This window comes from Nipponia nippon, unplaced genomic scaffold (assembly GCF_047370975.1).
Source record: "Nipponia nippon isolate SJK-2023a ecotype South Korea unplaced genomic scaffold, ASM4737097v1 scaffold_9, whole genome shotgun sequence".
Classification (NCBI taxonomy): domain Eukaryota; kingdom Metazoa; phylum Chordata; class Aves; order Pelecaniformes; family Threskiornithidae; genus Nipponia; species Nipponia nippon.
Genome location: NW_028262413.1, coordinates 42,658,882 through 42,905,877, shown reverse-complemented (window position 1 = coordinate 42,905,877; position 246,996 = coordinate 42,658,882). Strand labels below are relative to the sequence as shown.

Below are 246,996 nucleotides of genomic sequence, written 5' to 3'. Positions count from 1 at the left end.
TAAAAAGATTAGCTTGAGACATTTTCTTCTCTTGGACAGCATGTAACTGTATTAAGTTCTTAGTAAATATTAAGGTGTCTTTGGTGATAACTGCTGCAGCTGCCTTGGAACACGCCGGTTACCAGGACTATGCGTGGCCTTTGTGTTTTATCCCATCAGGACCATGTCACTGCTTATATCTGTCTTTCAACACTGCCTATGCAACAGGTGGGAAACCAGTACATGTTCACTGTGTGCCATGTTGGGAAAATAGTAGAATGATTGGACTAGAGTAAAAAGATTATTAAGGAGGTGCAGATAGAGCTGAAAAAAAACTTGTTCTATAACAGCATTGGTTTTGCTTGTTCACTGCTTTGCCACTGCAAAGAGACATTCAGAATGAGAAGTCGCATCTGGTTTCTAGTTCCTGTGAAGGCCAGTGGATGTGGTGACTCATTACTACTCTTCAGTCCCTATAGGTGCTTTCCTTATTTGATCTATTCATGGTTCACTTTCCTCTATTTGATATATTCATAATAATCTAAAACTTTTTTCCTAGAACACCTAATTATAGCAAATAGACAAGAAATCAGAACTATTGAGAACTTGTCCCATCTTTGTCTTATACTTGAAACAATACGCCTATTGACTAGCATTCGTGTTAGCTCATATTTTTAACAAAAGCTAGTGCTTATTTTATTTATTAAAAAAATAGCCTTTAACAATTCTTATAGACAGTTTTTTACACTATATGGGTATAGTACATCTGAAAAAAAACCCTATAAAATTGAGAGATATTACCTGATATGGTCAAACCTCCAATTTGATGGCTTACTAGAAAGATTTCTCAGCTTTCTAAACTAAACTTTCCCTGCTGTGTGCTGACTTTTTTCAGAATTGAGTATGCCTCACACTTTCTAAAGTGGAGTTGCAAAGAAAATCATCACCGCATGAATGAAAGGGAAGCAATGGGAGAAATCAGCCCAAATTTGGTGAGAGTTGCTACAAGGACAGTGGTGGGATGCTATCTGAGACCACAGCATGCTGAACGTCAAAGCTCTTCGCTACTTCACTGATGACCAAGTAAGGAAAGGGAGGAGAATACTGGGCAGATCCTCTGGGGAATAACTTTACATCACTGGCGGGATGAGGGGAAGAGAGGAGGGGACACAACACTTTGGAAACATCACCAGTTTGCCAGTGAAGCTGGCAAAACATCAACATAAAACATGACAGGAGCCCATGTGAGGATATCTTATGAATGTATTCCATGCACTCTGAAGCCATCAAGAGCCAAGATATTCATTATTATAACGTTAACTCATTAAGTATAGGACTTAGAGATAAACACTAATTAAGTCCCACTGTAAAACATGCCACCAAAAACCAAATGCACAGCTAAAACCACAGCAAACAAAAACATTTCAACAGGATAAATTTAAGTGTGTATACCTAAACAAGATTCCTTTCCAGGAATACTCACAAGGAGCCACTGTGCACCTGCCCTTCATGCACACAAATGTTTTTCTTCTAGATTTTATTAAGGACGACATTAACATAGAATCATAGAATGGTTTGGGTTGGAAGGCACCTTAAAGATAATCTAGTTCCAACCCCTCTGCCATGGGCAAGGACACCTTCCACTAGACCAGGTTGCTCAAAGCCCCATCCAACCTGGTCTTGAACATTTCCAGGGATGGGGCATCCACAACTTCTCTAGGCAACCTGTTCCAGTGCCTCACCACCCTCAGGGTGAAGAATTTCTTCCTTATATCTAATCTAAATCTACCCTCTTTCAGTTTAAAGCCATTACCCCTTGTCCTATCACTACCTGCCCTTGTAAAAAGTCCCTCTCCAGCTTTCTTGTAGACCCCCTTCAGATACTGGAAGGCTGCTATAAGGTCTCCCCCGAGCCTTCTCTTTTCCAGGTTGAACAACCTCAACTCTCTCAGCCTGTCCTCATAGGAGAGGTCTTCCAGCCCTCTGATCATCTTCATGGCACTCCTCTGGACTTGCTCCAACAGGTCCATGTCCTTCTTATGTTGGGGGCCCCAGAGCTGAACACAGTACTCCAGGTGGGGTCTGATGAGAGCAGAGTAGAAAGGTAGAATCACCTTCCTCGACCTGCTGGTCACACTTCTTTGGATGTAGCCCAGGATATGGTTGGCTTTCTGGGCTGCAAATGCACATTGCTGGGTCATGTTGAGCTTCTCATCAATTCTTATCAATTCCTTTGAGGGAAGAAAAGAGAAAAATATGTAATTGACAACCACAGTTGGCATTATCAAGTCCTACTCATCTTTTGTGTGACTGTCTCATTTTCTCGTAAGGGAAAGAAAAGCTCTCTTCTCAGCAAAGAAAAAATGCAGCTTTTCTCCTTTGCCCTGATTTTTTTTTCCCCCTGTAGTCTGGCTGCTGAGAGAAAAAATGACCTCACCTGCCTTTATCAAAACCTGGCCAATGTAGATCAATGTGCGGCTGCTTAAGATATTGCTTTTAGCTGCATTCCTAATCACAGGTTCAGCTGCAACCCTCCAGAGATGCAGCAAGTGAAGCATTAGTATCCAGCCCACCCCTTTGCATAGCCTGTTTCCAGCAGCACATCTTCAGGGTTATGAGGAAGAGGCTTGAGGGTACAGAGGCACAAGGGATCAAATCACAGAAGAAAACAGCCCTTCCATGTATGTTAAAACACCCTTCCTTCTGACCTCGTAGATAGTGTAATCTAGTAACACTAGTCTTTGGAACTCAATCAAATAAAAAGCATATGAGTGTTTCCTCCTCATGTCTCTTATCTCACCTACAGGAAGGTGGTGTTCACCAGAAACACCACCAGAAGCTTTGAAGATCCCCTTATAATTCTGAGCAATTCTGTTTGCATCCACCTATTTGCTACCAACTTTACTGACCTGTTTACAGAATTTTGCTTAATAGATTGCTTTTGACATTTGTTAGCCTAGGGCACAAACCCTCAGGTATGCAACTGATAAAGGCTTTTCAAAAACCCAAGGTGAAATCTCATGCAAGAGTTAAGTGTATTTTATTTCTCATTCCAAAGTTGGACAATTGGGTCCCAGGATTCCTGATGACCCCAACACAGAGAATTAAGAGTCTCTAAGACACAGCTCATTTTCCAGGTGACCACTAGGTTTACAGCCAGAATTTGGAGCAGGACCAAGGGTGTGCTTGCTCTCCAGGTATGTGAGCATTAAGCCATTCCCAGAATGCAAACCAAACTGGCTGCAAGGTTTAAGTCATTCTATGCAACTACCCAAATAAATGTACTGAAGACCTTTGGAGACTTAAGAATGACAGTAGTCTGGGATTAAGACATTAATGACGATAATTAGTTATGGTTTGACTACTCACTTTCAACTTCAGCACATTACCCTGAAACACCACATATTTTTATCCCACTTAACGTCACTGTGATTCACCTTATAGGCTAAATGTGTTATATCTTCTTTAGAGCTGGAGTCTCTGCTCCGAAATGTCACTGAGCATTTTTTATCTGAGCAGCGGAAATGTCACATGGTGAAACCTGAACTTAAACTTCAAAGAAATGAAACCATCACAACCTCAAGTTTCCTCTTCTTTCTTTTTCAATCACATGCCCACGTTTGTGTGCAGCTCAACCATTTCAAGCCATTCAGCGCTGACTACATTTTGATCAGCTATACCTGGTGAGAAAGAATGAAGATGTGAGACAATTGTTTCAACGACTCAGGATTTATTAATAGCTTTTAAAAACTATTTAAGCAGGCTGCATTTTGTGACAGATCTTATAATTTAGTATCAATGTAGTAATTTTCCTGACAATTCATTGAGCAGCAATGCAGAGGACTGTTTTTTGTGCAAGCAATGAACTTTAAAAACATTTGAAAATTCAGCTTCTGATTCATCCCAAAAGTAGTGAAGAGCTGTAGAGTAGATGTATGCGCTCCTGAAAGCGGCTGACAACTTCTAGAACAAAAATGTGCTCAGGGAGTTAAATAAGGAATTGTATCTAAGAATTTCCAAGGAATTTATGAGCATTAATCAATTCATCCTCATACATCTCAGAAGTATTGTCATAAAAATGACTAATACGAGCTAAGTTTTTGTTTTATGGTTGGCTCAAGGTTAGATAGGAAACCAGTAACAGTCAGGAATAGAAAATGAAATTTTGATCCTTCCAGTAACACCGAAGTGTTTGGTACGGAAGGAAAAGATGAGTGACTTAGTTTGGTTTGGGTTTTCTGCTTGTACTTCTTGAACAGGGAAAGCTGGGTCCCTGGAGTTTTCAGCTTCTAATCCTGTGCTCTTACCAGAGCTGCAGTGAGGCATTTGGTCCTTGAAATAGGTAAGGCTGGCACCCTTGCTGCTTCCCTGTCCCTTTTTGCTGTTCAGTAGGTGCTTCAGGCAATGATGAGATCTTGCCATGGGAAGAGGAAGGAGGTCCCAGCTCCTGCTGAGCTCCAAACACAGGAGGAGCCCAGAGCCAGAAGTTTGCACCTCCCATATTCAATCCACTTTTGCTTTGACCCTAGCTAAACTGCTTTATACATATTGCTCATTCCTCTGCCAGCTTTAAACATTAAGCCAAAAGGTAATTATAGCTTAAAACATACCACTGACACATTATTAATTGTATTGGGACAGATACAGAATACCAAGGGCTCTGCTCAGTGACATGCTAAGATTATTATTATTTTTTTTTACCCCACAGCAATCTCTTGCTTAGGTAACTTCTCTTTAAATCATCAAATTGACTTATTCTGTAACCTATGGCACTGAGAAACATCACCAGCCTGACGATCTGAACATGTCTACTGAAGTCAGAGAATCTTTGCTCCTTGGAGCCATGCTTTTCTTCATACTCTTCCCTTTCTGTTTTTTAAAGTGTTTGAAGATGAACTCCACAACAGAAAACACAAGCTATAGAGACTCTGAACAATGCAAATAAGTTATGAAGAAACACAGGGTTGGAAAAATGAAAAAATAGTCTTTCAATATTTTTGTAAAATTTCCCCTGGATATCCTCTCCCTGTTCCTTTATATATGGAGTTATTAAAAGCAGATTATTGGTGTACATTATCCCTGCTTTCTCAAAGTGATCCTCATGGGAAGAACACAAACTGGAAGAGTAATACAGTGTGCTCTAGGCAAGTCCTGGATCTAGAGAACAGGGACATGAATTTAAGAGTTGAACTCTGTTCCAGACTCTGCCAAGTAAAGGTATTTTTCCTTTATGTCTATTTTCAGAAAAGTGCATGTTCAAGAGAGTATTCTCCTACTTTGCACCGCCTCTGTAGGAACTGTCATTTGCTCAAAAATTTATGATCTGAGATAGCTAAAGGAAGGAAAGTTATATATGAAAAGTTTTAACACAGGAGACTCTTCAACTGTGTTTATTGATAATTGATAGCTAAGCAGCAAGTTTTACATTCCTCAAAACTGACTTGAATGGGGAAAGTTAGCTACTTGATTTCATTTCTGCTACTGTTAATGTTTTTCCATTACGGCACTTATCACTTCATTATAGTACAAAATCTCATTAAGCCTAAATCCAAACTCTAAAATTGGGAGGACAGCAGACTCCATCCATGTTTTAATGACACATATTTCCAGTATGTTGTTTAATCAAACTCACTAGAATTGTTGACTCTGAAGGATATTAGTTTTGCACATACTTCTAGATGTTGAATAAACTAAAACTATGCAATATTAAGGGTCCTGGACCAGAACAAGTGTTTACATGTAGATATAGCCACGAATCTACTTAGAACCTCACTTAGTGACGCTCTCCAAGTGTTATCCCATAAGCAAACAGAAAGACTTAGTTCTAAAAAACACTGAGCTATGGACTCTTTAGTCTTGTAACTTCAATTACTTTTTAATATTTAAGACCAAATAATGATCAAAGGTGAGTTGACCACTACCATAACTAAAAGCTTAACAAGGTTTGATGATGACAACTAAAGGTTACCAATCTGCAAATTCAGGCCAACTGTCACATACACCCTTAAAGCCATTGGTACATAGATCCCTAAAGGTCTTGAAGGGAAGGCTATCATGCTTCCTATGCCAATGACCGCTGTACTTGCCAAAGAGGTTACCAACTCCATCTGCGCACTACCACCCCATGCCAGACATTATCACACACAGACCTGTCAGCAGAGCTGCAGCTGTGAGATCTCATTAATCCTCTTCTGTCAAAATAAACTGCACTAGCAGAACCCTATTAATTAAACTAGTTCACCTTCCTTCCCTTGCCTGCTGCAGTCATATCCTAACTAGCTCATATAGGCGCACCTCTGGTCCCCATGTCCCTCTCCTGTTCTAAGCTGCTCCAAGGCAGCTGGAGATCACTAAATCCGTAGGAGGTATAATAAAACTCATCAAGAAAAGCACAGTTGCTATGCTTTAGTGCAATAGGATCAGAAATGTTAAAAACAAGCAATACCCCCAAGAGGCACTAGTCAGATACATGGCAAGGGTGATCAAAGGCTGTTAACATCAGCAGGGCTTCTCACCCAGCTCCCAGCCATTGTTCTTCAAGACAGCTATTTCTAACAGGAGAAGTACTTTGCAGAGGGGTTTGACAGTCTTCAAAGCAGATCTGTCATCCAGGCGATCTTCAGAACAGCCTAACGGGAGGGCAGGAAATTGTGTCGGAACAAGAAAATGATAAGAATAACTGCCTATTTTTGTAACTATGGATTTGTTGGTATTGGATCATTCCACTGATCCATCAATTTCCCTGCCCTGCCTCCGGCAGGGACCGATATTTGTCAGTGCTGAGAAAAATAGAAACCCCAGAGAAGGCATATGGTCGATTGCACAATGCTGGAAGTTCAGGGAAATTGTCCTCAGCAGCTTCAGGAATGGTTACGTTTGCATCTGAAAGCAAAATACCCAGGAGCAATTATTCTAGCTGTGTTTTTCTTACTTCGTCAGTCTATGTGCTTCAGAATATAAAGAGTAATGCTGAATTACGGTAACTGGTGAATGCGCGTTTCCCAGCAAGGCTGGTGGGCTCCCTTTCTCATTCTCTTTGCCTATTGTAAAGCAGATCTGACAATTTCCCAGCCTAGGAAAACCTACCAGTGATGCAAAGCAAGGAGTTTTCTCTGTGAAAAGGTAAAGATCCAAGGTTATTGTAGACCATGTTGCTGGAAGAGGCACAGGGTGGAGCATAAAGTGCTGGGGTAAGGCCTCAGCTGCTATGATTTCAAACAGCCCCTGAGGCTGCTCTAATTTACTTTGGAGCCTTTCCTAGAACAAGGTTGAACATTTTTCAGAGAGGACATGAAACACAAAAGCCTTTTACACAGGCAAAAGTAAATTAAACAATCCCTGAACTCAGGATGCTAATCCCTCCTCTTTAAAAGCCCAGGTGTTCTGACTGAGAGCTTAAACCCTTGTTTAAGTGAGGCCAGGTGAAAACCCCACCTCTGTGTACACAGCCATGTTCCCTTTCCTCTGGGTTTGACAGAATCCAGCTTGAGTATAGATAATTAGGGAAAAAAAAACACAGAGTAGCCTCTGATATAACATAAAAATGAAAAATGGGTGAATGTGAGGTGTAGAAGCAAGAGGTAGCACTTAGCTTTGAGAGCACTCATTAAAATTCATCTTCCACATGTCTGAGTTGTTTATGGAGGATCACCACAGCCACTCAGCCCCTATAAACTACAAGTGCCAGCCTAGAGATTTATCGTACTGAAGCCTTAAAAAAAATGCCTAATCCTTGTCTCAGCAGTTTAAGGCTGATATAAAATGAATATATATACACAAAAGTATTTCAAACTTGCTTTTTTCCCCTCTCCCTGACAAACCCAACAGGTTACTGTTAAGGTTTTTAATATAAACGATTTACCTAAGGACTAGGTGGGTGAAAGGCGAGAAAGAGCACTAAAAGTTGAGAGTGATGTTTCTAGGTAACTGCTGAAGATGACAGCCAGGTGCTTTATACATCCGGCTTCAGCACTGCTGATAAGAGATATGCAAGCATCAATAAGTTGGGAATAAAAGCATATTCTGCTTTGCATAGGGATATGAATAAAACGTTATGGTACAGAATTACCAAAACAGATTCTTATGTCTGTACATTTACCATCCTTGATATCTAGAGCTAAGATACAGCAAAAGAAAACAGGAAGAGAACAACCTGTTGAGTGTGGGTGTTTTAAAGGGCTTTCTAATACTTAGCATAATACATGCACTTTTATGTCATTTCTGTAAGTCACGTGGCAAGATGTTCCAACGTTATGTATCATTTAAGCATATTGTTGTTCATTTTCTTTATGAATCTCAAATTGATGCAAATAATTTAGTATCTGAGAAAGATTAGACAGCCAAATTAGAAGAAATTTGGTTCTTCAAAAACAGGATTTTTACCACTGTAGAAAAATACTTGCTCCTTAACTCCTCTGAACATTTGTAGGTATCTAAACATTTTCCAAACTTGGTGAGAGAAATTTGCCAGTAATCCCTTCACAAAAGCTGTGCTGCTGCTTAGGCAAGTACAAATTCTCAGCTCACTCCATGATTATTTAGAGGACAAACTAAAGAAGTTTCAACACTGTAGTACAAGCATGTCATTGTACTGTTTGCTTTATAAAGCATGTTAACTCCCTGAAATGCAGACTCTATCACAGTGCACAGCCTTAGCACCAAAGTGTCTTATCTTTACTCAATCCCAGAGATAACTGAAGACGATTCCATTTTTTGTCCAGTTCAGTAGAAACCAGAGCCCCAGATCTCCCACAGTTCTGGGGAAAAGTATTTCCCCATGTTAACTTTTAAAACTTACTTTCAACACAGCCAGCATTTTCATGTTGCAAGCTGTGATCTAGCAGCTTGTGAAGGAAGTTGTGACATGACACCTCTTACACGAGGAGGATAAGACCAAAGCATTCTTACTTTCCTTTTAACCCTCACGTACAATTTTTAAAGCCACTTGCTGGGTGATGGGAGAGAAGGATAGAGAGGATAAACAGAAAGCAGGAGAGTTGTCCAGCAGTAACACAAGAGGTTAAGAGCTAACAGCAGGCAGGCAAATTACACCACATCTCCTCCTTGCTGGAATTGCACTACGATCAAGGCATTTCTGGCAGCCAGCTGCTGCTACAGACTGTCTCCACCTATGTTTTACGAGAACTAAAGAGCAATTCTGTGGGATCAAGAACCAACCTAGACCATTTGCTGACAAGAAGAGAAGAGATCAAGTGTCTAGAGGGAACAAGGAAAGTTAGCGAGAGCTTAAACATCTTTTTCACATGGCAAGACAGAAACTACACTAACATATATATGTCTGAATATAGTGCTAGAAATGGCCAAATAGTGCCAGTCAAACATCCACATAAACACCAATCAAGCAAGTACTATTCTCAATATCCTTGAACTTCAAACAGTATAATTCACCAGGCACCAGCTGCTAAGTGGTTTTATTTGTTTTCCTATGCATATTCCTTTCCAAGAGATGAAGCACTCAATTCTGCTCAAGGCCAAGTGTGAAATTATAACTACAATGGTGTCTAAGTGGAGCAAACTGGGAATCCTTCCGGACTCTGACCTTGAAAACATGCGAGTAACCTGGAAAGTTAGACAGGGGAGGAGAAAGGGGATACATACTGGGTAAAGGAAACAGGTATTTACTTTCTGAAAAAGTACAAGTTCTTCTCCCCACCACCAACAAACACCTTAAAATTTAGTTGAGGAAAGAAGGTAGGTCATCACGACCCAGCTTTCAGTCACAGGAAACCCTACTGCAGTTGATGAGTCCAGAGGGGTGTCCACAACTTTTACATGCTATTCCAGATGCCACAAAACACCCTCATGGTACCTTAGGACCAATCTAGATCTATTTTGTAGGAGACCACAAGCTACAGGATTCCTCAGAAAAATACCAGATAAGAGCATCAAGAATATTTTCTCTTCTTCTAGATTCCTTTAACAGGAAGATAGTAGCTTTGCAAAAATAGCAGATAGTCCCTGAAAGCAGATCTCTGTGCCACATTAGAATAAAGAAAAGACTTTAAAGATCCATGCCAATATTGGTGCCAAACCTAGCAACCCCCCAAAAGCGAGCAATATTCTCAGTCAGTACCTGAATTATTTTTTATGCCCAGCCTGGCTCACCTTACACCATTTCTCTGCCTGTGGCCAATACTCCAGGATGTTCCAGAACTAGACGGGGAGGAAAAAAAATCCAAGACTGATATAATCCTGATGGAAAAAGCAAAGTTACTCTCAGCAGCAAAACTGAAATGAGCAGGACATTCAGCATCCTGACACTTTCCTGCTCCACCTGTAAGAGTGGAGAGAACACAGCTCCTACATCTGATGCTCTGGTCCAGGGCACAGGGCGATGGGGACAAGCAGGAACAGGCAGCTCTGCTGCTCAGTGGTCTAGGACAGCACAAGGTGAGTTACTGAGTTACTGCAATACATTACAGTTCATTTTTATACTGATGCAGCTCAACTCAGTTAATTAAAAATTCCTTCAGGTTACCCTCCCAGCCCTTCTAATCCTGTACTCAAGGATCCAACACATATCTTCCTCCCCGCTTCACTGCATTTGGCAGTAATTTTGCTAAATGATTACATTCTGGGGAGACAAACTATTCTAGATCCTTTGCTTCTCCCAGCATTCATACAAAACTCTTCCCAAGTAGTCTGGCCTTTGAGTTCTGCTCTTTATTCAGCCCTGGAAACCATGTCAGTAAGGTTGTCCCACTTTGCTTAGTTTTGCATCACTTGGAAAAACCCGAAATGGTTGCATAAATTTGAGTGGCTATTTTGGCTGATGCAAGCTGAGAATCAGGTTTGCCTGAACCCATCTCCTCTGTGGCTATGAAAGAGAAGCTGAGGCTCAACAGCCTTTTAAACACTGGTGTCAGCAGAAGGGGACTCTGCTTCCTCTCCAGCCCCCTTCAGATGCTCCTACAACCTGCTGCTCACCCAATGCAGTCCACCCACGGAGCAGTTCACTCTGCCAGAGCCTCCAATGAAGTAACCACTTCCAGCAGCAAGATGTGACATGGATAACCTGTGGAACAGTAATATTGTCCAACATCTTAGCTATAGGCAGAGGACCGCACTGATCACACCATAGGGTCCATTATAGTTTCTTCAAATCACACCTTCTCAGTAAAATTATTGCTCTTGTCCTGGTTCCCAAAGACAGAGCAGATTAACTAGGTCAGACATGGAATCTTACAAAGCAAGTCACTTCCCACCAGAAATGAGTTTCCTTTAAAGACTATTTATTAATACTTATATTGAATTTTTCTGTCTGAAAAAAGTGTAAGATGAAAGTGTTTCCCTTTTTTGGTTCATAGTTCATGGGAAACAAAAACACACAAATGTGGACTATTGCTTCATTTGCCTTCATGAATATTTCACACAGCTGTATTTTACATAGCTTTAAGTCTTAGTGTGAAGGAGTGGGAATGCTGAGAAAGTCTGATACAGCATAAACATTCTTAATGCCTGCAAACTGACTAATTTGTGGCCTATCCAAAGGGCAACTGTTTCCCCACCACTACCTTTTGTATGTTTAGATGAAAAAGTGAAAATTTGCATGGGTATCAAATTTAGTACTAGTTTTTACAGAAGAATGAAATCTAGGATTTTTTTTTTTTTTTTAGGATCAAAATCTCATATTTCCAGAAGGAAATAACCTTGCTTTAAAAGTCTGGAACCTCAAAAAACTAGGAAAAAACATGAACAAGGAATGAAGTCTAATCTAAGTGAAGCTGACTACACTGATTTTCACAAATACAATGCTAAATGTGAAGGAAAATGCTGCTTCTTTACAAGTCTATCACTTCTAACAGCTGATATAGTAGTGATGTACATTCAGAATCTTGTTTATAACATAGGTAGTTAAATAGACAGCATCTTTAGGAATTTGCCAAATTTCATTACACAAACCCAAAATTATCTTTATGAGGACTCAATTTAATTGAAACTTGGAAAGTTATTTTTATACCACTAGAAGCATTACAAACATCCTGTACAGACTACAACACTCATTTCCTCCAATAGCCATAGTAAGTCAGGGACTTCAAGGATAAACCTTAAGAGCAGGGAAAACAGTTTCAGGAATAGTACATGCACACAGTTTAACTGCGTTTTCAGTAAGACAGATCACCTTGAGTCATTCTTTTCCTCCATGCTATTCTTTATTCAGAGTCTGATGTTCCCGTATGATTTAGTAATGTTATAAAAAAGCATAAAATATTTCTTTCCAGAGTTGGCAATACAAGACAGACTTGATGGAAGATTCTCCTCCTCCTCCCCCTGAAATGAATATTTTCTCTCTTCCTTTGCTTCTCACTGACAGGAAAACACCACAGCATAGTCTTGTTATAGCATATTATTTTCTTCTAGTTATGGAAGACCATGGATTCTGTTGCATGTATAAGTGGCAAATACATTTCCAGTGTTAACTGGCTTTCCATTTCAGGTGATCACAGCACCTGAACTCTGCAGAAAAATAGCTGCTGTTATTGAAAAGAAAGCTCAGATTCTTCCCTTGTTTGTCTCGAATAGGAATTGCTTTATACCTGATTAAATAAGATCAGAAAATTTTGTTAGCCTATACTAATTAGCATCATGTGATTTCTTTCACTTTCTTTACCCCTAAGCTTTATGCCATAGTCCTCAGGGAAGCAGCCCCACTCTTACAGAAGGAAGGTAAGTAGAAACATCTGGAGCATCTTCTGGCATGAGGCTCTAAAGCCATTGGCACAGGTTGGTTTCTAGGTACCTCTACATTTTTGGCAGATTTGTATCTGGTTTGCTGTTCATACTGGAAGATGGCCATTTCTGCAGTGTGCATCAAGCAAATGGGCTTAGGCTGTACTCATCTCAGCATCAAGCAAACACTCCTCCCTTGTGGTTCAGCTGCAGTTTTTAAGCCTCAAATGAGCTGGAAGGTCCAAAAAAACCAGAGAGAGCAGGTCTGACGACAGAGGAGACAAAAGGTACACTGTATGAGGAAAATGCAATTGTGCAGCTGTGGTACTGAATGGCCATTAAGTGTCAACAAAAGAAATAGCAAGCACAGGAGGGAAAAGCAAAGAAATACTGGCTTCTGACTTGCCTGAGACACTAAAGATGATCAGTTGACACTCAATGGATAGATGACTTGAAGAATTGTAGTCTGCAAGAAAACCACACTGAATCTGAAAATCAGATAAGGAAAAAACACCGTGCTAACAAATGGATATACAGAAATATCAAAATCTTGAGCTCAAAGTGCAGCTAAGACACCATTAGTGTTCAGACTCCATGAACGATCCCATGTCCTGGAAACTTGGCTTTCAAGACACTCTCAGTATACAGTTGCATGGTGAGAAGGTAGATAATGTTTAGACACTTTTGAGAGGAACTGAACTAGGCAATGTGGTACCAGTCAGTTTCCCTCAGATCACCAGGATCAAATCTGGGAATCTTATATTTGCATAAGCTCCAAGTACACTGGTATTTAGGGTGGGGGACAGGACAGAAGTTAAATCAAGTCACAAGCTGACTTTAAGTGAGACTAGGAGTTAAACCCCTGGGAGACTCTGCAGAGCACGTGAAGCATGAGCCTACAGCTCTGAATACCAGCTCACCCCCATTCAAGACTACTGCTAATAAACAAATCCCAGGGCCGTACGCCAGCCAGGAAATACGCTTGTCGTTATGCAAACAGCCAGCAAAAGTTCAGAGAACATGTGGAAGCAGGAACACCACCAAATAACAGGATCTGGGCACATTCAGGGAAAAAGCCTAACCGTAGACCTACTGCGCTGACTGAACCGGACCCTGGAGAAAGGGAGGTACATTGACAGCTCACCCGAACCCTTGACACTCCGCACTTGGCATTGCACTGAACGGGCTGAAAGTCCGACCACCAAAGGAGGGAAGGAAATGAAATATTTATCATGGAAGTTGAGTACATACATAAGAAAAAGAAAAACAGTGAGACTCGTGAAAGTATATCAGGCAAGGTCCAGAGTATTTGTGATGTCTACTGTGCAAACATTTGTACCTTCCCAAGAACAGCAAGAGGTTGGTCAGAGACATCATCAGGCTTGCTTAGAAATTGGGTTGTAAGGTTTATCTCTAATTCCTTTCTCCAGAAAGAAGGCATCACATGCAAGCACCTGGGTAAAAGAGCAGCAATGTCTGAAAAATGCAAATTGACCAAAGAAAAAGGTACCAACTCTGCTGCCGCAAAACCTGTTTAATCTTAGATTGATGTCTAAAAATATCAGCAAGTTCAGGAGATGCTGGGGAAGGGGTGGTGGTACAGGTGAGAGGTGTGTGTGGGGAACCAGACACTGCTCATTATCCTGAAAGGAAAAATCACCAGAAAGTTTGACTTACCTTCACCGTACAAGTTGAATGCCCACTCATGGCCAATTTGTCAGATACTACAGGTCAGAGTACACTGTGGGGAGTGACTAGAAAAAACAGTGAGAAAGGCAAGAGGAGCACAGAGACTCAGATAACCATGAGATAACTGGGTACCCAGTAATTTTTCAGGAACTAAGTGATACATGCTGGCATGCATCAGCCTTCCTCCCTTCCATGTGGGGGAAAAAAGGCTTCTTCTGATGAGGATTTATACGCATGCTTAACAAAGTCTTTGGCTTCACTCTGCAGCCTTGAGTCCCAGGGCACTGAGACAGGACAGCGGGCTGCACCAGCCATACATTTCACCAGTTTGCCCATCCATGTGCTCCTCCTGTTCACATTAATGATGACCCTGCTTGAACACAGGCCTTCCAGAAGACACTTCCAAGCACTCCTCAATGCCCCAGTGCCTGTGTCCTCCTGACAGCTATCTCTGGGAAATCCTGGCATTAGCAGACAAGCACATACATATGAGTCAGGTGAGCACATCTGCACCCAGCAGTCTGAAAATCTGAACTTTAAGTCTTGTATGAAGGATTCATTCAAATACCCAACCTTCCAAGATTATCTTCACAGTCAGACTAGCCCTCCAAGAGCTACTTGCAGTGAAATAATGACAAATTCCATGCTAGAACATGTCCTTTGCAAAGTATAGTGGAAAATCATAAGGAGTCTGCAGATGCTTTGCCAGTGTTCAGGTCTTGTGTTCAGCCTTGGACACAGATAAGCATTAATCTTGATCTATAGCACCTTGCAAAGAAATTCCTGTCCTTCTAGGCAAGGAGAGAAACCATGAAGATTTATCGACCAAGAGGTAAAAATCCATTTTGGGTTGCACTATTTTTCTTTTATAATAAATGATTAGTGAGAAAAAGAAAAGTTTAAAATTGGCAACAGGCTCTTTATTCCATCTAACTGTTGTTAGCTGCAAGATAAATACATCTCAACTGTAATACATCATTTCTGAAGAACTTGAAAAGACAAGAGAACAAAAGTATTAAAAGGGCCTGTGGCGATATGCAAGAGCTACAGCCAAAAGTTACAGCCTGTGCTATAGGGGCACAGCACATCTGTATGGCTGTAGCTTCAGATACCTCTTCCTACAGGACAGGCATAACACAGTGGGCTGAATCAGTCTTACTCTACTTGATGAGTCATTTAAATAAACTGTACTATATTATTTCCTATTTAAACTAGTAAATTACTCCATATATAGGAAATGATGATAATTAAGGAAGATATTCAGATTGTCTCCTTTAATCCACTTACAAGGAAGGCAAAAAAAAAAATGTTTCATAGTTCACACACCCGGTGGTGGTTTGCCCCGTTTTCCTGTATGACCACATTCCTTCGTGCAAGTGCTCTGCCCATGCTGCTCTTTGCTGCTCCCAGAGCCTCATACCTCACTTCGTGATTGCTTAGCAGACAGCTCCTCCTTTAATTAGTATCCTAAACTAATTATGGCTGCACATAATGCACAGACTTTTCCCTTCTGCTGAGCTGGGCACACTACAGACACAGCCAACATCTTTTTCTTGTCACAAAGAAATTCCCATCCTAGCCAAGGAGAGAAACCGTGAAGATTTATGGACCAGGAGGTAAATATCTATTTTGTGTTGCACTATTTTTATTTTATAATAAATGATTAGTTGCCTTTCAGCCTTGTCTTCATTTGTTGGTTACGGCTCAAGGCCATGGGGCAGCAACTGGGTCTTGGGACCAGGGCTGATGTGGTGTCAGAGGGCTGTGATAAAAATTTGCTTTCCAATCCCCACCTGGGGGTATTTCTAGTGTAGTTTTAGGCAAGAAGCATTCAAGTGCTTGAAGATTTCATCCCAAGAGAATTAGGCTCTTTAAAAAGATTCAGCTCCTTAGTTTTCTCCAGATAAATCCTTAGCCACAAAAAGGAAGTAATCCTTTGCCTCCATGCTTTAGTACCTTATCTGTAATGAAAGTGTCCTTTCCTTATTGCTTTTTATTTAGACATCAAGGATTAGTTAGGGGATAATTTCATACTGTGTTTGTAGAGTACATAACCTAACAGGACCCTGAAGCTGTAAATGACGATAAGACCAGACTGAAGTAAACTATATGCGCTCCCAAACCAGACTGATTTCCACTATGCCTTTAATTCATCCTCAGAGAGATGATAAAAACATGTTTATTTGTTTCCTTGAAAACCCATGCAACTCGACCAAAACTCATTAAAAGTGTCTAGAAAAGTTTGTGTCACTCCCAGCTGGTTCAATTCCTCCAGGAGCAGAGCACGGGACACAAGTACTGCTAGAAGGGAATCCTATCAGTCTTTCCCTGCAGCACGATTCATCTCAATCAAGTATTACACTCGAGCAGCGTGAGCTCATGTTCTCCCCTCCATGACCTATAGGTAGGAGGGTTTTTTACTTAAATACACCTTTTTATACCTTATCAGCACAAACTGGATCTTGTACAGCCATGGACTCATTCCTCCTTCTACCACATTGACTTAGGATGGGGAAAGCGATTTGGTTTTTGCTGCCACTGTGTGGCCATTGAGAGCAAAGATCTTAAAGCAAGATGCTGTAACTGTCACACAACTCCACAGCCGTGATCACAGACTCCGGCCCCTGTATTTTCTTATACAGGTGACTTATGTAGCTTATTTGCAGGCAAAACGAGATATTATTAGAGAAATATACATTTTTTTCTGAGGGGGAAAGATGAGAGATTAGAGCCTGAGCATGAGTCTACTGGCAAGAATAAAGTAAAGTCTGATATTGATGTAACTCTCAACGTCCCCAAGGAACATAGTTTTTTGCAGCCCTCAGCTCCCCACAGTGCCTGAGGGACTCAAAATGAGCACAAAAATAAAAAAAATCATGTCTTCCCTCTGCAGTATAGTTGTTAAATAATTGTCCTTACTGTCTTCTGTAGCACTTCCTATTTTGTGTCCACTAAACAGTTCAGCATTTTTATAATTCAAATACAGGTAAACCCTCTCCCACTACCAAGTATAGGCGTCTCTGGGGTAAACCACATGAAAATTTTGAGCAAACCCAAAAGCCAAATTAGTTGGGTGCAAAACAGTGCCGAGGCAAAATGAAAACAAGAGAGCATGAGAGCAAAAACTCTCATGTCTCCTTCCAGTGAATATTAGCATAGATGCATGGAAACACATAAAAGCTTCTTCCAGACCCCATTTTGGCTCTGGCATCAAGGCTTATCCCCCTGTGAACTTGAAGGCTCAGTGTAACCAAACCTCCATGAAGCATCTGAGAAGCAGTCATTCACCAATTCACAGATAACTGCTGACTACAGACGAACAGCATGAAGCAAAGGGCAGCATCTCAAATCCATCCAGTTCCCAGGTCCTGGAGGCCTACATGGGGTGAACAGAAATGTAGAAAATTGCAGACAATAAGAACAGACAACATGAGAGTTTCCAAGGGCAGCTCCTTCCGTTTGACTTCTGAACTTTTGCTTCTGTTTTAATGGCAAAGCAAACCTGTAAGTTTTATACAGCTGTAAGCAACCAGAGCATCCCTCCAGCTTTGTCAGCCTCCCCCATATCTCATTAGCTGTGGTGCAACAGAAGTGGGTATAAGATGTCATTTCAAATCCCCCAAGTTTAGGGTCAACAGAACTTGCCCCCCTTCCTTCCCATGATTTAGAGCAGTCTGAAGTGTGTTTTAAATTACACTGTCTTACCTGACGGGCCAAACCAGAGTGAGCTACAGGAGCACTTCCACCAGCCCCACTGATCACTGCCATCCATGGTTTGCTGCTCTGATGAGGCAAACGTCTTTGGAAACCCAACATCCGAGTACATGGGTTCATGTTAGAGACCTATTCCTTATCCTGTGGTGTCAGCTCCTGTTCGTTTAAGAAACAAGCTGAGGCTTGAAATCCTTTCCTGTGGCTATGACTCTCCCTCATTTAATCCTGCCTGTTAAACAGCTTCTGAAGATGCTACCCATTGCAAGGTCTGATCACTTAGTCAAGTATTTACTCCATTTTATTTTTATTGCATGGCCTAGAAGAATTGACAACATCCCTGTATCACTGATTGCAAGACCCAGGATACATATACACATATCCTTGTAGGTATTGAAGTTACAAATTGCCTCTAAGATGGAACCAAAAAAGTTCTGTCTTAAAGGAATCTTGTCCCATTAACGCACATAACTTGCTGGCAGTTTATCATTTTCCCTGAAAGCTAAAGCTTACTGTTACAATCAGGCTGTTCCTGTCAAAACAATGTTTTACATGCAACCTGCAATCAAATTTTAGGAAGAAAGGAGGAAGAATGAAAAGCTTAATTTGCAGAGACCTTTTAAGTCTTAAAGCAGCAATTCTGTGCGTTGTGTCCCATCTGGCCAGTGTTAAAAACCTCGAAAGTGATGTGCCTGAAATATTACAGAACCCAAAGTGCTTGATCATTACTTTTCTCAGGGTTAAATATTGGCTCAGATTCAAAATACAGGCAGTATGTCAGCTACTGCTGTGTTTTAACACTGCATTATACAGATAAAACCAGTTTAGGTTACTTTGTAGAAAGCCAACACCTGCAGCTCTGCTATGAACTTGCTCAGCTCCTTTCATCCTACAGGGATGTCAGAATATCTGAGGATCCCTGTATCCAGTAAGTTTGTAAGCAAAGGGACATCCCCACTCAATAATGGGAGGGCAATATTTTGTGTCCAGCCACCTCAGTTAAAAAAAATACATGCAGTCCATTATAACTTATTGTCTATGAACACTTTTTACTGATAAATATTCTGCATTTAATTGCATCAATTTAATAAACATGACAGCTGGCACAAATACCAGTTTCTCCCAGCACAAAACCAGGTGCTGGAACTCAGGAAAAAAGTGTTTATATAGGTGCACGATAGAAAACCTCTCTCAAATTTAACCACTTATTGGCCAATGAAGGGAAAAAATAATCCTTTTTTTCTACTCCAACATTATGTTTCTGCTTTGGCATTATCTGTACTAGTAATAGTCTGAAGATGGAGAATTTATTTACAATATTTCCCCCAGGTGAGGGGAAGAAGCCTCTGGAAGATCTGTCCAGCAGGATTACTAGACTTGCTTGGTAAAACTAAATTACTTCATTGATCCTCACAGACATACTCCTTCCCTTTAAAGTCCATGTGAAGAGGGAGGCATAAGGACTGAAAAATTGGAGCCTAAATGTATCTGGAAAACAGAGTAGGAGGCTTGACTACATTTTCAATCAAGTTACCCTGTTTTATTGCATTGCAGTCCTCGAGAATTTGATTAGCAATTTCTCCTCTTCATTCATCCTCACGACATCTGGATTTCAAACCTCTGATCCATATCTGCAAACATGCTAATACAGATCCCAGCTAGGTCTTGCTGATACCCACTGCTGACATACTAGAATTTAAGTGTCAGAAACTCCACTTTATTTGTGGTTAACTAGTGCAAGTTCCCCACAGGCAGAAATAAGGGAAGCCCAGAGCAAACCTGGATTGAAGTCAAAATGAGGTGCATGAAGCAAGTCTTTTTTTTTTATGTGGTATTTACACAAAATGAAATATTACCTCTGAAAACTGGAAGATTTAAAAGTGAATTTCATGAGTTTTGCTACTAGGCTTTTGCTTTGACACAGATCCTGTCTTTAGGCTCATACAGTGCACATGGGCACAGCCAGGTCTTTGGCACCTGCCAAGAAACACTTACAAGCAGCTGAGTTGTTCTTGCTTGGAATCAGAGGAAGATTCAGAGATCAGTTCCCCTGCAGCACAGATCATCCCAGAGCAGATGCCATGCTGGAGACAGTGATGCTAGTTTAAGGCATAAAAACAGCTCTACCAGGACATCAATAGTGCTAACACTGAAAGACAAGGAACATCATCAACTAATGCTGTTATCACAGTGCATCTTTGCTTGCCACAGGGCCCTTTTGCAAGACTGCAAGATGGAAAAAGGACAAACTTCCCTACATCCTCTACTACCTGAATATTCATTTTGGTTTTTCAGGCTATTTCAGGGACTGAAATACAGAGATCAAACTTCCGTTGCTCCTGAAGCTTTCCAGCAGTATCTTTACAACCTCATGCAGCATTACTGGTACTGTGACCACACCAAAGACAAACCCGCTCCCTCAAAACCACATGGATTTAGAGGTTTAGCCTGGTAGTTTACAGAAGAAGATCCAGCTGCAGATCCTTTTGGATCTGGAGCTGATCCCACAGAGCATACAGCATTACAGCAGGCAAAAAGGGAGATGTGGAAAGCCTACAGGGCACCCAGCTGAAGAACAGCTCCAGGAGGGACCATGAGCAGAGTGGTTTTACAGGTGCTTGGCTGCAGGGAACATTTGCTCTGTAAAGCTCAAGAAATCATCAAGAAAGGGTGGTTTTGGTGTTACACCACCTGCAAAGACATCGGGAGCTGCAGCATCTGCTCATGGGAGAGAGAAGCTGGAGGGCTTCACTGCTCAGTGCACAAGCAAGGCCCATGCCAGCAGATGGCATCGGGAAACCATAAATCCATCTGCAGGGTGCAGGATCACAGCTGGTCTTGCTGCCTCCAGCTCTGCAGCAATCCTTCACTCACCTAGACAGTGCACTGTTAGGTGAAATACACCGATAAGTATAATTATTCTGCATTAACTTGTGCACAGGGTTTTCTGCTGCAACATAAAAATGCTTCAGCTCCATTTATTTACATCCTGCCCCTGCTGTGGGAAGGCTGATAATAGCTGTCTGCAGAGAGGAAAGAAAGTAAGTGGAGATTTGATGGGCTGCCTGTTGACACATAGAAAAAGTGGAATGGCAAGGGCAAATATTATTCTCCTCAGCCAGCCCAGCACCCTGCTCACTTGTCTCAGCTGCAGGAAACTCATTATGTGAATTTGGTCTCAGCATACCTGCATATATGGGCAGGTGGAAAGGCTTGTAAATATTGTGGTTAAATTTTAATCCAATTATTTTTCTTTATTTGCACTGTATTTAGGCACTCCTTCATGAAAATTCCTCTCCCATTTATCATACCATAGAGCACCAAAAATTCAGCTCACATTTCTACAACCTTCTCAGAGAAGTGACACCAAATACTCACAAAAAGTGGAAGGGAATCACTTTGCAAAGTACAAGGAATATTTTGTTTCCCACTGTTGTCCCACAGCAAGAGGCCAGCATAGTCTGGCCAGCAAAGTCCCTAAAAACTGTTCCCAGCAACTGCTTCAGAGGCTGGGGTATGGGAAAATGCTGCCTTAGTGACAGCAAAGGGTAACACTGGGGAACAGAAGAGAGCAGCTGCAATTGCAGGGCCAAGAGAAGTTGTATTTACAATGTCACTGAATTTCTGAATTTTATCCATTCCAGATACTGTTCTGTAGTCTTCACCTCCAAATCTTAAAGTCTTTTCCTTACATTATATTTCTTTCTGTAGATTACTCTGAGGGCTTCCATTTTTAAGGACAGCAACATTTACATTTGCTGCTGCATACCTCCTTCCAGAGCCATGTCTTGGGGCTTTTAGAAGTATGCCTGAGCAAACATGACTCTTTATATAGACTTCAAGAAGAGGTAACTTGAATAAACACTGTGCAACTTAAAACCTTGAAAGCTAATATTTGGCAAGCTCTTGTGTTCACAACTTTGGAAAGATTTGCCTCTGGAAATAAAGCAAGAATATCTTCTCCTTGAAAAAAGTCAGAGTGGCAAATCCACACCCAGTACTAACACTGGAATTCCTGACTTCATACGTTATCCTATGCTGGGAACAACCATACCCAAATGCTAGTTTTAGAGAGCCAGGTTTTACAGATGCAGACCCCCAGGACAAGACTTTCAAGAGTGGTCTTTGTACCTGCCTGATCTGTATGGGCAAATTGCCCCATGGCTTGTGAAAAAGCCGAGTCTCAGCATAGCAAAAGCAGGAGGACTAAAGGCAGCCAGGGATTGATAAAAGAAAACTGAGCACTCAACTTGGTGGGGAAGTAGCTGTAAATGTACTGTGGGCCATAAAGGGTGCTCCAGCCCTAACACCCTTGCTCCCAATAAGCCAGCACAGGTCCCCCATAGCTTTAGCAGATGCTCTATGAGAGGCTGCATTTGTAAAGGTGGTTCTGAACTTTTTTGCAAACTCATATGATTTCATAGCTCTTCATATGATAGCCCACGATTGCAACAAAGCTTTCAGTTCTGTACATTAGTGATAAGGACAGAGAAACCACAGCAAATAGGTCTCATCACCTAAGCAATGCTCAAACAGTACCTTCCTCTTCCAGACACCTACTTATCAGTAGCTTACAAAGTAATTCAAAGACCAGTAGCATCATCCCACTTTTCAAACTAAGGCACAGAGAAGGAGGTGTGCTGTGCCCAGCAGGCTGGCTGACAATCTGGCTAGAGCAGATCATTCCAGATTAAGTTAGCTGTGCATTTTCTTGACCCCACTGTATCTTTCAGAAGAAGCAAAGCCCAGTTACCTTTCTTCTGCCTCTGCTTCCAAACTCCTCAGCAGAAAAGGAACACAAAGATTGTTTTCCCAGGAGGATACTAGAAATCACACAGTAAACAAGTCTCTTGAGCTATCTGGCTCGATGTACAAGTCAAAGGGGTCATAATTTGCAAAACAGCTGCACTCAGCTCCATAGAGGTCTTGGGGATTAATTTCTCACACATGCTGGAGTGGATATTTATCTGAATTTTTCCTGCACTTCAATAGACTTTGGATGCAGTTCCAGCTTTCCCAGTGGTCATTTAGGAATTGCTTTCAAATTACAGGTGGTCCTGTTCTACAGTGAATGTCACTTCCACAGGGACGCTGGCTGTGGGTTACCATAGCCAAGAGCACAGAGCATGCTGTTGAGGTCTATACCAGGGCAACACAAACTATTTCAACATCACATCTCTGGCAGGCTCTCAGGGACCTTCACAGATGTTTTGGAAGGTATTTTGCAGCAGTAGCTTCATTAGGAGAACTCTGCAGGAACTCTATGTTCTCTTCTGCTTGCAACCCCTTCCTGCCACATTATAGCAATGATAATTCTTAATTTTGTTCATTGATTGTGTGACAGCAAGAGCTGATCATATTGAGGCACTGCTAAAAATCCCATGTGTAGATAGCTTCATGCAGCACTCACTTTCATTCTCCAGAGCCACCAGCATTTGAAAATGAGAATTGATCTCCAACATCTTAAGCATCACCATTCTCATTCAAGCTCTGGAGATAATAGTAGTACAACCTTACTCACAAGCAAAGGTTTTAATCTTTCCAACATGCAATAACGGAGCACTAGCAGCAATAAGAAAAATCTCAGTGCATGCAGGTATTTGGATAAGCACAAAAAAACCTCCTGGCATCTATCCAACCCAGATTGCTCTCTCCTTTGATGTTGAATTCCACCTACTTCATGTAATGGCCCATTGGTTTGGTTGTCAGCAAGAACTGAACCTGAGGCACATACCTTTAGCGGTAGATGACTAATCCAATTAAGTGGAAGCAAGAGAAAGTTGAGATCCCTCTTGTATTCTGGACAAGAGAGGGAAAGAGGCATAAAACAAGGGAATTTTATTTACTGAAAAACGTTATTTCAAGAGTCTAGTTTGGGAAACTTGCCACAGACAATCATGGAAGTGATTTTACTAGTATAATGAATAACATTCCATCAGCTTATCTCCACATGCTTTCATGGTAGCTGGTATCACTGCTTTGATTTTACAGAAAATCAAAGACAGATGAAATATCTTCTCCAAATACCTTCTTTCCAGGCCAGTAGCAGAGCCTGGAACAAAACATGGGTCTCAAGTAATACGTGTATGTTTAGGTCATGCCAGGCTCACCTTCTGATCGACTTTGAGTTTGTGTTCAGACAAGCTTTTCAGAAGCTGCTAAATAAACCCAAAGAGATAGTTTCTGGATTACTTCACTTATCCACACCTGTTTTGATGCAATTCCTTTTGAAGACCAATTTGGTATCCCTTTTTCCTCAGCTCCCTTTCTGTAACTATTGCAAAGTCACCCACACAGTGCCTGTTTCATGGTGAACTAGATTTTCTTAGGTGGCCCCACTAGTTAACTAAGCAAGAGCAGCCTAGCTGCAAGTATACTCTCAAGCTCTTACATATAAATCCTGGGAACCTCATTTGCTCTTTTTCCTCCTTGAATTATTGATATTCATAGCATCAATAAAACCTTCCCTGGATGCCCTTCTCATAAGACAAAATGGTTTCTCTTTGTTAAACACTCAGTGATCCTTCCATCAAAATTGCAACCTAGACACATGAGAAAACTTTCCACCCTATTCCTCATCCGCTTAGCCGAGGAAGGATGCTGTCAGGGATACAAGTCAAAAGCAGCAGCTGCTTGGTGGCAATCACTTATAAGTCTGGACAGACTGACAGGAGTAGAGTCCTTGGGGTAGTTACAACGTTCCCTCTAGGAAGACAGTACCTGAATATCAAAGACAAAACTACAGTGTTGAAGTATCATGGTACCAAGGGACAGGCAAGAGCCTGTACACTTACATCATGAGTTCAGAGCTGTTCAGAGCCAAACAATCACTGCTCTTAAAGAACATAAAAGGAAAGAACACCACCAGTATCTGCTTTCTTGGATGTGTCTTTTTACCTTTCTGTTGAATGCAAGCTGTTATTGATATACTTTAATTTTTGCCTGCCCAGTCCCTCTGGCAACTCTAGATCCGATTTCCCCCCTCCTCCTGTCACTGGAAGGTATTATAGGAACTTCTTGAACACCAGAGCAAGATGTATTGCTTAGAAGGTACCCAGACGATGTTCTAATGTGAATTGCAGCGATAGCTAACCTCTGCACTGCATGCTAATGCAAAATGCTAGTAGCACCAAGAAACTCTAAAAGAGTCCTTCAATTGCCACATTTTTCTGAACACTTCTTTATAGGTCCACAGGAAATCAGTGTCCTGAAATACCATACAGACTCACTGCCCCCTTGATGGAAATAGGATTTCAATAAACAGCTACTTCACCTCAAACGTAGTCACTCATCTCAGCTACCTCCCTGTCACAGCCTACCCCAAATACTCCCATGTTAAAGTTCACTGTCATCACTGCTTTTCAACAAGTTGAATTTGTTTTACCTCTCAAAAAAGAACATCCCAGCAGCTTCAGGCTCTGACAATTCACACACTCTTTATAGGATAACTAGTACAGCTACTGTGTGTTTGCAGGCTTGGGTAGAAGATTTGTGAAAAGACTTATCAAACTTAAAGTGGAACACTATCATAGGAAAAATAAAGCTTCATATCAGTAGCAACTTCTTATCAGATAAAAAAACAGCAACATGAGGCCTGAACGGGAAGTCCCTTTCAATAGGGACTTCTAATAAGTAACTCAAGTTCACATAAATCAGTCTGCATTTTTATGCCCACACACTTCTGACTCTGCCAGGGGAATCCATAACCATCACTGCAAATATTAGCCTTTAACAATCTGCTCCAATGGATGGGAAGATAAGCAGCAACCACAACCATCTGCTATCAAATACAGATAATTCAGAGCTAAACTGCTAGCTGCACCTGCAAATCAAACATTTACATTTTCCCTGAGACCTACATCTTGAGATACAACCAGAAATTTTGGGAGGATTCTTCCAAAGTGTTTCTGTAAAAATTCTTTAACTGATTAATCACATCAGCTCTGGCCATAATCCTGCCATTTCTGTTCAGAGTTTATACACATATAGAAGAGCTACACCGAGGGTAAATTTTAATTTCACATTTTGGACAAAAGATTCCCAGAAGGAATGTCACAAGATTTGGACACCACCAGCCTTTCTCTCAATATTTATAACAGCAGAAAAACTGGGCACAGGGTTGGGAATAGGAAATGAACCCTCTGTGGCCCTGTCCTGTACTTACACTTCCAAATACAGCCACATTCTCTGCCTTAAAGCAATTAAAAATATAAGCCTTAGCTTGAGCAGAAGATTTTCTGTGCTTTTGTCTTGCTTTCACCTGGTTAGAATTTCTGGGGTCTAAAAAAATCATCCCCCAATTGAAGCTCTTCCAGTACATAGGAAATCCTTGACATCCTTCTGCATGAGTTCAAGTGCAACCTCATACAGCAGCTATCACTTCATGGGAGCACTAGGCTTCTTGGGCACCTGAATTTTCAGAAATGTTCAAAACTCCCTGAAAAATTACACCAGATGACCCCTAGCCATATCTCCGAGCTCCCCTTTCATGCTCAAAATTGTGCTCTCCAGCAATCCCAGCTCCCTGAGAATGACTGGTTTTGGGTTGGGATGATCCTCTTTGGCCAGAATAGCTAGTTACCTTTTTGCTCAGTCTATTTTGGGGATATTGCTCATTAAGAAATTTGTTTAAAGATATGGGAAAGAATCTCCCTTTCTTTTGTTTTTAAACAGATCAAATGCAACATAACCCCAAGCTCTTTCTGTGGCTAAACCCAGTAAGTACAGGTAGCCAAGGTGTGCTGGCAGGCAGCAGATCACCACTCAGTAAACACACATTACTCACCTCACAGCAACCAAGCAACCCAACTCTTCATTTCAACTTTCAAACAGCAAGCAATGACAACAGCATGAAAAATGTAGTCTAAAGATCCTTCCATAAATTGTCACATTTACAGAGAGGAAAAAGGAAAGTTCTAACAGAACTGGGCAAATGCAATGCCTACTGCACACGCACATTTCTGCTCTGCCTCCCCAAAATCTGCTTTTATTTCACTTTTATCATCACCATGTGTTTACACCAGAAATGCCTAGGTGGGAAACGAAGGTCAAAGACAATAATGTATTTTGGCAATATAATGGGCCACAAAACTATCGGAACTGAATCAAGCTCCTGTTTCTAGCTAGCCTTTGATAGTTTACTATCATCTACTCTGTATTCAGATTCAGAATTGCACCCAGTCACTGCTGGGTTTGTAGAACCTATGTATCAGGGCCTGAATGCAGATTTTCTGCAAGTTTGCCAACATCAGAAACTAATCAAAGCACATTTCCAATTCATCAGGTCCTTCTTGGGTGATTATTTTTCCTATTCCTGTGTTTGGACTCAGGTTGCGCATTTCAGAGGTTCCATCCTAGTTCCTTACAAAATAAGAAAATACCCTCTAAACCACCTTCTTTTTTCATAGCAAATGCTCATATGTGAATTGAAGTCAAGAGCAAAGCAGACCAGAAGTCCCACAGCTGAGAAAGCGACAATCAGGACATGAGGAACAACAACTTCAGAAAATCCCTCCTGCTTTTTTATTATTAATTATTATATTATTGCTGGCACACACTTGTAGGACCTTGACTTCCATATCAGCATGGATGCTACTAAAGGATGCTCTCAGTCTCATACATCAGATGAAGAAGCAGTGGCTGGAAGAGAGCTACTTGGGACCAGATGAAAAACAGCTCTTCCAGCAAGATTCACTGATAACCCTGGCCACCGTTACCAGCAAATGACAACTGTCAGGCTCAGGACTTCAGAGCCAGGCCATGAACAAAAAAAATCTGATGAAAGCACTTCATTGGCAGCCTCACCAGGACTCACAGCCCAAAGGCTGTAACAAGCCATCCTGATTAAACTACTGTCACCCCTAGAGAGCTTTCTTTTTCTGAAGGAAGAAAATGGGCTCCAGTTCCAATTTGCCATGAATAAGCAGGCAGCCTTTTTCTCTGCAGATGCCAGCTTTGCCCCCACATACACAAAATTCAACTTTTTTTTTTTTGCTCTTGTTCTGTCATCACAACTCACTGCCAGTAGCACTTTGTTTCATCCCATTTTATGGCTCACATGTACAGCATTGTCTTGTTCAAGTTATGAAGGCACAAATACCACCTGCCACTGGTTTGTGGGTTTTTAATCTGCCTTTTCTGTGTGTTCAGGTAACCCATGCTGCCATTTTCTAGGCATCAACTCCTCCATGATATCTGGTTGTTTTACCCAAAGCTCTGTATCCTGAAGTCTTGTGGTTATGAGAACCCTAGGTTTGATTTCAAAGAAGAGTAGAATCAGCAAGTTACAGAAATTACTTGTAGTAACATGAGTGACCCTGTGCTAAAACCAAAAATAATTAAAGAGAAAGCAAGAGGCAAAAGGAAGAGACAAGGAGAACAAACAGCATCACCAGAAGGATATATACTGCATTCCAGACTACAAGGACAAAAATAAAAAGCCCAGATACAAGGTACTTCAACCTAAGCTTTATTCCCAGGGAAGTTTCCAAACCCTGCAAAGGGTAGGTTTGCCTCTCACAAGTACCCTCGCATCAGCACAACTCCTCTCGAGGCTGGAATAGTATCACATCACTAAAGGCCACAGGATCAGGCCCTACAGGAGACATGAACAACATTTAACTGTTCACAATTCCTCTTTCTCCTCTGCCTGGATTTCCTACGACATTTATCTGGGATTAGTGCGATGTGCCCCGATTTCTAGAAATGTGCACAGGACACCTGATAAGTGCCTTTTCTTCAAGGTTATGTTAATAGTGGCAGCCTTGCCAGAAGTACACTCAGCTAGAAAGTTTTGGGTCCAAATCTTTTCCCGCAGAAGTGTCCCCTATCCATGCTTCCTCTCCCACCCCCTGCGTGCACTTCACTAAAAGCATGCCTGCAGTATTTTCAGATAACTTTACAGGAACCAATCCTACAGCTGAACATGTTTCCAAAAAGGAACAAAGACATTTACCCGAGCAAAAGAAATATTTGAAAATTCAGATGATTAAATGCAGCCTGCTGTTCATTTTACCTCTGTGGTCTCCAGTAAGTACCATAAATCCTGGTTTCACTTTGAGACAAATTGTCACATTATAGCCCTGCTATACAGGCATACACACATTCCTTACTATAAAGAGGAGAGAAATCCATGCCAGATTAGGACATATGGAATCTCTGTTTATGGATAAATCATTTTTAAAACCTCTCTCCCTCCATGAGTCATATGTGCTTTGCTGAAAGTGTCCTGTCAACAATAGTTTATTTACATATAGAACTAATTAGCATTATTATGGCAGACTGGAGAAGCAGGATTATAGCTAGGAGACATCATAAAACGAGCGATGCCATTTTAGGAAGGTTGGGGAACAGAGGTTTGCAGATCTTTAGCCCAGAAGTATATAAATTGGCCACCTTCCAAGGACGTCAAGATGAAACTAATTTTTAACATATCTTCCATTACCAATAATATTACTTCAAAATTAAAAGCCTGAGTCCTAATTTGTATTAGCCTGATGTTTGCTTGCAATATGCATTTCAGAGTAGAGCCTGGTCAGCTTCTTTTGCTTACAGTCCACTTTCTCTGTTTCATATGTTAGCACCACAATGTTAAGTTTAGATTTGCATTACTACATACCCATTTATAATTTTGAAAAGTTAAATGCCCCCAAACATTTATATTCCATATTTGAAGATTATTTTAAGTCAGCAACTAAATTTTAAACTAAATTAAATTTATCCGGCCTCTTTAAACTACTGAGCATAGTACATACAGCTACTCTGGGACTTGCATAGACCTTTCATCATTAATAAGTGGAACAAGATAATTACGTGCTCCAGTAACTCATAGGGGTCTAGAAGTTATCACCACATAACCTGCTTTATAATGGAAGAAGAAATCATCTCTGCTAGACCTGGGAGTATAATTCAAAGACATTTCCATAAATATATAAACACTGTGAAATGAATTCATGTCATGTGTAGGCATTTCATTTTCAGAGCTACTAATGTGTTTGCTCATTAATTTGTCAGGAATATTCACTCTGATGTGCTCCATTTACCTTAGGAGGGTGTTCAACAGCCAAACAGTCAAAACTGCAAAATCAGACTGTGCAAAATAAGGGTGTCTTCGATACGCATTGCTAACATAGCTCTAAATGGTCCTTGCACAGATGTCTTCCCACCTAGAATAGCCAACTGCAGAAAGACCAAGGACGAGAAGCTGCTTCGGGCACTGGAGAGGATCTCCCTCCCCATGCACGCTTGACCGATGGAGATGCCGCCTCCTTTGCCCATAGAGAGAAGTTTTGGTTTGGTTTTTTTTTTTGTTTGTTTTTTTTTTTTTTTTTTTGACAGGATCACTTCCCAAGTAAACACCCTGCTCCGCACTTTCTGCCTACCTCCTGGGGCTGAACCACCTCACCCGCTGTGACAAAGCATATTAGCACACAGAGGGCTGTGGAAAAGCTCTCAAATCCTTTGCAATTTTTGTTAATAAATGCTTTCAGGCAGGTTCCAGATTTCCCTGAAATTATTTCCAGCAATTTCAGACTGTAACGGGCAAGTTTTCCTTGCCGAGCTTCCCAACCCTCACCTCCCATGCAGGCTGCCTCCTTTAGAGGGCACTGCGGCCCCAGCACCCACCCGGGCCCGCCGGCGGGAGGGAGCCCTTAGCTGCGAGGTGGGAAGGCACCTTGTGCTCACTGCTCCGCATAGCAGCCCCGCAAGGGATGAAACACTGATGCCTCAAGCCTTCCATGCCCTTTGGGAAGGATAGAGCCAGCTACAAGCCGCACAAGCTCTTCTACCTCTGCAGATGTCGGTACAGCTGCGACAGTCACGACATAAGATGCTCGCTTTGCTTTCTGCCACCCTTTAATCACCTGTGGCTTTCGCGCACCCGCTGGCACATCTGGCTACGTGGGTTTGCAGGTGGGCCTGCGCCGTTCCCACACGCCCGGCCTGTGCAGGCAGGTCAGCACCGCTGGCTTGGGAGCATACACCAAACCCTGGCACGGGAGCAAGGGCTGGCAAGCAGAAAGTGTGGCCAAGCTTACGAGCAAGCAAGTGAAAACTTGCACAGCCTTGGGCGTCTAGGAATGGCCTGAAGCGGTATTAGATAAGCACAGAGTATTTTTGCTATCTGGACAACTTTTTGTTTCTGTTTGGTTCAGCTGCATGCAGTTCGGAGTGTTTTATTTGGTGGTTTGGTGGTTTTTTTACAAACACATTCCTAATATTTCCCCTTGCCCAGAGTTTTCCAGTTTCTGACCAGTTTTAATGGTCAACACCAGATGAGCAATAAAAAAATTTGGACCTGGAGAAGCTGCATTGCTCAGAAGCCAAAAAATGAAGTTTTACCCTTGCTAAGGACTGAATTTGACAGAAGTGAGGTGCAGAGCCCGCTCCAGCACCACAAGCCTTTCTGTGGGCATTACAGGACTATACTGTTTTTTTCCTCAGTGACGGAGGACCGACACACAAGCCCTGGGCTGGAGGCAAGAGGAGTGAATACTGGTAAGAGCACTGACAGCCCTTGCTCACCAGCTTTGAGATCTGGAGAGCAATCCTGCCATTGGGGACAGGAATGGGTGGGAGGAGAATGGAAACAAATACCGGGAACCTCAAAAAAGTGTTTCTATTTCCTAAGTGAGGCTTGGCAAAGCCTGCCAGGTGAGATAAGCATTTCCACACAAGCTAACAGAAACAGATGATGTTGAGGTACTTCCTTCCCAGCTCCACTTGGGATGGCAGCTCCCCCAGATTCTCCCTCCCAAGAGGAGATGCCAGCACCCCCCCAGCTTTGCAGCACTGCCCTGGATTCAGAAGATCTGTCCTGCAGGTATACAGCACGTGTGCTGGGCTGTGCTTCCAGCAAGCATCGCTACCGTTTGCCTTGCACACTCCCCAGAACTGATATTTGAAACTCCAGCTTCCACTTATTCACATCTTTAGAGAGATATTTTTGTTCCTTTCCTCTTGGCATTTTGATCTCTAAACACTTAAATAAGCATAGTTTTGATTGTATTACAATGGGGGCAGCAGGGATATTCTTCTGTCACTACAGCACATGCACTTAATACACAAGAGGCTCTCAGTGAGTCAGGTTTCACTCCTGACATTGGTTTTTCTGTGTGAACCATTTATTTTGCTGAGTTGGCACTTATACACTCTTTCCCTCCCCCGTTCACCATTTGAAATCTGAGGCAAATATAAGCTTGAAGTCGTAACTTTTTTTTTTTTGCCCAGAAAGCTAAGCTCGCTGGTGTTTACATGTGGCCACCCAAATTCCAGACCAAGCTGCTGAAACCTTGTTTCGCTGTTCATAATGTGTGTAAGGCCTGGCTGGTGCTGGTTCCCACATTCCTGATCTGGGCAAGCCGGATTAAAGCTCCTCACTCATAGCCTGCACCTCTCCCCCATGCATCTAAACTTACAGGGATGAATCGACACAAAGGAAAGCCTGAACAAATGCAAACTAATTTTTCCACAAATTTAAGTGCAGTATAGCCTCCCCTTCCTGCCTTCTCTCACCATCATCCAGCTGTGCCCATAAACCAGAGTCTGACAAACCAATGCAGGAGCTGAAGGGAGCTATTAAATCTGCTCCCTGGAGCTTTAACACTTGCAGCAATTTGTAGTGGAATTATTCTCCCAGCTCGGTTTGCAGCCTACCTTCACGCAGGGTTCGGTGTTGGGCTTGAGCAACCTGCTATCTACAAATCCTTCCACTCCAACTAAGGTCAGATACTGGGGGCCATGCATGGCATTCCAGCTGGGGAGTGAAGGCCAAGTTCAGCCTTTTCTCCTTCTTGAAATGCATTATTGTTAGTGTTAGCTAATCTGCAAGATATGCCAACTGTCTGGCAAGTGATTCCAGGCAGCACTGTTTGCTTAGGATAGGATCGGTCTTTACAAATCCAAATTAGACATGTTTTTTTATATCTACTTCAGCCAGGAATGTCTGAAGGTGTGCTGGGCTTTAGGAGGCAGGGAAACAGCAAAACGGGCCACTTTTTATAAGGGTTTGTGTGTGTTCCTTTTTTTAGTTATTTCCTTGCCTCTTCTTTAGATTCTTTGGGAAGGCAGAAAACAAAATGTATTTGTGTACTAAATTCTTCTTATTGCTACAGAAGGGATGCACTGATTTGTTTTTCAGCAATGGACTACAGAAAGCAGTTTGCTTTCCCCTCCTCCCCTGCTTTGGAGGGACCCTCAAACACTTTACTGGTGAGCACTGGAAAAATGAAAAGAGGACCTCTATCAGTACTCCAGCCCTCCTTCATTGCACCACTGCTCCAGAGGAAAAGCAGACCCTCAAGTCTCAGCAACCATTAGAGGATGAACTGGCTGGTTCCTCAGCAGAGCATCAAACTGTTCTAGAGCCCTGGACCCACCCCCACCCCACAATGCTGCTTCCACGGCTTTCAGATGCTCACATATAGATACCTACACCAAGCACCCCAACAGCTTGACCTCAGCACACGGAAGCTCACAAAAAGCCCAGGCAGATGAAGAGCTGTTGCTATTTCTCTCTTGTCCAGATATTGCCAAGAAAGGGGAATAAGTTGGGACCAGCTGGAGCATCTGTTGTGTCCCCTGCCCTGCAAAGTAGCCAACCTAGGAAATCTCAAACAGCCAAATAAACACAGACCAGGCCTCAGCTCAAGGACTAGAAGCAGGTCTAGCATAGCTATAGAAGATGAACATTGTATTTAAGCCTCATAATTACTCACTGTTAAAAGAACAGCCATTCTCAGCTCCTCTCCAGAGCAGCTGCCCTTGGGATGGAGCAGGACAGCTGATGGTCCCAGTCCAGGAGTCCTCCAAGCCTTCCTCCAGGGAGCACAGCCTACAGACTGCCCCCTCCAGGCAAACTGAAGCTACCTCTTGCCGTAGCTCTTATGGCCTAATCATTCTGGCTAATTATGCCTCTCAGCTGCTTGATTGCAGTTTAACTGGTGCTCTTTAACCCTTTCCAGTCTGGTGGCATGGCAGTCATCATCTCCAACCATTCTCAGTCGGGATCATGTGTCCCTCCCAAAATGCTTTAATCAATTCATGGATAACATTTCCATCTTGGCTAATTGAACCTCGGCCTGTTTGCATTCACATCATTCCCAGACATGTACCGAGGCAGTAGAAACACATCTCCATGGGCTTCTTTCATGGTCCTCAAGAATCACTGTAGGTCTTTCTGTTAACTTAAAGAAATCTCTTTACAAGAAACATGTGTGGAATTGTTACAAAAAGAGCTTTGTTCACCAAAAGTAGTAGCATTAAGTACAAAGCACCAGCCAGCCTCTGAACAGCCCGATGCTATATCTTGAAGAGGTGAAGCAGAACCCCACATAAATCTGGAGGGAACACTCACCAGGGAAAACTGCCTTGAAATTACCCTCTAGGATCTGCCTGTTGAGACAAGGTGAAGGTTTTGTGCATAATAAACTTGCATTTATTTGGAAACAAATGGCAGATATGTCCATTTGTCTTTTATTCTCCTGTTAACGCTTGAACCTGGGGATTATTATCCATGCAATGCCTAAGGCTTGCAGATGAAGTGACCTCTTCATCTGGACACGATTTCCTTAATTCGAGGGATATCTTTCATGCTCATTCAGGCTTTTTACCTATAACTTTGACTGCATACTTAGTTTTCAAGCAATTGTTTAAAATGTCCGCCATTTTAGCTCCATAACTGTGATTTTTGCCTGAAAGTGCCGCTACACAGCTCTGGGGTGGTGAGGGCTCCTGTGAACAGTTCTTGACAAACAATATTCACAATATAATAATTAACTCCATAAAAGTGAGCTGTAGCACTGGCAAAGCATAGAGCAAACAGGCAGTCTGAGCTATCATTATTTTTGTTCTAGCCATTTCTAGCCTCTGCTAGCCATTTATCTGATGCCGTTGTTTACGCTCCCTCAGAGTACCTCAAAGAGGAAATGACTGGCAGGATGAAAAAAAAGCAACCCAACCTCATAAGAGCATGAAAACATGATTTTATCATTTTGTACGTTATCAGTGATATTTGCTATGGATTTGGAGTTTTCATTCCTTTTTTATAAAATCTAGATATTTTAGCTCTCATCCCACACATCTGGGGGAAGTGCAGGAAATGAAGATTCCCTAGGATGTAAATTATATGAAATATTGAGATTTCAAGTAAAAAGTGATATTTTTGGAGAAAGAACTGATGGTGAATAAAAATTCCAGATTCCTGTCAACAAGAACATTTTCAAAGAACCCAAGTTCATACTTTTCTCCTTGTTACCTCTATAGCAAACGTGGTTATGTGTATTTTTCCATTTCATTTCCTCCTCCTTCTCTCTTTTTGCTACCTACTCCAGCTGCTCCTTTTCTCTCTCTCCTCTTGCCTCCAGTTTGTGCTTATAATTAATTGCTTCTGTAGCAGATTGTGAGTAAAAAAAATTGAGACTGCTTTCAAACATTTGACCCTCAATAGCGAATATCATATATCAGTGGAACAATTAATATGCTTAATCCTAAAAATTCTGTTCTCATGTTTAAATGAAAAGGTTAAGACATCGATCGGTCCAGTTTTTAGTAATGCGTTCACAGCTTTATTTTCCAATGAGGAGTAATAGATTTCCACATACAGGCTGGGGAAAGAAGAAAGGCTGCTCCTTGGAAGGGATTCTGATTTGCGATAATATTTGTTTCCCTTCTATTCATTGCCCTGGCCATTAACACCGATGTCCAGCCCTTTCATCTAAAAAGTTGCTGTGTTTCTTAGGGATTTTTCAACGTGCTACTTATTCCCAGCCTGTAGTCTCTGCAGTGATCTGGAGACATGTAACACCCAGTAAGTGATGTGTCTCTACTCAGCCCAGTTTCACACCAGCATTTCTCCAGTACTGGACCTCCAATGCACCTACACCCGATTTATCCTAAAGTCAACAAGAGGAAAAATAAGCCTACAGCTTCAAGTACAGCAGAGAAAGAAGTGAGAGGCACAAATAAGCTCAGGTCCTCGTGCTTTCATTTTCACAGAAACACTCCTTGTAATTAAAAAAAAAAAAAAGCCAGGAAACATGCCGAATCATCCAAAATGTTGAGGATAATGATTCAGGCCTTGCTGAAATGAGATACTCATTTCTCTGTGTCATTTTCATTCTTTCTTACAGATTGCCTGAACCTTGGACATGGAAGAATTTCTTTCCTTTACTGCAGTTTCTCTTCTGTCAGAGTAGGCAGCATAAACCAGTGAATGCTCTCTGTTAGAGCAATCAGAATAAATGGACAAGGCATTTATAGTCGTTCTGCTTTAATATATGTGGCTGCCTACTAAGAGCTTTGCTCTACCCAGAAAATACCCTCACATGCTGGCAGTTCAGTGTTTTCTTTTCTTGTCCCAAAGAAAGGACTAAGATTTTGGAGTGCATGGCTTCCAACACAACTCCAGGAAAGGCACACTTTTCCAGAGCAGCACTTGTCAAAAAGGGGTTGTTATTGCGATAAATAATAATATCAATGTTTATTTGTTTTTTGGGGAAAGACATTATGGGTTTTTCTTCCCAATGAAAATAACCACAAGCGCCAGGATCTGCTTTGTTTTCTTCCATTTTGAGTCCTCAGTTTTTGTTTTCCTTTTTCTTGCTGTTGAGAAAGCAAAGAGCACCCACACAGGCACCCTGGAGAAGAGGAAAAAAAGGAGAACATGGGTTGAGAAAACTTTAAAAATTACACCTGAGATATAGATCATTTTTCTGAAGTTCAATTTTGATTTTCATGGGGCTTTTTCACTGGAATATCAAAATATATGGGGAAACAAAGTTAATAATGTTTGGACTTTAATAGAATATTGACCTATTTTACCTCTAGAGAGGAGAGGAATAAATCTAGGAATAAATCTAACTCATAGTACATCCTGTTGCAGTCAGCTCTTTTCCTGCAGCAAATAGGTGGGAAGCAGTGGCCATCATTATCATTATCATCATTATCATCATCATCATTATTATGATACTTAGAAATGTTGATTGTAGTTGTAGTGCATGCCAGAGAGCTGTGAAGTGCATTTTAATTTCTCACAAAATATCCTAGAAGTGCAAATTAGACAAAAACATGATTAAGTCTCTTTTGTCTGTATATTTTCATGCCGATTTTAGATATTTTTGAATTTAACTTTTAGAGAAAAATCATCAGTGGTAGCAAGATATGTTTGTGACACAAAATTAATATTTTAAATGAAGTCATTTACAGGAATGCCATTCATGCTTGATCTAAAGGATGTTATTGGTGCTCCAGGAGGACCCTGGACCAGAAGCGTGCTGTGCAAGGCTTTGTGCTGCAAGATACAAACATTTAACCAAGATAAACTGATTCTTTTATGAACAAACACATTTGTTTAATTGTTTTCTGTGATATAGGGTAATGGATGTATTAGCAAACTCCAGATTCAATAAAGGAGAAGAGATAAGCTCCTCTTGTTGATAACAGTTTAATTCATGCATACAGAGGATACAGGGGAACAACACGTGGATTAAATACCAGGTACTAGAGACCATTTAGGAAAGGATGTGACTGAGGGAAAGAAGTAAACTACTGGGAGTAGAAATGGAAACAGACTGGGGGTAGAGAGTAATGTCAACTTCTTGCTTGTAAAGAGCTGGTATCAGAAATTAACCTCCTTAACCACCATATTAAATTAGTAGCTCATTCATTGCATGTGTTCATCTGTGTCACAGATGGGTCCCTTACCCTACCAGGTGGTCACAGACATACATCCAGAAAAGCAAGACTGTTGCAAAGACTGGGAGAAATGAAATTGCCTTGCCAGAAGCCTTGGGACCACACTGCCAGCAGGGCCAGAAGATCTATAGAGGAAAGACGGGAATAGCTCTAGGGACATCTCAGCCTGGATGGTCTTGCTTTACCTTGCTCATTTTCAGGTAGGTTGTTGGTTGATTGGTTGGTTAGAATACGTAGGACACCTACACAAGAACCATCACCATCTGTGAGTGGCCAGTGTACTTCTCATCTACTGCAAACACAGAGATTGAAGAGGCTTTGCCAACCCACCAGGAATAAAACCATGGACAGCAGGGAGCAGGGAAAGACTTTAAGACGAGGAGATGCTATTGCATCTTGCCGTGGGCATGTATATATGTAACATATCACTGTTATACAAATATTTTATATCATTGCAGATGATGAAGGGTTTTCTCAGCAAAATGGGCAGAGAGGAGACTGGTACAGAAATGAGTCTGAAAACAAAGATGCTTCCATGGTCTGGTAGTACACTAAGAGAAAAGGAACCAAGTAACCAGGATTTTGTCATGAACAGAGTTTATTAGGGCAGAATTGCTTAAAGTGCTGCCTGAGGAGAGATGCTCTACTGAGCTGTGGCTAAGATGTATGAATGTCCAAGCTCTCCCTTCATTTGGCTCTCTAGAAACAACATTCACTTCTAACATGAAGACATATGAAGATCTTAATGTACAGCCCATAGGATACGGTAGGACATCTGTCACAGCAAATACCTTGGCTGCTTTGCCATTCTGTACTGTGAGCAAATCTTTTCTTTCCCCCCTCTCTGAACCTGTTTCGTAGACTTACTTGGCATTCTTTTTCCTTTGCTGAAACTTTGAATTCAAACCTGGGGAAGTTCACACCACGTCTTCTCTTGAACTTTTAATCCAGTATCATCACTTTATGGGTTTTCTTGTACACTGGGGTGTTTGTGATGATTGAATGAACTTAACCTCAGTCAGTTTTGATTTTATGTCAGCAAAAAAGCAGGCCTTCGTGGACTGAGCAGGCCTTTGTGAATCAGGTTTCCTTCTTCTTCTCCTCCACTTTTTTAAAAGTCCCTTCTGACAAAACCAAGGAGCCTTCGGCAATATTTCCTACTTATTTCACTGTCTGAAGCTAATTTGAACAGATGCACTGAGAATGACAAAAGTTAAACAGCCTGAAAAATAGTTTTCCAGCGCTTGAGGCAAAAGTTTAAACTACTTTTTTTTTTTAAACATTTTTTTCTTCTCTCAAAACAGACTGAGAAAACCCTGCTGCTGAGCTAATGATTAATTCAGAAATTGTTGCATTCTCTTGTTTTATTCTTTAACCAGGTTTAAAGTGAAGGCTTTGTGTTTCAGATACAACAAAACAACTAGGACATGAAGTAATTGTACATCACTGTTGGGTATCAACAGTCAAAGAAGGTGAAACCATTTGTAAAACAGGCTGATGCACCCTGTAAGCCATTTTATTCTTTCATTACTGCTCTCCTTAAAGCTCACTCATGCAGTTCAGGCAATTCACATACAATGAGAGCTCCGATCCCGCTGCTTTCTTGAAGATCTCATGGTACTTTCAGAAGTGTTTCCTCCGAAGTCAAATTCTTCCTCTCCATCCAATTCTCCTTTCCTGATTTTGCTTCTTTGTCTAAGACACAGATGTGATTTGCTTCTGTGCTGGAGTTAACCAGAAATGCTTCACCCCAGAGGCAGTTGCATTACAGCAAGGTGCTACTTTGTTGCTATGAAAATCATCAGAACAAGAAATGAATAAAGGTAAAATATCTTTGAACATGCATTACACCATTAATAATTAACTAAAACCTCATCATAATTTGGAAAAAAACATTTATGAGGGATTAAAACCACCCATTCCTTTTTACTAAAACAACACAGGGTCATGCTGTCCAGTCTTGCATCCTTGCAAGAATTTAGGCAAGTGCCTATGTGATCACCTAAAAATCTCTGATTTTTTCCACTCGTGTTTTATGGTGTTTTCAGTTATTCAAGTATAAGCATATACAGCACCACATGATTTACAAGACCTACCAAATGTCACACAGATACCGCTAACAGCCCTGAATACAGTAGCAAACTACTTTACCATCCAGTGCGTTGAAACATGTTTACACAAAATATGTATAAAAAATTTCAAAGAATATAAATATGTACAACAAATACAGCCTGTTTGCAGAGAAAAGTTAGACAGGTCTAAAATCATCAAATGTTTGCAATGACTAATTTACCCAGTTCTACTCCTAACCAACAGCAAGTGGGTAGCGAGACTCCATCAACCACTTTGTTTTCTTTTGGTTGTTTTGTTTGGCTTTTATTCTAATTAAAGACATCCAGAAATGTTCAGGGGTTTCTTGGTCTTCAGAATATAATTAGCAATCAGATCTAATAATGTTATTCATTTGTGGAGATAAAGGGATAGCACTATTAAAAAACACAGCCATTCAGGAAATGCACTGATAAACGAACATGTTTATGTTATATATGTGTTGTATCCACACACACATACATAAGTGCATATGTGTATAAGAACATTTGAATATTGAATGTTAAAATGAATATTTTTCATTTAGTTTTGTAAAGTGCTGTTACAATGCTTCAGCGCTGAGCCAAAAGCAAAGCAGCAGCAAGTAGCAGTAGCTAGCTCACATTTCTGCTTATGCCAAGGCTATCGCTTCTCCCCATGCCCACTGCAAGCAGTCCCTGGAGGACCTGCATGTGATATGCTCCTGAGTAGTTGCAGTCAGTGTCTCTGAACGATCAGTCAATAAAGACCAAAGACCACAATGCATGGCATAGATCAGGTGTCAGTGACTGCCGAGGTGCCCAGGTAGCACCACTGCAATTATTCCTGTATCTGGTCCTTTCCAACCACTCAGATCTCAAACAACTTGTTCAAACTCTTTGGAGGTTGAAAAAGACCGGACACAACCTGCTATTCTCAAAGGCAGACCTTCCCCCAGGGACACTGAAGTCCCACTCTCGTCATCATCAGTGAAGTTGTTGTAGAGGTTTGGCTCCTGCTCTGAAACAGCCTTTGAAGCCGGACTCCTCTTCACTGACAACGGAACATTAATTTTCAACCTCTCTCCAGCTGTAGGCCTCTTGGGCTTCTGTAATGGCCTCATGGAGGAGGTGTAGCAATGTAATTCTATCAATAATAGCCTTATTTTTCTTAGTTATGTTCCATGTGCCTTGTCTGAGTAGCTCCTGGATTCCTGTGAAAATCACTGCTGTGGAGGCTCAAGTTGACCTTTGTAAATCCTCCTCTGAAGAGCGGGCACTGTGTCTCAGTGCTGAATCAGCATCTGTCAACTCAACAGGTTTGATTAGACCTGACAGGAGATCCTGTATTATTCCTATCAGTAAATGCTAGAGACAAGCCCATACAGCCTTCACGCGATTTACTTCATTTCTTATTTTCTTTGTCCCCTACCTCATTCTGCTCTCACTTCATTCATATTGTGGCTGCACTCCTCTTTCACTGCAAGTGAAGGAAAACACATATTCAATAGAAAAAAGACCTGTTCTGCTAGTTAGGTACTATCTGCTACAGGATAGTTTTGTTCTTATGCCTGAACTAGTGCTTCTATAGCTAACTATCTGACAACAGCATCACAGGAGAAACACTGAGGCCACCAAGCTTCAAGTCACTCCTGCTGCTTCAGCAAGAAGTGTGCCTAAGCCAGATGGCCGAAGCTGGTGAAGTAAAATCTGGGGCCTCAGAACAAATCCTGAAGCGTTATCTCATCTGAACACAGCACACCTGGTTGTCCCAATGACTGGATAAATGCCTTTCAAGCCAAAGCAGCGTAGCAAATTTGAACACTTCACCTCTCTGATAGGAAATCAATGCTTACTTTTAGCATTCAGCTTCCACACTAGATTTTCCCTTTCCCTTTTTCCAAGCCAAGTCCCTGTCCTTCAGGCAGCTGCCTTCTGCTTTCCCAGAAGAGTTCAAGAAAGGGCTGGAGTGGAGGAAAATGATCATCGACGTTTATGTCACAGTGAGTAGATGCAGGTTAATGACAGATTGGTGACAGCTCTCACATGGCAGGTTCCTGCCTGCACTGTCAACTTGTAGCATATGAAGGAGATGCTGTTTATGGCACTCACAGGTCAGCTTTGCAATTTAAAACACTTTGTGATACTGTTTTCAAAATCTTCACACTCAGTGCCAAGTGAAAAGAAAGCGGGGAATCAAACATTAGATGTCTGCAAGGCTCACGACAGCAATGTCTGCGCCAAAGAAATCTGGCATGTCTGAACTCCTCATCCTGAGAAGGTTTTTTTCCCCCTTTCTCCCCCACTCTCTATCTTTCTTTTCTTCTTAGCTTCTCACCACATCCTGAGGTTTGAGTCACTGTGGGTTGTACTTTCATCAACAATGAAATACAGAGACACCTTTCACAGCTGCTGAGCTGGTTTCTTCCTTGGAATTTGGCTTTATAAAGGCTAGTTGTTTGCTTCTGGAGAGTTCACGCACATGTGTACACAGCCTCAGACTTGCACACAAAAAATCCTCCTTTTGTTCATGCTGTAGCAAAACAGCAGAGCCGTACACAGCCAAATCCGTCATCAGAGGTGATTGCTGCTGTCCTGTCACCCGGGAGCAATGAGGCGATGCCACATAGGCTAGCAGGTAGCCCGGTTTTTAATTAGAGCCTTGCAAAATAAAAAAAAGATAATAATAAAACAATGGATGATGAGCCTTTCCAGGATGCCAGATACATTGCGAAGCAACAACAGCATCAAGATTAATGTTACTGATTTGGGATCCTTACAAGGAATATTCTTTTCAGAGCTACAGTGTCTTTTTAGAGCTGCATTTGCAGCTTCTCATTTCAACAGTGTCTCATCCTGCCGCATTCCCCAGTTGCAGGGAAATGTTATTACCTGGGCTGGACCAAGGGGTGGGGCGAGCCGCTCTTCCAGAAGCACATCCTGCTACTGCCCGATGCAGCAGCCCGTTCTCACGTGTGCTGATACCTCTCAAAGCCAGCCTGTTTCTGTGGCATTAGAAAACTTGATTAGCTTTCCTTCTCGATATCCCTTCTGCCCCCCCATCCCAACCCCAGCATGCTGTTTTTCATTTTCGTGCTGCCTCTGCACTTCCTGATTCCCTCTCGTACCGAAAATGATGAACTCCAGCAAGAAAGGCTCTTCTGATGGTATTTCCTGCCTGTCAAACAACAGGAAGCATCAGAAACCTTGTGAGAAAACCATTTCTCATGACACTACTAGGTTAATAAGCTGGGCCCAGATGGCTCGGGTAGGTTTGGAGAGCATTCACGCTAGTATCTGAGCGTTAGGCTGTTTATCTGAACTTTTGATCCTGTTGGGGTTTGGCTACCTCTTTCATGTTCCACGTAAACTTTGACATTGTCTACCATGCTTTCTCTGGCCAAATGCATTTCACGAGCTGCTCTAGTGGCATAAGGATACTTTCTCATGGCATTGCTTGTAGTTTGCTCTGACTTGTGGAGTTTTAGCTAACACATGTCCCGGCAAGTGCAGATCTGTGCGAGTATGTTGATAAATCCCTTCGCTAATCCCTTTGACATGAGTAACCATTCATTCAAAACTCTTCCAAATAAACAAAGTGAAAATTTTCTCCTTCAGTGTTTCAGTCATCTAAAACTGGGAAAAGGAATTATATTGTGTGGTTTAATTCACCCATCACGTAAATTGAGTAGGAAACAGTTGAATCAAAGAGCGTATGTTGTCCAAACTTGTTAATGAATATTGGAAGAAAAGACTTGAAAGAGTCTAGGTTCACTTTCCAAATAATTCACGAATCAGAAAGGGTCCTGCTTAGAAAAGCAGTGGGTTCCTGTTGAATTTAACATCTACCCTTAACAATAAACACATGCTTAAATCCACGTAAGACAAGTAAGACTAAAGAGTGCTGAGCTGGGACACTATCATAGAATATTTTCAGCTGTTTTCAACCCTGGAATTTTTCCCCCGCATCCTGCAGATGCTGCCGGAAATCCCCGAGGCAGCTGAGGGCATTTGGGTATTCATTTCTGCATGTCAAAATTTCCCCGTAGGCTTTGCAAAACTTGAACCAGCTCTGCTTTGTATTTGTCTGAATGACAATGTTAGCTACTGATTTCTCTTGGAGACAGTATAGTTTCAAAAATCAAAGGTTCAATTTTGCTGTAGTGATAAATGGAAATAAAAGACAGGCAAACTACCAATTTCCTGCCTGAAATGAAAGTAGCTACTGAGATGCAATAAAAAAAAAGTCGAAGATTCAAACTGCGTTATCCAGCAGAGCTTCTCAGGACATACCTGAAAGTGTCTCTTCACTTTATTTTTCTCATCTATTCCCAGGTAGACCAGACTTTCTTTACTGTGATGTGTTGGCAGCAAATAACATTTCATGAGACAGATACAGTCTGCAATGTCCTGTCTGCTGTTCTTATTAACAATTTTTCCCCCTCATCTATGTCTGCTTCAGCTGAAACAAACAGTCTACATGTCAGATGTTCATTATATTGATGATGTCCCAATGACAACCAATTTATTTTCCTGCCTGCACCTCCAAGAATTGTATTAGTAATGATGTCTATCTGCTCTAGAGATGCTTTGTAAAAACTGATGGTCTGCCACGAGGATACTTAATTACATCTTCTTAAAGGAACACAATTAAGTTTCCAAGTAAAAGATTGCTCTGGGGTTAAAAATGTATTTGCAAATCAGTTTTCCTGGTGGGTAGGATGTTTAATTTTCATTTTGGTCACCAAACTGGAGAATTGATCTGAGAAATCTGGTAAGATGAATGCTCTCAAAAGCAGAGATGACACCCATCAGAGCTGTCTGTCAACCTTTAGCCAACGTGATATTTGGTGGTAAAACAACATACACATATGACATACGAAATGCTCATCCTGGACACAGGTGTGTGTTTGCCACAGAAACTATAAGTACATGGTGTTCCCAGCTTGCACGTGCCTCTGTGGGACACTTGGCCATCCCATAATGGGGGTGCAGGGCTTGGGGCAGCACTGACATTTGGATCCTTCACCCAGAAAGGGGTAGTGTGAGGATATGTTGGCCAGGCAGCAACTGACTCAAGCCAGTAGAAAGTCTCTTGGTTCTCCTGAATCCTCCATGGGAAGCAAGGGTCTTTCATCTGAGGTTTCCAAACTGCCCTGACTCTGGTAAAAGTCAGACTTTCTGCAACAGCTTCGTTTGACTCCGTCTTGGGATCATATATCCTTTCAGCTCAGTCTGTTCCAATGTTTTCCACATCACCTCTGACATATTTAGTTTCCACATTAGCTATAACATATTTATTATTTTTAGCTGAGCAATTCTTTTCTGAAAGCAAATCACTTTTTCATAGCATTTTGGAAATGAACCCAAAAAGATGCCTGAAAGGAATGTCATGAAAATACATGTAGCAATACTTCCCTGCAATACAAAACATAACTCATCTAACATGCAGATCTCTTCAAATGCTGGAAACCACCTGCTTCCCAAAGCACACGATTCTGTAGTCCAAACCAGAAAATAAATAAATAAAAGTGGCTACATACGTACATACACACACACACATAAACTCCTATCCAAGTCTATTTTAGCACGTCAGAAATCAGAAACTGTTGATGTGAAAAAGGACATAAAGAAAAAACTCCTTTGTGTACTACTAATTTAAAAATAGTCTATCATAGTTATTTCCAGAATATGTCAGCATATAATTTAAAACAAATGTTTTGGATGAAAACGGAGCTTTTCAAATTACTTGTGGTAAATAATATTTATAATAATATTGATTTTATTTGTGGTCTTTTCTCTCCTGTTTTCTGCTAAGCCGCTCATTACTGGAATATACTTACCATACAGTTTGGACAAGCAATTGCCAATCTGTTGTCTTTTTGTAAATTGTACAGTATAATATTTTGTTAGTTGATTTTAATAATAATGTTTATACTGGTTGGCTCAATCACACGCTAGTATTTCTGTTTCTTGACTGGAGAGACTGAAGAGCTTAAAACTAAAAAAACCCAGCAAATTGTAAATGATAATAAATGCACTTCCAGGTGCAAATATTTGGTTGAAAACAATGAGTTTAATGAGTTTAATGAGTTGCAACTCATTAAAAAAAAAAAAAATACCGGGCAAGTATTAATCACAAAGTGACCAAAATCTTCATGCTGACTAAAGTTTCCAGCCTATTCAGGGGAGCATTTGTGAATCAGGTTTTAAGTACTATACCTCCTCCAGCTGACTGAACAAATGAAAAAAAAGACTGTTCTGGAAAATAGCTAGATGAGACATTCAAGCTGGGCCATGTTTGGGAAAGCTCGGAATATTCTTTGCCTTCCTGGTTCTCATGGCTGGAGACCCCTTTCCCCTGCAGATGCTGCTGCTGCTTAGGCCACTCTCTTCCCAGGTTAAAAGTTTCCTCACCAGGCCAGTCACCCCAGAGCACCAGATCCGATAGATCGCATCCATTGAGAAAAAGCCATATTCCAGCGCTATGGATTTTCCAGGCACGTACAAGAGATTAAATGAAACCTCCAGATACAAAAAAAACCTCCTGTTCTTTAGCAAAATTTGGATCAGGGTTTAGATCCAAACTCCATGGCTCAGAATCATTGCCAATTCTGTCGTGTCTTTCCATTCCTCTTTCTGGACACGATGAATAGCGGCCGTGCCAGTAGAAATGAGCGTTAGAAGCTGTTTTTAGAACTCTGCTAATTTGTGTGAAAGCAAAAAGGAGCAAGAATACTCAAACTGAAGCCTCGCTTCACAAAATTTCCATCTCCATTCTGCAGACTTGGGGTTTGGACGAGGTTCAGTTTTAAGGTGCTTAGCACACAACTCGCCACCTAATGACTGCCACGCCAGCCAAGACCTGGTTCTGCTCCGTTTCAGCACAGTTTAAACTCGTCACTGACATCAATGGATGAACTTGAGATTTCACCATAGTAACATGCAAGAATAATTTAAGGGCCCTGGGAATTTGCTCCTTTTGCTAGATTTTGAATGCTTTAGTTTAATTCTTCGCTACATTGTATTGACCCTAGTGCTAAACCTCTTGAAATCAATGGATGGACCAGCTTTGATGAGCTCTGCATTCAGCCTATTCTGACAAAAGCATCAATCCTTCATATTACATTAGGAATGAAAGTGTGTGGGTAGGTATGCCTGTGAGAAAAATGTTTAAAATTATTCTTGTTCTCTTACTGATTTCAAACATTAACCACAGAATTCATGAGCTCTTTATAAGCAAACTAGCTATGAGACTTTCATATGCATGAGCCATAAATATTGCATTCAGTTAGGTTCCTGTCGCATTATTAATAGGTATTCTGTTTACACCCACCAGATTTGAGAAAAAACATTGCCTGCTCTGTCAGGAATACACAAGAACTAGTTGGCACCCATGAAATAAATGCTGCTTGATGTAAATTGCTTCAGAGCTAAGCTTACAAAATGTTTATTCAAGGCCTTGCAACAATCTGTTTGGATACACCGCAGCTAGGGAACATGTCACCTACAATGCTGCTGAGCAGAGGTTCCAGTTAAATCATTTTAATGGTAATATAAGCCATGCTGCAAAGAACCCCTTGCAGAGACTGCAAGCCATGCCATGTTTAAGAAAAGTTGATTTGTTATTTATTTTTCTTTAAGGCGGGCTGATAAACTGAGGTATTTGCTGGATACCCTCAGCAGAACCACATGGGGCCTTTTGGTGACAGTGTGTCCCTTAGAGTGAAAAGCTAGGTGCAAATGGCTGGAGACACCCCCCAACCTCCTCCTCGCCATAGTGCCTCCACCTGCATTCAACACTTTACCAGTTTGTCTACAAATTAATTTTAAAGCTCTTTTGGGATTAAAAGAAAAAAAAAAATCACTGTATGATGCTAAATTATCTGTTTATCTTGGGGTTTGCAAATCACAAACTTTTGTGGGAGACCATGACTGAAAAGTCACCTTTCTATATACAAACCAGTAACAGGCTTTGCCGTCTGAGCGTCACACAAGGAATGTCAAATCTGAATGCCAACCTACAGGTAAGCTTTCTGTGCTCCAGTAGCTGCAACATCTAAGCCACAGCCTTATTATTGTCATTTATTTGTTTGCTCAGAGGCAGTCTCCCAAGGATGTAATCAAATAGCCCATTAGAGAGTCTGCACACAGTTAAGAGATCCTGACTCAAGGCACTCGCAGCTGGGTGCTGCCCAAGAGACAACCAGGTGACACAAAGCAGTGGTGACAGGAACCCGATGTCCCCACCAGACCGTGATGAGTGGTGTAATTGGTGTGTGACTGGTGTCGTGGCACACCAATTGCCAGTCACAGCTAGAGCAAGCTGTTGGTGAGCTGCAAAGGGAAAAAGCACTGATCCGTAATGAGCCCTGACTACACCGTGGGAGAGATCATAGGGTTTTTTTCTTTGTTTCTAAGCTTGACTCAGCACAGAGCAGGTGCAGAGCTGGCAGCCAGGAGCAGCAAAGCCTAGAAAATGTTGAGCTGAGCAAGGAGAAAATGATGGTGACCCACCATATAACTGCTCTGTGGATAATCTTTCCTCCCCAAAGACCCTGCAGCGCTGTCTGCAGGCGAGCTCTCTCTTCAGTCACTCACAAACCCAGTTCATAGGATTGGAGAGGTTCATGGAAATCAGTGCAGCCTCCAAATTTTAGGTAACGGTATTACCTTTGATGGCCCTACCCCATTCTCTGCAGCTATCAGGCATATGGTTGCTACAGGGCTAGAGCCACATCTATCTCCTCACCTGTTTTCGTTCTGATCTCCTGATTTTTCTATTCCCCACTGCCTTTAACTTATTGTCTCCTGTTAAACTGATGGACAGGCTTGGCAGATATGCCTTCTTAAAAAAGTGAATTAAAAAAGCAATGTCATGCCAGGCAGATTTTAGAGATGATTCTCCATGAATCTGGAATGTAGCAAACCGTGCAATGCCTGTGTCTCCTTAAAGCTCCACTTTAACCAGCCTGAGGGTGCATAAAGACAGTGCTGTAAAGGACCAACCCAATTGGCCTGTAGGTAATGTACCAATGTTGAAGGAAGAACATTTTTAAAAGGCTAGGTCACTCTGCTCCTTAAGCTCCCTTGTGTTCTCCCTGTAAATCTGGCCACACTCACCATGACTGATCTAAAATATTCCATTTTTAATTAGTTCCAGGCTCGCAAATGTGATTGCTACATCTGCACGACATAGCAGTGCCAAATCAAAGTCTGAGGCTGATGAACAAGTACTGCACAGTTTAAAGACCTGTTGAAGGAGAAAATAGGGCTACTCTACTATTGGAAATGCCTTTTGGAAAGTTTGGAACAGCCAGGTCTCCACCTTGATCCTGCAGCTCCATTAAAAATGAACAACTGGGGGATATTCTTCAACTTCTCCCAGATTGAAAAAACAGCTCTCAGAAATAATCCAAATTCATAAATGCTGTGCTGTTCCGAAGATGTCTCTCTGCAGAGATACTACCAATAATTTTATCTGGAGGCTGGGGAATATCTTGATTCACAGAAGTCACGTTCTGAAGCTGTCATTGACCGTGTCAGGGTCTGGCTTACTTTCTCACTGGAGGCATCCCACGACACAGGGATGGAACAACCGTCCCGTTTACTCCCAGGCGACACCCTGAATGCCCTTTACTCTCTTTGGCACAGTAAATCTCTACCTTCAGTGTCCTCTTTGGTAGTATCTAACGATGCTGTTTCTTTTTCTCTGTCAGAGGCATAAACTGTTAATAAGGATAAGACCTAAACACTGATAGGAAGCATGTTGTCCTGATACCTGGGTGCAAACTTTTCTCCATAAATACAAGTCCCTTTACCATGGAGCTCTGTTAAGCAGCCACTTGAAATGTAAGGCACTTAAGGGGGAAGTTAAAGAATTCCTTGAGAAATTATAAGGAAGACAATAACATGAGAAGGAATGCATCAGTAATAATAAAGCATATGAGCGAGACTGATAGACAGAGAGACAGATAGACTGAGAGACAGTTGCAAGTATTATTCTGTGGAATTTTATGCCAACTGAAACTAATGTTTTTGTGGTTCACAGAAATCATTGCTGTCCCTAATTAGATGTCATGACTAAGCCATCATAAGTCTATGCATATGCTATTCTTTTTTTTTTTTTACTTTTGTAAATGTTCTGTGTTACTCTCTTACTCTCTTGAGAGCGAGGCTGAAACTCTCTCACAAGGACTAGGAGGTTAAATCTAAACCATTACAAACTGTGACTTACATAAATCTAACCATATGCACTTTTGGAATGTCTCTTATATTTTAAACTACAGGTCTGTGTGTAACTGTTCTTGCTTTCAAGTCTCAAATCCAAGAAAATACAACTCTGGATGTCTCTCTGCTCTAATAAGATCTCTCGTGCAAGAATACTAGCACCTGGCTTCCCATTGCATCAAAGCTGATCACAAAATCATTTTGCTTGCAACAGCTTACAGCTGCTGTGGCTGTGGGCTGCTTACAAAGAGGTGCTGAGGTGGAATATGAGACTGAAGATTGAGTTCCTGAGAGTGAATTGTCTAGAGGCAAAGTGCCTTTGCTTTCTCAAAGACTGAGTCTCCAGCTAGCTGGAATACAAGCCTGCTGTCTCTTTCTGCCTTGCCTTGTCAGGGTTAGCAGTACCTACCTGGGATCTGCAGTGTTGACCATGGCTGTCAATTAAAACTAAACACATTTCAACGTGGCTGCCAGCCAAAAACACAGAACCTGCCAGATAGTAAACACAGAAGATCTGCCTAGTTTCAAAACAATTGTGCCACCGCTGTGAGAAGAGTGTGCTTAGAATTCCACTGTAATCCAAGGGCTGCCTGTGCCAATTCCTAGTTGACAGACGAGGTCTTCAAAAGGAGCCATCCAGTGCTCAGTCTGCCTGCTATCAGACCATCTTTCTTCAATTTGAGGATCTCCAGAATTTTTTATTTTGTAATAACTTTTCCCAAAATGTGCTTGATTCATAGCAGAGTCTTTGCTCGGTAAGCAATGAGGACACTAAAATGCATCAGACACAAATAAATCCAAAGGGCTTTGTCAAAGACCACAAGAAGTGGATTTAGATTTCTAGAATGGGTATCAATTTTTGACATTCCATTAAAGAATCAATTAAACTTGTTCAATCAATTAATAAGGGAAATTCTTCTTGGTAAAACTATTACTGAAGGCAAAATTTTCCCATAAACTGTATTCTGAAGTGCACATGACAATCATCACATGGTGGTTCAAACTAACAAAAAGGAGTATCGACTATAAAAAAAGTCCTCTGCAATTTCTAAACTGAAAATGGATAGTCACGGAAAGAAATACATCTGAAATAACAGTGATGATTGAAAAAGATCTCAGAAGATGGAAATAGATTGAGTTTTGCCTGAAAGTTTTGGAGCATTTTGACCTTCTAAAGAGAATGTCTCAAAGCTACTTGCGCTTGTGGCAGCAGTGAAGAAATGGGGCTCAGACAAAATCCTCTCATCCCACCTCCATGGGTCTCCAATCCAAAACTCAGCTCTAATCCTTTGGAACTTGTTTGCAAAGAGTTTTTATTTCTTGAACTATTCAGGAGCAATAGGAAACACATAAGAAGAGATCAGAGGTGCAATGAGGAATGGTGACAACTATACAAGCTGCCCACACGGCAGTATGTAAGCAGGCTTGCACAAAGTGTTGCAGAGATGACACTAAGATGAGCAGAGACTTATTCCCTGGCATCACAAGGGCCAGACCTTGGAGTGCCGTAGAGTCTTTTTTGGTTTGTAAATCATCCCTAAAACCTATAACAGAGGAAATATGTCTTTAATTTTATATTTAAAATGGAAACCAAAGATGCCAGAGCACATTCTACTGTGTTAAACTGAACTTGGTAAAGCCTATGATGGCCATGTTTTTCTTTTGCCAGAGATATCCACTTGCCTTTTCAATTAGGCTTAGATTCAGTCCAGAAATATGATGGTGCTGGGCCTAAATAGGGCTCACATGTTCCAGCTTTCACCATTATTGCCTCAAATCTCAGCTGTGAAGCTCTGACAACATGATGGGACAGGTAGATCAAGGGAAAGAAATATGGAAACACTAATAACTAAATACTCTACTGCAATCCCTGCTTCTCATTCTGAAAGTCCCTAAAGCACATTACAAATTGGGTTCTTTAGCTCCCCAAACCATTTAATTCACCCATGAAATAAAACCATCTCAGGAGGTGGGATAGGGAGGAGAGCAGAGAAAGAGGCAGATGTTTAACATCAGCCCAACAAAATAATTTTAAATCAGGAAAAAGAAAAGAAAACTAACAAACCCAAAGACTTATTTATGTAAACACCAGATACTAGGACTCTCACGTCTTTACTTTGAGTTTTCTATAATACAGGTAATGGTTCCAAGATTCATAATTTACAAAGTTTTCAAAGTGTTTTGGCAGCCCATAGGGAGTAAAATATTACATATGACTGGGAGGTCTTCACTGAATGCTCCTCTGCCCATCCAGGAAAGATCACGACTGGCTTGCTGCAACAGCTTTCGTTCAGGGAAATACTGTAATATAAACTCTCAATCTAGGCATTATCAAGGTACAACAGGATGCCATAAGCCACTCTGACTTCTCTAATTTTCTGAGTGGGAATAGCATCGTTAAGGAGGGAATAGTGTCAGAATTAGTAGTGTAAGATATTTTTCTATCTGTACATACCTGTATAGCAACAATTACTTTACTATGAAGGTGCTTACCACCTCTCCTTACATTTGAGCATGATGGGCAGCAGTGGCATGGTATTTTTGGCAAGAAACAGAAAAACAGGTTGGCTGTCTCTGGCCTTGCCTACCTTCTCTCAGCAGCAGCCTCAAACGCTGTTTTGTTTTGACACGTGTTTCCAATAAAAACACAAGGTTCATATTGACAAGAGGAATGCTGGACCAGACCGCTGGCATTTCAGAGCAGCCACAAATCCTGCTTTCTCTAAGCCCCCAAGGGTCAATTCCAGAAAGAATCCCCACTCTCTAATTATTCACGTTCTTCCACAACCAGCTTCATTATCTAGTGAGCTACTGTCAGCTGAGGCTGATTCTTTCAATTATTTAAAGAGACATTGTCAACTTAACTATGCTCTATTTACATACATGAAATCAATAATCTCTTTCCTATTACCTCTGCTATGTCTGCTTTAAATACCGCTCTGAAGTTTGGATATGGGCAGTGGAGGTTTTCTTCTTTACAGTAAATACCCTAGAGAGACGTGCTGGTGACCCATGTATGGGCTGGTCTACTAAGACATGTGAATGAAAACAAAGTGTTGCCACTGGGATACGTTGCTGGAATGTCCTTAGTTTCACGGCTTAGCTAGAAGGTCAAAGAGATTTTTTTTTTTTTTCCTCAGAGCTTCCATCTAATAGTTTGTGATATAGAAAACGTTTTGCTCCTGACTTAGAAAAGGGCTCTTCCTGTAACCTAGCAAGGGACAGAAGATAGCCTAAGTGGGAGAAATTGTTCCAAGAACGATGGTTCCTGTTTCCCTCTTATAATGCTAAGTAATCAGGGTATTAAAGAATCAAAGTCCTAGTCTCTGGTTCTCCCCCACTTCCTCTTACAAACCAGTGAGGATCAGGAAAGGCTATGAGGGTCCCTTGCAGTTCGTCCATTTGGAGGAGGTATGTACAAGGTCCACATGGTCTGGGAAGGACCTGTACTCTCAGGTTGGGAAGAAAGGAACTCCAGCTTGCTCTATCTATGCATCTCTTCAGGTACACGAAAATGCCCCTTGCAAACCCTCCAGCAGGAATTACAATGCCATGAGCTCGATTTTCCTCCACATGTCCAGAGACCTTCATCAAAGGGATTAAGAAGAAATGCAGCCTGCGTGAGCTAAATGTCTCCAAATCCCACAAAGTCCTAGCAGAATAACTGGGAAGAGGGCATTGGTTCCTACTCATCTCCTGCAGGGGCAAGAGAGACATTTGTAGCGAGTCACCTTTATTCATCAATCTCAAAGAAATGATCCTTGTGTTAAGAATCATGTCTACATAGGAAACAAGGAGTATAGCCAAGATGACTGATACCACAGGCCTTTTCCTCTCGCCTTCCAAACAAGTAAAATAAGTATGCTGTGGAGTTTATTTTTTTAAATTCTACTCAGATTCCCCAAAACAACTAAAGGAAAACAATCATAAAGAACACAGAAAAAACTCACTCCTGAGACACATTGGTATTACATGCTGTGAATTGCCATGTCTTCACATTTCATCTCACACTAGCACAGCGATAATGGAAGCCCGAACAAATTTCTTGAACCAGCAAGTCAGGCTCTCAGGAGAACACTTCAGATCATTTGTTGTCCTTCTGCTTTGATGTACTTTACAATCTTACAAGAAATCAGGCTTTGGTGGGAACGGCCAGGCTCAATGTACCAAAGGCAATGTGCTCCCCTCCTAGGAAGCTAATCAAAACCATCCAGTGTCAGCAGAGGGAAGGCAAAAGCAAAGAACCAGCAAATAACTAAATAAATACAATTGCTATTCCTTAAATAACCTTGTCACTGAAACACAGAAGTACAGAGATAACTCAATCTTTCTTCTGAGCAAATACACTGTGCGTATTTAACTTGACAGGTTTTTCAAGACTCATATTCCATAGCTTTCCATATTGTCCTCAGCAGGACACAACCAACAGTCTCTTCTCTAACTTCACTGCTCCCTCCCCCACTTTTTTTTTCTTGTAATCATCCATATTATTAATAGGAAGCAGCTGGTTCCCATTAATGTTGGGAAAAGTGGTCTATCTCAGGAATTATGGTTTAAATTGGCTTGTAGTCTGGGGGAATTAGCCATCTGCACCTGGCCTAACATGGATATTTTCAGCCATACTAATCATAAACAGGGCTTTGTTCTAGTTGTGTCCACTTGGGTCTCTCACTCTGTCTTTTTTTTCCCCTTAAAGAGTGGAAAAAAAAAATAGAATCCCATTAACCCTTTCACAGAATTAATCAAAACCTAACTGCTTTGTTAGTGTCCTGCATTTTATTTTGCGTTTGTAACTGAGCACATCATTTAAGTTTGAATGAGGCCCAGCGCAAGTCCTGTAGTTTTTCAGAGGCTGAACAAAACTGGCAAGAAGAGGAGCCAGTTGTCTGGCAAGACAGCTGTGATTTAGCAATATCTTCATGACGTCCGCATGAAGCGTAATACCATGTGGGCAGGAAGGGCTGCACACCAGAATAAAGCTGGAGAGAGAGAGAGGGTTGCAGTGTGCAAAGTAAAAACACCAGGACATTGCAAATTGCTCTGAAAAACATGCTATAATGTAACGGGAATGTAAGTTTTTGGGGTGGTTTTTTTTTCTCTCCCATTTAACGTCCATGTTTGGCAAAATGGTTGTGTTTACCCAGTGCTTTTGGGCTGAGATAAGAAAAATGGATTCAAAGGTGAGTGAAAATAAATTACATCATCAGGTCACACGACTGCTTTCTTTGTCTCACAGACTTGGCAGTACAGGTATAAGCTCTATCCCATCCCCAAACTCTGTAGGGAATCCATCCACAACTGCAGTTATAGGAATGAGTGGTTTATTCTACAGAACCTACCCAAATCTTTGACCGCTTTTGTTTTTTTTAAACAGCTGGATCTTTAGAGAGATTTGTAAAAGACAGGACTTTCTCTCCCTCCACATAAATCTTCCTGCCTTAGTAATTATAAATCGCCAGTGTTAATGTGTTTAAAAAATGTATAGACAAAGTCTGAGAGGATAGGTTTATCGGTGGCTGTTAAACACGATGATCTGGACAAGAATTTTGGCTTGAAAGTCACTGAACTACTGCATGCTGGAACCTGTGAGGCTCTGCCAAGGGAGTGCTCAGTCTGCTCACGTCCAAATCTCCTACTCTCCCTACAGACAGGATATTGCGTTGGCCATGACACTATCGATGTTCGTACATACTCAGTTATGAGGGGTTGTATTGCAAGCAAAAATACACATTTTAATCTGACAGTCACAACTTCAACTATTGTTTTTTATGGTTTTTTTTTTCTGAACAAAGCCAGCTCCATTGGCCATTTTTTGTGGTGCAGCATCCCTCCTCCACGCAGACTTACCCGTGGACTAGTGCACTGAGGTGCCAAAGCCGATTTTGTGCCAACAGTCTCTCTAGTCCCCTCTCTATCAAATGCCAACCGACAGGTCCTGGCAATGCATGTCTCAAGCACAAGGAGCCCGAGAGTTCTTTACAGCCCCCTCATGCTCCCACCTGGCTGAGTAGCTGGGCTTGTTTGCTTGCTCACTCATTTTGCAGGATCCAGCTGAGACAAGAAGCAGAAATGCTGACCTCTCATGCAAGAGCCTGTTGCCATGCTATTTGCAGCTTCTCTGGGATCAGGAAGTGCCAAAATCTCAGAAAGCAGCCTGGATCTTCCAGGCCAATTTAGAATCTCAAGAGGCCCAGATAGTTTAGATAACCTACAGTCAAGCATTACAATTTATGGGAGCTTATCCAAACCAAACTCTGAATCAAGTCACTCACTCATCAGTAACTGAAACACCTCTCAGAATGAGGTGTGCTGCCAATACTAGCAACCAGTTATGAGATAAGGCCAAGCAGCATGGAGATGGGGTAGGGTCAGCTGGGATGGACTTCTGGAGCCAGGGCTTGGAGGGCAGGGAAGGTGCAATTACCCTTGTATTCAAACATGGGCAAAAGGGTGGCAGCAGAAGAGGGCATAACGGAGGCACGTTTTAATAAGCAACTCTGTGAAACCAGTTTAGCTGCCCCTACATAGATGTAAATCAGAAGGAACTTGTTCATGAGAGCAGGGAAGAGTGCTGAAGCTACAAAGGGGAAAGATGTAAACTACATCCACAAAGAAGATCAGTGTAGGTCCCAGAGGGCTGCAACTGAACGTCTGTGCCCCTTGCTCTGCTGAATGGCTCTCTGTGAGCACCTTGTCTGCCTGAACGTAGGGTTTAGGAAAAGGGAATAAAAGGGAGGAGGTGGGGGCAGAAAGTCATCCTTAATCTTGTTGAGCTTTTAAGAGTTTACTGAGACATCCACAAATTCCTGGAAATGACATTTCCCACCTCTTCAGGGAGCAGGATTTAGGTATAGAAGCCAGAATAATGAATCTTGCACAAGAAAGGTATATTAAAAACCAAAGAATAGCAATGACACAACCTCAATAACTGAAAGAAAAGGCACCTGCAATCCCCAGATGTGTCTGTATTGTAGCTGTGTACAGTGTCCATGATTCAGACACAGTATCTCAAGGCAAATACAACCCAAAAGCAAGGACTCCCTCGTGACTTGCTCCTTTGCCTGACTTCACCCACAACAAACCAGTCCATGACTTCCACCTGCTCTTAGTCTGCCTCTCTTCCTAATTGAGGTCCTCAGAGCTAATCTTCAGAGTAATTAATACAGTGCCTGGTACGCTGCAAACCTCCTCTCCATCTGTACACTGGCTGGACAGTTATACTTCTTCTCCATGACAGTGCAGATCACAAAGTCCAGAACAAAAAGTGCAAAAACCAGAGACAAAGTCTCCTGGCTGAAGAGATCCAGCTGTGGAACGAACTTGCAGAGGAAATGAGACAAATCCAGTTAGAGCACCTTGGGGAAACAATGAAAACCGTTCCTTTTTTCCATCATAAGCAGGATGACATTCACACCATCACCATCCCTCCACATCTGAAGGAAAGAGATCTTTTTAGCCATAAAGAAGACAAGAACCAGAGATATCCCAACCTTGCTTTTGCTGACTTTTTTTTTTTTTTTTCCTCATGAGGAACACTCAGATATTATATCGCTCTGATAACCAGAAGGATAAACCATCAGGAAGCTCAGTATAAGAATAAGGAAAAAACTGATGGGAAATATTTCAGGAGGTTGCGGAGCTGTACAGTTCCTTAAAATGGTATGGGAGATGAAGTGAGACTGGGGAGTGTACAGACAAGGGAACTATTTGCAAAGATTAATTTCTGTATCAGCTGTGTAAAGAGCCCATGGGTTTAATGCAGTACATGAGGATTCACAGAAAGGCAGAACAATAACCCGCGCTAAGGGCAGCACCAACACGGTGTGATCTGGAGTGTGTCACAGGTCCTTCCTATGGGCCTTTTTCTGCCTGAGCCCTGCTTCTGATGTCAGTACTGTGCTCCAGGTTTTTTCCAAGCATGATATCTCCCCTCTGGGCCTGAAGGAACTCAAACCTAGCCCCTTAGGCTTGTTTCTTCTCAAAAGTAAAAACCCTAAGACTCATGTTCATAATGCTCTTTCACTTCCCATCCTCCCCAATTCAAAAGATGCATATCTTTCTAGGCATCCCAGAAATCACTACTACCTTTGGCTATTTTTTCCCCAAAGCTTTACTGGCTGTCTTGGCACTGTTTGCGATTGTTTATATGGCTGTAACTAAATTAAAATCCTGTTGCCATTAGCAATCCTGTCTAGCTCCCTATGTACCTCTTCTTCTACGATGCCAGCAGTGCTTTCCTTCTTTTCCCCTATGAAGTTATCTCTCAGGAACACGTTTTCTCAAATAAAGTTTCCAGTCTTGCAGGCTAAAAGAGGTGCCAGACTCATGGGTATCCACCAAGCCAGGGTTCCTGTGTGAGGCTAATTTGACCATGGGACATGTAGTTTTTTCTGTTCTTCTTTCTTGATCCTTATGGGCTTTATAGGGAAACTGAGCTGATAAATTCAGTCTTCTTTCAGATACCATAGCTAGCTGAAGGGCTCTATGCAGCCACCGAGCTCTGGGCAGGGCTATCACTCTGGTGAAGAAACCCTGAAGAACTTGCTTTGTAAGAGTGAAAGCAGAAAAGATGGATAGGTGCTGAGCAGCACCTGGAATTGAGAAGCCTATGAAATCTGTTAGCTGCATACATATAGGGTCAGGAGACCTGTGCAATTCCCGAGCATTCCTGAGCTTATAGGAGCAAACCACAAAGCCTTAAATGTCAGACTGGTAAGAGGGAGATAAAATGCGGCAGGGATTTGACTGGGGCAAGTACTCTAAGGAAAGAGGAAATAAACAGCTGACCTTGAGACTGAGTGTGTATGGAATGGCCAGAGGAAGAAGCAGAGATTTTAAATGAGGTTTAGTGGAGATGGAGGTGAAGAAAGGATGAAAGAGATGAAAGAAAGGAAATCTACATACAGATGGTCTAGCAGGATTTTTACTTTTGGTTGGGGTTTTTCATTTTGCTCCCTCTGTTCAGGAAAATCTTGAAACAAATGGGTAATAAGCTGACGAATTCATGAAGCCCAACATTTATTTTCCATTGTGACAAGGATATCTTGGCTTCAAAGAAAAGGCAGGTGGGCCACAGCTCAGTAGCAGTCAGAGTCTGCCACAGAGAAATTAACCCACTGAAATTAAGGTGGAGAAATCAAGGGCCCAGAGGGTCGTTGACTTCTTAAGGTCTTGGAAGACCTGCTAAAACTTATTTCTCTGTGTTGTGATGGACAAATAGAATGGAGAAAACTCTTATGTGCACATTTAAGGACAGGAAAAAAATAATTACAGGGACTCAGAACACAATTTATAGCTTTTGAGTGCTACGTCTCCTTCCAGTTTTCCCTATGTGTTGCTCTTAGGGAGTCACCATCACCCAACTGCTATTTTACAATCTGCCTGTAACAAATGTATTTGTTTCCATCCCATTCCTGAATTGCCATGCACATGCCCATCACAAATAATCCTTATTGGTGCATTTCAAAGCCAAACATCCTCGAATACCCTGGATCTTGGAGACTGAGCTTACCCTCTGATCATAGCTGGTGCTTCAAGAAGAGGGCTTCGTGTAGCCAGACTCATCACGCAAGGGCCTCTGAAAATCAAAAGTGTAACATCCTGCTTGGCTCCAGAAAAAGCACAATCTTGTAGCAAAATAAACAGAAGAAAAAGCTCCTAATAGTACAAAGATGTAATTCAGGGAGTAGATTTCATTATGGGAATAGCACGTGTCTGTCTTACAGACCTTAAAGTATCCCACACGCTTTGCTTATTTCAGAACCTGATTCCATGAAATGAAACACTGCAGGATAATCATATTTATTTGTTTGGTTTTCCACTTTGTTCTGTTATCCCGGCTTAAATCTAAGCCAAATGTTACACTAAAAAAACCCCATGGATATACATGTTTTTTGATTTACTAACAGGAGTAAGAAAATAGGTTACAACAGCCAAGACCAGAGGTTCTCATTTGTAACCATTTATCCTCATGTTGTTAAAGGTCACCCACAAATTATAGACTGTGGGTTCTAGCACCATTTTATACATATAAATATACGTGTATATTTACAACTGCTACTTACTTATTTTCCACAGTGTGGTGCCCAATGTTTCTGCTACAGCCTGAAATGGAGCTGCCACACAAGAGGGCCGACTGGTGCTATATTTAACACAGCGAATTTTTTTCTATTGGGTGGAAGTGGGATGGGAGGAGAAGGAGAGGTAACATGGTAAAATCAGTTGTGCCTGAGACGGCCAAATTAACTGTTGTGGTTTGTCAGCTAAATGGCTGCTGATGTCCCAGATGAAATAGAGAAAGAAACCTAGAAAGCCAGCCCATTAAGAAACCACTCACCAAAACAGGACCCCCCCGATTTGCATCTATTCCTATGCTTTTTTTAAATGAAGGAGAAATTGGAATTACAAGCTGAAGCTCTAAACATCCGAATGTCTAAATAACAATGAGATTTGTGAAGAATTATAAATTTGAGGGGATATTACTTACATTCTCATGATGCTTTAGGCATGAGTCTTTCCACATTTCTCTGTAGCTCCTGCCATTTGAAAAACTGAAAACCTGCTTTCCCAGGAAAATACATGACTCCAGGAATCAACACTTTAAGAAAAACTGCAAATACTGTGGGACTAGCACTAGAACTGTGAAAGTGGGCAATAAGCCTGTATAAATTGATTACCCAGTGAGTTTATATGGTTGGTGAAATTATTAAGGAGTAATTTGTAGTCACCTACCAAAAAAAGAGATATCAGGTTAAGCAGATGGTGTGTTACCGTGCAGTGAACACTTATGCAAGTGAGATGTAGCCTCTAGATTATTTATAACTTGCTATTTGAAATTAGACTTCAAAGCTGACCATGCTTTGAGCAAGGGTTGGTCTAGATGACCTCTAGAAGTCTCTTCCAACCTGAAATATTCTGTGATTTTAAGATTTTGGCATGTATCTCTCTTCAAGTAGGCAAAAAAAAAAAAAAATGTTTTTCAAAATGCACAAAGGAGGCAATCCTGGTTGAAAATTGAGAGATGAGAAAAAAAAAAAAAAAAGAGGTATTTATGTTTGGGGTTTAAATGGTATCCTCCCTGCAAAATATTTTTTTGAAGTTTTGACATTTTCTAAGCAGTTCTTCACTGAAACAATACAGACCCTTCAGTTCTGTGCTGCTAGGTGAGGTTTATTGCAGGGTTGCTTGCTATTGTAAGGGACTGCACGTACTCTGCGCTATTAGAGCCTGCTGCAGTAGGTACAGACTGCCGCTGTCTCTCTTTGAACTCCTCCAGCTCCTTCTCTCATCTGCTCATTTTATTTCTGGTCAGACTCTTCATGAAAAGTCACAGCAAACTTTATAAGTCCCTAAGGGTAATTTAGGTTTTTGTGCAGACCCAACTGCCCTGCATACTCTCCCCAGGAAGAATAACTGGAGAAAATACCAAGCCTTGCATTTGGTAAAAACCATCCTTTATATTCCAGCTTTAAATGGATATTTCTCACTTTGCTTTATCCTTGCTCTCACCCTCCATCCCCGTGCAAGCACAACAGCCCCAAGACAGCTGAGATGAGAAGGTCAGAGAGCAGCTCAGCAGTTCAATGGGAGCATGGATGGTCCCACACCACAGCCACAGCAGGCATGTGCCGCTGCCTGTCTCACACGGGCAGCCCGAGTGCTGCACGAATCCAGAGGGTAAAGAGGTAAATATACGGCACACTACCCCAAAGGTGGGAAATCAAAGCATGGCATGCACAGGGCAAATAGAGAAGAAAACAAACCCCTCTTTCCCTAGCTTTCTCCTCCCATAAAGAATCACACAAGTACAAAACCATGAAAACAATAACCCCAGCTGCAAAGGCAATGAAGCAATTTGTAAGGAAGATGACATTTTTAATGGGAAACATTTGCTGGAGGAGAACAAAAGGCCCTGTTTGGTCAGAGAGATGCTCTTGATACTCTTCTGAAGTGCATGAAAAAGTAATTTCATTTAAGCGTCATACACAGCTGAATTTCCTGAGGCTCCAGATGTTGTCCTGTGCAGATGCTGAACAAATGTAACTCTGTCCCGATGAAATGAAATGAAAAAAGCAAGCCTTCCTAAACCAAAACCCATGCACCAGACTATTTCACGTCTTAAAAGAAGAAAAAAAAAAAAAGAGAGAAAACCATGCAAGCTGGGGAGAAAGGAAGTTCTTGAAAGTGGCAATGTTTTATTGGACATAAGATAAATTGTTCTTAATTGCCCTATAGATAATTGAAGGAGATGAGAATCTGGATTTGCAAAATACCAAGTTCTGGCTCTGTCGCCTCTTTTTCTTGGCTTTGCACTGTTTCTCTTTGACAGTTATCTGGCTGTGATTACACTGATTTTGTTCCCTAGGAAGGGGCAGATTCTGCAAACATTTATTGGGCCAGAAGTTACTGGAACTTTCCTGGGGTGAGGGAGGGATTCAGAATCAACAACTGAAAAACTATAATCAATATTTCACTGTATTACTCATACAGTAAAAGCACAAGCCTGCTTCCTAACTTGAGATTACACAAATTTATTTCCTGAATTTTGGGGAGGACAAGGGTTTTAGTGCCTCAGTGGTAAAAGCTTTTGAAATAGGAGATCAGACCAAGACTGGCTCTCATGTTAATGAAGACTAATGAAATATAATGACCTTGATACTCAGATACTTCATTCCTGAACTTTGGGATGGGTGACAGAAGTAGATGTAGATGATTACTAGCCTTTGTCAGCCATACAGGGCCTATACAGATTCTAATGTAAATCAGAATAGCCTTAGGCCTGCTGGCTTACGCTCCAATCTTTTTTCTGCCCTTTTAAGCTCTGAAAAATGGAGACTATTCACTTTCTTCTAAAGCACAAGTCTCTTTGTGACACAGCATTATCCTTTTGCTAAGTGGTAGCAGATGACAGAGTCTAAAGCACTGCACGAACACGGGAGCATTCCTACCTCTTACATAGGGCCCCTTCCTAAGAAGCAAGGCTGTCACAGGCAACTCTGCCTTCAGAAAAAGCAGTAATAAAAGCCAGTTTTGTGTGCAGGCCCATCAGCAGGTGGTACTGTGTAGTCAGTTTATAGTGAACAAAGTGAGAACGATACTGTTTTAAAGTGGAATTTGGAATAGGCGGTTAGCATCACATCTGACACGAACCTGATGGGCAAAGCTAAACGACTGACACACCAGAGCACACACTAAATGAGGAGGAAGCAATCCAATGGGTGTGTGATCTGAATAAGAATAGTGCTAAAACTTTTAAAAAGAAAACAACTTAGTCCATGCAAGTTATGAGAAACTGGGGACTGAGCTTTTGTTTCTCTCTGTTGAGAGGTAGACGTAACACCAGGCTGAGAGCAGCTGCCTTCCAGCACAGATGGAAGAAGATGATTCCAGTATAGTCTCACCAGTCAAAGACAAGTGGTCTCAGAGTTTAGACAAGAAAGCAGATGAGAGGACTGAGAAAGAACATTCCTTGACTAGTTTCTTTTAAAAGAAATTCAACATAGGTCAAGTGAGCTAGTTTTGTCCAAACTCAGTCAAACCTGATTCTTAGATGACCTAAAGTAAGCATCAGCAAACCAGGTAACAGCCATGGTGCTGGTGGCTGGTGGCTCACAGAGGAGCATTGTGCTTTGGAGAAACCCGCTTGAAGCAATTCAATAAAAGTGAATTGACCTTAGGATGGAAAAACCAACTTTTATAGAATTATTGGGTGTGATCTAATGGCTGTACTGAATAACCCAAATTCCAACAATAGGTAATGCTTTTAAGCATGTTACCAGGTTTTGTTTTATGCATACGTTGCCAAAATAATCCCTTTGGATATATAGAAAGTAGTCAGTGAAACTTAACTTCTGAGAGACTTCTACAGGCAAGCAATCTTTTGATATTTTAAATAGGTTTGCATTAAGGCCTGCCCCTATCAGCAATCATCAGTGTACTGACAATCTCCAAGTCTCGATTGCTAATGAGGAGGAAAATCACTGGGGTAGAGAGAAACTAGCTAATAACATTTTTTGCACTCATTTTTCCTCTGAGGACATACTACAGCAGAGCGTGCTCAAGCCATGTGGGATACAGGAGGTTTAATCCTGTAGAATTCCTGCTACTAGGGCTTTGGTAGAGAGAGCACTTTTGCATTTCCACACACGGAAATGCAGCACAGGCTGTTGCCGCATGAGCCACCATAAAGGAGACAAACAAGGAGTGGTGCTGAGGGACTGAGGACTTCAGGGCAATAAAAGAGACAGGTGAACAAGGCAGTATATTTTTAAAGATGAGCATATTTTTAAGGATAACACCATTCCAGAGCCAGCACTGTTAATAAAGTCCTGCTCCTGGGACTAAGTAACACAGAATCTCACTGCAAGCCCACGTTGTCTCTCTCCTGCATCGTTCTCCCCAGCAATCCAAGGATCATCTGCATGGCAGATGCTAAGTCTTCTTCATCCAAGAGAAGTCAGTGGAGAGGGGCTGTGTTGAGGCACACCAATTGGCGAGTGCCATTTGATGCTTAGGCAACAGTGCTGCAAGGGGAAGCTGGCGTAGGGAACGGAGAGGTCAGGCACCCTCTCCTCGTGCATCTCCAAGCAATGGGGAGCCAGATAAACCTTTGGTAGCGTAGCAGCACCCAGGGTATCATTAGAAATAACCTGGGTTCAAAATCCCAAGTGTCCGTATCCGTCTTTTCAGGGACTTTTTGGACTTCTCAGTATTTGATTTGACATTTTAGAACAATTAAAAAAAAAAATCTCCTGGGCATAAATATAAAATAATTCCTTAAAATTATCTGGAATATCTAGCCTCCTCATGGATTGCTAAGTGAATACACTTATCCCCTTGAAAACACCAGGGAATGATGGTTTCCTCATTCAGGAATCGAATGTTCATTTTCATGGGTCATTAGAGATGGATAGCTCTAAAGGTAATCTAAACCTTTAAACTCCCCTGTCTTTTAGCAAGGGGAGAAAAACAGGAGAAAGACAAAGAGAAAGGAAATAATGAACGTTTGCAAGGCCACTAATGAGCTATTGCAGGTCATTACTTTTATTTCCAATAGGAATTTAAATTACAAACTGTTTTGAGAATCACTTGCATTAGGCATTTACTTTATAATGAATGTGACTGCAATTTTAAAAAGCTGGTGTACAGGATGGTAGAGAGGCTATAAAAAACCCAAGTTACGTATTGAACTGTGTGTACACATAATGACTGTATTATTTCTAGGGAATTAACTTTTTTTTCCCCCCTAACTTTCCAGACTCTGAATCATTTTCTAATAGGATCTCAACAGGCAATAGTATTAAAAATGTGTTAGATGTTAGCATCTGGGCCAGGAAAAGCATGACAATCTAATATAGAGAATCTAACCAGGGCATTCATCCAAGCCTGCCATCCATCTTTCCATTCTCTGCGGTGTCTCTCCCACTTCAGGGTACATAGGTTGAGCAAGTCCTTGGAATAATGGCATTTAAATGAGGCAAAGCCTACCTGAAGATGTTTTCTTGCCAGGCAGGTTGCAGGTCCCAGGGAACCGATACCCAAACTACAGTCGTCTTCCTCTCAGTAACAGCAATTTGAATTGAGAAGTCATTTCAGTACATGGAAGCAGACTAAAAACAGAAATCTCATTCCGTTAAAGGAAAAAAAGAACCCCAAAGCCCCAGGCATCATGATTTTGACACTTGATTTTCATTCCACAGTGGAACAAAAATGAAACCTTTCAACAATTCTCATGAAAACTTTCAGGAGAGAGAGACAAGCCAGAGTAGTGAACTTGCTGGGTGGTTAAGATCGTCAAACTGGAACAACATTGGGAGAATTTGAAAAAGAATTTGACTCCACATCTTTGTATTTGATACAGAAGATTCAGTTTCAAGATTCTCCTCTATATTAAACAAATCTCATTACAGCTATAAGCAGTCTGATCAACAAAACTTATCCTCTTCCAGTTTTTGATAAAATGGCTTCTTTAATAGAAAGACTTTTAGCTATTTTTTTTTTTTTCTGATTCTAATCTTTGGGACTGTGGAAAAAGAAAAAAGAAATTTTTTTTTGAACAGCATGAAATTCACAGTCTAGATTTAGGATGTCCATTTACCGTCTTCCTATTTATCACAGTAGAACAGATGAGGTCACATTGGAAAAAGAAAAATAAAGACCTCAATGAAAAATACCTGCATATTTCCAGTATGTATACTTTTCCTGAGGTATCCAGGTTAGTTAAAAATTAATCAGTCAGCTGCACAGGGTATCACATTTGGATGCTAGTGTGCTCAATTAAAGTCTTACTTCAGTAGTGCAAACTGTCGGGAAAACTGTTAAGAAACTGTAGCTGTTTTTGAAGGCTTAAAATTGCCAAAGGCAATATAAAGAGAGAGGGAAGAAAAAGCATTTTAAAGAAATTATCCTATTCACTTGTTACAGCTTAGGAATCTTTGTCTGCAGTGAATGAAAGGAAACAAATTACACTGCTATAGTACACTTCCAGCGGGTTCAGTATGCAACAGTTAAGCTCCCTCTGTTTGGGATAGATTTGAATAAAGGAGCTGAACTCAAGTTTTGTTCAAAATTTAAACTAGAGCTTTAGTGTTTAGAGATATTTTGTTTTCCTACTCAAATATGCAGAATGTGGTAAGAACAATGGACAGGAGAGACAGGACCTCTTTGGACACCGTGCCCAGTCCCTTTATACTGCAGGTACATAACACATCATCTTATCATAGTCTGAAAAAAACTTTACCTTAAAACAAGGCTGAGTACTTCAGTGAATCCTAGTAAGAGGCTCTTCCAGAAGCCCATCTCACTGATGGTTAAAAGCTTTCTCATTTCCAGCCCCACTGTTTTTACAGGCAGGTTCTGACTTTGCTGGAAGTGGCATTTCATAAGGCAGACTCCAACGAGGCTTGCAGCAACTTGGCTAACAGCCAACCTGGATGATAACTTCATCTGATGTTTGTTGATGTTCTCCCCAGCCTAATGTCTTCCTTTTCGTTTTCAATCTGTTCTTGCAGTAACATGGACCAAATGTTGCTTTACATTACTTGCATTACAGCGGTCCTTGGAATTTCCAGCAAACCTGGGAACACGCAAGACACTTCCTGCTCAGGAGGGTTTGTGGTCCAAATAGAGAAGGAAAAAAAAAGGAGAGGAAAAGAAGACAGAAAATAATGAAAGGACTGAACAAACAGAAAACCTATACTCCAACTTTTCCAGTCCAATCTCATGCTTCCATAGACCTCACTATGCCTTACAGGTAAAGGTCATTGTCCTGTTTTCTAAAAAAAGTCAATGATGCTCTCTTAGGACTTGCCTATGTTGAGATATTTAAAGAATACTGTAATTTTTTATTTTCTAATCCTTTCTCTTTGTAAGTAGACAAATGGTTGCCAAAATGGAACATTTCAGAAAGTATTGCTACAGCAGCCCAGTAAATCTACTCTATCAAAATGGCCAAAAACTTCCAGCTCTAGTTTCCTGCTTATTCCTATAGGGCTGTGCAGAATTGTTTGCTTCTCAGCCAAGCTGTATACAATTTCCACCAACTGTTCTAAAGAAATGTTTGAAAAGGCACTTAAGAAGTCAATGTAACATCAAGATGCTGTTTCTTCTTCTAATGTGGACATTCCATTCATGCTAATCAACTCACCCTACATCAACCAGCAAATCTCTTGTAATCATTCAATCTGTAGAAAGACACGATGAAACATTTGAATTTAGAGAACATATCCCTTCCAGTTGCTGGGCTTCACTAAGAACTTATATATCTGTTTGGATGATCCCATGAATATATTAGTCCTTCTGGCAACATACCACCACTGCACCTCAGCATCACAGTTCTAGCTCAAAGTGGCAAAATAACAGTTTAACCTTCAATGAAAATTTGGTCTAGTTGTAATGCTTGCACCAAAGTGTAGATCAATTTATCTCAAATAATCACCAACCAGCAAATTCTAACCAGGACATCAGGATGATGAAGGATAGACAAAAAGATTTATAAAAATTTGAGTAGTGGGATTCTTGTAGAATATTGCCAAAAATCAATATAGATACCGACTGGAGAACAAAGTCAGTCTTGTACTGTGAGATCAGATCTCGGCCAAGCAGAAGCTTTAGAAGTGACTGTACTGGGTGGCCCACACAAAATCATCCGTTGACAATATTAATACAGCTCTTGCTTCCTGCAAACTGCACAACCATCAAAGCCTAGATGGTCTTTGAATTACCCTGCTGAATGAACCTGACATGATTTGGAAATCTGATACAGAAGTGCAGTCACAGTTTTACTACCAATGAAATTATAAACATCTCTCTAAAGTCCTGTCTAGCGTATGTGCTTCCAGTCAGGCTGGGAGTGCTCTAAAGACAATATGCATTTAACCAGAGCACATTTTGCACCTAGTATAGGGACACCTCTGTGTTTCTAGTAACTCCAGCTGCCCACAGAAAGCCATTTTTGTGTTTAGTTTAGTACTGACTTGGGAAATGCCTAACCAAGACAGTATGTTTTTTGTTATTATTATTGTTGTTGTTTTAACCAAGAGACAAAACAAGAGGGAACAAAAGTTAAAGCTGTTGTGACTCAATGGTGTTTATTTTAATTCCAAAGAAAAGAGATTTTCTTCCAAGGCTTGAATATTTGCAATGTCCTTATTAGTTAAGGTAGAGTGCATAAAAACACAAGTGAGAGGAAACAGCATCATGCAGTGGACAAATGGGGCTACCCAGATGTTACAGGACTTTCATAGAATTGCTATCTAAATATGATTATTAAAGCCACTAAGGTATGAATCAGAGCAGTGCTCATTTTTATTACATGAGAGAGTATGTGTAAGCATGCCTGTGTATTATGCTATTGTATATTGCATTCATTATTCAGTGGTATTTTTGACCTACAACTTTGCTTTTGGCCATGATAATTTGTGAAGAATCTGCTATATAAATTACTGAAATTACTGAGAATCACAGGAAACATGAAACATTTGGTTCTGCATTTTGTTTAGAATATTTTCAGACAAACTCCAATTTTGGCTTGGTATTCTCATCTGAAATCATTCAGTCTCACAATATTTCATAAGAACATTTACACAGAGCTGCTCTGAGAAAAAGAGGCCTAAAAATGAGCAATAGAAACTTCAATTTGGCTTCAATTAAACATATTATTGCAGATCCAGGGATATTAAAAATAGTCCACCGCAGATGGACTGGTGCTTATATACTGAATCACGGGTCCCCTTGAAGTGAAATATTTCATTAGCAAGTTGCTCATAACTACTTATTGCTGCACCACAGCGCGAGCCAGTCAGTAAGACAAATATCTATTAAAATCACTTTCTAAAGTGTTCACTCTGGGAGTAATGTACAGCACTAATTTTCTTATAGTAGTTTTTCATAAATACAAAGACTGGAAACTTCTCCCCAGACGTGTCTCAAGGCAGGAGTGAGACTCTTTGTAGAACCTCTTGGGAGTGCAATGCCATGTTCATGCTGTTGTCAAGAAGGGGAGGAAAGGAAAAAAAATGGTTTTGAACAACTTCTTGCAGCCTCTTGAATGCAGACTGTGCAGGATTTGTACAGTTGTTTGTTGTTGGGGTTTTTGGGTTTTTTTGTTTGTTTGTTTTTTAAATATTGACACTTCAGCTTAGGAAAGTAGAACAAAACTCTATGGTAGAGTAGTAAAGATCATCTCACAGGGATCTCTCTGCCAGCCACCTGTTATGGGAAGAAATGTTCATTCTCACAGGTTCTTGGGTGGTCATTTATGGGGCTTATCTCCCAGCTGAGAAATTCCATAGCATAACAAAGAACTGCTTAATCAAGTAAGTGATAGATCTGGCTCTTAGAACCAAATTAGAACTCAAATTTTGATTTTCACTACCAATGTGGAAGACTGCAGATAGCAACCATGGGCCTTGTTCACAGATTTTTCTATAATTAAGTTACCTGCCTTCATGAAGAGGTCCTTGCACAGTGAGCATTTGTGCAAAGGCATGGGTGAGCAATGGAAACCACTGCCACACCTCTGCTCCTGGAGAATGGCATATGTCACTTTAAATTGTCCCTTACAAACTTGGGTGATTGGCCCAAAGTGAAATAAATAGCTGTTATTCCAAAGTTCAATACAGTAGCAGTGGATGAGGGTAAGTGGGTAAGACTGGGGTAAGAGAATGGATCGAACATGCTGAGGTATGAGGCTTTAAAGGAAAAGAATTCTGCTGTGATTGAGAGGATTGCTCCACAGGGAGGGTCCAAAGACAGAGCCAGAACAAGAAGTCTGGAAGGTTATTTTAGCAGCAGTAATTTCAGCAGATTGAAATAGCCAAACCAAGTCCTTCAGCCAGGAGGAACAGTTGGATGGAGCAACCAGAGAAGCAACTGTGGATTTGTAAAACAAAGGGGTTACGTTCTCTCTCCTTCTGTGACTGGCCCGCTGATGCGATTTTGCACGTTCACTGTCATGCCCAAGTGCACGTGGAGTGCAGTCAGGGGCAAAGAAGAGAGGGGAGAGGCAGAGGGAAGTTGAACAAAAGCCCTATGAAAGGAAAGTCTGGAGTAAAAATAGCATGAAAGCCCCATTCTGCTAGCATGGAGCCAGATGTGGCAACACAACATATCTAGAAATAATATGGGTCTCAGATGGTGTTTACGTGTCCATCTCTCTTTACATTGATGCTATATTACCATTATTACTGCATACTACTGCAGGCACTGCACATGTAGAGCGGACACCTTTGAGCTATAGTGCAAAGCTGAGTAATTACATTAATTTATCACACACTTTTGGCTGCTCCACCACCTCCTCCCTCCTGAATACTCTTAGCCTTCCAAACAACCCTTTATGGTAGAAAATCTTAAAGTGTTTAAGAGGGAGGAAACCAGTAGGGTTCTATAAAACCTGGATATGGTATTACAGAAAATATCCTGAAACTACGTTAGCTCCATCCTTCTTTTCCAGTAGTTCAAATCAGGAGTGACAGCAGTGCAGTTACACTGCAGCTCTAGTACAGGACAACACCACAGATCAGATCCAAGATCCATACGGTGAAATTGTCTCCAACACTAATCAGGCTTAATATCTTTTATGAAGCTATTAACCCTAATCACTATAGATACTTAGCACTAGTATCTCACTCATTTATTGATCTACATCTTAAAAGCAGTTCAGTTTTTGTCAACGTTATTGGTGTTCAGAGGTTACTCCAGAACATCTCTTCTCTGTTGATAAAGAACTCCCTTATTTTTTCCAGCCTAAATGAACCATTGATTTGTCTGTTCCCCATAATGAGATGACATGAAAAAGTGAGCTAACCTCTCCCACAAAAAAAAAATCCCACCCCAAGCAGAGCAGCCCCTAGACTTCTGATGGCTCAGGACAGAACCTGATCCCCTCCATCCCCAACAAAGCCATTCCGCCAGGTGGTAGGGACCTGAGGAGGGAGCAGGAGATGAAGCTTTGCTGAGGCTGCTTCCCCTGGTGACAAGGATTATAATAATCCTCTTGTGCTTCACCACAGCCACTCACGCAAGTCCTTTGTGTCAGATGGATACTTTGATTCACGACTCTGTTTAACAAACTAAACCGACACTTTCTGGCAAAGAATTGCAGGATTTCAGAACCATAAGTCAACATGCTGGAATCATTTTAAAAACAAAAACCAAACCAGAATAACAACAGATAGCAGTACTATGCTTTTACTTTGATGGGGTATTTAGGCAGTGGGATCCACAAGTAACCACCATGCTCCACAAGGACAGATAGATAATGTTTGTTATTTTCAAGATTCTCCCCTCCCCAGCCCCCCACTAGCTCTTTTGTGTGGTTGCTGATACTCATAGCTTCTTCATGGGACAGAACCATGAAATAAGTTTTGCTGCTGCTGTCACATCTGCACCACAGAGACTTCCTGGATACTAACAGCAAGAAGGCAGCTTGTTTCTGGTGTGGTGTCCTCATCTCCTGTGGCTTCCCTTCCACATCCATCAGGTGAATGAGATTTGAAAATTACCCCCCGTCTCATCCAGACACAAGCATACCTGCAATGAATAAGTGTCATGGCTATTTATTACCTTCATAAATAACTGATTGCTGTTGAAGGTTTCAGGTTGTTCAGAGCAATTCTGTGAATAAGCAGTGTTGAGTGAATGCATCTACACACACAGACCCAAAAGGGTTTTTTGGGTGCATGGGGGAATGTTCAATTGATCTATTTCTTTGACTGAATTCAAAATTACTTACAGACTCTTAGATCTGCTTTAAACATTCAAGCCTCCTTCCATACAGGCGCTTCCTAAATATAAACTCCCAAGAATCCATAATTCTGCCTATGCCATTCCCTCACTGACCAGCTTCATACTTTACACTTCAAAAACCAAATAAGAAGCATCTTCAGATATCATTATCACTGCATTTTCCTCATACAGCATCTCTCCTTCATCCCTTTTTGAAAAAGTTCTTTTATCTGCTTTTAACGGACATGAATGCAAACAGAGAGAGTATGATTCAGGTCTCTGTACTCGTGCCAGTCTGAATCACACCAGTTTTACATAAGTTTACTTGCACCGGTCGCTATCTGCTTTGAGGTTATGTGGCTGATAATCCTGTGATCAGAACCAGCCCTAGGAGTAGCTTAGTCAGCAAAGCAAGCAAAAATCCTTGCGTGCTCAAATATGCAGTGATGAATGAATTTTGCTTTTCTCTTGTTTTATATCAGCATATGAACATCTATATATCTCCACTGATTTAATTTACAAGCATATATAGCAGCAGTAGCAGAGCACTAAAATAAGCCCACTATTTTAATAAAAAGCAAATCTAACAGAGAATGTGATTAGGTGTCTAGTGTTTTGTCACACAGCAGGAAAGAAGATTGAATAGTAAGGATTTTGCATCTGAAATGTATTGGTAATTTAAAAGTCTTAGGGATTTGATGGCTCAGCATGTTTGTGCATAATTCCCCTCAGTTTGGCAGTTCCAGTACAGTCTGAAATTAAAGAAATCATCCTATAAGAAACTAAGATTTTGTGATTTCCATCAGTTTAAAGGGGAGCTAAGGGCTTTTCAAGGTACCAGTGACAACTTGGCAGCTCAGAAGGAAAATCAAGCACTTGGTTTAACATCAGTGCAGAGGTCTGCCTCCTCTGATGCTGCAGAGTCACCCACAGAGCATGATCCCATCCAGGAGTTTCCTCCCATTTGAAAGCTCTCTGGGGATATTCAAAACTTGGGTGCTGGTGCCAGCTCAGCTTTCAGCAGGAAAATACCCACATGGCAGAATCAGACATGCCAGAACTGTCAGCCCAACGATCCCATGCAGAGGCTACAGACAATGACAGAGGGACTGAGTTGTCCTTTGGGTACCACATGGAAATACAGGTGCAACATGAAAACAGGAGGGTTGTTTCAATAGTGGCAGGACAGAACAGCTCTGAGTGCTAACTATAGTAGACCTTTTAAAAACATAAGTTTTGAGTATCTGAAAATTTTTAATCTAAATAGTAACTTGTGTGCCCTGGCAGCCAGGAGGGCCAACCATGTCCTGGGGTGCCTCAAGCACTGTATTGCTAGCCGGTCAAGGGAGGTGATTGTCCCGTTCTACTCTGCACTGGTGCGGCCTCATCTTGAGTATGGTGTGCAGTTTTGGGTGCCACAGTACAAAAAGGATGCAAAGCTACTAGAGAGTGTCCAGAGGAGAGCCATGAAGAGGGTGAAGAGTTTAGAGGGGAAGCCATATGAGGAGCAGCTGAAGTCACTTGGTCTATTCAGCCTGGAGAAGAGGAGACTGATGGGAGACCTCATCGTGGTCTACAGCTTCCTCACAAGGGAAGGAGGAGGGGCAAGCACTGATCTCTTCTCCCTGGACCAATGATAGGACCTGAGGGAACGGCAGGAAGATATGCCAGCGGAGGTTTAGGTTGGACATTAGGAAAAGGTTCTTCACCCAGAGGGTGGTTGAGCACTGGAACAGGCTCCCCCGGGAGACAGTCACAGTGCTAAGCCTGACAATATTTAAGAAGCATTTGGGCAATGCCCTTAGACATATGGTGTAAATATTGGGGTTGTCCTATGCAGGGACAGGAGTTGGACTTGATGATCCTTGTGGGTCCCTTCCAACTCAGGACATTCTGTGATTCTATGAAACTTTCAAAGCTGATCAGACAGAACCAAGGAGTTGTTTGATGCCTGAAATACCTGGCAGAAATCACTGCACCCCCACTTTGTCATTGGTTACGCAAGATGTTTCTCCCCATTTCTGACTCTGTTTAGACATTAAGCAAGTGACATGCCCTTCAGCGTGCCATCCTACAGTTAAACCATGCTGCTTACCTGCAGTGCCATGTGAATAAAATCTGGTTTCACAAGTTCTAATAAATCAGTTTCATACAGATGAATCCTGTCTCTGATACCTTTGATATGCAGAATTTGTGAAAAGCAGAGGGGAAGTATGGCAGTGGATTGCTATTGCTCAAGGTCTGATCTCAATGCACAAAGCAAAGTCTTGAGATTAGAAAAATGCATTTGCTTCTGGGAAATATTCTACATGCATGAACATGTTGGGAAGATGGCTTCTCCTAGCACTGGATTGTGATCTCTATCTGTGGCCCTTTGTTCAGAAGCAGAAAAAGAAGGGAGAGACTGGAGATGATCTGGGTAAGAGGCTTAGGACTTACTGATATAGCTCCAAAGCAAAGGTGGCTAAACTCTACCTATTTGCCCAAACTCTGAAAAGCTCTGCCCAACCAACTGAGCAGTCAAAGGCAAGAACTGGCTAAAATACCAGGCATGGAGAAATCTGAGACAACAGATAACTTGCTTGTTGATGCTTTTGCTGATGCAGCAGAGAATTCCATGGCAGGGGGGAATAATCTGTGTTTTACAGGAGTTGCAGCTGTTGCTACATTTGCAAAGTTTTCAAAGCGGCCACATGACCTTAGCCTGGCTTTTATCAAAAACTGAAATCTCATCTCACTTACTGGCAAAGCTTCCTCAGCTCTCAAGGCCACACATCAGCCAGGTCTCATCTTCATCCTTTGTGACTGGCATCTCTACACTGCTTTCCCCTCCTTCTGGCTCATGCCCTTAGGCTGGCCATGAGAGCAGCCACACTCTCCCCTCTCCACCCCAAGGTCCTTATGTCCCCACCCAAGCTCCCAGGCCCCAGCCAGCTCAAACCTCGTCATCCCCCTGTTTTCATAACTTACTTCCAATCCTGCATAAGCAAGAGACCCACAGAAGCCATGCTCCAAATAATCCCTCAGAAATCACTTCAACATCTAATATCATCTCTTATGACCCACTTAACCAAATGACAGCAGGTGACAGAGCATTACTGTCTGCTTCTTTTAATATATAAGCGAAACTGGAGCAGAAGACAGTTCAAATGAAGATTTCCAAATACAGGTTCAGGCCAGGGTTCTACCAGATGATTCATAAAGGTTGATTTAATCAGGGCTGACAACCTTTTAAGGATCCAGTCAACCTTTCCTAAGTGATACAAAATAAACAGGGGCAAAACTTTCACATTAATCTGAAACTGAACCCATAGACTTTATGAAAGTTGACATCTCCATATGAGAAAATTACACATGGGCGATCAAAGTTTCTCTCTGACAGGATCTATGTCCACCCATATAGATCTGGGGATTTTACTTTTGCCAACAGACACACATACCTCATACATACTGGGCAGACTTCTCAAAGGTCATCCTAAAAACACGCTCTGTAGACTCCAGGCCTGTATCTCCAGCCATTGCATGAATTGGGAACTAGGATTTGGTAAGGGAAGCCCTCACAGTTGCTTCACAACAGTGTCCCTAAACGCGTCCATGAAGGTCAGAGCTACGCTGAGGGTTGCAAAAGGGCTCAAGGTGCAAATGTAACAGTCCCCAGCAGTTCACCTCCTCCAGGGTAACAGAATAGCAGCAAACTATCACTGTTGCCTGCAGAGGTTTATATTCACCAAACAGTGGCTAACTACCTTTAATTGCTGCCAGGTTCCCAATGCCAATGATGATATCTAAGAGACTAAACCGTTGCAGCCAGGAATTATAGATAATTTCCCTACCCTGGAGACAATTAACTCCCATTAGCTGAGGAGGATCTCAGGGAACAGGCAAGTTGAAAGGGAGGTTAAGAAAGGCTGCCCCGTGATGATGGGATTCATCTGCTTCTTAGGGCATGATGCCCGACCAGTCAGATACAGAGCTCATCCTAAGTTTCTTGAGTGGCAGAAAGATAAATGAAGGAAAACACCTGTACCTATCCAGCTCCTCCTGAGCAGAAACCATATGTCCTTCGGGCATCTTGAGCCTATATTCTGAACAGCCCTAGGAAGCACACACATTATCTAAGAGATCTCCCGATACCTGGCCATCCACAGGCACAAGATGGAAGCAACCTGATGAAACACAGTGAAACTGGTCTTTCCAAAGAGTTCACAAGCACAGATGTTTTGATAAATATATTAAAAAAAAATCAAAAAATATATCAGTTGCTGCAACTGGCAAAGTTGTTTCATCTGCCTTCAGTACCACTAGATCCAGAATTACTTCCATATTACTCTCTTAGTTGTTAAACCAAGATCTTGAGGGAGAAATAGAAGGGGAGAAGCGAGGGGAGCATAACAGTCTCTGATGTTAAATCCACCTCATGCGCGAGCACGTAAAGCCAGAGAAGTTTGCTGCCTCATGCTGTGAGTCTATGTCTCAGCTTTTGGCAGTGGAACAAAACCCTGGAAGCAGTCTGGAGGCATTCACATGGTTTGCTGCTTGCTTTGGCTACTGTCGAGCATCTTAAGCCCTGTGTGCTCTTTATAGAAATATGTTTGCAAGGCATTTTTCTCAAAATGGTCACAATGAAAATACCTGCAGTTTAGATTCCTCCACCACCTCCTTTAAAAAAATAGTTATTAAAAAAGCTGATTTTCAAATTGTTCAAGTAACAACAGCAACCTTATCCATAAGAAAATCAAAACAGCTGGCTAAAATGGGTCTTTTAGACTACCCTCTGTATGCCTCTTTTTTTATTCATAACAGCACATATTCTCTCCTGTGTGATCTTGCTAGGATATAAAATATATTCAGACTCTGACTCCTATCTAAGGAGGGTCTGAAAGCCTTTTCAGAGCGCTCCGAAGGCAGTGCATTTGACACTGCACTCCCCGGGAGCGGTGCAGCACCATGCAGCACACCTGAACCAGCATGAAAATAACAGTTCTACCAGAAGTTACAAGGCACCTGCAAATGACTATGGGGCATCTATCCAACACTCGCTATGCTTCTGAAGTTAATTTAGCAGCCTATATTGATTTCTGTGCTGCCTTGACTAAGCAGCTTCTGGTGTATTTTGAAGTTTTATGTTGCCTTTTGGTGTCATGCAGAATACCTTTTGCCCTGGCTTTCTGAAGTGCCTGTAATGCAAATGGAGTTGTGATCAGGCACTTAACTACCTTCAATACCTGCCACTGCAACTCCACGTTTTTTCCTTGGCAATTCAGGGTTAGAAATTGTCTCCAGTTATCTGCGTTAGATTCTCTTTGGAAATAGCATTGAGGACAGTGAGAGCACACGAGAGAGGGAGGACTTTAATCATGAACCAAATTACAACCTGAACAGCAAGCCAATTGCTCTAGTTAGCTGTCCTGAGAGGGAAGGAAAGAAGCAAACCAAGAGTACATCACTTTGGAGACTTTCATCATCACTAAAATCACTTTACACCTGAAGTGACAGGAATGAAATTATTTTGATGGTATTCCCCCAGTAGATGGATCAGAAAGAGCTGTTCAAAGTTGCCCACAAGTCTAAGTCCAGTTACTCTCAATCCTACTCATTGCTGCAACACTGCAAGTTTGCTCCAGTTTCCATGGGCTCAGACTCTCTCTTAGTGCTGTATGGAGATGTGAAGCATGGCATAAAGGGCAAAGGAGCTGAATTTGATTGTTCTGGGTCCTTACTCATGGTCTGATTGAAATATGAGGTATTATCCACTTTTCCTTTGCATCAGAACAGCCTTAAACCACTAACTCTAAAATGAAACCCCTTTGAGGCTCCCTGATAATGCACTTCGGCAAGTATTTCACAATCAAAATGAGTCTTGGTATTTCTAAAAGATGCCAGAATCATGCCAACACATCTGTTTAAGCTGAATGACTGACTCATTTGGGCAAGTCCTTCTGCCTCTGTTTCCCCTTCCTAATAAAATAAGGATAAAAGTTAAACCCTCAGTAGACTGAAGTCCTCATCCCAGTTCCAAATATTTTTCCTCTCTTTTTTAATGTCCTTCAAGATAGAAGAAGGAGAATGCTTGATGGTTTTTTTCACTGCTGTCATTCTCATCTGTTGTTCATCACAAAACAGACTGGGGGATTTTTTTGATACTGATATATGTCTTATCTTTACATGTCAAAAACCAAGGCAGAAAAATATTTTGGAATATGAAAAATATGGAAAATATAAGGAGGGAATGGAATGGAATAGAAAAGGGAAAATGCTACATGAAGTACATGTTATTAAGAAAAGTGCCAAGAGAACTTATCCCAACCTTGGGATAATAATATGTATTAAACAAAATGAAGTGGCCTCTGCAAGTGGCATACAATAAGGAATGCTCTAGGACCTTTTCTAATGTATCAGCTATTTAGGAAAAGGACTGGAAGATATCACTGAATGAAACAGGTAGGAGACTATTAAAGGGACATGTAAGAGTCAGAGTTCTAATTTAATTAGATCACAGGCTGATGATGGCCACTGGACATTCAGCTGCACATTGTCTTGGTTTTAACTCTCTCTGGGAGGCAGAGAGTAGGCCAGCAAGGGAGAATGGATCAGGTAGGTAGTCTTTAAAGCATGCGACAGAAAGAAAGAGCAATGTCACATGTAAAAAAATCAGAAGTGCAACAACCACAAAACTGTCTTTGTTTTCCCCAAACCTGTTGAAGCTATGGTATGTTTTACACATTAACCTCTCCATACCGTGAGCAGCACAAGGCCAGACAATACGGAGGTGATAGGTCACTGAAGCAATAAAGAAACACTTTATTAGTGTCTGTGCTCCTAAAAATGCAGCCCCAAATACCTTCCAGATATTCAACTGGGTGATGGAAGTTTTATTCGTGGGTTAAACCATAGAGCAAACTGCAACCCTTATGCCCTCTTAAATCATGTAGCCTCCTTGGAATGACTAAAATTCCCTCTGAGTTGCATTACCCAGAGTTTGTAAATGTCTGGAAGGCATAAACCACTAATGCATGTAATTTTTCTTTTTCTTCCTGCCATTTCTCCAGCTTTCCCACACAGATTGCTGCTTTCTCCCAACCATTTCAAGAACAGGATATATTTCTGTCTCAAAAACCATGCACTATCTCTCCTGATCCAGGGAGTCAGATTACAGTGAGATTCAAAACATACTTCCTTGCTGAACAAATTAGACATTCATTTTTCCTCTACAAGAAGATATCTGCTTGCAAACCAGGTGTGACTTGGAATGGTCACCTCCAGGGTTTCCTTCAGGGAGAATTTGAAGGCCTTGGAGAAAAGTTATTGATCACCACAGCCTGACTGTAGCCAAGAGCAAACAATACCTCAATGCACACGCAGTGCACAGTGCTGAGCTGTGCTGGAGACAGAGCTGTACCCACTTACCATGTTTCTTTGGATCATATCCTTAGACGAGGTGTTCCTACGCAAAGCTGGCTCTGCCTCTTCCTTCAGTCATCTGCAGGCTCCCACTTGCCCAGCACAGAAGGTTTCCTCCTGCAGGAGACACGTGTTAAACCACAACAAACCTGCTCAGCAGTTCTGTTCTGCTCCCCATCATTTCTGCCAGATTCACTTTGCATGACATCTAGCACTGGTTCCCAAGGATATTTTTTGCATACAGCAAGCTTCTCTCCCCTTCAAATACTCTCGAGTTAATAGCATATTCAGAAAGCACTTATTTCTGTACCTTCTTTTCAAAGTAAGGCACTCAAAAGCCCCAAATGACAAAGCCAAGGTGATCTGGGCCACTTCACCTTTAATTTTCTGTCTCACCAGCTCACTAATATGATGTGCTCTGTATCAAAAGTAGATTGCTTCAGTTTGAGTACTTGGATTAATTTTTTGCATAAGCTATACCTGGAGCTCTCTGAAAAACCTTTTTAGTCATCCATCTCAAAGTGTTCTATGATTCTATGATCTTGCAGAAGGGCTTAGCATGAGCTCAGTCATTGCTTCTCATCCTCGCTTAATGCAAACACCGAGACATCTCAGAAGTGTGTGCATCCAAGGCCTTCTCTATTAGTCACCAAATCTGTGCTTCCATGCGAGAGTTTTTCACAACCACCACAATAAAGTCACTCTCATCTTTGAATACTGCAGCTAATAATTCCAGCTTAAAATACCTCCGGTAAAGAGCAAAGGCAGAAAAAAGTCCCTCTCTGCTCAGTTTTATACTCAGAGTGATGGCAATAATAAGCTAAAAATTTTCTTATATATCTGTGTAACACTACAGCTGTCTCAGATACTTATCCTTGCAATTTAAAATTCCACTTATATTCTGTTCCAGGCTTAACCCCCAGAAACCTTTGTAACAAGAAATGGGCTTTTCTTGACTTCTCATGGTGTTTACCTCTGCAAGACTGATGTCTATAAGGCTGGCAGCATCTCCAAGAGTTAAAAACAGCACAATCACTTAGCATACACAGGCTGAATTCAGATAAGGATATGAAAATCAAAGTACTTTTCAAAACTTACAGTGACTAGCTGTAAATTCTTCTGTTTATGAAGCTGACTCAGAAACGTTAAAACAACAGGGATGTTCAGATTGCTTCTGGTTGGGACAGAAATACACAATTTTGTCACTGTCTTCGAAAAAAACCAAAGATGATGATGAAGGTGGATGAGGGAGGAAAGCAAATACAACCTAAGATCATAGAATCATAGAATCATAGAATCATAGAATGCTTTGGGATGGAAGGGACCTTTAAAGGTCATCTAGTCCATCCCCCCTGCAATTGGCAGGGACATCAACAACTAGATCAGGTTGCTCAGAGCCCCATCCAGCCTGGCCTTGAATGTTCCCAAGGATGGGGCATCTACCACCTCTCTGGGCAACCCGTTCCAGTGTTTCACTACCCTCATTGTAAAAAATTTCTTCCTTATATCCAGTCTGAATCTACCCTCTTTTAGTTTAAAACCATTACCCCTTGTCCTATCGCTACTGGCCCTGCTAAAAAGTCCCTCTCCATCTTTCTTATAAGCCCCTTTAAGTATTGAAAGGCTGCAATAAGGTCACCCCGCAGCCTTGTCTTCTCCAGGCTGAACAGCCCCACCTCTTTCAGCCTTTCCTCATAAGAGAAGTGCTCCATCCCTCTGATGATTTTTGTGGCCCTCCTCTGGACCTGCTCCAACAGGTCTACGTCCTTCTTGTACTGAGGACCCCAGAGCTGGACGCAGTACTCCAGGTGGGGTCTCACCAGAGCAGAGTAGAGGGGCAGAATCACCTCCCTTGACGTGCTGACCATGCTGCTTTTGATGTAGCCCAGGATACGGTTTGCCTTCTGAGCTGCGAGAGCACATTGCTGGCTCATGTCCAGCTTTTCATCTATCAGTACTCCCAAGTCCTTCTCAGCAGGGCTGGACACAATCCCTTCATCCCCCAGCCTGTATTGATATTGGGGATTACCCCGACCCAAGTGCAGGACACTGCACTTGTCCTTGTTGAACCTCATGAGGTCCACACAGGCCCACCTCTCCGGCCTGTCCAGATCCCTCTGGATGGCATCCCATCCCTCAGGCGTGTCTGCTGCACCACTCAGCTTGGTGTCATCTGCAAACTTGCTGAGGGTGCACTCGATCCTACTGTCTATGTCCTTGATAAAGATATTGAACAGCACTGGCCCCAGTATGGACCCTTGAGGGACACCACTCGTCACTGTTCTCCATCTGGACACCGAGCCATTGACCACTAGCCTCTGGATGCGACCATCCAGCCAATTACTTATCCACCGAACAGTCCACCCATCAAATCCATATCCTTCCCATTTAGAGAGAAGGATACTGTGGGGGACTGTGTCAAAGGCCTTACAGAAGTCCAGATAGATGACATCCATAGGTCTTCCCTTGTCCACTGATGTAGTTACTCCATCATAGAAGGCCAATAGGTTGGTCAGGCAGGACTTGCCCTTGGTGAAGCCGTGCTGACTGTCCCGAATCACCTCCCTGTCCTCCATGTGCCTTAGCATAGATTCCAGGAGGATCTGTTCCATGATCTTCCCAGGCACAGAGCTGAGGCTGACAGGTCAGTAGTTCCCAGGGTCCTCCTTTTTACCGTTTTTAAAAATGGCTGCAATATTTCTCTTTTTCCAGTCCCCAGGGACTTCGCCTGACTGCCATGACTTTTCAAGTATCATGGTGAGTGGCTTAGCAACTATATCAGCCCATTCCCTCATGACTCTTGGATGCATCTCATCGGGACCCATAGACTTATATACATTCAGGTTCCTCAGGTGGTCACGAACCTGATCTTCTCTTACAGTGGGAGGACCTCTGTCCTTCCGATCCCCATCAAGTGGCCCATTAACGCGGGAGGTGTGAGGAGAGAGATTGCCAGTGAAGACTGAGGCAAAAAAGTTGTTGAGTACCTCAGCCTTCTCCTCGTCTTTTGTTATCAGCTCGCCACTACTGCTCATCAGAGGGGTTTGCTTTCCTTAACCTTCCTTTTCTGGTTAATATACCTGTAGAAGCCCTTCTTATTATTCTTTGAATCCCTCACCAGGTTCAGCTCCAGCCGAGCCTTGGCCTTCCTGATCCCATCCTTACACAACCAGGCAGCGTCCCTGTACTCTTCCCAAGATACCAGTCCCTTCTTCCACTGCCTGTGCAATCTCTTCTTGGCCTTTAGTTTGACCCCCAAGTCATGGCTCAGCCATGCCGGCCTCTTCCCTTCCTTGCCTGATTTCCTGCACCTGGGGATCGAGAGCTCTTGTGCCCTATGGAAAGCATCCTTGAAGACCTGCCAGCTCTGTTATGCTCCCTTGTCCCTGAGAGCCATTTCCCAGGGAGTCCTGTTGATTAACTCCTTGAAGAGCTGGAATTTTGCTTTCCTAAAATTCGGGGTCCTGACTATACTCTTTACCTGACCCTTACCTCTCCGGATTGTGAACTCTACCAGTGCGTGATCACTACAGCCGAGGCTGCCTCCAATCCTGACATCACCAGTGAGCTCACTTACATTGGTGACCACCAGATCCAGTACTGCGTCCCCTCTGGTAGGGCTATCTATTACCTGGCTTAGGAAGTTGTCATCTATGCACTCCAGGAGTCTCCTAGATTGCCTACCGCCTGCCGTCCTACTTTCCCGGCAGATGTCAGGGTGGCTGAAATCCCTCATCAGGACAAGAGCCTGTGAGCGTGAAGCTTCCTGTAGCTGAAGGAAAAAGGCTTCGTCAGTAGGCTCCCCTTGATCAGGTGGCCTGTAGTAGACCCCAACCACAAGGTTTCCTTTGTTGCCTCGGTCTCTAATTCTTACCCATAAACTTTCAACCTGCTCATGGCTGTTCTTCAGGGACACTTCTTCACACTCTACCCATTTCTTGATGTGTAGGGCAACGTCTCCGCCCCTCCTACCTCACCTGCCCCTTCTGAACAGCCTGTAGCCTTCGATAGCTGAACGCCAGTCATGGGATTCGTCGCACCAAGTTTCAGTGATGGCAACTATATTGTAGCTTTCTAGCAGCACGGTGGCTTCCAGCTCCTCCTGTTTGTTGCCCATGCTGCGTGCATTGGTATAGAGGCACTTCAGCTGGGCTGTTGGCCGTGTCACCTTCTTGGAGGAACATCCCTTGGTTCTTTTGAGGAATTTCTCTGATATTACCCTGTTGGCTCCTATTACCTCAAGAGCGCCCCGCTCATCCCTGTAAGATTTCAACTGTGCTGCAGTGTCTCCAGCATGCCTCAGATCAACAGGCTGAGGGCCCCAACTAGCATCCCATCCCCCTCTAGTACCCTGTCCCTCTAACCATGGCATGCCATCCCACCCCTTGTCACAGGCAAACCTGGTGTCGACCCCCTCCCCCTTCAAATCTAGTTTAAAGCCCTGTCAATGAGCCCCGCAAGCTCCTGAGCAAAGACCCTCTTCCCCCTTTGGGAAAGGTGAACCCCGTCGGATGCCAGCAAGCCTGGTGTCGTGTAGACCATCCCATTATTGAAAAACCCAAAATTAAAGATTTCTGATGCTGAAGTAGTTTGATATAAATATAGCTCTATGAAGCTTGCAGGAGGTTGTTTTCAGCGTGTGTTTCAGCTCCTGAATCTGTTTGCCTATCTTCCCTATGCCAGTGAGCTGTAACCACACATTACAGTGTTGGCTTTTGAACCTTTAAAAACCCTTCCGTAGGCTTCGATTTTGTTCGCTCCAAAGGCAGGAGCTATGTACAGCACTGCAGCTCCTGCCTGGGATTTCACATGCCTCTACTGCCAAACAACAAATGCCTGGGTGCCAATAAGTTTCTGTGTCTGTTTTCATACCTTGGACTCTTGTAGTGGATAAATAAACACTGAAGTGGCACAACTAGTTCTGCACGAAATTAGTGAATAGGCCTGAACTGGTGTTTGCTAGCAAATCCCTGCTCCATTCATTTCCTCCTTCCTCCTTCTCTTAGGAGGATTCCTCTCTCCTTGGGGTCTCTTTTTTTCTTTTTTAATCTATTATCCTTACTTTTAAAACAAGCTAGAATATTTCTCAATGCTGTGTATTTCTTTGAATCTCCAATCATTGCAACTAATCACTTAATTGTGGGTTGGTTGGAGATACCACGCATTCCAAATGAGCTTTTCCAGGTCGCAGGCAATCAGACCCTGCCAGGTTTCCCAACTACACTCAACTTGGAGGAGTGAATCCAAGTGGGTTTGGCAAGTCAGCTGCTCCCACCACCCACGCATGCACACCTACCGATATTTTATTTGCTGAGCAACTCTTTCTTCTCCCCCTCGTCCCACCCACCATGGTTGCTTGGCCAGGAGGGGAATTTGTAGTTCAGCAGTTCAAAAGAAAGCTCATTCATCCTGCACTGAAAACTGTGGCAGGGGCACGGCTGCCCTGTTCTGACTCGTCTGGAGCAATCAAGATGCTACAGCACTTAGCTCCCATCTGAACAAGACATGTGGAAGTCCTCCTGTTGTCACACCAAGCAGTGTCTGGCATTGAGGGGTTCCAGCTTGCTCTTAAGCCTGGAGATGAGCAGGATTCTCTGCCGACATCTGAAGGAGCTTCTTGCTGCTAGGCAGTTGGGAGCCAGGGCATCAAAAAATCCACCCTCAGCTTTTTTTCCAAAGCAACACAATAATACCATGCAAGCTCCATGGCGACAGAAAGTTCCAGTGCATAAGATATAAGAAACTAAATAAAAGTAAAGGCCTTCAGCATTATAAGCACCTCAAACAATGTAAGGACTTATTTTTCATGTTTTATTACTTCCATTGCTGTTTTTATTCTCCTTGCAAAATGCTCAGCATTCAGGCCATATTAAAAGCACCTTAACAGTAAACTTTCAAAAGGACACAGCCAACATTCAAAACTTTATTTTCTTCCCTTTTATCTACACCTATGAAAAAAAAAAATGAATGAAAACACAAGTTAACATTTCTGGAGAACCAACAAAAATGCCTTTCTGCCTCCAGACTCCCAGCTGCCTTTCCACAGGAATCAGCTACAAAAATGCACTCCCTGAAGTCCTGCTGACACTATTTGCTGACTATGGTGCACAGGGATTATCTGACCTGATAAAGCTGGGTTTTTTTTCCCCTCCTAACAGGGCAGTTCTCATTTCAGGTGGCAAATGGTGTTTTTCAAAAGAAGCACGGCAAAGGTAGGAAGAAATATTGAATGCTGTATTTCGTCATTGGTCATGGAAAAGGATATAAAAGTAGAAACTCTACCCTTCCTTCTACCCGTTGCAAATCATCTGTATCTGAGGCAAACTCAACATTTCAGTTGGCAGGTGGTCAAAATACTGCTCAAGGAAAGGTGATGCCCTGGTCCCAAAGTCACTTGCACCATTTCCCCCAGGATGTTCAGGTGTTACTCTAAGATCAGACGCGTCCTGTGTGAAACAAATACAAGAAGGATGGAGTCCTGCATTCTTCCACCTCACTCACCCTGGCTTGGAAATAAATACAATTGAAACTAAGGGAAGGAGCTAATTCAACTTTGTTGTTAAATGTGATGCCTGTTTAGTGCTCGGCATTGTGCTGATCCATTGCTGCTCCCTGCAAAGGGCACTCCCACAGCTTCTTTACAAGCCCATGGGATAAACAGAGGCCCAGGAACAGTGACAAATCTGACTGAAGCAGGCTTGTGTTTCTTACATCTTCATCTTACCTCCTGCCTTATCTGTAATTAATATCTGCAAAATGCTTTGAACTTTCTTTTTCTCTTATCTCAGCCGTGGTGCAGCCCCTGGATGCAATGAGTTGAAACAGTCTCCTGGAGGGATCTAGGCTGGCCAAATGGGAGGAATCTCCACCTGCTTATCATTTGTGTTTTGCAGTATTGAACATGATTGTAGTCAGGCACGTCTTGCAAACTTTAATATTAATGTGGTTTATTTTGTTCAACAGGCTAAGTCTATCCAGTTCTGGTTCAGATCAAGCTGTGATTTTGCGAAGTGACTGACCGAGTTTCTCTCAACAGCTTGCTTCTGCAATGACTCAGGTGATAAGTACATGTCTGTGTAATACAAGAAACTTCAGGGAGGTATAAGGACGGGTTTATGAACCAAACCACTCTGAGGGTGTGGTGTTCTTAGCGGTGTCAAAATGTGACCCATGTGGCTAGTTTGATTCCTCTGTATGTCTACAAATTTCCTTCCATGAGGAGTATAAAGTACAAACCAAGGTTTTAATTTGTGACAAACAGTTGCACAAAGTAATTTACTATGGAAAGATCCAAAGTAATTCAGCACCAGCCCCCTTCTTAATTTTTTTTATTTCTACTATCTCTAATTACAGTCATGAAATGCAGGTAATAAGTGGGTTACATTTTCTGCTAAGAAAATGATGTCTATAATTATAGGCACATGTTCAACTGAGATATTGTGGCATCCAGTGCTTCCACAAAGATGATAATTGTCAACCTTTGCACTGTAATTAAGTCTAAATGGGAATCCTAATCATTTTCCAAATGAGCAAACAGTAAGCCTATCTTGATTGGCTCTGTTGTGGCAATGAATGAAACTGATTTACTGTATGAGTTAATTAAGTTCTATGAAAGCCCATGCCCCCCTCTCCTCAAAGCCCACATCGTCAGCAAATATTTGAGCTAATTAGTTCTGTATTGTTTTAATGCTGTGTGATAGTATTACCTGCATTATCCTATTAGGAGCCCTGGTTTTCTGCAACCTTGATTCCAAGTTTCCCCCCTTGGAGCAACTACTTTGCCTTTGATTCACCTGTTTCTTGGGTTGACAGCCTTCTTTTCCCTTTGAGGCTTATGATTTCAGCAAGGCTCGTGAACAAAAGAGGATGCTATGCAGTTTGGTGCTCAGCTTTCCTCACAAATGCTCTTTATGCCTAACCGTGACCTAACAGGCTCAGTGTAAGTGATCTTGTCTCATGGACTTTCTTGTCACTGCTATTCATGTGGGATACTTTTTCCTATCAAATGCCAGTGCAGCCAGCCCAGCAGGACTCTGTTAAGCATGGACCACACGGGGAGGCCCTGTGGGTTGCTGCATGCCGTGTATCATCCTGGGTAAACAGTTACACTACACAAGCCAACCAGAGCCAATGTGACTTGCTCTTGCCTTCTGTTCCCACATTTAACACAACATAATCATCCACTGCAGTTAGAGATCATTTGAACTCTCAGTTTGATTTGCTCCATTCCTACAAAGATAGCAATTGCATGTGGCTGCTAGGAGCTGTCACAGCTAGGGATGGAGAAGAGGGGAAATTTTGGATCCACTCATCAGCTGATACCAATCAGCACAGGTACACTAAGTCAGTGCAGATACACTGATTTATTACATGTGAAGACCAGGTTTTGTTTCCCCACTATCTCTGCTCTCTCTCTGCTTTCTCACCTCAGTTGTTTGCCTAAAAGAACATATTTATTCTTCCTTTCATGAAGGACTTGAGGTACAAAATAAATGCAGAGTAAAATGTTTCCAATGCACTTGCCCAAATATAATGATTTGTGCAATTTAGTGGAAAAAATCACAGAGCTGAAGAAATATATGTGCTTCCTGTGGCGAGAGCACCTGAAAGGCAATGAAATTCCATTACCTGAAACAAGCCCATAAACAGCATTACAGAGCAGCCACTTGTCAGTGCTAGATGCTATTTGTGGGAAGCCACTAATTGCAGCTTTCATAAAACGGTTTGACTCCCTTCCAGGCTGATGCACAGTGCATTCCAAGTGGGTGATTTAGAAGCTGCAGAAAGCCAAATGCCCCAGCCACAGGGGAAAGCTGCCACTTTTGGACTCCCTAAGGAGAGCTCCCCAGCTGAGCAAGATGTTGGCCACTTCTTGTCAACTGCCTGCTGTGCTGTCAATGCCTCCTCCTCCATCAGAACGACCATGGAAATCAGGGACCTATAGGAGCAGGAATGGTAGCACACATTGTAAGGGGCAGCTTCTGCCTCCAGCAGATTCCTGGGACTTAGCATTGTAGGAAAACTAGGCAAAAAGACTAAGATTGCAATCCACTTGCCTAAAGAGAGACAGTTAACATCACTTGAGATGTAATACTCAAGGCCTCATGGTACTAGCAGATACAATGCTGGACCTACAGGAGACCTCTTCCATCCTGGACATGGATGGAAGGACATGGAAGGACAGCTGGAGGTCAGGTGGGGCATGGTGAGTATCCCAAGTAGTTTGTGAAGATTACGGTTAGGCAACAGAGGCATGGCACAAATGACTTTCTCATGGTCGTACAATGAGCCCACAGCTTTTTCCAGTCTAATGCTTTAGCAAAAGACCTTTCTTCCTAATTACCTTTCTTCTTATATAACATGGTCTCCCTTATAGAACAAATAAGGGAAATGAAATTTAGGTCAAACTTCTCATCTTCATTCTCAATCTGAAACACACTTGCTTCACCTCTGACCCTAGGATTGCTTCATATCTTGTCCAGTGAATCTATAGGGATGACACAACAGGACATGCTTGATTGGCAGGTGGGAAAAGTGGCATGCAGCAGTGTGACTCATCAGTCCTTTCAGAGCGCACAGAGAAGACAATCTGCTGATGTTTGGACAGGTTGCATGTTCTTATCTCAGTGGAACTTGTTCACACAAGCAAGGTTTGGTTTTCTGTTATACTTGTCCTGGTAGCTGAAAACAAGTTATTTTAGCCAAAGGCTCCAAAATTCTCACTCCTTTTTTTAATAAAAATAAACTGATCAGTGAATTTAAAAAAAAAAAAAAATTAAAAGGAAGAGAAAAAAACAGAACAGTATTTTCAGTGGCTCACGAGCTGGAAAAACAACATTTTTTAATGAGGGGAAAAAAAAAGATTAAGGCCACTCAGCAGCTGAAAAAGCAAGCACTTATTAAAACAAAATATTTAATGTTCACAGCCGTTCAATGGTTGGAAAAGCATGTTCTAATGACCATGTTTAATAATGTTTAGAGCCACCCAGGGCCTTGAAAAGCAACTTCTTGCCTAACCTCATAGAGCTGCTGATTCTAATAAATAGCATGCATGTTGAACCCACATGTAGTGAATTAGGTTCCCTACCACTTCTGGGGAGAAAAGGGTTAAAACCAAAGTACCCCTCTACTGTGAACTGAGGGAAGTTAGAGACAGGTAAGTGGTGGGAGAAGAGGGGAGTGAAAGGGCCAGAGTGCCGTAGAAAGAAGCTGAGCTCTCTGGTACTCTTCCCAGTGGGGAATATTCAGCATCCAGGGGGTCATCACGTTGTCCCAGTATGAGAAACTGGAGAACAAATACAGGTTTTCTATTGCAAAAGAGGGGAGATTGTGCCACTGCAGACACCCCCTGCATCTTCATAAACTGAAGGCACTAGAGATTGTAGCTGGGCAAAAGAAGCCAGGGGAAAGGTGTGTCTCCAAGCACGCTGTAACATAAGGTATTCTTCTTTAGTTTGATAATCTAATAGCTTGTCCTGAGGCAGCATCACAGATTTATTCAAAAGTTAATCATATTAGCACAGATTATATTTGCTGGGGAATGGTCCTACTTTAGCTGTTTCCTACTCAGAAATGGCCTGTGCATATTGAAAAATGGTCTTAATTTTGCTGCATTTAAAACAGAAAGTACTCAGGGTCTAGTCCTAGGAGAGCTGTGTTGTTGTGTACTAGCCCTCTGAGCCTTTCAGCAGCATGACTGCCTTGAATTTGAAACACTGCTGCAATTTGTTGTCAATATTTCACACTCCTCTAATTTTCCTACGTGGAAAATAAGTGCTTGGGGTCATCTCACCTTGTTGACGGGGATTCAGGGAGTCATTCTGAATCCCTCTGTGCATTTGGAGCGTTTCCAGAAGCTCAGCACGGTACCTGCAAAGCAATTTGTCTTTGCAAAAATATTTTGCCATTTAAAGCCACTAAGTGGCAGGGAAAAGCAAGTCCTGAAAATATATGTTGTGCTTAGCACTGGTTCATAACTGTACATGCTGAGGGTTTTAAATGCAATGCAGTAACCCCTCCTAGAGAAACCAGTTCCTAGGCTGCTGTTAAGAATACCCTTTCCACCCAGCAGAAACAGGAGAAATTAATGTATGTTAATCAAGGTATCAGATACAAGAGAGATCTATCAACAAATAGAAATAGGACCAGTCTGCTGGCATGGTGCCAGGCATCTGGCCAAGACTTTGTGCAAATAAAGATACAGTATGCTACAGCGAAGGCTCCCAGCACAGCAACAAGATGACAATCAACTGCAGTGTTTCAGCTCATGCTTGCAGAAGTCTGCTGTGCCCATCTGACCCTACATCAGTGACCAACGCCGAGCTCACACTGTAATTAAGATGATGACAGGAATTACTCTGAACATCTGACTTCAGCTGCCTCAGAGGAACAACTGACATTTCTTGGGTAAGAGTGGAAGCTTCAGCTGTTTAATTTCGGATGACACTCATTTGCAATGTCCCAGCTCATAGCAGTGACCTCCAGCTGAAGGAAGGTCTCCATTAAGGGCACACTAACCTGAATGCTTGCGATGTCACAACCTCACCCTTCATCCCCAGTGAAATAGTTTTCTATTCAGCAGGAAAACATACTGGTTAGTTTTCCCATGCTGAAATACGGGCTTTGTGTTCCCAGCTAAAAGGCAGGTGCAGCTTTAGTGAAAAGCCATATCTGCCAAGAGACATCAGGTAATTTGAATCTATCAGCCATTTCAGATGCTGCCCACGGTCAGTAATGGGGGCACCTCCGTGGCAGGATTTGAGGTTCTGGAGCTTGGAGCAGAGGGACACAAGTAAATCGGCAATCTGTACAAGGATATGAGGAGTTGAATGGAGCCTTTAGGGTGAAGCGTGCTGGATGATCATAGCTGGGAACCACTCATCTGTCACAGAGCCTAAGCTAATTATCAAGAGAGGTTGTTTACAAAAGTTGCATCTACACCACAATGCCCTGCCTCACCCACAGGAGCCCTTTACAGTCTCCCCCAGCCCAAGCTGAACTCTTTCCTCCATGAAAGAAGAGCTTAGCACAGAGGTGCAATGCTAGGAAAATTTGCAGCCTGGAAGGGTTGAGGCAGAGCATGCACACAGGCTGAGGTCCCAGAGCTCCTTGGCTCTGCAGCTGGAAGAGGCTCCCCGGAGACTGTTAGCTCGGGTCTCAAGAGCCCTGGGAGGATCCCAAGACAACAGGTCCCAGCACTGGTGCAGCAGCATGGAGATGCCTGCTGGGTGCCTCACTGCCTCAGTGTGCCCTCCTGCACTGATGCGAGGGCATCATGCAAGGGAGGTTTAGCTCTCCACAGCTGCAAACAGCAGAAACCTTCATAAAACGTGCTGCAAATCCCTCTGCTCCTTCAAGCACAGGGTTGCTGATGATCCTGCCACCATGTTCACCTCCCACCTCCAACCATCTGACCTTCTGCCAAGGGATGACATGACTCTGTCTTGGTGGGCTCTGGCCTGTGTCCAGCTCGGCTCACAGCACAGTGAATATTCAGAGCACGGCTGGGAGTCACAACCCTGCCCTGCTGCTGGCCCAGGGCACCCAGCCGCCAGACGGCAGTTGCCCAGCTGTTAAATTTGGGTTTCCATTTCACTCCATAGAGACAATTATGATTTCCATGCACCACACACCCCCTGCCTCAGACACACAGCATCCTCTGTCAGGAGAAACCCTCGGCAATAAGGGGAGAAAAGGGCCCTTCTTCCTCCACAGCATTCAGAGCTTGTGATTTCAGCCGTCTTCTGGCTTCTGCACCCAGCTGGGTTGCCCTCTCCTTACTGCCAGGCCCAAAATTTTGAGGTTTTCCTAAAACTCCTGGGAGCTTTCAACTACTGGCATCACTTAGGTGCAACTTTTTTATTTTTTCTGGACACCGTGAAATCAAGAAACTGGCCTTTCCTCCTTCTTCTTCCCCTTATAAATTATTTTTAATTGGAGCTGAGATGGAAGTTAGACTGATGCTAAAAGACCAGTCAGGGAGGGCTGCAAAAGATGAACATAGGGAAGGTTTTGCTTGCTGGGGATCAGCCCAAAAGAAGGATCTTGGGAAAAAAAAAAAAACAACAAAACCCACAAAAACTTGAAGGTAGCAGGTCAACGGGACGCATCTGTTGCTGCTCCCAGCAACATTCAAGCATCCTGTAAGAAACTAGTGGTTGCTTCTCATGGGTCTTTTTCCCACTTTCTGCAAACATCCTGATAAAATCCTACAGCTTAGCGTCCCCAGCAGCTCCCACCACCTGCTCTTTCTAGCCTCCAGCCCTGGGTTTGCCCAAGCTCTCACAGACACTGTGCAGATGAGAGCAGGCTACAAGAATCCTGGGGAGGAAGCACATGTCTTTCTGTATATCTAAATGAAAAATGCCCCGGATCCAGTTTCCTCCTCTTAAGATCGTATGAAACACACGTGCTGTTTTCTCCCAAGGAGTTGTAGGGAACCACCTTAAGCCCTGTGACAGGTTTGACAACAGCTGCAGCAAGATTAATGTTTTAACTACATTAGTATCCTTATTGGTACTAAGTGGTTTTTCATATATTTGCTCTTCCACAGTGGTGCTACAGGATATTTACCCACTGGGAATGCTATACTTTAAACAATAAAAGGACATGATTCTGTTCTCTCCTATACCAAATTTTCACTCAATTCCCAATAAATTTATTGAATTGCTCATGATTTTAAGTAGTGCAAACAAAGCAAAACAGAAACAAAACTCCAGACGCGAGGAGTAAGCATGTTAAAGTTCAGCAGTGGGGAGGGCTGGCTGGGGAGGGACAGTAACAAGGAATACTCTACTACAAAAGGACACCCCAGTGTCCTCCAAATTTCTCCTGCTCCAGGAAGTTTTATAGGGTGAGAGCTAATGAGTAAACAGTATGAAACAAGTTGAGAAGTATAGATCTGATGTCAAGAGAAGCCAAATACAGTAACGTGAACTTGCATGGTTAAGAGAAATGGAAGGCAACAGGAGATGGAGAGATGTGGCTGTCAGTGTGAAACCTGCACTTGCCTTGAGCTCCAGTGATAATTAAAAAGGGGGAATGGAGTCTGGCTGTGGTGGGAGATGACTAGAAACAAGTAGGATTGACCCTGTCCTAAGGAACAAGAAAATAACCAAAAAGAAGTCAGTAATTAATCCACTCACTTCCTAGCACAGTCCTAAAATGAAATTATAACCATTTCTTTTAGGATTATTATGATTTGTTTCATTGAATCTTTGTTTAATGATTTCTCTAAGAGAAAGAAAGAAGCTCTATCTATAGAGCTATGTTGAAATGTCCTTATATTTAGTCTGACAGCCTTTGCCAGCTGAGCTAAGCTGCAGAGATAGAGCTTTCCCTGATGACATCAATGGCTTTCTCAGCTGCCTTTATCCTCAAACCATCCCAAAGGTACTTAGCTCCCAGAGGGGATTCACACTCCAAACTTTTTGGGGAGGGAAAGGGAAAAGGGTGAGGGGAAACTTTCAGGAATTTGGCCACATCTGCTGCTCCAAATTTACTGTCTCACATCTGAAAGAGTCCATCTAAGGAAAGACAGGACAATTGCTCCTTAAAAAATATTCACCAGGTATAGCTTGTAGGGCAGCTGTTGAAGTGGACACATTTATAATCACATCTTAATAGTCCAAGAGCAATGTGATTGCAGCTTGTACATCATCAGCCCAATGTCTAATATGATGAAAGTAAATTGGCTAAAAGGAGTTTAGGAGCACTGAGGCCTTTTCTGTTGTTCTCATTCAAATTGGGCTAGTGGTACTGAAGTCAACAAGCAGGAGTGTTATGGAGTTAGTTTCTGGTTGCAACCCATTTTGGGGCAAATTCAGGTTTGTTTTTCATTAAAATAACGAGGAGACTTCAGGTTGTTCAAAGGTTACAAATTACCAGGAACACAGTAAGAAACTTTAAAGCCTGGGCTTGGAAGGTGAAGTGGGAAAATAGTGAGACGTTACTCAAACGTCAAGTGAAAGGGTTGAAAACGTGTGAAAACATGCTGCTTTGCTGAAAAAAGCCAAACCTTTGCAGTGAGTTTACCAGGCCTTGTGTTGGAAAATGGAGGCCTCTGAATCTGCAAGTATCATTACAGTGCAACAAAGGTTCATAAGAACATGAGGAGTTAAATCTTCTTTTCCATTGACACGACTAATTTTTTTCTCCTGCTCTGAGAAATAACCTGGTTAGACTCCTTAGAACAGCTGTTTTCTACCATCCTCGTCATCTGTTTTTCAAATTACCCAGATATTAAGTGATTACTTCTTACGATTTCAGCCTGAGAGCATCTGGAATCCTTGAAAACTGCCATCACTTCAGGTTTCCCTTCAACCTCCTTTGCATCCTGTCTTGCTCTCTTTGCTCTCAAAATTAATTTTTCCCCTAACATGCTGATGTTCTTGAACTTAGAGGTCTGGCAGGTTCTCAATTCAGAGGGTACAAGCATGCATGCAGAGGATAGGGTATTAATTATTCTTCATGAATCCTGCCTATTTTCAAAATCTTGTCCTTCTAGTAATAATTCCAAGGGAAAGGACCATCTGAGTTGGTCATAAAATAGCTGCTGTTGTAAGATAATTCCTCAAAACTCTTTAGGGAATACAAGCTATGTGACCAATGCTTAGCCTCTTGCTGAAATGAGGAAATTGCTCTCCTTCCCCTTCCCTCCAGTGGATTGCCATCACAGTGGTCAAATCCATGACCTTGCTGCCTAACCTGAGGCATATTCCAAAGGTGAGTCAAAGACGCAGACCACAGACCTGAAGAGCTTGGTGGTGGAACATTAACCAGCAAGTGGATGACCTGAAAGTCAACATCAAACAGCAGGATGGGCAGTGTAAGCGTGGCTGTAAAAGAGTCGAAGGAGAGAATGACTGCATACATTAAAGAAACGAAACATGATGTCCCAGTTCACAGCATGATGCACTTTACAGATCTGTGACAACATGGCATCTCAAGACTTTAAATGCAGCAAATGTATTTTGCTAGTTTTGTAACAAGATATTGCATATTCTTTAATTTGCCATCTGCTGCCCATGTTACTCAATGTGCATCCTAAATCAGGTATCCCTCACTATAATTGCGCTTGGTTTCCCTCTCTCCAAATCATCAAACACACCTCTGCTCCTCTTGCACCAACCTAAACTGATTCGTCAGGGGTCAGTGCTGCGTACTCCTCTGCAGTGCAGCAATAAAACAGGACTTGTGATTTCTCATTTGGTTTTCCTATACAGATTCCTTGATGGAATACACCAGGGACTCAAAATGAGTTTTATTTGTCTGCCTTCAGGTCATTTGTGGTGATTGCTTACTCTTTGTAAAGGTTACAACTGTCAGCACCGTGCTGCTTTGATGTAGCAGTCTGCCGCTAAAAACAGCACATGCAGGCAACACATAGATGTTTGCAGTCTCTCCTGCTGTCACAACATCTCATCCTCATGATATCACCAAGGCTTAGAGGGACCTTATCTTGCAAGTCGGTCTTTCTCTCTGTGAATAAACAGTGATGGATTTTTGTGGCCTGGATTATTAACCTGCAATGTGAAGGAGCAGCGGGGTGCATGATCCCCACCTATGCAAGTCAGGCAACAGCCTCAGCGTTGGGCCCCGTTCCACATGTGTGAAGGTGATGAGTTGTTGGTCTGCTGAGAAATGGGGCAGTTTTGAATCTACCTGTCTGAGCGTGACTGAGAAGGAAATGTGAGTGGTGTGCAGGGTCTGGGAGTGCTATGTTATCTCACTCACTCTGACACAAAAGTCTTCACTATACCCTCGCCACGCTGTGGCCCGTGAAGCCGACCCTGCTCGGAGCCATCAGTGGCAGATAATCTAGGCAAAAAGCTGCACCAGTGCAGCTACACATCTTTGAGGGTCTAAGGTGGGACCTGTGTGGCAGGTGTACTGACTTGCTTGAAATGAGATTTAGCACCTGTAGCACATCATTGCAGACAGCTCTTAATGAAAAGTCCTGGGTCAGCAGTCAAAAGATGATCTTTGACCTAGGACCACTGTGGCCTATAGGCTCATAAGCAACTAAAATGAAATAAAAGCAGTGTCCAGCAAGAATCACAGACTGAAGAAGGACCCTGAGGAGTATTCATCTACCTGATTGATCTGGGGATGGACTGCGATGAGCTTGGGAAATAAACTCGGGACTAAAGTTGTGCTGCTTTCTAAAGCTACCTGACAGCATTGCTGCTGAATTGGCACAAATGAGGTCACTGAATGATGGGTTGAATTTTTGTCCCACCTGGATTTTGAACAGTCAGCAGCTCCCAGGCACCAACGCCCTTCCTCACAAGCATATCCATCATGACTGGCATTGATGGATTAGCCAAGAAGTGACTGGACATGAATTAATGAACACCGTTCGGCTAAGGCAGATGCATGCTAAAAGGGCAGCATAATGGGAGTTTTCATTCCACAGGATGCATCTGCGCTGGAGACCTTGTCCAGCCACAGCTTTGCAAGCCCACAAACCTCTAGTCTGTTTGGGATACAGAACATTGTACAGCTTCTGACAGCAACTAAGTGTAGGTAATGGCCTTGCTCTGCTGTGTGGCCTCCCCATAGCCCATGGAGCCAAACTAGCACAGCAGCCTCTGTGGAGGTGTCCAAACCCACCCACACCTATTGGGATAGGATCAGGGCATGCCATGAATGGTAGTAAAATACCTACTGATGTTGACACCAGGACCATGGCTGAGTGGAAGCTGTGATAGTTAGATACTCTTCTGAATGACAGTTTAAGATGAAGAGACAAGTGGGTAGAGACAGTTCCCAGGATCAAATGAGACTCATAGGACACCCAACAGTCTCTCAAGACTAAGAGCAGGCCTCTAACATGTCAGTGTCTGTCTGGAAGGGCAGGTTCTTGCTACAGCCTAAGGCAGCGATTTCCCTGCAGCTATGTCCTAGGACTAAGCTCCCAGTTACCATTCTCAGACTTGCTCTAGTCCTGTCTCATTCCTCCTTCTTGTTCTGTCTTGTTCCCTCTTCCAGGTCTACATTCGTGGATCAACAATCTCCACATGCTATGGTAGAAATCTCCCTGTTCAAATATCTCTCTGAACTAAAATTACTAAAATTTCCCCCTTCACAAGATGCTTTCCAGAATATTTTACTTAACACCCTGGAGTCTGCAGCAACTGTTTTGCATTTGTAGCATCTTTTTTTCCATGTGACACATGTGACCAAAACCCTGATGTAAATACTATGGCATTGCATATCTTCATGAGTACACACTGTCACATTCTCTTTTGAAGATAACTGGCAGCATACTGGATGCAATGAACAGCTGGAAGTAGGGAAGCAAGAGGGAGATCAGATGAAAGTGTGAGTAAATACCATAGGGATTGTGTAGTGTGGGTGTTAGCTGGGAGATTCCTAGAAAACAGCACTAAAATAACAGCCCCTTGGCTTTAAAAATTATTTACTTGTTCATCTAGATCCAAATATCAATTGGCAGGGAGCTGCTAGGGGCGAATAGGGATATAGCCAATGCAGATTTGATGGTTGCTTTTTGTCAGAAAGGGACATTTCACATCCATCAAATATTTAATTAATACCCACAAAGCTTTAGGAATCCACCACAGGGTTTCTCTTCCCAGAGTTTCAGTCTGGGAGAGGCAGCTCCGCAGAGCACGTTACAGCACAGATCTTCCTCAGTGCAACATCTGGCAACAGAATGGTAATTGATGTTGTATAAAAAATAGATCATCTGTATGCTATTTTCCACCCTCCTCAGGAGGGAACCTTTTAATTGGCTGATAATATCCCCCCTTTAGTCTGTCCTCTGAGAGGATTATATAAATCAGGCTTCTAAAAGGTCAAAGGATTCCCAGGGGAGGATCCATAAAGAACAGAAAGTTTATGCTGCAGCTGCCCTACCGCCTCCCCCCGAGATACGCAGAGGAACCACAGAGGCCCAAATCCACCTCTCGCATGGCCACGAAGCTCCTGTTGAGCAAAAACTCCCACTAATGAACATTGGATTTTGTCTCACCAGGAAAATCCCAGTGAGCGGCACCATCCAGCCACCAGTTATGGCTGTAAATTTGCAGGGGAGGGGAATTTGGGCTCCCCTCCATTCACTGCGGCTCCTGCAGCAGAAGGCAGCAGCCACGCAGCCTCCCGTCCCGATGGGGTCTGTGCATGTCGTGTTTGATGGGAGACTCTCCTGACACCGTCCATCCTCCTGGCTGCTTCAGGAGTGACCACTCTCAGCTACCACTCACTGTGATTATAATGTGCCCGGAAAGATGTATTGAGTTTGTGCGTCCTCTGAGCAGTCAGGTTTCTCCAGCACCCCAGATGAATTTGCAAGCTGTCTTTCCCCATGATACACACCTATTGCTTTCTGCCATGCCAGGGGTCCACTGCCAGCTTTCACAGCAAGCGCAGCCCATTCTCCCCATGCTCTGATTGCATAAGCCAGCAAGCGGCTCATCGGTCAGACTGTGCTGCATGGCCCTGGCACCCCACTTACTGCTGGAGCTGCACGGTGGAAGAGGAATCTGATCCCTGCACTGGCAGAAGCTGGTGCCCGGAGGCTGCAAGGGATGGGCAACTGCTATTTGCTCCATGTTGCGATTCCTGCTGCCCTCTTCCCCATCAAGGCACGAGCTGCGCTTTTCCTATTCTTAGGGCTATAGCTGTTAGAAAGTGGCAGGAGCCCTGCTGCAATTCCCTGCATTGCATTCAAGTGCTTTGACGTTTTTGCTGTTCCACACTTTTACCATTCTGGTTTTCTCTGGTTTGCAAATTCATTGAGCCAAAAAAGAGGGAGAGGGCATGACCTTAATATGGAAAGGGGAAGCTGCATGCAACTGCAGTTTGCTGACCAGCCATTCAAAGGCACAGATGCAGGAATGCAAATTAAATGACAAGCAGCCAGGCCGTAGTAAGGATAAGGTGGGAGGAAATTAAAGGTGGCAAGTGGAAGAGCATTTGTAACTGTGATGCTGCAGCATTAACCGCGCACCCGTCATGGGACTCCAGGCTAGGGGCAGGAAGAAAACAGGTATCCTGCCCCAGAGACCAGATTATTTCACTAACTCAAATTAGCATGAGGATGGGTTACAGATAACGATTTACTTAACTAAGCAAACCCAAAGCTTGGACAGAATCGGTTTGCAACCATCTGCATCTGACCATGTGACTATATCATGGTGGGTTAATGACAGAACCCAGAAGTCAGATCAATTCGTGGTCTTTGGCTTCAAAAGAGAAATCAAAAAAGAAAGAAAGAAAGACAGAAAAAGAGCATCTATTTGCCTTCATTTCCTGCATTGATGAAGTTGCTTCCAATACTTGCAATTACTCTCTTCTTGAGAAAGGAATTAATTAGCATCATAATATATCTTCAAAGCTCCAAGAAGAATAAAGGGATCTGGCACAAAGCGGGATTCATGGCATGGAAATCAGCCCCTCATCTAAACAGCAGGAGTGATTGTACAGGCATATTAGTGTGAAACAGGGGGATGCACTTCTATTTGCTGCTGGATGAATTTTGATGAATAAATCAAAATCCCTATCATGTCTGGAGGTGCTAGTAAGGCACCTAGTGTTCAAGGAGGATCAGTAATTGCTGTGTGCTAAGGGCTAGATTCAGCTCCGTGAAAAGCAACAGGAATGTTGTCATGGAGCATGGGGGGGGGGGGGGGGGGCAGAGATCAGGCACCGAGCCTGTGCTTCGGCTGAGAATATGCTGCCTTCTCCCAAGTGCTAATTCAGGAGCCTCCACGCAAGAGGTGCATCTCCCTCCTGAGACACCAAACAAAATCCAACGTGTTTTAAGTTAGGCAAAAATCAGTCATTTACATCCTCAGACAATTTCAGCTGCCAGCACTACTGCTAAAATATTATGTTCTTTATGCCCTATTTATTGAGGCATCTTGATAGCATATCTGGAGACACTCTGTAGACACATTGAAAAAGGCATCCCTGTGTCAAACAGCACAGGCCGCAGAAGTGAAAGACGATGTAATAACAGATGAAGGCACTTCATCATAGATCCACTGTTTGCAAAATTCAGAAGCCTAATAAAGTGACAGGCAGCAAGAGTCACAACCTGCCACACATCTAAATGCCACCGTAGCAGTAGGAGCACGTAGTAAATCATGGCAGAAGATGACTCGGAGGTGGTATCTGAAGGACAAATAGCCATTGCTTCATCGGCCACTGACACTCAGGCAAGCCGTGGCCATGGTGGGCCGCGTCACTTGGAAAACGACAAGCCAGATAATGTCAAACCTGAAATGTAATCCTTACAGTCCTACCTGACTTGAATGGAAAATTCTGAAATAAAACGGATGTTGGAAGCAAAGAATGATTTTACGTATCCTTTAAAAATAGTGACTGGCATCTGTCAGCTCATCTCACATTCTTCCTTGAAGGTTTTTTCTGACATTAAATAAGAGTGTAGATAATTCTTATCTCATACTTAATAGAAAGGAGGGTGGAAACAAAAGAGGTTACCTGAAATGCAATTACATTTTGCAGTCGAGGGTGAGCGGGCAGGTGCAGGCAGTTACTGAGCAACCCGCTGCTTCGGACAGAGCCATTTGAGATGGCTGCACTTGTTATCTTCAATCTGTTTACAGAGGAGTAATTGAAAGTAGAGATGTCTATCAGGCCAAGTGTAAGAGTTTGTTCATGCTTTTCTGCCCTTTCAGTGTCGATGGCAGGAGTGATAAAGGACGCAAGGTGTGAAACCTATCTGATTGGCACCAGGAGATGTTGTGATGGGCACACTGTCAAGTTCACCACCACAATGATGTTATTTTTACAGCTTGTGACTCATTTCAGTTTGTGCAACTGTTACAAAGCTGCTTCTGGCCATGGGGGCATACACTTGACCAGAGTGCAATTTGGGATGGATTTTGTGCGGCTGCTGTACCTGTGTCTTAAAAGGGCGGTCCTGGGAGCAGAGCTCCCAAACCCGCTGGTGCACAGGACAGCTGTGCCCAGAGCAGAAGGGTGAGGCAGCGGTGCCATTAGCTGCGTGCCCAGGACATGCTTCAGGGAAGAGGGGCTTCTAGCTTCACTTTGCTACTTCATTTACTCCATTTTACAGTTTCACCTACTGTTTTCTTAGTGCTGTAACAGGAAAACTCTGTATTAGGCACTTTCAAACAAAAATTGGTGGTGAGTGAAACACGCAGGGTTTTCCTTTTCCGACCAAGAGCTGTGCACTGGGCAGACTTCCTAGAGCATGCTGCAGATCCCGGAGTGACGCCTATGATGACCACTCCTGCAAAAATGTGTGCCGACACAACAAATTTAATACTGACACATGTAAAAATACAGTGAGGAAAAGAATATTTCTGGGTTATGATTTTTTTCCCAAATTCAGAAACTTTCCTACTTAGAAGAATCCTTAAAGCCAGTGCAGATAAAGTGTAAGATGGAAAGTGTAAGGAAGTGGGCTGTGGGTAAGCCCAGCTCAAGCCATAACAAAAGCCTCTCCACATGCAGCTCTGTCAATACTTGTCACTGCAGGAGGGAAAAAGAATTCCTAATCCTATTGCATTTCCTTCTGCCCCATGTGCATAAATTGCTCATAACATAACCTACCTGTGAAGAAGTAACAGGCAAAACCTGAAATACTTCATATTTTCCTGGTTTAGTTCCTCTATGTTAGTCAAGGACAACAGTTTGGGTGAGTAAATTAGCTTACAAGTCATAGCAAGGCTGTGTGTTAAGTCAGAGATGTTTTGTGTATATCACGCTCACAGGGTAGTGACAGCAACAGCCAAGTAGAAAAATAAAATCATGACTTCTCACCTAATGCAAAGTGCCAGCCATGTAGTAGGGAAGCAAGTGAACATTTGGAAAGAGTTGGCATGGAGAGGGTAAAACTACTGCTCTAGTTGCAGACTGCTAAATGGCACCGCAGGCATTTGCTGAGTGCCATGATTACTGGGGAACATCACTCAGAAAAGAAAACCTAGAAAGTAGCATTGAATGCTGGAAGAAATAAGGAAAATTAGGCTATTCTATACACCCACCAGATTAAGAAGAATAAAGACAGCCATGGGAAACTTCAGACCATGTTGTCACTCATTGCACTGTTTAATCCATTGCTAAAAAGAGTATTTGAAAGGTTATTTATTATTTGGAAGAGGGGAAAAATAAAACTAGCACAATGGGAAGAGGAGAAGGGCTCACAGTGGTCCTGGTTCTAAAGAAATAAATCCAGCAACACTTTATGAGAAAAACAGAGATGTATGAAATTTGGACTAAGCTCCAAGTATCTCCCTGCTTTTTGGGATGATCTTATCATCAGATTTGATTCTGGGCTATGACTGGTAGAAAACAGATTAAAAATAAAAAATGTATAGAGAAGAAAACACCGTCCTATTTTTCCAACCTTCTAAGTAAAGTTTGTTAGAGGTTGCTTAACAATTCAGACATTCCCTGCCTGCACATATGTAAAACAAAACCCACCAGCCATGCTACCCGCAAATCCCATTTATTCATTTTCATGCTCTTTTGTCCTTGACACTCCAGCTGGCACCAGCAGTGGGCACAGCGAGTAGCGGGGAGCATCCCCCATGCCTCGGCAGCTCTGGAGGAAGGGCTGTGAGAAATCTCGGTAGGAAGCCTGCATGGCAAAGATTTTTCTCACTCCTTTTTGAAGGCACAATGTGACTGAAGAACTTAGATAAGGCTCCAAAATGCATCTGTCCTTTGGGGTGAGTACTTGCAGCCAGTGCCTGTTGTACAGACCAAGGCTGAAGATTCCCACTGTCACAGATAGGAGCTGGATTAGGCTCCACACATATGATTTCTTCCCTCTCTTTTCCATAACTAAGAAGCAGTTCCAGCTCTGGCGTTGCATTCCCTGCTGGCACAGATGATTGTACTGCACTGGGTTGCCCCACAGTCAGGTTACTGGAGAAGGAAAAGTAGAGAAAAGAACCCCTGGAGTTTTAACTGATTTTAAAAAAAAAAAATAAAAATGGCACGGATAAATGTGACTCCTTGTGTCCTAATAAACAAACAGCACAAAACACTGCCAAGTCTACTAAAGGCTTGAATCTAAGGCTGAGATTTGCGGCTAGCCAGAACCCAAATCCAAACCCAGCCCTGGCTCCCTCCCAAGCGAAGCTGAATTTCACGTCTTTAGCTTTTCTAATGCTGTTGCTTATGCAGGGCCTAAAACTAGCCAACATCCTCATGGTAAATTTGGTTTCCTTCTTGCTCTGCAGGCCAGGGAATGGCAGAGCAGAGCACAGAAGGCTGTTTGTCTTTTGCAACCTGTCTTCAGCTCTATAGATCAATTTGCGAAATTAAATTCAAGGCGTGAATGGCCCCGCCGCCCAACCGCTCCAGTATCGATTTAGCCCACGCTGTCTGTACCCCGCACAATATTTATGCCAAAGAGCATAAAAAAAAAATGCTGCTTCTTCAATATACTCTGACATTCAGCAGAAAAAGAAATGAAGGCGAGGAGGGAAGGGGGAAGAAAAGGGGAAAACTGTTCCCAGAATGAAAAGCAGAGACATGCGTGTCAAGTGGTTTTGTCTGGAGCAGTGGGACCAGGTGGCAGGAGGATGCTGCAGTTAGGAAAATCCTCAGCTTTCCTTCCTAGCAGACGTGTCTGCATAATTGCAACTCGTTCGTGCCATGTTGGTCCCCTGCAAGCTTTGCTGAGGCAAAACTCCCTCAGAGGTTAGATTATTTAGCATGACAGGGATGAAGAGGAGAAAATCGGGTTCAAAGTTATCTGCTGGAGGGAGAGGAGTCAATCAGTAGGGAAATCAGTATAAATAAGGCCCTTGCCCAAATTTTTCTCGAGGTCTGGATGCTAATCTCACATTGCGGGGATTACACGGATAATCTGAGCAGGCAGATCCCCAGCTAACTTTAACAAGGCTGCTCTTCACAGTGTTTTTGACTCTCAGCCCTGTAGTAGCCACATTCAGACTGGTGAGCTGGAAGCTGCACACAAACCTGGAGCCGGCGGGCAAGGACGTGTGTTAGCGCCCAGAAACCAAACCTGCTGTTCTCGAAACAAGGACATGCGGTAAATCTTTGCAGGACTAGCTTTAAGCTCATACCTCTGAGCTAACATTCACCAGGATATCCAACAGAATAGAGAGATACTGTTATATTTCTCATTTACCCACCCACAACTCATCAGCTGGTTTTACCAGGGAGAAGAAATGCCAAAAGCAACTTCTTCCCCAGCCCAGGCGGGGCTGAACGTATTCACTCATTAGCTTGGTGGCACTGTTATCTGTCTTTTTCTCTCTTGCCCTCCATTTGCCGCCTGGGATGTTACAATTCACTGCGATCTTTCAACCACTTCCCCTTTGTTCACCTCTCTTTTGTATTTCCTTTTCTACAAATACTCCAGCAAATGAGCTCCCTGGCAGGAACAAAGGCGTTTAAGACTAATATTGCTACCCCTGCAGGAAAATGGGTTTTGAATTTATCATCATGTATAGAGGTAGGAAATATTTCATAGACTAGACTTTTAGGTTTTTTTCTGATACAGGTCATCCAAAACATTTCACAAGTTTGGGCTGATTAATGTGAAATTGTTTTGGTAGAAAAATGGGTAGTGGTGGGGGAATAACAATGTTTGTCTTTCACATTCAGAGAATAAAATACTTCTGGCTTTCAGCTGCACTTGGTTTTATATTTACATCAGTTTTATATAGCAAGTCTTTTAAAGCCTCAGAAATTAAAAAAAAAACATTAGTTTGGTAAAAAATTATCTGTTTTTTATCTGACTTCCATTTTTCTTAAATAATACAAAAATTATTTCCAGTTGAAAGGAGTTATTCTTCCTATTCTCATAACAGTTATATGTCATTAATGGCTTATAAGAGCTACATTTAGCCAATGAGCTAATAGAAATAAACCATGTGATTGGCAAAGAGAACTCTAATTAGAAATACTTCCAACAAATTGACCACAGATGAGATAAAGGGCAGGATAAGTAAAAGTGCTATATAAATTACTTGCCATGAATTATCTGCCAGCTCAAGCAAACTGACAGTAATAGACCTAGGCAGCATATTCTGTCACCTTTCATTTCAGATCCTGATTTTTCTAGTGAAATCAGTAGCAAAAATCCAGCTCTTTTCACTAGGGAAAGGTATAAGAAATTTAACTATCAGGGCATTTTGTCTGTCAGAGATGGCTTTTGTGTCTCCATGTGCAATTGCTCTCTCATTGCCTTGTACCTTGAATCCTGCACTCCTGAGGATTTTAGTGTGATCCATAAGGGAGCCAGATTCAGATCCTGAGCATGAAAGACCACAGCAAGAGCATCATCAGGGATGCAGGTAAGAGAGATAAAAGCATCATCTCCAGAAACCATTGTTTGCTGTTATGGCACTGGCTTGAAAACAAGGAAAAGGGAGTATTTCTCCATGGACCTATCCAAGCAGAGAGATGCCTAAGCTGGGAGCTTGTGCCTGGACAAGGGGCAGCAGCACCATGGCCACCCCAGCATGTCTGTGCTTGCGGAAGCAGCTCTGGAAGCCAACCTGTCTGCAAGCCTCTGCACTGGGTCCAACTGCCAGCTACTTGTGTCTGCCAATGGCCTGGGGATTTTGGAAAGTACTTCACCAATTTCCAATGGAGCATATTTGAAGAAAAAAAAAAAAAAAAAAAAAGGAAGACTCTTAAAACCATCAGAAGTCAATATGCAGGATGACATGTATCAAAGTGTCCATCCAGGGAGACAAAGGCATCACAGACTGCTCTCATTGAAAGCAAGGCTGGTGTACAGGAAAAGGCAGGGAAAGACTCTTAAGGGTGGTTTCCAAGTCTTTGGTTTTCACATTGCCAAGAACATTTTCTGCACTGGACAAGGGTGTGTACAGCATGTTAAACAAGGCCTCGTAATAGCTATCTGCAGGGATTGTATCAGACAGCATGATAAATCATTTCAAATAAAGGTATGGGATGATATCCAGAGACTTCAGGCTTCAATCTAATTAGGTGTCTGGGAGCAGTGCTGAGCTGCAGGATGAGCAGGGGGTTGTGCACAGATCCAGGGTGTTATGGCCAGTACCTACATTTAGGGCACATCCAGACCTCCCACCCCTTGTGGGTATGATGCTGTGGGGTACCATCAAGGTGGCAAGCAGAATTAGTGACGGTGGTGGTCTCGGTGGGGAGGGATAAATGGGATAAGTGCGCTACCTACCCTTAAATCAGCGTACAGAGGAACAAAAATCACCTTGTAATAAGGTTCCAGCACCAGGAAGCTAGTATTTCTTCTGGTGACATGTCAAGGCCCATGACATCATGCCTGGGTGTCATGGCCCCACATCATTTTATCATGAGGTAATCAGGTCAGCCCCGGAATAAAGGCCCTTTAAATCAAGCGGCAAGAGTCAGGGGCTGTTTCTGATCGAATGACAGCCGTGGGGAGAAGGTGCCATTCACAGCCTCCAGAATGGGTCTGTCATGCAGCTGCAGATCTCAGGAGGGAGGGGAAAAAAGAAAACCCAACACCCAGGTGTTTGTAGTTTGTCCTTGCTTGGAGGCAGCCAGATGCTTTAGCATTTCAGAAAGAGAATAGGCGGTGGGGGAAGGGGAAGGGAAAGAAATACCCTCTGGTTTTCACAAGGAGACAGACAGAAACAAGAGAGTCCATTAGATGTTAATAAATTATCCTGCAATATGCCGGGCAGACGAGGCCAGCTCCTTAGCTCCATAGCTGGCAGCACTAGGCAGAGATGCCAGTTTATACACGTCTGACACACATAAACTGCAATATTTTGCAATAACATGCCAATCTACATGGTGCTCTCTCCTGCTGCACCAAATGTTTCCTAAGGGTCCACCACCGACAACACCATGATTTAAGACCAGGGTGAATGTGTGACCTGCAAGGCTGGTTAAAGCACTAAAATAAATTGCCAGAGGAGGGCATGGAACCATCAGCAGCAGCAATTTTTAACGGCAGGTTCGACATCCTGCCTGCAACTAGAGGGACGGAGCAAATAACCTTGCAAAGTCCTTTCCAACGTAGTTTTTATGTTTTCATGGGCTAGACAAGCAGTGTTGAGAGCTCTGAGCCCCGTTCCACGTTTGCTGCTTCCTGACCAGGAAAAAACAGAAAAAACTTCAATATTAGAATATCCTTTACACTTATTTTATTTCTCTTAATCTTGGTCTATTAAACAGCCTCCAAATTCAATTTTAGAGGCCTTCCTCCTTCAGAGCTCTCAATATATGGTAGGCCAAGGAAGAGGCTCTGCCTTCACCAAGACAGATGGCTCCCATTGCAAAGGTTTGTAGTGCTTATATCAGCCTCACAGATTACAGCCTTGTCTGGAGCAAATATCCTGTCAATGGGCTCAGTACACTCTCTGCTATGTAGACCTGCAGAAGTAGCTCGGTCTCAGCCTGTGGTCTGGGGACTGTCCTCTTCCAAATCCATCAGACACAGAGCTAAATCCTGGAAAGAGCTCTTGCCGCCTCACTCAAAGTGTGATGGAGGTGACTGTCTAGGTAACAACCTGAACTGGTAAATTAAAAATAGTTTTTACTTGTGATCAGAACATCCCTCCAAGTTTCAAAGCCAGGAGGTGAACTGCAGGCCAACCCAAGTGTTATTTTTTAATCATCTCAAAACTTTTAAGTTGATCTCCTGACTTTTGCAGGGTGGATGTATGAGATTTGAAGGTCTGAATCTGGCAGAATTGAAACAGTGCCAGATCTGAGCCTGATAGTTGAGGCACAAAGTATTTCCCTGGAGGATGCTAAGCACCCTCACCTTGGGTCCATTCATTTTGCGGGTGGGGGCTTACTCTGTCACTGGGTGCACTCAGAGCCTCATAGGACTGAGTCGGCAGTGCATCAGTTACACCATTTACCCAAATGAAGATAATGACATGACAAGCAAAATCAATTTTCATATGGTCTCTAAGCTGAGATTTGCTTCCAGAGGTTAAAGACACAGGGCAATACCTTTCAATGAAGCTAAACAATTTATAGCAGCTGAGGATCTATTCTTCAAAGCTTAACTGCTAAGGGTAGGGAGAAATTAATTTCTGAATCCAGTGCGTGTTCAGCCAGGCTTAAAGTAAATGGGGATTATTATTCTTTTCAGGTGAAAAGCAGATTATAAAAATAAATATACATCGTAGGTTTAAAAGAAAGATTCCAGGGAGACAGCTGGATTCAGAAAGAAATTAGTCAGAAAGCAACTTCTGAAAGCATTGAATATTCTTTGCCATTTCCCAATCGATTCTTAACTCAGAAAGCAAGAAAACAGCCGACACTTCTAATAGCTGCTTTTGGAAGCGCAGTCTGCCCAGCAGCATGATTTGTGGGGCTTGCTTGAGTTCCTGGCAGTCACTGCAGATGAATCAGTGGTTTCTTTTTTAACATCGTCTGTGATAATAGTCTGGCAGTGAGGAGAAGTGTTGCTTTCCTGCAATTCAGCTTTGCAGGATGCTATCCTCTTTGGTAAAGCAGACATTAAGATTCAAAATCCGAGAAGGCCCTAATGTAGAGAATATGTCCTAAAAATACCCATGCTGCAAATCGATTTTCCCCTTGCCAACATGTTTACACATTTCTTCTTCTTTTTTTTTTTTTTTTTTTTTTTGCTTTTTTCATCCGAGATCAGTACCACATTCTCAAGCACTTGGCCAAATGAATAGTACCCTTTCTTTCCTTCAGGTCCCTGCAGTTTTAACTCCCTGGTCTCCCTTCTCAAAGTACATGCAGAAAGGCTGCATAAGCGCAGCCTGACTCTGGGTAGGAGTGGATCTGGGAATCAGACCAGTTGCCTCCCCTTCAGGTCCATCAGGATATTTTCAATCCAAACTCTGCTTTCTTCCCCACCTAAAATGGGTAAGCTGGGTCTTGCTATTAAAAAGTGTATCACTCCAGGAAAATAAATAAATAAATAAAAGACTTCTGTGAGATAGCTGCTCACCAGCAATCTTTCTATCAACCAGTTTTCCTGGCACAATCTTCTCATTAATTAATAGCTGCACAGTTTGGACCATTAAGGCAAATCACACACAGTGTAGCACCCAAAATATTGGCCTGAGACCTCTCCTTGTGAAAGCTCCCACTAATCTCTCGGAAAGGGGCTCAGATCAGTCCAAACAATCAAGCCTCAATGATTCCTCAATGACTAATGAAATCTGGCAAGGAAAAAGAAGATAAATGGGGAAAAAAAAAACCAAAACAAAACCCTTGCCAGTGCACAGGGGAGTTTGTCGAGGTCTCTGCATTAGGAGACAAAAGCCTCTCACATGCTCAGCTCAGCTTGATGCTATTGACAGCCGAACCTTTGCAGCAGATTTCTCTCAGCATGAATTCCTGTCCCTGAAGTGTGCTTTATCCCCTGTAAACAGCAAACAACAAAACAAGTCAGCAGAGGAGTCACTTCAGTTCTTGAAGATATAGCCATTGACTACGGGCTTTACCTTCCACCTCCACATAAACACCAGCCAATTCCCGCACAAACAAATCATCTGGAGAACAAATTGAAAAAAACAAACAAACAAACAAACAGCAAAGAACTAAACACCGCCTTCTTTTCACCTCTTCCAGCACTCAACCAGGCACAGTAAATGGATGTTTCCCTAAGTTTGAGTAAGGAGATTTGAATTAGTGCTTTACAAACAGGTGAAGTATGTATCCAAACCTGTAGTTTCTCAGGTTAAGGGTAAAAAGATTCGTAATATAATAGAACGTGTCCCCAGCATTGCTCACTGACTGAGCATGTGCATAAAAGCAGCTGCTAACTTGCTTTTCCTTTTCAAATGCTTCAGCATTTGACACTTTCTGCATGGCTTGCTACAACAAGGAATCAATAATATTTTCTTGTCTTTACACTTTCTTTAGTTTACTACTAAAAATAGATCTGTTCTGGTTTACCATTTGGCCCAGTGCATTTAGAAATTCAAGGGATGAGCAAGGGTCTTCTGATCCTTTCTTCAAACACTGAATCTGACCCACTTTTGAGGTCTCTCAAATTTTATGATGGTCTTTCCTAGCTTTCATCATAAAGAAGCCATGGCAGGTGCTGCCTCCCTGGCCCTCACCAGTCCTTCACGGAGTCAAAGCCTCACACAGTATGTCTTCCCATACATTATCCCTACCTTTAATACTGAAAATAGAAACCATGGGTGTTGTGCCATTGATCCCCCAACACACTTATCCTTCCTCTGACTGATGCTTTGGTCATTCAGTGCTTTACAGTTGGGGATGGAAGCCTTTGGCATGCTGAACCCAGCTCAATGCCACTGACAGCTGAATCTTTAATTAGCCCCAACTGACATGAGAGAAATTTTGGCTTCTCTGTACGGTCGTTCTGGCCCTTCTTTACACTTCACCTGGGATCTGGGATCCTGACATTATTTAGCGTTCCCAAGAGCAAAGACATCTTAGTTTAATTTAGCCTTTGGCTTGAGATCAGCACTGGCCCTTGCTGACCGACGTGTTTCTCTGCACAGCACAAATACGCATAAGCAACAGGGAGAGAAACGTCAGCCACACTCAGATCTCCTTGAAACATGACCTTGCTGCCCTCTTTCCCTCTGTTGTTAATGTATTAACTCTCCATTTTGTTATTTTTATCACTGGAAGCACAAGGAGTGAGAAGTAGAAAGGAACCTTGTTAGGCATCCAGTACTGAATCTTAGGGTGTGATTCAAGCCACTTGTTCACAACTATAGCAATCATGATTTATGTGGGGTACCAAAGACAGGGACTAATAGGGTAAAAACTACCCCCTTCTCCTAGTGGGTTTACGCTGACCCTGAGCCACAGGGATCAGGGCAGTCCAGATATTCACTCTCTTCACAGACACATTCTTCTCAGATACTCACACATGCTCCAATAGTCCTTGCTTCATCCCTGGTGTTCAAGCAGCTTTGGAAGATGCAGTTGCTGAGCCCTTTCAGAGAGCTTTGCGCAGCACCTGCTCACAGTCCTGAAGGAATGTAAGCGGGAACACAATTCACAGGAAAGCAGGTTCAGAGCTGGAAAGTGCACGGGAAGAACCATGACCTCCATCTCGAGCAACAAGCCCACCCTCCCTCTCGCCTGCCAGGAAAAGCCACAGTGAAGTCAATAACTCTCACTCAGCTGAGACCAACACTTCCAGAGCAGAGAATAAACTGATCCTTCCTTAAGCCATGTCTTTTCTTTGCCCTTCAACAACTTGTGTGCATTTAATGATGCACCTCCTGAACTCAAATGTCCTCCTTTTCCAGCAGTACCTGGTGTTTCAGCTGACACCTGGGGAGGATTCCTGCAGGCAGGACTCCCCCTGCAAAGCAAGTGCCAGCTACAGGTGTAAGGAACCACGGCATTTCTCCTGCACCTTTCAGTATATCAGAATAAGTAAAGGCTAAGTCCCAGTCCTGATCCTGACACCACTCTACTTCTGCTCCTAGTCTGGACCTCTAGTCTCTACCAGAAAGATTAGAAAGCTCTTATGAGTACTAGAAAAATCCAGGTCCCAATGCACCAGCTCAAGGATTTTCCCCTTAACCAAAGTAGGCAGTAAAGATGGAAAATCCAGAGTTTAAACAGAACCAACAACGGCTGTTGTTCAGTCATTTGCTTTGGATTTTTTCAATGCCTTATTAGGAGTCGATTGACAAAGAAGAAAAGAAATAAAAGGAATAACAAATCTATAGCCTGACTAGCAGGGAGAAGGCAAGGAGGCAACAATTTTACAAGACTGATAAATTGAAATGAACACAAACTCCACAGCCATGACCTTTTAAAGTGTCACTTATACTGAGAGCATTGGCATGGAAGGGTGCTTTTGATTTGTGCTGTGATCAGAAACACTGAGAAAATCCAATCTGCACTTTGTCATCAGCCGATCAGCCTTTGCCAGTTAATTTAGAAAAGCCCAGGATGTTTTGTGCGGCAAGGTAAGAGTGAACATCTGCTCTCCTTCCCCCTTGGTTGTCCATTGGATCCACAAGACCTCTTTAGGTATATAACATAGATGCGACTTTACCAGCCATTCCCCAGCCTAAAGCTGATTTCCCCAATTGAGTGTATAGAAGTAGCATGGGGGGTCATTGCCAGCACTACCACCTTCTGTCAAACTGCTCCTTCAGAAATATCTGTCAGTTTGGTAGCCATTCCATTGGAAAGAAACACTGCTGTTTTCTCTTATGATCATCTACTTGACTGTCCTAAGACCGCGGGGCTAGGTAATGTCCAACCAACCAGCAAAGCTTACCTCTGCTTAACACTACAGGTCATTTATGATGTTTGGAAAAGATCTTATGCTGCCCAAAGTCTGTTTTAGGTGATATCACTTCCCTCCAAAAGATATCTTCTTCAAAGACAGACAGGGCTTAAATAAACATGGGTGTATATGCTTGCTGAAGCCTGAACCTATACGGTTAGATTATGTCACCAATGTAAAGTCAGTCTCTCATAGATCTACCTTTTACACAATGATGCATGGAGTTATATACCAGGGATGACAACATTAACATACACATGTGCTAAAAGTGGTATGGGGGAGGCAACATGAGCCATAGAGTCCTTGAAAAGCCAGACTGTGTCATCATTTTCTAGCTAAGAAGGAAAACACTTCCTACATCACATTTTACAAGGATTCAGCAAGTGAGTAGACAATCCAAGGGAAGCATCACCACAAGGTACAAATTCTGGCCCAGGAAGTCGTCTATTCCTATACTTTCCTAGTTGTTAACCAGAGATGGGACCCTGCCAGAAATGAACATTTAACCTATTAGTTTATTCTAACCTAGTGTGTCTGGTTTCAGCTGAAAATAGTTTTTATTAATCCCTTGTATGAACCCATAAGCTGTATAAAATAGAAGGGAAAGCTGGTATTTCTAACCATGCAAACAATCAATATGCCTTGGAAAAACACAATGAGCATATCTGCAGCCTGATTTTGCCAGCCCATAAACTATGACTCACTTATACAAGTCTTGGTTCATTTGGGAAAGCTTTTCTAGGCTGAACAGCAGCTCCATACCTTTTGAAGTTAAAGCACGATTCTTTCTGATAACGAAGAAATAGAAAACTGAAAAGCATATGTCGCTGTGTAGATTAAGTAACATGATTGCTTTCTATTAATACAGTATAAGAGAGAGGGGAGTAGGGGAGAAGTACTAGCAAAGGAGAAGGGCTGTTAAGCTAATAAACAAAGCTGGTACAAGAACACAGGAGACATAACTGGCCACAAACTGGAAAGTAGAAATTAGATTACAAAATTCCTCGTTGCTAGAGCACATGGTTCTTCAAGGGCCATTTCATCAGGTGATGTAGGACCTTTTGCCCCTCAATTCCCAAGTAATACGTTAAAGCCTTGTATGGCCGTGTAGAGGATTAAACTACACCTCTGCCATGGATGAACTTAGCTCCATGGGCATAGCTATCAGCTGGGAAGGGTAGAGAGAGTTTTTACAAAAAGTCCATTGCACTGGGGATTATTTTAGCAAGAACATGGAAAAAATTCCTTGCCTTCTTCCCCTACAGCCAACTCTGTCTCAGTCAGCACAAATCTTCCCCTCTCATCTACATTAAGATGTTGCCAGGGTAGTAAACGATGAATTGATTTCTCAAAGGACTTTTCATACTTATCAGTCTGGAAGACTAAGATTAATTCAAACCCAAATTGAAGCAAAGGGACTGGCAATGCCAGGAGAGCTCTGCAAGTGTATCTTTCAGAACCCTTTTTCAGCTCTTTGTGGACTTGATGAAGCTGCACATCATTTCAAAAGATATGAAAAATTGTGTTTTTTGCAACTGCCAGACAGTTGTCTTTATCCCACAGACTTTCTCTGCCCTCTTTCAGATTGCCTAAAAAATGGAATAAAATTGCAGTATTACAGCCTGCCACAGCTTCAAGACCCCATCCTCCAAACCCTGCCATTGTGTCCAGATGACTTTGCCCACAGCACTACAAGTAATCCCTTTCTAAATTAAAAGGCAGGTGTGATACAAGTTTTTTTCCCCTTTTTGTGCTCCTGAAGTATGAATAAAGAGAAATTCCTGAGCACAAGTAGATAATCCATGAATAATTCATCAGTCCCATGTTCTTTTCCAGATGTAGAGACCCATGTGCCGATTCCTGTGCCTTTGAGTCTCCTGGGGGGCTTGGATACGATTGAGAGACAGACTTCTCTTATGCTAAATCTTATTTCAGCTCTTAGACCTGTGGCTAGCAGCTTTCTCAGGCTGCAAGCAAACTCCCTGATGAATTCCCCGTCTCCTTTTCTTTGTTTGTTCTTCTTTTCATTTGCTTTGTCTGAGATCCTTACACAAAATCACCCTCTACTTCACAACTCTTGCAGAAAGGAATAAAACATAGAGAAATGTTTTACATTTACCCACAGAAATATGTCTCTCATCATAGATGCCTGTTGCCTCAGAGTTAACCATGTGGACACACATCTGATTGCCCAGAGGAGTATTACCAGTTTCTACTTTGCATCAGACAGGTCAGAAAAAGTCCAGAGTCCTTCTCTGGTCGATTTACTTTTTCATTTTACAGAAAGATGTTGGTTTGCATTAAAGAAATGGCAGAACAACAGTGATAAAGTATTCCTTCAGTTTTTAAGCTGCCTAATATAATAGAGAATATTAATCAAAGCACGAAAGAGAATCATATGTTTCCCCAGTCACAAATGTCATTAGAATTACTTTCCAGCTTTAGAAAGTACTTTCCAAGTTGTATCTTGAGTGGCAGTTACTAAATTAGGCTGAAAGTCTTCCATCTATTCTATTTTCTCCCCAGAAAACACATTATTTTAAATTTATCTCAGGATGATTGTTTTTTAATATCTTTTTAATATTGATAGGGAAAAGAAGGAGGGGGTGGGGGTTTTTGTTTTGATTTGGTTTTCAGCCAACAGTATTCAGATTTGGGTCCTTTTTTACAGTGTTCAAAACTGGAAATTTTAGAGGTCTGTTTTTTCAATGAGAAATGTAATTTTTTAATGAAAAAAAAAAAGGTTACAAGTGTTTCAAGCAGCTCAAGGAAGGAAACACGTGTTGAAATGCCAAGTATTAGGTCCAGTCACTGCTTGCTCCCAGCACTGCCAAGGGGGTCACCTAAAGATTTCCCTTCACCACAGAGCTCACATAACCATGAAAGCTTCACAACTGCGATGAGAGAGTGCCACAAGAAGGACGTTTATGGCAAGAAAAAACACAACACAACAGAGAGTACTTAGCTGAACCCTTCTCCAAAGTGTAGTCTTGCAATTTAGAGTCAACCACAAAGCGACTCTTAATTTACAGCAAGAATTACTATCAACTTCCAGATAGACGAGGACTGGTAATATTTGCTTCCAGCTTTTTCTGTGCTGCTACTATATTGACTGAAAAGATGATGTTGCCCTGGGTCACAACATTATTCAAACACATGTGCTAGAGGGAGCACCTTACTGCTTGCTCTCCCATAAGTTTTATTCATGTTTCTCAGGGACTTGTGTAAAAAAAAAATCAACCCTCATGCAGCCACCCAAGAGAGCAGCAGGGCTGTAAAGACAGAAAACAGAACAAATGGCCATGCACAAGGGCTGTCAACTACAGAAAGAAAAATTGAGAACAGGTACAGGAAAACATTTCTCTTCATACTCATTTATAGTCTTCTTTAGACAGGACGAGGAAAGCCAGCAGGCACACAAAAAGTCAGTTGCATGTGTGCCTTTCCCGCTGACTCTATCTTGCTAATAACAGTGCTCACACCACCACCAAATACTTGGAAGGTTTTACCACTCTCCTCACTCCATGTGGAAGGCCTGTGAGGTCATCAGCTTTCATACATGGAAAAGAAAATCTGAATTCAGCACAAGGGAATTTTACAACTGAGTTCATTTGGGAGCGTGCCAGTTCAGGGAAGGAAGATAGATTTTGTTTTAAGATGTGTTTATTTGCAATCCTTACACCTACACACACGTTCGATTATTAATGTGGGTATGATAAACAGGGCTCTGTGCACGCCTGTTTCACTGGGAAGCTGCTGAGGGGAAAGGAAATGACAAAACATTTTCTAGAGTCTCTACACTATGCTTATAAAATGACTATTCCAACTGTGAAATAATCCTTTGACTGCTCCTGAATACCACAGAAAAATTGTGGGTGTCAATGTACTACCAGAACGTGTCTAAGTGTTAATTTCTATACATTAACACCAACAGATTACCTTTACTCCTACTTGAATCAGGCCCACTGGGTCTACATCATTAGGGCACCTCCACCGACCAGAGCCACACTTAGTCCTCAGCCTGGTTGTCCACATTGCCATGAGCAAGGGCAGCCACTGAAACTTGGCACCTGGTTATTAGTGGAAATATTTTGTGCTGTATGAGTCAGCCCTCCTGAGTGCATAGGTATATTTAGGTGTATTACACCACGGCATAAGGCAGCTTGATCAAGACTGTATTGCTGCTTATTGAGCCAGACTATCACTGGCCTGCGAAAGCAGAGATGATTTGAGGCTGATGATAGGGGCTGTGTGGGTGACCCTTAGGAACAATAGTTGGAGGTGCTCACAGCCAGGCTAACACATAACTCATTTAGCACGCTGCAAGTTTTACACAGTATAGGGAGAATTGTTATTTGAGAAAATCAGCAGGACATCAACAGGTACTCAGAGTCTGACCTCCTTGTGCACTTCTGAAACCCCCAGGAGAGCCCCCAGCTGCAATTTAAGGCACCTAATTACTGTAGACACTCCTGGGTGATTCTGTGAGAACCAAGTAAAGATACATTTTCCTTTCCTCCCTGGACTGGAAATGAAACAAACACTTGATCAGCTGAATCAGAAGAGAACAATAACGTGAAACCTTTCCCAGGGGTCCATTTTAAAACTCCCTATATATTCAATAAATAAAGAATATCTTGTGCCTTGCAGTTTTTCTAATTTACCACTATATTTGGATAATCGAATTATCAAACTTTTGATGTGGAATTTAAAGCAAGAGAATTAGAACACAGAAAGGCAGGCAAGAGGGAAAGGAAAACATTGGAGCCAGCTAGTACGTCCACAGGAATCACACCCCAAAGGAAGAATCTGAGATATCCATCTATATTGGTGATATATGTTTTCACAATTAATTCTGAGAGCTAAAAACATTAAGTATTGATTCCAATTAGCTCTGAGGTTTAATTAATTGTTTTCTTTCCTTAAGGTCTCCAATGTAAAATAGCGGTTTACAAGGCTGTGTTGTGCAAAAACACCACAGCTGGTGAGGGCAGAGCAGCTTTGGACACTAAAGGAGAATCCAGTACATTTAGTCTGGTTGGGAACTTCTCCCTGCTTGTTATTTAATTATGTGCAAAACAAATTGGCATTTTATTTGATTTTTAGCAGTATTAAATCTGTGTTCTCAGGGAAGAGCCAAAGAATCTAAATAAACAATTCTGAGAGTTTTCTGATGAGCTCGTTGACACAGAAATAAAAACTGTATTTTTACAGTTGCACACCCAGAAGGTTTGCCCAGTGGTTGGGGTGTTAGTCCAGGTCTCAGGACCTCCGCACTGAACTCCTCATACTGTTACAGACCTCCTGAAAGCCCCTGCTCATCTCCCTTGGACACTGACTCCAGCTAGTATGGTACCTCAGTCCCAGGGAGCACGTTGCTATCCAGAGTCACCTGCCTCTTTACTTTCCTTTACTGCTTCATTCTTCAATTTAACATCCAGAAACGCATGGGTGGTGATTAAAGTAATGTCTTTTCCTGAACATGTGTCAGGGCAGGTGTGCAATTCAAGCTACAAATAGGAACCTTGTGTCTTGCAGTTTCAAAAGACTTGGGCCAAGCCTCAGGTGCTGTAAATCCCCAGAGATTCATTGACTTCTGCACCATAGAAGTAACTTGCACCTATTTTCTTCTCACCACAACTACACCAAATTACCAAGCAACCCCTGGCACTAGGTGAATAATTCTATAATTAGCAATGACTTAGCTGGATTTTGCATGTGGATGTATGTTTAATGAGAGACTGCACTGGACCAAAGGGGTCTGATTTGAATTTCAGTCGTTGTTAGCTATTCTGCAAAGGTAAAGCCCATCTCAACAGCAGCATTCACATGGACTTGCCCTTTGGAGGAGAGCAGGGAAGTAAAGCAGGTGAAGAAACCCAACAGAAGTTCCCACATTAGTGGCTCCAGCGCTCAGATGCTTCGTCTCCTGGTTGCAGTTTTCCCAAGACTGTTGTTCTCATTATAAACAGTTGACTCAGAAACATTGCAAAAGATTTCAAATAAAGCATTCCCGCCCCATCCCCTGCTGCTCTCTTCCCAATACACAGAGATGCTTGAAACAAACCAGATGTGCCGCATAAGGCTGTTTTGTGATAAAATCCTCAGAAGGCTCTTGCTCTCCCAGCCTGTCCTCGAGTATTAGAAGTGGCCAGTTCATTTCCGTAAGTTATTATGCAAAATAGCCTGACAGGCCAGGGTGCTGGGGAGATGATTTCCCTTCTCTAATGTGACTTTCTCACTCTCCTGATGATATACAACTTTAATAAAAAGCATAAAAAGAAAGTTCAGCTGAGTTGGGCATGTGGTGCACAACTCAATCCCATTCTCCCCTCGGGCACTAATTTAAAACATATCCCAGGATGCTGATAGTCATCCAGCATGCTGAGAGCCTGGTGAAAATGCACACAAGTTCATGTGCTGGAAGGTCATAAACGGGTAATGTCATTTTGCATAAGGATTCCCAGGTAAGCTTTATTTCCAGCACAAAGTTAGGATGCATTTGACTCAGTTGATAAAAAGACACAAGGTAATACTAATTGCTTCTGTAGCAGCACTTTTAATCCCTTAAACTTTTAGATAAGAATTTTTCCTGCTGTATTTTATAACTGGAGGAGTCCCAAGTGGCCTGAGAGGTCCCCGACATAATGCAGAGTCGGACACTCCGAATCTCAAGGTGTTATCAGGTAGCACCAGATTCAAAACATGAGCTCTCCTGGGGCTTGACCAACCTTCAGCAGAAGTTAAAACTGCCCCGTGGCTTTTCACAGCCCTTTCAAAAGCCCTGGAAAGCACAAATAATACATTACAACAATACCCTAACTACCTCCATCAGCCCAAGTGCCCCAAGCGCATGGGAAAAAGCTGGGTACGAGAGAGGGAAGGAGGTGATAAAAAAGGAAAGGGAAAGGAGAGAAGGGAGTAGCATAAGTATGTACAATATTTGCTTGTAATTGCTCAAATTATCTGAACCGCCCTTTGCTGAAAGCTACCATTCCCTGTAGTCCTCCCTTCCACCACTCCATCATCCAACCTTAATATTACTAAATTCTTCATGCATGTGTCTGCTCAGGTATAAAGACCTTCAGGACAAAGCACAGGCCAGGCATGCTCTGTGCAAGGTTTCTCATCCCTCCAGCACCCCCACCTCTACAACCAGCCATGCAGAAGGCTCCCATTTGTCAGAGTGATTCAAATCCCTCATCAAAATTCAGCCAAATGGTGTTTGCAAAGTGACGACCCTCCTTTGGGTCATTATTATGTATGGAAATAAATTGGAAAGAGAGAATGAAAAGACCCAGGTGAATGGTCACACAATGGGAAGACTGCAGCGATCCCAGCACTGCCATGTGCTTCACGTTCATCCTCAATGCTTTAAGGAACCGTCCTCTCCCCTTTTCCAAAATCCACAGCTCCCTTTAATAGAAGAAAAGCTTATGAGCTTCCCCATAGAGAGAAAAGAAGGAAATTGTTTCATAAGAGAAAGGCTGATTTTCACTCTAGCTCCAGTAGCACAGGGAATTAATAATTTCTATGATATCAACTAATGCAGGGGCTATACTGAAGCTACTATGCTGTGGAAAGGCTACCACCCCAAATTTCATTTTGGATTTTCGGGGGCTTTTGGCAGTGTTGTAGTCCTGGCAGTCTGAGCAGCACCATATTGCACTGGACATTTTATAAACATAGGTGGAAATAAGGATCCTTGTCCCCAGCCCAAGACAAGTATTATCAAATGGACACACTGGATGGGGATGGGGAAAAAGAAACAGTGAAATCAATGTAGGTTGCCATCAGGGCACAGCGATGAGGATGTTTTCTGGTTCTCAGGTAATAAAAGGCATGTCTATTTTAATACATAATCTCTTTAATGAATCACAGCGGGTGGAGTCACAGATGCTCAAGCCAACGGGTACAGAAGGTTAAGAACACAAAGCAATCTCATGCTGTTTCTAGTGACAGCAGTTGTCTTTGCTTCACATCACTTTGGACTGAGCAGTGAAATATGCAACTAAAATAATTTCCAAGAAATTAATTACTTCTGTTTTGTTTTTTCAAATTAAAAATGTTATTTCTTTTGGAATTAGAGTCGGGGGGGCGGGGGGGGGGGCGGAGAGAAGTTCAGATAGAGTTCACTTATCCCCCCAAAAAACAGATTTTGTTCTCCTGAGTCCCTTTTGGAAGGGATGTGAATGCCATCACTTACTTTCTCCAAATCTGAGATCTCCCAGTTGTGAGGAATGGCAGTAGGTGCTGTACAAAGCACAGAACAGAGAAAGGACAGCCTCTATCCCGGGGGCTGTAGCAGTGGCTGGAGAGGACAGATGAGAACCAGACAAAGAGATAGAGGACAAGAAACAAGGAGAGAAGATTAAGGAGTGCAGGCACCGTGGGCTTGCATGGCAGCACACCAGCAGCTGCCCAGCTTGGGCTCAAAACCTTAGTCCTGACTAACTGGAAATCATTACATTATCTTTGGTATTTGAAAGAGCCAGGGAGATAAATAAGGATGAAAAATCCACAAAAGGGAGGGGGGGAGAGTGACAAGCCAAGTGATGTTAATTGTTCTATATATTTTGGTCTTTCTCATGGCACAGAGGGCACAAAAGAGACCCAGCTGGTTGAAGGGCCTGTGTTTCACACCTTGGGGTTTTTTCCCCACCAAGATGAAAACAGGAGAAAATGGGCTGACAGAAAAGCTACCTTATCACTCTCTCTTCACCCCTCTCCCTTTTCTCCCCCCTGTCCTGAGGCTATCTAGGGACATTAGTATCCAAAAATATACAGGCACATTAAAAAAAAAAAAAAGTCCTGAGGATCCAATATCATTCATCAAAGAGACAGCCCATGCTCGTTCTGATGACAATGGTGCTAATCTTATCCCCTGGCTGCTGCCCAGAAATGACATAATGCTTAGAAATGTGTGTTTGTTTTAGAGGCTATTTACCGCAGGAGGGGAGAGGGGGAGAGATGCGAAGGCAGGAAACTTGCTGGATTTGTAGACACCACAGACCGGATCCTCGGTCTATCGCAGTCCATTTGCACAGCTCCACATCACTTTTAAGATCCATCAATACAGAGCTGAGCAAAAGGATCCTTGTGCAAAGGACTTTTTTAAGCCCTTTTGGATCCCAAGTATATGGAAGCTGAATATGCGTGCACATGAGCAAGAGAGAATGACACAAACATGGAGCAAAGTATCGGTTGGTCACAATTCCCTCTTCAGTACTTGGACTGAGGTGACCCCATCTAGCAGCAAAAGGAAGATCACCTCTTTTAGTCGTCTTTTGTTTCAAGACTGTTTCTTCACCATAAACCCTGGAGTGATTTAAAAGCAAGGGGAGCTGCTCTCTAAGCATTGCTACAGTAAAAATAAGTAGTTAACTGGAGAGACATCGATCTGCATGAACTTCGGTCTAAATTAAGAACACTCCCATCAGAAATCCCAAATGCAGACATGCTGTACTCACGCAAAGCAAAGCCAGATTCCTAATAGGAAAATTACTTCAGCATCTTACCAGGTTAATCTATGCCACTATAAAGCCTTCCTGCCAAATATAGGCCCCTCATCCAGATCTGTGTTGGAGGCGGTGTAGTCAAATCAGTTGTTAAAATCACAGCCAGCTCCCAAACCTCTTGTGAAAGACTAATTTCAGAGCACAAAGGTCCCAGCATGGGGCTTTCCAAGCTGCTCATCTTAGAACAGATGAGGAGGAACTGAGCCCCCACTGGCCTGCCACCCTGCCCCAGGGATGCGGGATGCAGGGATACCCTGCCCACCCACAATGTCCATGCTAATGCAACCACGTCACAGCCCATCCAGAGAGAATGAGAAAATTCAGTCCTTTTAGAAATGGATCTGAATTTTATATGTATTTATATATACACACATATACATACATATATATATATATGTTGTGCTACTGTCAGACACAGCATGATAAGTAGTCTGTAGTTTCAGGGGCCATCAAACAGGAAATGAGGTTTGCCCTATTTGTCCTGAAATAGATATATAGGGACTAAGGAACCAACTGAAACCATTTAAAATCATGGTTCTAAATACACATTTCATGCAGATTTTACTAATGCACTGGTTCCTAATTAGTACCATGTGAGAACAGAGGACACTATTTTGAAACTTCACAATATAATAAATTAATCACCATTACATGATTTAAGCTCCAATATGTTTGCAACCAATAAATATTCAGAAAGCATAAAATGGTAGCCTGATTAGATCTAACGTAAACAGATTTCATTTAGTGCTTCACTGTCTTGATATAAGCAAAAAGAGACCCCACACAGAGTTGCACCAAAGCATGTTGGCTCTCAAGGCAAATACACTCCCCACCTCCCCTGCCCAGTTCTTGCACTCCTCTTTGCTAGTCAGGAATAGCTACCAAGGTGTGACAGGTTGCCCCCTTCCTCCTTCAAGGGGATGCTGGACATGGTATTCTTGTAACAAGGCATATCTGTGTTATCAACCTTACCAGTAGGAAGGCCTGAGACTAAATTAGATACAGGCGATGAAGTTCTGGGAGACCCTTCAGAGCAGTTTCAGCTGACATTGCACACCTTGATCTGCACTCTCTGCAAACAGACTGTGAGGAACAGCCTCTGCCATAGGAATCTTGTAGCTAACCAGACAAAAAAAGCTGATGGGAAGGAGAGCAGGACATAACAGCAGCAAAAAGAGAACCCATCCCCTGACTCTAGGATTCACCAGCCTGCTCCTGCTCAGCACCTCCATCAGTACGCGACACATCAGGGCACAGTTGAGCACAAAAAAAATTAACCCTGATAATTCCTGACTTCTAATAACAGAGGAGCAATGCGCTGGGGTTTATTCTTTTAGGAGGGGTATTTTTCTTTAGGATGAGTGTTTGCCACTATGAATTTCACTGGAAAAGCAGAATGAAAGGATGGAAGTGAGTGAGCCAACTTCTTCAGTTACAACCCTGGCAAGATTAATAGCTAGCCTCATTGTCCTAGGCTCCACAAAGAGAAATAGGCTGGATAAACTCTGACTTATTGCCTTATCCTCCCATTGCCTTTCAGAACAGTTTTGCCTGGCTTTGTCCAAATAGACTGATATGACATGCAAAAATTACTTTTTTTTTTTTTCCTTTGAATGCTTTGTGTAAGACTCTTCAAATCTGGCTTAAAAGTAGGGCAGAGGAAAAAACAAATAATCCATCCTTCCATGAAAAGAAGTCAATCCCTGATTCCAGCCTGTTTTGGGTACACAAGCTGTAGAAGGTTACAGAAGGCCAGTGTAACATACAAAATCTCCCTAGAACACTAATCTGTGCCTAAGCAATTCGATGAGATAAAAATTTGATAACACATTAGCTGGCTGTGATTGCCCAGGGAAAAACATCTCCTTCCTAATAATCTTATTATAGGCTAGTAGAGCTATTTTTGTGCCTATTCTTTGTGTGGAGCAATTTATTTTTATGGCTAGTAAAAGGAAATAAATTTCTTGGAAATGGCTCCTTGGTGAATTGGGGTCTGTGTAGCTCATTTTACGTTTATAGATAAGCAAAAGGTCAATTGAATGTTATGTCTTTTATTGCACTGCCTGCTAAGTCTTCACATAACAGAAAGAAATAATACAACTGCTCTACCGTTCCCCTCCAGGAGCCTTGTTTGAAGGGAGCCTTCTGTTTTGTGAGGTCAGAGCAAGACATGGAAGATCAGTCACTTGTCACAGGGCATTTGTCTTGCTTGTGAGATTTAATAGAGTGCACAAGATTAGGTATAGTAGATATTGCTGTTATGAAGAACACCTGGTAAGAAACACACTGGGACCCTCTAGCATTCTCATCAGTTCTCATCACACATAGATACACCCAATAACATTAACTTACTAGATAGTGCTTAGTGTCTTCTGTGGAGTTTCCATCCCTGGCCAGAAGAAGCTGCAACACATGGAAGCGTATCCCCTCTCATCTATGTTAGCTGTAAAGCTTGGATCCTTACAGCACTACCTTGCTCCAGTTTTACCTGCTGAGAGTCACCCTACCGAGTTACATCTCACTCTTTTCCCGCTTTGCCTTTTCTTGTGCTGCACTTGGCATAACAGGCGCTGTGATCTCAACTGACCTTTAAAAGAAAGGATTAATGTGAAAACGGTTAATACAGCAAGTGTGGCTGCAAAACCTCACAGCATGTTACTAGCTGGAGGAAAAAAAAAAAACCAAACAAAAAAAACCCAAAAAAACCCCAACCAACCACCAACACTTTCTCGAAAGAGCAGCTCCTGTGAACACCTAGCAGCACGTTCTTGACATTTTGAATGTGTTCAGAGGCATAACGTTGCGCAGAGGGCAGCGAGTGCCAGAGTCCGGTATTTCTAAGCCGTGCTGTGTTTTCTTTGTGGACATAAAACAAAAATACAAGCTGAACAGATCCAAACAGTTACTCGTTACACATGCACAGCTCTCATTCCACTTTCATCCTATCTTCCTTTTAGGAATCCTTGCAATGAGCCCTCTCCTCTGCCCTTAGGCTCTCTTCTCTTTAGAATTGCCTCATCCTCTTCACGCACCAGCACCCACGGTCTACAGGAGTAGGGCATAGCCTATTAATGATCGCTGAATCCTCTGATCCAGTGTTTGTCCAAGCCCAGTCGGAGAAACAGCACAGATAAAAAGGTCTCACATATTTTTGGAGAGTTAATAAACCCATCAGTGCATGTTTCCTTTATGATCTTGTTGCAGTGCTGAAAGGGCAAGTCCCAACTATCTCTTTCAGAAGTTCTGCCAGTTTGATAAACACAATTATTCTCTTGCTAATACAACTGTTTGAGGAAGACAAGCCTTGTGCTTCCACCTTTGCTCTGATAGATTTGACCTGCATGCTCCTGGGTCTATAGAGACAGAAGGAAAGCAAATGAACTATGACTGAGCCCCCATTTCTGAACAAATCACACTCTAACCTCACTTTAGATGTAGTTAAATATCACTACTGGGTATTTAAATCTAGTCAGAGAGAGCATTACTCAAACAGCTTTTTAGCAGCAATTCTGCCCTAGAACTTCTATTGCATTTGTGTGTGTATTGTCCACATGGCTCAGCATCTGCACCCTGCACCCTTCCTGCTCTCCTTTCTCATTTAGTGTTTGATATCTGAATTATGTGCCAGTTATGCTGTTAAAATGAGCTCTTAGAAATAACCTTTTCCTCATCCACTGAAGCAGTTACAATTCCCTGACATAACTCATCTAATCACCACCTCAATGAGCAGGGCTTAATCTAAATGCATGTACTGAGCACCTGCCACATGTACTCTTCATTTATCTTACACAGCTTTACATTAAAAGCTAGCATGGACCTTTGATACATTATAGATGACTATATCAGGCTGTACATGGTGTAAATTAGGACCAGCCACTCAAAGGACATTACAATTATCTCCTCACCGATACATAGCTTTAATTAAGCTACTGCCACCTTGAGGGATTAACAATCAGATCCTAGGCCATATATGGCAAGAACATGAAATGCAAAGCCCTGATTATTTTGGCACCCTCAGAGCACTTGTGCTGTAAAAATTAAAATGCCTTGGAAGGAAGCGCTCATTGTAGCTGAGAGATTGTATTACCTGCCAATGCAACTGACTGCATATTCACTGCAGTCAAGATACATCCCCGAGACAAGCCTGAATTTTTTAGCAGGGAAAGAGCAGACAGAGTTCACTGTTGACTTGGCTAAGTTGACTGCATTTCACACAAGAGGTAACTGGAAGTTCAGACTTCTTTTTTTCCCCTCTTGTCTCTTTGTTTTAAAGATAGTCTGTAAGTGACAGAATCTGGCTTGTCTAATCTCTTAAGGTTTTTTCTATACATCTTATTCTGCTGTTGACTTACCAAGAAGTGTTCATTTCCTTAGGGAACAAAAACAGTGGAGATCTAATGGGCTTGTTTTTCCAGCTCTCACCACTGAGGGAAGAAGCCTGGCTGCAGTCTCTGTATCTGCAGTAGGGCTGCAGATTGCACTGCAATTTTCCAATTCTGCCCTTAGAATAATGACCATGACTCATCATAACAGGCTTCCACAATGCACATGTGGAACTAAAAACTCCAACTAAAAATGAAGCCCGCAAAATCTTCTGAAGGCTTTTAAAAGGCTATGTGTCCACGCTCGAGTCATTTCACTTGACTCCTTGTCACTGGTACTGTTGTAGCACCAATGGACAGGACACAGCAGGAGCCCAGGGTGGTTTTTAGACTGCACATTGGCCTGCTGAAGCAAACACACAGTTTTATACACCATGTTGAATGGCAGAGGTGAATATCTTCGTTCTCTTTCCAACTCCAGACCCCTGTTCCCTACAGGCTTCTTTGCAACTGAGCACTCATGGCTGCCTGTCAGCCACGTCAGGTTGAAGAGACCATGCTGTTCTGAAAAGGGATTCCAAAACAGGCCCTGAAATGTAACTGCTAGGAGTAACATCCAGGAATTCACCTCAGAGAAGACACCTCATGGCACTGTCCAACAGAGTGTCATTTGGTAAAGGCATTCATGTATCTTGGAGTTTAGCTCAGCCCCCAGCGATCAGATGAACTCCCTGCATTTCAGCCTGGATGTAAGCATGCTCACTGCCCAGCTCTACCTCTGTCATATGTGCTTTTCCCCATTCCCCACAGATGATAGTCAATAAAACTTTTTCTTTAATGATGGGTTTAATTTCATGAAGCTGCAGTCATAGGATGTAATAGAATTACACTTATGGCAACACCATTTATTAACTATGTGAACTTACTGTACATGAAAATCCATAAAAGCTACCAATATCAGTGTAATGGACTAAGCCATCTCAAGTGATACAGCCAGCTACTACTGTAAGATTAAACTCAGTTTATGTTCTTCAGCACTCAAACCGGAGCACATCAAACTGAAGCATCAAGCTGGCTCCTCTGAGTTGCCCCTTAAGCACCCCTACCAGATCTTTCACAGCCTGCCTCCTCCCTGCTCAAGAAACTCCTAAGTACTCTGCCTGTGACTTGATTCCCGTCTCTTTTATAGGTACCCCACTGTTCTTAGTCACACATGTAATGTCCTTCATCTGTAGATGAACAGCCTTTGGAACAGAGGAGAATTGATCTCTGAGACCTTCCTCAGCCCATGGTTGCTCCAAGCCAGGAGGCAGGTACCCACACATTTTTTGCGTGTTGAACAGATAATGAAGTCCATAAGATCACTCGCAACAAATACAGAGAAGAGAATGCACAATCAGGATATTGCTCAGGGCTGACTGCTGTTAGGGTTTTTTGGTTCCTTCAGCATAATACAGGAAAGATGAAGCATTCCTTTTACTAGAATGGTGTTTGGGGTGGAGGTGAGGCAAAACAAAACAGTGAATAAGATGCCCATGAACAAAAGTTCACTTATTTTTCAAATTTAAGCTTAACCACAAATCCTGAGGACTAGCTTTTGAGTGTATGGGAACTGAGCTCCCATAGTCTCCTCTGAAGATCCCATCCCAAAACACATAAGACGCTTTCATTTCTCTACTAAGGGCTCTTTATAAAAGGGGATATTGTATGTGCCTACATATTTAGCATATTTAGCACACTTTTAGAAAGGTGCTAAAAGCAGTTCAGTTAAATGATTCCAGTACAATAGAAGTTATCTATGTCTCTGGACATTTAGAATATATACCTTAGATGGGCAAGAGGCAAGCAATGTTTTTGGTGATAGGAGGCAGCTAGCGGTAATTCAGAAGAGCAAGCAGTGGGTGTGTGTGTGGGGGGGGACCAACAACAAAAAAATCCTCGACATTGCTTAGCTGTGAATTTCCATGGCCAGCAGAGCTATGTAAATACTACTGTACTGATGATCAGCTGGTCTCTGTGACATTGCTAGAAATTAAACATAACTCTAGTGATGCTAATGACTTTCTATTAATTTACAGTAGCACCACAAGATTTAAAACCTTTTTTTCTCACATCAGTGACTACATGTACCTCTCATCACTATGAAAACAGAGTATGGACTCCTCCCAAAATAAATGGAGCAGAAAAAACATGGCTTCAAAAGGGTCAACTCTGCATTTTCCAATATATACATGAATTCATAAAGGCAATAAACCAGGTTATTTTTTTTAATTTTCATTTATAATACATGCAATAAAAGAATCTTTCTTGCCTCACACAATATTTTTTAATTCCATAAAAGAAAGAATATTAAAAAGGAGGGGAAACTGAAGACAAAGCCATGTTATTTTGACAAAAGCAGCTATTACACAGATTGCCAAAATTAAAGTCAGCAAATACTATACATAAACAAGCTGAATACACTTCCACCTTCTCTAAGACATCTGGACACCCATCACAGAGTCATTAGCATCGCCAGATGTGCAGAATTCTCTAAATTTAGTGCAGGATTGGGTTTTTTGTTGTTTAGGGGTGGGGGTTTTTTGGTTTTTTTTTTTGTTTGTTTGTTTGTTTTTTTTTAAAAGCTCATTTGCTTTTCTTAAGAAGTAGAAAAGAAGGTTCTGAAAGGTTTCTGAACTGAGTGGCTGTCAAATGCCCAGCATAAATCAAATTTGACAGGGCAACATGGAATGCTGATTCTACTCCCCCCTGAGCACCAGCTTCTGCTCAGATCAATATAGATTTCTAAAGGTTTAAAATAAATGTAAGGAAAATTGTTGCAGTACCATAAACATTCCTTTCATTGTTTTTTCCCCCTTCTTTTCCCCCAGATGTTATTTGGATGGGGCTCTGCAAGCCCTCCTCCATTTGACACTCTGCTTCCCCAAGCAGGCTGTCAGTATTTGATTAATGGTTCAGATCACGCACACCACATTTGCCAAAGACATGAAATACTCTGTTCAGCTCTGACTTTGCAAGGCACATTCTCCTCTGATAAGCTGCTTGCAGTCCCACAGTATATTTTCATGCCTTGCTTTCCACAAGACCTGTGAAATTTCTCCCCAGCAGTCAAGCCACAAGCTGAGGTTTTTCATGGCAGGTGGCCCAACTTTGTTATTGTTTAAACTGCACAACGATGTGGATGGAACCACATTGGTCACGTATTGTACATGAGTGTTATATACATAAAAAAAGATAACGTTCCCATGGTGTTGGAGTTCCTCCTGAAATTGTATATGGAAAATGAATATGTGTGTGTGTCTAGAATTGTCTTTATGTACAGAAAACCATACAGAGTTATTATAGAAGAAATATCTGAGCTGATATGTATTTTTATTGCTGCTCAGACTCCAGGGATTTTCATCTAAGAGTTTTCCTTTAGGCAGTAATGTAGCAAATGAGATTAATCAGAGTCCTTGAAAACAATGGTTCAGGTGGCAGGTAAAGAAGAGCATGGCTGCTGAACTGAACCTGTTCAGGTTTTCATGAGATATTCTCCCTTTCCAGTCAGGGAATAGCGGGTTGTTTGTTTTTTTTTTTTTTTTTTGAGGATGCTGAAAGGATTTTTACTTTTGGACATATGTACTTATCTAAAGCATCTTCTGTTCCAGAAGGTCAGACCACTTAGTGAATAAATCTAGCTGGAATAAGCTTTGGAGCTTGGATAGGTACTGTCTGGCTTGACATAAAAGGGACTGAACTCCACAATTAAAGTTCCAAACATTGATTACACTAAAATCATTTTAGCTAGGACCTTCACAGGGTTGCTATTTCTAAAGTAGGCACAAAGGGAGGGCCAATAATTTGCTGGAGAACTACTTTACAGCTGCAGAGAGGAAGATTGTGGCACAGAAAAAGGAGAAAAGTCATTTATTTTTCCTTTTCTTCCTCATTGTTGTCCCTCATAGCTTTAATGGAAACAAAAATCTAAAGGCCTAAACCGTGCTATGAAGCCAGTTCCAGCATGAGCATTTAAAGACAGCGGAGTCGCAAACATTTCACACTACTGAAACTGAGCACAGCCCCATCCTCACGCTGTTCAAACAGCTGGATTAAATTCTGTTCCATGCTTGACAGAGAACATTATGAATCTGTTCTGTTCTTTAATTTTCACTCATTCTTAAGTTTTTTAGGAGCCATCTAGTACAAGTGTGAGCAGGACCTAATGTCTCCAAGCCAGAAAAATCAAGCAGTAGCCACTGAAAACGTGTATGTGCTCTTCTTATTTACTTCTTCGTGTACAATGGCAGCCCAGAAGGTCACGAGCACATTTTACTGACTATTGTAGAAGTACATAAGAGTATAAGTGCAGCTCTGAAAGCTCTGCTATTGGAAAGCAAGAATGGCTATTCCCTATTTTTCAAAACAAAACAGCTAAAGAACCTTAAATTAATTTATCAAAAAGCAGATTTAACATATATAAAAATGCACATTTCTACACCAATCTTTATCTTAAAGTGTAGAAATCATTGCCACAAGATATTTTAAAAAGCAGGGAGGATTGCAACTTTTGGCACTTCACTGTGAAATAAATCAAACACTATTTATTTTCTGAATCTCCTTAGTTCTCATCAGCCCTTTGGTAGCCTGAGCCAATTCAGCCATCTCAGAAAACAATGACAGGTATGCTGTGAGTTTCCAGCTGTCCTCTGCAGTCTTTTCCACCCTCCAGTTCCAGAAACTCACCTAGACTAAATGTTTACAGGATAGAAGAGTTGTCAGACACTTATCCTTTGCCATCTGGTGCTAATTTGCACCCCCCAAAATCATCTCTTTTTAGGAGTTCAAACACAAAGTTCAAAAGAAAACCTAAGAATAAACAACATATTTCACCTGGTATTGAAACCCCATGAGAATTTCAGCATTACCTGATTTCATCTTGAAACCATAAATCTCCCCAGGTTTACACCAAGGTTCAGGACTTTGCTGGGACAAACTGAGACTTTTCACAGATTTTTCACACCAACTTCACATGATCCTCATCAACAACACTGATGAGTTTTTCAGAAGGAGAAAACAGACCTGAAAATCCTAGCTCCTGAGGACGCTTATAGTTTAAATCTCAGCCTACATTTGAACCACTTCTATTCATCTTTCTGTCTATAACAGCTAAGACAAATCAGCACATGTGCAAGAGCACAGCACGGTAGAAGTCCAGATGACGACATACATATTGGGAGGCAGATTCAAACTTTGTGCAGCTCATACTGGGAATGAAAATATTGCATTAGCTAATAAATTTTCAAGAATTAAAGTTCATTATTTGATAATTAAATATTTCAAAGAATAAAACTCTCACAAGACAGCCCAAACCCTAAAATCCTGGCCTTCCTGAAAGTGCCATTTTATTATTCATTAGTATCTGCACTTCTGAAGTTCAAATTAGAAATGCTATAGGCCTTCGAGAAGGAGTCATTCACACTTTGCTAGATGACCAGAGTTAGGGGCATGAGAGCCCTCTGAGACACTTACTCTTGAAGATCTATTTACAAAATTAAAATACAAACTTTATAGTCTTTTTTTTTTTTCAAGCAAACTGCTGCTTTGTAATCTACCTATCACTCTCAGATACTAGAGTTTATGCATACTTTGATTTACTATCACAAAAAGGCACTGTGAGGACAAAAAGACCGTTAAAGTAAAGGTTTATTAATATTCACATCACTTGACATTTGTGCAGAAACATTGCCCTAAGCTAACAGAACATGATCAAGCTTAACCTTGTGATTTTATGCTTTTAGCAAGTGAACATGTTTAATGTTTTTAAACCCTTATCAACTACTCTTCAGTCCCTGCCTTTAAAACATACTCTCCATCAAATGCTGCTGCAAATGTCCTCTAAGTGACCTTGAAAGGAGTCAGAATATGCAGAGAGTCCATTCTGAGGAGCACAACAACTTGTTTTGTAGACTCAAGTGAAAACAGACATCAAAACCAAAGAGGATTATCTGGGGTTGCCTGGGGAGGGTGATGCCTCAGTCACCTCCTACTAACCAATCTGAAAACATGATACAGTGCAGATTTACCACTGAAATAAATACCCTGTCCTACATACTTTGAAGGGGAAGGAGCAGTCAGCTGTGTCACACGTATCAAATGAAGAATCCGAAGGTGTTTTTTTCAGGAAACTGGAGCCTCAGGGGATTAGAAAGAGAAATGAAGTATTTCCCACATGGGTTCCCTACCTGCTTATTGGGCAGATCCATATCAACAAAACCTGTTTTCCAAGTTCTGGCAACTTAAAATTAGGTGTATAAGCCTAGTTTCTAAAGCCCCAATAGTTAGGTATACAATCTTGATTGGCATCTACTCATTGATATGCTCAGCAAAAGAAGCAAGAGTTGAATTATTTTGGAATAGTGGTAGAATTGTTATTCCTCTGGCCTCCCCCTGCTTAGGCCTCAGTTTATCTTGGAAGGAGGAAAAATAAGTTAAAGAAAAATTTTTTTAAGCAGTTGTCAGCCCACACTTTCTGCTGCAGCAGAACCATCAAGAAAACAAAACACAGGTAGTATTGGTCCTGGTGAACACGAAAAAAAACTTATTGACTGACTAATGTACTCTATGCAATAAGTTCCGCTCTCATTAATATTGTACCCCAATCCTAAGACAGATGAAACAAAATCACAGCTTGAAAATTACATAGAAAGACCGTAACAAGAGGGTTCTCTATTTTCTTGCAGGAAGCATTAGGACAAATGAACACAGACATTTTAGGACCATGCTTATCTTTTTTATTTGCTTTAGGTTATAGCGGTATATTCTGTTTGTTGTTCTTTGGACACAGAATATCATAACATCATATCTTCTCCCTCCTGTTTAAGTACTGAAAGCTTGAGAGATGGTTAGGTGTGGGATTTCTCTCATCCTTCATAGAAGGAACAGTCGCAGCTGTGTTGCTCTCTTGCAGAACAGAAGTCAGCAAACTGTACAGTCATTTCCCTATCAAAGTCACAGCTACTGTTCAAGTCAGTATGTTTTACATGGAGAGGAAAATCCACAGCAGATCTGGGTGAGTGAGTGGTCCTCAGTGTTAAAAATAGCAGTGTTCAACTTCAGCCAGCTTTACCTTCCAACTGTTGGATCTCGTTACATGCTTTACTTACCAGCTCTAGATTAATGGAGCTGTCTACTATCTATTAGTGGATCAAATCACCTTTTAACCTCCTTTTCAATAAACTTAATAGATTGAAGGAAAGGGACATTTAGCTTTCTCAAAAGGATGTGAAAGAATACCAGTCCTTCCACATCCCCAGAACAGGGTTTATGCAGGAGATGTGATCAGTGATGGGCATTGTACCAGTCCCCAGGGGCAGCATGATCAATCCAGGTTGGTTGGGAAGTTGAGAAAAATATGGATTTAAATGGAAAAATTAAGGTCACCTAACGAAGATTCCTTCCTTTCTTAGATATTCAGCCTTAGTTGGCTCCTGATACAATATTGCCTTTGATATTTCCCAATGTTTGAAAGGCTCTTCCAGCAACGGCAGAAAGAATGTGCTGCTTTTTTTCTTTTTTTAAACACACTCCATATCCATTGTAAAAAGCAAAAATAATGGCAACGCACAAGCACCATAGAAGTAGAAAGAGAAAAAAAAAAAATCTGTCTTTTCAGTCCATTCCAGTAACCTATAGAACCATATCAAGCAATAGGCAATTATGCCAGGCACATTATAATAAAGATGTGCTGTTTATGATCCAAGGAGCCTAGAGTAACAGCATCCTTTCTGCTCACTTGCTTGCTAAAATTACAAAGAGTTGGCTGGACTATAAGCCACCTGCGGCTCAGCTGTGCATGAATCTAGGGGCTATTACTGTATTTTTAGACAGATACATTCACAAAACCTCAGACTATCTAATACGAAATCACCTTTCAAAGCAAAAAAACTCAAAAAACTATGATATTACCACCATTTAGGAGAGCTCACATGCTTCATGGTTGTTTTGAATACTGATGAATCCAACAGAATAGGCTGGTTTCCAAGTATTTTCTCAGTTATCTTCTATTATTGGCACGAATAAGACCAATTGCCAACTTCAGAACTAACCTCACAATTTACTTATAAGATTTTGCCACCATTGTGTAAACACAGCTGAGAAACAATTATCAGAATTAATAATCAAGTTCCTGGTATATGAATATGTATGCAGTTTTCATTGCTTTAATATTCTAGTCTTATCATTCCCTGAGTCCCAGAATAACTTCTGCCAATAAACATGTTCATTCAAGTACTTGCAGAGAGCCAGCATGCAAGGAGCATGAGAACTGGTGAAGTAAATTAATTTAGAAAGAGGAACAAGGAGAAAGAAAACCAGCTGGCTTGCTGAGCACTCATCTCACCGTTTACTCTTCCTTCCACTTCTCCCAAAATATTTATCACGTCTCTTGACTTTCTTGTTATAACAGAATCTCAAAAGCAGCAGCATCATCAAAAGTAGCAGCAGGGGGGAAAGAAAAGCAGGAAGCAGAAAAAGCCCCAGCATTGTATGATTTGTTTCAAGATAGGGTTGCTTCCGAGGATTAATGAGTCCATCCTGCTCAAAGATGAGACTCATCATGATTGTTACCTTTAATAACCCCGCTTCCTCAGAAGAGCCCTCAGTGCTGAGGATGAGACTGTGAGCCAGCAGCTTGAATTATTCATGAGGGCTGGTGGAAAACAATCATCTGCTCTGGCATTAATGGTCTGTAAAGAGTTGCTTTTGACAAAACCATTTAACACCAGCAATAAAATAAATAAATTAATAAGGGGGGGTGGGGCTGGGAGCATAATAATGATGTACTGATGTAACACTTTGGAAAAAATATTGGTTTCTTAGATTGCAGATCACAGGCTCTTCCATCAAGTCCCTCTCACCAGGAAAAAAAAAAAAAGGAATCTTCTTGCTCTGAAATGGTGAAATGTTGGGGGGGGTTAACTTTGGTTTGGAGTTGGACAAACAGCAGATCTCGCAGAGGAAAACATGTGTAGAGGCCAAAGAAAGATATTCTAGGTAATTGCATCTCTGTTCTGAGCAGACGAGGCATGGAAATTCTGGAATGGTTTTCTTAGGTCTTTATACATCAGCAGGAAGAAGATTCAGAGGGGGAATGACAACAGATCTTCTGGCTCTACCTCTATCATAGTCTTAGTGGATTTCCGTGGCTGATTTCTACACATAAAAATGACACTTGTTCTCTCCTCGCTAAAATAAGGATAGTTAAGCTTGCATACCACACCAGGGACTTGAGACATTAAAGTCCAGGTAAGAGTTTGAGATTTTTTAAGTGAAGAATTTTTTATTATGAGCTTAGCTAGACTAGGCAGTTGAATTATATCCATCAGATCCACTTCATAGCAACGTATAGAAGACCAGCTTTGGAAAGGGTGGTGTTTTTGCACTGTTTTTTTTCTATCCAGCACATTCCAACACATTTGGGAAGTGTGGCTTTTTTGAGAAGGAGGAAAAAAAAATAACCTTTGAGTTTCTCCGCTCTTGTCAGGAAAAAATGTCAGATTTAATTTTCATTTTAATCTGCACAAAACATTCTGCAATTGGGAGGTAAGATTCCAACAAGACAAATTAATATTAAACATTTGCTTGGCTAAAAAACAAGTCTACGCTTAACACACTGCTCATGTCACATTTCATTTATTTCCAAGAAGACTTCTTTAGTAAAAAAAAGAAAGAAAAAAATATATCAGAAATATTTATGCTATTTGTTTAATGATAAAACCACTGGCATGGGAATTGTTCATATATTTGTCAGTGAAACTTTTCCCAGGTTCAGGAACCAGAACTCAGAGTCTTTCAGAGGTCACCCTGTTCATCCCCTACCCCAGAGCAGGGCTGATCATAGTTGTCATCCATGGGGACATTGTCTGTCCTACTCTTAGAGACCTCCAATGGCAAGGGCTCTAGCATCTCCTCAGCTTATCTTTTCTCATGTTTTCCAGACTTCTGATCAATCTTCTTGGCTTTTTCTAAGTCAGCCAATCCACAAGCAAAAATGTTACTGAGTATCACAAGTACCACAACAATTAGCACCAAGAATAAACTATAGCATTTATATCAGGTCATTTGTACCACAGACCAAATTATAAATATGTGACCCCCTCTGCATCTTGCTCCAACAGACTTGGATCCAGTAAAGCTTTCCAGCATGTAGTTAATTTAACAGGCTATTTTTCATCACCATCCAGGCAAAGCAATTGAACACATGCTTAATTTCAAGCACACACCTAAAACTTACTGCTTATAGTGAGACTAAAGTGTTTACTGTGTTTTGATGAACCAAGCTGTTATGCACAGATTTAACCATAAGCATATGAGCCAGCAGGATTATTCTTGTTCTAAAGTCATACACCTGTTAAGTGCTTTATTGGACTGAGGGCATAATTAGTGCAAAATGTAGCTATATTTATTTAATTACAAGCAGGACTAATGACTAAAATTATTTTTAAAATAGCAGGATATTTCCAGAGGCCAACTGTGAAACTAACTCATACTCCAAGATCTAATTCTGCATCCTCTTTGAATCCAAAGAGAGACAAAACAACTGCTGTGTTTTGCTCAGTCCCACAGAAATCAAACTTGAATCAAATTATCTTTTGTATTTATCAGCTAAATAATTCTGTCAACTGTCCAACAACTGCAGCAGCCCCAGGAGCTTTTGTAAACTAGCTGATGAATGATTGGTTAAATAAATCTGCTACAATTATTCTGGTAATGAAAAACAAAAACGACAGCATGTCTTCTCCAACACAAGCTAAATCCTATTTGCTGCTTTTTGGTAATAGGAGTTATTGTATTTCTTTAATAGTCAGGATTTATTTGTGCGGGTAATTGCAGAGCTCAAAATAGCTAAAGAATCTTTTTTTGAGATAGGATCTTAAAAAGTTAACATTCATACTGCCCGGTCTTATCATAATGTAAGATTTCACTTAATGAAACTCAAGAATGACTCAAGCATTCCTGAATTTATAGACTCTTTGTGCGTTAAGAAAGAGACATGAGCTCAGACTTTGACCATAATGAATAGGAGAAAGAGCATGAACAAACAGCTATTTATATGAGGGCAGTGTCTCCACAAAAAGCTACAAGGTCTTTGGGTCAAACTCTCAGCTGATGTAAACGCCTCTTTGCATTTTATTAGAAATATGTTTCAATAAAAACACAGCAATGTGTCAAAACAGAGCCATCAAACTCATCTCTTCCATAACCCATCTATAACCTGTCTCAGTCATGTGTCTAGAAGAGACAGAAAAATTAGGATGCCTTCCATCCTACCGGAATAAGTTTCTGATAAGGCCTAAACTACTGACCACGAGCAAGTCAAGAACTGGCATGCTCCTGCCATTCCAGTATCATAAAATCTGTGCTCAGTCATCAGGTCAAAGAGGTTCATCTCAGGGAAAGCTGCTGTTTCTCCATCCTCTGGGATGGATGGCTTGATTTAGATTTATTTTTTTTTAATTGTTAGAAAAAGAACATAAACACCTACTTGGGCTTTTGTATGGAATCCATCCTCTGTGAAGGGAACAAATACAATGTTGAGATGGGTTTGGGTTTTTTTGGTGCCTTGACAGGCCCAATTCAGACACCATAGCCTTTGCAAATCTTTGAATCCAGGAAAGGTATTCAGGATCACTTAAGCATATTCTGACATACCTTTTGATTCAGCACTTCTACCTTGTAATTTTGTATGTTCTGCAAATGTTTCTACAAGCCAGGCTGTATTTAAGCAAACAGCAGAAAACAAGATTCTAGAGGCTAGATGGGCCTCATATTAAAATTGAAGTTATTTTATCAGGAGACGAAAGCTCTCTTCCAGTTTACAAAAGTTATGCTGTAAGAATGCAGAATTAAGGTATAAGCAATGGTTAACTGAATATCTGTTGAAGGGATAAGGGAATTTCAGACCTGCTATGTGAATAAGCAACCACATCAAACTTTTTGAAAGCAGAACAGACTTTGAAATTAGCTCAAAAACATTTGTCTGGCAATTTTGGGTAGGCAGCAACCCATAAAAGCCATGATCTGATCACAGGCAATTCATGGAGTGAGAAATCCCTGGATGAATGCCACCCAGGTACACTTAGTTCATGAGAAGATGATGTTGTTTGGTCTGTAAAGTGTTTAGGAAGATCTTGGCTGGCAATCCTACAGTTCTTGACGTATAAATTTGTTTATTTGTGTTAGTCTGTGGACAGTTACATTTACTTACAATGAACATTGCAATACCATGGACAGAGCACGTATATTTAGGAAAATGGGAAAAAAAGGTTGATCACAGTCCGAATGACCTGGTCAGTTCTTTGCATACTCTATGGGGACTCTGGGAATATTACTGTCACTAGTAAGTTCTGAAGCAGTGTTATTTTACCATCACCAGTAAAATTGTGGCCACATAAAAGCAAAGGAAAAGTTGCTATTGACTTCACTAGGGCTGGACCTAAAGGGAATTTCTAAGCCGCAGACACAAAAATACTGAAGCATAGAGAAGAGCCGACAAAGTGTTCACAGCAGAGTCATAGGTGAGGTGGACTGAAGAATTCAAGCCTCTGCAATTTAATATTACAGAGAGGCAAAGGCTCTGGCAGAAGCACAACCTCTAAAGAGGGTACATTATAATACCAGCTACAAAAGTGTGTTTACATTAAAACATGGAGACCTTTTTTCTTCTTCAAACAATAAAAAAAGAGCTTAAATTTTAATATACATAGATGCATGGGTTTGTGTATTGTTGTCAGTTTGTGGTTGGTTTTCTTCTTCTTCCAAGGATGATCAAGGTCAGTCTGCAAGGTCTGGGGAGCTAAATCAAATGCAAATTAAAACATGAATGCACAGCAGATCATAATATTCAATAAGGCAACTTTGGAAATAGTGTAAGTGAATTAGAGGGTTGAAGACATAATTCATTTTCAATGGATACTGTAAAGCTATGTGGGAAGGAAATGCTTGTGCATTTGCAAAGCACAGAGTAGGCTCAGAATAAGAAACTAGATAGATGGATTTAGCAGGTAACACATAATGCATCCCTGAGGTGACTAAATTTCCCTGAGAAATGAACCAATTCTTGCACCTGGGCAACAAGGTTATGAAACCCTGGGGAATTAAATATCCTGTCTAGAAGTTAAAATTTGTTATTACATATGCAAGATTTAATTCATGAATATCTGTGCAAGGAGAACTATTTTCCATAAAACTGCAGCTGTGTTTTGAGAATAGTGTCCCAACAAAACAGAGAGCAAACTCCAGTGAGTCAGGGAGAATAACATGCCCTCTGATGGCCTCATGCTGACACGTAGTCCTTACAAGAACAGCAAAATCAAAGTACATATGTACCCACAGCAAGGAACAGGGACTAGCGAGAGGCAAAGCGATAATTACAGTGGCATAAGATGATGTCTAAAAACTTGCCTGATACTGAATCCCCCCACTCTTTGTATGCAAAAAATACCAAAAATGAGCAAGGAGATAATGGTTAAAAAAAAGTAGTCTTGGATCAATAACTAATTGGCACTAGTAGAAAAGAGGTAGAAAGTGAAGTTTGAGCGTGTTTGTTTCCAGTGAGATGTTTTATGATTAAAGTGAAGGCCACAGATCTGATTTCAATCAGTTTGCAATCTCAGTTCTTTCACTTGCAGTTTTCCCACACATTCAATGGATACACAATTCCTTACTAGCCCTTTATGATATCAGTTGAGTGGTATGACAGGACAGAACAGAAAAGAAATAGATTTCTTTAAAATATGCATTTTGAGAGCAAAGACTCTCGCTGGTTCAAAAAGTCATGAGCTTGTACCACCAGTCTATGAATTTTTCAGACCTATGCTGAAACAGCAGCTCCACTCAGGTAGCTGCTCACATCGCTGCACAGAGGATGCTCTTCACCCTTTCAGGCTGAGCTTAGCACAGAGGACAAGCTGCTAAATCGGGCCGTGGCAGATACAGCCCCCCGAACAAGGGGGGTGCAGTTTGTTCCCTGGTGGCAGCAATCCTTAAGTAGCCCACGGTTGCTTTGTAAATTTGGTCCTCGTTAAAATTGTGATTACATAATCTCATGCTAATTCTTGCAGTAATTTCCTTGCACACAGCTTTCATATTTCTGGATAATTAGAAGGAAATGTAATCCATTTCTAGAGACACATTGCTCTTAACATTTCCTTTTCTTTAATAAAGATTTTGCAATTAAACTTCCTTGGCAAATGGCCCAGCTCAGTGACCTTGTGTCTTTTACCTGTAGGATAATAAGCAACAGGAAGGGAGCACAAACAGCTATTAGCATTATGGCTTGCATTTAAATATTTTGAGGAAATAGGAGCTTGTTAGAGCCAGGCTGGCCTTTGTGAACACTCTGCTGTTGCCATCCCCAGCTATTTAACATGTATCATTAACACCACCAGCTCTTCTTCTCCCTTCTGCTACTCGGCAATAATTAAATTGCCCACATCAGAGTGCATTAAACAGTACAAATTTCCCTGATTTGCTAGTAATCTTATTTCAGAGGTGTCAGCTTTCCAATTTAACAGACTTGCCCGTTCTCCTGAACCCACTATCAGCACCAAACCATTTCCATTTCTCTAATAAATTTCAGTGAATGAAAAAGTCTCCAGAGTACTGAGGAAAATAAAACTACATGTGAGCCCCGGAGTCAGGGATACAGCCTGTCTACCTTCCCTGCTTTAATACCCCCTTAGCTTTTTATGCTATGCTAAAATAAATAATCTCCTTGCAGCCTGGGGAATAGGAAAAAACCACTAATTTTTTAATTTTTTTTTTTAAATGAGATGTGATAACAAGATTAAAAGACTGGGACATCCAGTGGCTAGTACAAGCACATTTAATTCACCAATAATTAATATATCTATATCAATCTAAATACATGCACTGCACAAGGCAACTTGGGAGATTATTGCAAAACGAGCCGATCAGGGCCCCAGCACAGAAGCAGTTTGCCTCTGAGCTTGCAACAGAAAGAAAGCACTTTTCATCTGTAAATTTAGAAGTACTTTGTAGATAGTAATCCACCTTTGCCTCACCCTGAAGGATAGGTCAATATTGTTTCCCTACTTTAGGGCTGGAAAATGGAAGTACAGAGAAGCTCAATAACTGCTAAACATCACATGGCATTTTAGTGTTGGAAGAGACAATAAAACTGAGGCAGGAGAGTTACTGCAGTCCTCCCAGCTAATAAATACATGTTATGGAGATGTGCACATTGGGAGACATTGGCTGCAGCGTTAATGCAATTTTGTCCTGGTGCAGCTGATAATTTTGGTGGAACATGGGAAGGAAGCAATGGTTCTTAACATCTAACCTTGTTCGTCAAAGGCAGAGCAGGAAAAGACCTACAGATATGAGATCAGCTCTCAACTGGCTGGTTCCACTGCTCAGAGTGTAATTAAATTATAAACAAAAGGAGCAGCTACTGATCAGTTTAAAATAGTTCACCAAGAGAGCAGCTTGCTTCGAGCTGGGGCATCCTGAGAGATTTGCAAGTCTCAACTGCAGCAATCAATCACAGCTCTGCTGTGCAAAGCCCTAAAACTCCTTTTAACACACTGAAACTCAGAGATAGAACCATTTGGAAAGAAAAAGACAGGGGAAAAGAAAAAAGCCAAATGCTGACTTATCCTTTCCCTTTTCCACTTGGAATCCACCTGGGGTCCACAAAACTTTCGTTTCCGTTCTTTACGTTATAAACTGAAGTGACCTCCAAACTTCCAGTTTCTCCCTGGCTCAAGAGAGGATATTTTACTAAAACCGTGGTAACATCTCATGTATTAAATCAAGTTTCAGGCACCAAACACACAGGCAAAGGCTTCAGAAGAGAGCTTACAAGGTTAACAGCTGACAACAGACTGGAATGGCATGAAGGTTAATTGCTATTTGCAACGCACTTTTCAGGTCTCTTCAGATAAAAGGTTTTCTGTCCCCATTAAGAAACTTTAAAGCAAACTGCAACCAGTGAGTAATCAGTGTCCAGTATCTCAAAATGCTCAAGACAGTCAGCTCCTAAATGCTGTCAGATGAGAAATATTTTGAGAAATAATAGGATAATTTTGTCTGTAATGTGGCTAGGCGAAGGCAGAATAGGACCAAGAAATCCTGCATGCTGATCCTTCACCAGAAAGACTCAGGATAGATAATAAAGTCAGTTTAGGCTTCACCCAGGCAAAAGCCCTCCAAATGAAAAGACTTACACTAATCTAACTAGCACTGGGGCTTACATCCTTTATTTATCAGTATAAAGGGCAATGCCAGGGAAAAGCAAACAGCATGAGGTGGGAAAAAAAGCTCTGCAAAACTGAGTTTCTTAAATCCTATTCCTTCCTGTGGTTTGTAGATTTACTATAATTAGTTTAGCAGAGAGGTGAGTGTGGCTGATGATTTTGTTCATTTAATTATTCTAAGGAGACCAGTAAATTATTTTAAAAACATTTAGGGTCCTAAATATTTTATCTCAGGGAGGGATTAATGACGAAGGGCCAGGTAGTACCTCAAACAGCTGCAGAGGGAGAACTTTTGTTTTCCATATTTACTTTGCACTCCAAGATATCTTCCCATGCCCACTTCATCAGTGCACATGGGATTTGCCACACTGGATAAATTCAGTAACTCCTCTTACCTTGGATACTTGTCACTTCTGGAGAAAAGGATAAACTGCTTCAGAGGAAAGCATAAGAAACAGATAATTACCTGAGAAAAGCTTCTAATTAACATCCACCATTTAGATATCAGTTTATGGCTGGTATAACATACCTTTAGACAGTCCTGTGAACTCCCTATGTTCAGGGGTTTTAAACTCTGCTAAGCTTTGCTAATGCCCTCTGGCAGTGAGTTTTTTTGAGCTAATTCACTACTGCAGAGAATAACGTTTAGGACGTGCACATGCTAGAATTGCCCACCCCAAACAGTATCATAGGAGATTCCTGATGAGATTGTGTCTGGCATTTTGAAAGGCAAGATTAAGGCTTAAAATGGAGATGATCAAAGGCAATACCAGTTAATACTAGCAATAGAGCAAGATAGCACAGCTCTCCCCAGCCACAGTCACTGGAACATGCTTTTCCACACAGCTACAACAAGATGAAGAATCTTGTGATATGGATTTCCAGCAGAGTGATGACACCAGAGAAGACAAAATGCAAGCAAAGTCAGATGGGAGCCCTATTTAAACCATCTTTTGGGAAAAGAGTTGGGTTTGGGTTTGTGCTTGTTTGGTTTTGTTTTTTTAAAGAGCAACAGAAAGCAGAAGAGGAAAAGGAAGAGAGACTTCTGCATCCAGTTCTTGTTCATTAGATCATAAAATCAACCAGAGCATTCATAAAGATGTTCATAGAGAGGATAGTTTAATCCTTATCTAGAAGAATGCAAAATTTTGGGTCAAGTCCCAAAAATTTCAGCCTAGTTGTTATTCATCTTGAGGTACAATTTGTTTTACTGTCTTCTGCAGGAAACTCTTGACAATAAGAAGTGCTGTTCTTTTTCAGCTACAGAAAACACACTTCATTTTTCAATATAAACATTACATAATGCAGCCCTGAGAACTCGGGAGGAACCACAGCCACCATCTATTCTGTTCTCTACCATCCCAAAACAGACAGGGCCCCACAGACCCTATGGCCATAGCCACGTGCTTGCGCCAGGGTGACTCCCAACTCATGGTGGATGGATGTGTCCTCCTTGGGGGACAGGAACAAAGAACGCTAAGTGAAACCATCTCTGTGTCGAAGGTCCCTGCCAAATCTGCTGCCAGTTCAGAAGTGTCACAAAGGGATGGCTACAGACAGTGGAAGAGAAACAAACCTGGAGAGTGAAAGGTGAATGACCAAAGATGAAAGGAAGAGGAGAATTGAACCAAATCTTTGAAGCCAAACTGCATCTTTCCAGGGTAGAGTGGCTACGCAGCTAGGATTACACAGAAACAGGGGAACATCGCTTAATCTAGACCAGTGTCAGTAATAAAATTAAAACCCCTTTAGCTATAAGAGGTTGTCATCTGTACTGTTTGTGCATTCCAAGGAGAAGCATCCATAGATCAAGATAATCCTCTTTCTCGCTTGTGCTTTCAGTCTGTTCATTTTTTCAGTGTCAGCAAGTTCTGTATTGTTTGTAAGCCAAAAAATGACAGCAGTTTGATCTTGGTTCACCCAATATGCGCTTGCAATGGGACATGTGGCTCCCACACACTAATTCATTTCATCAAGGAGCAGAAGCTGAGAGTCTGAGACAGTCCTGTGACCTCACTCCAAGAGGTTTGAAATTTATTTTTTTTTAATGTCTCTCAGGCTTGTTAACCACAAAAAAAAAAAAAGGAAAGGTACAGGCTGGTTTGGGGACCAGATAGTTATGGTTTAAAAAAAAAAAAGCAGCTTAAGAACCCAATCTATGCGAGTCTTTCCCTTAAATCAAAGCTTGGGAGAAAAGCCCTATTTATTGGTGTATGAAGGAAGCTGGATAAAATTAAACGCACACTCAGGGACAGGACTGTGAAAAGTCTGTATTCTCCCTAATATAATGAAAAGCTGAGAAGTGTGACATGTTTGCAGATTATTTATTAACAGTAGGACAGAAGCTATTTTAGGCGCATGTCTTTAGACACCATTAACAGAGTAATTTACTCTCCAGAGTGCCCTTTCAGGAAACAGTAGGAACTAAGTAAACCCCATATATCATTCAGAAGCAGGAACAATTCTCATTGTTTCTTTCCTAAATCTATTTCCTTTCTCAGAGCTTTGCCACCATATGGTCAACAAGGAAGCAGTGTAACAGGATCTGATAAGATTGAATTATATATTTTAGCAAGCTTGAGGAGCTGGGCCAAGGCATTTAAATACATCAGTTACTGAATTAGGACAAACTGTTTGTCATCTTATCAAAAGGGAAAACGAAAAGGAGAGACTTCCCATCTGATCTAATGCATGAGGGGCCTCATAGACATGATAGCAATGAAGGGCCAGACTCAGGCATCCAGTTGTTCTTTATGCTTGTGTTTAAATAAGTGGCTCTTTCTGGATATCTTTTTTTTATTCCTTTAAGAGAAGCAGGCAGCAAGCATAACATAATATACATACAGGACTGACAGGAGACAGGGTGCATTACTGTAGTCCATTACCGCATGTGTTCAGCTTTCTACTGCTCCAACAGCTGCGTCCTCTCTGTCTACACATCTTGGGTTAGATTAAAGAAAAAATCAATCTGAGAAAGAACAAAAGTAAAATCCTCTCCTCCCCCCAAATTATGCGTTGATGTGTGGGGCGTGGGTGTGCATAACTGTGAGGCGGCAGCATGCATGTTCTGTATGCCGCAGATTTTGAACTGGAAATTAAATGGGCTCTACCTTCCACAAGGCAAACAACTCAGAGTTAATGTAAAGCCCAGAGAAAAGCAAAACATAACATTTTTCAACAGGTCCTAATAACATTCTATGGGACAAATAATGAGAACAAGATAGAATTTGTCTTCTGGGTTTCTGCTCAGAGAAGACTCATTTGATTTCTCAAAACAGGACCTCAGTAGGATTTTTGGTGGGCTTCCTGTCTTCTCCAGGGATAAATTTCACCCAGGGAAAACAGACCCAAGTTCCTATGTACAACAGAATAGGAAATCGTTTCTTCCACTTAGGGGTTACAGCTCTTTTTTCTACCCCAGCTTCGTTTTCACACCATCCCTGTTAAGGCTAGAGCCATGTGTACATTTTCCAATGTTATGGTCTAAGGACCTAGGGAAACATATTGTGAAGACTCACGGTCATTTTGAAGCAGAAGAAAAAAAAAAGTGTAAGAGAAGCCTGTCCAGCTGCTCCTTTGTATCTCCTACAACTTAGCTGCAAATTGATTTCCAATTTTGTCAGAAGATCAAGAAAAAAAAAAATATTACAGCTGGCGCTGAGATTTTGTAATTCAGAAGTGGTCCTCACCCTTCACTGCAGTGCTCCAAAAGCCACCACAAGCCTTCCTAGAGAGTGCAGGGAAATCACAGGAGTTGTGGGAACTCCCTACGCACCCAGGAGAGCACATCAGTGGATTGAGGAAGAATTAGATTATGTCAAACTAATGGCATTTGCTCAGGAATAGTAGCCCACACTAGTAGAAATTAATCCTGAAATAATGTAAACCACCTAACTGCTGCGAATTGGTCTTGTCCTCACTTTGCCTCTGCTAGTCTCTCAAGTTATGTTTTTGTTTCCATTTATCAGATGCTGGTCTTTGCAGCCTCTTGTATCTTTTTGGAAAACCTGGAAAGACTAAGCATTTAGCTCTTGCTCTCAGCTCATTGGAAGAAGCCAAATTAAAAAGGAAGTTATCAGCTTTTCTAGCTGTAGCTTTGCATATCTGCACAACCAATCTGCTATAAGGCCAGAGGCTGAAGGGGATGCAGAGACTGACAGCACTTCTTTCAGCTCCAAATCTAGGACTTCTTGACACTTACAGCCCTTTTTTCCCTGCAGAAGGAATTGTTTGGACACCCCACTTAGCAAGAAAACACAGGCAGAGGCAGTACATAAGGTTTCCTGCACAGCTAGCGTTCAGCAAGCTGCTGCTGTAAGCAAACCATTGCAACTCTACAAGGTGCTGCATGTCTTGAAAATGTTCTCCTAATGTTAATGCACTTTATATAAGCAACGAGTATTCATTTAGACAAGGGCTGTTCAGGAGCCACACTCTTACTACCAGTAACTCAGGTTAATTTACTTTCACAGGAATTTTTTTAAGAAATTCAACTTCCTTTATTTAAAGTAAAGGGGAGAAAATAAATAAAGCCACAGTCCAGATGGAAACAAAGTCTGCTCCTTCTTCATTAGCCAAGCCACAGACAAGTTATAATTCACATCTCCCTTGAGTCTCTTCATTACCCAAATTTGGAAAACAAGCATAAGGGTTAGGGGGTATTGGGGAGGAGGTGGGGGGTGCAGCTTGCCAGCAAATTACATGCTAAATTTCTTTGCCTTTAGTTGTATCCGCAATAAATGAAAAACTTCTTGTGGTCCAAGTCACGGGATTCCTTAATCAACAGGGTAGAGTTGGGCTTGCAAAACTGAAGTCCCTGGGGAAATGGCTTCACTACTGAAGGAAACAAGTGACTCAGAGCCCCATCCTCAGTCTCAGATCTTTTCTTAAATGATTTCATTGAAAGCAGTGATTGCCTACACCCAGGAGTAGGAGCCCAGGCTACTGGTCTCAAAGTCTTTTTTTGTGCCATCTCAACAGCACAAGTTGGGGCCTTCAACATAGGCTTCCAGCTGACATCTAATGAAGCCTTGCATTTCTGTCTGGTCTTATTAGGGAGTCTAGTTTACACATTTCTGGTAGGGGAACTACCAGAGCCTAAAGGTAGCCTTACATTCTGTTCTTAGGAGTTGAGTTGCACTATAAAGTCCTTATCTGTAGGAAAAAAAAGAAAAAAGTGCTATCAAAGGATGGGTAGCTTTAACAATTGAGCAAGCCTTCTTAACAATTAGAACTGTTAAGGGTAGAATTGCATCTGATTTGCTTGATGAGTCTCATTTTTAATGCAATTAGGCAGCCAAGGTTTGACAGACTAGACTATCAGAGTGCCAAAGAGCCAAAGGGAATTTGCATATATTATAAAATAATTGGAATGGCAGGGTAAAGTAATAACCAACCTGACCTAAGCCTTCACTCAAATAGAATTGTGTGAATAATTGATTTTCCACATTCCTGGCTGAACAGAAGAGGTAAAAAAAAAAGTAGTTCATCAACAAGAACAGATTTTCTTTTTCTAATGTGTAACAAAAAAAAAAAATTAAAAAACCCTGAACATAGACAATTCCAAAATGAAATGTCCATTTGAAACATCACACTGAAGCATTTCATTTAGAACCTATAAGGTAAAACATTTGCAGCCAAAATAAATAAGCAAAATGAACATTTTTAAGGAAAAACAACCTTGGACTGAAAACTTTCACACATCTTTACTTGCAAGAAAAAAAGTCTTAAATGCTGTCATTTTTTCCTCAGCAGAAAAAGAACATCTGTTAAAACTATTGTTTTTCAGTATATAGCTGTTTTAGTGACACTCATGTCAAGGAAGCATTATCAAGTGCAATATTCCTAATCAAATCCAGAGTTAAGAAACATTTGGAAATTCAGCCTATATAGCCAATAGCAGACACTAAAACCTCTGTCTCCCACATCAGGTGAAAATAGCTCCCAGCTATGGGCCACTCCTAGATGTGGCGCTCCCTCTTTCATTCCTAAACTTTGAGAGGTCCCAATTCCTGCTGGACTGATAATAAATGTTGCAATCCTCAAATGTTAATAGTATGGAAAAAAATAAAACCCATTTCCTCATTGTGTTTGTGCACAGCTTTTTGCTTTCCAAAGTGCAGGTTTCCTACTTACATCTAGAACATGGGTTCCAAAATATCAGGAAAGAATGAATTCTGGCAAATTCCCTACTCTAGTCAGAGCCAAAAAGCTACCAGAAGGTTCCCCCCCCCCCCCCCCCCCCAAAGAAAACCTGTTCTTGTAGCTTTTTCAGAGCTGATGTCAACCAAATGTACTGAAAGGAAGCACCTGATCTTATTTGCAACACTTAGCTGGACCTGAGATTTTACATTTCACCTACTTGTTATTCCAGGACATAAAGAGTAGGTAAATCTAGCTTTGCCAGACTGTTTCTGCCTTAACTCTTGACTGACTTCTGGAGCTAAACTGAAGCATACTTTATTCCGCTCATGCAGTTTAACTCTTCACAGAGGTCAGAGTAGCTCATACTATTAAATAATGCAGGCTAGACAATGCTGACTTAATAAAACTCACATGTCATTTTGTGTTGGAATTGATTTTCTTACTTGAGGGCCACTTTAGCTTGCAAATCAAAAGTGTCTTGTGTTGGTTCTTTCAAAAGGATGCTGCGATTGCCTGGGCTCCCTTCAGAAACGGAGATTGATGGGACCAGGTTTGCGTTGGGTCAGTGTCTAATGGCCTCCTCTCAGTGGTCTGAATTATTCATAAGTGCTAGAGCACCTCATGTTTTTTGATTAACATGTACAATGGAGGATATGTCATAGCTCAAGCAATATCAAACTGCTTCTTTGCATTTTGCAGGCAGAGTTTTTGCTCTTCCTCCCTCTTTCCCATTCCAGGTCCAAAAAACTATTTTGATGGTAGGAATGTCCTTTCTTAACATTAAGTCATCCCTAGGCAAGCAGAACAATTTAGCTTGCTTCATTTGGACTCTGCTAACAGTTATGTCTTCCCATTTTCTAGCATATTTCATCTCTGGCTTCTTAAACAATGGTTCACATGTATCCACCTGAACTATAAGCTTACTAAGATCACCAGACCATTCGACAGCAAAGTTGAGAATACAGTTACTGGTCTTATAAAAATAACCCTTCCCCCCGTCCCATTCCATCCATCTGTAGATTTTCACTAGTCTGGTTCTTCTCCAGAATTTTGTAATTCTCCAGAAGTTTGTAATTGGCATATAGAAGGATCTTGTTGTGCAAGATGTAAGACACTTCCTTCATATGTATTACAGCCTTTCTCATCTTTCAACTCTTTTCCTCTGGGTCCTTCTTTGCCCATTGCTGACAGTGAAGCTCTAGTTGTATATACTGATTCCTACAACAGTTGTAGGCAGTTATGTCTATAAAACCACGACCTGTTGGCTTAAGAAACAAGCCAAGTCCAAATATAGCAAGAACTTAGAAAGGGAAAGCAATTAAACCACTTCTAGAATTAAATATCTTCCATAAGAGACAGTAAACTCAAATCCAGCTTCACCCACAGACATTCCCACCAAACATCATGACCGATTCACCTGTGCTTTCCATTCTGTAATGGCATTTTTCCCTATAATAATGGGTGCAAGAAAACAAAGACAAAACACCTCATACACACAGTATAAGTCAATGGATAATTTTGAATTTGTGGGGAGCCATACATGCTGCCTTACAGTATGCAGCCCAGGAATATGCAGAGAGTGGCCTAGGTCTTCTGAGAAGTTTGCAGGAGGTGGACACAAGACACTTTGCAGACAAAGCCTGCAGGTACAAGACAGGATGGGAAAAGGAGTTCTGCTCTTACAAAGAGGCACAAGGTGGTTAGATGCAAAGTCCTTGTGACTCTTTGAGCAGCTAGTATGCACACAAGAGAAGGAGCCTTCCTCAGAGCAGAGATGTGCTGGCTGGAGCTCCTTGTTTCTCTTCCCAGCTTTGCCACAGACTTCAATCTTGTGAACGTGGAAAAAGAAGAATTTTGAACTTCTGCAAAAGTGGGCTTTTAGGCTACAATGCATCCCATCTCACCTAAAGAGCCACACTGCAGTGGGCATAAGTCAGGATTGTTACAGCTGACACATAAATGCCATCTTCTGTTCTTCAGAGGTCCTACTCACTGCTACAATAACTCCAAACCTCATTTAAAAAGAGAAGAAAATGGTAATGACTAAAACAAAATCAATGTTTAATGCTATTAATTATAACAATGACATTACGTAATTGGAAAAAGCAAATTATAGAAGACAGAGGGAGTACTTATGATCTGTTCTGATGATCAACACTGAACCCCTGGTTGGTGGATCAATTATGTATATAACTGCAGCCACTTACATAGATTTCTGCAGAGCTGAATCTTCTCAGCTCCAGTCCAAATTACCTAAGAAAATTCGACCCATTAAAAGTAATACAAAATATACTATGCACCAATAACAATGGGAAACATACTTAGGGACTTTACAGTTGTAAGGTCATTAGCATTCTCTGAGCACTACAGAAGACTAAAAAGTGAAAAAAACCCCACAGGTTTGGATTAGGACTTTGTTCACTAGCAACTAGTATTGATGTGAAAAATACTATTTTGGCCACCAAATTCATCTTAGAAGTTAAGCTAGGAGCTAACAAAATATAAAGGAACTAGAGTTTTAGTGCTAGACATCCTAGTAATTATATATAGTAGATACAAATTGTCTGTACTTTAAAAATCAGTTCCAGGCTTTTAACTCCCAGGTAAAATTTTTCTAGAATGAAAAAAAAGTACCTACAGAGGCAAAGTTCCACTTCTTAATAAAGTGCCTAGCTCGGTTCTGAAAGTAGTAGTGGCATACTGTAGGACAATCATAAGAGAAAGAATAGAATATTGAAATTAGACCTAAGACTAGCATCTTTCCCCACACTTCCCACCAAAATGATCACTGAATGAACTATTCCTTAATTCTAGCCACTCCTATACTTCAGTTTTTCCCTAGCAGAACTAGAAAAAGAAATAAATCTTTATATCGATTTCCTTTAGCTGCTGCTTTCATCATCTTTTAGGATACATTTAGATGCAAAGCTGGCAACGCAATGAATTCTATCTTGAAGATATTTTTCCTGTCCCAGCTGCATTAAAAGACAACCATCCCAAGGTGAGCGGTGATGTCCTAATCCCTCTCTCCATCTAAGAAAGAAACATTTCAGTTCCCCTTCAGACAGTATCTCCATATCATTCATGAAACCAGAAGAACAATCAACCTCCACAACCATCCCTAGGGCCCCTGAAGGGCTGCTCAGATTAAGTTTGTGGCAGAAGATACACACTGGTCCTCCCAGGCTTGACCCCAGACCAGAAGCAGCAGGAATCCTTAAACAGAAAGGAGGCATCTGGCAAACCAGGGATGAGAAAACATACAAGTCTCAGACTGGGGGGTCAGGTTAGATGTCTGACCTCTCTCACAGGGGAGAGACCATTGCTGCCTGGAGGGTCCAGGACACAGGTGACAATGTGGCATGGTAACAGGACTCAGGAAGCACTGCCCATCCTGGCTGGACCACATGAGGCTCTGGGGTGTCTTGGCAAGCAGTTGTCAGGACTGGGGCTGCCCCAGAGCCTGCAAATGGAAACACCAGGAACATTTTTATGGAGAGCTTCTGGTTGAGAAGCCATTTGGAAGGATGTAGTGTGGCTCATTCAACAGGAAAACATGAGCAGAGATTGAGGTATAGTTAGAAAGAGAAAACTAGTCATTCAGAGAGTTGCCAAGACCCAGCAAGTTAAACTTTCCTATGTACTGAAGTATGATTTGCCTGAAGTCTACGACAACTTTGAACAGCTGCAAACAAACTCCAAACCTATTTTACCTCTGCCAAGAGATATTCTTCAAAATGCCTGCAGTGACCCACCAGCCAGGTAAGCGAGGAGACTCCAACACAAGCCCCAGGTTGAAGAACTTCATTAGCAATTCATATTTCAGCATTTCTAAGTTTCTGTTTATCATCCCTAGAGTTCATTCTTGATGCGCTAGACTAGCCCCATGAATTCATGAATAGATAGATACAAAAGACTTATGGTCATCATTAGGATGTATTTCCCTCAGCATAGATGCTTTTTAAATGTCACTAATCTTTCTCCCTCACAGGTCTGCTGCACAGAGCACCTAATTTGCTTTGGAAGTCTGGGAACACAGAGTCCAATCACAGACAGCATATTAAGTGTACATGCTTAAATTTTATGAAATCCAAACGTTTTTAGTGTCATTTTTATTCCATTCTATCCTTGTGACCTTCTGGGCTAACAAGGAAAAAAACCTGCCCTAACCAAGAGCGATGGATAATACTAATTTCATTTATTCATTCCTTTTTTCCATTTGCTTTCAAAAACTAAGAGGGAGAGGAAACAACAAAGTAAATAGACTGTATAACTTGATCTAACACAACTTTTACTAGGGCTATCTGTATTTCAGATGTTAAGCTACTTCTTTCTCATTTCTGCTGAATTTGCTTTAGTAATTTCACCTAAACTCTTTTCTGCTTAGGGGTTTATAATTGATGGGTTCAAGACATCACCAAAATAAATACCTTAAAATTAATTTAAAATGTAAAGTGAAAGATATATATTTTTGGAATGAGAAATGTTGAAATAAATTACTAAGTAGGAAGATGTGATCTATAAGGAAAAGATAAAACAGCACAGAGGGAACATGAACAGTGTGTATAATGAAGCAAAGATGCCAAAGGAGGAAAAACACAAAGAAAAATGAAAATACAGAAAGATAGATGGTTGGGTCACAGAACACCCTGAGGGGAAGGGGAGCATAAAAAAAACCAAACAACCCATGTCAGTGTGCAAAGAATAAGCCAGAAAGAAAAAAATCTTCAGGAAGATTAGAAGAAAAATCTCACAGGGTGACAGGAAAGGGTCTCCCACCAGGCAAGGATGAGTCCATCATTATATTGAAGACTAAAAAAGAATATTCAGAAAGGCTCTGAAATTTCCAGAAAGATACCGTAACAGTTAATGCAGCTAAATCTGCGCAATAACAGGGCAAGATTAGCTTCAGCCCCTATTCCCAACAGCAGAGTCAGGGCAGACAGGAAAGAATGGATGAGAGAAGAGTCCCTTGGATTGAAGGGACCATGGGTGACCACAGCCTGTTTGCATGGCCTCAGCCCCCTCAGCTCCCCTCCTTCCCAGCCATCGCCACCACTCCTGGAAGGAGTTGTGTGGGCTTCCTATAAGGGCATGCCCCTATGGAGAGGGGTTTGCAATACTGAGACCTACTTTAAAGGAGGGAGCAAACCCGTAAAGGCAATGGCAGACCAGGCTCTGTTCGAGGCAGAGACCCCATGGGGTGGAGGGGCAATGGGATGAGGCTGGGGACAGCCTCAAAAGCTGGAATCACATCCTTATGGATCAGGCTATGCACTGCAAGCAGGTTTTCTTGAGCGCTCGGGAGAATGGAAAAGGTGTGGAAGTAAAAAGGAGGCTGTCAGTTTCTCTGCAATATTGGGGAACAAAGAAAGACTTCCTAAGAGGAAGATTTATTGTCAGAACCAAAAGATTGCATGCTGTTATCTCCAGCTAGAGGATGGTGAGATACAAGAGCTTTTATTTCTTGTTATCAGGCTCTTTTTTTTTTGAATTGCAGATTACTGCTTGCATGCTTTCAGCACACAGCCAGTGCCTCAGTGCAACAGCAAAACTGCACCATGCTGTATTCTCTCTTCACTGGGCAGGGATTTTCGTGTCATCTGCTATTCACATCACAGCTTGCTGCAGTGATTCCAGGAAGACCTCAAAAAAGCCCTGTCCTCTTGTCAGGAAAAGGAAGGAAATACGATTTCTCCATACGAGGAATCAGGAAACTGGAAAGTCAAACAGTGCCTCCTCCCTGTGCACAAACCCTGTGTCTCATAGCAGCGTTGTCCAAGGGAGGACAACGCTCAGACAAGAGAATCAGACTAAAATAAGCATTTTTAAATTTAACTACGACATCAGACAGAAAGTATCACATAATTTTTAAGTGTTAATCAATGTAGGACAAGACATAAGCTATTTTCTTTCCTACGCTGCTAGACAGGAATTTAGGCATGAGAAGACTCCTGTAGACATCTCTCCATAAAGATGAAACATTAGCAATAAAATGACTTTGTCAGCCTCGTTCTGAAGGAAATGCGGGTGCCAATGCCACTCGCCAATCAGTGCTGACAATAGCGGGCTTTAATTGATGTGGCAATGTGGTGATGTGATCACGGCTGCCCCCTCTCACCTCCCACCGCTGTTTGCTTCTGACTTTCTCCCCAGTTACAGCATATATCACATGTGACCTTTAAAAAAAAAAAACCCAACACACAGGCTGCATTTGTGTTTTGGATACACTTGAAAGCTTCCAAGGAATCTAGACCCTGTGCTGCAAGGCACATGCACATTTAAAGAAAAAAATACACAATCTTTTGGCTTGCTTAGATATATATTTCATAACCTGAATGTACCCTAATTAACAGCTTAAGGAATTTGCTCAAATTGCAAAGGAAACTGAGCTGGGGCAGAAACTGAATCCAGGCTACTTCAAGTCCTAATTTAGTTTTACCTTTCGAAGGCAATTTCATACTCTGCTCTCCCCAATGCTCCCTGCACCCACTTTTTTTTCTACATTCCCATTCTGCATTTGGATCAACTCCATTCCCACTGAAGCAAAATTCCCTTTGGCTTTGACAGAGCCTGACTTTAAACAGGTGTGAGTCTGTTTCTCCCTCTGACTTCAGGAAGGTAAGGACTACTTTAAACGCTGCTTTTGTCTTATTTGGCTTGCAATTTTTCAGGAGGGAGGAAGGGGGTCCTAGATGAGTAGACATCTATACCTACTTCTGCAAGGAAGATTTGGGCCCATAAATAAGTGACAGTGACATATTGTGATTAGAAAGAGACAAAGTATAAAGAAGTTTGGTGTGCTACATCATGGCATTAGGCATTTCCAATCAATACAGCCTCTTTCAGTCCTTTTAGGCATAACATTTATTGTTCCTATTTACTGTTATTAGTAACAAAATGCTGCCCATGAAAAATCTATACCAAAAAAATAGCAAACATGCAAATCCACACAGGAGAGAAGAGCATCACAGCACAACTGTTCATAAGTACAGCTGCTCCTGAGTTAGGGCTCAGAAGCCCTACAGAGCTCACACTTTCAATAGACAAGAGGGCAAAGAGAACCCATTTTGGGAAAAAAAAAAAAAGCAGCAGCATAGGGAAATAACATCTCAGCTCAGGGGTTCCCACACCTGAGCTGCTACCAGCTGGGAAGCTCAGCCCTGGGCCATGCTGCTTCCCCAGGTACAAGGTAAATATGCCACCTCAGTTGCCACTGCCAAAATAACCCTCCTGTTGATTTGCAGGGCATGATTGACTGGTTCAGCAAAATAGCACCCAATCTGCCGGTAGCTCCCACACGCTCAGCTCCAGCTTGAAGGAAGTAAAATATTAAGCAGGATCCTGGAGATTCTCCTGTTTTCTCTAATAACTTGTTTGAAGATACAGATTGCTTAAAGTCTTATCTGTGAGAGACTGGAACCTCATCTCCATGCAGAGTCACCCTGAGGCATCAGCACAGCCAGGAGAGCAAAGGCCTCTCAGGGTCAACCATAACCTGGCCTGAAGGTAAAAGAAGGTTTTGCCCAAGGTAGCTCCGAGTATGGACCTGATTAATGCTGCTCCATTACAGAAGGGAGTAGTCCTTCAGCGGAGGGACCAAAAAGTAAGCCCCTGCCTGAAAAGCAGGATGGAGACTGCAGAGTTGTACTTTGGAAGATTTCTGCAACTTTAATTAGAAAAAAAAAACCACCACTCCAAGGCTTCTACAAAAGCTGGTAGAGGAAAAATAGAGTAACTAGCTTCCACAAAACAAATGCCTCCTCCCACGTACAACATTTTCATTATATCAGCTGCAACTGACTCACTGTACAGGATTTGGTGATATTTGAAATTATGAACATGGCATAAAAGTTCACAAGCTGATTAACACAATTACTATTCATTTGATCCTGATTGCTACAGCGGGGACTTCTGATTAAGCCAGTCTGCCCTGCAATTTCCACTGATTTTCTTTCATGCTTTGAATGCCACAGGGCAAATATCCCAAACTCAGCACCTTGCTCACAGCCTAGTTATTTTACTTGGTGTGCAACAGCCTCAGCAATCCCAATTAGCCCATTATAGGAAGCAGCTTGGTTTCATTCCCCACAAACTACACATTCGTTAACATCTGTAAGGTTAACTACATAAATCACATGTCTGGTCAGTCTATTCTTAACTGGATGTTTTCACTGTCTTTTTCCATATATCTCATGACTTAGCTGATTATACAGGTTTAGTTTAGTTTAATTAACAGGGAAGAAATGGAGGTTTCAGTTAATTCTCACTTCTCTTGCCTTTCCTGCCTCCACCCCCAGAGAAAAGAAGAGGTAAAAGGAAAGCCTTCCCTTTGAGTACCACCAAACCTCTCCTGGTTTGCAGATCCCCACTACACATATTTTGATAGAGTTAAGATAGAACAAAAATAATCAATACTTAAGTGCAAGCCATCGGATAATAACGAATCACCTCTATTTTATATACTTCTCTCCACACACACCTATTTCAGACCCAAGGCTTTGCAGTACATTTCCCAATGCTTTCTACTCCCCAAAAATTGAATGCTGATCTCTACTGAACAATGCAGAAAGCACACAGATCTGAAAAAGTTTTGTGATGAGATTCCAGACTGAAATAGGATGTTAAGCTTCAATAAGAAAAACCCTGGTCTTGGGTTTTTACCTCAAACTCTTTGTTCCCCCACCCCCACCCCGTTTTAGGTACAGTTGCATCCTGCAGCCACTGTACTTAGAACTGGAGCAGCTCAAGAAAGGGATAGAGGAGATGGTGTCCTAACAGTGCCCTGGAGCATCTCTAATGAGAAGAGCAGCATTACCATGGGCAGGCTGCGCTGAGCAGCATGCAGAGGACACAGAGCATTTGCTGATGTCCTTGAGCAGCCGATCTTGGTTGTACTCAATCAAAAGGCTCCATAAGACTGTTGTTGCGTGGTGCTTTAATGGCATTTACTGTGACAGCTGAGCAAAAGCAATGTTTTCATGAAGTAATTGCTTGCTGCCAGAGGAGTCATTTTATTGGGCCTACCTGCAGTTAAGTTCAGATGCATGTGACAAACTGTAATTTATTACTCTTACCCTCTTTCCCAATGGGACATTACTGCCTCCAAAGCTGTGCTTCAACTGAAAGCCCAGAAAGCTTCAACTAGCTGGAAGTCTCTTTAAAAGTACAAAGTAAACACATTACAAAACAACTGAATATTGTCTTCTTGGCCATGTGTATCTGGTGCTTTAACCACAGTCGTATCTCCCCTGCAGCAAATCCTGTAGAAGCTAAGTAATTATTGTTTTATTGTGACCCAGAGAAAAAATTAGGCTTCGGTTTTAGAACTGGAGATGTTCCCTCTTCACTGCATAGAAGGTAGTTGGTTTGTTGGCTTTTTTTTTATTCCCTGCTCTGCATTATTATCACTTCAAAACTCCCATCATCCTCCCAAATGCAGGTGTGTGTGTGATTCCAAGGTCTTCACAGGCCAATTGTTTCACTTAACACTAGTTTAAAAGAACAAAATGCCCTCAGGTAGACCAGCTCCTATTGCCAGCTGAGGCACCAGATCCATCTATACCATTTCTATTTGAAGCAAAAACCTTGCAGGATTATTTTCCCTATCAGCTTTTCCTTCTACTAGGTAAATCATGTAGCCTATCAAAGCCATTTCTGTGATCTCCCTTAACAATGCATTTGAAGGCGATATCAAAGAATTGCTGCTGGTGTTACACATATTACAGTAAGCCCCTGATAGCGGATGTTAATGCATTTTACGATTGGGAATGTTGTCTCAAGATAAAAACAGGCAGTCTGCAGGAATCAGCAAAAACCCACTTAATTTCACACATGTATAGCCACTGACGTGTGTGCAATGAGATTAGGTGATGCCCTTGTCGGCAAACTTATCATAACTTTCTCCAAATAGCAAATCCCTAATTAGTTTATACTGTGGCTTTGCAGAGGGTAAGCATGGCTGGGGAAGAGCAAACAGTAGCTGATTTCACAGGAACATGCTTGTTTAGCTCAGGCTTAGCCATTATAAGAAAGTAAATACTGCGTAAAAAAGCACTCAGATGGAAAGATTCATGTGTGTTGTTTCACCATGGTTTGCAGTTTTATCTGAAAACTTCTCAAACCCACAGCATCATAATAAACTGGAGATGGACTACATCATTACTAGAGGCTGTCTCTTAATCTAGATGCTATACTGTTGGTAAATCTATTGGATTTGCCACTTACTGGTCAGTTTTCAACTCCAGTGGCATGTTTTCTCAAGCAAGCTCATGTCGCTCACAGGCAACAGAGAAATAGGTGCAGCATCCTACATCCAAGGAAGCTATGTCAAGGGGCAAAGGAAAAGTTCAGAAAAGAAGGGCTGATCTCATTTCTGCAGACAGCAGAATGTTGTTCAAATTAAAGGAAAAAAAAAAAGCATCTTTTAGTGCCTTACAGATGCCATCAAGCCTGGGGAGCAAACTGCAAGACTGATGGGGGCTTATGATGCATCAGAGTGGTTTGATCACATTTTCCTCAAAGAGAACTCCCTGGAGAGAGGAGATAAAGGTGATGGTGGTTCTGCAAATGAGGCTGCAAGGTCAGGGGGATCTGCTGGCCATCACAGCACTGGGAGATCAGAGTAGGGCCAAGATCCTCAGTAACGAGCAAGCAGATGAGGAAAGCAGGGAGATAACCCTTGTAAATAAATGAGTGAACTCCTACATAATGCTCATACCATGACTTGCATTAAGAATAAAACGTTTTTAAAAATGCAGCAAGGAATGAAACTTCAGTTCTGTATATTCATTTTAAAAGTGAATACCATCTTGAATAATTATGTTACATTCAAATGTGACAAATTTGTCTTTCAACATCATAAAATTGGTTCTAAGAGGCCGATCATAAGCATTTTCAGTAGCTTTGGTTAATATATATCCCAGATAAGCAACTTATAAATTACTTCTTAACTCCCAGGATTTTCAGACTGAAACAGATTCCCTGTTGTCTTCCCCTTTTTAATAAACACAGAGTACTATAAATAAGAGATATAATAGGGAACGTGCAAACATTAGCTGGGCCATTTATGGTTTTATATACAAAGTAGTTTTCCAAATGTTCTGACTGTCCTGAAATCGCCACCTCCCAAAAGCACCAAAAGCTGTCCCTCAGCAGCCCCAGACCTACACCTCCCTTTGCTTCAGCCTCCTCAGTCACCTGTGCAATTCAACCCTGACATTTCTACGCAAAGTCTAAAAATAATTTAAAAAAGAATTTAAAAAAAGAAAGACAGTTCAGCTCAGATGGTCCCTTACTGTCATTTCTCATTCTGAGCCCAGCAGCAGCTCCCCACAAGGAAAACAGATACCGTGATATCTCCTTCCAGCTGAAAGTGTTTTTTTTTTTTTCATAACCCACTACAGAGACACTGAGAAGGTGCACTAGCAATACAGTATTCAGGATGAAGAATTAGACCCAGATGGCAGCAAGGGGCAGTTTTTATAAAGCATGCTAAGTCTGGAAAGTGATTCTCTTGTTGCTGTAGCCAGCAACAAACTGCAGAGGACTATATGCAAACAGCTGAAAAGCACTGGACAACGCTGTAACAAACTCACCAGGTAAATCCCAGACTTGCCGCCCCACGAGTTTATAGTATGTATAAGTAAACCTGTTTAAAAAAAAAAAAACAAAACCAAAAGCAACCAAAAAACCCACACCACCAAGAAACCCACCTTTTTTTGAATCCCCTTTCCACTCCTGGAAGCATCCCTTGGACAGGTGAAAGCTGTCCAAGGAAGTAGAAAATTCTGTGCTACCCCAAGACTCTACCTATAGAATCACTTTAAACTCCGAATCATAGCGAAGCACATGTTGATACAGGTCAAGTCATATTGTTTACTCATTAGAGGGTAGTATGAAAGTTCCACACACACACACCCCCCACCACGAGCAGTTTTTGTTTTGTTTTTTTTAATAGTGAAAAAGGTTCAATATACCTTTACATAAAGACTTTATATCTCTTTTAGAGCAGAGTACTGATTGGGCCAAAATTGCCATTCTAATTAGTATTTAAAAATAATTTTAAAAAATCACATCACTGTTTCACTCAAGTTCATGAGGAAAACCTTCAGCTGACTCCAGCTAAAAGTCTGTCTACAGACCAGTCGGACTGGGGCTAATAACACGCTTTGAGTATTCTGGAGATTACATACCTGGCAGCTTTAGCATAGTACTTGAGAGAAGCTTACATGTGCCATTTTTATCCTCCAAAAATAAGGGTTTTTTCTAGAGCAATAATGCATTCCTACTCACCCACAGAATTTAAATGAGGGCAAGGTTAGTGACAGAAGAACTGTGACATGCACACATACACTTTTAATTGTATTTTAAGTACTGCGGTAATAAACCAAGTTCAGCTGGGATACTGGGATATTCTTCATGTATTGTCTATACCCACATCTCTCATGTAATGTCTCTCTGGAGTAACCTAACTTTTTCATTATTATTATTGCAAGTTATATTGCTCAGCACCATAGGAAATATATGTAAATCAGAAACATAAATGTGCCAGTTAAAAGCTACCAGATTGAACTAACGAGGGTGATATAGCAATGACACAGCTAAGTTTTGATTTTGTTTTTGAAAGAACTAATTAAGGCTTCCTAATTACCCCAACCAGTGAGAGTATTACCCTCTTAGAGACTTATGAGTAATTAAGTTAAAACCATTTTCAAAAGAAAATATAAGTTTCAGACAATCTTTGAAAATCCCAACAGTAGCTGATAAACTATATGGAAGAAGTAGCTTCCCTGGCAAGTGCTTTGGGTCAACAGAGGGGCATATAGGAAATGTCAGTCAGCTCCCAAGCACTCAGGGAAGGTGAATGGGGCATTTCAAGATATGTTGAAGGTTGTTTTTCCATTCAGCTTTCAGGAGAGGGGGGAAAAAAATAATTCAACTAGTAGCAGAAAAGCCCCAATGAGTTTCTGTGAAAATATCTGAGGCACAAAGGAGATTGTCCGTATTGGGGTATTTTAAGAGTAAAAGGACACAAAGAGACTCCAGCCTCCTTGAAAGACAGTGACACAGGTTTCATAAATACCATCACGTTAGGTATCTAAACACTGCAGCCATAGTGTTCCAAATTGTCATGACAGAACGAGAAATGCCACAGGGTGTTTGAATAAAGGTGTTGTCCAAAGGAACAGCCCTACTGAAGGAATTAAGGTCTGTGTCTATGTGTGCCCAACTTAAAGCAGCCAAGTTCAACCTCTACAGTTGCAGGAGGCAAAGCACCACAAATTCACATCCAAACCATACATTTTATCTAGGGTTAAACACTCATGGTTAGAATACATAGCCCATTCTCTCTCCTATGAGCTACTGAAAAGGCCTTTAAAGTCCTTCAGGAAGAGCGAAAGATGTCAAAATATACACAAAATGCTTTAAAGCAACAAGTCCTTAGAAAAAGTTAGAATTGGCAACATTGGTGAGGAACTGCATGATCAGCCGTTTTTATTTGCGGCTTCTGCCCTTTCAATGCCACCATATCTCCTCTGGACCAGCTGAGGGGACTAGTGCCACTACCTGCAGTAACATCACCTAGTCCTCGCGCTCTCTGCAACACCATGCACCAAGAACAGGACCAGGACAAGAATTATCAAGCCACAAATCCCACAGAAAGACTTACCCCAGGTCACGCTGCAAGTTCTGCATGGAGCTGAGCAGGGAATCCAGTGTCACCATGAAATCATCCTCTTTTCATTGCCCTACAACCTCCTCTTCCTCCACCAGAGTTGTTCTTCATTCCTAACCCTGCTGCTAGCTCACATTCATTGCCATTTGTATAGCACATAGTAACATAAGCCAAAAGGTCTCATCACTCCAAAAGAAATTTCTGAGAGGGAGTGTTTTCTTCCTTAAAGCAAAGAAAATTTCACAGATGAGAGCATGACAAAACTCAATATCAGCTCCTGGCCCTAACCAAAGGAATAACCTCCTCCCTTGCTACTCACTGATAATTTGTAAGGTTCCCTGCTGCCCTAATCCCAGCTTTCCTGAGTTACCAGGCTGATTTACCAGGTGTTTTGAGTTGCTCTGAAGTTCAGGACAGCAAAGGCTGATGTTCTGCTTAGTCCCGAGTATCATTTGAATGTTCAAGAGAACCTTTTCCATGCAGCTCACTTGCCAGCTTTCTCTGAGCCCAACCAGAGGGCTGGAGTAGGACATTTGTCACATTATCATAGCATGAGTTGAGCTTTTCTAAAGGCAGTGAAGAACATTAAGAGGGGGTATTAGCTAACTAAAGGCTATTTCAGGCTTATTTGACATAAGGCTAAACTCTAGTAGGTCAATTCTGGCAGGAGGAAAAGGGTTAAAATAGAAGATGGATCTTGGGAGACGCTCTGGAATAACAGTTTACAGAGACACACACACACACACACAGACCCTTCCCCTGATCTTCAGGAAAAGCCATGGATTGTGGGGGGCCCAGAGCTCTCTGCTGCACCACCGATGTCTGCGTGAACACAGGGACCTCACCAAAAGCCCTCTATGATATCTACCATCCAGATCTTACATATTCCATCCTGAGACCTTCTCATTTTGGCATATTGTCCAACACCTCTGTTGAAATTTGACTAAGAGCAAGGGAAGTTCCACGCTGCTGTCGCAAAAGCTGTCACGCCCATCCTTCATGCTAAAACTAAGCGCTGGCTGTACCGTGCCAGCTCTGTACCCAGGTGCTGGAGCACAGATTGTCACAGCGATTAACAGAATGAAAAATCCCAGGGCCTGCTGTGGAAAGAAAAAAACACACGTGCTGGCACTGTAAGCTGGCTGAATAGCCACAGCCAGGAACAATCGCTTTTATTTTCATATGCTGCAGCAGACTCCAGAAGGTCTGTTTTAGGGCAAGCCCAGGGTATAAAAAAAGGAGTCAGATGGCCAGAAGGAATGAAATCCAACAATATCCTCTTCTTATCCTGTACCTTCATCCACAACAAACAAATGAGTCAATCCGAGAGGAAAGAAACTCAATCAGCAGCCATGCACCAGTGAGCATGGCTTGCATATTGTATTGTTCCAGTGGTGTTATCAGTAAAGCCTGGGTGTCCAGTCAGTGCAATGCTCATAATTGTTTTTACCCCCTTGAAAACAAGCTGGTTAGAAGCAGAATTAAATTGATTTGTGAACAATGTTTACCCTTTTTCTTGCCGCCAAGCAGACAACCAATTAATGACATTAAAGATTAATTAACAGGGAGGCCTGAGCACTACCTGCCAGACTAACAATTACATTTGATGTTATATGTTCTTTCCTCAGCAAGGCAAGTACCTGCAGTTTTGCTTGAAGTTTCTCTTTTGAAAAACTAGAGTGCAACAAAATCGTGGAAAATGGTTTAAAAAAAGAAGAATGAGAGCTTATGGGATGATGTTTTTTCAGCTATTATTTGTTAGTGCCTCCTTTGCAGGGAAGGGTGCAGAGTGTGCGGTGGTTTTGGGAGCATTTGGCCTAAAATGGAGTGGAAATGTAGTCAGAAGAGTTGGGTGTGTTTGTGTAAGTTGGAAGCAGGGAGAAAGTATATATTAGTCATTTCTCACACATATACCCCACACCTGCTCTTGACAGCTTGTTCCATGTTTTGTATCAAATGTATAAATAATGTATATACATTTTACATATAAATGGAGTAACACAAGTCCTGCCAACTCTCCGTCTCTATACTTAGACACAGACACAAAAGCACAGACATAGAGCTAGAAATCCATGTGCACATGGACATATAGGCACCCACTTAGCATTAAATCCTTCCCATCCTGTGAAGCTGCAAAACAAACTCTTCTTCTCCCCTGAGGTAGTAAGTCTGTTAATTAGATTTCTTGCCCTGTTTTTCCTTTTATTTTCAGACCAATCTTTTTTTCTTTTTCCTCAGATATGCAAGTGCATTTTTTTTAGTTGTTATTTTTTTTGCTGCTGAAGGATGTTGAAGACATTTTGCTTAATTTCTTGTAAAGTACCAAAGGGACTGCAAATAAAATCAGATCAGGTCTCCTGCTCTTGTGCTCCAAATTTTCTATGCCGACTTTATTCATTCCAACGGGTTGCAATGAGAATCTTTCTTGCTTCCTCTCTACTTCAGCCCAGTCCACACTTGCCTGAAGCTGTTCCCCTGTGCACACAAAGTAATCTCAAAACACTTCTTTCTGTTTAAAATGAGGGGGACCAGCTTCTGGCTCATAGTTGTACTCCCTGCAGCTGTTTGGCAGAGCCACAGCAGAGATGGTGTGGAGTGGGTAGTAGAAGCGATTAGGAAACAAGGAGGAGCACAAGAATTTTGGACAGTACATGAAAGAGCTGAGGAGCACAACCAAAGGCTTGATGACTCACTGCAAGTCAGCAGCAAGTGATCTGGAGGCTGGGATCAAACAAAGCCAGCTTGATCCACCCCTGCAGCGGGTGCTCTGATTGTACAAAAAGTCTTGCAGAGACTCACCATCTCCACAACACAACACATCCTATGCAGCTTTGATCCTGGCCCCAAATCTTCATTCCTCTTTCTCTTTCTCCCACCCTTGGTCCCTCTTTTGCTTCCCACTCAAGCTTGCCTTGTCCCAGGTTCTGCCCCAAATGTGACTCCCCTACATCTTCGTGCTTTCCTCCTTCAAGGTGCATCCCATCTGGTTCCCCTCTCTCCCTCAACAAGGCCTTGAAGTTGCACCAAACCCCAGAGCGTACTTTGTACGCGACACATGTCAAGATGAGGACCTGGCAATATATTGCAGTTCTGGGCTGAAAGTGGCTCTGGGAGATGCTTTCATGCCTGCTAGAGGGTTATGACCCAGTGCAGGTGCTTGTGCAGAGCTTTCACAGTGACTCAGGCTGACGAGCCAGGACAGAGGTACAGAAGATACCTCTGTTGGAGTGAGGGCAATGACCGCAAGAGTCAGCAGCAGGTGACTCAGAGGCTGTTTCAACACTGTCCAGGAACACAAAGAGAAAAAACAGCAGTTGCCATCATAATTTAATTTTTCAATTTAAAAAAGCATGCTTTCATCCAGCTGCAAGCCAGAGGGCTTGAAACAAAAAGAGTTGGGTGGCATCCCATGGCTGGCATGTTTCACTGTGCCTCAAGAGAAGACCATAGCAGCCCTCTCTGGCCCTAAAAATCTCTGTACAGGCTTGGAGCAGGTATCTATGAGTGTAGAAAAGGGGCTTTACACAGAGGAAGCTGGCTTGGTGATCTAACTCTAAGGCATCGCAGCTCTGCCTCGTCTCCAGCAAGACACCTTCATCAGCACAGCCACCACTGCCACCTCTCCCCGCTTTGGTTCTCTGGCTGTACAATGGAGAAGCCATGCAGACTTTCTGTCCTCTCCTAGCACACTCATCGGCTGGAGAGCCATAAAGACAGACAATGATTGCTATTAATTATCATCAACTTTGTGTTTGTTTCTGAGGCCTCGTTCAGGTTTGATATGAATCTCCCGCTGCTGAGCTGAATAGTGCGAGGGTCACCCAGCCGGGGGAACCTTTATCGCTTTCTCTCTCTTCTCCAGGGAGATAATAACAGCCAAGATTCTAGTTTAAGCTTATTAAAGCGCCCAGTTATCTGTTTCAGCATGGATAATTTAATCAGACAAGTTAAATATTTATGAGGCTGCACTTTATTGTCGACAAAAGATAAAAATGTGCTTTAAGTGCTATTCAGAGTAAGAATTATAATGATGATTAAAAAAGCCATTGGTAATGACACTTGATATTATTATTGTTAGCTCCTAGGATTACTGAACCATCACAGAGGACTGCAAACAAGAGCTGGAATGAAACATGCTCCCTATCTCTGTCTGTGCAGATCTTGTGAAGAGATCCAAGGCTCAGCAGATCACCTAGGCTGCATCCAGCCCAAAATTGTGTCGTGTGTACTCAGAGGATAAAGCCAGACCAAGAGAGGAAAAATCATTTCAGTCTCCATCATTTAAAGACAAAAAACACAGCATGTGACCCTGAAAAAAGAGGGCTGCGCAGACTGTAAACACAGTTGTGGTTTGCAAGTCACCAGAATTGAAGTGCAAATCTGAAAGGAGAATTCAGCTGTGCTTTTAACACCCCATACACCTTGCAAAACAGCCAAAAAAGGCCAGTTATGCATACTTTTGAACAAGGCATCAGTTCATTTTCACCCTGGATCAGCAGGAAGGTATATTTAGCACAGGCTTCTCTGTTACAAATGAAGCCTGTGCGTTTCCCAAGGTGAACAGCTTTGCTCTTGGACGTGTGGAGACTTCAGGGTTTCTGCCAGAAGAGGCCTTGATTCAGCAAGATGTTTACACACACAGCTAACATTGAGCACATGGAGAATATTCATTGATTTAAAGCTATGATAAAATACATTCTTTATCTGAGGTCAGAGCTTCTGAACTGAATATTTTGCTTGAAGCAGACCCATTTAAAAAAAAATTAAGAAAGCGTGTGTGGGGAGAACCTTGCTTTCTACTTCACTGGATTTTAATTTATCCTAATCTTTATGACCATTAGAGCTCAAACAATTTGAAGGCATATAAACCATGCATGCAGCAACAGTAAGGCTGTAAGACTGAATACACAGAAAGCAATACAGCCTACCAACTATGTTTGTTCTGCCTCATGTAACTTAAATATTTTAAAAATATATTCACTTCCCTTCTTCATGTTCAAATTCTACTGCATCAGTATTTTATTTATGAGTGCCAGCTATATAGGTAGGCAGCAAAAGATATATTTTATTTATTAAATACAAATAGGCAGCAAATCTAAATTGGTGGAAAAGCTTTCACTTTGGGATTTTTTTATATTTGAGCTCTTATTAATGTTACATTCATACCCTGTATCTTCTTAGCATACACTTCATGTGTTTGGAAGTGAAACATAAGTGGAAGATGGAAATTAATGTTGCTACCATTATTTCTACCTTTCCTACCAATATTGATGACTACCACTTCCACTAGAACAGAGTAGACAATAAAACCTTTTGAAAACATCCTTTTATTTACTTTTTTTCATTATTTTTCATGAGAAGCAACAATACATATTGTCTAAAAATTTTGGCCATGTCAGGTAATATTCCAGCTGTTTGTTAGCTTTGATTGGATTTTGGGAAGGCTGTCTGGTGTTAATTTGTTTGACAAAAGACAGTATTAAACACTTTGCACAAAAGGTATTACACCTTTTTTCTCACCATTCTCTGTCTCTCAGAAGCAAACCAGATACCTCATTCTGCCTGTCACACAAACTGCACCAGGTGTCCCGTGCATAATTACGCAGTGTTTCTCAGATTGAGCCTGGAGGAACTTTTAATTCTTTGGAAGTGTAAAGGAAAATTCTCTTGTCTTCATGATCAGATGAGGAATCCACTTTCAAGAAGAAAAAAAAAATATCATTTTAAAGATTTAAAAGCTTTGACTCATTTTCCAATCAATCATCTTCATTAACAAGTGTCTCTAAAATGCTGCTGCTATAGAAAAATATTTCAACCTGTCAAGGGCTTGCTTTCCTTCCTCCGTCCTGCACCCAATTAAGGCTTCTCCTGCAGTTATTCCGCTATGTGCAGAAGGCTGAGCCTTTTTCAGACATATCCTTCCCTGTGGAGAACTGCCATTTACTTGCAACTCTGAGGCACTAAACCACAATAACTCCTATTTGAGGGCTGTGAAAACCCTTTTGGAGGCAGAAGCAGGGAAAACACAGCCCATCAAACCAATTCTTCTGTCATGTTTTACTGGGATAAAGTTGTGCGAAAATTTGTTCAAAAAGCTTACTTGAAATAAACCAAATTGCATGTAACTAGTTGATCCAAATACTAATAAATAGATAATAATACATAATAAGCTCTCAGTAAACAGAAGAATGAGTTAATGTATTGTATTCAAGTGCAATCAAGTCCCGACAAGTACTTTCTTAAGTATGTGCAAAGTGAATCAGAGGAGCATTTTCAGTGTAAATTCATTCAAAACTGTCTTCTAAAACTCCTGCTTTGCTTGCTTATGTACAGGAGCCCCACTGTGTGGTTCCTGGTCCCTTAGTGGATGCCATTGCAATTTTGGAAACAAGAGAACCAATAAAGGATTTTTGGGCAGTGGAACTCACTGAAGTTTGTGAAATTTTATTCCACCAGCTGTCATGTATCTCCCTCTCCCCCAGCTTACTTGGTCAAAATGTTGAATTAATTAAGAATATTATTTCCACTTTAATATTCTCAAAAATTCTCTTGAACATCGCCAACTACTGAAACCCTCTCCAAAGCCTCACGAGTGTTCCCTTGCATCCAACAAATACTCCTCACACAGCCTTTCCTCTGGCTCTTCACCAAATCTTAGCCCCAGTAGGAATGTTTGGGGTCACCATCTCCACAAATAAGGAAAGAGATAATGAGGGACAAATCAGCCTTTTCCTGACTATCCCCAAGACTGAAGAAGAGCAAACCCAGCCCTTCCATTTATTCCAGCTCCTGTACAGAGCCAGCACCTATCCCAAGACAGCCAACTTCATGTAGTCTCCTTGCACAACCAGTGTGATTTCCCAACTTACATGAGGCTCTGTATGAAGCGATGCTGATGCACAGTCACTGGAGGATCTGACCTAATATTTCCCTTACTATCACCGAGATACTACTTGCTTCTGGGTAGGGAAAGGAAGGGGAAAGGACAAAACTGGGATTGACTCCATGACTGCTTTGTACATGTTTCAAAACTATATATATACACGTGTGCAAGCAGCAAATAAACTCTTCCTCGCCTAGTTATCATTGTTTACAAGGTACAGAGCACTGAGACCGGTGCCCTTATGCATAATGGAGATGAAGCATAAATAGGAAAGAGATGGGTTTGTCTTCTTTGTTAACAATCTCCCTCTACCCCTCGGAGGCAAGATGTCAGCTAGATAATTTATTAGAGAATATCACTGTAGTGTAATATGGTATGTACTGTCCTTTGGGGGTAGAAAATCAAATATTCACTTGTCACTGGAAGGGTTGATTTAATTGATACTTATAATGATTCATCCTATTGTTTTAATATAGCTAGGTAGGCTATATTTTTTCATAGTAAGAATAGGTAGATTTTAATTCAGATAACTGGTAGCAATCACTATGTTGACATGCAATAGTTCATAAGCTCCAGACCCCATCCACCCCTAATGCAAGCAATACCTATCACTCAGACAGTCGGTGCAGCGCTGGGACCAAGCGCATCTCTCACAGCCGCCGGCACCTGTTTGCCAGCTCATGGGATCCCCCCCAAAATCAGCAGCAGCTCCGGCCAGCTGGCAAGTGTCAGGCACTGAGGAATTCCTCCTCAGCCCCGTGGCTGGGGAAACAAGGGCAACAGGCCATGCTCCTGAAACCTGAGAATTCAGCTAAACCCAGGGAAGGATTTTGAGACCAAGCGAGACCTCCCACGAGTGGGCATAGTGCCATTTGCTCTACCCCAGCAGGGAATTTGGTGTTGGTGGGGAGAGGGGTAGGATTTTTTTTTTGTTTTTAATGAGTTATTTATTAATTTCTTAGCAACTGTTATATCATTCAGCAATACACACAGAAGGCAAAGACACACAGCCTAAAGCAAAGACTGTGCTTGTAGAGGGTAACTGGACCTCCCAGAGCAGAGCTTGCCCACTTGGTTTGCCCCATAACTCAGCAGCGCCCATCTGTAGGGAGCAACAAGCAGCAGAGCGGCCACAGCGATAGGTTAAGGGCTCCTGTTTCCAGGGGTTTACTAATCCCCCCTTATCCAGGGACAAGAAGGATGGAGGAAGGAAGCTGTGTTGAAAGGATTTTCTGAGCAGGTGTCTCCCCGACAGCAGGATGGGCCTGAACTGGAAAACCTCACCTGTAGTTGCAGAAATGGAGAGACTGGCAGAGCCAGCACCGTGATTTGGCCTCTGACAAACTCAGGGACTCCCAAGCTGGGATCCAGGTCGGACGTGTAGTTTCATTAGAGCCAGGCAGTGTATTTAGGAGAAGATTCAGCCAAACCAGTGCTTATAACTTTCTTACAAATGTGTATTTTGGTTAATCAAAACTAATCTGCAAGTTTCTGTCAATGTCAGTAAGTTGTTTTGATTGTGGAAATATTTGTATTCTTAAAAAAAAAAAACAAAACAAAAAAAACAACCAAAAAAAACCACACAAGTGAAAACCGAATACATTTGGGAAATGTTTTTTCAGATGGAAGTGACCTTCATTTCATAGTTTGAACTAAAAAAAAAAAAATCATTTTGGATTTACAAAACCTTACATTTGTTTAAAAACATTGTGAGGAATTTTTATTTAAGGGAAGGAAAAAAACCCAAACAAATCCATTTCACAGTAACCCACAATTAAATGTATTGCCAGTTTTTCAATTTGGCCAATGACCTTGAAAATCATAACTCTAGTTTAGGGTCTGTCTGTCTGTCTCTCCTCTAAGTGACAGCTAATGAATCAGATGTGTCCTGGCACAGAATGTCCTTTTGGTAACTACAACTTTTAGAGATATTTCATTAGAACTATGTCTTTTTGATGCTACAACTTTTACAGACATTTCTTATACAAACTCACATTCTTATGCTTCTCTAGGTAGTAATTTTTCTGACCGTGTTGTTCCAAACCCATTCTGTAACACAACTCCAGTATATAACCAATGCAGCGTGTTTAAGAAGGGAACCCAGCCACATTTTTTTACAGTCACTTTCCAGGCCGTATCTGTACTGCTAATGAATAGTGACATCAAACACACATAAATTAGACTGTAGGCTGAGGGTAATTAAATTGAGCAAGTTGAAAAAAATAAACTATATCAACTAAATCCCCATTTGCAAACTATTATATGTAGTCTTCAATGTTTCGGCAGAACAATGGATGCAACGGGGGGGATTATAGCAAGGTTTAAATTTCGCAGGGATGATTTGATATTCTATCTGCACTGTGAGCAAGTCATGTTGCATCAGATCAAATCCCAATTTCATTCTATTGTGAAAAAAATCTATTGTTGCCACTCTTTCCCTCTACTTCTTCATTATGAGGATGTAATTTATTGAAGTGCCCCTGAGAGTTTGCAGCATGGAACGGCTGTAGCATTATATATTTCAAATAGCTTCTTTGTTGCAGAGCACTAGTGGTTAATAGGAAGATAATGAAAATATGGAATTTAAATTAGTTTGGTGCCAGGCTCAAAAGAATAGTTTCTTTAACTTGCAATACAGCAAGGTTATGAGCAAAATTAAAAAAAAAAAAAAAAAAAAAAAAAAGGATTACTACATTCTTCCAGGGAAGCTGAAAGGGTGGGGATTTCTCCATTTTCCTGAGCTTGGAAAGAAATCAAGTGTTTTTCATATCGCTTACTGATATAGGGATCTAGATTTTGGATAGCACCTGAAAAAAAGGTTAAACAGTATGATGTGAAAAGGCAAGATACTTATCAGTGACACTCCAAGGAAGGGAACCAAAGTTTGAGTGATTAAGAAGAAAGAGAAGTGTGTGGACGACCCTAAAATCCCAGCAAGATTTATTACTGCTGTGAAACAGAACTTCTAAATAAAGGCAAAATCCTTTTTGGCTTTTTCAGACTATGCCTAATTATCCCAGGAAATTCAAAATTCATTATCAATGCTAGAGACTAAGAGAACAGAATTGAGAAGAACTTTGCAACAGTGTGTGGAGTCTTATTTCTGGATGTGAGCAGCAGCAAAGGAAAGTGCACATCCCATGGGATGCACTGGAGCATCAGCAATCCCTGCTGCTCAAGTCCACTGCTGTTGGATGCAGTCCTACACTCAACGCAGTGCTCTTCACCAGGTCAGTGCAAAGCACCATGCCAATACATTGACCTCAGTTCCAGCAGGTCAGCTAACACTTGCACAAGTCTGCTCTGCTCCATGTCAACGTTGGACTTCTCTAGTTCATCACTATCCACTGCAATTAGAAGCCAACGTACGAGTCCAACCAACTCACGTTCTCCAGTGAAGCCCCACGATGTAGATTAAAACAACCCACCCCTACGCACACCAAGGCATAGTTCCTGCTTACTCAGTATGATCACATTGAGTTACTTTGCACAAAGTTTCCCTCAACTTCTGATTAAATAAAGCATATCCTAACAGTCTTGGAGAAAGATGTTACACAGCAGCTTGCACCCCTTATGAGTCTGGCAGGCAGCTAACAGAATGCTAAATTAAACACTAATCACCCAGGCAGACAAAACGCCACTGCTATCCAAAATTGTGTTTTTCTCACTGTAGACACAAACTAGCTCTATTAAACCTGTAAATACGATGATGATCAATAATAATGTGACTTCATATCTGCTCCCCACTGCTCTTAGGAGCTAGCTCCTGCCTACTGCAGGCACCTGGGGCTGGAGCCCCCCTTACCCAACAGATGCTGTGGGTATTCACAGCTGCTGTCACTGGCTACCTGCTGACACCTTGCAGACCATGGGTGGAGTATCATTACCCCGTACTGTACTTATCTGGATTTATAGTAGTCGCATGCACTCACACCTTTTATATAGTCAAACATTATAAATATGCCAAGGTTTCTAAAGCTGGAACAGAGACTGTCCAAGTAACTGCCTCACCAATATTTCTTTCCACAGTTTCAGAAAATGAGAAACGCACCATATTAAGCTTGACAGCTCTTTCTTTCAGTACAATTTCTCTATCTTGTCTTCCCCATGTTCCTCCAAGAACTGACACACAACTATGAATAACAAAGAAATCTCTAAATTATGCCAATAGAACAAAAGAAATATGAAGATTATAAACCATTGTACTTCAGAAGGAAAACCAGTGACTTCTAGCCAAGTTTTCAACAGAGCAACAAATGAAGCAATTTGTTTCAGAGCTTCAAAGAGGACTTGAGCTCATCTCAAAAAGCTGGCCTTGAGGTGAGTGAGAAATCCCCTATTCCCTTTATGGGCACCCAACATCTTCCATGAATGCATCTGGCACTTCCCATGGTCAAAGCAGGATGAAACAGCAGATGGATCCACACAACTAGAGGCGTGGTTCCTTCTGGTAATATGGGTAGAAGTGCAGGATAAAGAGCAACATTTAGCAGACCTGACTGTCTCCAAAGGGGAAGGACACACACCAGCCCCCAGCCAGCAGGAATCTGTCACCAGCTTCAAGCATGGTCCCAAACAGGAGACAGCACTCAGTAGGACAAGCAGCTGAAAAGTGAAATCAAAGCAATTTGCAATTAGTGACTTTGCTAAACTTGGCCAGGATTGAACAGCTCATTACTTCCTGAGATAAGCCACAGAAACAGCAGGACCTCAAGTGGTAAGCGTTACTCTTTGCAGAAAGGGTACAAACAGCTACAAAAATCTTGCAGCAGTCATTATTTTTTTCCCCCCAGAGTTTTCACCCTCATTTCTGAGAATCTTCATCAGAATAGTTTCAATATGAAGCAAGCATTGGCAGGAGTTCCTCTGTACTTTTTCATTCTCTTCATGTGGAAGAGCTGCTTGTACAAACTTCATTTCACATTGGTGGAACAATTCTGGTTTTTGTGGACTAGAGAGAACCAGTGAAATCTTGGCTCCATCAAAACCAATTGCAAAACACTTGTTGCTGAAATAGGCCCAGGATTTATCTCCGAAGCAAAAAATGATGGCAGGAAACCGCAGGGCAGAAATCTAGCATCTGGGAACGTCCCATATCAGCAGAAAATTGATGCAAGGATTATATTAACATTAACACTACTGTCGCGATCATAATGGGAGAGTAAGATTCTGATTTACTTAAATTAAGCAAAGATATGTAGCTGTTTAGCATATTCGTGACTGTAGTACAATATATTTCATCACCGTGGTTGCAAAATAATCTTTATTTTTTTCCATGGGAGATTACTCAAACCGCAATAATGTGTTTTCCCAAATTAAATAGATAACTTTACAGACTGCTGGGTAATAAAATACGAATAAACATGGAAGACATACCTTATTAAAAAAATTAGCTTGTCGTTTTTCAGACTCTTCTTTTGATTTGCAAGTTAATAAAAACCACAGCCAGTTGCCATAGGGAGGATAATTAATTAGCCATCTATAAAATTAATGTTGGGGAGGGGAGGAGGCTTTCACCTGAAATATTCATAGCACATAGCAGAAACATATTCCAGCAGTGGAGATGGTGTTAGAACCGTGCCACATAGTCTGATGCCCTTAAATAACTATAATGTTTTGTTTTTTTTTCCTGGAAGACAGTTCTGATGGTCATAAGACATGGTCAAAGGAATGACTCAATTTACCAGCTCTCCTGCTAAATGAGGTCCCCTATCTTCCTCTAGAGGGACAAAGAATCGCACCATTGCATTCAGACAATGAGCTGTGCAAGCTGCAATCCCTTTCCTCCAACCCATTTTTAAATGCAGATAGTACCAGCCTCAAGTCTCCCTGCAGCACCAGTACAACATATTGAAAACCATCTGAGCAACCCCGTGCCACTCACAGGCACCCCCCAGAAGCATGCCTCTTCAGCTGCACCCACTCAGCCCCCCAGGAGATGACTCCAAGCACAGTGGGGTGAGCACAGCAATCCCAGAGATGCATCTGGGCATGAAGTCAAGCAAATATCTCCAGTATGTCCTAAGGATCAACCGAAGAGAGGTCAGTGAGAGAATTCAGTCCCCAGCCTAGTATTAAGTTTCCTATCCAGGCAAACCAGGAAGCCAAAAAAATTTAATAAGAGGAGATAGCAATGTCCCCAAAAGCTGTAAGAATGTTTTAAAATTAAATATTTATTCCAAAGTGAATTAAAGCAGTTCTAACTCTGCATGAAAGTTTCCACCCAGAAGGTTTGAATAATCCACTAATTCAGAGGCTTAATTAATTCATATAATTTTCTCTGTATCTTTTTGCAGAGACATCACCACATCTTTAAATTTGCACTGATGCTGCTCGTGACAAAGTAGGCAACTGTGGAGTACTTCTTGTGACTGAATGTACTCCCATATCTACTAAAAATTTAGACATAAATAACTAACTCATTATCCCATAAGACAGTGAAAAGCTGTTAAATAAGTACCTAATTTGTGAAGTCTCACTTGGACCAGATTTACGCGAAGAGGATGAATATGAATATTCTTCATCCTTCCAAGTTCTTCAGATATTATTGTTGCTAATTTTGCATCACCATTACACAATGCACAGAGACCACCCTGGCCCCAAAGAGGTCACCATCCAAAGGCAAGAGATAACAGAAATGTGCAGAAAGAGGAAAAACTACAGGGAAACTGTGAGATCAAGATGATCACCCACGGCATGCAGCCTCCATACACCTAATAATTATCATTAGGCAACAGGGCAAAAAGCATGGACTTCAAGGATGATAATGGCATTGGTGCGTGCAGGCTGATGGCGGGGTTCCTCCAGAAGCGACGGATTGCCTGGGAGAAAGAAGCAGAAATGTGTGACTGAAAATGTAATGAGCAGGTGATGAAGGCCAGCGTTATGGGCTGATTGGAGGAAGGAACTTTGATCTTCTTTGATACAGACTGTAAGATAAGTGGGGAAGAGTCTGTGAAAGCTCTGGAAAGTGAAGAAAAATGATTAGGTGGAGTAGAGAGGGAAGGATGGAAAGTACATGGGCAGTTTAGTCACAGCGATGTATTCAGTTCCTATAACTGAGCCACATGGCATCTGTCAAAGTCAAAGGAAAAATTATATTGCTAAAATGAAATAAAAGCTAGCACTTGAACACAAGTTTTATTTAAACCTAAACCAGTAGATAGAAAAGGCCACTGCCTCAAATATTATACAAGACCTAGACAAAATGGGGATGTAAGACTTGCACAGCTACCAGAGTCTAAACATTGCCTGAATGAGAGACATCTGTGATAAGCAAAAACATGATGATGATGTTTTGAGAGTAAAGGCATTTGGGACTGTAAGTTAAGAAAATTTCAACAACAATCTTGATCCGATGTCTAGACATTCACGAGGAGCTGTTAAAGGCCCATATTTTAATTTGGCAGGAAGGAGGTCTGCAGAAGATAATTGAATGAGCTGTCACGCAAAGACAATAGCATCATTCTGTCCACATTTTCACTTACACAATTGCATTTTACTGCCACAGAACTGGCCATGCCCAAACAGCATCAACCAGAGATGCTCTTCTTCCCATCACTTTTTTAAGATGTGGGACTTCACTTTGACATATATTCCAGTGGAAATAGCATCACCGTGCCTCACAGTAAAAGCACCTGCTATCATCTGTGAAGTGCCTTAAAGACAAAGTACAAGGCTCTACTGTAATATTTGGCCGCTTTCTGGAGAGGTCATCTAGTCAGGTAAGAGTGTTATTAATTACATCTCATTAAAGGGGGAGTACTACACCAGATGATAAAATCTTATTTTTTCCTGGAGTCTAATAATTTCACACTATTTTTAAAAGTAAATAAATGAGGCTGACATTCTGAGAAAGAAGTCACAGTTTATTATCGTATGCAAGTCTTCATTTATCACGAAACTTCCTATTCATTCTCCCCTCCGAATAAAATTATGTTATAAATAAGAAGCTGAAGATCCAAATCCCAGTTAACTCTGTCAGTGATTCATTTTGCTAAACTACAGTTACCTAAGGGTAGATATATTTTAAAACACACAAATAATTACTTGGTCCTTATGGCTTTTTCTGAAGTTGGAAGCAAAATGTAAGAGTTGACATTTGCTACCAGCAGAGCAGGTAGCAGCCTCCCACAGTTTCCACAGAAGCCATCTTCTTAAGTGAGGACTCATCTCACTAACCTGCCCAAGCAGCTTCTGATTAATGGGAAGCAGAGGAGAGAAATTATTTGTGTTCTCTCAGTGATCCAATGGGTGACAGTGTCCAGCCTAGAAAACATGTTGCCCTGGGGACATTTACTGTGACATTCTCTATTTTTGCCTCTAAGAGGACCTCTATTCATTTACTAAGAATACTTCTGGGTGATACCTCATCCCTGATTGTTGATGTGGCATTTACAAAATGCCACAGTCCTGTATGAAATGTGTCAGGATGACAGCTTCACAGACTGAAATCTGCTTTTCTTACCCTTAGGATTCATATAATCTGGACAACAAAGATACTAAAATGGCAAGGATTTGGAAGTTTAAGTACCTGATTCGCAGGCACAATTAGGTATTTACATTCCAGAATATCACTGAAATTTGAGCCTGCAGGCACAGACTGTTGCAGAAATAAAGGCCTTGTGAAGAGAGATAACAGAACCCTAAAATTTGTACCACTATTTGGCAGGATTATCATGACCTTCTGCCCATTACTTTCTACTCACGTTATCATTTACTTCTGCCACCTCAGAAATGCATGCCCAGCTGCTTCTCGCAATGCTTTTTTCAGCTGATGGTTGTTAAATCCAGCTCAGGAAGAAATTCATCCTTAACTTAACAATGTTCCCCCTGTTTGCAGCTTTAAGTACATTTTGTGCAATAGATTTCACCAGTTTCCCAGCTGCTTCCCATAATGATGCGACTGGAGATGTCCTGCCTGCAGGGGCCAGCCAGGGCCCTGTAATATGGACCTGCCCCCCTGAGAAATAGAAAAGGTGAAAACAGTTGAGTTCATGGTCAAATTGGTCAGGAGGAAAGAGCGTCCGCAGCTTGACATTGCCCTTGGCGTCCTCATTTTCCATAGTGCAAACCTGTTACTTATTCCTGCAAAAGTAATTCAAGGACTTTCGAGGAAGTAACATCAGAGCATTCTCATTTCAAGTAAGCCAAATTTAAAAAAAAAAAAAAAAAAAAAGAGAGAGAAAGAAGGAGGTGAAGAAAAATAAGAAAAGACAGTGTGGACAGCATCATAAACCAGATTGCTCAGACATATTGGCTGCTGCTCTCACCACTATAATGAATTTTTCAAAGACACAGTGAAAATTCATTAGCAGACACTGCATGGGTGAGAAAACCCAGAAGACCACAGTTCTTCAGCTTATATCTACACTGGGGGCAAATAGAGGTCTTGGGGTATCTGCCTCAGCTACTCAATCAGCAAAGGATTTACTTAAAAATTTTTTTCAAGACACTGTCGTATTGTCCAGCAAGGACACTGTTCTGTTATACTGGATTATAGGATTGCTCTCCTTGCTCACTCACCCTTCTCTCATAGCATTAGCCTTCAGCGCAGCAGTAGCATGCTCACACCTTTTCCTGGCAGTAACACAGTAAGACAGCCCCATATTGAACACTAGTTAAGGAAGACAAAAAGAAATGGAAACATTACATTGTGTTTTCTAGATAAATTCAAATTTCATTACTGGTTCTTGGAAAAGCTTGAACACCATTTACTCCATTCCTTCTGCCCTGCAGCATGGCTAATGGATATAGATAGCTGAACTGGTCCCTGAGTAGGAAACTGCAGTCTCCCTCAAACAGGATGGATGCTCAGCATTGCAGAGCTGGAGCATTTAATTTGTCACTGATAGGCAGATGGTGTTGGCAGAGAGAGCAGTGCTTCTCCCCCACCTTCACCCTCCTTTGCAGAAGGGGTCGTAGGAGTCTTGTGCTGAACCATGACTTACTTTCATGACTGAAGAAACCTGGAGTGAGCTATGGCACTGACTTGCAACAAATCTCTACAGGTACTTGCCAAGTAAGAGAAGATTTCTCTGCATTTGTCAGTCATGCTAATGTGCTCCTTGCTAAGCACAAAAAGCCAGGCATCACCAGGCAGCTCTAGCTATACCAGTTCCTTTGAATGGTTTGAGTTCTTAATCCTATAAAAGGATGTTTCCACTATTCTGTTACTGTCTCAATCATCCTTCCTTTTGCACAGGGGCTGCCAAAACAGGGCCATATGAAATGTTTATTATTATCTATCTTGTCTCCAGAAGAATACGATGAAAGATAGGAGAGAAGTTGGAGCCAGCAGTTCCTCGAGCTATCCAGTTGAGAGAAAACCTGACATTTAGCTATCAGAAATCTAGCCCAGGTAGGCAACAACCCAAAGCTGTCAGATTTATAATGGCAGATGTTGTAAAAGACAGGGAACAAAACCAACTGAGGACAATAGCAATTTGGTTGGGGTGTACCTACAAATCTAAGTCCGTAATTCAACATTTAACCTGGCCAAGCAACAGCTCAAAAATATTCCTTTCATAGAGGCCCAAAACATAAATGCTGTTAAATCTAAAAACTGCATTTCCCTGTATTTTGTTTCATGGCCAACAGATGCAGTTCATCCTTCCAATTCAAGAAGCCAGAAAGGATTATAAAAAGAGGGACTAAAAGAAACAAGCAGAAAAATTTGCAGAATACGATCTGTAGAGAGGTATCAGTTTGTTTTGCATGAGTGAAGACGCTGCTGAATTATTATAAACCTTCTTCTCTTCATCTTTGGCATTTCTGAAAGATTGCTATTTAACTTTTAGTTAACTAAGTTTAACTAGTTTAACTTTTAGTTAACTTAGTTTAACTTTTAGTTTCAAAACTTTTTTTAATTTTTTTTTTCTTATTAGAACAAATCAGCCTGTAGATTAAAAAGTCCCCCTAGGAGTTATACCTCCAGTGTTCAGTCAGATTTTAAGTTCTGTAATTGGCCAAATGACTAAACCATGTATGTACTTCAGCATTGAGTTCTCTGAGCCAGTAATTCACCCACAAGTTTCCATAAGTTTAAGCATAAGATAATGGAGTTCTGTGTAGCCAGAAACATATAAGTATATATTAAAAAAGATTATGGAGAAAACTGAGATGTCATCATAAGCATGGTTCCCTACCCCCAACACACACCCCACAGAAAGGTCCATGAAAAAAAAAAATAACAGTTTTTTCACAGGAAAAGAATACCATGGATGAACTGACGTAAAATCAAAATCCTCAGCTGTCAACATTTGCAAAAACCTTCCAGATTTTCGCTGAAAAATAAAAGCCAGTTTCATTGCATGGTGGGCACTGACAAGCATGATTTCCTTCTTCGTAAGTATCATCAAAACCAGAAATATTAACTTCCAGTTTGGCTAATGGGTGTCAGATACACTCAGAACTGTGCTTTCATGTAAAATTCATAATATAAATCCTTGAAGCCTTCTGATTAAGATCTGTATATATCTGCCTACTAACAACTCAAATTACTTATCTCCCTCATACAGAAATATAAATAATTGTTGACTAAACACAACAGCTCTTAGTAATCAAATGCAAATACTCTCTCTCAATATGAAAATTGTTTCTGACATGAAGTCATGTACGAATCAGGCTCTTCCAAGCTAGCATATTTCCACTCCAATTCAGCATGGAGAGTTATGCTCACGTCAGCTGTGACATGGTATACTCGCACTAATTACATGTGCAGTAACTCAACTGTTGAGTCTGAACTCATCTTTACTTTGAGGGGTTAGGTCTATACCCTCATGGACAAGTCAGTCTCAGAGCTTTACTTCAGATCCACATTACCACACATTGAAGTAACATACTCCCAAAAGATTCACCAAGTTAGGCTTAAGGAATACCAGGTACACCTGTTAGGTGCTGCTTAGCTTTGTAGGAAGTACTCAGCTGTTAGCTACAAGGAAGTTAAAGCAACTGAAGCACACACATTGCCTTGACACACAAGAGTAAATTCAAGTAAACTCAAGATTTTGCTTTAAGGATGTTCCTGAACAGGTCCTTTACTCTGCATCCATTTACACTATAAAACAGCATTGCTAATGAGCATCTTCCAGAACCAGTTGGAGTGCCCAGCCTTACCTTCCACATGGCTCAGCTCTTCAAATTTCTACTGCTTTCAATGGGATTTTTTGCAAGCTTTTTTGATCTTAAATCATTATGCATTCATAGGACCTGTTTGTTGCTGTGCATGTTTCCTTCCTACCATTGAGATATGAATTGGAAAACAAAATGAAAGAGGACCTATGTTCCAGAGGTTTGAGCAAAAGCCCAGGGAATCAAGAACATGGAGTTAGTTACTGAAGGAATTACCAAGCCAAAAATGTCAATGGCTCTCTTGCCATCTTGTTCTGAAGATGCAAAAAGCAGCTTAAGCATTTGAAAAGAACAACAAAAAAATCTTTTCCAGGAGCAGCAAATAAGGTACCTAAAAGCACCCACACCCAGAGAGGCATCTGTGTGAGCCCTTAACTCTTTGTTAAACTAAGTTGCTTTCTACTCCATACTCTGGCTTTTGTGTACTACACTGACGTCCCAAGCTCTCCCAGTGTGTTGTACTGGAAGTCTGGGCATTTCATTTAGAGCTGTGGATCCAGAGCATTTGGGGATGGAGGAAAGGGACAGTGCATTGCTTTAGTCTCTTTGGGGACTTGGACCTTCCACTTACCTGGGCTTTTACCTTCTAATGTAGAAGCAGTGAATATTTGACAGACATTTATGAAGAATTCCAAAATCTGCAGATGAAAATTACAATACAGGTGCTATGTTGTTATTTCTCGTAACTAGAGCAAAGGACTCCAAGTAAGAGTTCCTAGGATCTAAACACAGATGCTAATGACCTTGGGCAAAACGCAATATTTCTTGGCCTCCACAGATCCACTTAACATGATCCAGAGTTTAAAGAGAGGTACAAAGGGGAACCAGTAACTAACAAACAGATCAGTAAAATCTTCCTTAAAGTAAATAAGACAAAGAGAACTAAATGGTTTGAGACTATGAAATATCTGGGAAAAATGTGAGATCATTTAAAAAAAAAAAAAAAAAAAAAAGAGAGATTTACAACCTAGATATAATTCCTGTCTGATATATATGTTGTTTCATCATTGGAAAATTCCACAAGGAAAGAAATCCAGCACATATGAAGGAATGGGAACACCCTAGGTTGCTGCCGAAAGCTGATGTGAAATAGTTCACACAGTAATAGATACAAGTTTAGATCAAGACAACATCTCTGAATGCATGATCTCACTGGCTATAAAAGTATATTGCAATAGCGAGAGGGAAAAAGAACAATGAGGAAGGATGACTGCAGGTTGTCTCATAAAGATGCTCAGAAATATGAATACGACTCACCTAACTCACCAACTACCCATGTTTGCTCAAGAGCATTTCCTCAGTACACTAGAAAAACGTATAACCACAGGGGAATCAAATCAAGAGAAATTCAATTAGATCTAGAGCAAAGAGATAAATGGCCTGTAAGACAGTGTCCAGCCACAAGATAGTCTATAACACACAGCAAGCAAGATATTTTGCAGTGTAAAAGAGGCAAGTGACTGTGTGAGATAGCTGGAGATAGGATCATGAAACCGTCAACAGCTGTGTGCAGCTGCAGGATTAGGAAACCATCAGCAGTTGCACATAGCTGCAGGGAGAGGCTCTTTTTTCATTAAATTACCTGTGGTACCCATTATCTTTAGGATGAATTTGGCTAGAGGCCCAGAGAATTTAGAAGATGCCACCTCTGTTTTCACCAGCTAAACGAAGAGGTCCTGTCTATTTTTCAGTGGCTTGTGTATAAAACAACTCATTGCTATTCCATGGACTAGTTTCTCTCAAGACTCAGATTGAGCCCTGTGGCATTTCTGGAAAGGAAAGAAGAAGAAATTCAAGAAGCATACATAGTACCAATAAATGGTGTCCATGCCGTCCCAAAATTTACTTGGCTAGGTGCCCATTCCTTTCTGGTAGGCTGCAGGTCTATGAGGAAGCTGAGTTGAGGTTGGTTGATGTAAAGTCCTGTGAGTACCTGGATGAACACAAGAGACATAAAAGTTAGATTTAAAATAGAGCTTCGCCCAAGTAGAAACTGGAATTTATCTTACGATTTTTCCCTAAAAATGTTGTTTCCAGTCATTATTAAATGACTCAAATGCCAGTGGTGAAATCTGTATTGCAAGCCCAGAGCATGAATAAATTTTACTCCCGTTTTTTATCATTTGCCAGAAGCTGAACTTAAAACAATTTGTGACAGAAGCAGCACTGCTATATCAACAGCCTAATATGGCTCTATTAGCACGTACATAGCCTCATTACAGGCTGAATCAATCTCAGCCCAATCAGATATTGCATATTTTACAAGTTAGAGCATTGTGGAGTCTTCTCCTGCAGAGCCTTAGCAGAGCTAGCAATAGGGCAGGCTTACAGCACTATCGTGCCATTACTTTCAAAGCAATAACCCTAAAAGCTTGAGGGACTACTTCACACCCAAAACCCAGTGTGGGACACCATGAACTCCCTCCCTTAACTTTTAACCTAACCTCATAAACCAACTCTCACTCCTGATCTTGTCAAGCCCAGATAACCATAGAGTCTGGTGTCACACATTCTCTCCCCACATCACTCTGCACCATTTCAGGATTTTGTCATGGAGGTTTTTTCCAATCACTATTAATACATTCACTGTTGCTGTATTTTGGTGGGGTTTTTTTGTTTGTTTGTTTGTTTCCTATCTAGAACTTGTTGTCTTAAGTGCCAGCTTAGTTACTGCCTGAGAGGACCATCTGAGCATGCAGTTCCCAAAGCCAAATCCCCATTTGTGGGTCACTCAGCCAAGTCTTAGCTATAAGAAGCCCAAGCCCCTGCATGGTTGGATTATTCTCCCCTTTTCTGCTCCTCTCTCAAAGCACTTCTCAGATGAGAAGATAAGCTTATCTAGGAGATCTTTCCATGATGTCTCTCCACCCAGCTCTTCCCTCCAGCTAGGGCATACTGCAGTCTGGTGCCAAATTCAGCAAGATGCAGCATGTCAAAAAGCACTGTTTATTTTCTAGGGAAATAACTGCAACCTGTTTTTGCACTTCCACCCTAAAGAGTGCAGACATCCAAGTACATACTCATGATTTTGAGTGTCTTTCCAATTACACTGAGCTCTGTTGAAGGAGCTTAGAAGCGGGTTCTGTGAATAGGTGTACAGGAGAAGAGCTGGGGTCAGCTTGCAGTATCTGCAGGCCCCTGAAAAATTGATTTTTGTGCTGATCTCTTTAGGAAATAACTATCTAGCATTCACCCATGGCTACCTCAGAGGACAGATGGCCCACCCGATGAGCTGCAGAACATTTACTCCATGAACATTTATACCGTAAAGCCTTGACTGTTTATTGTAGAGGTTAATGAAGCTGTGAAGAGAACATGGTCTTGCTGAGATTATTGCTTCTGGGCAACACAGAGCACTAGCCATTCTTAACCCAAATGAACAGTATGATAGATAGACCAATTAAAAGTGTTTCCAAACAAGCTTTGAGGCACAGGGCAGCTGTAACGTGACTATTTTTTCTATACCCTCTATTCTACAAACATTATCTAATTGCAGTACCTAGCAGTCTCTGAATCCAGCACTCTAAAAAAGATTCACAGTGCATTGCTCTTGAGACACTTTCTTAACATGAAGCTCCTAAAGCAACCCAGCCCAGTCACATCACCTAGGCTCAATGCAGAAGCCAAACAATCCCCATCAGAGAAATTTTGCTGCGTTTTTATTTCTTGCCTCAGCAGTTAAAGGTTATTTCTGAACGCTGTCTGGGAAAAGCACAGCTATTCAGAAAACTGCTGCTATCCAGTCCCCTTGGCAGCTCAACTTAAACCATCACAAAAACTTTTTATCCTGCAGAGAGAGTCCACACGCATGCATGGCTGTGCACATATATACACACATTGCTTGGTTAACTTTCCCATAAATATTTTCTCTGCTTTGGTAGAATATCTTACAAAGATGCATCATAAAATTTCTCTGAGAGAGAAGTTTTGTTCTCAAATATGTAGTTTGCCTTAGTGTGTCTAGATGCACAGAGAATGCAAAAAGGGAAAGGGACCAGATACAATCTCTATTTGTAACAACCTTGGGTTTATTATTCAATAAGCAGAGAAAAGCAAAAAGAAATAAAAGTTTCTGTAGTTGGCTGATATTCCTTCCCTCCTAAATCTTTAGTAATCATTCATACTGCCGTTACATATCCTTACCTAGAGAAGTAGAATGGGCATCTATAGGACTCAACAGATTAGAGGCCTCTACTAGATGTACAAATAAGAGCTATGCGTGAAGCTACACCATTCCCATCATCCCAAAATTACAGGCTAAACTCACTAAACAGGTGTAAGTCAGTGGAAGGCAGGAAACTACATTCTTATCCTGGCAGTGGATTCTCCCTCCTACTGGTGGACCATTAAGGATACATCTTAAATTTAAAAGCACAACAAAATGTTATCATTGTAACAAGTTAAGCTCTTCCCCTTCTAAGTCTTGGCTGACCTAAGAACTATTCATTCTTTTCCATCTATTTCACAAGTATGGGCTGCTCCAGATCTTACTGAAGAAGCAAAAGTAGAACAGAGTTCAATATTCCTACTTTCAAACAGAAGTTAAGTCCTGATGAGCATCAACAAATATAAACAGTGTGGAAGTACAAAAAGAACAGACCAACTTCATAATGAGTTTCTGATCCTGTATTACCAGATCTGAAAATCTTCAGGGAGTACTCTAGCCCAGTGGGAACAGACTTCAAGGAAGGAGAAGCCTGTGCCTTGGAACTCGCCTCAGGCTCTGTCAGTGTCTTTGAATCCAACAGGGCAAATCTTAGGACTTCTCCACTGATGCAGTTCAGGACGTCATGGAGTCTCTCAGTAGAATATACCTCTATTCATCTCAGCTCCCCTGCTGCGCTACTACTGTATTTATCTTTGCTGCTGTCAGTCTTTTAGATGTCAGTTTGCTCAGAATAGGATTGCCACAAACTTCAGAGTTACCATTTTCTTAAAAGATACTTTCTTCAGCTATGCTTTACTTTAACTTCCCTTCAGAGGTGGCCTCAGATGATCGTGTTTCCTTATAGACTAGGAGACACCATAAGAGTAATAAGAGAGCCAGGTTCAGACATTCAGGTCTGCTTTTGGCCACTCTACTTTCTGAGAATATTTTAATCTGATTTTCATGCAGTGTTCGGAGGATATCCAAAAATGAACCTACTGGCCTGATGCCAACTCTTGCCACTGGATCGGTCACTGGTGCCTGGTGTATGTGATGGATACCCAAGAAAAGATGTAGACCTGAAGTAGCGACAAAAATCTTGAGTGAAATAATTTCTGTGATCCTCGGGTCTGACCTTGAGTGAAAATGAAGGCCATAAAATTTCATCTAGAGATTCCTTCAGGATCCAAAACCTTTCAGCTGAACCTCAACAACAACATTCAGTTTGGAGTGACAGAGGGAATGACAGGAAAATCCGGACCATCCCTTCTTGTGTGTATTGGCACCAAGCTAGAAAGGAATAAAAAGAAATACAGTCTCCCCTGCCCATCCCATCCATCGGAGCATATTTCCAAATACTTACTGTTCCACAGCACAACAGACCTAGCAAGGAAGGTCAGCCTCAGTATGCTGGAGCCTTCAGGTTCATTTTCTTTCACAATTAAAATATTTACCTTGGAAAAGACAGTTCTACCCACTACTTACTGCATTTTCAGATAGTTTCAAGTAGCAGTGATGTAGCAAAGAGGCTGCTTTGGGTATGGATCACTTTAGCAGCCTATGTGGGGAGGTTTCCCACTCCATAAGTGACACCATCATTCTGATAACAAGTGGATACTTGTTTCCTTATCAAAAATGTGGAATTTAAACATCTGGTCTCCTTGATTCATGGATTAACCAATCACACAAAACCAAGTCTGGGATCTGGGCTGAACACTGCTGTTGCTCTATACGGTATTTAACCCAAACTCCCTAATCTCATATTCCATTAATAGAATAACCAAGTTCATTATTTGAGGGAGGTCCAGAGACAACAGCTTGTTGGCACTAGGTGTTATCTCAACAGCTGGACTATTCTTTCAATGAGAAAAATTGAATAAATATATAAAGCATTGCATAGGTTTTACATGAAGATTTCTCAAGAAAAAAAAAAGCCATTTCTGGACAGCATGTTGCTTTAGAGGTAGATTTTTCCATCAACATCTCTTCCCTCCCTTCTTCCTGGCTCTTCTCCTTAGATTTTCTGGTTTTCTTTGCCCAAAGGTGTTGGCTCCTTTTCTCTGGCTTGGCCCTGTATGGCTTTTAAGATTATTCCAAGTTGTTTTTGCACAGCCTCCTGGATCACGTTAGGAAAAGGTGCTTTAAAAATATGTTAAAATGATGTTGTTTTTAAATAGAGTTCAGGACTGATGAAAGGCACTGGGTTAACTGAAGTATCCAATTTGTTTCCATTATGAATACATTTCAGGTTGGCCAGTCAAAAACATGTAGACAATATTTATTGACATTGCCATGCAAATCATCTGTCATTAGCTTTTCCTTAATATACTCATGCTCCAAACTATTTGTACCTTTCAGTTCCTTCCTATTCAGCCAGTCATTTACTCTGCATCTTGCATGTGCATGGAAGAACACAGACGCAACAGTCAAGTAGGAGAGGTCTGGCAAAACAGACAGGTTGTACATGAGCTGCCAAGGCGTTCATACCTTCCTGCACCAGGGCTGGAAGCAGACTGGAGGCAAAGACCCCAAGCACAGGAGCACTTCTACACATATGTCCATGCTTTGGCCAAACTCATTTGGTGAAGTCTTACTGGAGGAGGCGCTTAATCCACACAGGAGGTAAAATATAGGATGAACTTCTGCCCTGCTGTGTCATGCTCAGGGAACAGCTTCCACCTCATTAGTCTCACACAGTTAAGCCATAGTCAAGTCTTAACAAGATAGTCCCACACATGAAGACCTAGAGTAGGAGGACATCCATATATAAAAAGAGTGCAAATGCAAACAAGCATAACATCCCTCCCCAAAGCAATGCCACAATGTCAATAAGATGCTACCTAAATCATCCTTGGGCCCTGCTAAAAGCAAACTTTTTCCCTGCTACTCTCTACCATGCGTTTGGGTTACCTCATTGCTCAGAGCTGGGATGCCATATCAGCTGTGACTTCAGGGCCTTGCTGCATTTCATAGACAGAAGAGACCCAACACTCCCTGAAGGTCAAGTCCTGCAAGAAGCCAGGCAGGTTTCCCACATACACACAATACCTACTGCAGGGCAACACCTGCTCTTAGCCATCAACTCGCTCCTGAAGTGGAGAGGACAGCACAGAAATCCCCTTCACACCCACTGTTTTTTCGAGGGTGTGTTGGTTCCTGACTCACCACCTCCCCCATCAAATTATATAAACTTGAACTTCCTCCATGACTGTTTATTCAGCGTGTTTGATGAACTGCATTGTGCCTTTATTGTTGTGAAGTGGTTGGTAATTTCTGGACAGAGACTGCGCTTTCCACACCAGTGGGACTATGTAAAGGGGTACAGCCCTTGGTCATTCAGTTCTCAAAGGGGGAGCTCATTGACTTAATTACAGAACTTTGCACTGTGCCAAGAGCTCTGCATTTCTCCGTATTACAACTTCAAATTATTAAAAAGATTACAATCACCATTACAATTAAAACACAGTTTTTTGCTCTCAGAAGAGGAAAAATCTGCCTCAACACAACAAACTACGGATTGTTTTGAAAGCTTGAGTTGAAAGATATAGACATCATTAGTCCCTGGATAAAACTTAGAGACTTGATAGTCTCTGAATTTCACATGCCACATATAGAGAAAAAAAAAAAAAAACACAACACTTTTTCAAATAGAACTGGTCATTTTTAAGGAAAACAATTTACAAAAATAACGCCCCAGAAGGTAACATTCAAGCCACGTGCCAAAATACTGGCTTCTTGATGCTTCCTGAAGTTTCTTGCCTCTCCTGATCCAGACTCCACCAGGTTCAAGTACCATCAGAAGAGATATTAGTCTCCCTTATTAATGGGAAGACATTGCCGTGCCTAGCTCTAAAATTGAGCCTATGTAAAACAATGGTAAAAAAGGTTCCGAATCTATATGGAGAACATTCAGAATTAGCACTTAAAACTGTGATTTAAGGAAATAACAAAAAAATATATCCAGCTCTAGTAAGTTCAGCAAAAATAATCTTGGTCCCACAAAATTCCTTTGCATTGTTTCAATAATTTTAAAAAGTCAGTAAAAATTTTAATAATGTGAATTTTAAAAATATCCTCCAAATTGAAACTTCCTGGGTCAATTGTAACTAAATCATTTTTTGTTTGTCCACTGAACTGAAAAAACCCCTAGAGTTTCAGAAACTCTAAGTATGAACCAAACCCTACAGCAAACACCATAAAGACTCAGGTTATTTTATAGTGTTGATTCCTGTGTACATCTTTCCCAAACACTGTCATATCTGAGGTGCAGATCTGAACTCCATGGCTCCATCCAGCTCCTCTCGCTGCCCATGAAGTGCACAATCTCACGCCGTCCACCCAACTAAGGACTCCTTTTGGGCTCAAAGGCAGCTATATTGCCAGAATCTCACACAATACTTAGCAAGAAAACGTATTGCAGTTAATCAGTGCATCTGACAAACAGGAAAAGGGTCACGGCTCTGAGAAATGGGTTCCCAGTGAATTCCCTTCACACACACAACCTTGTTCTCCCTAAACGAACAGCTGTGAGCCAGCTGAAATATAAGAACCTCTCTCCTCCAGACTACACTCTCTATTCAGGGTTTAAGACAATTACACAGTTATTTTGTGTAAGAAAAGTCAGTCAAGGGGGAGAGACAAATGGTTTTATTTCTCACCCAGCTATATAACAGATTACTAGGAGCACTAACTCATCTGTCTTTCCACTATTTTACTTTCATTACAGGTTGGAAATGGGAAGTCATTTTTCACAAGACGGATCTTTAACTAGCTGGAAATTAAACTCAAACTGGTGCATCCTGCAAAATGGAACATTCATTATCTAGGGCCTATGGCTTTGGTTGCACCTTATTTATCATCATAGCAGGTCCTTCTCCAAACCTAACCTCACTCACCAAGTTCCCCAGCTAGAGTCAAGACACAAAGACAAACAAAAGGCATGTGATACTGAGACAGAAATGTCCAAACCCAAAACCTAACTATAAAAAAGGCAGGAAAGTATCAAAACCTAGCAGTCGTGCTGAAGAGAAACTGGACTGTATCTCACAGCAACCGCATCCTCCCTAGCTGAGTGGGTAGGTCTGTCTTTCATCGTTCCCAGCCTCTCCTCCTCAGTACATCCTCTGCTTAATTGCTGCTGACAAGCTCCTGTCTAAAGTAGTAAACAACATGTAGGCATCCTGCATGGCTGGTCCCAAGCAGATCAAAGCAATCACCACTTCAATATCCAGTCTCCTGCTCCAGCATGATGTTACATCTCGGTGCATGGACTGTCCCCACCAGTGGTGAATGTCCCCAGCCCTCAGAGGACCTGAGCTGGAGCAGGTCGTGTGGTGCAAAGGGCAGAATTAGTGCAAGAGCACAATTTAGCCTGTCTTCCCTGATTCTCCTCCTGAGCCTGCTTGGTAGGGGCAGGACACCATTACATTTTTACTCTTGGTGTGTGGGAAGCATATTACTTCGGCTGAAGAAGTTATCTTTAATTTTTTTTTTTTTAGTTCTTGTTACAGCATGCAACTGAGCTTTGCCTCATTCTCTCACATTTTAAAAGCACAAGGTGGCTGCAGTGGGTGTTTCACTATGACCTCATGTGTAACACATGCTACATAATATTATGCAGATCTCTGCACTCTACTCCTGGTTGAAATAGAAAATTAGACTCTTAGGAAAAACCAACACATTCAATATAAGGTATGTTGCCATGTAAGGATATTGCCACTGTACTCCTAGGTAAGTTGCTCTAATAGCAAACTTCCACCACTAGTAAAAAATTGTAAAAATAATTTTTTTTAAAAAAAAAACCTGTTTTCAGCTGCTACATGTTAATGTTTTGGGGCTTTTTCCCTTGTGAGATTATAGCTAGTCATTTGTTATGTTTTCAAACAGATACCTATGAATTATTGATTTGTTTCAAAAAGTTGATTTTATTGATAATCTCGAATTTCTCACGATGGGATGAGCTTTTAAGACTCATTCTTGTCAGTTCCCTTTCCATTTTTACCCCTACAATTTTCATTAAAGGGGAAAACACTAGATGTTCCAGAGGCAAAAAATATATCCAATATGTCCAATACCGCCACATCAAAGACTTCTCTCTTCTTCAATCTCAGCTGAATACCCTGAAAGCATCCAGTGGTCTAGGACTGCTTCACTCCCTGCTTAGCAAGTGTTATAGTAACTGCCGTTTACTATTTATGAGACCAAAGCTCCAAATTAATTGCTTTGAAACACTATCATCATGATCACCAAGAGCCCCTAGAAGTAATTACATGGATTTTATGACCAAATGCAAGAAAAAAAAAATTAAAAGGTCAAACCTTTTGCACCAAGAGTTTTGATTTTTCCTTTTTTTATAGCCAAAAGGATTTCTATGAGATCCAGGCTGAATTATTGTGACCTTTCTTTCTCCCAGTTTTTTAATTAGTAGAATTGCACAGCTACACCTTGAAACACTGTCATCCCAAGAACGTGGTGATTGACTTTGAATTCACTGAACGTGATAGCCGTATTTACTACATAAGTTGCAGGGCTGTGCACTTCTGAACTACACTTGCATTCATCTGAGCATCACACATCAGACTATAAACATGTTATTTAAGACTCACAGTATGCCAGCAAGCACACGCATATGTTAGAGGTCGAAAACCTACTCTGCAGCAATTGTTTCAATTGCTCTTTTCATCCTCTATTTTACATCAGCAAAAACTGGAAATAACAGAGCAATGAAGACTCAAAAGCAGAGTGCAAGATTGTGAGGGGAAAAAAAAAAAAAAAGAAAAAAATCAAGATGATAAAACCCATGATACTTATTGCCAGGAAAGCTATCTTAGAATAACAAGAATTGTTTTTGAAGCCCAAAGGCTAACTTCTGAGATCAAATCTGAATTCAAATAAATTCACTGGTTTATACAAAGGTTCATAGCTTAAACACCTGCACATACCATGACAGCTCCCCTTTCAAAAGGTACCTCAACTATGAGTCAAACATACCATTCAGTGAAACAAAAGGCAGGTCTTGGCCTTGATTTATCATGATATATTCCATCTTTCTTAAAAAAAAAAAAAATCTTTTCACATATTAGTGCTGTTCATAGTTTTAATTGTGCCCAACAGAATTGAATACAACCAAGTTTCCTCAAGATTTCTCTCTAATTTTTCCACTGTCTCTTCTTGGCTGTCAAAATCAGGGTATACACACAAACCAAATAGAACCTGGAGGTGGAAAAGGAAGATTTTATTCAACTTCAGGAAGTCACTTACTATCTTCTGCTCTATGTTGGTGTGCAGCAAAGCCTGATTGTGTTTATAGTTATAGGGAGACAGATTTCTTAGAGTCAAGTCAACAGTCTGCCTGAAATCCATCCCCTGCTGCACCTGTGCAGTCGTGATCCGTGCATTAAGCCCACATAGGTGTTGACAATGACAAAATGGAACGGTCCTGGAGGGTCCTGGTTCAGGACATGCTGCTGAAGGGTTGAACTCCCTCCATACCCCAGGACTTGAAAGAGTCAGCTGAGTAGATCACTGAAGGCTATGTACTTGTATTACAAACGGTACTGCTGATAGCCCCAAAGAAATGTTTCTGTTTGAAATCCGCAGTGTCATTGAACTCCCTTTTAATTCCACTTTTTAAGCACCTTCCCTTCCCATGGCAAGCTGTTCTTCTGCTGCTGAGTCTCCATACAATCAATCTGAGCTCCTGGGCATTTTTTTTTTTTAAATGCATAACAGCATAATCTAAACAACATCTAGAGAGCACTACAGTTACAGCAAGGGCAGATGGATGTTGAGAGAAAAGGATGTCATGGCTGCAGCCAGTCAGGGCTTACAGGACCGTCCTCTGAGCTGGGAGCAGGTGCCCAGCTCTATCAGAGCCTCCCGATGCAATGCACTGCAGGTCACTATGGGGTATTGCAAGTGTCGAGGCTGTAAAATTAATGAATATTCTTCAGACAACGCTACCAGGTCCATTGAGAGACTAAATTTGCAAACATTTCAGAACAACACTACCTGGGGATATCTTCCTAGACAGACAATTTTGCTGGACAGACTGAATTTAAAAAAAAAAAAAAAAAAAAAGGACAAAATTCTCACAATGTCACTAGTGCTCAAGCTAGCTTTCTTTGAGTTGGTTCACATATCTGCCAATGGGCAGGTATTGCCTTGGCTGGGGTGACTTGTTCATGCAACAGGAACAAGAACAGGACCTCAATATTTTGTTAGAATTGCTTTTGTAAGGTGAAATCAATTGGAGAGATTTATATGTGTTTCCACCAGTTAAGAAGTGCTGGGGGTGTCTGAGGCACTTGGCTCTACTCTCCTAGCTAACATAACAGAAACCCAGTATCTGATCTTCCTAAAGGAACTGAGTCATGGTTTCAAAAAACCCATCCAAGCTTTATTGCACACACCTGCACTAAACACTCAGAGGTGTGTTCTGTGTGTATACCTTTGCCATCTTCTCAGCATCTTACTCAATATACGCTTCCCGAAAATACCCAGCTGGCACAAGCACATGCATTTGGAAGCCAGACCCTGATGCAGTGTGGCATCACTCCAGGGAAGACAATTTACACCGGCTGAGAGTCTGACCTATATTTACCTGCTTAACTTAGGGCACCCTATAACTCACCGTGCTCATTTGCAAAAGCCTGATCTGTTGACTACATCACCGTGCTCAAACCTGCTAAGAAAACTCATTTTTAGTTCATTCCCACTGAGTGCATAATCAAGTCTTTGCCTCTACTGTGCATAAGTGGGGGAAGAGGGAAAGAGGGGATGTATTTTTTTTATTTTTAAGAGGTGTGATGTGATTTTTATTGTATGACTATTCACCTGCTTTCTGTGACCTCCTAAGCATATTTAAGAGGGAATCTGACACTGGGACCAAACATGAGGCTGGGGGAGAAGTCAGCTAACAAAAACCACATGTGCTCAAGCATTTTGCTTTGCCTTGCTAATATTGAAGGGATTTGTTTTGCTCGGTAAAGCACTTGCATTTCAGCTCAGTCCTGCAGGGAAAAGCTAATCCTCAAGTTATGGCAATACAGCCAGTTGATATGGGGAAGGAAGGAGGGGGCCAGAGAACCACGGGAAAGAGAAAGAAAAGATTCAGCATTTTAGCCTGACCTGACTCCAGGTTCACACGAGAAGAGGTGAAGCTGCAGCTGTCATGCTGAAGGGAAATGCAGTCATTTATAAACCCAGGGAAGTCTCCTGGGAAAGAGAAGCAACAAAAAGAAAAAAAAAGAAAAAAAAAGAAAAAGAAAAAAAAAAGAAAAAAAAGAAAAAAAAAGAAAAAAGAAAAAAAGAAAAAAAAAAAAAACATTCCTTAGGACTAGAGTTAAGGGCAGGTTTTTCCCACCACAAGAGAGAGCCAATACAGCCAGACCAAACTCTAGCACTATTTTCTTTGCAGCTCTGGCCAGATTTCTTTCCTGCCCCAGCAGGGGCAGATGCCACCAGCCTTTTCCACATACTTTCTCTAGGAGAAGACCTCCCCCAGTGTGAGAAGTTCCGCCATCAAAGCACACAAATTCGTCCCTTTCGTCTCTCTAACTTCCAAAAGATCTCACGGGAACAGCTACTGTCTAAAGTGACTGAATGCTGAGAAAAAACAAAATACATCTTGTGCTTCCTTCCCTCCCCCAGTTCTGAACATCAGTTTCACTAGAAGTTTGACTCATCTCTCTGCTTTTGGTGAGCATGCGAAAATTTTTGTCTGTGCAGCTGAATAGGGAATAGTCACTGTGAATATATACGGTTTGATACTGGTAACTCTTCAGATATTTCAGTACATCTCAGAGGTGAGAGACAGAAGCAACACTGAGTACTCAGGACGTTATCAACCACAGCAAACAGCAAATCATTCAGAAAAGCATTTGATTAACAGAGAGACAGAAAACTGTATACCAAACTGGTCTGTGACCTACAGTGCAGAAGAACTCAAATTGCAAGGGGGGCTCATGGGGAAGGAAAAAAAAAAAATAGCCAGCAGAATTTCCAGACTAAAATAAAAGCTACAGCTGCCAGCTAGTTTGTTCACATCAAATAACCGAAGTGGGCTTTCTGGTTGTCTCTAAACCACATTTCATGAGCAAAAATAAATTTGGGATAAAAATACAGTTATTTTCTTACTGCAGCCACTTGGGTTCATTGTTTCTGTGACCTGCCAGTGAGAAAGATGTGATGGGAATGCTCCTGCTTGTGCTAAGTGCTCTGGCAGCAAGTGCTTAGCCTGGCAGGGGAGCCCAGGGTTTCACCAAAGGGCAAATTATATCCTGCTAATTGAACCAGCATCATTTTAGAATCTCCCCATGAGCCTGTCAGGTTTGTGCGTGGGCAACCGAGAAGATCTTAATGGACCTGGGAGGCTGAAGCAAATAGGAAGACCAGGCAAGAGCAGGGAATGTGGGAGAATATGGGACACAGCAGGAGTGTATCAAATCCTTTTGGGTTAATGACACACCTTCCTAGGATGCAAGACAGAAGCCTAGGACTCCAGGCTGTGTTAGTTAATTACCGTACAAAAAAAAACCTCAGCAAGGCTCTCCCCGCACACAAGTCTTTTACAGAAAGAAAAAGGGAAATAAAAAGAAACTAGCCCTCCCCAACCAGTGCAATTAATACATTTGCCATAGCTTTCCGTCACATTCCGTCACCGCCACTCAGCTCCAGTTGTCAGCATCTGTCTGAAATGAGCTGCTCCATGAAACCAGCAGCCCCGCTTGCATGGAGAGGCAAAGGATAAGATTTCAGGAAAGGCTGAAGCCCACTGTTAAGGGATTCGTCCCAGATAAAATTGCCTGTCAGCTACAGCTGAAGTACAGTGTTGGCTGCCCTTCTCTTGATGAGTAATAGTGGGACTTTACTGAGTATAGAGGTACCTGACTTCCATGAAAACCAAAGTTTAGTTCACGTCTGATGAGTAAAACCCCATTCGCTTACTTGTGAGAGGAGGTACCTACGACGAAACAGAAAATGGGATTCAAAGGAGTAACGCTGCTTTTTCTTCTATATAATCTCTGCTCTGCATGGGTACAGGCTGAAATGCAACAGCAACACTTGGGTTACTTAGTGTTGGTAAAAGTCCCAACAAGATCAAGTATGTGCACAGAGAGGCAGTTCCTGTCTCAGAGAACTAGGAATCAGACAAAACAGATTAAAAATATTTTTTTTATCACCCCAGATGTAACTCAATAGAGGATATGAGGCCCAGAGAAGCTAAATGACTTGTCCAAGATGAAACAAGGGGTTGGAGGTGGATCTAGAATATAAATCCATATGTTATTTGAGCCTATTCAGTATTCTGACCATGCTTTCTCTCTCATATGGTAACTCATAAATAGGCTTGGGTGTATACCTCATAATACCGTTTATTACCTACATACATCTTCTAGCATATGTAACCAAGCTCCTTGTGGGATTTGACTTCTGTGTTTAATTGGCAGGCTTGTTTGTGGAGCTAACAGGTGCCTTAGAAGTGAACAGAGAGCACATTCTCACTTCACAAAATATGTGCTGAAAGCCATGTTATGGGAGACCTAAGCCAGGGAGCAAACACAAAACCATCCAGCACCATCCAGTCCCTCCCAATCCCCAGGAGCCCAGTGACGAGCACCATGCCCTCCCAACCAACAGCCCATGATGCCCCCAGGCTGCCCACACATGCACTGGAGGAGGGGGTGAGCCATTTGCACCATCTTTTCCCTACCTCTCACACCTTTTCTACTCAGTGCTTAATCCCAGTGAATAAGTAAAACTGCTTTCATATTGGATTCACTTTGATCGCAGGAAAGAGAAACGTACCAGAAGGAAGCAGCAAGAATTTGGAGCAAAGTTGTGGCTGACATGATGTATCTGCATCATTGGCCAAATGTTGTTCCTGACTCCCTGTCCCTTTCTGGCTGGTTTGTATAATGAGGGCAAGGAGCATGTGATGCTGCCAGTCTGTGCAGACCCACTTATTAACTCAGAAGATGCAGATTTCTGATAGGGACTGGAAGGAAAAGTGTCTTCACCTTTTAATCACTTCCTCGAACTCATCTTAAACCTGTTACCTTGTGCCAAAAACCTGAACTGAAGGTGGCTGATTCAAAACTCCTTTAAAGGAAGAGACATGCTAAACCAGCTGAAAAATTCCCTTGTCCTCACCTTTCCAAAGTGGTGGTTCTTTTTCAAATTCATTGCTACAAAAAAAAGAGAATGGCAGAAATGGAAAGAAATTATCTCCATTGATTCAAAATATTTTCCATTGAAAATTTTGGGCCAAAGAAAAGGTGACGTCTCCAAAATATTCATGTGACTGAAATCTTCTCTAACCAGGCCCAGATGGGAGTGATGCCTACTGGAGTGTTTAAAATTAGACAGGGTAACAGAAGTGCTGCTACTGTTGTTGGGAACTGTCCTACAGCCGAATTTATTTTACTCTCAGTATGTTTTTCCTGATGTTCAGCCAAAGTCTGCCCCTTTGTTTCACCATTAAATGTGCCTGTATCTCTTTGTACCACTCAATGCCTCCCCTCCTGAGAGTTTTTGCCCTCAATAATGTATAGTTTATTTATTATTATGAGTCTTCTCACAAATTTAATCATGGGAGCAGGTGAAAAGGGTTGGGACAGGAGGATAAAGATTATCATATGTATTTTAAGCCTCATCTCTCACTCCTGCTGAGAGGTACTTTCCCATCTGAACAGTAAAGATCCCCAGTCTGACACAGCTTTTCAACAGACCCAGGAGGGAAACCAGCATCTCATGAAACCTGGGACTATGTCCTACTCCATAGAATGAGATGATACACTCTAAAAGGATTTTACCCTGTACGGCACTCAAGCCCTTCCTTTTTCCCTTGAAAATAAGATGCAGATAACTGTATAAGCAATCTCCTATTTCCAGGATACAGGCCAATGTACTTGGAGTTGCTCCAGTTCCTCTGCTGTGATAATCTCAGCTTAGATTAGCCCCTCTGCACACACAACACACAAAGAGAAACTGAATTGTTAAAAGCAAAGAGAAGATAAACACCATTTTTGGAAGGTCCCCTAGTGCTATTCAGGATTCCTTCCCACATTGTGGTGGGTTGTTCAATTTTTAATACACATTCTTCTCTTTGCTGAACCATCCAACTATCGTTCAGGAAGATCCAATTATGAAAAAGAAATTGTACTGCAAAAATGTATGGTAAATGCACACAGAAACCTTTTCACAATGGTCCCAGGCTAGTCACATCTTCCCAAGATGGTATCATCTCCAACTGCATTATGGTTGTCCGAACCATACTGCTGGTCTCAGCTAGATTACAAACTCCTCAAGGCTTGAATCAACATCATCTAAGTTTGTGCAGATGCCAGGAGGCTTCTTACATTCAGCAAACTGTCTCCCTTGGACAGAAGCATGACCATGCTCTTTATCCACCACTGCAGCCCCCAGCATTGTTTCTTTTGGGGTGGGCACCATTGTCTGTCCCCAGTGCTTATTCACATCAGTAGATACTTTATCCCAGGGCAGGACTTGCAGGATTCAGTCCACCAGGCCAGTCTTTTCCGACACTGATTTTCACAAGGGGGCCCTAAGAGAAGGATAACATAGCTGAGCTGGCAAAAAGAACGGGATCCAACAATTGCCAGTCTCCCAGGCGTTCAAACCCTCATTCAAGAAAAGCATTTCTCAACCTTTAAATTTTTTTTTCCTGACTCAATTAGAAAGCTGCACTCATTTTTTCCCCTGCCTTTAGCAACTTACTCTGGTTTCTCCTTCCAAGGTAAGTTGCAGCATAAGTTGGCAAGCCCCATTAAACAGGAACAAAAGCATAGTTTGTGATCCGAGAGGGGTTTGGACTTGTGATTTACTCTGAACACCGCTATAGAGAAGCTCTCTCCAGGTGGGTTATGTTAGACAGAGATACTCTCTGCATAAGGAGGGTAGCTGGTATTTAAAGTGCTTAAAGCCATAGGATGGCACCAACCAATTGGTCAAACAACCCCCAAGTCACCAGGCACCAAGAAGTTTGTCACAGAGGTGGAAGTCTCCTTTTATGAGTTTCGGGAACAGCTGCATGAATAGAGTTCCTCAAATACCTTCATCGGCACACAGAAGCAGTTATTTGCTTTCTGGCTTTCTAAGAGGAATGCAGTTGGTTTTGGCTCCTCTGTCCTGTCTGCTGGGCGAGGAACCTGATGAGGAGCAAAACCCAGCCAGGCTGGAGCAGCAGTGCCCCAACCACCAGGTGGGCCAGCCCCAGAGCTGCCTTCGTTCCTGCCAGCCTGTCCCAGAGTCAGCTTCCAAGGTCCATATACACAGAAAAACTCAGGGAAGGTACCTCAGTGTAGCAAGACTATTCTGGACGTCTTTATATTCTCTGTGAAGCCCTCAGGGTGTTGGTAGCCCAAGGATTTCTTCAGCAAATGGGACCCTTTTATGGGAAAGTCTAGACTTCCTAATGACCTTGGGAAAGCAGCCAAGTCCTCCTCCACCCAGCCAACACCGCCTCCAGGCTGCTGTCTCTGTCCCACTGCCTGGGGAGCCCTTCTCCTTCAACTGCTTCCATGTTCTGCAGCTGCCTTTAGTCTTCGCTGTGGCAAACCACTTGCTTCATAGACATTTCCTCCCCTGATATTCCTTACCTGGGTGGCTAACATAACCCTTCCACACCTTCATCATCAACCCTTGGAGGTACCATGCTTCAATCTGCTGACAAAATACATTTATTTTCTTTTAAAAAAAAAATCAAGTAACTAATTCATTTCCTGACTCATTTCTACATCCACCTCTTAACATTTCCCTTTTGTTAGTATTAGCTACACAGTCAGCCCAGCTTCCACTACTGCTTTCCTCTTCAAATAAAGCTCAGCCAGAAACTCCCACCACTCCCTCCATATACCCAGGTAGGTTTTATTCCCATTTCACCTCCTTAGCAGCACACTAGATCCATTTTCCAGCAACAGCAGGAAAACAAAAGCAACCAGAATGCAAATAACCCCTCTGCAATCTTCCCATCACCACCCCGACCTTTCTTTCCCTATCTATGGGCTTCTAGCACAAACCACAGAGACCAGAAAAGGTGTTGTGGATGGTCCCTTTGCACACGTACAACATGACGGCATCGTCATGTAAACCCCTCTGCACTGAGTGGTCATGACATCCACATTTAATGAAGAAGGAAAGCCTTCTTGCTCCCCACACACACACACCTCCTGGCTGCAAGGATTTTAACCACCACACACAGATGGTCTCTCTCCATCTTTACACCTGCTGAATGGCCCAGTTCAGACCAGGAATCCAGTGTTTGATGTTGGCATTATTTAATCGAAGAGGCACAACTTTCTTGGGCTCCTCTGGCACTGACACACAGCTCTCTTGCATTATACTACCTAATGAAGGCCACCTGAAGCCCCAAACAGTGTCTGAACACAACACAGTGCTCTTTTCATGATGGGCTAACAAAAAAAAAAAAAAATACTGTATTTCTCACTCACAGATAAACTTGGCCATCACGTTAAGGAAATTAAAGCAAATAGAGCCAGTCTGTCAACTGGAACACTCTGCCTGCTGCCTGCTCTGGCTGTTACTTTACGTGGGTCTTAAATTAAATGTCAAATAGTGTTTGGCACGAGGGCCTTGTGGCTGCCCTTAGAGAAAATCTGACACCTTCGCTAACTGTTTCCCACTGCTCTCTACTGCTTGGCTAGGGTTAGGGGAAGTACAGACTGTCTCATAGCTCCTTGCTTTTTGTCCTTTAGTTTTTTTCCACAAAAAAATGCATGAAAACAAAGAAATTTCTCGTGTTTTATCAAAGGGACTGCAAGGGGTCCAATGCTTAGTAGCATCAGGCACTATTTGGGGCAGCTTGTTGGTTTTGGCTTCCTGGCACTTCCACCCCCTTAAGCTGACGTGACAGACATCCAGAAATACTCTCGCCTCTCTGCCCATTCCGTTTCAATTCTTTTGACTCTGGACTTTAGCATCTTTTAGCAAAACAAAAGCGTAATAATATTATTGCATAAGGTCACCCTGCCACCTTGCAGTGCCATATACCTGTACCAAGCTGAGACACCCCTGCTACCACTTTACCATCACCTGGCTGTTCCTTTCTGCTGCATCCCCAGAAGATCTGGTGGAGAGTAAGAACGCCCTACAGAGGGACCTGGACAGGCTGGATTGTTGGGCCAGGGCCAAGTGTATGAGATTCACCAAGGTTAAGTGCCAGGTCCTGCACTTTGGTCACAACAACCCCAGGCAACACTACAGGCTTGGGGAGGAGTGGCTGGAAAGCTGCCTGGCAGAAAAGGACCTGAGGATGTTGGTTGACAGCCGCCTGAACATGGGTCAGCAGTGTGCTCAGGTGGCCAAGAGGGCCAATGGCATCCTGGCTTGTATCAGGAACAGTGTGGCGAGCAGGACCACGGAGGTGATAGTGCCCCTATACTCAGCGCTGGTGAGGCCCCACCTTAGTACTGTGTTCAGTTTTGGGCCCCTCACTACAAGAAGGACATTGAGGTGCTGGAGTGTGTCCAAAGAAGGGCAACAAAGCTGGTGAAGGGTCTAGAGAACAAGTCTTATGAGGAGCAGCTGAGGGAACTGGCGTTGTTCAGTTTGGAGAAGAGGAGGCTGAGGGGAGACCTTGTTGCTCTCTACAGCTACCTGAAAGGAGGTTGTAGCGAGGTGGGGGTTGATCTCTTCTCCCAAGTAACAAGTGATAGGACGAGAGGAAATGGTCTCAAGCTGCACCAAGGAAGGTTTAGGTTGGATATTACGAAAAACTTCTTCACCAAAAGGGTAGTCAGGCACTGGAACAGGCTGCCCAGGGAAGTGGTTGATTACCCATTCCTGGAGGTATTTAAAAGACAGGTAGACATGGTGCTTGAGGACATGGTTTAGTGGTGGACTTGGCAGTGATAGGTTAGCAGTTGGACTCGATGATCCTAAGGGTCTTTTCTAACCTTAACAATTCTATGATTCTAAGATAAACCATGATAAACCATGCACAACATACTGAAGACCTGCCTGTGAACTGGCATTCCCTACTAACACTAGGTTAAGGAACAGGGTTGTCACGTTCCCATGAACTGGCCTTCGAGACAATGATCAGGTTATTATAGCTAAACAGCAATGACAAGTGAGCCACAGTAACTCTCCATGAGCACACACAGAGCCAAAGGGAAATGGAAACGGGATTGCACTCGGCTGAGACCACCCAGGTTGCCTGCACCATGCCAGTCTTCAAGCAGAGGTGGGTCTGTCTGTCTCTGTCCTTAGTTCTTGCTATTCCCCAGACTGAGACACCAATCCAATCCAATTTATTGATCTGCAAAGATGCAGTATTCCCTTCCTCCCATCAGGAATCATTAAGGAACACAAAGCATTTAGCAGGGCTAAATATAAGTACCTACTCCCCATGTGAGGGAGGAGATGATGATCGGCTGCCCCAGCACCAGGCACTGCAGGACTGTGGCTTATCTGTACCCCAGGTGGGCAGCCCTTCTGCCAGGGGAGAAGGCAAGAAATGTGCCGAGATGTGGCTGCTTCCTTGCTGCACATGGAGAGTTTGCAGCTGCAGCCGTCACTACTTCACACATCCTCAGTACCAGCAAGGCCAGGGAGCCCTGGGAGAGCTTGGTTTTCTTTCTATCCCTCATCCCTTCACCCCTGGGGCACCAAAGCCCTCTCTTGACTATGCTCTTTTGAAGCATTTAAGCCAGCTCAGAGAGGAAAGTGTAAGCAAGCAGAAATTGTCTACCTGGCCCCCAGGGGCTACAGTTCATGGAAACAGCACCTGCTGCAAAAGGGCAAAAGGAAAACTGAGTTATTTATTATGTATCTGGACACCAGAACACACCACTGAGCTGGTCTTGCTGCCTCATGTTTGTCTCTCACACCAGAAATACATTTTTCTTCCAGGTCTAGAAGTTACCAGCCAGACACACACAGTGTGGAAATAACCAACTGCCAATAGCCACAGCAATATATAAGTAAGTATATATTTTTTAACTCAGCTAAGGACCGAGTACGCTGTTCTTCATACATACCTTGAATCCAGCTTAAGTTCACACATGCATCATCTCCACGCCATTGCTTTACTCCCTGCAAGAAGTTCCCAGCAGCATCAGTGAGGGCTTCGGCTCCGCCACTGTGCTCTGGGAAGTTCACACCAAGCTTGGAGTGCTGCTGTAAGGGCTGTGAGAAGATGAGCCTTTCCCATGGATGTCTTACTATTCCATGTCTGCACCCAGCTGGAGCCCAGAGCTGCAGAGAGGAAAAACAGGAACCAATATATTTATTGTTTTAACCCTTCACCTCCCAGAAAAAAATAGAAGAGTAATTGCCTGTGGTTTGAGGTGAAATTTGGGCAAAGGCTAAAGGAATGTGAAGTGGGGGGGCAGTGAGTGGAAAATATGAAAGAATAAAGAATGGGTATTTTCTAGAGTATTCCAATAAAACTGTACTACTTTAATTGAGTCTTGTATTGATCACACTGTCTGACAAAACTCATACACAGTAATGGCGTTACTAGATCTGTCCTGAATTTGTCCCTGCCGCTGTGGAAGAAGGAAAAATTATTAGAAATGGGGAGGATAAGGGGTTCCTACTCATTCAAGGAAATTTATTCATCAAGACAAGAAATCCGTGCAAATCTAATGACATTCAGACGCTCAAGGGATGTGTGAAACCAAAGGTGCCTGCAGGTATAGGCATAAGAAAGCGGCTCCAAACTCTGCACTCAGCTGCAGCACGTTAACGGGGCTGCAGATTACAGGAGCCCCAATACACCATAAAGAGGTGAAGTTTGAGTGCTTAAACTAAGCAGAAATACAGCTATGTAGTCGATAACGGCTTTCATCTAAGCATCTTAGCTAATACGCATACAGTAAGTATTATGCTCCAAATTGTAAAATTGATGCAGAAAAATTAAGCAACAATATCTAAAAGTTCCCCAGCAAGTTCTTGGGGCTGAGGAGGGAGCACAGACTGGTAGTCACCTACCTGTGGCCATTAGCCAGCACTTCCCTGCCGAGGACAGGCTCAAGACCTTCTGCTCAGCAGTCTTTTGCTGTAACGGAGAGATAGCACAAGCACCCTCAAGTACCACAGTGCTGGCTGGTTGGAAACACCGTAGAAAATAAATATTTTCTTCTTTCTTCTTCCCCTCCCCCCTTAGCAGCGTGTCACGCTCTGTGATGTGCTCTGCTGATGGGTCAAGGAGAGCTGGAAAGACTCTCAGTACTTCCCATGCAAAAGGGAAGCCTAGTGGGATAAAAGAGATGCTTGATCTCATTCTCATACTTACCTCTCCCACTGTATTTTCCAACACATAACTACTTGTTCTGAATGAACTCCTGAACTGCCGCAAGACTAATTAATTTCCTACATGCCCCTGAGACCTCCCAAGGCTTAAAAGAAAAAGGCCTTCAAAAATGAGCAAAAATAGCGAAGGGGAACTTCCATTATATGCAGTACGCTTATTTGCAAACTGCTGTGCAATTGAAGTGCTGCCTGAGCGCAGCAGGAACCGAAGGAAGCGTGCCACGAGCTGTACCCAGTGTATGCGGCATCAGTCTGGACCCAGGACTGCACGGCTGATGTGCCCCCTTGCCTCGCTAGCTGACCAAGCTGCTGGAGCTCCAGCAGGGGCAAGGTAGTGGCCACCTAAATGATTCCTCTTTGGGAGACAGTAGGTTTGTCAAGAACAGAGTTAGAGGGGCAGAGCTGTGGGTGTGCTGCATAGGGGGTGGTCTATGTAACCTACCCGTCCCCACCTCCCTAAATGCCGTGTCCTCTTAGTTGAAAAGATCGTCTTGACTTCAAGCATTTTGCTCAACCAATGACTGACACAATTCATATTTTCCTCATAAAATCAGTTACCATCAGAAATGCAATGCAGGAGCAGGAAGGAGTGCTCCAGCAGCACGCCCTGCAAGCCCCACCACTCCAGCTGCAGGGATGCTCTGAACGACGCAGCAATTTTGATATCGCTTTTCCATGATAGCAGCGAGTGTTGTTGCACAGAGGGTCACCACTGGAATGCAAGTGTGGGTAGAAGAAAGTTTGAAAAAGAAAAAAATGTCTCTCCTGCCACCAACACTGTATCTGATAGAAAAGAAAAACAGGAAGAAGGATGCCAGCTGTTTGGATAGCTGTTCTCAGTTTAATGTTTCTTCCAAGGTAAATATACTCTCCTAAAGGAACAAGATTATAATAGGGTCTGTGAAAATTTGCCTCTCAAAGCACTAGAAAACCCAAAGTACTGCATCCTGCAGCCAGGAAAGAAAGGCAAAGATAGAAAACGCTGCTTGAGGGCTACAATATATTAAGACCTGACACGAGAAGATACATCCCACACAGCCAGGGAAGAGTCATTGCAAGAAAAGCCAACAACAATTACTGAGGTGATGTCTCAGTCTGTAAGACACAGGACTGGAGAAAAGCTTGGAGAGCGAGCTCACTCGTATTTTGCAAGAGAGAACTCACCCCTGATCGCGTTTCAGCGTGCTCCACAGGACAGTTGGCAACCCACAGCTGGACCAGGCTGGCAGAGGTCCACCAGCATTTATACAGCCTTGCCCATTGGCACCAGCCAGCCAAAGGCCCGGCCACGGGGACCGAAGGCATTTATTGCTGTGCAAGGTCAGCCCTTTTACCACTGCAACAACAGACAAGCTCAGAATCCAAATTCTCTCCTAGTGCCTATGGGCGGCAAAGGATTTAACTGGAAAATGCTAATCCTTTTTAATAAGATGACCTTTTTGGTCTGTACTTTACTAGTTTTAATGAGCCCGCCTGCAAGGGTTGATTGATTTACTTGCCTGGTGCTCTTAGACTCAAATTTATTACAATTAAGTTGTTAGTTAAAGAAGCTTGCCTTGCTCACCATGTCTGGGACCTCAGCTCGTTATTATTAGACTCTCACATGCATCTCCTCCATCATTCCACATCTAGAAATTAATGAGAGATTGGCAACGCCGCCTCTCTCCTCTCCGCCCCCCCGCACGCCGTCCCTGCCATGGTTACTTTGGCAGGAGAAGGGCATGAGCAAATGGAAAGGCAGGACAGAGGATGGGTTTCTGTGCAAAAGCGAAGCGCCTGACTCACAAAACTGCTTGGACCGGAGCAAGCACAGCAAGGGCAGCCTTCCAGATCCGCACGCTGCCCGCTTTCACGGCACTCAGGGGCAAAGAGCTGAGTGGATGGTGACGATGCGCAGAGTCTGGGCAGATTACTATGGGCTGGAGAAGGGAGGACTGGAGAGTCATGCTTTTATTTACTTAATCAGCAGAACAGCTGTTTTCCCCTACCCTTGTCTTTAGAATAATGGGGCATTATACTTTCAGTGCAATAAAGGGACTGCACTCACACGATTACATCACATCACCGTGCAGCCAGGGATGAAGAATCATCTCAAGAAGAGCCAACAACAATTGCTGAGGTGATGTCTGCAAGTCACAGACCTGGAGAAGACATTGCACAGAGATCACCCGTGGTTTGCGAGCTCCACCAGAGGCCGAGGGATGGAAAATTGAAGCCTGCTTATGCTTCATTGACACTGCAGGGATGCAGTCCCAGAGCCTCTATCTATCAGGGAGCACCTGATGCATGTCTCAACCCCAGCCCCACTTTGAGCTGTGGCTGCATTAGTCACAGAGCTGCAGAACCCCTTCTTTTCCCCACTGACACCGTGTTTCTTCCACAGAGCCGACAGGTGCATAAGCTTATCGCTGCTGTGCTCAGCCTGGAGATACCTTGCTATCGAGGGTATGTGACATCCAGATTATAAACTCCTTTGGGCATACACTGTATTTTTGCTGGTCTGTTTGAGCTATCCCTACCATAGTGCAATCTTAATCTGTGATTAGATTTCTTAGGCATTACAGTAAGCAAATAATAACATTCTGTTGTTACAATGATTTTCTTTATCTGCACTGATTTAAGCATGTATTAAACAGCCTTTAACGTGACTATTGAGTCATTTTCTTTCTTTTTGTCTTCCCTCATCCCTTGGAGATGGGGTTGAATTAGAATACTTGCTCCAAACTGTCTTTCTTTTACTTCCACCAGGCTGGGACTTGCTCAGCAGTAGTCAATAATGGACGCTCCCCACCTGCAAGCAATCCAGCCACCTTGCTGCTTTTGTCTGCATCAGAGAAATGGCCCCTACACACATACCTCCTTTCAAGCGCTTCCACTCTTCAGTAGTGTCTTACTACCACCAAAACCAACGAACAAACAAACCCATAGCTCTTTGTGCAAGATAAACATACATTAAGGCTACAGCCTTTTTTCAGAGACATTTGCCCATCTTCCAACCTGACCAGATACAAGCCAGTTCCGAAACAGAAGTTGTGTAACTGGATTATGCAACGCTCTCTGCAAGCTAATAACTTCTGCTCAATCTAACTGTGGCCACATGGCAGTTGGTCAGGCCAGCTCACAGCAGGTCAATTTGGAGCATGGGTCGAGCACTTGTCGGGAGGAACGGGCTGGGTAAACCCTCTGAGCACACTTTGAAGGAGAATTAAGCCAAGCCACAAAAGGGTTTGCACACCTCATCCTATAAGAGCCTGTTGGGGAAGGAAGACAGGATACACATGAAGTGTATCCTAACTTACCACACAGGGGCCAGACCAAACAGTACTCCACAAAGTACCTGAAGGAAACAGGTCTGAGGAATTCCCTGCAGAGGTGTGAAGCTCAAGAAAAAGAGCCCAGACTGAAGTCCCTGCTCTGCCAGACCCAGCATGGTTTTGGTTTGGACATCCTCTGAATGAAGCAGTCAAAATCTTGACCCCCCTCTCTCTTCTGCAATCTAGCCATGGGGCTACGTAACCATCTTTCTGACCCTAACCAAGGTAATATTTTAATGACGCTCTCGGCCATGATTAAGTCTGCAGACATGTTTATGCACCCTTCATGAAGAGACGGAAATGATGGGAATGAGTCATGACAGGTGATGGAATGATTCAGCCATCCATCCACCCGCTTTCCATGAACTGTATCACTTCTGACTGCAATAAATTGCCCACAGAAAAATAATGGGCTGTTAAATTCCAGGGCATCTCTCAAAGTCAGGGACTCATATTTCTAGGATGATATTTTCAATAAGCAGGTTAAAAACATTTGAAAATTGGAAAAAGAAATGCTCTTTTGCACATTTAAGCCCAATGTAAGGGCTAGTATTGCTATTTAATTAATTAGATTTTAGCTTTATGGACTCCCAATTCAGTCCAGCTCAGAGCAGGCAAAGAATTAGAGACCCACAGGAATGCATTGCCAATGAATGCGGATAGGCGAAGTTCATAATCAGACTTAACTATCACATGTGTTAATGGCTGGAAAAGCTATAATTATGAGTTCATTTCTGTGCTTTATGAGATGTATTTACATGTTAATGACTATGACAAGTACAGGAATCAGTCTGGAAATGAAAATGTTTCTGCACAGAGTTAGTGAGGTACAACCAGGCTGACAACGTGCTAAGGGCAACAAAGTCATCAGCAAGAAGGAAGAAATGTTTTACAGTCAATTATGTGATGAATATTCTGGATTTCAGTAGGTTTTATGGATGTCTTCTGATTCAAGATGAGATTTTCTGAGCATGCTATAAAAAAGTAGTCACAAGTAATTAAATTTATCCTGACTGGTGATAGAGGGACTGTGAATGACTGAGTCTAGGTGAGGTACTGGCTCAACCTTTTTTGGAGTCAAAGAGGACTCCTACATTTGCAAGGCAATAGGAAAACCTCCTTGGTGTTTATGAATGGGAAAAGAAAATCCAGAAAGTAATCCCCTGAAAACTATGACAGGTGGTGGTTCAAAATCCTCTTACACCATACTTGAGGTATAGTTTCCAAGCTCTTTGTAGTGATGTCCCAGCCAAATTGTAACCTTGCTGTGATAACCTGCTTACTAACTCAGGTCGGCTCCTCATTTTCCTGCCAGGAAAAGCCATCAAATAGTGCTGCTGTATTTCTTTCAACTGCATATCCTACCCAAGAAAGAGCAGCAGCAAAGATCACGGTGTACCTCGGTGCCTCCTTCAACTGGCTTCAGTATGCTTCGCTTACCAAGCGCAAAAGTTGCACCAAGGATATGTCTGAACAACACCTCTCAAAGCCCCTTAAAACCTTTTGGCTTGTCTCAGGGTAGGGTTTAGTCCTTGCAGTTATTTCTTTGGTGAAAACTTCCCATTTCAGTGGTGGATTTCACTTGAAGTCAACACATTCTCTAGCCGCTGTCCGCACCATCAACCACTGTCATCGTTAGGTTTAGGTACAATTCGGCAGCAGATATTTTCTTTTGACTCCACCACTGGAAGCAAAGGCAAACTTCACCTGTAGCAATGTTTTATTTCCATTCTGTAGCACAGGTCCTGCTTTAAGCCTGAACCATCCTCCCTTATAATATATTTTCAAAGCACACTTGAAATCCCTTTAATCTTACACTGTTGAGAAATAAAGTCCATGCTGTCTTTCCCTGACTATCTGAAACGCAGCCTCGCCAAGAGAGTTCACGTTAGTCTCCCACCACACATGTAACTGAATTATGCTTTCAGAAAGTTGCTGTATTGATCTCTCCACTGATAAAAGAAGGCATATTTAAAGACATTTTTTACTGCTGACATGACTGCACAATAAGCAGCATAGGGTAAAAAAACATGTTCTTCCTTGCTAGCAGACAAAGGGAATCCCTTGACTACTTCCACAATGGAGAAAAACAGGTACTAATGTAAAACCAATGCATTAATCATGTTTGATTAAGTAAACAGTGACTTTGCTACTGTGGTGGCCACATGCCATTTGTAGTATGGACTCTCTGATCTGGTTAAATGAAAACTGAATTGGGCTAAACCAGCAACTCTGGTGTCTGCTTTCAGGCAGATCCAACAGGGGGAAATTCTGTTAAAGGTAGTTGTTTATCTTTCCAACCTAGCTGAAGTTAGTTTGTATTTACATGTAGGTATGTATGTATATTAATGATAGACTATATGATGAAAATACAGGGTTGAACTGACCAACAAAATGGGGAGAGGAAGAGAGGATCAGATCCCATCCCAGGAAGGTCTATGACAGAATGGGATCTCCATTGTGCAAAATAGAGATTGTGCCAACTTCTTGGTCTAAACGGTACTGTGTGTCTTTAATCAATGCATTTCTTTTAAATTCCCCCTGCACCTTGAATTGCACAAGTACAGCCCCAACTTTGACAGATCAGAGCAACTGGGTACCTAAATCAAATCCAAATCAGATCCAAAACCAAGGTGTTTCTCTGCCCACGGACACAGTCATCCTTTCCTCCTTCATACTGGTCTTGATTATTTCTGCTGTAATGAAACCACCATAGCTAATGAAATAGTTTTGGGCTTCAAAGCAGGTTGAGAAGAACAACTATCATCATATAAATAAATAATCCTCTTGGGAAAATCAAAAAAGCTAGCCCAGTTTTGACATCACTGATAGATAATTTCAGCCCCTCTGATTTTCCACCCTAAATTGCAGTTTTCTGGCAATTTTTTCCCCTCTTCATTTACATTCAGTTAAAGATGCTGTAAGATAAACTGAGAGACTTCTATCAAGCTTTTCTTCAGCTCCCCCTCCTATTTCTACCCTGCTAGCATCACCCTGGGAAAGGAGCTCTGATATCAGGCTGAGAGAAAGTCAATAGCTGACAGCAAGGAAATAATCTGAGCCATTGATCGTCACTTTCAGGCTTCAGATTCAATACAAACCAAAGGGGAGACACACGCTTATAAACACACACACAAAGGGAGTGAATATATTAACTCCTGGTGTGCTACAAAGACTAGGAATTGCTAATGGGACTAATGAGCACAAGAAACACTGAAAAAGATGCACCCAAAGAATGAAGAACTTGCATATTAAGACATCAAAAATATATTTCAAAACGCAGAGTCAGAAAACAAAATATTCATCTATAAGGATCAGATTTTCTATTTCAATGTCTAAATTCCCATGGCAATAAATAGGATATAAGAACAAAGTGTCTAAGTACTCTCAGAGCTGGCCTATTTCATGTCTGCTTAAGGGCAAAAGTGGCAAAAAGTCAGTTTTGACTGATACTCATCTCCTGAACTGAGCTGAAGTCTCTTACCAAGTTCCTTACCAAAAAACATTAAAAAGAAAAGAGTTCAGCTCTGTGAAAGGATGTTGATAGCACATTTAAGCTTGCCAAGGATGCCCTGATTCTTGGCAACAGATTTTTCCTGGAAAACAGCTACATCACCCAAGATAACGTGACTCATTTTTAAAGATATTCTTCATTCTATCATCAAACTCATCTTTTACAACTCTATTTTGCAGATTTGTATCTAATCCACTAGTGAGGCCTTTATTTTACATAAATCTCATTTTTCTATCAGATATTCATATAGAATTTCAGCCGGCGTTCAGAAGCTGAACTACTACATTGAGACTATTGACTATATGAAGTATTCTTTGTAATTAATTCACAGAGTATCCTGAAAATGAAGAGCCTCAAGGATATATTATGGTCAGGCAATACCCACTAACAGTGAAGATGAGTAGGATTTTTTTTTTTTTGACAAAAGCAAGCCAGTAACACTCCACTTAGATACACTCATATTTACTGAGCAATAATAAAATATGTAATTACTGGAATGATATAAAGCATACAGAAATCACATCCATCATCCTAATACACATTGGCCAATTATCAGACACTAATTTTCAAAAAAACTTAAGTGTAAAGGACAACACATTGTGTCCATTCTTTAAAAGTTTTTTTCACATGAAATATCAATCCAGATATTTTTAACAGCATACACAACATGGAATAGCTTTAATGTCAGCTATAATTTATTATTACTTACATATAAAATGGTCATGTTTTAACTGGCACACAGAAATGGCAATGATTCTTCTTCCCAACGATTAACTCCAGTAGCTTAATTTATAAAATGCACCATGAAGATACTCCTGAAGTTGAATCTTCTATTAATTTGGACCACAACTGCGAAGTGTACACTAGATTAATCAGTGAGGGACATATCTGGAAAAGCCCAGGGATTTAGCTAAACAGTTCTGATATACTTTAAGTCTTTGAAAAAAAAAGTCTCTCTCCTGTGAGACACCCTAATTCTTCCTGCTTCAGACTATGATAAAAAGGAAGAATAAGCATGCCTTCTTTCTGCAACAGTATTTACATAAATAATCATCCACATTCTGACTGAAGTTGAGAGAATTGCATTTTGGGTAAATATTTTGCCCTTGAAAGGGAGTCTGCTGGCAGTGTGTAAGGAATTGTACAGACCAAGCAGCAAACAACATGAAATCCTTCAGAGCTCTTCCAAAGTGCCCACGGATGCAGACATACAAACTAAAAGCAGTCGGGGAGGCTCTCACATGTACTCAGCACCAATTCAGAGCCCTTTCAGGTCCCTTCCCAGCAAGGAAGCCTTCAGTGCTCAGGATTAAGTCCTACACTGAGCTTCATGGTCAGCCATAGATGTGCTGCTCTTTTCCCTCCTCAGCCCCAGATTCCACCCCCACCCCAGGACGGTCTCCAGTGCCTGCAAATTTCCAGATGAACCTGGATATAGGCCTAGCCCTTTCTCTTGGAACAGAGATTCAATTAAATCCTACTTTCCAAAATGATCTGTGCACTCATCTGTGTGTAACTGCCTCACCTGTGCTACAAATAACACCTGAAATTGAAAAAGATCATGAGTGATATTCTTGGCAGCGTTAATCACACTGCTTTATTGACATCAACTTGTATTATACTGATCTACACCATCTGGTCCCAAATCTAATTTGCTTTTCACTGTCTACTTGCCAGCAGTTTACTTTCAATATTTTTCTGAGCTGGTGGAATGAGAAAAGGCTGGTCTGCTTCATTTTTAATTTGTAGTCCGGCCGCCTCCTGTCAACTTCATTTCTGTGAGTCCTGCCTAGCGTACACTTGCTGTATTTCTGATGCAATCAAGACTTATTTCTTCCAGTTAAAAAAAACTAACATTAAAAATAAGTAACTCTACATTTTCACAGACCAGACCTTCATATTATGTTTAAAAGAAAAGGATAACATCCCAAAGGTCTAGCATGAGACAATTTCCATCCCCCCGATCTTGGCAGCTATAGGTTGTATTTAACTTTGACCAAGCATGCTGGCTTCCGTATGCGAGACAGATGTTATCTGATGCGACCCTTGACACCACTAACATTATCTGTGGGTTGAACCTTATGGAACAGGTTGGATATCCAGGCATCAGGGATCCATTTCTGAATCACTGTCCCATGAATCCACCACTGAAACGGTCTCTGGCATCAGGAGTCTGTGCACAGTTCCCTTCTGTTCATTTTCCAGTGTTATTTCAAAGCTATGAGACCAGTATTAGTTACTGGAGTGCCAAATTAATGCCTGCCAGTTTATCAGCCCAGAAGAAATTCTATCCATTTTCTGTCAAACACAACAGACAGTTTAGAAAATGGTTCATGTGAAATATTAATATTCCTTACATGTGAAGTACTAGGATTAGGTTCTTCTACACGTATCTGAAGAGATTACAATATATTAAAAACTCAATTTCTTTCAGCATTTCTTTACCAAAAAACCCACAAACCTTCCATTTATAGATTTTATAATTGCTAAATCTAGAAACATGTAGACCTGTTTTTCAAGGTTAACTCAACCTCCTTCTTATGAATCTCCATCTTCTTTTGGCTACAGTTATGTGAGATGACAAGTTTATGATCCTCGGTGTATTCCAACTCTCCTTCTGTAGGATATTATTAGCCCCTTTGTTAGCCGAGTCTTTCCTGTCAAAATGAGCTCATAAGATTTTAAGGAAACTGGATCATCTTTATTAAAATGAGTTAAAATCACAGGAGCAACCCAAGGAGGGGATCCATAGTAAGGAGCTGGGGACAGCAACCTCTTTAGCTCACACGCTCCAGCAGAAGAATGAATGTAGAAAATGGGTCATTTTGTAGGTTTTTCAGAGCACTTCCAGCCTTCTACTTGCATGGGATCATTTCCAGTTTGCCACAGCCTACCAAGCCAACATGGTAGACATGATGTACAGTATAATTTGACTTTGCAATACCGTTTTAATGATACAAGTGCTTAAGCTGGGCATGTAAATGCTTCCCAAGGATTAAGATGTCAGGATCGGTACTCTAGGTCACACATTCAATTCTAAGCACCTCTGTACTGTTTCACTCTGTGGTGTATTGACCCCGGACACTGTTGCAGCCAGGGAGATTGAAAGCATGGCTTGTACTTTTCCCAGTGTGTCAAACACACAGGGCTGTCTTCACATAGGGCATCCCATTTTACCTTTAAAAGCGGTGCACAGTAACTCAAGGATCACTTCCTCACTTTTGGCAAAGCAATCAGTTACAGGGCTGGCCAACACACAATTCATCTTAGCAGTATGTGGAGTGCTTGAAATGGGAGAGGAAGGTGGGTAGATGGGTTAGACAAGATCTGAATGAACTATCAGATTAAAAACAGCCTGTGGAGACACACAGGTCAGCCTATCCTGTATTTCCAGCAGGCACTGGAGCCTGCAGGGTATAGCAGTGGGTAGGAAAGGGCATGCCCATACTACCCTTAAAACACATCTGTCTTCAGGACTGAGAAAGGACATTAAACCTGGTCCAGCAACAATTGTAAGTCTCCCACCTGCTGCTGAGGTGATGTTGTGCAGGCAAGACAAGCCATAAACAACCTCCTTTAAGGCAAATCAAAACAGGAGATGAAATCAGGGGCTGTGAAATCCTGTCTGAAGATCCTCTCTCTCTCCAAAAGAGCATTGACAGACTACCTAGCTCAGGCATCTAGGCATGACAGCATGAATAGGCTCCTTGGTCTGTACCTCACCTGCTCAGCTAGCAACATCACTTTTAACTTAACACCAGTTCTGTGGAACATATCCTACAGTAATAGAACCTGATAAGTGGGATCATTGACTTTAGTTTGCCTTCAACTCAATTATTCATGCCCCAGCTAAAATAATTCCAAATCTTTGGACCATCTACTAATTGAGCATTACCCAATAAACTCTGACCCTATTACACAGCCCCCTAAGGAAATTTATTTCTGACAGCATTTTAAAACCATCTATGTACTGCTTTTAGCCTTTAAGTTTAGAGACCAAAATGAAGCCTTTCCAAGACTACAGGGTATATGCTGCCGTGATTTGAGGTGAAGACTTAAGCGTTGCAGAGAAAAGCAGGTCAAAAATCAGATGTCAGAAAGGGAAAGGAAACACTTCCAGGGAAATCAAAAGCCAACACTGAGCAGCAATGAAGTGAAACTGCCCTATCAGTTTTTTCTTGGCCTAGCTGAATCAACTGTACCCTGAACAAGTATATAGCAACTATTGTGTAAATCAAACCTAACATAAAAATTCAGTTCTCCTGAATAATTAGCAACCTGATTAATTATCACCTCTATCCAGCAAGTACTTAAACAGCTGAGCAATCCCATTAACCTCCCTAGGACTACACAGATTGACATGAGGTGAACGTTGCTAGACCTTGTTGCAAAGTGAGGATTTTGCAACTAAGTCTGTAGGTTATCTATCCATCTTCCTAGGCTCTCGATCTTGTGAATATATGGGCGCCCACCTATCTCTATGCTAGAGTATTGCCCTTCCAGTCAAATAGAATAGATGTCCCTCTGTGTCCAAGTGAGGAAGAAAGGAAGAAAAAGTGGATGAAGGAAAAACATGTGGCTGAAAAGATCTCAGCTACTCAAGAGGTTTATCCAGCAGCAAGGAAGATCTATGGTCTTTATATGCCTCTCCTAGAGGCAAGATTTCATTTTTAGATTAAAAACTTCAACACCCACTTGCTGTATGTGAACAGCAAGTTTCTCCTGTGGCTAAAATTGATAGGATGCCATATGCTATAAAAGGTTAAGACCAGTACTATTGTAATCCTTGGCCACAACTTTCATTTCCTTAATTTGCTGACACAGGGTAATGTAGGGCTGTGCTGTATGAGAGAATACTAAACAATCCGAGTTACAAATTTTCTCTGAATGTCTAAGTTGACCTTTGAAGCTTTCAATAAAAATATAATTTAAAGAGGGGGAAAAATTGCTAACATGGAAATGGAATTACAGGAACTGGACCAAATTCATTCCTTTGACTTGGTATCCGCTCATGTTTGATGTCAGCTATATAATTATACATCACAGCTTGAGTAAAAAAAAAAATATTTTGCTCCATGCTAAAAGCAGGCCACATACAAATGGTTTATTAACTGGAAAGCAATTGACAGCACTAAAGTGTTTGGGGATAAGCACAATCATAACACTTCGTTAACTATCTGAGCATCCTCCCTTTCACACACAGGCCTGATTTCTCATTTAGGGCTGTTTTACATTACTCTAGGAGCACAAAGGGAATTTTGAGGGCCATTTTTATTTACATCTACCCTAGGATGCCATGCATTGCTAGAGAGGTGAAACGTGGCTTTTGTGTACATAACAACCTGGCCTGTGGTATTTTAACAGAGAAAATCTTCAAGAGGAGCTGCCAGCACAAATGAGAAGCGCTCCCTCCAGTCCGACAGCCTGTCTTCACAAAAGCAGAGCAGCAGAGGTTTCCAAACTAGAGATTAAATATGCCACATAACAGGTAAGTATGGCTATTAATATTCTCCAGAGATGCCGGAGCAGACAGTAGTTGACATGGGTACGCTTCCTCCAAATCCCTGTCAATTAGCGGTGCTGCTTCAAGCACAAGGCGTGCGTGAAATAAGGTCAGAAAGAACAGGGGAAAACAAAGAAGCCAGTCTTGTGGCCCTTGCGATAAATGTGACAAAAGAGAGGCCCCATTTTGCTTTTACATCAGTCAAGAGGGAGCAGGAAGAAGAAAAGTGATGTTAATTCCTTGGCAGGAAAAAGCTGAGGCCACACGAGTTTTCTTGCAGGGAAATCAGGTTTCTGCTCATTCAGGGAAAACCCGTGAGTCAGGATGTTGCTGGATGAACCACGTAATAGGTAAAAGCATCCACTGGCCTCAACAGGGAACAAACAGCTTGAGAGCCAATATCCCAATCTCTTCCTCTGAGCTCTTTAGTAAAGGCTGAATATGCTCTGCTTGATTTTCATGACAAATTTTGCTACTGTTCTCCAGTAAGAACACAACTAGAAAGGGAAAGAAACCCACATTGGACATAATACAAGCAAGGGTGGAAGCAACGGTGGATTCATTGATCCAAAGCAGCAGTTAATACTTGTATTCAGTTGTTCCCATGCAGAAAGGACCTGCCTTTACAGCAAAAAGTATCTCTGTATTAGCAAAGACTACTGTCTTACCTGCTCAAATCCTGATGTTTGTCAAGCTTTCCTCTTGGACCACTGGTTATAAGACCCAGGACCACTCTTCTACTGTTTGGAGATATTTTCTCTCAAATCCAGCCTGCTGCAGAAGCAATAGAGAAAACATGACTCTGAGCAAAATACTCACAGACATCCTTAATATTTGGCTTATACAGCAGTCCACATTTTGTCACCTTTCCCTGACACCACAAGATGCACGCAGTAGCACTCAGTTACAGCGGGTCAAGGTACAACACCACAAACTCTCCATGCACTCAAACTGGATGCCATACACATGCAGCTCCCCCAAATCCTCCCAGGTCTGCAGTGATATATGGCAAGACAGTTTTTTAAAAGCGCTGCCATAGTACTTAAATGCTCCACAACTTGTTGTAGCAAGTCCAGCCTTTTATGTTCCAATGGTAGTTAATTTTCTAAAGGTCAAATTTTATGTGTTTATTTTAACTGGTACACTGCCCAATACAGAGACACAGCTATATTAATAGTTTACAAATTAAATGCTCAGCTCATTCTAGAAAACCATACAGAGTTTTGCTCTAATTCATCCAGAGAGTGACATTTCATCCCAGAAAAGGCCAGGGCAGCATCCCAGCACAGAACATCTGGTTGGCTAACACAATGGAGCACAGCACCTGCAAACATGCTCAGTGTTTTCTTTGTAACTATTTGTCCCCCATCCGCGTAAAAATATGTTTTTAGGCTGTTAAAATTCATTCCTTGCCAGGGGAGTCTGGTGTGATAATGCAGCCTGTTTGTCTTGGAAAGTCCTCATTTCTGGCTAAGCCAAAATTTCTGGAAGGTGAAAGGGGGAAGAGTAGGTTTTCTTCCCTCTTTTTCCTCTCTACATTTTTTTCCCCCCCTAGTTTTTGCAGCTTTAGACATTGTGCTGAGTGTCTAGTGGGATCAGACTGAGCCAAACAGCACGGTTAAGAAAGAACAGAGATGGATTGCAGCAAAGTCTGTGGTTTAAAATCTATCATCCAGGGGCTAAGAAAGCACAAACAAACTAATAAAAGCAGAAAATTATGAAATCCTGGCCTTAAAGCCAAGCAAAATTTCTTAATTTAGGGCTCTCCTAATAGCTGAAACTGCCACCAAGTTGGCTCTGGGGGACAATCCCTCCTCCTGCCAGATCCTTCCTTTGGAAGAGAGAAACTCCAGGATCCCAGCCAGCCTAAGGTGTTAGTGGGGGAAGGAGGTTTCAGGAGGAATAAGGCTGGGGAATGAAAAAAGTCTTATAAAAAGTCCTGCCAAAAGGGAGGTGCAGAATTATAACTGAAAGTTCAATATATATTGGGTAGGCTTCAGTCTGTTGGCCAAATTCTCCACCAGCACATATAGGCTGCAAAAATACAACAGGACTGACCACTGAAAAATCCACCCAGTGGCCTGGAAGGAGCTTCCAAGAGGCCCAGACCTGGCTAGCATTGATATGTCACATTCTTGGAAGCAAGGGACACACAAGGTGGGGAGAAAGGGACAGCAAGGGGGTTGGATGAGCCAGCTGCTGTTACTGCTTCACTGCTGGCAGCTCCTGGCCACATCCCTTCACGGTCACAGCAGCCAAAGGCCAGTTTCAATCAGCTCTTCCTTAGTTTTATTTCCTGAGTTGTAAGAAGAACTTTATAAATGAAGAAATAACGAAGAAATAAATCCCATTCCCCCCCCCCCCCCGTGGTTTTTTTTTTTAAATATATGACATGGATTTCATCTGAGAAAAGACAACAGCATGGTGAGGATACCAGTGTCCGACAGCTTCCCAATGTGTCATTCTCAAACTGAGAGACCATGCCCAAGAGGCCATTTCCCCTCCTACCCTGCTGCTTTAATTAACCTCTAGGAGTTGCTGACACTTTGTACCACTGAACACCTGAGTCAGTGGTGGCACAATGAGATTTTGTTATAAAAGGACATTTAGGGGAATAAAACACGACACAGAATTTTCCTCCTGGCTCAGCCACTCACTTGCTGTGTGGCCTTCAGCAAGTCAGTTCGCCCCTTCATACCATAATGTCAATCCAGTTGAAAAATTGGGTGAGAAATAGAAATCCCATTGAAAACCAGATGCTACATTTTAGTTGAGATTCTTCTTAATAAGCAGTTACTCATGTATGTTAAATAGGACAGCAATTTTAAGGTACACAGAAGGTAAGCTTAGCATAGCCTTCACTCAAGAAGAATCCAGCTTATAAGAGCTGTTGAACAAGAGCTCAGGTTCAAGATGCCCGTGTGGTAATAGGGAGGCATGACCCCTCTCTGCTTGTACACATGCAGTAAGTCTGGACACCCCTCTGGTAAGGCCATACAACATCTGTGTCTCCCTGGAGGAAAAGGACTGTCTTGGAGACCAGGACCTGCACAGATGACCATTAGAGCAGGAAAGAGCATTCACTAAACCACAGCATGTAGTAAGAAAGCTTTAGGAGCAGCTCATCATTTTCCTTCTTACAGCCCATTATAAAGTCATTCTCCCTATCAGCAGTAAGGTTTATTCTACTATTTCACAGGACATGAAGAATGTTTCCTTCCATAGCTTTTAGTTCCTTGTAACCTCCCTCCGACCCAGTCACACATCCTATTTTTTTTACATATTTTTCAGGAGATAAAGAACAAATCCCAGCACTTATGATTAAGAAAAATCTAACAGAAATTGATCACTCTGGGCACACCAAATTCTGACATGACTTGCATTAAAGGGGAATTCGTGGACTCCATTACCTTCAGGAGAATTCACGTTCACACAGATTAGATTCAATTCAGATTTTCACCTTCTGGATTCTCTCACTTGCTCTGTTGATGTCTTTAACAAGAGCTAAGGATTATTATTGCCATTTTCAGTCCGCGTAGATAATTTGGAAGCCTGTGGGTTGTATCAATCACGTGAAAGATAAATACATGAGTAATCAAACCATACTAGTCTGCCAAAGTTAATCACACTTCTGGGACTGCATCTGGCTTTCTCCTTTTCTCTATTTTATGCAGTCTCGCTTACCTCGCACCCCCAACACAGAAGCTGAGCCACATATGAATGACCCGTGTATACATGTACATCTGCCACACAGAGGGGTGGGTAGAGCTCCTTGCACCTAGCTGTAACTCAGCAAAGCATCCATCCCATGGTTTCAGTTCATGGCATGGCATTGTCTGCGCTTTGTGTTGGGAGCATGAGCTCTTCTATGTGGATGGAAGACGAAACAGATTTCCAAGTGAGCGCTTACTTGGGTTGCCAAATGTCACTTGAAATTAGATTCATACTGCAAATTGCAAAGACTTCACATCTCACTAGCCTGTCTTAAGCACTCTTCTAAATAATTGTAGATAAAACAAGGCATCATCAGAGCAAAGTGCCAAATGAGTTGTGACATGCATCTTCAATTAAAAATAGCAGTAATTGAAATGTGTTTAGCTCCACTGAAATATTCTGGGTTGGCAGCCTTCAGGAGAGATTCAGCATGGGCAATGAAAGAGCTTATAGTCACTAAATTCCTACATCCTTCCTAATGTGCTTTAAACTTACCCTAACAAACCATATTGTTAAAAACAACGAGAAGATCCATTTAACACAGTCCTTGGACATCCCACAGAGACTGCTGTCCAGAGTGTCCATTAAAGAGGGCAAGGACAGAAGAATTGCCCTTTTAGCCTTCTTTGTAACCTCTTTCTTTGTCTTGCCCCTGCTATCTTCCATTCTTCCCTTCCCCTCATCCCCAAGCGGCAGGAGGAACTGACTTTTCAATTTCCAGCTCCTTCCTGACCATATCTGCTGTTTGTCAAGCACAGGCATTAAAGTGTAGCACTCCTTTGTTTTACTCCAGCGAACATGTTTTGGAGGCCTTATATGAAAGGTAAGTACATGTGTGCATAATACAGTCATTTTTCATAGCAAGAAAGACATCATAATTGAATAACATAAATCAGATATCATTAATTATACAGACAGATTCCCCAAACTACTGGCTGAAAGAAAGATGAAGGGAAAAAATAGTTATCCCTATAACAGAAATGAGTTAATGATGTATATTTCCTTCTTTTAACATTTTTCAAATTAGAAGTTTGGACAGAATTACTTTTGACCTGTAATTGAACCACCCTCTACTTCCCAGGGACAGAAAACTTAGTTAAGGATTTCTCTCTGCTTCTTCCTCATATTGTGAGAAAGCCAACAAGTCCTGGTCACCCCAGGACTTTACACATTACAATACAGATACAGAAAAAAATTGACTTTTCCTGATTGCATTTGCAATCCAAGAAAACTGGAATAAAAGAAAGCAAATGTCATTAAAATAGCTTGTACAAAACACAGTCTAGAGATGTGATGAGGGGCGTAAATTTAAGAGCATCCACTCTCACTGGTATCATTTTGGTGAACTGACTGTATTTTAACTATTGAGCTATGCCATAAAGTATGCCACACAAGGGAAAAAAAATCACTAGCTGAGCAGATAAAGATAGATTTACATACAGTTCCAAATACTATGATAAATATTTAGATGAGTGACTATAGTGTTATAGCATAATAAAAACACAGATTTTAGGCTAATGTAAATGTATATATATCTCTTCACTGCAATACTACTATCTACAGATCCTTAAGCAGATAGACTCTACAGGTATTTTTCATGATGCACCTAGGTGTGGGCTTCAGCAAACAGTCAACATGCAGCTTTGAGTTTCAAAATTCCCCCAACCTGCATTATGTCTTCCACTTGTGATTTTAGTTTTCAGTCTCCCAGCCAGAATAAAATGAGCCAAACATTTAAATGTAAACTCCTCAAGATGCCTCATCTCTGTTATTTTCCAGTGAGGTGTGGAAAATAATAAACTCCTGTCTCTACTGGAGCCATATGGAGAGAGAAATCTTTCATATCCCAGACCTCAGGCAAAGCCACCAGACCAAGCTGGAATTACTAACAAAATCCATGAGCCAGGAGACAAGGTGGGGCAAGAAGATCAGAGCCCTCAATGTTCACTTTGATTCACCCTGTCTAAGGTGAAAATTTACTTCCCCTGATGCGTTGGACACAAGCATTAGCAGATACTTTGGCATTACTGGGACAACAGCATTTTGAGGTCTCCACAGCTGCAGGAGGTCCTCATGAAAGGATTTGTCTCCCAGAGCAAATGTAATGATCTTAATAGACTTTAATGCAGTGAGGAAGAAGTTCATGACCAGCACAGGTGGTGTTAGGGGATTTCTGTTAAAGATTCATTTAGGAGGTGACTGGGGAATGGCAAATAGCATACATATCCATATATCTCCATACAAGACAGAAATGGAACAAGGATGGAAGATGGAAAAGCAGAAGTCCCTGACACATTATTGGTGTGCTCAGTGTTTCCCAATGGATTCATTCTGTTAAATCTTTTTGCTTATACCTCCTAAGTGACCAGTGCACACATTGGGGTACTCCCATGATGGCCAGCCCAAGATGAGACACTTAGAGGTGGCCAAAATCCTGCAACAGCAACCGAGGCAACTTCCGTCAGCCAGGAAAAGAATAACGTGCATGTCCTTGGCCTTCTCATCCCTATCTCCTAGACTCCCAGTCTCCACCTCCAGTGCTTGATTTGGTCCTGGAAAATCCTGTGATGATGCACGAATCCATTGAGACATAATCCCTCCACCACTTTCTTCATGGTAAGAGACAGATTTGCACATAAAATGGTCAGAAATCACCACACAGACATAAGGACACGAGCAGGTCCATTGAAATCCAGTTATGTGATGTGCAAGCTAATAATGTTAATTCCTCCTATGTTCCTCACTAATGCAGAACATTTATCACTAATAGTGTAATAATAACGAATTCCACTGGCTGCAGAAACATTGGAGTGGCACAGATGGAAAAAATATCTTCTTTTCCCCCAGGCTTGTTACACCTGCAAATATACCAAATTTTAAAACAATGATGATTATACTAGGTCCTAAAAGACATTTTTCTGATTCCATCTGCACAAAGAATGAAGCACTGAACAGGAAATTCACAGTGCTCCATTTCCAATGGCACAGAAAAAAATATTAAATAGACCAAACAGTGAAATACTACCCAAGCCTGTCATTTGACCAGTAGGGAATGCTGATATTTGCAGTGATCCTTCAGGTCTGAGCTTTCTAGCCCACTCGTATCACATTCCTCCTAAACTCTCTGCCTTGTTCCCTCCAGCTAAAAGGGCAGTTGCTAATCTATTTATGCAGGGCTGACAATGAAGGCAACCAGATCATACTCAGAGAGAAAACAGCAAAGGGCTTTTCAGCTCAAAGACCCAATATGGTGTCTTGGATGCTGTTGGAAGGCATATGCAGCACTGGCTGTATTTACAGAGCTGCTGAGTGTTGATGGGTGGCTTCCTCCTGAACGCAAGCCAAGCATCATGGGCATCTGCTATTAGGCAAGTGAGCAGAGGATCCCAACGGGGCTCTTGTCAGGTTGAACAGTACACACAGTTTATTCTTCCTGCAGCCTCTGAGGGTGGTTACTGGATGCTGAAAGGCCCTACTGAGCTGAGGGTACCCACAGAAAAGGGGGAAGGAGAAGAGAGCATGAGGCTCTGCTCCCTGTGCACTGCTATTTCAGGCAGGGCTTTAAATCTTTCCATGCCTCCGTCTGTTTGTAAAGTCAAGATGATACTGTATGTTTCAGAGAGGTCCAAGGAAGCCACTAGTGCCTGCAACTTTGATAAGCTCTTTTGACAGCAGGTGCAGAGTAATATAACTCACCTTCTACAACCGTCTTGAAGTTCCTACATAGCATGTCCACATAAAATACATTTAATCCTGCATTTTGATATTTCAGTATAAAGGAATGAAACCCTAAATAGAACAGAAGTGCAGGACCAATGGGTACCTCCAGTTGCCAACAAAACTAAACTGCAGCAGGCACCTGGGAAGCCCAGAGGGAATTTCATGGTTGGGAACATGAAATGCAATTTCTACTTAAGTCAACCAGTAGATCCCTCTGGTCACAGGGATTACTGGCATGGGGCCGATGTCACTGACACACAATCAACACACCACATTCCCATCCACATGCCCAAAGCCATTTCCAAATAGAAATTACTGTGTGTTGTGCTGCAGGGATACGAGAAGGGAAACAAATAATGACTCTTTCAGGCCTTCTGAGGACAACAGAACAATTGTTAGCCAGTTGTAAAAACATTGGACCAGTTCTGAGGGGTTTTCCCCCCCCTTACACTTGGTAACTCAGTAGTCCAAGCAAAAACTTAATTGCACACTGGGCTCATACACATGGCTATCACAACAAAACAGGGAAGTTGCATGCAAGTCAGCAGCTCTGTAGCTAACCTCCAAACCGCATACCCACGTTATCACATATAAGGCTTTTGGCATGAAACTGGTTTTTAAGAAATTGGATTGTTAACATTTCAAAATCCTCTAAAGAAACCAGGAAAATAAGCAAGTTTAAAAAAAATAGTGGTGAATTTTGATCGGTTTTGCAGGTGTGAAGAAAACATAACTCAGAAGAAAAACCCCTCAGCAATGAATAAACCCCAGGCTGATACAGAGGAAAGCAAAAGGAAGCTTACTACAGTGATGAAAACTTTCCTGCAACTCCAGGAAAGGGCTTCAAATCTCTTAAGAGGAAGTTCTCTGCCCAGATTTCTCAGACCTACTCAGGTAGTTCTGTTAAACACTGTTTTAATACTTCCAAGTCCAACCTCCACCAGAATTTGACAAAACAGGCAGTATTCAAGGCATTAAGAAATAAAAAAGGAAAAAACATTGACACATTGACTGAGGTTTTCCAAGACCTCAAGAACAAAACCAGAAGTGAACAAAAAGCCCCAATTCTTATCTCCTAAAGAACTACAATTGATCATTAGTAGCAAAGAATTAAATAACGAATAAAGAACACCTAGAATATTCTTAAAATGAGTGTTCCAGCCAGGGGTAATATAGAATATTCTAGGATTACTGTGCTGTGTATGGGAACAGATTAAGTAGATTCATTTACTCTAAGGCCAGCAGAAGCAGCCTATTTAGGCTAGAAAGCTAAATGTCATTGCCAGTCATTAGAGTTTCTGCAGCCACATGTCTAAGCTGCTTTCAGGAACAGACTTTTGCTTCAGCACCTCTTCAAAATTCACTTTGGGTTGGAGTTTTTGAATGTTTCACCAAACATAAGAAATAATTGACTCTAGTTAAAACGTGAGCCCGCCTCTGCTTAAGCTGACATTGCAGCTAGGAATGAAGAAGACACTATGTTTTCTTTTTATTTGAATCCATTCAGCCATCCCAAATGAAAAAGAGTCCAAGGAGAAAAAAAAAAAATCAGTCTTTATGAAAGATGTTTGAGTGTCTAGATTACATCTAAAGCTAGTCTCACTCTCACTTCCCATCGGGCATTACTGAAACATCCCTAGCTTTACGAGGTATCGACATTTTAGCTCGTTAGTATTATTTAATACTGCAAAGTCAGCAAGGGCTTTAACACTAGCTCAAACCACAGAACATAAATAAGCAACTTGCAGCTCATTTTAAGGGCTGGGTGGAGTCCTTTCCTTTTCATCCCCAGCACCTCTCCCTATCCACTGCTGCCATGAACAGGGAAAAGGAGTGCTTGGGATGGATTGCAGAATTTAGATTTATGCAACAAGCACCCATAACAGGGAGCAAGACTGCTAATCTCTCCCTCTGGCCCACCGAGCCTCGAACAGAAACACCAGGAACCAGAGGCTCCTCGTTCTTACAGGGGAAAAAAAAAAACCAAAAACTTTTTAAATTGAGTCAATCTTCACTTGTCTTGGCCATTTTTTTCCCATTGCAGCCCTTTTACAAACTCAACCTTGTGGCTAACCAGAACCAGTCAAGCAATTACACTTCAAATGTCTCTTGAAATCCACCTCCCTGGTAACCCAATAGTTCCCACTACTGACCTTCTAGAAAGAAAATTGATGTACTTGTGCTTCCCCAAGGAAGTATATAACAGAGAAGGCAATGGGTCATTTCAATCCACCGCTTCTCATTCTGCATTTTGTTTCTGGAGCTAATTTTCCACCACACAATTAATATCAACAGATACCGGGACTTTCTTAATACCACCTTTCTTCACCCAAGCAAAGCGTTCATGTAGAGAATATGTATGCAGTACACAAATGTAGTATTACCAGTCCCACTGTATTAGCCCATGACTTATTTCACCATGTGGTTCCAAGCTCTAGTTAAAGTGCTGCTGATGTCTCACCAAAAGATTAACCGGTTGCTATTATGACACTAAGCCAGAGGCACTTGTCTAAATAGCGATTTTTTTTTTTTTTAACCTCACAAAACAGTTATCTTTTCTCCATTTTTTTTTTCTGAATTTTGGACTTAATCCCTTTGATCTTCATAAGGGTCTGTTGGCCAATGTTAAACTTGGCAAGCTGTTTGTGGAACAATATACTAGCCCAAAAATTTGACATGAGAGAACTGGACCTAGGAAGGCAAACCACTCTCCAATGATCAAAACTAACCCATATTTGCACTGTGAAAATAAAAAGAATCAAAGTGTTTGATACAGACAAACAGCATCTATAATTCACTAGCTAGGTCAAGGAGGACACATTCGCTGAAGAAAATCTCAGAAAAATGTTCATCTCATGTCAGATCTTGTCTATAAGAGAACCAATAAGTAATTAGATTTTTTTCCAGCAGCCAAAGGGGACATCAGATTCTTCTCTTTTTAGCTTCTAAAAAATCAGTATTCTTCCATTGATGCTGGAGCTGTTCCCACTGTGACACGTACCATACTCAGCCAACATGTCAACAAGTGCGACACAGCAGCTGCTAACATAATTTTATCTGTTATCTTTTCCTTCAAGAAATCTCAGTCTGTCTTTGTTTGCCCATCTGCTTAAAAAAACCCAACACAATCAACACCTGCCACAAGAGCATCCCAAACATTGCTCATTTTCTATGTTCCTGAGTGAAGACCTGCCTGGAATTTGAAGGACAAGCTTCATCTTTACACTGCTGCTCCACAGTTAACCCTAACCCCATCTCCAGCCCAAGCACAGCAGATGTGAAATACTATAGAAAGTACCTATGAAAGTGGTCAACAAAAAACACTGAACATGCCTTCCATCCTACACAGACTTCAGCTCCAAAAAGGCTGCTCCTGCAACACCTAAAACAGGGTTACTATTTCAGCTACTGCAAGAAACAGCTTGGGTCTTGACATAAATTCCTCTGTTTCAGAGAGGATAAATAGAGAGAATGATCCCAGAACAACTATATCAGCAGGTTGCAGCTGTGAGAAGGAAGATATCATCTAGTCGGACCCCCACTGTACTTCCCTCAGCTGTGCTTGTTTATTTGGGCTCTGCTGAGAGATAAGAAGTCAAGTTTAAATGTATACTTGTTGTATATAACCATAATAAAATGGGCCAAGCTATTTCCCTGTGGTTCAGGCCAGCAATCAGTTCCTAGCATATCATATTCCCATCCATATCCTCCAGACATTTTATTGGCTGGTCTATTCCATATTATGCATTTCAGAAAATGGAAGGGATTGAGGACTACAGTGTTAATGGAAGGTGCATGGCACAGAGTTTCATGGCATCAATTGGAAAGGCTCTAGGAATGGCCCAGGTTCTTTGATGGAGCTGAGTTTACTTTCAATGTGGTACAGTGCTGTGCGATTCAGACTTGGAAAATGACACCTATGAAACACTAGGATGAAGAGACAGGGGTTACTTGCTCTGCAAGACATTCAGTTTTACAATGTTTTTATTAGGGAGATGGGAGTTGGAAGTCTCAAGGACAAATCCCTCATGCAAAAAGGCACACTTCTATCCAAGCGAGGACAGCATCATCAAGGATGCACCTGGTTTCTCAAAGGGGCCCAGATAAGTTATTTCATTACTTTCTGCCTCAACTCAGAGGCTGGAACTGTGGACATACATGTGCATATACAGGAAAGGAGAATTTTTTTGTTGTTGATTAGTGTTTGCAGAGCCCTTTCAGATCCCACAGAAAAGGTGCTCCAGATTTGTAAAAGTCCTAAAGACCCAACCACACAACAAACAGGAACAGCACGTGAAGAAGCACCATCTTAGAGCACATTGCTTACCAACCACTCCTAAACAAACCCATCACAGGAAAAACAAGCAAAAAAATGCTCTAAGCAAAGATGGATTTGAAGTTCAGCTTCAGCAGAGATAAGCTGTTCTGCCCAGCTTTCACAGCTACTGAATACAAACTTCTCTTGGATTCAGTTCCCTGTAAAACATCAAGCCATAATTTCAATCAGATGCAATGACTTTTGTAAAGGTTCACAGCTTTCTGTAGGAGGAAATGGATTCAAAAGAGATGCTCAGATTCCATTGGCCTCCATAATTTTGATACAATTAGAGATGTTGAGAAGCCGATTGTCCCTTTTTCCTCCCCCTCTTTCTCTCTTTGTAGACTCAGAGAAGCATAATCCTGAATTGATAGCTTCTCCAAATGCTCGGGCTATGATTTATCAGTCCAGAAAGCTGCAGTGGAGAAGTAATTGCATTAGCACTGCCACTGATAAATAGTGCTTTCTTCAGACTTACGAGCCACTGAGGGCTAATTACTCCTCAGATTCCAGATTCCGTTTGGCTTTAATCACAGGGTGAATCATCTCCTTCCAAACATGGCAGATATTAATGGCAGCACATTTATCCTAATTAATCTTCCATGGGGAAGGCCTTTTCTTTTAATTAAAGACACGAAAATGTGCAAAAATGACAAAAGAGCAGGTGGCCAAGTAAGGACCAGAATCAAAGCACCTCGGAGGATGGTGAGGATTGTTTTCACAAGGAGATAACATAATGAGCCATATTCATCCTTGGCATCTGGATTTTGACCTTATTAAGCTGACACATAGAGACAAATTCATCTTCAACACTTCAGCTAAGGGAAAGTGGTGTTGATGAAGGAATGGAGGACCCACTTCTAGCATCTTTGGCTTTGTGGCTTAGCCATTAGTACTCAAGCCCCCGCCCTGAGAGAGCTACAGCTCAGTAATGATGATATGCAAAAGCCAGAAAATCAACACGTTATTTGGCTACAGAAACCTCCTGCTGCCATCTGTCTAAACATAAGACAAAGAACAAACACTAGAGCTCAAGACATGGTAGAATCAAAATTTCCATCAAATCTAAGCAAAAGTAATGTTTCCCTAAATGCTCACTAGTTCCTAAGAGATATTCTTAAACCTATCAAACCAATTAATAGGATATATTATATCAGCTCTTATAAAGCTTGCTACTGGGAACATTGTTCACAAATACAGGCTCTCTCACAAATACAGTCACTCTGCTGTGAACTAGATGCTGAGAATACGAGTTTCTTTCAAAGGCAAGCTTCACATAGGTTTTCTGTGGGCAACATGCAAAGCATGTTCTGTGAAATATATGTCTCTGAATAACTGAAGATCCTGTCCAGGTTATAATGTTTTGCAGCATCAAGAATTCCTTTAGATTCACCTCTAATTTAAGTGAATCTATGCTTATGGCACAAAACCCTCTTTGGGCAGACATAACTTTTCCTATCCTGTATCTCAGAGACAGGCTGTGGAAGAAAAAAAAAATCAAGAGTAGCAAAAAAAAGTCAAGAGTAGCAAGAACAACTCATCAGTCAGCCTTATTACAATATTTGGAGTCAGTTGTCAGATTGCTTACCACCCCTGTATGGTCAGTTGATAAATATTCAGCTAAGGTCTGAACAGTGGGGTTACAAAGAGGCAATTATTCTCACAATGCGAACAGATAAGATGGTTGGATAACATTTTCTTTGAGATTTTTCATAGTATATTTAACTCAGATGCTGTTTTGTTCTCAGTATCTCCAGTAATTGCAAAGAGACCCTTACACAGCGCTGTCCCCAAGGATTTTACCTACATTTGTACCTTATGGCTTCCTTAAGCAAAAGGCCATTTGGGCTGCATGAGCATGTACTGCTCTTTTAGTTTACAAAGAGCAGAAAACCCTGTTCAAAGACCCTCTGAAAGGAGACCAAGATGCAAAACAGTTCTCGCCCTGACCTAGCATATTTTAAATATCACAGCTTTAGTCTAACCTGATGGTTATGTGGTGTTCCCAAGCACTGAGGAAATGTACCTACTGGTACATTAAGTGAGACTGCAGTCGATACTTCTAAAGTGCCTGTTTATGCTGCAGCAGAGAGCTGATAAACAGCCTTGCTTCTGGTTTCTCTTAATTTAGAATTCATTACATCTCTCTTTCCATGAAAGATAAACCAATAGCTGCCCTTGACAGCTGTTTTCTTTGGGGTCATTCTCTCTATCCACCCATCTACTCTTTCTTCAGGGGGTTTTGCTCACTGTAATGCTAACTCTATCAATTTCATTCAATTCTTCCAACACAATCTACAGGGACTGAGGAGGACAGCAAAGCCAAATGCATTTAACCATTTGGGTACCAGGCATCAGTGTGAATTATGATAGTTAAAGGAACTGCAAGCCACAGCAAGAGCTCTATCACAATAAGGAGCATGAATAAATGAGAAGCTTACGCCAAAAGGTGAGACACTCAGCAGTATGCCAGCTGGATTGACTTGAGATGCTTTATTTTGGTTCAGCTAGTATTGCACCTGCCTGCAAACTCTGCCAGGGTCTCAGCTGGAGATTCAGTTGTGTTAGTGTGCCAGGTATACACACAGGGCACATCCAGCCTTTTTAGAGCAATGATTACTTTCCAGGGCTCTGATTTATACTCAGAAAAGGACAGATATAACTGCTTGAAGAGCATGAGAATCCACCATTAGATCAATGGTTCATGTAGCTCAGTGTCATTTCTCCAACAGCAGCCATAGGAGATGCTATTTACAGAATATGAAGCCTACATGATCCCTTCCTCAGCATATTCCTCCAACACCCACAGCCATTGCACAAGGGATGTTAAAGAGAACATCCCTGCCTACTCCCTTTAGTATCCATTCAGAGACAAGTTATTTGTGAAATTATCTTTTCCTTTCCAAGCATACTGATGTTATTTTAAAAGCTCCTCCAGTTACTGTCTGCCTGAAGAAAGCTGCTCAGGTCGTATGCTTATGAAGGAAGGCAAAGATGAGCCTGGAGAACGACAAGGGCAATGGATGACAAGCAGCTTAAACTATACCATCCTCACTAGTAATTCAGGAGCATAGTAAAACATTTCCCAGTGCCCAAAGTCTGAAAAACCAACCTGACCCTGTACAGAGGGTTCCCAGGGGCCTGCGGAGGATTTAATGCCTTCATTCCTATGGTGGCACCACAGAGCTAAAACATTTAGACTATAAACACCTCAAAGAGGAAGCAGAGGCAGTAACTTTCATATTGCCCCGTGAAAAACACAGTGATGTCCTTGGTAGAACTTTTCATGGTACTGTAAGAACATAATGACTCCTCATTTTAGGAGAAGCATGTACTATCCATAGGTTTTCCACATTATTCATTCCTCAGCCACCTCTTCAACATCACAAAAGATGGGATGCAGAAGAAACCCCAAATTATTTTTTTCTGTTCACAGGTGAGCTCATTTCTGCTCATATGCTGTGATCAGCATTTGCTCACTGAAGCTATAAGATCTTCTATCTGAAAAACCCATGGTTAACAAGAGGTAATCTGTGATAAATTAGTGCAGAATGGCAAGAACAATATTGACAAACCTTAGATGGTCAAAGTCCCAAGATGCTGACAGCAGCAATAGACTTTAATAGGTTTTTAAAGTAATCAGAAAACAGAGTGAGCATCAAAAGCCTTCCAACTACACTAGAACTTAAAAGAAGAATGTGCTAGGTCTTGAAATGTGTTATATTCTTCAAGCCGAAGAGACTTTGATAAAACCACTACAGGCCTTTTAAGCTGTTTTTATCAGGGACATCCCAGAACTCCCTCCTGCCATTCCTGGAACTGTTTATTCAAGCGCTTGTTCTCCGTCCGGTTGATTTAGACTGTCTGATACTGGCTCTGTTCTCAGATCAGGTGATTTGAAATTTTACATTGGTGGGACATGGTGGACTCCAAAAAGCCAGTCCACGACTTTGCACCAACAATCCCATGAGCAGCCTTCAATCTCAAGGGTTTATGGCTAAAGACAACTGGGGGAGCAACCTCTGAGCTAATCCTGGTAAAGTTTCTACGGCAGCACTCAGTTCTGTCCCTGTGTTGGTCCTGTTCTACAAAGAGGGGCACAGGGGCAGAACATCTGTGTCTGACTTGGGGCTGTTAGCCACAAATTGTTTGTGGCCAGATCAGAAGTCAGTGGGGAGTAAGTAAAAATCCTTTCTGGCCTACCACTGTCTGTACACAAGTAGATCCACCTTGGACATTACCAAACTGGAAATGCTAGTCAAAAAATACCTGTTCCCCTCCATCCCACCCCCCAAAAAGTGAGAGAAATGCAACCAGATATCAGGATTGGGAACACTTTACCAAAACCATCTCTGCAAAGCAAAATCCTGCTGCCAGAAAGCAATATGTAGCAAAAATAAACCATTAACTGAGCCAAACCTGTCCACTCCCTCAATGTAAAGGGAGCAGCTACTGTTTCTGTGGTGGATGGGAAAGACATCTACCTTTGTATGGCACTGGAAGGAGACCATGTTCCCTGACAGCAAAGCCTTCCCCTCTCCTCAGCTGTAATAAAAACCCACCTCTCCCTCTCTCCTTACCAACCTCTCATTAAAGGTTCAAATGATCCCCAAGCAGAGAAATGTAATTAGGATCTAGCTCCTGGGTATTGCTATCAGTTTGCTCACACTGGCTGGTAAATGGCTGAACGTCTCCATCCGCCTGCCAGGCCGCGATAGAGTTTCCAGTGTCTTTCGCCGCTGTACATCATGGTGGCTCCCAGAGCTCAGGAGAAATACTGCCAGCAAGCCCTCAGCACAGCCCAGATTCTCGTGTTCTCCTGATAATACAAACTGCCAGCCAGCATTTTTAATTAGAAAAGAAGCCACGATGGAAGAAAGTTGAGATTAACCCATTGAGTCACACTGTCTCGTTTCCCTGCAGAGTAATAATCTTGTTTAAAACCTCCTTTCACTGACAACCTCTATCATCATTCACATGGAAAAAGGAGAAAGGAAAATAAAACAGTGGAGTCACACTACTGAGATATATTAGAACTCAAAAAACACTGCACTGTGTCACCCACCACAATACTATAAGGAAATGCTCCTTTTTTAAAGGCAAGTGGTGAACAATAGCAAGGCATCTAGGAGAATTCTTCAGTCCTCCTCAATCATCTGGATGGACTGAGCCTGGAAAGCAGGAAATTTTTCTTTCCTTTAGAGCCAGGTTCTGTGTGACCTCAGTCATGTCATTTTGCCTTCTGGACTTTTTCCCTCACCCAAAGATTCAGGAATGGTTGTAACAACTCAAATGTTCAGCCAAAGGTCCCAATGTGGTTACAGAAATACCACATCAAATGCCCAAATCATTAAAAAACCTCCAAATTTCTATTTCTAAAAGCTCCTGCATTGTTTGTCAGAGATCTGACCGGTCTACACTGTGGTTCCCTTCTGGCCTATTAATCTGTTTTTTCTTCCCATTAAAAAAAAATGCATTCAACCATGTCTCTAATACAGCACCATCATTGGTAACTGGGAGCCCTGGTGTCCTCCAGCTGTGACATTTTGCTCTCATGGGATGGATTTCATTCTCAGAGTTTCCTTTATCTTCAAGTCCTTGTGTCAGTTTTATTCCTCATGTTACTCCAGCAGCCTATCCTGTTATTCACGTTACCGTGTGATCAACTGCTGCACTGCAAGCACTGTAGCATGCTGATGTATAAAGTCTTTTTTGTTTTTAAAGGGTGGACTGACTTTTCCTGAAATGCATATAATGAATTGCCAGAAATAACCACTGCCCTTGCCCAGGTCCAAAATACAATTCTGTAAAATATTCAATACCGGTTTTTATGAAACGAAGGTGGGGACATGCTAGACTGAGGATTGGGCCAGAGGTCAGGATGGAGAGGTCTACTTGTCTACGGAGAAGTAGAGTTCCCATTACTATGAACATTTTAAATCAAACTGCATGAGATACTACAGCAAGCATGATTAGAAAAAACTCAGAGGGCAGAGAACCGACCCAGTTCATGCCTTCCTTTTGAAATGCCCATAACTAGGTCTTCCCTTTACCCTATTATCCTTAATTTTATTATTTTAAACCATCACACCTACATTCTTCTCACTCAGTTCCTCTGAGTACAATTAAACACTATTAAAAATAGCACTTTATCTAACAAGATACAAACAAAAAAGCAACATTATCTGTGCGTGCTGCCCTCACTTGGTCTCTCTGCTCCAGCAGGTAGAAAAACACCACGTCAAATTGGCAGCCAAGCTGCTTGCAGCTCTTTTGAACTATATCTTTAATTTCAGCTGCAACTGGGTTCAAAGAAACATCAGATTCCTGTCTTCATTTTACATCTCAGGCTCAAACAAGAACTCTGGGTTAAGATGAGTAGATCCTTGCTCTGTCTTTTGCAGGTATTCTTCAGGGCATCAAAGTTTCATTTGAACCATTACCTTAGAGTCAAGAAATATATTGCTCATGGATCTCCAGGGAAAATGACACAAGTGAAAGTTATTAAGTGCACAGCCTCAATATTTGTCCATCCCTTCCCAAAGACACACAAGACAAGGCTACTCGCTTCCTGGACAATAACTGGTCAATCATTTTAAAGCCTGAGGGAGAGCAAAAGCACTAACTGTGGTATTAAAGCAAAGCATCATTAACAGCCCTGTGTGTTCACGGGAGTAACATAATGAAAAGGGAATATTTATAGCCAATATCAGTTCATGCAGTGAGCACATCCATCCCTACCTCAAAGCCTGATTCTGAGGTTTATTACATTTTAAAAAATGGTCAGACATAGATTTTTAAAACCTGAGGATCTTTATCAGACAGTGGCTGTGCATGCCATGTCACTATCACATCCTAAACTGCCAGATGCAGCTGCTTCACTGGCTGTACAAGATGGGCAGAAATCCTCTATTGCATCATTCCCGTCAGACAACAAACATGACGTTTTTAGTATTATTTTTCAAGTCTAACAGCTTTAAGCACACGCCCCACCCATGCTCCCCCCAAAAAAGAGAAAGCCTTCTTGTAACCCCTTACAGAATTAACATGCTACCTGCCTAGTCCAGAGGCTCTTGGCTCAGTAGCAGCATGAGCTCGCTCAGCAGAATTTTGCTGAGACATGGCTAGAAAGCAAGTTGTCAGCATCACCGCACAACAGTGTGCCCAGGTTCAGGCACACTGCGCAGGCTGGCCAAGCCTCAAATGCCAGTGCATTTGGTGATATTTTGCCGAGTTTTGGTTGTCAGAGGTGGAGGAGGCAACAAACACATTGATGACAAGTCTGAAACTAAAAGCGCAGCTTTGAAAGCACAAGAATGGAGAGCTGGTTGGAAATTTTATACATTTGGGCATTCATCACACCTATAGTTGGTAGCTGGCAAGTGGTCAGCAAAATACAGAGGCACAGAGTGGATTATTTTCAACCAGCTTATTTTTGCAGCCAGGAGAAGAGGACAAGGTTGACAATTAACAGCAATCATGTTCAGAACAGATACCAGCAAATTAACTCTGCTCATTTATTTTTTTTCCTCCTTGCCATGCAGTGCATCCTAAGGTCTGTGGATACAAGCAGAGGATAAAGTGGATGCTGAAGGGAAAAACACAAGGTCTCATTTACAATGTAGTCAGGAGAACTGTAGGAAAGGGAGGATAAAATATTATTGCAAGCTAACTACAGCAGGGAAATGGCATGAGGCATAGCAATGCTGCTGATAACATGGCATTTATTTAGAAATTATGAGAACAGGGAAGTTGGCTTTTTTTCTTAGTAGATTTTTGGGTTCTCAGCCTTTGATTTTATGTTTAAATGCCTTTTTATTTTTTTCACTCCTTTTCAGTTTTACTTCATAGCCAGATTGAGTCAGAGTTATTCTAGCTGATCTGTAGCTATATGTTTAAAGTTTCATAGAAAAACTCTTCCTTTAATTTGGGGGTGGGATGAAGGGAGCTGTTATAGGGGAACAGGACAGAGGAGGAGCCAGAATTTGTTCTTCACCATTGGGTCTCATGGAAGAGTTTCACAAGCTTTAAAGCCAGACATAACCACACCTGTGCAACATGACAAATGCAGACTTTGTTTCACTGAGCTCAAAGGCTGATCAGCTCATGTTAATTAGTTCAACAGCACAACTTTCCAGCTCTCAAAACCTACCTGTCCCAAATGCCTCACTACTCAACATCAGAGCCCCAAATGTTTAAGGTCTTCAGATGGACAGTGCTAGAAACAACTGCAGCGTTCATTAACACTGCACATTCCTAATACCCATTGGAGGGAAGCAAGTCTTAAAACAAAAAAGAAAATCAATGGGATTGCAGTCCAGAGAACACCTTTCAATGTAGATTATCATAGAAGGCACTATTCTTTGACTTCGTTTTCAGCTGACAGACTTCCAGACCTCTGGTCATTTCCCCAGCAAGGACTTTGGACCACTGCAAGTAAAATCTCTTTACAATAGGCCACAAGCTTAGGTAAACTGCTATTCCTTATTACCACCAACATTCATTCCTGGCACGTAGCAATTCTCAGTACTGTCTTTGGGAAAAAAAATTATGCACAATGAATCTTCTTGTGACCTTTAGTGTAAACTTCCCACAACAAGAAGAATGCCTGAGCTCTCTTGGCCAACACACGCATGCTCAGCCGGCACGGGAACCGGCTCGAGACACTGCCCTTTAGGCTTGCATCATTTATCAAGATAGGAGGCTGTCAGGCTCCTGCCTGACATGCCCTGGCCCAGGAAAGGGAAGCAGTGGCAGTGTACCTGAAGAAAATAATAGCATACGGCTAGATATTTTGGCAGGAGAAAAAAATTCTACACAGCAAAATTATCCTATTGGAAAATCGGAAATACTTGCTGAACAGAGGCACTCTGATTGAAGACCAGAGAGATAATTATTCTAACCCAGGGGAAGCATACCCTTGAGAGCAGTTTGGGTGGGGTAACTGGAAGAACATAAAGAGAATGCTGAAGCCTATGTTTAATGCATTAAGAGATTTCAACAATTAACACCTCATATCCCCATTTCACTCATGTTCTGCCTCTCCCAAAGAACGTAAATTCCACCATGAACTGTAAGGAAGGAGGGGGAGTATCACTGAGGGACACAACTAGGTAAAAATGTCTTTCCCTTCCTTGCTCCTTTTCACATTTGTATAGAAAACCAAAGACTGCTTTTCATATTTACTCAGGGAATGAAGGTAGTAATCCTTCCCACAGCAAATAGTATCACCTGGAGCATCTCATACTACCGTCTCACAAAATCTGCATTAAATTTGGGAGGGATTAATGCTTTTTCTTTTTTAATTTACATTTACAATACTTTACAACATGAATCCAGAACTCCTTGGCTTATGCTTTGTACTCAGAAGGTTAAATAATTTCCTTTATGAAGATGTTTGGGGTGTGAAGAAAATAAATGGGTGCAATAAAAATAAATCAGCTCTTGCTTCATTGGTTAGTGCATGTAATCTTGCCTATTGCCTCATTCAAACTCCATCCTCACAAAAGCTTTAGAGAGCAGAGAGGCAAACTTAAAAATGACAGTGGAGAGAGAGCGGAAGGGGAGAGGAAAGGAAGGAAAGATGAGTTTTCAGATGAGATCTGAAAACAGATGGGGAGTGACTGAGGCACAGAGATTCATTGTTCTTGCAGAAATAGCTCTGAACAGATTATTAAAAGCAGCCCATCTTATGCTATCACACTGATCCACAGGAGTTTTTGCTAGAAAATCTAGCAGCTTTCTTCCCCATTCCCAGCTCACAGCTTTCTGCAATCAGTTCCACAACTAACCACATGTTTTCCCTTGAGATCTTTTCTTCCCTTTTGCCCCTGCCTTGCTCTGGACATGGCTGTGAGGGTGCACTGAACCTGCTGCACACCACCTCTTTATACCCTGACAGCAAAAGCAGTAGTTGTCCCAGGGCTTCTCCATTTTATTTCAGGACACTGGCTGGCAATCTAACAAGGTGAGCACACAGTGAAGCTTTTCCCAGTGCTTAGATGCAATATTAAGATATAAGAACACAAACATCAACTTTTAATTCTCTGTGTAATTGAGCACAATAGATTTGACTCCTAAAGCATACTAACACAAGACTCAGATCTGCTTGATTCTGAGCGTGACAGCCTCTGACTTGACTGCTGAATCTTGCCTTGGCTGCATGAAAGTCAAGACACATACACATTTTGTGTACATGTGTTGCCAATCTTTGCTAAAACCAAACCCCGTTTCTCCTTAACTGGAAGCAGGACTTTGATAGCTTGCAGAAAAAAAAAAAAATGTCAGAGCTCCTTGGTTATGTTTGAGAGAACTCTGCAGATAAGACTTGAAAAACGTAGTCACCAGCAAGACCATGTAGACACTTCAGAGAGACATTCACCTTGCTTCATGAATTCATCCCTAAGATACAGACTGCTCAGATTCTTGATCAACGGCTCCATCAACCTGATTCTGTCAATCAGAATCTTGGCACTCCTAAAAAAAGGATAAAGTATGGTCTAGGCAAGAAATTTACTCTTTTTATGCCTTCTAACATCCTGAGCGGAACACAAGCTGTGCTTACAAGTTGCTGAACTTACCACTCCCTGTGCCCTATGCTGTGCTTAGCCACTGGAGCACAGGTATAAATTATACAAGGCCACATAAGAGCATCACAATTTATTAATGGGGGATTTTAAAGTGACTTTCACTTGCTATAGGTGTAATGCCCAGGTTTATTTCAGCCTTTCCAATGGAGGGCTACCTTTGTGAAAAGATTTAAAGCTTTTCAGATAAGATTTTCCTTTAATACAAAGGGGCAGAGCAAAGGAGACATTCCCCCTTTCCTCCCCCAACCACACTGATTATGATATATGGCAGGTGGTGAAAAGCAATTTCTAAGAGTATCAAGTATGTTTTCACTCAGGTCCTCACTTGAGGAAAGCTGCATTGCCTGCCCACTGGCAATTGATTTGCCAGGTTCCAATTCAAGCAGCAGATTACCACAGTTACCCAGGCATTTCGCATGCCTTGCATGGTCACTTATGTCAAAAACAAAGTCCTTTTTGAGTGCTCCAGAATACATTGAAGAGGTAACTTGGCAAGTATCAACAGCTTCAGGGCATCTTTGCTTGCCACATCTAAACATCGCCTTAGGTTTTTGCTTAGTATCACTTCATAACAATTTCAGGAATGCTCTAAGGGTTTGAGTTTTAAAGCTCTCTGAGGAATTTTATCTTTTCAATTGGATAGCAAGTTCTACCAAAAGATCTAGGGCTCAAGGTCTGGCATCACGGATGGTGCCCTACAACAGCCCTGGCACATAGCTGCATATTACTAACTCATAGAAAGACAAAGGCACAGTATGTGGACAACCAACTTTGGATATTGCTCCCTAAAATAAATGGCTTAAATTCTGCCAAGGCATTTGGATCTGCTATGAGTGGTCTATGGGATCACAAAGGAATTGCCTCAGAGGCAGAAATGCCATCCATATTTCTAGCTTCTGTCCAAGCCGCTGACCTCTCCCTTCACTGCTTGTGTGACAGCAGGGATAAACAGAGCCACTGACATGTCCAGACTAACCCTTCAGAGATCCAAACCTAGGCTAGGACCCTTTCAAGGACTATAGACTCCTCAGGAGACATATCTCTGGAGACAACACACTGAGAAAGAAATTTCAGCACCAGAACCTCAGTTAACTCCATTGTTTCTAGAGCTGCATTAGTCCAGGCCAGGATCTACCTGGGCAACCAAGCTGTGGAGCCTGCTGGTCACCAACCATCTATGTGACTGACAGCCTCATACATAGTGCCAGTGAAGAAAGATGTGAGAGATGGTTTCTCTTGCTTGAAAATACATCCTAGCAGTGCTACTCGTTGTTCATTGTACCATTTAGCTGCAGCTACACTCCTGTATCTTGTGACCATCCCTGCCTCATGCCATCCACAGCTTTCATAGCATTACTGCTGCTTGACCCTGATCAAATCTCATCTTGCCTTTTCCCAGAACATGTTGTAGCACAGAGCTTCCACTTTAATAGAAATCATGAGCCTCCACTTGAATAGCATTCCTCACCCCGTCCCTTGACTTAATATCATAGAATGTCCTGAGTTGGAAGGGACCCACAAGGATCATCAAGTCCAACTCCTGTCCCTGCATAGGACAACCCCAAAATTCACACCATATGTCTGAGGGTGTTGTCCAAAAGCTTCTTGAATATTGTCAGGCTTGGCACCATGACTGCCTCCCAGGGGAGCCTGTTCCAGTGCTCCACCACCCTCTGGGTGAAAAGCCCTTTCCTAATGTCCAACCTAAACCTCCCCTGACATATCCTCCTGCCATTCCCTCAGGTTCTATTCCTCCAATTCTAGACCTCTTCTCTCCCTGATCAAGACTCTTCTCAAATGCAAAGGTAAGGAACAAATTACTTGACTCTTAACTTGTGGCATCTCCCCAGAGATTCTTATTTCCAGAGACATTCCTGTGAGCATATGGGAAGGCTTTTGTAGCTTTCCCCAAGACTGCTGCTGCTGTTGTGAGAGAGAAGAAAGCCCTCCCCCTGAGAAATTAGCTCTTCTGGAAGTTATCAAATCCTTGACTATTTTTCTGAAGTCATTCAATGCTGCAAGTGCCAGCAATGGATTATATACCATCTCATGAACAACCATAAAAATAGCTGGAAAAATCACCTTAAAATTATGTCTGTCTGCCAGAAATCCCACTATCTGGCACCACTCAGCTGAGATCATCTTTTGCCTTAAGAGTTTCTCTGGTTTTGTAGGGTTGCACAGGTACAGAGCATTTGCATATGGATACAAAGCAGTATTTTCTCTGGCTTTTTTGATTATGTTTTATTACTGACCCTGATAAGCCTGAAAAATAAAGGTCACGCATTGCTCTAGATGCAGCAAGCTATGCAGAGGTCACCAAAATTCCTACAGTGTTCTACCAAGTTCATTGGGGGGGGGGGGGGGGTAGGGTGTGCTCCCCCCACCCCAGTAAGATTCACTCTCCTTACAATTTCTCATTTCTCACATCTTCACCTACCACCAGACTCAGTCCTGACTACTTTCACAGAGCCACCTTTGCCTCCTCTCCCTGACCACCGACTCTCCACTCTGAAGTGCACATTCCCACTATCTATCAACCAAGCCAAAACAGCAACGATTTTGCTGCCATGAGCCCACAGAATTTAAGAAATTCTCCAAAGCCATGGAATAAGCCAGAACTTGAACTAACATCTGTAGGAGTATGAGATCTGTGGACCAGCATAGTCCTTCACACACCTTCAGCAGAACCAGGCAATCACCACTTCAGTTGCTGTGTGAGGACCCTTCATAAATGACATGTCATTAGGGGAACTCTCTGCAACTCTGTTTTCACCCAACCTGAAAGATTCAGGTTTGTACAATTATTTTTTTTTCTCCAACATAACATTTTAAATGCCTCCATAAGTTCTTGAAATGCATAGACAAGAGGGCAAAGTAGCCATCACTTTGGCATCTTTTTACTTGTTCTCAGAGAACAACAGTCTGTCTTCCAACAAAATAAACTGAAGAATTCCTGTACCTCATGGTGGCCAAACAAAAAAAAAAGCCACCAGGGTGAAAAAAAAAATCATTAAAGCAATCTTCAGCTTTGCTGTGGGCAAAGCCTTTCATACAGCTTGCTGTAGATACCACTATTCCAGGGATCTTATTTTATGTCACTAACCACTCCAAACACATGCATGGACAACACATGTTGAACACAATAGTCCATATGGCATCCCTTATACTCAAACGGAGAGGGCTTTGCAGACACATGCTCCAAGGAAGCAAGCTGGCTGCTGGGCAGGTCCATTGCTGACCTCTGATGGTCAGAGCCAGACTTACATGGCCAGGGACAGTCTCCAGGACAAGGTGGAAGGATCCCCCACCCTTGTGTTTGTCACTCCTGCGGTTAAGAACGAGCAGCTCCTGAGCTGTTTATCTCTGTTCAACCTAGTCATCAGTGACAAGTTCAGGGTGAAAAAAACATCTTGGAGAAAAGCATTGCTTTAACGCAACTGTCTCATCTTTACAGAGACCAGTCCGAACAAAATCTTGGATCACAGGGGCAGGAGGAGGTTGTAAGTCAGTGGCAAGACCATCCTTGAAAATGGAATTGAGGGACCCATGCTGTGCTCAGACCTCACCAAACCATAGTGAATACGTTCACAACACACCAGTGCCCAGTTATAACACATGGGGGACCTTAGTGTCCAGTCTTCTGTCTGCTCAGCTACATCAAGTTTATCGATGACAATACTGAAGCTACCAAAACCTCCTGTCCCAGCAACCACAATTGGCTCAGGAACTCTAGTCCAGATATGAACACTCAAACTGGGATCCACCATGACTGATAGACATGGCCATAATCAATGTTTCCTCACTGCAGAGCAGCACACCAGCAATCTTTAAATAGGAAATATGTTGCAAGGGGTAGGCACTGGAGAAGGGGCGAGGCATTTCAGACCAACTGCTCCCTCCCCACCCTGTTCCTCCCCACTCCTCAAAAGTCACAGGAGCTAAAATAACATTTCTTTCAACAAATGTCAGAAGGAGGAACTTTCATGACTCATCAGCTGTTGTTTTAGCCTGCAAGGGACTATAAATTACACTAATTAGAACGTGGTATTTTTCTTGCAGTTATACAAAACATTGTCTCTTCCTGTGACATCTAAGAGTAGAGCCATCAAGCAGGAGCGTGCTCTGTACATGTTTTAACTAGAATCCACAATTCACTTGCATGAAAATCCTTCTAGCAGCAAATTGGTGAGAGCTGGCAGAGTGCATCAAGAAAGCTGTGCTGAATTATGAGATGAGGGAGAGTAAATTAGTGGCCAATCAAACCTGTCCAACCAGAAAGGGAGCCATTCCTTACTGTCAGGGACTACAGCACCAGTATCACTTTCACTCTGAGCAGAAAGAAGGTAATTTATGGGGTCTTCAGTCGCTCACACCATCAGTCCATGCGGATAATAAGTTTAGCATTTGTGAGTGTGTGTTTTCTCAGAGCAGCTTGTTTGCATTTAGCCACATACACACATGCACAATCTTAGACAAGCCAAACTGAAAAGCCTGGCTATAAGCTGTCACTTCAGTTTTCAAGCCTGAATTATCCCAGCAAAATAAAAGCAGAGATTTATTCAGAGCCCAACATCCTAAATCTGGCAATTACAACAGGCTCCTGCAGAGCCATTGCCCTGACTCACCTTCCAGCCAGACTCCTTCAGGGCCAGATACAAAAAGGGTTTTTTCTGCCATGCTCCTAGAGTGTGGCAGTGCATTATGGACCCCCAGTCTATACATCCCCCAAGGTGGGCATGTTTGCGAACAATGCACCCATAGAATAACTATACTGATGAGCAGAGAGCTGCCCTAAAGCAGAGCTGCTTCTTGCAGTGCCCTATTCATCACAACAGAGTTTGAGGGCTTTGGCTGATTTCCCCTTTCCAAGAAGGAGAGAATTGCCTGACCTATGAAGCTGATGGGACTCAGTTGCCCACTGACTGGTGATGGTACAGCTGAGCCCAGGGCTATGGGGCAGGCTGGAGGTGGATCTGAAACAAGGAGAGAGACCATCATCCTTGGCTGACAAGTCATCAGCTAGATCTAGTCACACATTTTTTTCCTCAAAAAGCTGTGCTTTTCTCCTGGAGAGAAAATGACCTTCCTCAAAATGGGATTCCCTGGTGTTTCACAACATTTTAAAGAGTTTATTAAGTTCAACACTAGTTATTTTATTGATTTTCATAAAAATCTTGTGTGCCACTTTCTAGAAGCAATAGGATATCTACATTTTGTATTGCCACCAGGCTTCTCAACAATGTGAAAAATTTTGAAAAAATAAAACTTTTTTTTCATAGAAGAATACCATTTTGGTTGCAAAGCCACTGCACAACCCAGAGCCTTAGGCAGGACTCTCCCTCCCTCCAGAAACTCCCGACACAAACACTACAGTAACGTTGTCCGCTTATGCTTTGCATAGATTGCAATCCAGGGGACGGAGGGAAACAGTGAGAGGCAGAGCCCTCAGATTAACGCTGTGCTAAGAAACAAAAGCCTTTGGCACCAGCAAAACCCAAAGGAGCGTTTCCCCAGCTGTTTGGAGCAGGGGCCTGCAGGGGTCCCTCTTACTGCTCCCTGCAAGCCAGCACCACCACAGGCAAAAGCAGCTGGAGAGCAAGTGCTTCAGGGCACCTGTGATAACAACCTCCCCTCCCACCCTGAGTGGGGAGCACAGAGATGGACCCAGGTGCCTGCAGATGCCTCCCCTGGGACAGGCCCCACAAGCACTGGCTCCCTGCCCCTCCGCCCGCAGGGATGCGCCCAGCTCCTCACCTGCACACCACCTCTGCGGGGAAGAAACCGCCACATTTCCTTCACCCTTTCTGCTGAAGTTAGCAACTCCAGGAGTTCAGCAGTATCTGGCGGACATCTGGCCACTTGGATTTCCAGACAATGACTCATACACACATCCTGGGACAGCAGGACCTGCGGCATTGAGAAGGGGTATTACCAAAGGTCCCACTTTCTCTTGATTGTGCAAGCTTTAATTGGCACCTGAGCCTCTTTTAGACCAGACAAGCAAGGGGCTAGTTTGGGTATTACAGTCATCCCCCCAAAAACAGCCCCTCTGGCAAGGCAGCAATGCAGCACAGGGAACCAGACAAGGATCCGCAGGGAGATTTGAATATGCAGCTCCACAGTCCAGGGCATTACCAAGGGAGCAACAATATAAGTTAGAAAATTAATTCCTTAAGCAGATGGAAGGATTCAGAAAGTTTGTTTCTGCTGTTTGCCATGAACCACAGGCCAGGTGCAACACAGGCAAATCTCCTGAGCAAAAGAAGTCACCAGCACCCTGGTCCAGGTTAGCAGAGATCAGGTTCTTGCCCTTCACACTTTAACACAGCATAGTTGTCCATGAGCTATCAGTCTGAAGAGCCCTAATCTGGAATAACACTTCTCAGCCAGAGGATTGTGAAAGACAAATAGGACACTGCTAGGTGCTGGAAATATCATTCCTTTAAGTACAGAAAATGTTGCTATTCTACTGCTGGCCAAGATCTACATCATCTTTTTGAAGCATGTACAAATGCAAATGGGCCCAGCATTTTCTCACTAGAGTTTTTAACTCTTAATTTCACAGTAAACAGAATCAAAAAAGAGAGGAAAAATCTTTAGCTTCTGTTAAGGTACCATCACCGCCAAGACACAGAGATGTACTGCTTTGTAAAGTCTCTATGCATTGTCCATGCCATAGCAGGACAGAGCAGCTGGAGGCACAACCAGGTAAAACTACCTAAACCCCATGGTATATTTGTGCTGTCCACAGAGCTGCTGCTCCTCAGACTCAGAGATTTTCAGCCATTGCCAGTAACTGCTCCCATGAGCCTTGCCCAAAAAGGACAGAGACCATACACCCCCTTGCTGCCCCCCAATCCCACCCTGCTCTGGCAAGGGAGCACAGGTCTCCTCTGTGTGAAGCTTGCTCAGTAAAACAGACAGCACATGGCATCCCACGATCAGCCTTATGATCTCATCTTGTCTGACTGCTATTTTTACAGCTTGTTATTAATAAGCATAAACTAGGAATTTGAGGTGCTGTCATGTTGGATATTCACACGCTTACAGCCCAGATG

The 246,996-nt window shown here is 41.9% G+C and overlaps 3 long non-coding RNA genes across 3 annotated transcripts; all 3 read right to left on the bottom strand.

Moving 5' to 3' along the window:
- Positions 1-17,392: 17,392 nt before the first annotated feature.
- LOC148050298 (uncharacterized) lies at positions 17,393-33,910 on the bottom strand. Its single transcript, XR_015701484.1, has 3 exons — positions 33,786-33,910; positions 18,064-18,228; positions 17,393-17,734 (listed from the first exon to the last, which is right to left on the bottom strand). It is a non-coding gene; the product is annotated as an uncharacterized LOC148050298 (long non-coding RNA).
- A 4,225-nt stretch (positions 33,911-38,135) lies between these two features.
- LOC148050297 (uncharacterized) lies at positions 38,136-163,029 on the bottom strand. Its single transcript, XR_015701405.1, has 7 exons — positions 162,797-163,029; positions 79,689-79,799; positions 66,796-67,153; positions 65,544-65,665; positions 42,720-42,832; positions 41,684-42,488; positions 38,136-39,550 (listed from the first exon to the last, which is right to left on the bottom strand). It is a non-coding gene; the product is annotated as an uncharacterized LOC148050297 (long non-coding RNA).
- A 54,651-nt stretch (positions 163,030-217,680) lies between these two features.
- On the bottom strand, positions 217,681-245,831 carry LOC148050296 (uncharacterized). The gene is made up of 3 exons (XR_015701209.1): positions 245,693-245,831; positions 218,263-218,368; positions 217,681-218,091 (listed from the first exon to the last, which is right to left on the bottom strand). It is a non-coding gene; the product is annotated as an uncharacterized LOC148050296 (long non-coding RNA).
- Positions 245,832-246,996: the final 1,165 nt, after the last annotated feature.